The sequence below is a fragment of the Apteryx mantelli genome, chromosome 8 (assembly GCF_036417845.1).
Source record: "Apteryx mantelli isolate bAptMan1 chromosome 8, bAptMan1.hap1, whole genome shotgun sequence".
Taxonomy (NCBI): Eukaryota; Metazoa; Chordata; class Aves; order Apterygiformes; family Apterygidae; genus Apteryx; species Apteryx mantelli.
Genome location: NC_089985.1, coordinates 32854757 through 33135843, shown reverse-complemented (window position 1 = coordinate 33135843; position 281087 = coordinate 32854757). Strand labels below are relative to the sequence as shown.

General features: G+C 46.1%; 10 protein-coding genes and 5 long non-coding RNA genes across 27 annotated transcripts; 10 read left to right on the top strand and 5 right to left on the bottom strand.

Moving 5' to 3' along the window:
• Nucleotides 1–23152: 23152 nt before the first annotated feature.
• CMPK1 (cytidine/uridine monophosphate kinase 1) lies at nt 23153–39544 on the bottom strand. Its single transcript, XM_067301216.1, has 6 exons — nt 39279–39544; nt 29678–29824; nt 28624–28776; nt 27253–27329; nt 27067–27163; nt 23153–25519 (listed from the first exon to the last, which is right to left on the bottom strand). The coding sequence occupies exons 1-6, from the start codon at nt 39351–39353 to the stop codon at nt 25478–25480; spliced, it is 591 nt and encodes a 196-aa protein (XP_067157317.1). The 5' UTR covers nt 39354–39544; the 3' UTR covers nt 23153–25477.
• A 2296-nt stretch (nt 39545–41840) lies between these two features.
• Nucleotides 41841–61806, top strand: STIL (STIL centriolar assembly protein). Its single transcript, XM_067301215.1, has 16 exons — nt 41841–41874; nt 43154–43261; nt 45082–45197; nt 45337–45524; nt 46518–46765; nt 47580–47663; nt 47788–47874; nt 49534–49681; nt 50840–50949; nt 51745–51859; nt 52711–53775; nt 55134–55290; nt 56079–56304; nt 58267–58456; nt 59094–59347; nt 60279–61806. Exons 2-16 carry the CDS (start codon nt 43170–43172, stop codon nt 61105–61107), a joined length of 3909 nt encoding a protein of 1302 aa, XP_067157316.1. The 5' UTR covers nt 41841–41874; nt 43154–43169; the 3' UTR covers nt 61108–61806.
• Nucleotides 61807–64098: 2292 nt separating this feature from the next.
• TAL1 (TAL bHLH transcription factor 1, erythroid differentiation factor) lies at nt 64099–75823 on the top strand. Of its 3 annotated transcripts, XM_067301213.1 has the most exons (6): nt 64099–64337; nt 65808–65932; nt 67380–67428; nt 68868–69296; nt 69818–69909; nt 74774–75823. In XM_067301213.1, exons 3-6 carry the CDS (start codon nt 67400–67402, stop codon nt 75190–75192), a joined length of 969 nt encoding a protein of 322 aa, XP_067157314.1. In that variant the 5' UTR covers nt 64099–64337; nt 65808–65932; nt 67380–67399; the 3' UTR covers nt 75193–75823. The 3 variants fall into 3 exon arrangements, with proteins under 3 accessions (XP_067157314.1, XP_067157313.1, XP_067157315.1); XM_067301212.1 differs by lacking the exon at nt 64099–64337 and having other exon boundaries at nt 65645–65932; XM_067301214.1 differs by lacking the exon at nt 64099–64337 and having other exon boundaries at nt 65646–65932; nt 67380–67529.
• Nucleotides 75824–79688: 3865 nt separating this feature from the next.
• LOC136992521 (uncharacterized) lies at nt 79689–80735 on the top strand. Its single transcript, XR_010884805.1, has 2 exons — nt 79689–79760; nt 80415–80735. It is a non-coding gene; the product is annotated as an uncharacterized lncRNA (long non-coding RNA).
• Nucleotides 80736–81045: 310 nt separating this feature from the next.
• LOC136992522 (uncharacterized) lies at nt 81046–81853 on the bottom strand. Its single transcript, XR_010884806.1, has 2 exons — nt 81281–81853; nt 81046–81148 (listed from the first exon to the last, which is right to left on the bottom strand). It is a non-coding gene; the product is annotated as an uncharacterized lncRNA (long non-coding RNA).
• A 13813-nt stretch (nt 81854–95666) lies between these two features.
• Nucleotides 95667–105603, top strand: PDZK1IP1 (PDZK1 interacting protein 1). Its single transcript, XM_067300484.1, has 4 exons — nt 95667–95921; nt 100846–100954; nt 103855–103953; nt 104610–105603. The coding sequence occupies exons 1-4, from the start codon at nt 95855–95857 to the stop codon at nt 104680–104682; spliced, it is 348 nt and encodes a 115-aa protein (XP_067156585.1). The 5' UTR covers nt 95667–95854; the 3' UTR covers nt 104683–105603.
• A 2103-nt stretch (nt 105604–107706) lies between these two features.
• On the top strand, nt 107707–124467 carry LOC136992562 (uncharacterized). Of its 2 annotated transcripts, XR_010884928.1 has the most exons (4): nt 107707–107882; nt 109548–109810; nt 110558–110675; nt 124368–124467. It is a non-coding gene; the product is annotated as an uncharacterized lncRNA (long non-coding RNA). The 2 variants fall into 2 exon arrangements; XR_010884927.1 differs by lacking the exon at nt 124368–124467 and having other exon boundaries at nt 110558–112222.
• LOC106489273 (cytochrome P450 4B1-like) lies at nt 115962–124557 on the bottom strand. The gene is given in 14 exon segments (XM_067301210.1): nt 115962–116654; nt 117422–117504; nt 118043–118107; nt 118918–119051; nt 119448–119638; nt 120449–120555; nt 120776–120857; nt 120859–120931; nt 121026–121150; nt 121604–121731; nt 122465–122509; nt 123217–123355; nt 124283–124411; nt 124413–124557. Coding segments are annotated over 14 exon segments (1530 nt in total). The 5' UTR covers nt 124473–124557; the 3' UTR covers nt 115962–116485.
• A 12977-nt stretch (nt 124558–137534) lies between these two features.
• Nucleotides 137535–140392, bottom strand: LOC106489279 (uncharacterized). Its single transcript, XR_001293367.2, has 3 exons — nt 140306–140392; nt 139527–139683; nt 137535–137589 (listed from the first exon to the last, which is right to left on the bottom strand). It is a non-coding gene; the product is annotated as an uncharacterized lncRNA (long non-coding RNA).
• Nucleotides 140393–142342: 1950 nt separating this feature from the next.
• LOC106489285 (cytochrome P450 4B1-like) lies at nt 142343–161507 on the bottom strand. Of its 2 annotated transcripts, XM_067301208.1 has the most exons (12): nt 161231–161507; nt 154068–154212; nt 153203–153247; nt 152309–152436; nt 149827–149951; nt 148109–148260; nt 146871–146977; nt 146189–146379; nt 145813–145946; nt 145047–145111; nt 143462–143544; nt 142343–143031 (listed from the first exon to the last, which is right to left on the bottom strand). In XM_067301208.1, exons 1-12 carry the CDS (start codon nt 161432–161434, stop codon nt 142863–142865), a joined length of 1548 nt encoding a protein of 515 aa, XP_067157309.1. In that variant the 5' UTR covers nt 161435–161507; the 3' UTR covers nt 142343–142862. The 2 variants fall into 2 exon arrangements, with proteins under 2 accessions (XP_067157309.1, XP_067157310.1); XM_067301209.1 differs by lacking the exon at nt 143462–143544 and having other exon boundaries at nt 142918–143031.
• Nucleotides 161508–164588: 3081 nt separating this feature from the next.
• EFCAB14 (EF-hand calcium binding domain 14) lies at nt 164589–183083 on the top strand. 2 transcript variants are annotated; one of them, XM_067301207.1, is made up of 11 exons: nt 164589–164823; nt 165422–165570; nt 168940–169085; nt 171638–171736; nt 173193–173303; nt 174218–174298; nt 175168–175359; nt 176019–176099; nt 177461–177572; nt 178589–178720; nt 179535–183083. In XM_067301207.1, the coding sequence occupies exons 1-11, from the start codon at nt 164642–164644 to the stop codon at nt 179708–179710; spliced, it is 1461 nt and encodes a 486-aa protein (XP_067157308.1). In that variant the 5' UTR covers nt 164589–164641; the 3' UTR covers nt 179711–183083. The 2 variants fall into 2 exon arrangements, with proteins under 2 accessions (XP_067157308.1, XP_067157307.1); XM_067301206.1 differs by having other exon boundaries at nt 164592–164823; nt 174221–174298.
• A 148-nt stretch (nt 183084–183231) lies between these two features.
• Nucleotides 183232–193961, top strand: ATPAF1 (ATP synthase mitochondrial F1 complex assembly factor 1). The gene is made up of 9 exons (XM_067301205.1): nt 183232–183434; nt 184475–184583; nt 185118–185168; nt 185914–185976; nt 187049–187099; nt 188756–188803; nt 191351–191446; nt 191971–192078; nt 193063–193961. Exons 1-9 carry the CDS (start codon nt 183238–183240, stop codon nt 193255–193257), a joined length of 918 nt encoding a protein of 305 aa, XP_067157306.1. The 5' UTR covers nt 183232–183237; the 3' UTR covers nt 193258–193961.
• Nucleotides 193962–205906: 11945 nt separating this feature from the next.
• Nucleotides 205907–236177, top strand: MOB3C (MOB kinase activator 3C). Of its 6 annotated transcripts, none has more exons than XM_067301201.1 (5): nt 205907–206188; nt 211272–211353; nt 215734–216233; nt 228659–228861; nt 234533–236177. In XM_067301201.1, exons 3-5 carry the CDS (start codon nt 215813–215815, stop codon nt 234560–234562), a joined length of 654 nt encoding a protein of 217 aa, XP_067157302.1. In that variant the 5' UTR covers nt 205907–206188; nt 211272–211353; nt 215734–215812; the 3' UTR covers nt 234563–236177. The 6 variants fall into 6 exon arrangements, with proteins under 6 accessions (XP_067157302.1, XP_067157301.1, XP_067157305.1 ...); XM_067301200.1 differs by having other exon boundaries at nt 211268–211353; XM_067301199.1 differs by lacking the exon at nt 205907–206188 and adding an exon at nt 212765–212831 and having other exon boundaries at nt 211178–211353.
• An 11727-nt stretch (nt 236178–247904) lies between these two features.
• Nucleotides 247905–249654, top strand: LOC136992520 (uncharacterized). The gene is made up of 3 exons (XR_010884804.1): nt 247905–247963; nt 248957–249021; nt 249574–249654. It is a non-coding gene; the product is annotated as an uncharacterized lncRNA (long non-coding RNA).
• Nucleotides 249655–252591: 2937 nt separating this feature from the next.
• Nucleotides 252592–272417, top strand: MKNK1 (MAPK interacting serine/threonine kinase 1). 3 transcript variants are annotated; one of them, XM_067301197.1, is made up of 12 exons: nt 252592–252693; nt 256232–256330; nt 257018–257115; nt 258557–258636; nt 260068–260141; nt 263616–263720; nt 266403–266458; nt 267051–267146; nt 268104–268298; nt 268912–269076; nt 269713–269753; nt 270602–272417. In XM_067301197.1, exons 2-12 carry the CDS (start codon nt 256234–256236, stop codon nt 270828–270830), a joined length of 1236 nt encoding a protein of 411 aa, XP_067157298.1. In that variant the 5' UTR covers nt 252592–252693; nt 256232–256233; the 3' UTR covers nt 270831–272417. The 3 variants fall into 3 exon arrangements, with proteins under 3 accessions (XP_067157298.1, XP_013800070.1, XP_013800069.2); XM_013944616.2 differs by having other exon boundaries at nt 269710–269753; XM_013944615.2 differs by lacking the exon at nt 252592–252693 and having other exon boundaries at nt 256216–256330; nt 269710–269753.
• Nucleotides 272418–281087: the final 8670 nt, after the last annotated feature.

Below are 281087 nucleotides of genomic sequence, written 5' to 3'. Positions count from 1 at the left end.
TCCCAGCAGCCTGACATGAAGAAAGGCAAAGCAGGATGGGGTCAAGAGGAGAAACAAATATCCAGGACTTTGGCCTCTTGCTTAACCCTCTGGCAAAACACTGCTTCTTGCTATTATTTCTGCAGTTGTGTCTCAGCATGGGCTGCACCACCTGCTCCTCCTCCCTGGGAGCTTCCCATCTGCACCTTTCTCCCTCCTCCATCTGGGCAGTGCCTGTGACTGTGTGGGCATCGGGGACCTCAGGAGTGGCTCCTCGGAGACCTGAAACCCCATCTTGGCAAAAGCAGAGCAGTGGGAAGGGACGCAGCTCTCATGACAAGTCCCACACAGGATGCTCCATGGTTGTCTGCTGGTTGCCTCCTCACAGAGCAGCAGCAGACTGTTCTTAAGCCCAGTGTGCGATATTTGTATTCATTTTTTGTGGTCTGCATTGCATCAGGTTATATTAAGGGATTTCAGATCGCCCCATCTGATCTCAAAATTCCTGTGAAGGTATGATCCCTGGCCAGAGGAAGGCAGGTCCTACCCCTCAGCATCCCCAGCTCTCCCTCCCTCCGCAAGGGAGCTGGGCTGGCTTCCCCCTGCCAGGGACTGCTTCGCTTTGCACCCAGGCCTGAAAGCCAAGGGAGGCTGGTCATCTGCACCCTGCCACTGTCTTTAGAAAATAAAGGCGCATCGTTCCCATTATAAAGGTAGCTCTTTCCCCCCTTGTTTTTTGCTTCACTGGGGAGAAGTTTTGTGGACACATGGACAGGCAGCACCCCTGGATCACATCTCTCCCCTTGTCGTCTAAAAAGGGTAGGTCTTGACACCATTCCTACCCATTAGCATGTGCAGGGTGCAATTCTCCACTACTCACTCCCTCTTCAGAAAAACATAGGCTCGGAAGGGAAAGGGAGAAGGAATTAACTACCTGACACCTTTCCTTCAACAGCAGGGAAGGCTGCCTGCCTGCGACAGGTTTCACAGCACAGACCTGTGCGTTGCTACCAAGAATTGGTCTCCAATCTCCACCTGTTTCACAACCCCAGAACCACCCTCCGCCTCTCTCATGGGAGCCCAGCTCTGTCCAGCAAGAGACCAGACCCCATGTGCTGGATCCCAGTCCAGATCCAGCACTTGAACCTCCCTTCAGAAACCTACAATCCTGAAAAGTGATTATGGCTCCAGAGGCGGAAAAGGAGTTTTTCAGAAGGATGCCAGAGGGAAGCAACACAGCTAAAATGAAAATTCACATGAGAACTGGCTTCGGCAACCCATAACACAGGCCAGGGAAAGCCCAGCACATGGTTTGCAATGTTTTCACTTGCATTTTCCCCACCCACCCAGACCACCACATTGTCCTAACTGCTGAAGCATAAGAATAATCACCTCCCCTTGGACTTATGGAAATAACCATTTTCCATGAACCCTCTGGTGCTGACCATGCATCAGAGCTGAAGGTACAAGGATCCGTAAAGGGTGAGCAGCAGCACAGATTCAAATACAGTCTTCCCCAGCTGATGAAAGCCTGGGGAATATCAGCAGTAAATACGCCTGCCAGAGCAAGGCCTTGTGCAGGGACAAGGCTGCTCTGCAGCTCTGAGCCCCTGAGAATAGTAATACTCGGGTCTTCCCGGGGGATAGGTTCCAGCCAGGACCACCCATGCAGTAGTACAGACATTGAGGGATGTTAATTATCTACAAGCCTCCAAAGGAAAACAAAAACAAACAAACAAAAAAACCACACACAAGATCTTCCTGCATCCAGGATCCTCTCAGACTGCTCTTCCCCTGGACCCCAGAGATGCTCCAGGAAGATTGCATGGCCTTCAGAGAGCATGGGTGGGTATGTAAATTAGAGGTTGCAATGAGCTGCACAGCAGATGAAATTAAACTGCTAATATGAGTTAATTCCCTCAGTGACATCCAGGGGGATCCACTTCAGGCAGAGTCCCTTAGAGCCAGCTCAGCTGATATCAACCCCTCATCACCCCGGGGTGTTGCCTCTGCCCAGTCGGCTCCCATGTGGCTGTCTGCATGGCCCCCGAGATGTACGCAGCCCACGTGGGACCCTCTGCTGCTCCACATGTGGTAAGGTATTGGGGTGAGAGACCTCTGCACGGTCCCTTCCAGGTCCCGGGGGCACTAGGCTGTCCCCACAGCCAGCATCATTGTCACTGCACGCAGGGGCAATGGGGCATGAAAAACACCAAGCCGAAAATAACCCCTCTGGCAGAAAGGGGGTTAAACATAGCAATAACCGTGACAGACTCTGAGCCCACGGGGCTGGGGCACCAACCACACAGGTACAGGCAGGGCAGGGCGAGTGCTGGCCGCTGGCTTGCACTGGGAGCCCCTTTTTGCTCTTTGCTTGGGGTCCAAGCAGGGTGCTGGGCAGCCTGGGGGGCTTGTCCTGTCAGTCCAGGCCTGCACAAAAGGTCCGGAAAAGTTGGTAGTCCCCAGCTATCTCCTGGATCCCATATTGGGCAAAGAGCAGCTTGATGGACTCAGTGGGTATGGAGAAAAAGGGACAGCCTGCCACCTTTTACTTCTGACAGATGTTGGTTCACATATGGCACATTTTGGTAAAGTCAAACTGAATCTGCGCTGTCTGGCACACGCTTCTCCTGGCACTAGCTGCTAGACCCCTCTGCAGAGAAGCTAGCAAACCTGCACCTTTGCATGGGCTCATTTTTACCAAAACCCAAGAAATATTAAACATGAAAGGAAATTCAGAGTGAATCCAAGGACTCTGCACAGCTCCACTCCAGCTGTACTCCAAGACGACTGATTTCTAAAGAAAGTCTAAAACAACTGTCATCAGCCGATGGGTGCTTTGTCCCTCAGAGCAGTAGCTGGTGCCACATAGAAGGTATTCTGTCTAAATTAACTCTCTCCCTAATACCTGAGCAAACATTTTCAGCTTGAGACTTAATATCCCTGGACATGCCTGCTGTCTCCCAGGTGAATCCCCAGATAAACAAGGTCAGCTCAGCTCTAATTCGGCTGTAAAAAGCTGTCAGTCAGCCTAGGAGGTCTGGTTACAAGGTCAAACGAGTTCTGAAGGTTGCTGGGGCCAAAACTGGCCTGTCATTCATTTTAAGTGCAGGAAGGTTTGTTTTCTCATTACAATGTCAGGTATCCCAAATTTGGGATTAGCTGTCGGCCGCCACAACATTGTCTTAAAAAAAATAAAAAATAAACATGTGCATGCACACATCCCTGGCCCTGAATAATTCCATGCGCTTAACCTGCCTGCAGCTGGGAGATGAAAAGAAACCTGTCCTTCAAGAAAAAAGAGAAGGGACATTCCCACACAGTGTGTGACAGTTCCCAGCACAAAAGAACCCCCAAAAGCACATAGCAACATCCTTCAGTCAAAACACACACTTTTGAATTATGATATCTCTACCAGAATAATCCACTGCTGAAAAGCCACTTTGTCCAATGGGTGGGGAACAAGGCAGGGCACCTTTCACCTCAAGGTGGTTGTGAGCAAAACTTGGTAGAATTGGATGAATCCTTGATGCTGTGCGTGAAATAAATAGATCACCTTCTTCAAAACCCACCAGCCCCTGCACGTTGCTACCATTGCACACCATCAGGCTGGCAGATGCAGGAGGGACTGGCAGGATTAGATGGGCCAAAGAAACCAGAGCCAGCAGGAATGGCTCCAAGGTCCAGCTAAAATGCGCTGGACACCTGCTTTTGGTAGCAGAAGAGCCATGAGGATAGGATGGGAGGGTCCATCAGCCCTGCTCCTTAACCGCAGAAGCACAGTTTGCCTCTCTCTTTCCCCCCACAAGCCCTGTCAAACCCTCTGAGGCACCTCTGACGACCAGAAGCTCTAGGAGCTGGGACTGAACCCAACGACCCACGGGCGTCCAGGCAGCCTTTGCTCTGCCCTCCAGCTGCTCCTGCGGTACCAACAACACATCAGAGAGTAATGCGCTGGTCTGGGAGATAAAAGGGAAAGTATGGGCATGGTCCTTGGGAAAAGCCCTCCACAGCACTCCCTGGAGTCGGAGAGCTGCAGAGGGCTCGCGCAGAAGAGACTCATCACAGCAGAGCAATCGCAGATCCCTGGCTGCCGTGTCTGCACTGAGACGAAACTGGAGGAGAAATTAAGTGCTGAGGGTCAGCAGATCTTTGAATAGGCACTGGGTGGGAGTAGTATTAATTACATTAATTAAATTGCTCTTTTTATGATACCTTTAACCACAACACTGTCTATTTAAGGCAGCGGACGTAGTCTCTTTGGGGTGGATACTGCAGAAATAAGTCCACATGGAGAGAGATGGGAAAGGGGCTCTCAGGGCAGACCATTCTTTTCAAAAACCAATCAAGAGCCATGATAAAACTCAGATGAGTTTTCTCCTCCCACTAGCTCCTATGTTAGCTGTTTTCAGCACTTCAACTTCCTAATGGTTAAAAGTTTCTTCATACCGGCAGCATAAATCAACCAGTGACCAGTTTATCCCTTTTGTTGGGGAGCCAAAATTGGTCTTAAACATCTCTCCTCCTCCCTTCGTGTTCAGCCTTCCTAAGGCATTTTTGGGCAACTTACAGAAACATTTTGCTTAGCAAGGTTGGGGGAGGCAAGTGCTTTAAGTGTCTGCCGTATAATCAGTCTGTTCCCTTGATCATCCTGGAAGCCTGTTGCATGTGATGATGTTAGACAGGCATAAAAACTGGACCTGTGCTTCCATGTTTGTCTGGAACACATCCGGTCTGCTTTCAGGTTACAGGCCTGCTAACCCGTAACACGAGAGAGCTAGGTCATTTCAACTTCCGAACAAAGCCTCCTCTCCCAGCAGACTGTACAGGGAACCTGGATGGTCAGATTAGACTAGAAATAAGGTTAGAAAAGATGAACCTCCGTTGTAAGGCACTAGTCGAAAGCCAGCCCAGGCCAACAGAGACCAGAGCTGTCAGCGTTGAACACAGTGTTCATACGGCTTCCCACGCAAAAACTACAGCAACAAACCCAGCAATTGAAATGCTCCCCCTTGGGTGTCTGCCAAGGGATTGGAGCATCCAGGATGTGCAGGTCTACTCTGTGGGGCCACAGCACGAGTAATGCACACAAGGCTTCCTGCAGACACCACGCAGTGGCGTAGCACTCCCTAGGTTTTGCTGGTGAATCAGTTCTTTGATTCTAGGTGCAACCAGATGTAAATGCAGGCAAGCTGTATGAGCAAGCCCCTTGTATCCGTCCATGCAATACTTCTCAGAGGGGAGAAAAAAAAAATCGTCGACATAACCCAGCTATCCTAATCATCCCACACTACTTTATACTGGGACAGCTTTTGTCTTCCTTGAGCTGTAGCACTGATCCTGTCAGTGTTTGGATGCTGCGCTCCTGCCTGTGCAGGAAGCTGGCTGAGCAGGGATCATCCAGAGCAATCTATGCAGGAAAACTGCATGGCATATGCCAAGGAGTCTCTCTGCAGATAAGGGGGGGGAGAATTTTTTTCAGTCTTTCTGTCAATAGAGAAGGATGGGGAGCAGGGAGCCATCCCAGCCCCACGAAAAGAAAAAGAAAGGTAAATAAGCTTCCCAGAGAAGGAATTATTAGGCTATACACAAAGAAGAGGCAAACCTGAAGAGACTTGTGCCAGAAATGCCTGAAGTGTAGCAGGCTGATGACAGACAGCTGCACCCTTTCTCTGCAGCAGGCACTGCGGCAAGGCTGTAGCAAAGAGCAAGAGGGCGCTTTCCACCCAAATACCTGAAGTCCCCACTCACAGGGGATGTTTTGGGGTTTTCTTGGTGTCACAGTTCTCAACCTGGTATCAGCCTTGCCTTGTCTCGCTCCAGTCACCTATGGAGAATATCAGAGCAGGTGGGCTTGGTGCAGTACCACAAAGATCTCTACCAACCTCCTGCCCTGCCAGAAGGACGCGGCATGAAGCAGCCTCGCCAGCAGTGCCCCAAACCCAGCACTGCTCCCTAGCCCAGGTGTCCAGGGCAGGACAGAGGAAAGGTAGCTGTGTGCCCCAAACAAGTAGTTTTATTCTCCAAGGTTGTCAAAAGAGCCTCTTCACCTGCAATGCATCTCTGCGATTTTGTTAGAAAGTGGTCATTTCAAATGCAATGCCTACATAACTAGGGAAAGAATCTCCATCCCTGGAGTGATTTATGGGAAGACATCATCTGAGCAGCTGAATATTTATGTGCAACCGTATAAAGCCTTGGCTTCTAAGGTAAAACCAGATTAAGTTGTCACCCTAGCTGCCTGCACCTCCACGCTAGAGTTCACTGCCGCCCCCCCACCCCAAGTGTTTTTGTTCGTTTGCTTTAACCTGTACCATTTTGGTTATCCAGTTAACTGTGCAGCCTTATAAAACGGTTACAACTGCACAGCATAGATGGCCAACTGTGGCATAGTGGGAAGAGTAGTGGGGCTAGGGATGCTTTCTTTCAGCCCAAAGTAAATGAATCATCTACATACTTAAACAAAAATCGAGATGACACCACCTGCTGTCCCTCCTGGAGCAAACTTCCCAAGCGATATCTCATGATGACAAAACCCAGAAACCAAATAAGCAAATAGAAAAAAAGCTACAGAATGCCAAGTGTGACAATCCATTACATGCAGAGCTACATTATTTCCCCAGAAAGCTTTTTCCTCCATGCTGTCCATTACAGGGACATCCTGCAGCCAGTTAAAAGCATCCTTTTTTTTTTTTTTGTTCTTTCAATTCTCAAAGCAAGTTGATCATTTCAAAACAAACAAAACACTGTCCTTAAGCGTTGCCAGTTTTTCAAATTTGACTTTGTTTCAACATCTCTAGAACTGTGTTTTTCAACAGTTAAATCATTCACCTTTTTCAGATCTGTCCAGGACTTCATCTGGACATAACATTTGTCTTCCTGGTCTCAAAGCCAAGGAGCAAACAGGCATTTCTTTTGCTCCTACAAGACAAGACTGTCACAGCATTTGCTGGTGCTTTCCTGCCCAGGCTACGAATGTGTTCAGGCATTGAGCTTTCCTCACTTTGCAACTCAGCCTAAAATGCCTGATTCTCAATTTCATCCCATTATGTTCTCAAAACAAAAAACAAAAAACAAAAAACAGACCAACCAACCCCCCAGACTCCCAAACCTTAAGCAAAAATCTGCTTCTTGCTGAGGGTTTTGACAAGCTTTCTCTCCCAAACTGTCCTGAAAAGGTCTCAGGAGCTACTGTCACCAATTCCCTGCTCTGCCAGGAGATCTGTATCCATTGTAGAAGGGGAATGATCCTCCCAGCCACCCACTTCTAAGTCTATCTTTTTAACTTAAACTGCTCCTGAGGTCAGCTGGCTTGAGTCTGCCAGGCTGTGAACTGCAGGGACCGAGCTGGACACATGCTTGCCTCCATGTCCCTGGATTTGGCAGCCGTAACCTCTCTCATTGCCTCAATGCTGCTTGTCTATCAGCATCCCCACTCATTCCTTCAGCAACTTACAGGTAGATGCAGCTCCATCTTCACCTGCACATTTCAACTGGAACAAGATTCATGCTCTGGCAAAGGCAACGGAGCTAGTCCTCATCTACTAGCATCAGAGAAGCTTTGGCCAAAGACCGGTTCCTTCTACATATTTCCCGACTTCCAGGAGATGCCATTCTCCATCCCAGAGCACAGCATGATGGATGTTTGCCATCATCAGCAAACATAACACATGATGCAACACAAATATGCTCACAGTTTAAAGAGCATGTTCCCCCCTTCTCCTCCTGCCTTGCCGCCTGCTTGAGTTCAGAGATGGCCAACAACTATTAAACACATCAATGTAAATGTTAGTAGATTGATTCTAATAGGAAACAAAAATGTTTTGAGCAAAGCTAATTGCCGGGAAATAAGGTCGTTCCAAAATTTCAGTGGGGGATTATAAATCTCTTGGTTCCTGCCTCCTTCCAGCATTAAGGTTTTACAGATGTTGCTGTTAGAAGGAGAAGAATGATTACAGATGCTTGTTTCCACTTTTCATTAAAAAAGGCATAAATACTTGCAGTAAGTTGAAGGGTGAATTTTCTTTAAGAACAACACTTAAATCTCAGTAAACAACAAAATACAGAAAATCTGCATCGTGACTCCTAAAATCTCACAACCGTACAAAATACTCAACGCGCTGGCAATTGACAAACATGAACATGACAAACATAACTCAGTTGGTTGCATTGACCACCAAAACGCTTCTTCCAGCCCTGCTTCCTTTCACCCTTCTCCCCCATCAGATCCTCACTGCACATGAAGGCACTCCACAGCCCCCCGGCAAAATCAGGAACCAGCCTAGTCCTCCCTGGGTTGGACGAGCAGGAAGATAAAGGCTTGAGAAGTCATGGAAATGAGCTGCTACCTGCAAAATCCAGACCTGAACCCAGATCCAAGCTTTGGAGAGGGCAGGGAGAGGGAAAAGCAAGCCTGTTAAGTACAAGCAGAAGGCCAGGGAGGAGACTGAAACCTGGCTGCCCCCTCCCAGTAGGTTGGGCAGTGTAGCTGACCAGATGCATGGAAAACGGCCACCCACTGGTCCCATCCACCAGCAAAGGGGCTCGCTCAGTTCCTCTCCCCTGGCACCGAAAGACTGACAGGTGCTTGGGAGTTCCCCAGGCACCCCTGGCATTGGGGTGCACCCACAACCCTTCCTCCCAGTGCTGACACCCCATCTTGCATGCCCCCCCCCAACTGCTTTCTTCTCTTCAGAAACCATTTCTCACAGCGCAACACCACATTAAGAAAAATGAAAGAAAATCCTATCAGAATAAAGCACTTGGCTGCTCAAGTAATTCTCTCCCTGGGAAAACAGGGGAGGCCCTGGGGTTAGTCCCTGAGAGAAGGTGCCCATCTAGTTTCTCCTCACTGTATTAATTGGGATAATGTAGGCATCAGGTAGGAGGATTATGCTACAGTTCCCACTTAGCACCCCCATCACAAGATCTAAATCCCCTCCCCAGCACAGCTGGGTCTGTGGTGTCTGGGTGTCTAAATCCAGAGTCTGAACCAGGCACCAGTGAAAGAAGAACTGGGACTTGAGTGGACTTCAGATGCCCATGTCCAGTATTGCCACCTCAGAAGCAAAGCTGGCTCAAATCCTGATGAGGACACGCACATAAAAGCATACTGATTTACTCAGCTTTAACTCAATGAGCTAATTCGACATTCACGGCTGTCACTGTCACACTCTGCAGTATGTTAATGTGACCTTTTTCCCAGCCCGGCATAATCCCTTTGTTCTCCTTTAACTTTTCTTACCTTTAACTCCTTAATGCCATCCGAAGGGGATGAGCAGCTCTGCTCCCCCTGTGCACCCAGCCCCCAGCAACCGCCATGTGGCTCATCAGCACCTCACCCAAGGTGCCAGGCTTGCTCCAAACGCGCCTCGACATGCTAAGGGTCCAGGACTTCTCACGAGGCATATTTGGGCTGCTTTATTTTTCCAGACTAGCAGAAGTAGTGCCTCCCCTGCTGAGAAGCCTGGAGCTGGCTCTGTCTGAAGATGATGGGTCCGTTCCAGATTTGTGCTAGTTTCCTCAAGCTCAGAGTTCACTGCTGAGCTGTCTCTCATTCTTACGTTTTGAACAGCAGCACAACCCCCAAAACAAGGTAAGACAGCACCCACTTCAGCTCACTTTATAGTCACAGGACAGCTGTGCAACTTCTCCAGCCACGGTGGGGTTATGCTTTGGATCTTAATTTCAACCAGACTCAAATAGCACCCCTAAAAAAAAATAAAACAAAGCCGAAATAACCAGATGGGACAGGAGAGCTGATGTCCAGCCTCTCTGTCTTTTATTCAAGCAGAGGGAATTATGTCCCTCTCAGAAACCAGCTGGCAACCACATATGAAGCAGCAGATACATGCCTGTGTTAAATCTCCTAATATGCGCACATTGCTGAGCCCAGGCCAAGTGGAAGATGTACCAGGCCATAGTCACACAGCACAAACATCTCTGCTTCTCGTTTCCTACCACATGGGCTACTTTGTAGGACATGCAGGTGGAGACTGAATTTAGGCCAGCTGGACCTAGGATCAATAACATGCATTTGGAGAAGACAAATATGACCCAACTGCCCATTTCAGGATCAGCCTGGCATTCCCCAGCAGCACCATGAGGTAGGTCACTGCCTCCCCAGCCACAGAAGCAAGAAATCCACAGGGAAGCGCAAGCCCCGTGGTGGCGCGGGGCAGACCGCCTGCCGCCTCCGCACGGCAGGTCATGCTGACGAAGCAGCAAGCAGGCGCCTCAGCCACGCGTTGCCTCCTTCGGCTGTCAGCTCTTTGCCAGAGGGACCACGCAGCTGCCAGGTGCACGCACTGGGATGCCCGTTTTGGTAAGGCTCATCAGCCTCAGCTATAAATACCAGCCCTGATTTTGCATTCCCCAGCAGCTCACTACTTTCTTCCACCAGATGTGCCAAGACAAGCCGACATGAGGCTCCGTAATCTGCAGTTTGTTGGTCTCCTGGGGCCAGTGAAAACCCAGATTAGACTTTACAACTGCCTCAAATGCACAAGCAACCAAGATATGCTAGGACCACAAGCAACTGAAGAATGATTTAGGAGACTGGGTCCTTGAAGTTGCCAATTATTTATCTAGTTGATGATTCAGACAAACAGTTTTACTGGCCAAATGTTGGGGGAAACATGTGGAACTAATCAGGCTGCACTGAAAAAAGATCAAATTAATGTAAAATAAATTGAACTACATGCACAAAACCAAACCTGATTTTTCCTTCCAAATAGGCACCATATTTAAGTAAGATGCTTTTGGTTGTTTATGTATTATTTTTTGCTTTTAAAATTCAATGCATGACAACAGAAAGTCATTTCTGCAAGCACAACAAAATATAATCTCTTTGCAATGAAGGGCAATGAGTGTTTATTCAGCAGGTTTATTCTATTCATGAAATTGCCATTTAAAAATAAGAAGGTCATAAAAATAATAATAAACCAATTCCTTTTTTGTTATTACTCTAGAAATATGCCAATTAGTGTTAAACCAACCGATAAAAACACATATTGATGAGCAGATTTTCCATTAGTACGTATTGCGAGTCTGTTGCCTGTTAAAGTGGACTAAAGAGGAGACAAGACGATTTGTTAAAGGTACGTTTGTTACCTGGCAGATTTGGGGTCCCCTCTCTTTTCTGCCATAGAACACCTGGATATCCTTGGGAAAGTCACTTCAGCTCAATTCATCAGAAAGTCAGACACCCAGTTCCCACGGAGATACAAGTTTTGTACTTAAATCTTGTGGGATTTGGGACTATCTCCCTGCACAATACAGTTAAGAGCTCTCCCTCCTCTTCTAGGTAGGGCCTGTGCTAACTCTAGCAAGGCGTCAAAAGCACAGATACGAGCAAAACTGAAGCTTTTCTAAAAATCACAGATTTTGCTGAAATTTGATTCTTGGGGAGGGAGATTCATGTACCATCATCATCAAAACTCTCAATTTTTCTTTAGAAACAGGTCTGAAAATTATTGTCTCCTGTGTTAGAGATAACATAGGTAAAGCAGAGTCAGTTTGAAACAGAAAGATTTCGGTCAAGCGAATGCTCATTTTGAAGCCAGTTCAGCTCAGATGCTGCTCCCTTGCGTGTCCCCCTCTAGTGCACCTCCCCAGGCTCCCCCCACTGCCAGACAACAGCCTCATGGCTCCAGCGGAGCATGTCCCCCTCTCCAGCAAGAGACCAGACGTCACCACGACAGGGCAGGTTTCAAAGCCAGGCTCCAGCTCCAACTCGCCTCCTTGTTTGGCTCCCTCCTCCACTGCACATAGCCAGTGAGATAACATCAGTCCAAGGCTATTGTGTTCTTCCTGTGCCAGCAAACCAAATTTTCTGAATGACCTGCCAAAATCACCTCTCATTAGCCTCACACACTGATTGCTGGCAGATCTCTTCCTCTCTGAACCAAGTATTGTCTGGAGCCAGACGGTTCCCCTCGCTCCTTGTTTTCACCAAAAGCCTGACCATACCACTGCTGGTACCATTCATTTTGCGCATGCTCCAGCAATTCATCTCCTACCCTTGTGGCATCAGCTCATTCTGAAATTTTCCCTTTCAATAAATTTTCCTGTTTGCATTTTCTTCTCCACCACTGCCCTTTGATTAGTTTAAAGATTGGGGGGGAGGGGTGAGGAAGGGGCATAAACACCAAGTGGGTGGAGATCCCCATCAGCTGCCAGATCCCTGTCTGACCCTTGTTTCAGAGGTTTTTCCATGCAGCAGGAAGAGTACCAGCAATAAGACTATGCCCAGGCTGCAGCTGGAGCACGCCTCAAGGTTCAGCGGGCAAGCGGCTGCCAGCCAGGAAGCTCGGCCCACAACAGGGAGCACAGACAGCCAAAGGGTAAGACTGGTCCATGCCAGACCCAATTCCTTACTCAGGGCACAGAAAGCTCAGCACATAATACTCTGGCAAATACCATGCAACAGCTCCTACTAGACAGTACCCAAGCATGGGATTTGAAAGCAACAGTGGTAAATAAAGCAGGTCTTTAGATCCTGAAGAGACTGACAAAAGCTGGTTCACAGTGACTTGCTGAAGGGCTCCAGTTTGGTGACTGTTCAGCTGGGATGGCCATCATGATTCCTGTCTTGGTCTCTGCTCACTTCCAGGCTGGAGGTCCCAGCCCTCGCCCAGGGATGACCCAGATACTCACAGGGCAGGAAGGACTGGGGCATGCAGGAGTCCTGTTTAGCGATTGCTTGTTCTTGCATGAAGGAAAATTACTATTGTTGCTTCCTTGTAGCCTAGCAGGCCCAGAGGGGCTGTCTTCTTTTCAATTTGCAGAACAGATGCTGTTTGGTGGCCCAGTCAGGGAAACTGGCAGGGCCTGGAAGGGATGACAGCTCTTCCCAGTCAAGTGGGCCACAAGACTAAAACCAGGAAGAAACCACAGTTCATCAGTGACAGGTACCTGCTATGAGAACTTATTCCATTTCCTGCAGAGGAATTATATTTTCCCCGAGATATATATGTCCTACTATCAGATCAAATTGTTGCTCTCTGTACAGAGCCTAGAGGTGAACATGTCATTGCTGGACCATCCCCAGGAGCCTCCTAGCAGCTGCCAATAGGTTTTTTTCTACTTCAGATGTGTATTTCAAGCAGTTTCACAGTTGTGTTTTCCATCAGAGAGCAGCAAGGGACTGATTTCCATCTATCTCACCATCATCCAGCCTGCAGCAACACTCCTGCCCACAAGACAAGGGGCAACCTCAGCCAACAATTCCTCTCATCCACAGAGCAAGGGGGGCCCACGGACATCCCAGGTGCCTATCGTTCCTCTCTTTCCTACCAAAGGATATTCATTAAGAGACCATGGTAGCCTCAACAACAGACCTATTCACAGACCTACAGACCCTGCTATGCCCCCAACTTTTACTAAAATGAACCTTTCATTGGGAACATGCATTTGCCTGAATCACAAGGCAAGGAACACCAGGCAAATATTAAAGAGTGAGAGCACGCCTTTAAAAAGAGCAATGATCTCATGCAGCATCCCAGGGAAGACTTTTTTATTAAGCAAGAGAGCTCAGGCATTCAGGCCACTTAAAAGATTGCACAGCAGGATGACATCTCCCATTTCAGCAGAGAGAGGAAAAAGGAGAGGGGATTGGATCCAAACTAAATCTATGTGGCAGGTACCCATCAACGCACACCCAGAGACCAGACTCAGGAGGCAGCTCCCTTAAAATAAGGGGAGAGTGTTTTGAGCTCTATTCGCCTTCAGAAAAGCTTTTTCATTCCACTGGCATTGGCTTCACTCCCAGGGACCTCATGAGATGCCTTTACTGTCTTATCTAAAGGACCCAGCTTTGGGGACAGCCAGGATCTCTATGGGCAGGGAAGGGGGAAATCCAGGCAAGCAGGACCCAGACAGGGAGACCCACATCTGCATGGACACTCAGCTAATGGACCTGCCCCCTGGACAAGCTCTACACCCCTACAATACACAGTCCGGCACCACCACCCCGCCAGCATCCTGCCTCCCAGCATACGGGACCTATGGCCAGGCCTTGCCCGCTGGGGTCAGGCTGCCCGCTGGTGCTCTCACCTGCCCTGGAAAGGCTCACAGCCTCTCCTCCCACGGCCACAAAAAGCAGTGGCAACATGTCTTTCCTCCTCTCTTTAGCTGCCAGCCACAGGCACAATTTGTTGGGCACCTAATTTTAAGCATATGAACAGCCCATTTACCTCTGTTCACATGTCGCACACAATCACATGCTTAAATGCACAAATAATCAAGGCCAGGATTGCAAGTTTCCTGGGGAATGGACTTGTCTTTCCCTGCACAGGGGCACAGCAGGCAGCAGTGTGGGGAGCCATCAGATCCCCCAGGACACCTCAATGCCATTACAAACAACATTTGTTTCCATCAAGCTTCTCAGACACTAAAAATACCTTTTTGACAGACAAAGGCCATAATGGCATCACAAACACATCATGCACTGTAGCGTTATGAATATCAACCACTGGTTTGCAGACAAGATCCCTTGGGAGACACCTGGGCATGAAACAGAGACTGGGGCTGGCGCTAGGTACTGCGGCAGGCAGAGGACAACATGGGACTGGGGCCTTTCTGCCTCCCCTGCCTGCACTACAGCCCAGTATTTACTCTTTCAGGTTGCTTGCTCATTAGAGTTGGTTCTGACTTCAAACAGAAAAGAAGACCAAGTAAGCATACTTCTCAGCAACACACACACTGATCTGCAGATAGGGCTGAGCCATGACATGCAGAGTTTGCCGCCAGATTGCTAAAATGTGGCAGCTTGTCTGTCACAGCAAAGTCCTCCAGCAAATGAGATTTAAATGGCCTGCTGCAGGTACTTGGCAACTCATTTAACCTTCTCTGTTTCTCTTTTGCCTCTAGTTCTTTCCTCATTTTCTCAGTTTAAGCTTAACGTCTGCAATACAGGGACTATAAGTGAAGTTTTCCCAAGTACCATACAGCAAGTGGAGCTAGCAATGCATCCTTAAAACACTTGCAATACTGGGTGCAGAGGGAGTTTTTTTTTTTTCTTTAGATGAAGCTCCTAAAAACAAGAGATGACACAGAAATCTCAGCCTACTTAAAAAACAAAAACAAACACACAAAAAATGAAAAAAATTGTCCTGCTCCTTGTCATGACTGGAGAGAAACAAACAAACCAAAAAGAATAAGGGAAATCGGAAAGCAAAGAAAAAATACAAGCTTCAAATGATTTTTAACCTAATTTCATGCTCTCTTAGTGCCTGGCAATCTTTCCAGTCACGCAGGCTTTGTGGCACCGAAGTCCCCTTGAGTAACATTGAACTCTTTAGTGACTCAGGAGCTTTGGAGATTTTAATGCACAGTTGTGCCAGAGCAAAGCGACCAACAAGCAGCACGAGGAGGCCCTGCAGCCTATGAAGGCCTCTACACCAGGGGGTCCCAAAGTTTTGTGCTTGTGGCCCCACTCCTGCTACCACCTGCAGGTCCCCACTCTGCGTCCAGCAACACTTGACTGTGCCTTACAAAATACGAGGAAGTAACTCAGCCACATGTTCTTGGCACAGCTAAAAAAAAAATACCTCCAGCAACTTCCACTTACATGGCCCAGCACAACCACGCTCAGAGAGTCCAGAGGAACCAGCAGTGGCAGCTTTGCCCAGGGGTTTCCACAAGCAAACCAAAGCAGTAATAACTAAAACCAGATACAGACAAGCCCTCACCTCTGGTCCTTCCCTGGATCCCAAAGCACAGGCTGCAGAACAGCATCTCCTTCCTCAGACGTGACATCCTGAGCTCCCATTTGCATTTTGCAGCCAGCACTGACTTCAGGGGTCAGGAAAGCCCAGTTGGGAAGCCCCTATCCTCACCACAGAACCCTGAGCACCTGGGGGAGACCCAGGGCTAACTCTCTACCTGCCCCAACCAATTAGACCAATTAGTAGCTCATTAGTGTTACCTTGCATTTGTGCTAGGGACTGTCACCTGCAGATTTTCGCCATACCCTTTCTCCTCTTCTCTGCCCTTCAGCACCTCCCAACACCCACATATAACCTGTGTGGAAATCTTTCCAATTACATCAGCAGCTACCTCTCTGCTATCCTGTGAGCCCTTTTGGCCCCATAGTTTCACAGGCATCAACAACTTAGCAGGAGCTACTGTGGGCAGATGTAACACCCAGGCATCCTAGGGGACCCAGCAAAGAAAAGATCACATATACTTACATATAGGGGCCCTCTCACCTCCCCACCTTTATCCATTTCTTTTCCCCAGATCTATTAATGTTATGGGACTGTACAGCAGGATATGTAAGGCAGTAGTTAATTAATTGTTCACGATGGAAGAATGACAACCAAGCTAATTAAGCATCTTAATATTCCTTCTGTCTACTGTTGGTAGCTGCAGTGATGACCCTCGGCGTACTCGGAGAGCAGAAACTTACCTGCCCTCCCAGAGAAATTCAAAACCTCCCTTCCCCATCACACCATCAGTCAATGAATGTGTCACTTTTTAAGCAATTTTCAAAATGAAGGTTATCACCATTTTTTTAAATTAAGGTCATTTGTGCCTTATTTTAATTAACTGATGTTCTCATTAACTTTTAAAATACATGTTATCTGAGACATAATTATCTAGTTTTTCATTCTGCAGTGGCAACAGACACTAGCAGGTTGGAGAGAACTACTGAGACATGTCATATCCCTTGGGAGGGGGACTGGACTCTCAAACTATTTTTGGTTCTCAGACTATGGCTATAATTGTGTTAACTTGATCTTGAGGCACTTCTCTTCCAACATGAACAGTTGCCCCAGAAAGCATTTATGAGTTTCCCAGAGAAAAATATCTCCTCTAAACATTTTAGACAGACAGAATTTGTTCAACATCCTGACCTAATCACCAAAAATAGCTTTGTGGTAAATCAGCCTCAACTCATTGAACTGATGCAATGAAGATCTCCTAGAGCACAGTAAGCATTCCTTTATAAGGGACCTTGCCCTGTTAGCTGCATTGAGTTAGAAGCTAATTTGATTAAATCTGAGCAGCTGCCCTTTGCAAGCAAGGGATACTTCTCACTTTGCCACTTTGTTGAGCTGTGTTTGTGATAAGTTTCACAGTCCCTTTGTACATTAATTTCCCCATCTGTAATAGAGGATGCAGCAGGTTGCTTAAAGAACGGGGAGCAGGAATGCATCTAAGCACAGAGGAACAGGAGATCCACTGCAAAGGGCCTGCCAGATCATTAGTGCTTAGTACCCAAAAATGATGATCTTTGCTGCCTGCCAGTACTGAAAGTGATGTAACACTAGGCCAAGATGTCACTGGAACAGCAGATGGAGAACAGGTCCTATAGCAGGTTAATGCTGAAATAAATGCAGTGTGGGACTGACTAGAAGTTGGTCAGCAGCTCTCAAGCCATTCTTAGTGGAAACAAATTTATTTGCTGCCACTCCTGAGATCCTGTCTAGCACAGGGTTTTGCAGGAAGCAAAGCAAGGTGTTAAAACTCAGCAAGATATTAAAGCATAAGCCAACTCCACTCTTGCCCCTACTTCCAAAGCTGCAGAAAGAGATGCCGCCTTCTTCTCAGACATGTTCCCACAAGTCACCACAGCTGAGCATATGCAGGGGATTCCTGCTGGTCTTGGTCCTGCTCATGGCCCATGTTCATAATTACTGGCCATGCCCCAGAACAACACTTTGTCAATGCAGTCCTGCCTGCATCTCCAGCCTCCTCTGCCCTCCACCAGACACGACACCAACCCCATTCTGCCTTCCTGCTGTTCTCACTACCCAAGACTGAGGTCCTAAGCAGGTCTTGCAGCAAATGTGGGCCTGTTATTGTTCCTTTCTGAGGAATTTCCAGGCAGTACCTTCAAAGCCATGGCTGAAGGGGTAAACTAGTTCAAACTTTCCACAGAGTCCTTTGGAAGGAATATTTGATGAAAGGGCAACTGTAGGATTTCACCAAAACCCATCAATCAACAGCTCAAACAATGAAATAGTTTTTGCTTAGAATTCCCCCATGGAAGGGAATCAGATGCTTACCACCCTGCTTTTCTCAGCAGCTTCTCTTTTAGTATTCCTTTCCATCTGCCAGTCCAGGACAGATCTCACTTCTGGGGCACTCTGGGATGAAGAGACACCAGAAATATTTCTCAGCTGTGGTACCAGGTATGTGACTCCTTTTTCCAAGGGAAAGATTTCACCCAAGCCAATTTCAGAAAGTTGCCTAGTTAGTTCAGGATGGGAATGACAAAGCTATTACGATGGTAGTGGCACAGAACATCCCTGATAATTAAGGTGGCTCTGTCTAGTTGCTTTCATTAGATGCAATTAAATAAACTGACAAAAAAGTATGACATGTTCATTGTTGCCAAGTTACTAATATAGCAAATCTCTCTGAAATGAAAATCCATTCAAAAATATCTTTCTTTATTGTGACTTTTTTTTAACAGCTACCCGATCATTAAAAAAAAACAACAAAAAAACAGACTTTTTAAAAAGATCATGTCTTTCAATATATGTGAAGTGCTCTACAGCCTATGAATGACACTTGATCTGCATCCTATTCTCTATGAACCTAGCACCCCTCCTCGTGGTAGATTTAAGCAACTGCAATGTGAGCAAAACCACACCTTTAAGAGACTGTGGGTATGTTTCCAAAAGCAGTGAAGCTAAAAGATCGAGTCACGCTTTCAGGTTTGGCACAGAGCATCGTCTTTTCCAGGTTGCGAACGTCTACAAGCTAGAGACATAAACAACTTTCCCTCTCACTAAAAGTCAAATATAAGTATGTGTTTCAAACATAATTAAACTGGAGGGCATAGATACGCGCGACACATTGAAACAGTTAAACTACCCAATCTTAATGTTTGTTTAAAGGTTACTTTTGGATGAAAGCTGGTTATAGAATAAATAACAGATGCTGAAGGCATCCATTATGTATTTTTGCAATTAGCAGAAAATCTTGGTACTTTTCTTAAAGAACATACATAATTTTGTGGGATGTTTATTGCTGGAAGCCATCTCCTCTCGCTGGCAAGAACAGCATCCAAAAGCCCCGGGGAACTTTTACAAGAAGTCACACATGGTAAGCCAAATGCAATGCTTGCTTCAGGAATAGCACTTAAATCATGAGCTCTGTGTCACAAACAAGCAGCTGAACAAATGCACTTTCTGCAGAAAATTTCAAATGGAAAAAATACAATAGAATCATCCCTGTTTCTATTTTCCAGGGATATTTCTGATTATCCATCAAAAATGTGACTGCTGATTATATCTTCATTTGAAAAATGCATCCATAGTGTTTCACATTGTTGTGGTCTTCTATGCCCAGGGGCTCCTCCCGTGGTCCAGCTACTGTCTCCCCTCCTGGGAGAGGGAGATACTATACCTTGGAAAACTTAGTCCCATCCAGGAGGTGTGGCCTGGAAAGAAGAACCCAAGCAGGGAAATAGCTACAATTCCCAGGAAGCATCACAGCAACATTTCCATATGGAGCATTCAGCTTTGCTACTTTAAAAAACAAAACAACAAACAGAAAAAATAAAACAAAACAGACAGGCTCTGGGGGTAAACTGAACAGTTTTCCATCAACATCAGAGTTTTGGGCAGTAGTATTTGAAGGCAAACAAGCAACAGTAAGTGTAAACACCTGCAGCAGTTCTCTAACATCTGATCACTCTGGAGATACTGACCACTGGATTTCATGGCATGAGAGAGCAGAGCATTTCCCTCTAACAGGAAATCTCTTTGTGTGGAGTGCAAGGTGGAGCTGGCAGTTTAACTCTGTACTGTGTCAGTTCTCCCTGTGGAAAAAAAAGGTATTGATATTTCCATCCCATTCAAATGAAACCTCAAGAGGTATTCAAGCAAGGACAAAGGTAATTGGGTTAGAACATAACACAGACCTCAGGATATTTGGCGACCAGAGCTGGGGACTTCAACTGGATGTGATTTAGAAGACAGTGGTAACACTCCAAATAGCAACCTGAAGAGATAGCTCTATGCTCAATAAGTAAAGAGGACCATCACATATTACACCCTCCAAATCATGTCTTGTTAGATCCTGGTAGTTTCTGAAGGCCTCCAAGATAGATAAAGCTTTGCTGCTGAGGTTTGACACAACTGAGAATTATCTGAAAAATCTCTTCCCACATCTCATGGCGTTAAATGGAAGTACGTGCTGAACACAAGTAGTTTAGCTTTGTGCACACAGAGCAAGCAGATCTGCTGTATGAAAGACCATTACATGCACCATCCACATATCACTACATTTACTCTGGTAGTTGCACAGAAACCCAGCAGCATGACATTTCCTAGCATAAAGACAACACTTGCATTGTGCTAAAAAGCCCTCAAGTATACGGCAGATGATATCTTTTGGGATGGCGCCTTGTATTTTCCAAGAGTTGTCTCACTGCAGCAGCTATTACAAGAAACTAAACCAAACCCTTCTATTTGTAAATTAGAAAGAAAAAACACAACTCGCTGGTATTTGGTTTAGGACTGAATGGTTCACACAGTGTTTAAGGAGCATTTTAGACAAAAGCAAGCTTTCTGCCAAACATTTGAGGGGAAAGAGAAAATTTCTGCTTTGGTGTCTGAATACAGTTATAAACCAGGATGACAGAACAGCCTGGCATTGCTGCCCACAGCTGAATAAGCTGTGCATCTAGCTCTTCACAGGCATGACTCAATTTGTCTTCATTCTGCCCAGTTTAGCTTACACAGCTTTACCCTGGAGTCAAATTCCTGCTCCCACAGCTCCCTGAAATTCAAGGTGGCAGAGACGATGAGGGAACACAGCCAACTTCTAGGCAGTGAGTGCTTTCTATGCAGCATAACCATGAAAGAATGAACTAGACTAAATACAAATATCATAGCTGTGCGGAACAGATATATATCTAAAGCTGAAGTCTGATTTATGAAGCAGAATTGACTGGGCTTCTTTAAGCATCTTTCCTCCCTCCTCAATCATCTCAGTTGCTCCCATCAAAGCATAACACGTCATTGCTGTTGTCCAGCGTTTGAGGCTTTTTCATGCAACTGCTGTTTCAGCACAGTGCTTAGCAAGACATGCACATCTGATCTTACTCATATAGAGAGAGGACAACAGGTACTACTGTTGTAAATGGAGATTTTCTATAGTTAAAATAGCACCCAAGTACTAACACACTTTAAGCCTATTTTGTAACAAATAGGGTATCAAACTCACTGGCAGAAACAGCAGTAGGCTCCAATTGCTCCAGTTGAAGGTACTCAGAAAATTTGTTTCTTTTGCAAGGAATATACCGATTGGTAACAGCACCCCTTCCCTGTTCTGAAGGGCTTCTGCAGTTCAGGAAGGTAAGGAAAAGACATTAAAAGGCAAAAAGCTAAGACGACAGAGAAAATACTTTTGCTGAGCAGATTAGAGGACTTGATGGAGGTATCTATTGTTACCAGCAGAAATACTCTATAGACCACAGGCTGAAAAACACCATCTTAAACTGAACTATCCACAAAAAATAGCTAAGAGCAGCAAGATTAAATTCATCTATGACCCCATATATCCATTGGAAAATTTGTAAAGGTCTGCAGATGAAAGGAACCCAAGAACTACCAATCTATGAAATCAAAAGTCTTACTCTTTTTGTTACTGCCTCCTTATTACCCGATTAGATGAACCATCTTTGCATCGTCTTGCAGTTTTCATTATTAGTTGTTACTCCCAGGATCTCTGGATTATGTCAAGCACACAGCCCCAGGTGACCAGTCTCTAAGTGCTGCTGCACTGCATCTTGAAGGAATAACCTCTTATTATTGAGGGGCTAGGCACTGGCTTCTGCTGAGCAGAAGGCCAACTGAGTCGTCACAGATTCAAACAAGTCTGTATCACAACAGGGACAGAACTGGTACTGAACTTCAAACTAAATTTGAGTTGCACTAAGTTGTAACTTTTCTAACTGTAACAAGATAACAACAGTTGGCAGCACCAGTCTGAACTGAGGTTTTTCCATTTAACTCTCCTCCTCCTCTTCAGTTCAGCCCGGGTAGCAGCGCACCAATCTCCCCAGTGTTGTAAAACACAGCATTTTGTACAGGATCTTGGAATTCCCTCATGAACCATCTCATTAAGGGCAGATGTTGCTAGCGGGGAGTATCTGACACAGCGGCAATCCTCAACTCCAGGCTTATGGTCTTCTGCACAATAAGGTCTCTCCCCTCCTCTCCCCCCATTCCCTGCACCCCAAACTGGCACCTTTTTGGCAGAGACACTCAGTTCAAGTCTCCCACTTGTGGGAATGGGAAAGCTAGCTTTGGGGCAGGCTGAACTGGTTCCTACCACAGTCTTGCCCTTGTAAGTCAGCTCCCTAGGGGACTCCAAGTCCTCAGGGTAAGGTTTCAGCAACAGTTTTTAAAAGACGTCTTTGGTCTATGCAGTTATACCAGCAGAAAGTTACCTACACCACTGGAAAATTCCCTGCTTTTCCCATCATTGCAATTCTTTCCAGAATAAGGTTTCAAGTTCAACATTTTGTTTACTGGAAACTTGCACATCAATGAACAGCCGATTTTGTGACAAATCTTTAGAGCGAAATGTGAAGGCTTTTAAAATAAGCCTGGCAAGTTCTCAGTTTCTTTTTTAAAGACCATTACATGGTGCCAACCCTGCTTCCACCGACATCCAAAACAGTTTTGTCCCTCTTGAAGCAGAATCGTGACCTATGTCCAAAAGCAAGTTCACAGCTGATGTATCTGAAGAGTACAGTAAAGGGACGAAAAGCTCCTTTGAGAGCACAATCCCCAGGACAGCACATTGCACATGCTGCATATTGACAGAATGACATCCAAGAAATCAGCAAGTGATTGAGCAAGGAGGTATGAAAAAATAAAAATAAACGTGTCTCTAACAGTAGCTGCACAGTAGAACTGTGTTTCCTGGTCCACTTCAAGTCCCCTTTCTTTCACAGATGTGAAACATGAATTATCAACATAAAACTATAAGAATAATATGATTTGGCAAAACTATATAGTTAAGAAAAAGCACGTCCACAGACATTTCCCTGATCTTATGCTGTTCCTAACAGGGTCTTTGGGACTTCTCTTTTGATTGTGGAAGCTGAACACACACACACACACACACACACACCCCTCTATCTATCTATATATACGTAAAAATATCCCTTGTGACAGACATAATTGTAGGCCAAGCACTCCCATTAAGCCACAAAACAGTTTATTGGATATTCTCAAATTCTTTGTACAGTTTTGCTGTGAAATGGGCACAACACATCAGTGTATCACCTTTAATCTTCATTTCAATCATTAAGTCCAGCTTGAAAAAACTGGCAATACATGTAATGGCATCTTCAATAAATAAAATGACAAAAAAATCTAATCTTTGCACAGACACAGTACAATCCACTCCAAATTCAATATTGCCAAAAACTTTTTCCGAAAGCCTCCTCTAAAGTAAAGATTTTTTCTTCTTTTTTTGGTTTCAGCGCTTAAATATACAGAAAAGTATATGATGAGAAAACAGATCATCTATTCTGAGCAAAACTTGTAAAAAAAACAGTATCTTAGAAATAAAAGAAAATATCTCTCTAAGTAGAGTAGAGAATCCTGTTTGAAGTTTTTCTGGAAAAATCCTGATTTTAACCTTTATATCAAAAATGTAGTTTCACTGGATCCTATCTTATGTCAGTATATTTATACAACAGGAATTAAATTCCATGATCCTTAAGGGGAAATTCATAAAGCAAAAGCATTAGCCTCCCAAACTCACAAAAGTAGTCATGGTCCATATTTTCTGTAGTAGTAAACATAGTATTTGTGCTCAGTACATTGTTTGTACCACTGCTGTACTGGAAAAAAATATATGGTCATTTTCTTTGCTTCTCTCTCCTCCCCAGTCCAACAATCCTAAGAACCTCAGTGAAATGAGAAGTCATGCAAATACAAATCTGCCTACATGGATGGGATTGCAGGATGAGGACCAACATGCCTGACTGCAATCAGAAGCTAGACTTATTCAAGTTGACTTTCTCTAAATAGGATTTTAAAGAACAGCTGAATCCCAAGATTTCCAAATTGCATTTCCCTGTAATTTACAACATCTATTAGCATATCACAAACCAATTACAGTGTCAGTTAATGTAGCAAGAACCACCCTATCACTAAAAGTAGTTAAAATACCCATCTTCAAACCTTCTGGGGTTTGCTTCAGTGAAAACTTAACTTAGGGCGTGCAAGGAATGCATGATTTGGCCTCCACAGACCTATGTGTATTAAAGTCATACGGGGGAAAAAAAAGTTACTTTAAACAGAAGGCAGAATTATTCCACAGCTGTGCAAACATTTAAAAAACTGTTTGTTTCAACTAGTTACCTGCTTATCCCAACTATTATTGACACTGACTGTACTTCCCTTATTCAAGAGAATGCAGTAAAGAAGGATCTGATCTGTTTATGGAAAAGGAACTTTTTTTTAATGCAGATACTTTCCCCCCAGCTGACCACATCTTAACAAAAGTGCAATAATTTACAATACCCTTTCAAACAAACAGCTATTAAAATTATACAATTTTAGGGAAACAAATTCACAAGTTTAACCATAAAAATATTTCTCCAGGTAATAAACTTTAACGTATTCAGTAACACAGTATGTCAATAATAATACAGAAAATCCCTTCCACTGGTTACAAAAGACAACTATCAGAAGATTGTTTATTACACACTATTTAAGAGTTGTTCCACCTTGTAAAGACCATGCTATAATTAAGAGTGTAACCATCATCCCAAATAAATGAGTACAGAGACACTGACCTGACTTTGAAACAATATTCTTAAGCTTTTGCAAACAAAGACAAGGAAAAGGCCAGGTCCATGTCATCCGGGTACTCAAGAACTTACACGACAGTTTAAATCCAGAATTATAAGAAAGCACCACTTTCTATGAAGTACTTTGTATGCCTATTGCTGAACAGCATATTAAATAGTTTTGTGATAACTGCTAAAACAGATTCTCATACTAAATGTAGTTTGATTCACAGAATTCAGGTTTGGGGGTAACCGGGAAATGAGTGGCAAAATTGTACTTGGAAAAAAATGTCTCCTAAATTTGGTCCAAACATCCGAAAACAAACAAGGACACACAGGTCCCTCATTGCTTAACGCTGCTGTTTACCTGATCCTAAAAAAATAAGTGTACAGCAAAGGGATTAAGGGCTGCCCATGCAAGGCACAGAACTGTGACAGGATAAGTAGTCTCTTCAGAGAGATGTTTTAACTATGTGTGTTTCTGCTGTGCGAGTAACTGAACTAACGTTAATGGAGAACCCTTAAATCTGTCTAATATAGCCATGAGAAATGATTTCCTATTTAGAAAAACAAATCTGTTTGTAATTAACTGTTTTTCCAATCATCATTGAATACGTGAAAAATAATAAAAGAACTTTTAAAACAATTACAAAGAGTGGACTGCAGTAGCAGCTATCAAGCAAGATTCAAGCACAAGTTTAAGGTGAACTTTCAAGCTGGGAACTAGCCTTCTTTGTCAAAAATTTGTACAACTTTTTCAAACACCTAAAAAGAGAAAAAGGATGGTTAATTTTATGAAGTGTTAGGTAATCAGTTAGGTCAAGTTAAACCAGCACACACAATAATTGATAGTATTTTTATATATAATATATACATTTTTCTGTCTGTATATACAATATATTATATATAGAATATATACATTCTACATTATATATACATTATATATAGAATATATATATACATATACATTATATATAGACTATATACATTCTACATTATTATATATTATATAGAGAGACAAACAGATATATACACTTTTTTTAGAATATTCATAATTTTTAATAGCAGAATTGGTATCAAATCCAGATTTTGTCTCTGAACTCCTAATATTCTAACAATTATTCAGATGTCTTAAATTTCTGTCTACATGCTTTGACATGTTGGTATGTAAGCAAGCTCCAGTACATTCCCTTCAAACAAAACATCACTTCAAAATATAAAAGAGTTAACAACAAATATGCCATAACATGAAGCATAATTTCTAGAATTTCTGTGACTAATAGAAGTTTAGGTTCATCAATGCAAGTTGCTTCTTAAAGGGGGGAGGGAGGGCGAGAACCACCTTTCATTAACTTCCAGATTTACTTAAAATACTCATTAAACTTTATTATAAATTCTAAATTACAGAACAGACAACAAGCAACTTGTAAACAACTATGAGGAGCATCTGTAGTCAGATGCATGGTTTTGTGCCTCAGTGTCTCTCTACTTCAAGCACTCAAGCTATAAGAGAAATATCTATTATGATCCAGCCAGTAGCTGGTCTGGAGGTTGCACTAACTCCAATACCCACAGAAGCAAAAAAATTAAAGTGTTAGGCCTAGTCAAATAATAGATGAAAAACATGATGCAATTCCTTCAGTCCCTGGTGTACCGAAAATATCTCACAATGTCATTCGTTGTATTTCACATGGAGTTTACTCAACACTTAAGCAAGGTAACACATTTGGAGGAGCAAGAAACAGAGACAATACTAGGATCTCTTCTTGTTTTAACTCTTAAAACAAGGCTGAATTTAGCCTGCCCATCTCTGTACATAAATCAGGGGTCTAGGCTGTGCGCAAGTCAGCAGGAAAACATGCACCTTCCACATAACAAACCATACACCAGAAATCTAGATTGCTTCTAGATTGCTCCCTCTCTGACTTCAGCAAAGAGGCTGTAGCATAACAGACAACCAAGACATCTAAATCAAGGAGTCTAAGATTAGGTGGGATGCTACTGGGACAGAAAAGCAATATTAAATATTAACAGAAAAGCAAAAGCTCATGATATTGAAAAAGTCAAGACATTTTGTTGAACACAGAATCGCTGAAATTTGTTTTAGTCCATCTTGTGTCCAAGCAGAATTGGTTAAAGCTATTCCTATTGTAATCAAGACTTCAAGAGTCAAAACAGAAGTTCTACAACCTCCTTCCGTAGAATACATCAGTGTTTAACTTGCTTCACTAACCATGCGTCTATCTCAGAAGGATGCAAAAAATATGTACCATGCCACTGTCATCTTCATGTTTTCTGGCTTATACACTTACCTCATCAACAGATTTAGAGGCATCCACTTTTCTGACTTTTCCCATTCTCTCATATAAGTCTATTATAGGCTTAGTAGACTGCAGATATGTATGAATTCTAGGAGAAAGTAAAGGGAGGGGGGGGAAAAGGCATTACATAATAAAAAAGAAAAGCAGAAAAGAACTGAGAAGTTTTGTATATGATACCTCTTTTCCAGACTCTCCCGATTATCATCGCTCCTACCACTGCTCTTCCCTCTTTCAAGACAGCGGCCAATACATATCTACAAAATAAATAAATAAAAAACCCAAAAGGATTATCACAAGCGAAAATATAACGTGTAATCTCAAAAACACAAATGAAACAAAACCCCTGAACTAGGAACAGATCTTCAAAAAATTACATAAGCCTGACAGATAAAATACTGGTCAGATCTGACTCACATAACTTTGAATTCATACAGAAAGTTAGATTCCTCCAGGGAAAAAGGATGATAGCTTTATAGCTCACCAGCTATAATAACTGGGGCTCTAAAAATGTGATTGGAGTCAGGGGAAATAAAAGCAAAATCTCAAGCTTTGTGGTATGACTAGGTGTTCAGCTTGAGACATCAAAAGAAAAGAAATACCTGACTTTCAGGGATGCATTCAGACTTTCTAAAAAGCCATATGTCAAATTACACTATTAATATATGCCTGAGAGGAGAAAAAAGACCCCTCCCCTCAAAAAAAACCAAAAAAACAAAAAAACCCAACCATCACTGGATGTTCTCCTAAGAATTCACATATGGCTGTATATTAAATTATTAGAAGTTAAGCTGTTATTACTTGATGCTGCTAAAATTAAGATCTAAAAAATTATATCTAAATAAAAACTGAAGAATTGTAACTATAGTTAAAAGCTGGCAAATGAACTCAGGAAATCGGGGCAAAGGGTAAGAGGAAGAAAGTCAGTTTAGGGTGTTGGAATTCTTGCATCAGTTTCTGTCCCTCAAGGGCAATGACATATTAAAGAGAAAGCATATCACGACACTTGTTAAATGAATATAATGTATCACTGTCAAAATGCCCTTGTAATCTAATGACTTGCTGAATAAAATGTTGATTATTAGGTATACTAGCAGAGCTCACTACTGCAAAAATTAAAACTTATGCTGCCAGCACTTCAGAATTGAAGTGAACATTGATAATCAATTGACTTCATGCTAAACAGCAGCTACTAAGAGTAGACAGAATAATGTTTTCTGAAAATTAACCAAATTATTTTTAAAACATATTGAAGTTTTATAATTTTTATAAGAATACATCTGTTTGAAATAGTTGTTCAATAGATTTTATTTGTACAAGACTGTATCAAGTGTAGTTAGTCACTCACTATTTTGAAAACATGCAGGTTTTTCATCTGCTGAAACAAGCTGTCAAAAATCCTTGAAACTCACAGACCCAAGACTTCCTTCTACTCTTACACTAGCCCATTAACACTAAAAAATTCACTACTTGGCACAGTTTTATTATTCTTCTTGAATGATTCTCACATTACAGCAAGTAAGGAAGTTACAGAAAAACACAATTCATTACCTCATTGTCACAGTCAAAAAAGAGAACAAAAGAAACATCCGTCTTTCCATCCATGGTCTTATTCCAGCCTTGAAGATTATCTTCATTTCTGGGAAACCCATCAATCAAGAACTTGTTCTTTTGGGAATTGGCAGCCATTGTTTGATCCATAGCCTGATGCACAGAATTCAATTCAAGATCTCTTACACATAAAACTATTTTTCTGCTTATTAAGTTACCCCCCAAACGTTCAAACATTAAGATAGGAAACTTATCAGGGAATTACTGCAAATTTACAAAATATATTTTTCTGTCAGCTTCAAAGAATTCTAATTATTTCACTGATGTACTAATATAGGCTTTTTTCAAACTGAATTCATTACTTTACAAAGCTCAAAAATTTCACGACACACACAAACCTAGCTTTAAAAGTTTATGTTCCTCAAGACACTGGAATGTGCTGTAACAAAATAAAAAGCCAAAGTGTCCCTGATCTAGAGTTAAGTCTAATGGAAAAAACTTCAGAGAAACATAGTCCCAAGAGCAACAAAAGTTCCTCCTGTCTCAAGGGAGATATTCTGGTGGGTTTTTTGGACATCTAATAAGGATAAAGGCTGAACTAGTCCTTCAGAGGGTACATTAGCAGGCGTGCTTCCCCTTTACTTGGCTGTCTGGTTTGATTAAACTTACAGAAACTTAATATCTTTAAGGCCTCTAGCCTTTAATCATACATAACTGAACTGACCAACAGGTTCAAAAGCTAGTTGAGGGAAATCAGAAATATAGAGATACACAAGAGTGTGTGCATTAGCTCATTTCCCTAAAAAAAAAAAATCTTTAAAAAAGTTCCATTCTCATAGATCTCTGTGTATCAAAGGTCATCACCTACCTGTTGCTTTCCAGCCAGTGATAAGCACACGTAACTTTTAGAGAAGCATAGTGTGCAATATGCACCTATGTGTCTGCCATTTTATCCTACTCGCATGGCAGGATGGGCAATACTTTCAGAACATGCCCGCTCCTTTGTTCCTTAGTCTGCAAAAGCGTATCAGCAAGGAAGTAGCCCTTTCCTTACCCTCTTCAGCAGGCTGATTGTTATTTCAACTGGTACAATTTCACCCTCCTTAATATAGTTCTCAATGAGTTCTCCGTACTGTGAGCCTGGCCTTTTTCGTTCATCTCGAAGGAGGTCACCAGCAGAAAGGTGCGTGTAACCATATTTCTGAAACACGCAAAACGAACAGGCATAAATTCCCTTAAATAAGTACATGTGCAAAGTTACATAAGTCAGCAGTATCAGCCACATTATCTCCTTAACACAACAAAAGCATACATGGAAGATCAGCTTGCTAGTGACAGATCTATTTCATCTCCAGCATGCATTCTGACTATACAGAATAGTCAGCATGCACCAAAGGCTGAGGAGGATACGGATTCTTGGGGAAAATGGTCAAGATTAATTTGGCCACAGACATTCATGTCCCATTTTCAAAAGTAATTTTGGCACCTTTGAAAATGAGACAGTCTCAAAGTCCCCAAGGTGCTTCTTGGAATGCTATGCTGTGTTATTAGACATTTAATAATCACCAGACTCGACACAAGCTACACCCCATCCTAGCAGTTCAACTACTTAAAAAATTTTAAGTGGTTATAAGTCACTGAGTGATTTACTGAGTGAAAAGGTTTTGACAGTGCCTTTCCTTGCTAGGGTTACATGACAAGCTTGTACTTTTAACTAACTAGCTACTTTAAAGAAAAGCACATGAGCTGAACCCAGGTTCTTTGGAGCTGAATGCATGCTTTTAGCACAGGACTGAGTCAGAAATTTGTATCTCCTTGTTGTGGTTCAGACACCAACTTCCTCTTGTGCCTTGGTCAAATCTCTTAACTCTGCATCTAACATCGCAGCTGCACTGACACTTAGAACTAGCATAAGCCACTGCTGCAAGATAACGCTCCTGCCCACATACCCTTCCAAATTCTTGCCCCTGTGCAAGTTCCTTCCACCGGATGAACATAAGCACCCATAGAACTGCAGAGCACTCAAACTAACCTATATTAGCACTTTAATCCTGACTGCTGCACGGCCTCACAAGACAGATAATACAGAGCCATTAATAAGCAGCATCATTTCTCTCAGTGACTGAGGGTGACTGTAAAACTACGGCCTCAGCTGTTTACTTACCAAAGAGGTACAAGGACTAATGACAAGTCTCAGAAGAGGCTGAGAAAGGGCAGTAAAGAGGTCTGCACGCGATGAGGACTATGTGCATTTTAAATGAATTAGCGAGGTTGTGCAGGGTTCCTTTATTCCGATTTTAAAATACCATAATCTTGTGCATGTCGTTGTTGCTGCACAAACTGCTTCAGACCCCATTCTATATATGCCAAGCACATTCCTCAGGTAGCAAGTTTTCTTCCAACTTACTCTAGGCCAGAGATCAAAAGCAGTCCATTCATTTGTGCACTGGGCTATATGTAAACTCTCCCCTCTCCTTTACTTTTTTCCAACTTCACTAAGTTAATAACCCAAATTAATTCAGTATATAGAGGCGCTTTTTAAAATTTTTTTATTTTTAACCTAGGACCAGCTCCCAGACCCTTTACTGCTGAAAGCCAGCACCTTCAAAACTCAGCATTCTTCATGTATTCACTCAAAACAAGCAAGAAAAAGAGACAAGGGGTCACTTCATAGTCCATGGACCAGAATAGCCAGACGGATCCTGAAGTGTCCCTTGCCCCTCTTTGACAGGATCAGCTCCACTGTTGTTTCCTGTTCAACTCCCACATTCGCCTCCTCTGAGGCCAGTGACAAGAGTTCATGTCCTCTTCAGCACCTGTGTGAACAAACCTGCTAGCCCAGCTAAAGCTGAATACGCAAATATTCCACAATTAATAATTTTCCTGTTATTTCAGAATATACTGTTCCCATGTTTCCAGCTTGTTGCCCAGATACAAGATGCAAGCAATTGGCATTAAAAAAGCCATATGTAAATCCTTCGTTTTCCCGCAGTATGCAGTTCAGGTATCTATGTAAACCGTAACTCAGATTTAGAGGAGAGCTCTTGGGAGAGGCTCAGAGACTGGCTAGTATCATCTCACAGTGATGATGTGGCAGATGGAGGTAAATACCTATGCTGGTGCCATGCAATGCCGTACAACGTACAGTGAGGAGAAACAGAGCAATGAGATCAGATCCGAATATATCAATTTGATATTAGTATACAGTCAAAACAGCAATTACTCTTCTCTGACCTCAAACTACATCTAAAAGTTGAAAGTTTTGTTAATATGAAATATAATGAAAGGCATTTATTATACTTGATTTTTTTTCCTCTTGCGCATTTAACTATGACATATAGATACCCAGTGCAAAAATACAAACACGCTCATATCACAGAGAAATAAAGGCATTGTTATAATGGAAATTGCAGAGCACAGAGCAATCATTTTCTCAGCTCATTTAATGCTATGAGAAAACTATCCAAATGTACCATGCTCTTTGACCAAATACAGTCTGCAAACAGGCAATAAAGACACCTCATTCGTGATTTGCTAAGATATCTATACATCCAAGAATACAAGACAGAGTATACATATGTATAATTGTCAAAGTTTTAATACGAAACAACAGCAGCAGCAAAAGACTTCAGGGTTATCAGCTTGGCTGCAGCAATAGCCAAAAAAATTTCAGAAAAGGAGTCTGAGCACCATAATAATGGGACTAAATACTTTCTATGGCTGTGAGCTTGGGATTTAGAAACTTGGCTACTGGAGTAAGTACAACAGAATTACTACACAACCCACTAAGTGAGTTTAAAAACATTTCAGTTGCTTTCCAGTTCCACCCACAGAAGCTTGAAAAGTTAGTTCTGCCATAGTCATAATTTGAGAAAGGATATAATTACCTAAATCTCCAAAACTGTACACAGCTGAAAAAAAAAAAGAAAAAAACGCAAGCAAGATTTTGCTCTAAATAACCGTGAAGAAAAAACTCTACAGACATCCTCTACAAGCTCACTGTACTTCTGCTTAAATATGCATTGCATTTCAAAATGCCTTTATAATTGCAAATCCAAATATTTAGCTATGAACTACAGGAGCCATAAACCAGAGCAAATCTTTTTTATAAGCAAGAAACTTTATTCTGCTGAACCATACATTAACATGCAGTTCTTCTTGCTACAGTTAAAGAATGATATTTTTAACATTAAATTTCTACAAAGGAGAAAATAGGAGGAAAATATAATCCCTTCGGTTTTAGAGGATTACCAAACCATTTAATTTTCCTTGGCTTTTTCCTTTTCACATATGAAGAAAAGGAGTCAGACAATCTTTGGAATTCTGTCCTTTGCAACAGCAAACTAAAATAGTTTTGAATGGCTGAACAGGAAAGCAATAGATAGAAGCATTTTAAAGTGCTGTTGTATAAATAGAGTTGTTTTAAATAACAGTAAATTGTATTCTAGAGTAACTTTCAGAATGGATTAACCAGGCTATAAGAAAAGACAAACTGCTCCTTGAGAGTTCAATGGCAAAATATCTATTTAATGAGTACAAGAGGCAAGGACAACATGTCAGTTTAAATGACGCAAACAAGTGAAGGAGAAAGGCTTGACTGCTAGTCTATAAACGGAAGACTTCAGAGATGCAGTACTCATCCTATTCTTGCCAGTTTTAATCAAGCCATGTGTAGAGGGCCCTTATAGTTTTCTTTCATCTTAGGCGAGATAAACCCTCAGCAAGTGCCCTGGAGTGGACAAATATCTTAACATCCCCAAGAGCTGGTAAAAGAGATTGTGATGTTATTGAACAATAACCATGGCAAAACACTCTCTCATCTTGCTGAAGTTTGCACTGTGTCAACATGACTTTCCAAAAAAGCCAAGCGCATCTTGATGCAATCCCCAGAATGTGAATTATTGCAACTACTGTCCAATTTTTCTCCTCTGAAACCAGAAAGGGAGCAGGACTGACTTCCAAATAACAAAAAAGTAGTTTCTCCAGTTCTTTAAGGATGCATATAAGTGACAGATTCATAATGCCTGCTGACAATTGAAGGGAAGACTCAAAATAGACTTTTTAATTCAAGATACTTGGATGCCAAATTGCCTAAAATCTGGAGAGATTTTTAGATCCTGGCAGGAGAAAAACACCTATTCTAAAACATATCTCAGAGAATGTTTTCCACTATGCTGACTGGAATGCTCTTCTATAAAAAGAAAAGAAAAGAAAAGAAAGATTAAACTAGTAAGTTGCTACTATACAGGTAGATCTTGTTATTTCCAAGACTGTTTCTGTTTGGAGAACCATAATCCCAGTCCATTACAAAAATTAATTATGCACAAAAAAGACAAAAGTCAGCTGTTTTCAGCACCACTGTAAACATCTTTTTCCTTTGCTTTCGAAAACCTTGCTCTGTGCTGTAGCCACTTCTATCTATCTTCTGTCAGCCAGGATTTGCAACTTCCACAACTCGGACAGAAATGCTTTGCTTTCAGTAAATACAATAAATAAAGTAGATTAATCAAGACTACTAATGAAAATATGAGTCATAGTTGTGCAATACCTGAATAAGGCAGAGTCTACCCTATCGAATTTCTCAATGCAGTAAGAGAGGATCAGCGGTGTGAAGTAGCTGCTGCTGAGGCTCCTTACATAACCAGTTTTTGTTTGGCAAAAGGTTTATTTCTGATTCAATCCCCTGTGGTCCAGCAACACATCAATCCACCACGCATGCAGTTTAAAACTTACTTATTTAGGTGAGCAGAAGCCAAGAAAAGGCAAGAGAAACAAGTTATTACTTTGACCTCAACTCCTATCTTGGCTTATCATAGTTAATCAGAAAATGAAAGTCAAAGGGCTTAAGTTTTAAACAAATAAAATAGGCTTTTATTGCCCCAGTTATGACTTGTCATATGTTGGGCAACCTTAATAAACAACTGAAATGTGCTACAAGTTCCAAGATATACCAATCAAGAACAAGTTAAAATCCTGTACAGCTTGTAGCACCAATATTTAAAAAAACAAAACAAAAAGCTTTTGTCTGCCCTGCTAGCAATCAGCATGTGAAATAACTTTGGGGTATAGGCTGTAATAATAGACCTTCTTTCTGCTTATCCAAACAACAAAAAAAGAGAAAACATTTTCTTCATTTGAAATATGTTCTTTCCTCTGCAAAAAAAGAACAAAACAAAACGCACAAAGGAAATCCCAGCAATAGTAGTCAGGGAGGCAAAAAGAGCACCCAGGTGCTTCAGAAACGCTGAGGTTAATGAAAGTCACCCAGTAGATTTGGGAGAGTCTAAAATTAAGGCCCAGTAAGCAAGCCTGTGTGCTGTATAATGGAAGCATATAGGGATAAATCTTAAAAAGCACCCACAAACATTCACCATGTTTCAAAACAGCTCTAAAGTTCAAATTATGAAACAATTATGAGAACCTAAGGTTAAACATACTGCTAATACTTGACGTTCTTGGAAGAGATTTCAGAAGTTCAGTTTAATAAAAAACTTTTTTTTCAAGAAAGTTAACTCTGTCTCTCACTGGGCTCTCAGCAGGCAGTGAACAAGTGACAGCAAAACCTAAGTCGACTGCTACTTTCAAACAAGTGTTTGATACAATGAGTTCTTCTTTGCTTAGTTTTCTTTACTCTAGGAAATCTCCTTATCATTTATCCCAAAGTAACTTAACACCTCTTTCATTAGGATACTGATTTATGTTCTTGCAAAAGGAGAAGGCCCAGCATCCTATCTTGTGGTATTAGTTTAAATTTCAACACATAAACAGCATGGTGCTGTGGTGGAAATTAATTATATTTTGGCTACCCAGAAATAGGGACATCCTGCATGACCAAAATTCTTACAGAATAACCTTGTCCCCTCCCCCCCCAAACAAAAAAAAAAAACAACACAGCTGAAATCTTGTTTGGGATAAAGACAAATAATTTAGTTGTTATTCTTCCGAAGAGCTTTGTATTTCAGACAAAGGTTCTTAAGATTTAAAATTTAAGTTAACGAAAGCATACTTTGTACAGATTTGAGGCAGAATATAGTTTACTTACAAAGTAGTTCTGGTAAACTCAAGGAAAAAATTAAGTTCACAAGAGCAGTAAGACATTCACTTTGTCCTATACATATGTATAGAACCCTGAAAAGCATGAAGGTTATCACGAGAATCTGAATTCAGATGACATCATTCAACTACCTGCTCAAATATTTTGGCTCACACAGAAAGCTATGCAACAGTTTCAGATGATGTCAAACTCCACATAACCCCATTGTAGAAGGTTTCCAGAGAGTTGGTGATTTGGGGAATTGAAATGGAGAGAATGAAAACTAAGGAAGGAATTCTACATTCATCTCTTTCTAAATAGGATGAATTGGCACAGAAAAGCAATTATGCCAAATTCACATTCCAATGATAATTCCGTGATTTTATGGAACATACACAGAAATCTTCACTTCATATCAGAGGAAACTCAACTGGTTCAACTGTCTCTTCGAACCTTATCTATGATGATAAAGAACTCTAATCACTTACCTGTTGTTCTCTTTTGCACACTGTCAATATCCATTTCTGCTTCTTATTGCATCTCTTTCCCCTCAAACCACTCCTCCATTTTGGTCCCAATGTGGCATGAATACATGCCTTCTGCATAGTTAAGAACTCCAGCACACACACATTAAGCTCTTATGATTTAGGCTAGTACTTAACAAATACATTATTTCACCTAGCCATCTCCCTTCTCTGGATATTTAAAATGTAGTCAGCAAAACAATTATATTACTTCTTTGCAAAACTGTTCCAAGGTAGCATATAATGCTCCCTTTATTCCACAAACCACTTACAGTTACCCTTGTTTTTAAACAAAATCATTTTAAGCTAAAAATCATACAAGATCTCGTCTGAGCAAAGGCAACGTGATGTGCTCTGTCCTAAATCTCTAGTCTGTACAGCAACCAAGAAGTATTTATAGCTCGTACTGACTTATTTTGTTGAGCACAAACTTAAGATTTACAGCAAGATATCAGGTCAGATTCACTCCTAGCATAAATTGATATAAATCAGTCCATTTACAACAAGGATGAATGGGGTTTATTACTACTCAACTACAGCCCCTTTTCTTCACCCTTCTCTATGGCAAGCTGCCAACAGGGGGTTAAAATCCAAACAAAAATACACTTTCAACCTAAAGGCAGCACTGACTGCATAAAGGCTATTCAATTGCCTGCATTAGGGCTCTCAAGAGGCTAGACCGAGGATGTGTGCTTGGAAAAAAAAAATTAGGTGTTGCTCTCCAGAACCTCAGCTACATTTCATCCACACTTCCCTGTTCATGGTCTTAGAGAAAATGTTTTCCACCAGGCTGCAATCAGACCAACTCTCATTTCAACTATCTCAGACTCTCTCTCTCTCTCTCAGCTTAGCCGGCATCTGCTAAGCAGAGTCCAAGAGAGCAGAAAAGCTCACCACCACTGTTAGTAGTCCTGCAGGCTCGCTACTGTCAGCCCATAACACGGGACTTCAAGAACTTCATGTACAGTGAACAGGAAGAGCCCTTTCCAGGCTTCAAAATAAAAGAAATACAGTACATGCAAAGTTAACCTTTTTTTTTTCCCCCTTCATTTTTAGCTGCAAATACAATTTAAGGAGCAATGACTCATTTGAATCCCTCCTACAAAAGTGATCTTTACCCAATTATATTAGGCTATCAAGTCAAAGGTATTTATATTTCTAAACATGGAGCAGCAACCACACAAGGTATTTCAGCCCTGAGGCTACATTAATGGTTTGGAGAAAGCCTTTAATGAAAGCCTACAAAATTTCCCTACAGTTTAAGCTCATTTGTTTGCTATGTACCAGACACAATTTGACCTTAACAAAATGTCTTTATGACAGCTATGAACCTTTCATCCTGCAATTCAATTTAAAGAATATGGTGGTTTGAATGAGAGCATATAATTTGAGGTTAAGATCCTTCAGAGCTAGAGTCATAAAGGCATTTTTCAGTCTGGACCAAATTTACATAACCAAGTTGTACAATAGTGAGGACTAGGATATAATGGCAGCATGGAGAAACTGCAGTGGCACTGCCAGGGCATCACCAGAATAGAACACACAGAACGTGCCTGTGCTGGGACTTGTGGTTTTTTTTCCATCAATAGTTTCAGAAACATGGGTGTTGTTACAGTTCTTAGTCATTTTTCTAAGTGGAGGAATGGATAAACCTCGATCCTTCAAGGCTTTCAATGAGAAAAATATACACATCTGCTCAGAAAAAAAAAAAAGGTTCAAATCCAACACACACATGTTGGGAAGCATTCAGCCTTAATTATTTTTGCAATTATCCAACAGAATACAAAGCAATTATGACTTTTTTTTTTTTAAAGAGGCATTCTACACTACCTATGTATTTGACCTTCTTTCTCAGGTATTTGCTCTGTCTCAAAATACTATAAAAATGTATTTGGAAAACTGAAAACGTGAAAAATCTAGCAGAAGGTATTTTCACCCTTACTGTCTGTTTTAGACTCTTTAAGGAGAAAGAATGAGACTAATCTTATGGGGTCAAAATATGTTTTGACTTCTAGCATATTCTATTACAGAACAAAACTTTAGTTTGATTTTTAACATTTATTTTTTTCAACTTACAGGGGTAACACTGGGCCAGAAAACCAGCTCCCAGCAATATCTACTGTATCAGTTCTTATGTTTAGCAGACAAGCTTCAGAAGAAATGGACCTTGCCCCTATGATTTTTAAGTCATATATTCTCAACTAGCATACAGGATCTTGCATCCTCTCCCAGACCGCAAAATCCACAGTCCAACCTGTGCAGGCGCAACATCGCAGTTCCGCAGACCTTTACGTGGCCGTGCACACATGTCGGATCCACCCACCAGGATCAGATTGCAAGACAGGCCCCACGACCAACGCGGGGTTCGCCGTCTTCTAAGTATGCAATAACTTCCCAGAAGATGCAGTCTTTCCTTTCCTCCTACACACTGCCTGCAATCAGTGCTCCCTTATGAATTACTGCTAACAGCCGCTCTGCTGCGACGTCCAAAACCACCGAGAGGGCGTCCCGCTGCAGAAAGGCGCTGCAGGAGCACAGGCAGACCCGCCGGCGGAGGATCGCGGGGTGCCGAGGGAAGGGGCAGCCTAGGAGACACGCAGGGCGCTGGCCAGCCCGCCTGGCACCTTACCCGGCCGGGCGGCGCAGGGGAGCCCTCCCCAGGCCAGCGCCCCTTCCTCTCTCCCCGGGGGCCGCCGCCTCGCCTCCAGCCCCGGCGGCAGCGGCAGCCCCGGCGGCGCGGAAGGTCGGCGGCGCGGCCGGAAAGGGCTAGTGGGGGCTCAGAGCCGCAGCCCCCCGCGCCGCCGCTTTCCGGGCAGCGGCTAACGGAGGGATGCGGGTCAGCGACTCTTGTTTTAACGCTTTTACAAGCGGGGGGGAGGGGAAGGGAGCGGGTTCGCCCCGGACACGAGGCAGCCCGCGGGGACGACACGGCCCCGAGCCGGGGCGAAGGGGGCCGCGCTGCCCGCTGCACCCCGCGGGCGGCGACCCCGCGCGGCGGCGCCTACAAGCCCCAGCATGCCCCGCGCCGCCGCCCCGCAGAGCGCCACGCAGCGGCCGCCCGCCGCCCGCCGGGACGCGCAGTCCCTCGGCGCCCTCACCTCCACGATGCGGGCGCACTGCGTCCCCTTGCCCGCCCCGGGCCCGCCGAGGACGAAGACGACCACGGGCTTCATGAGGAGGAGGAGGCGGCGGCGGAGCAGCAGCAGGACCGCGGCGGCAGCGGGCGCGAGGCAGGAGGCGGCCGGGAGGCAGCGGCAGAGAGCGCGCAGCGGGCGGCAGCGGCAGGCGCCGGGGCCCTGGCGGAGGCTGAGGCGGAGCCGCCGCCGCGCACCGGCTGCTGAGGTGTCCCCGCGCAGGGAAAGTGCTTCCGGGTCCCGGCGGCGCGCGCCACTCTCGCTCCGCCGCGCGCCGGGCGGGGCGGGGCGGGGCGGCGGCCGGCGCACGTGCAGCGCCGGGGCGGGAGCGCGGGGCGGGCGGGGCCGCTCCCGCCGGCGGCCGCTGGCCTGCGGACCCGGCAGCGACCCTGCAGCGTGCAGCGTGCGCTGCGCTGCTCTCCCCGTACAACGGGCAGTGCACCGTTCGCCTGTTGCAATGTGCGTTGCACCGTTCGCCTACTCCAGCGCGCATTGCACCGTTCACCTGCTCCCATGAGCAATGCCGCGTCCTGCTACTCCACTGTGCAACTCACTCCTCTAACCCCATGTGCAATGCTTTTACCTCCTAATCCCAGGTGCACACTCTTACTGCTACTTCGGTGTGCAGCGCACCGTCTTCCTAATCCGAAGCTGCATTGCTCTCTCCTGCTCCAATGGGCGATGCTCTGTTCTAGTGCGCTGTGCATTGCTCTGCTCTTCTACTCTGATGCGGAGTGGACTGTGTTAATATTTTATGTGCATTATGTGCATTATGCAGTTTCCCATGTGTAATTCACTCCATTAGATCTGAAGGGTGCAGTGCCTCAGCCAAGCAGTTTTCCACTTTCTCTCTCAGCCTTGGATCACCATAGGGTGTCAGTAGCATCTGTCCCAGAGTAGCTGGGTGATAGGAGTTACAGATTGGATGGAGGGTAGAGGCAGTGAATGACACTGGAGGCTGAGATCATGTGGAAGTGGATTGGAGCAGGATGACAGCAGATAAAAAACCCAACTTTACTTTTTTTTCTGGAGCTTCAGATGAGGATTTTGCTGATTAGAAATGCAGAATTGGACCCTTGGGCACAGAACAAGCATGTGGTTATGATCAAACTGCCATTCAGGTCCATGCATATACACAGCTTGTCCAATGTCAGGCTTATCCATGCTATATCTGCTCTTCACAGACACCTATACCCTGTTTGTATAGCATGAACCATAACTGTCATTGGTTGAAACACAGCAGCAAGTTCAGCAACAGGGAGACCATTCCCTCTTCAAGATGGCCATGTGCCTGCTGCCCAGTGTAGGCTGTATGTTGGGTTGTATATGGATCCCGAAGCACTGCTGTGGCTGACATTGCTAAATAATCTGCTTTAGGTTAAAATTTTATCAGTCACGGGTACATCTGAAAAGTAGAGCATGGGCTGTATATTTACGTCTTTCTATTGGCTTGTTTACTCTGGTTGAACTTTGTATATTCTGGTGTGGATCCAGCTGACCTGCATTTCATGGCCTTTCCCGCAAGACAGAAACACTGTGGATACTTGCTTGGAGCAGTATGTGGTTTCTGAGATTTGGGCAAAGCAGCCGTCCTTATTGCTGCCATGGAAACTGCCTCCGTGCAGGAACTGCTGTCCCAACCGGCACCCTGCAACCTGCTGTAAGAGCGGCAGCAACCACACCTCAATTGCAGCCACAAGGAAGTGCCTGGGTAAAGTTTACCCAGGCTGCGCAAACATCCTGGTGTCCAGATCATAACTGAGCCACCCATACGCTTTGCGTGGCTCAGTATTAGCTTTGTGGGATCGTTGGCACACGGGGATGGCTGATTTTGAAAGAGCAAGGCCTGAGGGGCACCTCGGCCTAACTAATGCAGTGGGACCGTGCAGGCAGGGCACTTCTGATCCATGCCATAGGTTTGGCAAGAGCTGCTGGAACTGTGGTAGTTTGATAGGAGCTGGAAGCAGCGGTGAGAGCTGGGGCAGCCCGGCGCGCAGGCCCCGGCTGTGGCCAGTCGGTGTGGCCTGGACGAGCTCCCTCCCTGTGGCCTTCTCCACGGGGACTCGAGCACAGGCGTGAGCAAGGGGAAGCCTCTCCTCTCTCGCTTCCCCCTCCGCGGTACGGGGCTCGGCTCGACGCGCAGGCCGGCCGCCCCGCCTGCGCCCTGCGGCGGTGCCGCGGGTGGCCGCTCCCCGCCGCCGGCGCCCGGGATGGCGGCGGCCCGCCGCGCTGCCATGGCAACCACGCCGCGGCCTCTGCGCCTGCGCGCTCCCCGCCCTCCCGCTGACCGTTTATAAGAACGCTGCGTTTTTAAATCCCCTGCGCGCGCGCTGGCGGTTGGTTCCCCGGGGTGCGGTTTGATTGGTGCATCCTGCGGGTCCCCGCCGCGCTCCGATTGGGCGCCAGGGGGTGGGGGAGGCGGGAACGCTGCTAGTTGCGCCTTCCCATTGGCCGGGAGGAGTTGGCGGCGCGGGGCGCGGGGTCAGTCCACGGCTGAGGAAGGCGCCGGAGCGGGGCGGGACGGGCTGAGCCGCCGTCCGAGCGGCCGCGGCGGCGGCAGGTGAGGCGGTGACCGGTGCCTCACCTTCGGGAGCGCGGCCGTCGTCAGGCCTTGCGGGAGGGGGTGTCACTGGCCGCTTGCCTCCTCCATTGGGGCACGCTGACAGACCCCTGCGGCGCCGGGGTGGGGGAGGGGCCGCCCGGGAGTGGGAGCGGAGGGGGCAGAGCTGCGGCCGCCCCGCACGGAGCCCGCCCGGGAAGGGTCCACCGTACCGCTCCTTGCGAGGGTGCATCGCCGCTAGCCGCTCGGGTCACACGCCGGGCTCGATGTCTGTCTGCGAGTGCAGCGCGGGCTGTTAGGACCTGACTGTTTCTGATGCCTGTTTGCAAAAATCTTGTGGAACTGGTGCGGCTTTATAAACCTGTTTAACACTCATAAAGCCGAAGAAATTTCCCCTGTTACAAGCCTAAATTAGGCACCTATTTTGATGGGCATTTGTCCTTTGTCGGGAATCTGTTAACTATCGTAGGAAGCATAAGAGATGTACGTGAGTTGCCTACAGGGCAGCCATAAATGTAGAGTTTTTTCCTGAGGACTCAGGGAAATACAAAGAAAACACCTTGGTAAAGGTTGAAGCTTCAAATACTTACAAAGGAAGTTCTCGTTGATAAAACAGTAGTGGGATATTGGCCAAGTGTTCAGTATTTTACTTAAAGTTAATGTGACTTTTAAAATGAAATCCTGTGTGTAAATCAGTTTGTGACTACAGGTTAATTTCTTCAGGACAGTTTGAGGTGTGATCACAACTTGTTTGACTTTAAAGCCAATGTTTTATTTTAAGTCTTCAAAGCTTAAATGGAATGAATGCTGACCTTAAATACTGAGTAAAACTGCTAGGGCATTTGGCAGTTGACCTAGTGTTATGCTTGCTGAACCAAGATTTTCTTTTTCTCTGTACCATGGAGGTTTCTAATGACGTATCCTGTTGTTATCCTTCCCTGAGATGTACTTAGAACAGCTTCATTTCATGAGCTGTATCTTGCAGGCTTGTATTTTGGCCTCTACATCTTCTAGGATTGTGTGAAGGAGCTGTCCAGTGGAAAATGAATGTTCCATACTGACTTTGTGTTTCATATCCTTGACAACTTCATAGGGCATAAGTTTCTGCTTCATTGGCTGGACCTTAAAACAAACAAACAAACAAAAAAAAAAAACAAAACCTTATGTAGCCTATTTGTTTTTATTATTGGCTTACTCCTTTGCCCATTTTGATAAATGCTATATTAAAGTATTAAGCTAAATCCATTTTCCTTTCTTCTCTTTGCTGTCTTCTCCCCAGATTTGTTCCAGAAAGAATGGTCCCTTTCAGTTTTCCTTTGTCAAAGTGTGCACTTTGGGACCCATTCCCTATGGGAGATGTCATTGGTTCACATATCAGCTATTACAGGTATAAATAGCTTTTTAAGGCAACTAGTGGTTAAATCAAGAATGTTATGATTCATAGTTTATTTTTCTCTTTTGAGTCTGGTGTATGGGACATAAAGGGAAAAGCAACAGCCAGTGTGTTCATGAGTATGTATATAGGGCTTTTCATTGGAAATATTTGAGGGTTGCACTTTTGGTGGTATATCACAGTCAATTGAGTTTGAGGTGCCTCATGCCGAAGTAACTTGCAATTTCTTTCAGTTCCCTTCCCAAATGGAAAGGTGTAAAAGTAAATGCATACTTGTTTTCTTAGTCTGCTTTTCCATGTCTATGAGCAGGAATGTTTATGACAGTTGGATACAAATAGCATGCTTCAAGTAAAACTTAAAACTAAATATTTTATTTGACTCAGACATCTGGATTAAGTACTGAAAGTTCTGATTTCTTTTATTTGGAATGAATCTAGATGCAAATCTGAAGCACTTGTGAATTTTTAGGGCAAGGAATACCAAACCTGACTTATAAAACAAGTGGAGAGTAAAAACTGATCCTTATTACTTAGGGATAATTTACATATAGATGTTGTAAAAATCTTATTATAGGTATTAAAGCACATCTATGAATATCATTGTGAGTAGGGGAAGAACATAAAACATTTAATTTCTGTAGCAATAGATAGTACTGACTGAGAGGTGGGTAGCCTTTAGATTTTACATAGAAATCAGAGGGTCTCTGCATGTCCTTGCCACATAATGTTCTCTGAATGTAAATTAAGCCCTTGGTGCTGAATTCCTCCCCCATGCCCCCAAGTTTTGACAGTGAGGCACAGCATGCAAAGTCTATGGGCATTGTTGCTGGTCAGTTGTCTAATTTTCAGCCCTGGTGATTTGAGTTTTTTTCTTTTTTAGAGGATGTTTCCTGATAATCCTCTCTCTGACAGTTTTAATATAGTCATCATGATTTTTTATTTTTATAAAGGCACTTCACTTGGTTATTCTCAACCAGGCAGGATTTAAGTCATCATTGCAGTATTCGTGTAGGCTGGTAGCTTCACTCTTTCAACTTTGACCTCTCCAGAAGTCAAAATCAATAAGCTACATCAAGCTAAAATAAATTCAATATATTAACTGCACTAGATTTCAAACTTAGTCACTAATTTTTTACTAACTTAAAAATGTTGGTAATTATCTATTTTTCTCCAGGTGTACCTTCATGTGTTATTGAGCCCAGTCTTTGCTCTTTTAAGCATCTATACTAAGTACTGGGCTAAAATGAAAACTCCATGTCAAAATTAGTTAAGCTTTTTAGACCATTCCGTTGTTTTAATTTAAGAGACTATTTAAATGTTGTGTGTTTTGATCTTAGTGTTTCTAACTTCTTCCTTCTTCTATTGAAATAATTCATAGTTGTTAATCTCTATTTGTTTTTGTAACAATGTTGCCCTTTAGCTGAAAAAGTTCTTCTCTCTCCTCCTCATTTATTCTGCACAGAAAGAATTATTTCCCCTTTGTTTGCTTGGCTAGTCAACCCAAAATTTTCTTTTTGGGGAATGGTCTTGCAGTGCATTCTGTGTAGCCACTCCAGTTAAAATATGTTTTTCTTAAACATGAATGATTAAGGACATACACAGAACACCAGATAAAATTCCATTAAAGTTTTATACAATGTTGCTAATTTTTCCCTTTCTGCTGTTAAGCACTTTGGGCTGTTTCTATATATTTTATTTTTATAAGACAATAAAAGGCCTGGAAGCTCTTGTAATATATAAAACACTTTTTTGTAAAAAAAGAAACAAAACTGTAAATAATTTGGGTGTTAAACTTGCTCATTGTCTTTTCTTAGAAACCCAAAATTATCTATAATGGAGAAGACCCTGCGTCTTGCCTATCGTCATGCTAAGCAGAATGAAAAGCAATTATTTTCCTGTTTTTTGCTTGGGACTCTTGCAGTGGATGAAGGTAACTTTTCAAAAAATCAGGCAGACAGACAATACTGGGTGGTTAGCAAGCCTTTATCAAGTAGACTAAGTTACTGATCTTTAGATAATGTTTTACATTTGGTCAGACAGGAATTTTGGTATGATTTTTTTCTTTCCAGATGGGGAAGGCATAATGGTAACGATAGACCGTTTTGATCCTGGTCGAGAAGTTGCTGGTGGATCAGGCAAAATTCCAACTGCTTCTCTTCCTGGAGACTTTTTGATTCCATGTACAATTAATTCTTGGGGACCTTCTTCAGATGACATTATAGTGCATAGTGCTGAAGATATCAGTTTGGCTTTTAAGGTAAGCCTGGCAACTTCTGGATCCCTTAAATAAACTGTCTTACAGATAGATTGGACAGTGCACAGGGTTTGATTCCCCCCTCCCTGCCCCCATCAACTGAAAACAAATCCAGGTACTGGATTTGGCTGAAGGAAGACTTTACCTGGTTGCATGAAATGAGCTGCTTGGTTGTCATTAAAGATCGTACTGGAAACTATTAAAATGAGTAACCTTCACACATTTAAGGATCACACTCTTGAATCTCAAACTAAAAACTTGCTCTCTGGCCATAGTTTTCCAGCTGGTCTGACCACCAAAATGAGCAACACAACTGTGGTAGCAACAAACTTAAAGCAGAAAAAGCAGCTTTTTCTTTTAAATGCATCATGAAGGAGTTGCAGTGTTTGTACAAACAGTTGGTAAAAAGTATTGCTAGGCAAGTGGCTTGCAAGAAAATGTTTATCCATGTAGGCTAGTAGATATAGCTGAAGCATATATCTGTTTCTTCTGTACTCTGTTGTAGATGTACAGTCTAGTAAATACACCTTCCACTCCTATAAACATTTACCTATAGTTATTGTTGTGTATATTTTTATAATATAAATTGAGTCTTGCTTTCCATCTAAGATTTCTCATGATACACCCACATTTAAGATACAAATTTATTGAATGCAAGTAAGTTTTAACACATCACCTTGAACCTTTTAGTTGCCTGTTATTTTATTAGTTTCTATTTAATTTGAGTAACCTCATGTTTTCAAATATATTTGTCGAATAAAGCAGTGCTAATATATGCAAAGTTTAATAATTTTGGATCTATTTTACATTATTACTCATTGTATTCAGCATAGCTATCAACTTTTGAGACCTGGATTAATTTTTTAACACAGTGCCTATTGCAATACTAGCTATGATGGATGATTTAAGTTTCCACTGTAATACAAATTGTGTTGTGGTAGTGATATGAAACCAAGTCTGTTTAACTTTTTTTTTTTCCTCCCCTCCAACTTCTAGGGTCTGCAGCACAGTCTGTGCAGTAAAGACTCATTGGATCTTTCTAAACTGCTCATCATTAGAGCTCACATTGTTTTCACAGAAAACCTGGATAATCTAAATTTTAATTTTCATTGGGCTTCTATTACTGCAGCAAATATCTTAGAATATACCCCTATGAAGCCTGTCCCAATTATTCCCACAGCCTTAGCAAGAAACTTGAATAGTCCTATGAATATTGCACAAATTCAAGGAACTTACAAATGTGGGTAAGTAAAGGTTAATGCTAAAACTATCAAAGTTGTGTGCCATTTGGTTGCATTTCTTAAAACCAGAGAGGGAGAGATCTCAACCAGTGCTTTGCTTTTTAATAAACTAACTGAAATTAAAAGAGCATAATTTCTAATACCTAGAAAAATTTAATACAGAAACAGGAAAAGGGATAGTGCAAAAATCTTGAACTGTTCAGCAGGAGTTCGTGCTTTTGACTTCAGTAGAAGGACCTTCCTGTGTGGGACAGGTGAGGGGAATAAGATGCTTTTAGCTAACAAAATAACTATAAGAGCCTCCAGCTTTTTAAACAACATCAGTGCTGTCCCTAAAATGAAAATTAGGTGAATGCTAATAAAAATAACTTACTGTCCTTATCATGCTTATAAGGTGGTGTTGGGGAAATCCTCCTTCTGACTGATTACCAATAGGATGAACTGAAGTATAGATCAGTGAAGTAATTTTAAGCACTTTAAGCACTTGACTACCACTTTATTTGGAGAGGGACCTTGTGAATCCCTCTCTGAAAGTTACTCTTCAAATTTAACATGACTTCACTTCTGGATTCATTGGCACTAGTGGAATATTAAGTAAATGTACATAATAATGCTTTGATATGTAGGGAATTGATGAAAAGCTGAAGAGTTCCTGTAAGTGTGGAGGAATGGTCTGAATTTTATTGTTTACAAACTTTTCTTGCAGTATTTTCTAAAAATGCATTTGTCTTGCAGTTTTTTTCTAAAAAGCTATTTGAGCTCTAAAATACTAAACTATTAAAAACAACAACAACAACAAATTTCTGCTTTGTTTCAGCTACCTTACTATGGACCAGACACGAAAACTACTTTTGCTGCTTGAGTCTGATCCCAAGGCTTATGCTCTACCATTAGTTGGAGTGTAAGTGGCAATGTTTGTGCAGTTTTAGCTTAATGCACCTATTGATTTGAGATGTATTTGAATGAGTACACAGTGGAAGCTTGGTAATGTAACTCTCTAATTGGATATTTCTTCTTACTTTTAGTTGGCTGAGTGGAGTTACCCATATCTGTAGTCCTCAAGTCTGGGCCTGTTGCTTGCGGTATTTATTCAGCTCTTCAATTCAGGAAAGGCAAGTGACTTTGATCTACGAAACAAACTACTGACTGCTTAAATGTATCCCCCACAAACTCATGCACATGCCTGATGCAATATTGGCTCTGTTCAAGGATATTTGGGGGAATTCTGTGATTCCTGTGTTAAATAGGAAATAGGATTATCTGTTTTAATTGTTCTTTCTGTCTGTCTTCCCCATCACTAATTTTCTGAAAAGTAAAACTACAAAGTGTTAGAAAGCTGTGCTAATGTTCCAAAGACTGAAGAGAGTAAGTATTAGTATTTAAACTAAAATGCTGTGACTTTAATGATAAGAATCAGCAAGTAGGAAACCTCAGTTTATATGGGGGGAAGGTGGGGTGGGGGGGCATTGGTTTGGGGTTTGAACTTTTCTCATGAGTGCTTTCTTTGACAGAGGTTTTCTCACTGGTTGGTATCTAACCAATGAAGTATATGGATTTGCAGCTAATGTTGTCTTGTTAATACTTGCTAAGTATTGTATTTATGTAGCTTGTGATTTTAGCTTTGTTATATTAGTAAATAATTCTTCATTTTCTACATCTTTTCACTTGTAACATTTGTGAGATTCTGTAAAGGAGTTAGTGTTTAACTGTGGTTTAAAACTGTTCTTCAGGTAAATAAAATTTTCATATATGCTGATATATTAAAATTCCTGGTCAACCATGCTTGCTTTTAAATTATGAAATAAAAATGTTAACTACATTTGAATGCATGTTTGTAATTACTGAACAGATTTTTTTCCCTGAAGAATTTAACTACCCTAAAATGCAGATAAGGGCCCAATTAGATTGTATGATTGAGACAGGCAAGTTAGATGCTTGACTCATTAACTTTCACTGATGCCATCTTGGAAGTGGATTAGGCTGATTCAGTGAACCATGCAAACAGAATTAACCTCTGTGCAGACTCTTTAATCTGTGTCATAAATTTTTAATTCTTAAGATGTAAGAATAATTTAAGTTGTGTGTGAATGTGCTTTTCAAGCATCTTGTTCTTACTGCTTTCTCTATCACAGATATAATTTTTAACAAAAAGCACATTACAAATGCTAAAAAAAGAAAAATTACTCTGAAAGTAGTAGTACCTTTTTCTGGAAATCCACATTGCTGTTTTCATTGTTCTTGATCTTTTTTTGTTTTAAATATTGAATGCCTTTACTCACTGTTTTGTACCTGTAGAAAACACTTCAGTATAATTCTCCTAAATATTTCTTTTTGTTTTCTTTTAAAATCGAAGAACATTGAATATTTAAGGATAACTGAAACACTAAGTGTCTTTAAGATATGACTTCTGTTGAATTATCAAATAATCACAATATCATTTTTACACAATCTGTTAGAAAAATGGATGCTTTTGTCTATACAATAATAGATTGAAGCCTTCCAGGAATTCATTTAAAGTACTAAGTGATCCTAAAGGATCTAGAAAAATCATTTTCACTATTTCTGTACTTTGCGTTAATTCTTATATATGGCAGCAGTCATAGTCAACTACTTTCTATAGCTCAGTACAGCTCAAAATGCAAATGGTGACTCATCAGTTTGCTAAACTGTGATAGTTGTGCCTGATATATTGAGAAACTAAGGACCACCTCCCTGTTGTTTAATAAGATTTTTTTTTAAATATGTATGTTTTTTGTTTTCTTTAATTTTAGGGTTTTTTCAGAATCTGGGAGTTTTCTTGTTGTGCTTTATTCGTTGACACACAAGGAACCAGAATTTTATGAGTGCGTTCCATGCAGTGGACAGACTGAACTAGGGTTTCAGCTCTTAACTTGCAATGAAACAGTACACCTCTACAAAGTAAGTGGCTTGGTTTCCTACTGCATTGTGGTAGTTTACATTAAAATTCAATTTTTAGGTACTTACAGAAGAAGTCACATTAATGTGACCCAAACAAAACTACAGTGTTTGAAAATGATGTAGCTCTACAAAGCTAAAGTTTTTGCAACAGTTACTGTAAATTCAGGGTTTGTCTCAAATTGAGGGATGACATCCAAAGTCCACAATTGCTTATTTTTCTAATAGCATTAAGAATTTGTCTTTTAAAATGCAGCATGCTTTGTTCAACTTTGATAGTACTCCTTCTTAGTGACCTTCTGGTTTTCTCAGCAGAAATTCTGATTTCTTATAGTATTTGTGAGTCTGCTATACTGTGTGCTTACTGGCTATTTCTTTCCGGAGAGCAACCCTAGGTAGTTGTGCTTTCCTGGAAATTGAATGCAAAAGGGAATTGGGTGGTTACTAATCTGCAGATCTCTTGCTGTGCTACTGTAACAAAGCAAGAACAATTTTATCTTTGCACAAAGTAACTCTTTGAAAGCATTTCATTGATACTTAGCCTGAGAAGTGCACGTAACATCTGAGAAATTTTAGGGAATCTGTTGCTTAAATGCTTTTCTAGGTTGGGCAGAACCTGAATTTGAATTGTTAGACTGTTCAATATATGCTCCTGTGTTCTGGTAGAGTAGCAGCTAGAGTAGTGTCCTGTGCTGTTCTGCTTCATGTTCCCTTCCCAAACACCTTGTCATATTCAGGACTGCCTTCCCCAGGTAACCTAGGTTCAGCTTGGCTTCCTGAGACTCACAAGGTTCTTAGTAACAGAGATGAGCTTCTATAGTCTCCAAATCCCTCCCGGCTGTGGTGTCTGCAGCAGTAAAGTAGAACAGTTGCTATAATGGTGAAGGTTTGTGGAAGAAGTAACTAAGCAGTTACAGCAAGGAAGCATCTGCTCATGGTTATAATTAGGCCAACAGCTTTACAGGGTAGCAGGGGGAGCAATGTGAAACAGGAAGGGAAGTTGCCTGCCTCCCTGTAGTGGTGAAAGAATTGAGAATTGAAAGCAGAGGACAGGCAACAAATAATCAAATATAAGCTTTCCTAAAACTGTTCCTTTGAGTAGTACCTCAGTGGTCAAAAACTGAATATTGCATGCTTTATAAACAGCGAATTTCATTTCAGAATGTTGAACCTTCAGACAAGAGTCCTATCCAGTTTGAGCTGAGTGCAGAGAAACAAAATGCAGAAACTGAGTTCTTCAGTAGGATCTGCAAGAAACTTCCTATTAGAAGGTAAATCTTTCTGATCATTTATACACCAAAAATAAAGTATTTGGCCTCTGCTGTGCACCATGTCAGTTTAGCTGCGACTACAGTGATCTTCTCTGGCATGAAAATCTGTGAATGGGCCTTTGTTTAATGTTCTTCAACTAAGATTGTCAAGTTGACCAAATTTCTAGAGAAACTGCTAGGGGTTCTACTCTTTATTCATGGTTGCAATTCCTGCAGTGCATCTTTCTAAAAAGACTTTACTGATGGAGCTTAAATTCACTCTGTGAAGCTTTCTGTGAGATCCTTCCTTTGAAGCAAATCTCTAATTGCAGTCTGCCTAAGCTGGTTAAAAATATTTTTCCTTCTGTTTTTTCAGAGCTGAGACCTGTGTAGGTTGAAACTTAAGGGTTATTTTGGAAACTACCTTATCCACCAAGTTTGCGCATATGGCTATAAGATGGCCTTTATTCTCCTTTAAGCAGTATCACAATCTTTACCTTAGCACTTTTTGTCTTTAACATAAATCACTGCTTCAGTGTTACTGACATTTGAAGGGCATATATGTTTGGAGGCTGGCAGGTAGGGTTAGTATCTTTTTGCCTAAAAAATTTCAATTTTCACTGTTTGGCTTTAGTCAGGGAGTGTCATATGGCAAACAGCTCTAACTATGAAAGAGATGTATAACAACTGCTTCTTCAAAAAATGGTCCTGCTACTGCACTGTAGACTTTGTGGTAAAAAAAAATGTGAAGGTTCATATTACAGCTGTCAAATCTGACATGCAAAAGTTTTTGTTTTGACATATATTGTTTTTTAGTCCTCCCCAAGGCTCTTCACCAAGTAAGCTGTCAGCAAGTGACCATGACTCTGGTGTAGAAGATGAGGATTTGTCCCCCAGACCAATTCCAAGTCCTCATCCAGTGAGTCAACAGGTAACTTAAGTAAATAATTCCTCTAGCCTTTTCAGATCTTAAGGTGTAATGAAAAAAGTTTTGCTGTCTAGGTGTAAGGAGGTAGGAGAATATAAAATTTGAGAAGTAAAAAGTTAGTGTTAGCAGGTAGAAAACAGAACTGAAGAAATGGACCCAAAAATCCCAACTCCTGCTTAGTCAACCTGCCTTTGAGCCAGCAGTATAGACATCTTAATTCTTACGTGTGCCAGCGTTTGAGAACAGAGATAGCAGGTTCTATTGTGGGACTCTTGCTACCAGTTACAAAGGAAAGCTGCAGTGTCTTTGGCAAAGAAAGAGGCAGCAAACATCCTTGCATGTTTCTGGGTAGAAAAAACATCCTCTAGTTTATCCTGTTTTACTGGAGTGCGTCTAAACATAAATTATCTGCAACAAAGCACGTTTGATAATTCGCAATTGTTATATCCTCCTAGACCTACATTGACTGGAGACTTAAAGGGTGCTGCTATTTATTTGGGTAAACAATAGTAACAAGGAGCATGTAGTTCCCTTCCTGAAGGGGAAAAATCCATACTCTGAAATACCCTCTAGGACAACAAGGGAAAGAGCATTAATTGGGTAGGCATGGCTGTTATTCCATATGAAAGTCATTCTAAGGATGATCCTAGAGGTCTTATTGCTATTTTTTTATGGTTCTGGTTTCTCCAATATTTAGAAAATTATTTTGTGTTATGAGTTTGGAGCTGGTATCAGGCAATTATGTTGATTTTTAAATGAAAACGTTTTGACAGACACTAGAAAATTCTGCATATGAAGAGCAGAAAGGCAGAATTCAAGTGGTTTAAAACTTCCTTCTGTCATCATCCCTCTAGGTTACTAGGATCTTTCCTTCAGTTCCTGAACTCTCCCTTGTTTTGGATGGGAGCTTCATAGAATCAGGACAGTTGCCTAAAACTGTGGGCACTTCAAATGCTAAAAGTCTACCCTCTGTGCTACATCCATCTATAAAAAAGAAATGGCCTTTGGGATCTACGTATTACCCTGCTCAGTGCTCTGATGACAAACAAAACTTTGCAGCTAATACAGGAGATTCCCCTTTGAGGCAGCTACCAAGCCATTTAAGCCAGAAAATTGCAACTTCAAAGGCTTCCAGGGGAAAGCAAACTCAACTACAGCAACAGTCTCACTGTAGGAAAGTTGGTCCTCAAACAAGAAAATGTTCTGGATCTTCTTCCTCTTCTCCTTCCACCCCCTGTAGTGGGCCTTCCCCAGATACATCTGTGCATCATCCCAAGAGGCTGTCAGAAAGACTTGTGTTAAATCCTGATGGAGTCACACAGCAGGAAGAGTCTCCTGTTAGAAGAACCTCAGTATCCAATTCCAAGCAGCTTCCTTGTGTTGCACAACCATTCCTCCGCAGCCCAGCTTTTTCACCACAGAACTGCAGAAGACCATCAGAACTGCAGGTGCCTGTTCAGGTGCCATCTTGTTGTCCAGCCAGTGCATGCAGTTGTCAGTTTCTTGGTCCGGTCCAATGTAATCCAATAAATTCATGGCAACGAATGGGAAAAATGAGCCCCAAACAAGGAGCAGAAATCCAGTCAGAGGCGGCTCAAGAGAATCCATGTGCAGCGTTCCATCAAAATATCATTTGTCCAAATATTTGCTGCAATACAGGATATACCACAAGTAGCCCTATAAGCTTGGGATATCATGGGAAAATGGGGAACTGTTCTCTTGATAATAGCTTATCGCCTGGAGTAAGGCTTCCTTCAAGTGCAAGCCCCTGTAGTCTGCAGTTTTGTGCAGCACATTCACTGTGCACACACATGCCTGCTTCTAAAACAGGATCAGATAATGGAATGATGGGATTATCTCCAGATGCTTACCGGGTTCTTACAGAACAAGATAGACAACTAAAATTGCTTCAAGCTCAGGTTTGTTGAAATGGCTGCTTTCTCCTCTGCCCTCCTAGTGTTTAAATATGCTTTGAAATCCTTCCCCTCTCTCTCCTCATAGAGGAATTAAGAAAATTAACTGTTAGCTATTCTCCTGGGGACAAAAGAGCCTGCAAGACCAGGACCAGTTTGGGGGGTCCTGGTTAACACTAACTGTCCCTTAAAACAAATGAAAATGACTTAACTCTTTCATAATTAGATTCTTGCATTTTTTGCTATAATTCTATAACATGATTATTTCCATTTTAGCAGACTATTCTGTAATCTAAGTTGATTATATTTCTGTCTAAAAACAACTTTACTGCTTGGTCCATAAACTTTGGAATTATTGCAAGTATACAGGTAAAGCACAGTGTGTACTAGCATGCTACTTTGTCCACCTTCAAGCCTGCAGCTTCCTGGGCTTTTAAGGCTATTTCTTAGAAAACTTTAATAGTCTCTCTGCAGCAGACTGGCAATATTTGTCAGGTATTTGTTGCGGGGCTAGAAAACTGGTTTTGGGTTGTCCCAGTAGGTTCTATTTGAATACCAGATTAAGTTCATTCAAAATAGTAACCTTTTACACTGCTGGCCCTGTATTTCGCAGGGTATGATTTGGGGCTGAAGATCCAGAATTTAAACCTTGTTGCTGGTGATGACTGATAGGAATAGGAAAGTTGGTGCAATTGCATACAGTACATGTTTTTCCTGCTTTAAACTAGAACATTGCAACTGAAATATGCTTTAAATAGATTTCCTGTATGTAAAATCAAGCTCTCAAAACATGGGTTGTGAGTGAGGGGGGGAAACCCCTCCTCTTTATTGTGTAAATGCATTAATAGTCTTTACTGTTACAGTGCCATGGAGAAATATTGTGAATTAATCAGTGAACGGGGTAGGTGCAGACAGAGTAGAGTTAAGATTGCCTGGGCAACCATAATTTTGTTGTTCAAGTGCTTAATTTTGTAATTAAAACCAAGTTGATCTAGCGTGGAGTAAGGACAGTTGGTGAACAAAATGCTTGGCTCTTAAGTGAGTAATAGGCCTTGTATGTGAATGAAAAGGACAAAAAAAGAATACTTTCAGCAAGTGTAGTGCAAATAGGCTTTGAGTTGTCTTTGTGTATTCTGCCAGTATGCATAAAACCTTTTATTTGCTAGCTTTGCCAACATCAAAATTAATATTTTGATTCATGCTGCATGCACTACTGAGAACTGGAATGTTATCAGACTTCTGTGGCAGTGCAGTCTGAATTTGAATCCAGATCTTAGAGAAGGCAAATTTAATAATTCAGTGTTGCCTATTATACTTTATTATATTTTACTGTACAAATTATACCATTCTGATGACTGTTACAGATCCAACGCTTATTGGAAGCTCAGGCTTGTTCCTCTGAAGCAGCTACAGCTAGCAATGCTCTGCAGCCTGAGAAGCAAGTGGAATTAGTTACTATGGAAACGCAGTCTGCACCGGATTTGCACATGAGAAAAAGTGTGAGCATTGCTGTGAGCACAGGTAATACTGTTCTTAAAGAATAGACTTGCATCACTTTCTGGATGTTGCTTTTTTTTGCATGTGGAAGAAATGTTTTGCAGAAATGCTTAACACACACAAACATCTGTCTAGGTGCCAAAAAAACCTGGAATGTCTCGGAAGTTTTTTAGCTAGTGTTTGCAAGTTGAGGCTGGAGCTGCTTTTGACTTTTGGACTGCAATGCCAGTGACTGCTGTTGCTGGAGGACTTTTTTCCTGATAGCTTCAGCAAGGTTTTGTATTTTAAATTGTGACTTATTTGAAGGAAAAAGCCCAAACTATTTTTGTAATTAATACAATATTTTCAAAAGTGGTAGTTTTCATCCTATCTGATATTCTATTAAATGTGTTATTGATAATGTGTTTTCTGTAAATCATGATGTATTTATTTTGGGGAGGGAAGCAGACTGAATTCTCCTTAATTTTAGAAAGTTATGCAGCTGTGACTGGCTACATATTAATGTATCAGTTTGTTAAGCCTTTGGAAGATGTGGTTAATCTAGAGGAAATTTCCTCTTCAAACTGGATCGAGGTCGAATGCAAGTATAAAATAGTTCAATTCAGTCAGTTTTTTTAAATGCATGCTTTGGAAGACACTAGCACGTGAATGTTGTTTTGGCAACTCTTGGCTGTTCTAAACCTTAAAGCACTTCTAAAATGGTGAAAAATAGACTGAATGTGAGGAAATGATCCCTCTAGTTTGGGGAAGCCAAAGTATCTCAGAAGATAATGACTTTCCTAAATGGTAAATCACTAATTACTCTCTTCTAGGTGCTAGCTTATTTTGGAATACACCCTCTGAAAAACAAGAAGAGTCCATACCACAAGGGAAGAAAGAAGATGCAGAAATTTCTAAGGAAGATATAAGCATTTCAATTAATGCTGAGCAAGATGCAAGTAATACAAGTATTGCTTCTTCTTTAAAGGTTGTGGACATGCCCAGTTTTGTAGACAGTATTCATCTTGTTGAAGAAGGAACTCATCAGAATACAGTCCAGTAAGTAACCAGAAATATCTTGTGTTCGTACAATAAGCTAAACTGCCTTTCTTAAGTAATTACCTTTTCATATTTTTTAAAGAAATTATGAATGGTCACCTGACTTCAGTTGTTGTGTTCTTTCCCTTAATTTTTTCGATCATGCCTCAAGTTGTACAGTTAACCAGAACACAATTGACTTCAGAGTTTTCATCAGTCATGGACATTTAGCTAACCTACTGATCAGGAGCAGTTGGTGGCAAAAGCCTTTAACTTGGAAAAGCACATACCATGCTGACAGCATTCCCTTTCTTACCTTTAATCCTGAGGAGAAAGGGGACATTACTGTAGTCAGTTGTTTTCCTACAGTGACTTTTCTCTGTCAGTGTTCAGAACCCTTTCAATTATGAGGGGTTTAGATGAGGACTTAGGATTATATATCTATCCCTGGAACTCCTGTACATTTCATAACTAATCACTATAAATTTGTATACTGAATGCAGGTGCCAACTTGATATCATCTTCCTTATTTTTAAACACAGATTCTTCATGTTGCAGCAACCAATCTCAATCTAATTTGAAAAGTGATTTAAAAATATTTTAAATTCTGTATATGGATATTATTTTTACACAGGGAATAGCTCAACAGTTTGGAGCTTAATGATCTAATATTCTCTATGAATATAAAAAGCCAAAGAGGGGAGAATACCTTTCCAGTTAAACTAAGTTTCTAAAGTAATCATCTTGGGGAAGATGCTAATGATTAAGCTATCACTTAAATATTCATAGTCCTTGATTACAGTATTATCTGCAAATGTATACTGCTACTGTAAGTGTTATTGATTCAAATCAGTCTTTTGAACATCTCATTTTAGAGAGATGCCATCTTAAGGTTCTTTTTCAGCTTGGATTTATGCATGTGTAAAATGTCTTCGAGTATCTTATAGTAAGAATGTAGAGTACCACTCAGATTTCTTTAAGGGGGGCATTTTGGGGAATGATGAGTAATTGCTAGGGTAGCAGTAAAACTAGTTATCAGTTGATAACCTGCTTTGACTATCTAGTATGGCACACAATTTAAGTCTTATCACTTTGAACACAGGCAATTGATCAGTTAGGTTCTGAAATTCCATTATCTTACACTTGTCTTTTGAGGAGGGACAGGAAGAAGAAGGAGGGTCACCTAAGGATCTCTTTGGTATGTTAGTATTTTTGACATGTCTGGTCTCACGAGTTAATACAATGTACCATACAATATAGATATACCAGCTAGCTAAAAGGATTGCAGAGTATCTTGTTGTAACTCGCTCAGGAATATTTACCCTTTTTGTGTGAAAAATTGGAGTTCCAGATAGGTTTTAGTTCCTCTTTCAAATCTGTTAGAGAAATATTTCAACTTGGACTTTGTTCTCAGTACTCGGTGTGCATCATTTATGTGCATATTTGTGACAGTGCCTTTGAGAAGTTGGCTAGTGTCTTTAAATACCACAGTGATAACACATTGTTCACCTTTGTAAAACTTACTTTTGAATTAATAAGTCATGGTTCAGACATATGGAAAATACATTACTCCAAAGTAAATGTCAATAAAAATGCTGAAAACTTTAAAGCAGATGAAATAATTATTGAACATTTGGGGTTAGTCTTACCATATTGACTCACAGAACTTCATTCAGTTTTGGCTGAGGCACAGAAGCCAACACTGTTTTCAAATCGTATTTTGGAAAACTAATCAGGCTTTTGTCGTTTCACTCTACAGCGTATATTTCTCCAGTCCTCAAATCACTTCGGCTCCTTTCTGCAGTCATTTTTCTTCTTTCAAAGTCTCAAGCAGAAGACAAACCAAGAAATGTTGGAATTTATTCCTAAGACTCATTTTTTTTCTCCTCTTCTGGTCCTCATGAAAAGATACAGTACCTATAGTGATACCTCTTAGAGTCTATTTCAAGGAAATATCTTGGCTATCTCAATGTTCTCTTTCAGAAATATGGATGTTTCCCAAGCACTTGTCCAGAATTCAGTGTTTGAAGGAAGTATTAGCATGTCTTTACAGAAAGAGCCAACAGAGGGAGTGAGCAACCATACGGTGGTAACAAGTGAGCAAAACCCAGAGCTGCCTGTCTCCTTGCTACCCCAGGATCAGAAGGATCAGAAGCTTTACCAGGACTTGCTGGTAATTCATTTAAATTTGATATTCTGAGTTGAATGCAACAGTCACAACAGCAGTACTGAAGTTATGATGTGGTATTGGCATTGGCATGACTGAAAACTGCATGTAGTTTTCAAAAGTGTATGTTATGCTCTGCAGAAAAATACTTCGAGCTAAATTTTTGGCTCTTTTTATGGTTTAAATAGTTATTGTGTACTTTAATCCTCTGTGCATACATGGAGTTTTGTCTACTGCCTAGCAAATTATTCTGTAGTTTAGAGATAATACTAAGCACATCTGATAACTTTGCCCGGCTAATGCCCTTTAAAATGATAATACCCAACATTTTACCCCAAAGGTGCTTAAGGGTCAGATGCTTTTATCTTGAAGAATAGCAGCTTGCCGTGTTTTTAAATTGAGAGCAGACTCTTACAGAAATCTTGAAATGCAAGGTATTTCAGTATTTCACTACACTGCTTGAGTTTACATAAATGTATATGAACTGAATCCAAATTTGGCTTGTCTGTCAAAGTACACTATTAACCTTTTCAGCTGCATTGTAGGTTGTATAAGAATAAAATAGACAAAAACATCATAACATGCAGGAGTTATGTTAATCCAGAATCCTATGTGGTCTTTTCCCTGCTCCCCTTTTCTCTAGGGCCAAGTAAACCAGCTCTTGAAGTCCTCTGAAGAACAAGATTGTTTGCCTGTGGAAGCAGGGTTTGTTAATGATCGTGGTCCTAGGTATCAGAATATTGATGATGCAAGAGAAAGGGACTTGAAGTCTGACACGGATATGATGGATAAAGAGGGTGTGATTAGTGCTACCCTCAAGCAATTGCGGAATCTTGGAGTGGCAATTGAATCACCCAGTGAAATGAAGAAAAATATGCACAAAGTGGAGAATGCCAGGTAAAATATTGCTTTTGAGTAGTAATTTCTAGATCCAGCCAAAATTCAAGGTTGGTTTTCAAGAGACTGTATTCACTGCCAAAGGAGATAGATGTTTGGTAACATGAACTAGCATTTCCTGCACGAATTTGAAATGCTAGCTTATGTTATATCTTTCAGATAGGTTTGAGTACTGCTAGCAAACTCTATTTGTTTAAATATGACACAAGTAGCTCTAGGAGCACCAGGAGTTTGGCTTCACTGATGTGTAGAGCGTGTACTAAATGGCATCAATATACCAGAGCTTGTCCTTCCAGCCTTTAAACTAGATACCTAATGTATAAAAGAAATGAGTGTAGCAAATGAGTATGAATGAATATTTTTCTTGTTTGAAGGATGCCTTCAAAAACTAGAACTTTTCAGGCTTCTGGAAACAGGTATTTTTTCCAGAGTTCCCTGTAAAAATTCTGGAATTAACATGCGGTGGAGAAAGATGTTCTTGGTCTTAGTTACTGGACTTGTATCTTACCTAGATATAAATATTGGGTTGGATGATATCATATAAATAAGTCTTGAGGTCAAAGGCACCTAGTGTTAACGTTCACTGAGTAGAATAGACCAACAGCTTGAACCTGCTTTTAAAAAAAAAAAGCTCTAAAACTGCCAGAAGCTGGTCATTCTTGATACTAGGGTTGTGGTCAGTATTGAATCAGAAGGGAATATCATTAGTTCTCTAGAACAGTATTTGGATACTGTAGGTGTGACTTGCTAGAGAGCTGCTTTTTGGTATGTGCCGAATGCATGATCTGAGCACTGAGCAGCCTGAGCTATATCCTTTGGAAAGAAGGAGAAATCAACATAGTGAGCAAAGTGAAATTATCAAATTAGACTGTGAAATGGAGAATACTTTCACATATAACGCTAAACTAACTTTTCTGATGCTTTATTTCAGCATCTTAGCATGCATAAATCCTGAAGCAGTGGTTCCTGGACTAAATTATATGTCATTTGCCAATGTCAGCATGTGTGGCTTAACTCCTAATGTAGCTGATCTGAGCATGGAAGCAAATGCTATAGCACTCAAGTATCTCAGTGAAAATCAACTATCTCGACTTTCTCTTAGTCACTCAGGCCAAAATCCTCCTGCAGATTTTTCTTTCCAAGATATCTTGCATACGAGTATGGACAAGAGCATGGTGGGTCTTAGCTTAATTTCACCAAACAATATGTCTTTTGCAACAAAGAAGTACATGAAGCGATACGGACTGATACAGGGCAATGACAGTAGTGAGGATGAAGAGGAACTTCAGGTTCAAGGCAGCAATACCGGCACTGTCAAGAGTGAAAACATGTTGGACAAAAACTTTACCCGTGTGTTGGAAGGCTACAACTGCTGGACTGAACTTTCCAAAAGAACTGATGAAAGACTTCCCATTCGTCTAAAAAGTCACAGCAGAGAGGCGACTAATAATGCTTCTCCACCAGAATTAAACAGCCCTGTATTTAGAAATATTACAAATGAATTTTTTCCTCCCAGAGCAGATAAATCAAATGAAAACTCAATTCAGATTTTAAAGGACTTAAAATTGAAAAACAAATTGCTACCTGGAAAGGTCGAATTCACTGAACAACCTGGCAGGAAAGATGTAGGAGATATTCAGGTCTTCCCTGGAAAACTACATGCACCAGCCCTTGAAACATTAAACCATTCAGACAGCATAAATTCTGTTGGCACCATTCTTGATGTAAAGCAACTCAGGCAGTTGCCAAAGTTGTTCTGACCATCTCCTAAGACTTGTAACCACTCTTTCAAATGTAAGAGGGATTCCTATTTAGACTGCAGGAAACCAAGGATTAAGCTATTTTTTGAGAGGTCACTTGTAGCAACAAATAAAGCATGCAAAACTGAGCTTCTCAGTCTAGTTCTGAGACAGCTACCAGTAAATGCTTTAGTTGATGCTGACCAGCATTGAAATATGTGTGCACTTTTGTTTACAATTAAACGTATTTAAGTATCTGAAAGGTGAATCAGCTTGGAATAACTTGAGCAGATGATGTACTCTGTGCTTTTAATAATGAGACTTAAATGCTCTTCTGTTGACTTTTATTAAACACTGACTTTTACTTGTTTATGCTAGCTGTGAGCCATAGATACCGTGTGTGGCAGAGCAGGAGGTAACGGAGTTAAAGCACTAATTTCTAGAAGTTTGCTCAGATTGGATTACTGTATGTGTGTGGGTTTGTGTGGGGTGGGAAGGGAAATGTAACCATGGCCTTATTTTGCATAAATTTTTCTTTTCAGACAAGATGGCACATGTAACAGATTCTGTATATATCATAAAAATCTTGTAAGGAAATTTGAAACATTAGCACTTTTATAACTTTTGCAATTTTTTCCTGAATGAATGTTTTCTATTTATTTAAAAAGTACATATTGATCATAAAGGTCAAAGATTCCATTAAAAAAACAACTTTAGTTACTTGATGTAGCCTTTATTTAAGACACTTGTCACTTCCAAGTCATTGTTTAGAATGGCTAGCTAGAAGTGTGAGAATGTGTCACCTGGTGTTGAACTTTTCAAGAATTCTGGTGTTGGGTGGCAGGGTAAGCAAAATAATTGATTTACTTTGTTCTGCATTAACATACAAATTAGTCTGTCATTACTGAAATGGCTTTTTTATAATTCTGTAATAGTAATATTGAATTTCTCAATTTGCTAAATTATTCATTGTTTAAATATTCCATTTCTGCGAAGACTGACTTTTGTTCAATTTTTAGGTGTAGTAGATATTTTTGTGATTATAATGCTTTGTAGGTTACTTTATCCTACTGGTAATGGAAAACTGACCTCACCCGGTGCTGGGTTTTGACAATTCTACATGCTTTTGACAGTACTGTCTCTGACAACACAGCTCAGCAAGTGTTGCTTTGGTGTAACATATTTTAGTTCTGACCTCTTGGTCTTGGAGACTAGAAATTGGCATTGGAAGCTGCAATTTATTCCAATTCCTACCATTCATTACTAGGAGAGACAGCATTTAATGACAGTAGAGCCATTAGTTTTCTCACTGACTATATACTAAACACTGACTCCGAGTTTAACTTCAGTTTGAACACAACTTGCATTTTAATAGTGACATTGTCTCAACAGAAGTTCAGTCTAAGGTGCTGACCTCATCTTTCCTGCTCAGAGGGTGTTAGACTGGAGATTAAAATGCCACATGTTAAAGTCCCAGGCCTTCCCAGCTCAAGTCCAAAGGACTGCAGTGTCAGTGCCTAGTTCATGGTTTAAGTGGATACTAATTAATTTATTACAATGAAGCTAGAGTGTTTTCCAGCATGTACCACCCAGCGAGACTTTGTGGATTAAGAATCGGGGTGAAATAAGCCACTAGCTGTTTTAGAGCAGAGGGGAAGGTAGCAGCTAGATTCAAGCTGTTGTGCTGTGTCAGAACTTTTTCCTCTCACAGCTGACTGTTCCATCAATAAGAATGTTTGTTTCCTTTCAGGAAAGGTGCTACTTTTTTCACACACTGAGGGGGGGAAAAAAAGCTTTCTCAGTCCCTAAATCTCTAATGGATCTGGCATAAGCTTACTACTTGGCAGGCTATTTCTGCTGAAGTAGTCAGAAAATAGTTAATGTTTTTGAACATTCCACTGAAATGAATGAGGCAATTCATACCTCTGAGCTATTGTTTTAGGGTTTTGTTCTTTGTTTCCTATTGTAAAATGTCTGGAAACACAGGAAGATGACAGTTGTATTGGTTAATATTTTGAAAACTTTCTTCAAATGCTTGAGGACTAGAAATACAATTTGAAACAAAGCCTTAATATTTGCACACAGCTCAGGACAAGGGTGTGGTATTAAGTTACACAAATTATATGATCCTGGATAGCTAACCCTGAGCAAGTGAAACATTAATTTACTGAACAAAAAATCTTCCTTAAAACTACTTTGCCTTCCATAGTGCAGATTTTAGTAATTTAAAGATGTCTAGCTTTTTAAATTATTTTTTCTCCCCCTAAAGCATTCACTGCATCCTGGAGTCGAAATACATGTAAGATAAGCTAGTTAGTGCCCTGTACCCGACTTTTTTCAGTTTATGCAGTCTTCAGTGATGATGACGGTGTGATGATGCCTTCTGCAGAGAAATGGGAGGGATTGAGGACAGGGTCTGAGCCCACCTGAGCTTCGCTGGTAATGGAGCAAAACCCAAACGCGAGTGGGGGGAGGGGGCAGGTCTGTTTAAGGTTTTGGGATGGGGTGTTTTGTTTTCCTGGGTGTTTTTGGTTTTGTTTTCTTTAGCTGTCATCGTAACAAAAGGAAAAAGTAGTTGTAGTGCTTGCGTGGAAAGTCTCGGGCCTGTTTGGAGTTTCTCCCTCTGTACCACGCTGGAGCTTCTTACCCCGGGCGCAGGGCTCCTACCCCTGGCGCTTGCGAAGGCGCGGAGGGGCGGCGCGCCCGCGCTCGCTGGCCGGCGGAGAGGAGCGGGCCGGGGCCGGGACCGGGGCCGCGGCGGGGCAGCCTGTGCCCGGCCCTCGCCGCCGAGGGGGTGGCGGGGCGGCCGGGACCCTCCCTCCGCCCGGGCCGCCCGTGGGGACGGGCTGTGCTGGGGGCTATCTGCGCGCAGAAGATGCTTGGCTTCCTAATCTCCCCAGCCCAGCCCCGGCTGTTCTATCTTTAACGCTTCCTGTTGGTTAGAGGAGCCGAGCTGAAAATGGTCGTGTTTCCTGGCTGGAGGCACGGCGGGCTCCCCGGCGCGTCGTGACCCTCCTGCCGCGGCCCCGCCGGCACACGCACGCCGCCGCGATCGTGAGGGCTCCTGCCGGCCGGGCCCGGGGGAAACCTCTCCCACGGCCGCGTCCAGAGCGGGAGGTTCAGGGGAAGGAGTGAAAGGAAGAATAACAGCTCCGGCATTTCCCCCCTGCAGAAGCGCATGCAGGTGGCGGCGGAGACAATAGCGACCCCAGCGCCCCGGGCACGGCCGCCTCCACCAAACCGCCCGGCAGGTGCGATCCGTTCCCACCTCCCCATCGACAAACAGGGCCGGAGCTTGGGCGCCCGCTGCAAGGGGGGGGAGAGGGACACGATCCCGCGGGGACGCGCCGCGGAGCCGCGCCGCCGGCCGGGAGCGGGGCGCGGGCACACGCAGCCGCCCGCTCCCCCGCACCGGCCCCACAGCGGGGACCGAGGGGCTTCCCTCGACGTGCTCAGCCCCCGGCCTGTCCTCCCTGTCCATGTCCTTCAGGAATTTCGTTGACGTTTGGCTGCCCGGGCGGGACGTTTCCCCAAGCGATCGAAAATCGCCTCTTCGCTCTCTGCCCCTCTCTTTTGGACCGATTTATCTTTGGGTGAGAGCGGGAGCAAACCCCTGAACCCCGCAGAGAGCCCCATCGCTGCCCCTTCCTCGCCGGGGAACATCTGGGAATTTGGGAGGGCTCCAGAGCGGTCCCGCCGCCTTGCAAAGGGCAGTTGCCCCCGGGGCACCGCTGCCCGCCCCGTCTCTCCCCTTGCCCCCCGCAGCTCTCCCCGCGCCGCGGCTTGGCCGTTCCCAGGCGCAGGAGCCTCCCGTCCCCGTCCCCGGGCCCGGAGCCCTCTGCCCCGCGCCGAGCCCCGGCCCGACGGGGCGCGCTGCCGCGGTGCTGCCGCCCGTCGGGGCCGCCAGGCCGGGCAGCGCTGCGGGACCGGCTCCTTGCGCCCTTTCTCACCCCCTTCTCCCTTTGCCCGGGCCCGTCTCCTCCAGGCGCGCCGTGGGCTCTGCCCCCCGCTCACGTCCCAAATCCATTCCCCGAGGGCGAGGGGCTCAGTCCCCTCGCGGCCGCCCCCCGACGGACGCCCCGTCTCACGCGGGCGCCGCCGCCTCCCCGGCCGGGCAGGGGAGCCTGGACAGAGCGCTCGCCCCAGTGCAGCCCCTCAGCGAGCACACGCCGTGGGGGGAGGAAGGCTGGGGATGGGGCTGCCTCTTTCCAAAACATCACCTCTCGGTTGTGCTTTATTTACCTCCTCTTGTCCCAAAGCAGCCCACACCCCTTCCCTCTCTCTCAGCATCTCCAGCAATTTATTTTGGCTCATTAAATTTAATTAAGAACGGAGTAGGTGTTCCATATTTAATCAAAAAAAAAAAAAATGCAGGGGCATAATAACCTCCAAGAGGACTAAAATAAAGAATCGCTATTCAGATGTGGGCAGCCACAGTGCAATTTTTTATTACTCTTTTTTTTTTTTTTTTTTTTTTTGCAGTGTCTTTTTAAGAGCATCTAAGCACACACACATAAAAAGCTAGAAGGCATGCATTCCGGAGTTATTCCTATGCATATCCCTGCAATAATTTTCCGCTTTCCTTCGATAAAATTGCCAAATAATAATGAATCATTTCATAAATAATGGGTTTAGAAGCTTATCAGGGCAGGCGGGCCACTGCTGGGGTTTTATCTCTCTCGGCCACATTGCAGTAGTGTTCCGCTCTCCATACTAAATAGGAAACTGGACGTGATGTGGAATTAGAGCCTACCCAGCTGAAGCCACCCAACACTTACTACAAATATAGCCGTGATGCGTAGGCCACAAAATGGCTCCACTCACTTTTCCCAATGAAAAGCAAATGGTGAGTAGAGAGGAATCCGGCCCTGCGACCGGCTGAGGGCGCGGGTGCAGGGGGCGGGCGTTTTGGGGGATTTTGGGGGGCAGAGAGGGGTGAGTGGGGGTCTTCTGCACCATGTAGGATATAGGGGGGGATCCGAAGTCTTCTCCGCGGTTGCCTTTCTTTTTTTTTTTTTTTTCCTTTTTGATGGGGGTGAGTGAGGAGAAAAATATGCCTCTCCCGTTTGGGAATGTGGGGGTGGGCCCCCCCCCCGGGGCTGGAGCGAGGAGGGCCCGGCCCGGCTGCGGGGGAGCCGGGGCGAAGCGCCCGCCGGGCCCGGCTGGCCCCGGCCCTTCCCGGGGGGGGCGGCCGGGCCTGTTTCCCTCTGCCAGATGGGGTCTCCCCCCTTATACCGCTCTCTTCCACCCCTTCGGTTTGGGGCGCTTTTCCTACAAAGGGCACGGAGTGAGAGGTGCATTTCTGGGGTGGAAATTTCCTGCCGATCCGCGGTTAGAAAACAAAAGGAGTTTGCAGAGCAGAAACTAGCGGGGCGGGGAATTAATGCGCCCCCATTTTCTCAATGCAATTAACCCCAAACGAATTCAAAAACACTGCGTTTTTTGCTTTTATTTATTTTTTTTGTTCGTTATGAAACGTAACAAAAGCGGGAGGCAACACCACCGGGATTATTTCGTTTTTTTACGAAGGGGAAAAACATCCCTTTGGTGATTTCGTTTGGCGGGGGGAGGCTGCGTTCCCCTTCCTGTTGATCCGCTGAAGAGAAAAGGGCCGGGGCTGCGCGACGGGCGCAGCGAAAGCGCCGCGGAGCCGCGTTGGCGCGGGCGGGCAGCGGGCTCCGCGCGGAGGGTGGCGGCACTCGGCGGCACCTCGGCGAGTGCTGGCGCTGATCGGCCTCGATCCCCCCCCTTAGCGATTAATTTTTCTGCCCCGCTCAACGGGGGGTGGGAGAAACGCGGTCGCTCTTTGGGAACGGGTCGGCGTGAAAATAACCCCACCGCCAGCCGCGGCTGGGATTTCCTGCTGGGGCAACCGGGCATGGAATATGTCAAAAAAAAAAAAAAATCGGCCTAAAGATCGGGGCGCATTTTATTTTATTTTTTAATTTTATTTTTTACACTGCAGCGCGCTGCGGCCCGCGTGCGAGAGTCGGCGGCCGGGTAACAGGGACGAGCCGGCGCGGAGGCCCGGGGGGGCCCCGTCTCCCCCCCCGCTGCGGCCGGGCGCGGGTGCCCTGCGCGGGCAGGGTGCGTGCGCGCTTGCACACGCGTGTGTCGGGGGTCGCGGCGCAGCCGTCGGGCCGGGCGCAGGGCGGAGGGGCTGCTCCAGCCGGCCGGGGCCTCCCCGCCCGTCTCCCCTGCACCCCGCTCGCCACTGATCTTTAGCAACCCGGGCCCAAGAGATCCACCCTCTCCTCTCTTCTCCCCCCCCACCCCCTTTCTCTTCCTCCCAGGATTTAGCAGTTTTATCCCGATGCGGGTGTCCTTCCTCTCTATAAAGTCGTAAGTACCTTGAGGTGGGAGGAGTAAATTCAGCCTGACACTGAGAGCGCTTTTGTTGAAACAGGAGAGACTTGCGGTGTCCCTACTTAAATATGACACATGTGAGTAATCTCTTCTATACAATATCGGAATAGTCAATTAGATTTTCTTTCTAGACGGCTGGCGGGGAGGGGGCTGGAGGGAAGGCAGAAAGCTCGTGCTTTGGATCTTTTTTTTTTCCTCAAGAGAGATGTAGAGATATGGCGAAAATTGGTTTTCTCTCGCAATTCAACGATCGGGTTCAATTAGCCCAGCAGAAACGAGGGAAAAAAAAAATTACTCAACACAAACCAGCAGGAAGATTGGGAATGAGAGCCGAAATGTTTCAACTTTCTGGTCGGCGAAGCCCCTTATTTATAGGAAAAACTCGAACGAGGGGGGTGGTGGGAGAAATTACGTGGAAATAGTCGCGATATCCCTCCCTCCCTCAGCGTTAGGTGCCTTGTCCCGATAATAATCGTTATAATTGAGAAGGGAGCGGGGGACGCTGGAGACAATAATCATGTGCAATCGCGAATGAAAGGCTGCTCCGTGCAAAGCGCCTGGCCTCTTCCTTCTTCCTGCATTAGGTAATGCATGGGGGGGATTTACTTAGCTATATATTGTTTTAACCCCCTCTCCCCCAAAGAGTGACTTGAGGTATATTTTGCTGTTTAAAAAAGACAAACAAAACCCATAAATAAAACACTAAAATTACGAGGAGCGGCGGTCCTGCGGGCCCAGCCGAGGCTGCGTGCCTGGGCCGGGTGCCCGGCGCCGGGCTGCTCCCGGCGGCCCGTGTCCCCGTAGGCCGGGCCGCAGCGTGTCTGGCGGGGGGGAGCAGCGGGTTCCGCTTGGGCGGCGAACAAAGCGGGAGGCTTAAAGCGGGCAGCGCTTCCCCAGGCCGAGGCACTGAGCCTTCTCCCGCCCCGTCGTAATTTGCCCGCATAATTTAATACACGTCCCGTCGAAAGCGCTCCTCGCCGCAGCGGCGCACCCTCGCCGCGCGTTTCTCAACCGGCCGCTGCGGCGGTGGTTGCATTAGCGGAATTTATTATTGCAGCGCTCGGCGCATAACGGCTTCAGCGCCCCGCGGCTCTGCCGCTGCGAGCGGGCGATGCGGGCAGCTGCCGCCGCCGCCGCGCGCCCGGGCCCGGGGGCAGCGGCGCGGCCGCGGGGTGCGGGCGCTCTGCGACGTCACGGCTCCGCGGGCTGCGAGTGTTCCATGACGTCACGGCTCCGCGGGGTCCGAGCGTTCCGTGACGTCACGGCGCCGGCCGGCTCCGCGGGGTCCGGGCGCTGCACGAGGGAGGGCGCGGGCGCGGCCCCGCGACGGCGGGGGCACCGCGCGGTTCCTCCCGCCGGGGCGGCTCGGGGCCCGGCCCCGCTCGGCCGCCCCTCACCGCCGCCTCTCTCCGCAGGACGATGGACAGGCCGCCCGCCCCGCCGCCCCCCAGTGACCCCCGCGATGCCCGGCCCCCCCGGCGGCACGAGTCGGAAGCGGAAAACACGAGCGAGCCGGAGAGCAGCCGCGGGGGGATGGAGGCGCCGGGAGACCCCCAGCTGCTGCTCAACGGGGCGGCCAAGGAGGCGGGCCGGCCCTCCCCCGGGCCCCCCGCCGCCGCCGTGCCCGTCATCGAGCTGGTGCGCCGGGGGGGCTCCCTGGACATAAAAGGCCGGGAGGCGCCGGGGGAGGCGATGCAGAGAGCGCCGGGCGCCGAGCCGTGCCGCGCCGCCGAGGCCGCCTGCGAGGCCCGCATGGTGCAGCTGAGCCCCCCCGCGCTCCCGCTGCAGCCCCCCGGCAGGGCCATGCTCTACAACCTGGGCCAGCCGCTGGCCACCATCAACAGGTCCGTGCCCCCGCGCTCGGCCCCTGCCCGGGCCCGGGCCCGCTGTCCCGGGGCGCTCGGGGGCGGCTCGGGGCGGCGGGAGGCTCCCTTTTTCTGCGCGGGGCTCTGCATGTCTTAGTCATCGCGGGGTTGCATGCTTCTAAGTTTGCGAAAGAAGAAAGGAAAAAACAAACCAAACCCCAAAGCCAAACGAGCAGCTGTCCTTTCTGGAAGAAAAAATTCCCCACAGGTAGAACAGATATTAAACGTTTATATCGCGATCCCCTATTGAAACGTAGCGCAGGAAGAAAAAGGGGCTGCAAGTAAATGTGATGCTTGTCAGGAGCTGCTTGATATCCACGGGCGCTCTCTCGGCTCCGCGTCCGCGGATTAACCCGCGAATAAGCGCGGGGGGCGAGGGAACTCCCTCGGAGGGGCCTCGCTCCGCGCGCCGCCGCGGGCGCGGGCGCTGTCGGCGGGCAGAGCCGCCCGCGGGCGCGGAGCCGGGCGCGTCCTCACCGCTCTCCGCCTCTCGCCCGCAGCGGGTTCTTCGGGGAGCCGGACTCCTTCTCCATGTACGGCGGCAACCGCGTCAAGAGGAGACCCTCCCCGTACGAGATGGAGATCACCGACGGTGAGAGCTTTCTGCCTGCGCCTGGGGCCGCCGCGTCCGGGGCGGGAGGGATGTTGGCTGTGGGTTGAAGTGGGTAAACTGCTGCACGGTGCCCTGCGCTGGGACTGAAACCCCAAATCCTAACGGGAACAGAGGGTCCCGGTGATGGCACGGTAGCTCGTCCCGCTCCGGTTAGGGCTCCTGGGTAGCAGAGCCCGGATCCGTCCGAGTTACCGGCCAGCAGCGCGCTCCGGGCATCTGCTCGCACTCAGCCAAGCAGGTCAGCGCACGGGTAATTACATCCCTGTTCTGCAAATTGCTTTGAGTTTAAATCCAAAGGAGCCACTAAATTTAAGTCTTTGTTGAAGTGCAAAGGCTGGATCAGGGCCATTATAGCGACATGCTGTGTCTGCAAACCCTTTCAGCCAAGAGACATTCATATAACGCAGACCAGACCCTTGTGTAGGAAGATCCAAACTGCCTTTAAATTGCCTAGAAGCAAAAGAATAAGCCTGTGCTAAGCTCTGCAGGGTCAAAACCGGATTGTGGCTGGTACCTTTGCTAGCTTGTCTGAAGCTTGATTCAGTATAACCGACGCTGTGCTGCAGCCTGCCGAGCAGAAATAGCCCGTGTGGGCTCCAGTCTCGTGCCAGAGTCCGGGAGCAGAAGCTGACGCTGACAAGTTTGGTGTCCAAGCAGAGAGCCCGGGTGGGGGATCCCCGGGGATCCCTGTCAGGCTGGAAAGATAATTTCAAAGAAAAGAAGGCAGTAAAAAGGCAGGATAGGATCCCGCTACCTTTCCCAGGCAGCCGGCTCGGTTTGCAGGAGTCCCCGTGCAGGAGGAAGTGCTGCACGTGTAAATGGGTATTTTCAAGAACAATTTGCACGTGGAAGACTGACACATTTATCTGCAGCCTTAGCAGCCCATACAAATGAGATCCATTGAAACGTTTTCTCTTCAGCAATTTTAAGCGGTGTATTTCAAGCACCAAGAGCCAGACAATTCCCTCTTTCCTTTTACCTTGCTGTCCCTTTCCTTCAACCTAGTTAATTTAGAGTCAAATCAAATCATAATCCACATCATTTATAAATAATATAATATGAAATTATGAGCTCGTTTCATTTTCTGTGTATATCAGTCTTTCTGTCCCCACTTTCTTCTGTCTGTCTGGTCTATTTAGACCGTGGGGCAGGGGCTGTCTCTCACCGTGTGAAAGTACAATCAGGTTGTCTTATCTTGGTTTGAATCCACACACTTAATGGTTACAGTTCAAGCTGTGAAACCAGAACACAGCGGTGTCCACCAAATCACGGTGTCTGAGTAAAGCTTTAGACTTACCTGCTGTTAAATTAGGTGCTGAGGTTTACAGAGATGGTGTGTAACCAAATTGTCAGACAGATGGCTGGATATGTGCTGGCCGGGTAATAGATCAGGTGTATAGATTGGGCTCAATCCTCTAGATCCTGGATCATGTGAATTCACAAGACTGGAAGGAGAATTTGGGGGAGAGAATAGGTGGTGCCTCCTGAAAAAGAGCAAGTGGTAGGGATGTGCATCCCGTGCTGAGGCATCTGCTCAGTCTGCTCTGATCGTGAGCTGCCGAGCAGCAAACTCAGCATGCTGGAGCCCTGCTCCTGCAGGTCTGCTCAGGTTTCTTAGTGCGCAAGAGATGCAGGAAGGCAGGAGAGTCTTGCAGGGTGCTTGGTGCTCTCCCAGCAGAGAGGTAATTGGTGCTGCCCGCGTCTGGGCTCTGTGCTGCAGGGGATGGGAACAGCATGCCATGATGGGCCCTCCCGCCACCTCTGCCGGCTGGGGTAGCAGCTTATTCCAGCACCTAGGAAAAGAGCAATAACTCAAGGGCCTGCTGGTGGGCTGGAAATGTCTCAGTGGTCCCTTAGAAGGCAGCATGTCACCAGCAGTGTCACAGCAGCTCCTGCCCAGCACACCAGAGACCTTGCTCGCACCAGTTGGCTGTGCTGCTTCCCCTGCTCCTCCTGCTTTATTGTGGATTTTTGGAAGGATTTTTCCTTCTTTAGCCCCTTTGCCCAATCCTGGAACTCCACCACTAAAGTGAGAATGAGTCCTGAAGCCAGGCTGAAAACACCTCTGTAGGGAAGAAAAGAGTGATGGTTTGGGCAACTGTTTTTTATCAGTTTTTGGAAAAGTTTGGCTCACTGAATAGGTTTACAACAGATATAAATAGTCACAATAATATAGAAAAGTGTCTGCAGAAATATTCACTAACTTTGGAAGCTCACCTTTTTACTAGTTTTCCTTGGATCTTTATTTGCAATTTAAAAAGGCATCAATCAGTCAGAACAAAATCCAGGCAAAGTTTTTCAGCCAACTGCTTGGATCAATTATGAAACAAGTTTCATCATGAGGAAAAAATGTCTTCTGTTATAACACAAATAATCTATGAAGCATTTTGAATTTCTCCATTGCTTGAAATATTTTGGTCAGACCCTCATCTCTGTCTAAAAGATATATTTTAATTCAGTTACTGGTTTTCATGCAGGAATCAAAAATTTTAGTGGTGTCAGAGTTTGTGTAATGTACCAGAGTTTATTATAGGTTCCCCCAGATAAAAAAAAGAGACAGGTCTTTCTTCTGATTTCAAATTTTATGAATAAATGCCTTTTAGTCATTAACTTCCAATGAATGAAGTGTATAGTTTGTGCCTGTGAAGACTGGATCAGTCTCCTGAGATTTTTGGAAAACTAACAGTATCTTAAGTTTTTTCTCATACCCTTTCAAAAAATGGGTAAAAGGATTTAAACTACATCTCCCTCTAGATTCAAGGCTGACTTTTTTTTTTAGCCGGAAGGAACGTTTAAGTGTTGAAACTATTGTGTTATTGTAGCAGATCGTAGCGTGTTTTCTAACGATGCTGGGCAACCTGCTGCAGCCGAAGCCCCGTTAGTCCCCAGTGCCTTGCCCTGGGGCCGAGCGAGTTGTACAAACCCAGAGCGAGAAACTTTCCCTTTCCCTGAGCCCTTGCATGTTGGTTCTTCCAAAGGGCAATTACATGTTATCTGAGGGTGGAAAATTGGCATTATTAGAGCATTAGACCTGGATCTGAGAGGTCTGAGATGAGTTTCTTGTTCTGACATCCCCTGGCTTATCCTGGGGGGCCCTATGTGGTCTGGGCTATGGTCCTTCTCCACCTGAGCACGCCTGAGGAGATGCTTGCAAAGCCCTCAGGTGCCAGGAGCCCAGGAAGCCCTTAGCCATTAAACAACCCCTAAGAAAGGAGGGAGAGAAAAGGAAAGTTGTTGGCTTCTATTTTTCATTCATTTTGTTTTATGGCAGTTCTCGCTGTCACATGAAGGGTTGAACTTATCACAGCATTCGGGATCAGGAAGGACATGTTTTCTCCCAGTGCCTTGACAGACACCTGGGCTTTTTCCCCTCCTCTGAGCAGTGAGCAGGATCCTCTCTTAGGGTCAGGTGGATGCCTCCTGTGCCCTGAGGTCCTGTCCTGCAGGGCAGGGATCTGGGAGGATCTCAGGCCTCCCCATTTTCCACTTCTTTGGCTGTTTTATTTCTTTGCCTGGATTTTTTTTGCCCCCAAGCGAGGAGGTAGGGAAGATTCCCAATGCAGACAAGCACCGTGGCTCCTGGAGATGCTATGGTGACATCTCTGCACACCCTACCTGTTTGGCTGCTTTCAGGTTGGAGAAACTGGCAGCTTTGTTCTGCTGTAGTAGTCACTGTGGATGCTCAGAAGTGCGCTCCTGTGCAGCCCCCCTGCAGAGTGGGTATTTTGTGTGACGCACTAAGGGGTTCAATCTCCCCTGAAGGGGAGAAAGTGTGACCGGCGTTCAGTCAGCTGTGACATTAGGCTTCCTTTTCTCAGGCGTGCCAGGTGGGATCTGTCACAACACAGCTCTACTAGGATGTTTCAAAAATCATATCTGTTCAGCTGCTCTGCTGCAGTCAAAACAGCCAAGAATTTTGCAATATAAAAATAGTCATGGCTGAAAGCCCCTTCCCCCCTGCCCCATTTGCTAGATCCCCTGGGTGATGGAATAGCTGTTGGTTTAAACAATTAAGCACAGTCAGGGGCTTACTTCCACCAGGATGGAGTAGTTAGGCAAGCATTTCAGAGGCTGGGCGACAGGGGAGAGATCGTGTGTGAGTGGGAATATTCCAGCCTGCCCTTTAGTGTAGGACTCATTGAGGTGTTACTTGAATGTCTTTGCTTCATACTTTGTGATGTTTTCCATTGTATGTGATGCTTCCCATCTTACAGTGGGTTCTGTCATGGTTGGTCTTCTACAGTTTCATAAAATTACTGTGTCCTTCCACTTTTAGAGCCTCATGGAGGCCAGGGTGGAAAGGACACAGTAAAAAGAAAGGCATCTTATGATAGGATCTCCTTACATAGACTGGTTTCCATGGACCTAAGGATCTGCAGTCCTGATAGTGATTTACAGCCTTGCTGCTCCCATAGGACAGTGCTCATGGGTAGATGTCCCCTCTCCTAGCACAGAGACAATGTCTCACTCATGACAACAGAAGTTACTCTGACGCTCCAAAAAGAGAATAGATGTGTCATGTGGGTCCATCTGGTTTTACCTATGCTTTAGCCTGTGCATCATGGCCTAAGCCTTCCTCCTTGGAGAGCTAAATTTAGGCATCTCAACAGACAGCTGTAAAGACAGAAGCCAATTTTTCACTCCCATTGAATTGAACAGAAGCTATGGATATCTCAGCTCCTCAGATTAGCTTCCAGTTAGCTGTAAACTCCTATTTCACTGACTTGGTGATGAATTATGTGACTAAAATGAATCAGTTAATTTGGGAAACTGTGACCTGTTCAGTGAAGTAATAAATGGCCTGTTAAGTGCTGCTCCTAATTCTGCACCACTGCAATTACAGGTCCTCATACAAAAGTGGTTCGCCGCATTTTTACCAATAGCCGAGAGAGGTGGAGACAGCAGAATGTCAATGGAGCCTTTGCAGAACTTCGCAAGCTCATCCCAACTCACCCACCCGACAAGAAACTGAGCAAGAATGAGATTTTACGCCTGGCTATGAAATACATCAACTTCCTGGCCAAGCTGCTCAACGACCAGGAGGAAGAGGGAAACCAAAGGGGCAAGGTGAACAAAGACTCTGGGATAGTCCAGGAAGACCTCCTGCAGGACATGTTGTCTCCTAACTCTAGCTGTGGAAGTTCTTTAGATGGAGCAGCAAGCCCAGACAGCTTCACGGAAGAACATGAAACACTAGATTCAAAGCACACGCGGAGTCTGCATCACTCCATTCTTCCTGTAGAAGGTAATGCACAGCGATGATGACCTTCCAAACTGCTCCTAAAGCACAAAGGGGAAAGGAAGACCTAAGTATGTGGATATTGGAATTTGTACCCTTGGAATTTCTGACTCTGCATTTACAGAAGGCCCCGGGGACTCGGGCTCCGAGTTCTCGCAGCCCCAGGACTGAGAGGACAGGGAGTTGGCTGAGAACAAGACCAAAACAGATTGACGTTCGACATTTAGGTACGTGATCGTACAAAGAAGAAAAGCATTGAAGTCATCTTCATTGTACATATTGCTCATAATATGACTCTGAGGAGGGGAATGAAACCTGGCCGACCCCTCTCCAGCATTTAGAGGGTTTTCAGACCATTTGACAATTGTCAGTTTTTAAACAGAATAGTCACCCAGCTTAGACATGAAACATGAAACTCCTCTTTCACTGCCAACTGAGGCCACCGATGCTTTCCAATGGCATGTGGCACTGGAGACTGCTGAAATCTGACAGTGCTACAGCATTTCTCCAGTCTGTGGCAAAGAAGTATATGCAACTTGTCTGAGCAGAAGCTGTGGCAACATGTTCATGTTGTCTGAGAGCTTTTGACTGTACCTTTTTAAAGAGGTGAAAAATGCCCTCAGCAAAAGAACTATTAAAAGGATTAAGACTTTTTCTTTTTCTCTTCTTTTTTTTTTTTCCTTTGCTTTTTCTTAAACCTTAAACCTAACTTTGGATTGTTTGGGGTGTTGTATTTATGACGTGGGATTACTTCTGTTTAATACCGTCATGCAGTATCCACTGAACAAAAAGGTACATAGATGTTTTCTGCTCTCCACCGCCCTCCGAGTCCCTGATCATTGCGCTGATAACACACAGCGGGTGAGATCCAAGGCCTGTAGTGGTCACCTAGAGGTTTCCCCCTGGCTTCTGTAGGGCCAGAGCTTCTTTCAAGGAAGATGAATTTCAGAATTGGTAAGGAAAAAAATTGCTAGTGAAGCTTCCCCTTGGACCTGGGGGCTCCTTTTTTTTAATTAAAAAAGCAACAAAAGACAAAATCAATGGTGTAACAACGATATGTGTGTGTACATAGGGTTATAAAAGGGTTTTAATGGTATGCTTCGAATTTTTTGGTTTTATTGTGTGAAAATGGTGATAGTTCACCTCTGCCAATTCTCACAGGCTGGATTTCGGGCACTGGATTCAAAATAAGGCATTAGCAGGATCCTTGTCTGCCCGAGGCTGGTAGGAGGCCACAGTCTCTCGCAATCTTGGGGTGAAATGCTAGTAGCACCTATGGGATTACCCTCCATTCCCAAGAATTTAGATAGCTTCAGAATCGATGGCTGTGATCAACCTGATCATGCTAAAACAGGAATAATCCTCTGACCCGCTGCTGCCCTCCAGAAAGGCATTTGAGAAGCAAAACAACTCAAAAGCAGGAGGCGGTTTCATGACCCCTAGAAATTGGTGCTGTTCCACTAGCTGCAAGTACGATGCTGACTGACGTGAGCTGAGGACTTCACCTGTGCCCGTCCCAGGCACGGTACAGGCGTCCCGACCCCGCTGTCTAACGACTGACAGAGCAATTGCCCCAGGCCCGTCCATACACGCTGCAGAGATTTCAAGGCAAAGAAATCTCCACCATGTCACATTAAAAAAAATACCCCATTCTTTGTAAGGGAAAAATACTCAGAGTGAGGACGCTTTCCATCATGCTAATTCCTTTTTGGAGATGCTGAGGTACAGGAAACACGGAGGATTTGTGTGTGTGTGTGCGAGAATTCAGGCCCCGCTATTTGCAAGCTAGATCCAGGCTCACTTTGGAGTTTGGTTATTTCTATCCCTTGTTTTAAACTCTTCTCTCCTTTTTGTAAATAATATGTGTGAGGCTGGCTTTTCTCAGCAGGGTGCGCTGAGTGGAAGGTATTGCCCAGGAAGGGATCCCGGCATGAACAAGGGTTTCCAGCTACCCCCTCATACCCTCGGAAACTGGAAGCTTCGCTGACCTTAAATTGGGGGAAAGGAGGAAAAATCCTTCCCAGGTCAAGATTGCCTGTGCATGGAGACTTTTAATAAGGGGGGGGGAAACCTGGTGGGGCTGGGCAAGGGCAGAGGCACCTGGTGTTGGAGTGATGCCGAGGAAGAAGAGAAGTTGCTACCGGTCCCACATTTTGGGTTGCTCGTTACTGGCTTGTCTGGGTCTGAGGGGTAGGAGAGGAGGGCAGAGGGGTTTTAGCAGGCAGGAGCCCGGTGCCCCCCGCCAGGGCTGCAGGGCACGGCCCCGAGCCACCGCTGGCGAGGGTCCCCTCGGACGTTGCTTGCAAACACCAGCCTTCCTGGGGAGGGAGAGCGACGCTGCCACACAGGTAAAGCTGCATTCTCGGTTTTAAACCCTTTATGGGGAAACCATTGCAAGAAAGATCACCGATGCTCAGAAATTCCTTGTTCCCTACATTTTTTTTTCGGTAGCTGAAAAGTTAACAAAATGGTACAACCTTTCCAACACGCACACAAACACACACACGCGCCCCTGTTTGTAGCCTCCTAGCAGAACACACCGTAGACCTCTCTGGGGTATGTATAGCTGTACTTTAATTGTGATTTGAATGGTACATTTCCTCTGTCCATCTTTCCTCCTGCCTGCTTTATGTCTCGGTGTGTGGAACATCACCCCGTTTCTGTTCGAAACAGCACTTTCGGTCAATGTCGTACCGTGTGATTGAATTCTCTTACGATTTTTTTTCAGCCCTGTCCCTTTCTCTCCCGCCCTCCCCTCGGATTTCTGCATTTTTTCTGCAGAAATGAAGTAACCAAACCTGGTACCCTGATTCTCGACCCACTGTGGATGTGCTATTTAGAAAACACATTTGTTGTAATGTGTGTGTATATATAAATATATATATATAATGAATATATCAAGGATATTTCTAAATAAAGTTTTACAAAGCAGCCTCCACTTGCTTTCTTCCACTCTCCCATCTCATTGCTCAGCAGTTTGGTCTCTCAGTTCTGTGCTTTACGGGGCAGAAGCCCTAGGACGGCCCCTATCCAGCCATCAAAAGTCACGAGGCAGGCGGCAAAAAGCTTGCAAGGGGGTTTACTATCCCAAGAGAACAGGGTGGGAAGGTTCGTTTGTTTTTTTAAGTGGAAAAAAAAAAAATCTAGGGAATATCGCAGGTTTTTCTCATTTGCTGCTGAGCTGCCAGGCTGGTGGCCGGGCGCCTGCGCGAGGGCTCGCACCCGCGTTGCCTCCACCAGTATTTGTGTCCTTCGTGCAGGCGGGAGACCTGGCCCAGGTGCAGGGAAAGAGCTCGGAGCACAGAACTGCCTCCAGCCCCGCATCCCGTCTCCGGCTGGGGCCAACGGCCGAGTTTGTCCAGCGCTTTTTACCCCCAGGTCGGATTTTAGAGAACAATTAGGAGGAAGAGCGCGCGAGGAGGGCAGGAAGGAAGGAGAGCTGTGAAGCAATCCTCCCGCTTCATGTGATCGTTACAAACCCGCGCGGTGTTACGCGCAGCAGAGGGTTTGCCAGCCCCAAAGGCTCGGACGGAGCGGGCTGGCGTCCCGCTCGCTTCGGCCTCCCGCTATTTCCGCGGGGGGGGGGGGGGAACGGTGCTGCCCCCCCCGGGAGAGGGGCTTAGGGAGGGGGATGCTGCTTCCAGGCAGTGCTCAGCCTCAATTTAGTAGGCAATGACAGTAATGCCTTCTTCAAACAAGAGGTCCTTATCGCAGCTAGGTGGACAAACACTTTAAAAACCGCTTGAGCTTGTAACGTTAGTTAGAGAGAGTTTCAGGCTAAGAGGTGGATTGAAAATGTGTGTGCGTGTGTGTGTGCAGCTCCAGCACAGCCCTGCTGCTAACGGCCTGCATGCGCGGGGCAGGCCAATGGCAGTGGCACTACAGGTTTATTCTTGGTTTGATTTCTATGCTTTTCTAAGCCATTCGCTCTTTAAACAAGCTCTTTTAGGGCATCCCTCACATTTTTAAAGCCTCCCCCCCAAAAGCTTGTCCATGAAAAGAAAAAAAAAACCCAACCCACCAACACCAGCAATCAGCTGTGCAGCCAAAATTTGCTTCTAACGCTTCTGGGTGAAATTTGCCCCCGGTGAAAGACGGGGGCACATCGAGCCTCCCGACGGGGGTGGAAGGGAGCCCATCCGGGTGCAGCCCGGCGCAGGGAACATGGGAGGACGTGTCCCCACTTTGGTGGCCGCCATCCGGCATGTGGTGCCATGGAGCCAAGAGCCCCGCAGCCCATGCTGGGCTCTCGCCGGCGTGGGGACAACGCATTGGTCTTCCAGCAACGTCTGCGGCCGCCGGGCAGTGAACGCCCGGCCGTGTTTACCCAAGGTTGGCTGATCACCGCTGCGCAGCCGGCTTAACCCCCGTCCTCCCGTCCTGCTGTCCTCCCGGAAAGAGCTGATAGCTCGTGTGCGGTTTATCTCCCCTTCCCACCTCCCTGCCTGCTCCCTCCCTCCCTTTCACCACCAGGAAAACTCCCCTTCCCACCTCCCCCTCCGCTTATTTCTTCCTTACACGAAAACGGCCTTCGCAGTCACGTTGCCTTTGCCAACAGCACGCTGTTTTGCTCAGGAAGCAAACTGTCAAGGTGAGGGTTTAAAATCACTCCCGGAACATATATTTTTAATGGCAAGGGCCAGGCGCTGCAAAACAGCTGGGCTGGGAGAGAGCAGGAGCTGCCGGTCCTGGGGATGGGAAGGGGTCTGGGGTAGCGGGGAGACCTTTCCGCGCTGGGGCATGCTCCACGGATGCATCCCCAGAGCTGTTCCTGGTGGCCCTGCAGTGGCCAGGCAACCAACGCTGGAGAAGATCTTCCAGCCTGGCCCACAGGTGGAGCTCCCCGGCCCAGGCAATGGGGCTGGAGGAGAGCATCCATGGGGTCCTCTCTGAAGCTGCTGAAGGGGGTCTCCCAGCTGCTTTGCCACCGACACACAAGCCAACAAACATCTCCGCCTTTTTTTTTTTTTTTTTTTTTTCTTAACGTGATTTTTAAAAGCCCTTCCCACCCTTGTTTTCAGGCTGGAAATTTAATTCATTTTTCAGCAAGCTACTTACGTTGGCTTTTTTTTACAATGGTTTTGCCTTGCAAGCAACCGTCTGGCCTCCAAATAGTTTCCTAAAATGCCTGGTGTTCTCCCCCTAACGGCGTTAGTTGCATGTTTGAAGTGCACTATTTGCACTATTCCGTATATTTGAATTCTGTGGATTCAAATATACAAAAAAAAATTGTTTTTTTTTTTAGATGTTTACACAAACCATGGGGGAAAGCAGGAAACTACCTTAGGGTCCCAGTCTTAACAGCATAGAGACAACCAGTGCGGAGGGGATGGACACACGCCGGGTTTCACGGGTAACGTTGCCCTTGGGCGCCTCTCCGGGGCAGGAAGGGGCCCGCCGGTGAGGCTGCGGCTCATCTCGCCCCAGTTTCGGTGTTGGATGAACTGAACCAGTTGCACACACTATTCTTAAAGGCAACAGGGATTTTGGCCTCTCTCACGCTGTGGGAAATTTTCTGGCAAATAGTAGTTTCCTCAAAAACCTGCAGCAAGCGCATGTAAAGATATTCTGTTTGCTGACTTTTCTAACATTTCTAGCAGCACAGGGACAGAATTTAAGCTCTGGGTTACAAAAAATTCCCCTTAACATTGCAGAAAGGAAAACAGTCATATCCTGCCACAGAGCCCATCATTTTGTGAAATTCTCCCAGAGTATCGTGTTTTCACTGGGTGGTTGTGGTATGGACGAAATCGGGCAGTGAGAGAGGAGGGGAAGTGGCATTTAGATAAAAATGAATTAAAAAAAAAAAAAGAGAAGGCAGGAGGGACATGTAACTCAGAGACAATGAAACAAGAAACACAAAAAGAAAGTCACCCTAAATTTGGGCAGTTTTTATTTTCAAGCCTCATTATCTGGTTTTAATTACAGCATTTCTGGAAAAAATCATGTTATAGGGCCGTCTGAACTGACACTCCATGCCTGAAAAAAGAAAAAAAAAAGAGCAAGGACCTGCTTTTTTATGGGGATTCCCACATCATTTAATTAAAATACGCTCATTGAACATACAGCACCCAAACATTCCCACCCTCGCAAATGATGAGAAAGCTTCACCTCTTCATCGTGACGGCCCATCGACAACGGGAGCAAGTAATTTATTGCTCGCTGGAGCTATTCAATATGTTTCTCTCCCCTGTGGCCGGCGAGTTACGGGCCCTGCACGATGTTCCCACTGCCGGAGAAAGGCGGCAGCCGGCGCGCGGGGCCCGGGGGAGAGCGGGGTCGGATGCGGCAGCAGATGAGCCCCGGCCCCGCACGGAGCCGGGTCCCGGCCCCCCTCGCCCAGGCGCGGAGGCATTTCTAACCCACGCGGGCGGGCCGGGACAAAGTGTGAAAAAGCAGAAGTTTGGAAGAGGAAAAGGAGCACTCGTCTTCCTGATTCGTGTTCTTCCCCGAGGCTGCGCAGTGACGAGGACGTTGGCAGGCGCCCGCAGCGGAGCGGCTCCGGCCGAGGCGGGGGAGAGCCCGGGGGACGGGGCACGCGGGGAGATGCTCGGAGACGGGAGAGGGGCTGCGGCCTCAGGACCGGGGACCCACGGGCAAAGCCGGGTTTCGCGGCGGGCACGGCGGCGTCGCGGCCCCGCGCTCGTGGCGCCCGGGGGACTCGTCGCTTCCTAACCCCCGGCGAGGGAGCCGTCACGCGAACGCGGCGGGCGGGCTGCCGCCGGCGGGCGTTTGCAAACCCGTCTCCCCTCGGAGGTATTTATTTTTCCCGGCGCTCGGAGCTATTCTAAGACGCCCCGGTGACCTTTCCGGGGAACAATTTACTATTGTGTTTTGGTGAAGCCCGGCCTCTATTTTTACACTCTGTTTTGCTGATGCGGGGAAAGGGAGCGAGACGGGAATCCAGCAGGAAATGGGAGGGAGCGTCTGGAGCGCAGTTAAAACTGCCCCGGCGCTTTGATCTGCCCGGGGCTGCTGCTGCTGCGGGGCCGGAGCGGTGCCCGGCCAGCGGCGCGCGGCCTGGGCAGGGGGGCCGAGCGCCCGCGCCGGGGCCGCGCTCCCCGCGAGCCGCAACCGGCACCCGCTTAAACCTGCCGCCGGCCGCAGCGGGTTTCGTGCCGAGGCCGACCCTGCCGCCAGGGCGTTTGGGCTGTCTCTGCTCCAGCGGCGCCCGCAGGGCTACGGAGGGTGGGAGCAGGTCCGGCGGCAAAGGGCTTTTGGCAGAAAGAGGCCAGAAAAAACGCGGCGGTGCCGCGATCCTCGGTTTGCCCCCGATGGAAAACGAAAGCCGGATTTCTATTGGCATCGCGTTGCTTAACGGCTGCCGGGAACAATGGGAGGAGATGGCCTACGGAGCGGCCCGGAGAGGTTCGGGAACTTGCCCGAGGTCGCAGGGGAAAGCTGCGGCGGAGGCAAGAATTTGCCCGGCATTCCTTGCGCTCTGCTCGGCGTTTCCCCGTGGGGCTGCCGTTCCGCAGGCCAGAGCAGTTCCCCCGACGCCCGCGTCGCCCCTTGAGAAATGCATTTGTGTGCTGAGGGACCCACGTACGGCTTTCCGAGGACACTTTTGGGAACCCTTTTGGGGGGGCGATTGCTGCTCAAGCTGAAACGTCTGCAGCCCTACGAAGCATCCGCCGTGCCCGTGGTCATCCCAAGGGATCGGTGGCACGACTGCCATCCCGGGATGTCCGACAGCACCACCTAGGCAAGGTGCGGCGAGGCCGAGAGCGGCCAAGTCCCAGTGGCTGGGTTGCTCCCACAGCCCCACTGCAGAGGCCCAGGCTGTGGGGCGGCAGGAGCAGCGCGGTGTCGGACCTGCCCGCAGCCCTCGGGCTGCGTCACCCAAGATTAGCAGGTTGCATGTTCGAAGCAGACTCCTGGAGCTGCAAACTGTCCCAGGCCGGAGAGGGGCTGGAAGAGCGTTGCTACCTGCGTGCCCTGTTCACCCCGCTTTGGAGACAGGAAACCGGCTAGACGGACCTTGGCTGTCCCGGGGGGGCTGTCCCTGTGCCGTTTGCAGTGCTTGCAGGGCTAGGCACTAGCCAAAACCCCTCGGACATTGCGGAGGTGTTCAGGGGAATGGGGCCACGTGGCCAGCACGTTCCCCAAGCCCTGCAGCTGCCCTGCTTTCACCGTCTGTCACCCCTCGCAGCACAACCCCACAGCCAGAGAGCCTGCGAAGAGCATGTTGCTCTCCTGGGGTTGTCCGAAGCCACCAAAATCAGTGGCAAGGTCCCCCTGCGTGTCGGAAAGGCACATGAGCGAAGGGACGCTGCAAAGCAGAGAGCCCAACTCCAGAGCATTTCACTCGCGCTGCCAGAAATACGTCCCCCTGCGTGCTGTTGGAGCAGAAATGAAACATTCCCACACCCTCCTAATCATGCACCTCGTAACCATCCGGCAGCAGAGCATTGCTTCTCTCCATCCCTGGGAACGGTGTTGAAACGGGAGCTGGGAAGAGGGAGAAAAGCCACACGGGGTTGCCCCTGGGGACGGCTGGAGCTGGTTAGCAGCTTGCTGCCGCAGATGTCGTGGATGGGAAGCTGCCGCTCAGGGTCGGGAGGGCTCTGTTCATGGTTGGCAGATGTGTGGGTGGCGAGTTGGCACCACGGTCTCCCCAGCCTGCGATAGGCCAGAAACGAGCGGTGGCTGCAGCTCCTCTGTAGGACATCGGGTCCCTGATCATGGGACGTGCATGGGACTCAGCAAGGCTTGCGGATCTGAGCCATTTTGCTGCAAAATACCCTACTGTGATGGACGGTCAGCACCAAGGGGTCTGTTACGTTGGCAGCTGGAGACCCCCTGGGTATCTGCTTTGCACCGTGCAAGGCGCTGTACAGCAGGTCAGGCTGCACGGCAGCAACCGGGCCCCGACCTGGGACACCCGCTGCAGAGCAGCAAGTCCCCTCTGCTCCCCCAGGCCCCGGTGCCAGCCACAGCCGCTGCCCCGCGGTGCAACACGTCCTCCGTGGTGATTGCCCTGCTCCCAGGACTTGCCGCTGGGTCCCAGCTCTCCCGGGGAGTCTGCCTGCGCGGCAGGAGCAGCGGCACCCAGGAGAGGGAGACCCGCGAATCCTAACGGCAGGCAATACGAAACACCTGGGTGGTTTTGCATTCGGTTTGATCTGCAGAAATCCCTCCTGATCTGCTCTCCGCCGTGTCCTACCAGCTCTGAGCTGGTTTTTCCCCTGCCCTTCCAGGTCAGGTGACACCGAACCATTTGGACAGGTACCGGCTGCTCTTCCCGGGCACTTTCCCAGATGGCAGCAACCACTGAGCTTCCCCGGCCTGACTGAGCCGCCTGTTGCTCATATCTCTGCCAGCCTGTTCGGGTGGACGAGCCGTCCGCCCTGCCCCTGGGGAGCGGAGCCCCCCGCCAGCGGCCTTGCCCCAAACGAGCTCGCCCCAGCTATCTCACCGCTTGCAGGCGCCGGGGCAGGGGTACAGTCCCGCACGCGCGCACCCATGCGCGGGCAATATGAAGGCCTTTTTGGGAAGGAGCGTGGGTTGTCCCCTCCGCCTGTGACGCTGCCCCGAGGATGGAGACGTCTCCACCTCCACCCCAAGCGCTTGGGTCCGCCCTGCAGTGGCAGCTCGCGGTCCCCGTGCTGTGCCCCAGCGGGGCTCCCGGCGGGTGGCGCGGGGCTGTCACAGCCTTGCCCAGGGCGGCGCTCGCTCCGGCCGCGGAGAAGGGAGAGCTGAGCCGATGCGGCTGCTCTTGCTTCCAGCGCAGCCGGCTTTCGGCAAGCACGTCCTTTGAACAGGTCTCAGGGAACCCCTTTCTGCAGATAACTCTTAGATCAAAGGTAACCACAGAACAAGCGCTTCCTGCGATCGCAGCGCAGCCGGCGCTGGCGAGGCCGCCGGGGCTTCGCCGGGCGCCCCGGCAGGCCCTTCGGCGCTCCCTGCCCGCGCCGCGGGAAGGATGTCTCTATCTGTACCAGAAATACCGCCGCCGCCACAGGTAGAACGTCCTGCCGGCGACACAGGGTTTATAACACAGCTAAATATTCCTGCCTCTTCCCAGGAGAGGGCAATGGCGTGCAGACGCTGCGCTGCGCAGCGCACCCTGCGCCTGCACACCCCTGCCCGCACCGTCCACGCCGGGCCGCAGCGCGCGTGCAAACCCTCCGGCACGTCTCCTACCTCCCACGGGAGCTGCTCGAAACCTGTGCTTTAAAAATTGCATGCGAGGCTTTGTAAGGAAATTAAATTTGTTAACATGATTCAATGTGTTCTTGACATTTTCCAAATAAAATGTTTTAAAGGTTTTTCCTCTCTTCTCCACCCAGGGTGATCATCTCTCCAAGGCTTCATGAGGTTACCACAGACAGACAATCATTATGTTATAACCAACCTATTGGAACAGTGCAGCTATTTTCCTGCAGAATTTGGTATTTGGGGGGTTTAAAGTCATAGGAGAAGTCTTGGGCGGGTGCTGTCGCTCAGGCAGGCCGGTCGGGCTGTGGAGTCTTGCAGGGAGACCCCAGGAGACCTTGGGGTGAGAAGACCCTGCAAGGGCTCGCATTTCCAGGTGGGAGCACTGGTGGCTGGGACCATGCCCCGCTGTTCATTTATTTCTTTATTTTTAATTAATAGCTCTGCCAGCCCTGGAAACAGCCTCTTCTCTTCAATCCCAGGCAAAGGCGTCTCTCAGGGGTCTTCGACTTCTGTCCTTGAAATCTATTCACGCGCCGGTTTAAAGGGCAGGCCTGTTCCCAGCCACGGCAGCACAATGACATTGCTCTGCTTTATTCAGCCCTTTTCTCTCCGTGCCTCCCGTGGGAGCCCCGACGCGCTGCCCCTATCTCACGGCACTCAGCTCGGCTGCGGCAGCCTCTCTCCGGGGCAAGGAACCTCCAAGGCTTCGGACACAGGTTAGGGTCCTCCAAAAGCCCCCTCGGCTTCACCGTATGCTGAGAAACCCCTCTCCAGCGCCTTGGGTTAGCATGAAATCCCTCCGGCCTTTCTGTGTCCCTCCCGCCTCCTTCCCTGACAACAGGAGCCCCTGAATGGTTGTGCAAAGCAGAAGATGACACGATTTTTCCCATCTCCTCTCTTACCTACATCTGTTTGCTTGGGCCGCAGCCAGAACAGTGACTTCACACGTTTGATTTTTTTTTTTTGCTCGATTTTTTTGCTTTATTTTCCAACCAGCCAAACGCTCTTGCCTGTTGCAATAGCGACAGTGGAGCAGCCAGGCCAAATCCTGCCCCTGTGTTATGGTAATCGCGCCTGCCACCCAGCAGATGCGGGCTGCAGGAATAATAAGGCTGTTTAACAGACACGGAGGAGGAGAGGGGAGCTTTTGTCTGGCACTTGCTGGGGTTGGAGTACACTTGTAAAGCAACAACTGGAGCTCGTTGAAAAGAAGTGGAGGTTATTAGATGTGTTTTGCTCGCTTCTGATTGCCTTGTTATTTTTCCCCTTCGAATGCCAGCTGAAAGCTCGGATGCTGGAAAGAAGGAGGAGCGAGATGCCATCTGAAGATGAGTTTCTTTTGCTGACTGTCGGGGAATTGGATAGGGCTGGTGCCAGCTGGCAGTGCTCTGGCAGCTCGCACCCCGCATTCAAGGATGCTCAGGCCAATTTCCCTCTTTTGGGGTGTTCCTCAGCTTTGCTGAGGGCCTCCTACTGCTCCTGAAAGGCTGTGGGGTCTGGAGAAACCACTTCCCTGGGAGATCTTCCTCAGACGATGCTGAGCACTGGCATCCGGGAGGAGGGAGAGCGCCTCGCTGGGGATACACCGAAATTTGGCTCTTGCTTACCCCATGGGGACACGGGAGTGTCCTTCCCATGAGGAACCGAGCCCTGCTGCTTTCCAGGAGCATTATGAACCCATTTGGCTAGGTCCTGACAGCAAAACCAGGCAGGATTCAAGGGTGCGCTTTATCACGTGCTGAGCTGTCGAAACACAGGGCTCATCACCAGGGAGCGCGGCCTGAGCCGAGAATTTGGCAGAGCTTGAAGAGAAAAGGGCTGCTGATTGGGATAAAAGAAATTCAAGCGACAAGTGAATGCAGGAGCTGGGCTGACAGGAGCTAGCAGAACATAAAATCTCATGCTTGGGGGTTATTATCCCATTTCTAAGTGTTGCGGTTTTGGATGAGAGAATCACGGAAGATGGATCTTGGTACCACGGGGCTCCTCTATCTTCCTCTGAGTATCTGGAGACAGAAAAATAATCAGACAGGTCGTGAGTCTGTCCATCCATCTATCTACCTACCTACTTACCTGTCTATCCCTCTGTCTCAATGCATATCTCTCTAGCCCACTCTCTCTGCTTTGAAAACAACAGTGAACCCGTTCAGAAGGCAGGAATAAAAGAAATATATTCTCTCTCCAATTCAGGTAGCTCCTCATAAATCTTCCAGGCTTCAGTTTGGTCTCCTAGGACTCCTGGGTCAGTTGTGAACCTATTTAATCAGCTCAGATGATCAGTCCCGTTTGTTGCTCTCCAGTTGCCGAAAGGCCCTTTGAACTCTTTGTCTCTTTATTGAATTATCCCCGCGTCCCCTGACGATTTAGCCAGACAGGCCTATTCTGCACGACAGTTCTCAGGTTAATAATGCGGCACGCTGGCTGCGCCTGGGCTGCAGAGCAGCCCACCAACGTCCCGCTGAAAGAGCAGAGCGCTCCGAAGAATTACAGCCAGCAGCTCCCCTCTGCCAAGCTGCTTATCGCTGTATCTTCCCACGTCACTTCACTTGGCACTCCGTGTCACTGCAGATTTCCATAAAGACACAAAAAATTACAACCCCAGCCAGAAAGGTTTGAAGCCAGCCTGTGCCCTGCAGCACAAAGAGCTTCCAGGGGAAAGGTCTGCCTGGTGCCCGTGGAAGAAAAGTCAACTCTTTTGTGGACAAGTGCTTTCAAACGTCTCGGAGGGGGTTAGAAATCACAGCTGACCACAGGGATGCAGGCTTTGTTTTTAGCGCATTTTAGTGCATTTTAGTTTTCAGCTGGCTGTAGCTCAGGAAGCAGCCTCGGCCAGTACCTGTGCTGAGGGCTGGTGTTTCTGGTGGAGGTCTCTCATGTTTTTCCGGCCCTTGAAGCCAGGACTCGGCACCTCTCAGGATCTGCCCTCCAAGAAGCAAAAGAGCAAGATTCTTTCCACTGGATTGGACCAGTTTTGAACCAGGGAAAAGCTGAAGTGTCATCTCTAGTAGAAAGGCCTTTTGCCTGGTGCTGAAGTTTTGATGGAGATGGTTGCTACCTGCCTCAGTGCCCCTAACAGACTCCGAGCAATGCAGATGTCCCCAGCCGAACACGGTGAGGAACAGCTGTTCCTTCACCTTGTCTTCAGCCAACTCCAGCCAAAGGGGCTGCATATGTCTCTCCAAAGGATGCTGCTCTCCATAAATCACAACTTAGTATGGACCACCATCAAGACAGGCAAAGCAACCTAATCTATGAGCGCATTAGGGTGTTGGAAAACAATAATCCAAGAAGGAAACACATTATCTGGCCTTGTTACTTTACAAAGTAATTTAAATTAATTTTTCCCTAGAGTGGTTAGGGAGCACTGCAACTTGCCCTTGTCTATTCTCTCCGGCTAATGAAGCTTTACCAGTGACTGCTCGTGAATTCCTATTAAGACCTCATCTTAGAGGTTACAGGGCAAAGCAATTTCTGCCCCTGGGAAAGATGCCTACGAATTTGTAATTGTAAGTCCATGTTTGATAGGGATTAGCATCTGAAAGGGGTAGAGTGGTGGATAGTGGGGAAAACATTATTTCAATTAGCAGAAGAAAAGCAACTTAACATCTGATTATAGTTTACACTTCTAATTTTCTCCTATTCTGGCACCTGGGATGATTATTTCCTGAAATCATTCCCCCCACTAACCCAGCCAACTCTTTCCCTCTCCTCCTCTTGGTCATCTTGGTTGAGATTCATGTGTAAACGGTTGATGAACTGGTGGTTTTTTTTCATTTTCCATTCTTCTCCCAGATAATGGCAACACTCACAGAAGGATGTGTATGAGAAACAGGGATATCTCTGTTCATCCATCTTCTGTATTCATTGGGATCCATCTGCACCTAGCCAGACTGAATGAAATGTGATGTTCCTCTTCATACTAAGGAGGTTCAGGACTATGAAGAAGGGGCTTTGCTTGATGACTGGACTCACGTTTAGGATTTTGGCCAGAAGCTTGGGTTTTACTCCGGCTCTCCTAGGTGGTGTCCATACCAGTTTTGGGCTGTGTGGGCCACAGAAGGGGTTTACCGTGCCTACCTCCTTGACCTGCAAGCTTTCCTCCTGCAAGCCAGGGAAAAGACATCCATGCTGCTTAGGATGGGGCAACCCAAGGGCATCTGCTGGGGGACAGTCACCCCACAAAACCCTGCCTTGTTTCTTCTTCATCTCTGTTGCTGGATATAACCCAGCCTGGCCCCAACCATCTGAGACCCCCCAAAATGGTTTGTCCCCCTCACCTTCCTCCCCTTGGGTGAGAGGGCAGCCTGGTTTCAGATCACGAACAGATGCAACACAGTTGGTTTCTGGGGAGGTCCAAGAGCCCTGTGGTTAAACCTGGGCTGCACAGCCCTGGTGTGGGGCAGTGACATCACCCCAGCACAGCCAGACCTCGCTCCCACCTTGCATGATGGGAATTATAACCGGGGAAAAGTTTAAAGAGATCGTGAATGCTCCAGCAGGCCCTGGGAGGAGAGCATAGGATCCTGTCTTTCCCTCTTCTGTCAGCAAATAGCTTTCACTTGAGGGATAAATTAGCCAAGTACCAGCAAGGGTTGGAGGGCTGTTCACTTCAGGATAGTGGCCCTGATGCCTAGAGCTTCACTCTGCATTCAGAAATTACCTCTGATTGTCCAGTTTCCTCTGATCCTGTAATGACAGATGCTGTTTGCTCTGCAGGGACTTGGCCTTTGCACTAACCTGTGGTCCAGATACTTTTTTATGGCTGATTGGCCTCCTATTTCCTAATGATGATGCAATCAGTTTTTGGATGGGAGATTCCTCATGAGAAGACTTGTTACTATTTAAGGAAGATCATGAAATCCATCCTTAATGAAAGGACAGGAGAAAACCCTTCCACCAAGTTACACTGAAGCCTGAGATTATCATTTTTATGGGCTTCCAATCTTTCCTGCCTCATGTCTTATCAGTGAATGCAGCTGGAGGCTTCAAAAACCCTCCCAGCCTGCTACTGATTTTACGGGACGAAGATTAGAGATGATCGGATAGTAAATTATTCATTGCGTTTGATAGCGGTGGGCAGAAGGGACTATCCAGATAGAATTCAGCCCTCTTCTCCCTTTCTGTGCCTCGTGTATTGGGGTCCTGACTATCTGCCACTCCAGCAGTGCCAAGGCACTTTCCCTTGTGCTCGGAAATCGTTAGGAGCGCCGTCTGCCCTCTGAGCGGACCAGAAAGCCAAAAGGGACTAATTAATGCTGGCTCTTCCCATGGCCATAAGGCCGAACCAGAGGCAGAAGGATTCACTTCTCTCCTTTCAGGGATTTTAGGGTCACTTGTGGCCATTTGGTTTGATTCCTGCCCAGCCCAGGGCAAGGTGGGACAGATCAAGTGGTTGTTTTCTTAGCCTCATTTTTTAAGGCTGTAAGGCCTGTGGCTGTTGTGAATGTGCTGTCAGCCCTGTTAATAGCTGTTAAACCCATTGGCCTGTTTCACTCAGGGGGACAGCGGAGCAGAGAGCTCAAAGAGGGACAAAATCTGCCAGTTATGTACAAATAAGCAGCTAGATAGAGGAGAGGGAGCCTCCGAAAAACTAGTAAGCATGAGAAAATTACCCAGAGTTTCCCAGGAAATACCCGCAGGCCACGGTGATGTTATTGAGCAGGTCTCAAGGGAAAATGAACTGAGTAGCACAGCCCTTGGCTTGGAGCTCAGTCCTGGACACGAGCACCCGTGTCGGCCACCGCCTGGGGGCTTTGTGACCCTGCTCCCCAGCCACACAGCACCGGGACGTCCCATGCGGCCAGGATGAAACCCACTGTGGGGCCACCCTCACTGATGCCACGGGGAGCATGGGGCTGGACAGCACGGCTCTGCATTCGATGGCTGCTGGGTGCCATGCCACCCTCTGAGCATCTGCAGTGGTGTATCAGCTAGGTTTTACAAGGTCTGAGCATCTGCAGTGGGGTATCAGCTAGGTTTCACAAGGTCTGAGCATCTGCAGTGGGGTATCAGCCAGATTTTACATGGTCTGACTGATTGCCCTGTTTAACAAAATGCCCCTCTAGTGATTCATTAAGGAGTTAAGAGGGTTTTGTGATTTTTTTTTTTTTTAAGCATAGCACTGGAAACAAAATGCCTCCAGCAGCAAGCCAGTACCTTGCTCTACCGTGATAGATCTGAGCGCCACTTGGCCCCTCTTCCAGGATCCCAGGTCTCAGAGTCTGTTCCCAGCACGGTTTTGGGAAGATTTCATGTTTTAGAAAAACAGCCTTCCCTCAAACCCAACCTGAATTGCCATGTCTGAAAGGCAGTCGCCTCTGTTTTCTCCTGTCCTTGGATTTGCTTGAAGTTGCATCTCCATTTGTGTTGCCATTCTGTGTCTGGGGCTTCAGTTTAGGTGCATGGTGCAGACTGGATGGACACATGGAGAAACACCTCCTCAGCCTAGGGACCCTTCAGGCCGTAAGGGCACCCCGTGTTTTTGGAGCATCATCTCCTGCACATCCTGCACCATGGAGAGAGGCCCTGACGTTTGTGCTGGGCATCCCCTGTCCCACTGGGTGCTGCTCCTGTGGCGGGATGTCACCTGGGCTCGGGGACCAGCTGTGATGGGCACAGCCCCAACATGAGCCCTGGGGCACCAGGGTGGGATGGGTTTGGTGGTCCAGCAATGGGAGAATGTGGGTACAGCCCTAGCGCTGCCATTTCGGGTGGCGAGAGGACAGGGCCGGCATGGGGCAGGGAACGATCCTTGCTGTCCTTGCAAAAACTGGACAGTGCCTGCAGACAGCAACGACGGTGGTCGGGTTAGTCTGTAATTAAATAACCCATCTCTGAAATAACTAACTCATTGCACGGCAGGAGTGTCCTGCCAAGCGCGGTCCTGGCTGACCCCGCTGAGGAGTCCAGGCTGCAAAAGGGGCAACGCAGCGCTCCCCGCAGCGAGGACCACGGCTGCCTCGGGTGCACCCTTACGGCACGCTGCCCGGCCGGGTTTGCACGGGCAACCTGCGGCCGTCAGGGCTTCCCGAGGCTTCCTCCAGCGGGTTATTCCAGGCCTGCTCCAGAGGAAGAAGACCTTTTGTAGAGAAATGTGTCTAATTAGCATCCGCCCTGGGGGACTCATCAATCGTCTAGCAAAACGTGTAATAAAACGCAGAGACTGGTTTCTTTCTTTGCCCTGTGTGTGCGCAGGAAGGGAGCGAATCTCCCGGCTGAACTGCAGCGCTGGGGTGCGGTGTGGAAAGGTTTGAAAGTCAATATCTATGTAAAGTGCGGGAATTCTGGGGCGAATGGGGGGAATATTTATTTTTTATGGAAAATGTCAGAAGAAACAAACATAAAATTTTTTGAGCAGTCATTTAAACATCAATATTTTTTAAGGAAAAAATAATCTCTTCTTTACGGGCTCTTCAGGCTTGTTCTTATCTGTTTTCCTTCTTTATTTTTATGACTCTTTCTGAGGGAGGGGGAGGAGATGAAGAGGATGAAGGAGGGAAGGAAGGAAGGAGAAAGGAAGGAAGGAAGGAAGTGAAGGAGAAAGAAAAATAATGTCCATAAAAACACAGAGCTCCACAAAGCTTTTCTAAAAGGAACCAGCATCTGTGTTTTGAGCCATATCACCCAAGAACACCTTTTAGATTCAGGAATGGGTTTGAGTAAATGTTAATTTTGGCTAAAAAAGACATTTCTTTGGAAAAAAAGTGGCATTTTTTGGAGCACATCAACATAAATGCTGAGATATAAAGACCTGTTTTTGTACAAGACCTGCTGTATGGGCTACTACCTCTATGAGTCCTTGGGAGAGAACTGAACTGGGTCTGGCTCCGGTTGAGCTTTGAGTAATTGCCTGGCTGCAGGGGTGACTTTCCCCTTTCTGTGCCTCAGTTTCCCTCACCTGTAAAACAGGCCTGCCAGGGTTTGTCTCACCACGGCTGCGCGAAGCTGAAGGCCTAAATGTGAGGGACAGTGAGATTTCTCAGAGTGTTGCAGTGGGAGCTGGCAGCTTCCCTTCTCTGCTGGTCCCAAGTTGCACATTGCCATGGAGAGAATTATAAAATCATGGATCGGAGGGCAAATTATTATTGTATGTCACGGCAGCCCTGCGTTCCTCTCTGGTCCAGCCCATCACATCCCCACCACATGCCCCAAGAAATGTGGCTGGTGGGTGGGCTGCTGGGGACATCCCTGTACTTTGAAAATCAGCCAGGCATCCCCAGGGTCCCCTGGAGCTGGGGGGAGCCTGGTAGAGATGTTCTGGAGTAGGTGTGGGTCTCTCTTGCCAATGTCTCAGACGCTGTTTTGTTTTGTTTTGTTTTGTTTTCTAAGGGTGGCAGCAGGACTGGGTGCTCTAGGTTTGGTGACTTGAATTCTTTTGTTCAAGACATTTTTTTTTTCCTGGGGTTGTGCTGAGAGGTGAACAACAAATAACTACCAGAGAGCACAGCTCTGCATGCTTCCCGTGAATGGATAAAGTGCAAATAAGTCATTAGGAAACCAAAGTTCACTCTCATTTTCACATCTTCACAAGCCAACCCATGCCTTATTATTTGTAACTAAATGGCTTTTATAGGGCCTTATTAGGGGCAGGTCCCTGTTATGCCTCATTCCTCCCAGGAACAGCACAAGGAAGTTCCTTGCCTTGAAGAGTTTGTCAGCAAAAAACTTTCAGGGCTAGGCAAGAGGATTACCTCACTTTGAGGGTGGGGATTTGGGCACAGAAAGATGAGTGACACACAGGAGTTTGGCAGAGAGTCAGGAGCTGGCCTTCAATCTTGCACTTCTCAAGCCAACTCAAGCTCATTTCTGAGATAAATAACACTACTTTAGCGCCAGAGGAAAGAGAAGGAATGAACAGGGAAAAGCCTAACATCTCTTACACCATCGACTACGTATTCCTGAGGGTACTGCATGTTTCCGAATGGGTCCCTCTTTGGTGAAGGGCAGTACGGGAAGCAATTTATGCTGTATTGAAGCTGCGCATCCCGACCTCTTGGCTCTTCCTGCAGACTTTTCTCTCCTGCCATCTCCACGCCTCCCTCTACATGTCACACAGGCCCTCAGCCTAGGTGGGAGCTTCCATGGATGTTTCACCAGCTCTGGAGCTGAAGAGCAGGAGCTGCTGCAATCCCGTGCCTCTGTCGGGAACCCATTGCCCAGCCGGGGTCCTTGTGTGGTGAAGGATGAGATCCAGAATATGAGAGTTCAGGAGCTGCCCACTGAGCCAAGGGGAGCGTTCACCGACCCAGAGGGGGGTTTGCCTTGAGGAAAGGCTGTGAGATACACCAAGGAGAGTGCTAAAGACGAAACCATTGCCTCACAATTTTAAAATTTCCTCAGGGAGTAACTGAAATTGCGCAGCCATGAAGCCAAATAGCTTTTATTTTTTCCTGCAGCGCAAGTTTGTCAGCCATCCAAATCCTGCATGTGCTAGAAATCTGCTTAACTCGAGACCTGGAAGAGTATCATACGCCTTTCCCCATCCCACTGGGTGTGCGCAGCTCGCTCCAGAGGGAGCTTGCCAGCTGTAAGACGTCAGCTGTAGGGTTGTTTTCTGTCACAGTTAATCATGTGTTTCTACCTCTTCTGGTGTCAAAAAACTTTTGGAAACAGCCCTAAAGGCTCAATAAAATGAGCACTATGTTTACTACGTTTAATGATTTCTGTAGTAATCTCGATTTAACAAGGCGTGTGGTGTGGGAGGGAGTAATCAGCGCCGAGTGTGGTTGAACCGAGGGATGTTTTTAAGCCACGTACGTGTTTCCCTGGGTTGTTAATGACGCTTGCTGAAAAGAAGAGAACCGCTTCTCGCTCACCTGTGCCTTGATTTGCTTTGCCCTCCTCCTTTTGCTCAGGCTGGGCAGCAAACGGAGCCAGGCCCACGCGGGGCAGGCAGGCAGCAGCTCTCGGACGACTTCCCCCACGCCGTCCCAGCGCCGGGACCTGCCCGGCCCCGCGGCGGGACCTCGCTGTGGGCGCGTTGGCGGTGCCCCCTCGGGACGGGGACCGGGGAGCCGCGGACCTGCCCCGGGCCGGCGCCCTGCAGGCTGCGGGGTAATCGCCGGTCAGGGGGATTTCAGGTCCCGTCGGTTCGACCGCATTCCCGAAGCTCCCCCGCCCCGTGCTAGCTACGGGAGAGATTTTTGCCCGTCTCGGTGTCGCTTCTTCCTCCGCGGTCAGCGCGGGTGGTGCTCGCCCGCCCTGGCTCCCCTGCAAGCCCCAAGGGAAGAGTCAGGTTCAAGTCACCCGCCCCCGAATTCCCAGCCAGCCCGTGCTGTGCAGGGCGGGAGCAGGCACCTCCCTCCGGCGCTTCCCGGGACAGGATTGGAATAGCCAGGTGCGAGCATGGGCCTCCCGCCTTAACGCGTTTGATAATTTACCCGGCGCTCGCTGCCGCGGGAGGGCTAGGCGCGCCGCGCGGGGCCCCTTCCCCGTGCGAGGAGGGGACGGGCTCGGCCGCTCCTCCCGGCCCCGCCGCGTGCCCGCCGGCCCCAGCAGCCAGCCGCTGTCGCCGTCGCCGCCGTCATGCCTGCCCTCCGGCTCGTCGCCCTGTGGCTGCTCCTGGCGCTGGAGCCCGGCTCGTGTCAGGAAGGTGAGCGCCCAGCGCTCCAGCGCTGCCCCCAGCGGCCCGGCTCGGCTCCCCGGGGAAACTGAGGCACGGGGCGAGGGCAGGCTGCGCGCCGGCCGGAGCGGTGCTGTCCCCGAGCCCTGCACGCAGGCGGCGAGCCGAGGGCACGCGGCGAACTGCCCGGCGTTGCGGCTCTGGGGGCGAGGGGGGACCCTGGAAGAGCTCCCTGGGAAAGGGGGGAAAATGTCATGTTTTGAGCTTTGGCTTCGTGTTAGTGGGGGCAGAGGAGAGGTTTGGTGCCCATCTGGCTGCGAAATCTTGCTGGAGACAAAGTGTGGATAGTTTTTCCCTGTTTAGTTCAGTGCTGAAACTCTCGGCAGAGATTTATCTCTCCTAGTTACACAGTGGTAAAAACAACTCTGATTTATCTCCAGCAGGACTGTGCACTGCGATGAGCAATTTGTTTTCTTAAGGCTTGTTTTTTCTCCTCTTCTTGCTCTTCCGCAGAAAAGCGTAGTGCTAGGTTGCTTTCTCTGTTCATTGAGACCTCATATATTCTCTTGTTAATCTTTAATGTCGATCATTGTTGAGGTGGCAGGGGGAAGTATTTTCCTCTGCAAACTGAGCTTCCATTCCCTTCCTGAAGACTTGATAGAGAAATTTCCTATCACTGTGACAGTAGTTTTATGCCATTCATGAAAGAACATGAAAGAATATAACCAGGAGTAAGTAAAACTAATCTGATCCTGCCAAAGTCCTGGAAAATTCCCTCCCCCTTTCTCTTTCTGATGCCCCAACCTTGACTGCTCTTCCTGCATTTGTTTACTAACTTGCTAAGGATTTAACAGTGTGGGGTCTCCACCGTCAGCAGGATTAAAAGTTTTGCTGTTGCCTTGAAGGAAAAAAGCCTTTAGCAAGGGTTTAGAACCTGGTACAACTTTCCCAGATGTGACAAAACACAGGGAACTGCCAATGTTTTCCAAGCACTAGAGGAAGATGCATCAAAACACGTGTATGTGTATTCAGACAAGCCTTGAGCATGAAAGAGTCACAGTGTGGGCAAGAGCTTATATTGGCATTGGCATTTTCCTTGATCCTGTTTGTGCCTGCAGATGCATGGGCACCGGTATGTTGGTGAGCACAGGGGTTGCACCTTGCATTGCTTAGTTTGGCTTCGAAGTTCTTGTCTGAGGAAAAAACCTGCCACAATTGCCCCCGGGCTAAAAGCAGGGGAGGTGGAAGGGCCCAAAAGCAAGTCCGCCCTGGGAGTGTCATCCCTGGTAGGGAATTTTTCGGGGAACGCAGTGCTGCTTTCGCAGGCAAGAGTAATTATTTCCTCTGTTCCTTCTCACCGAGACAGCAAGGTGTACTGCTTTTTTGTGTCATCTTGCAACACTTCTTCCCAGCCTGGCGGTGTGTTTTGTGCGGATGTGTCTCAGTGCCTGCCAGGCAAGGCTGAGATTTGCATAGTTCCTTCCCGATAAGATTGCAGACACCTGACTTTTGCTCCTATCTCTGCCTGGTTGCCGTTCCTTCTTTATTATGCCTACGCAAGCTCCTTGTGCCCACCGGGGTGTTTCAGCCTGATGTGGGGGGTATTCGACACTTCCGCTGCCATATTCCTCCTCGGTGTCAGTCTCAATGCAGGGGTCACAGGGCAGGACAGCTGTGTGTGGGGGGGGACTTGGGGGAAACGGTACAGGGCCCACAAAGCCTGGTCCAAACTCATGGCCATGGGGCTGTGCTGATGGGGGAGGCAAGTGGGGAGGTCCTTTTCTCACCATGAGACCCCTGACATAGGCTTTGAGGTGGGAAGGAACCAACTTTGGCTTGGGGTGCATCTTTGCAGCCAGGAGGGAAACCTGGCTTTTGAAGCAGGACTTCTTCAGCTCGCAGGGCATAGGGCAAATGTTCAGGCAAGGCTTTTCCCTGGGCTGGGGCAGGTTCTCTGGGGCATGTGCAGCACGTTCCCATGCCACCTGTGCGGACATTGCTGCCTTCAGCTTGATTTACTTTCAGTGAAACAATCGGAGAAGGACCCAGCCCAGGTGCCCGTGCTCAGGGCTTGTGACTGCTCTGCTCAGATTTAAACCCTCGGCTCCTCACTTCTCCCTGGAGTTGGGCTTTCCAAGGTCTCTCAAAAGCAGCCCCACCGGATTTGGGTTTGGTATTTTCCCCTTTGGCTTCGCGTGCTCTGCAGTCTCATGAAAACAGCTGCTTGAGTGAGATTTCACTTGAAAAAAACACACAGTACCTCCCAAGTCTAGCTGGCTGGAGGAAGTTTCCTACCCATTTATCTTCTTACCTCCTTTGCTGAGAGATCATGAAATGCAAGTTTCGAGATTTCGGTCACCACTGAATATGGGTATATCCAGGTTGGCCTTGAACTCCCTTAACCCCAGCAGCAACCTCACTGAGGGCTGAACCCAAGCGTTGCTTCCTAGGCTCAGATGGAAAACCCTGGCCCCGGCAGGAAAAATAAAACACAAATAATAAATAAATCTGGCAGCGATGACAGCCAAGGACAGGGTGAAGAAGGAAACAGAGCAGGCCAAACCTGAAGGTGGATTTTGTGGGTGTCTCTGAGGCTGCACCCACATGAGCGGAGGGGGCGGTGGGCAGCCGAGGCAGGACCTTCTCCTCCACGCCAGATACCCTGGGGCAGTGCCCAAGCCCTACTCCTCCTGTTGACACCTCTCATCCCCTTATTACTGGCAACAACAGCTCGCTAATGCGAGGGGATTTCAGCTGAAGCACGCTGATACAAGAGGGAATTTCCGCCTGCATTCCTCTGAGCTGAGTTTTGGCCCTAGGACTTGTCAGTAAACACATCTAAGCCTCTCTGCCGGCTCGCTTGAGCGAGGGCTTGCCGCTATTATTCTGTGGCCCCGACCGGGGCTGCTCCCATGGCTGGTAAGCCCAGGGTGTTCCCAGTTCCCCGAGCGGTGAGTCAGCTGCCCACCCTCGGCAGCCCCGAGGGTTTGCCCGAAAAGCAGCAGTATGTATTGCATGAGATGGGCAAGGAGTCATGTGCTTCTGGGGCTGCATATATTTGCTCTCAGTTTGCTAAATCAAGTTGCACTTCATGGTTTCACCACCACAAGGAAAACAGTTTTTTTGTTTTCTTGTTTTTATAAAAGCCAAGATCCTCTTGCAATATCATGATCTGAAGATCTGGGGCTCTTAAAAAAAGACAATCTCCCTTCTCCAAAAGAGACTGAAGAGATGGGATAGCTGTCAGCAGCAGATCCAGTGTGTAGCTGACTGTGGATGTTTAGTTTGTAAATACAGTTTGCATAGCTCACTTTTATTGCCTCTACTAAAGATCATTTGCAGTTTATGGCAGGGATTTGTCTGCTGCAAGCATTCAGCTGGTACAGACCTCCAGCACCAGAAGGAAGCTGCAGGGCAGCAGTATTTGCCGAGACCGAGGACACCCCCGCGTCACAGGCCAGCGCTGCTTTCTGCGGGCATCCCGGTGGTCAGCCCATGCTCCTCACCCTCCGCAAGGGCTCCCCGGTGCACGGGCTAGCAGATGGCATGGAGCGGGCTATCGCACGGGCCGAGGCCTGACGCTCTCGCTGACAGCAGCTGGCAGGGAGCTTTCCACCTTCCTCTCCACCCAGCCCCGTCTACCCGTGCCGGGCTGCGGCTGGTAGGTTTGATTTACGTGCAAAGTTTATGTTTCTGATTGACAGAAACAAGAAAAACCTTACCTGAACAAAGTGATAATCAAATCCTAAAGGGACGTATCTACACATTCTTAACTTCTCATAAGTTCTCTTTTCAACACTTAAGAATGGGTGTGAGTATATCTGAGTACGACAGCCCAAGAGAAGTGTTAAACCAGCAGTTTGAGCAAAGGATGGGGACCAACATTTTCCTCTTCTCTTGGTGCTGGCCTTGAGTTTCTTCTGCATCCTGGTGTACATCTCACAACCCTTCTGCACCTCTGCAAGTGTTCATGTGGCTAGATCACTGCTTGGGCATGGTTACAGAAAAGCAAAACTCTCTTTTCCAGATGTTCTTGTAAACAGACTTACTGAACCAAGCCAGGCATGTGATTGTATACTAGCAGTGCCAGTGTGTGATAAGGTCCTGTCTGGCCAGGGTTTTGCTTCCTCCTGGTCCTTCTCTAGAAAGCTTCATGTCCTGACCGACAAGTCAGGTAAAGGCAGCGTTGTCCCATGTGAGGGACTAAGGTTGGTGAGGGCCCAAATAACAACGCACTGGTTTCACCAGCAAGGTTGTCTTGCAGTTCCCTACCCCTCACCCCTGGCGATTTCATGGCTAAAAAAAACCTGTACAGTGTCATTATTTCAGGGTCCTTATTTGACCAGGCAGTATTTGGAAAATAACCAGGAACATTGTCTGTGGGACCTTGGGATTCAGAGTAAACAGTTGGTTGAAACCCCTCTTCCTTCTTTCCCCCACCACTTTAGACAAATACTATTATGTTTTATCAAGTCCATAGCTTCATCCATTAGTAATTCTGGTATTTTTCCTATTTAACACACAGAGGCTTTCTGTCCTCCTTTGCATATTTATTTCCAGGTGTTTAAGAACTGTCCTTCAGATTTTCTCCTGGCTACACACAGCGGTATTTGTGCTCAGGCTCACATTATAAAGACAATCAAGGTTTGCCATGCTATTCACAGGAGCCCACGCTAAAATGTCTGTGGTCTTTGGGAATCTTCCCCCTCAGCCTCTGATTTCTTCTGTTCTTCCCGCCTGTCTGGGGGTTTCCCTCAGTTTCCCCTCGCCAGTGCTGCTGCCAGTGCAGCCCCGTCGCTTAAGGGCTACACTGGTTTAACAGCAACGTGCTCTGCTTGTCTTTGCAGGACTGAACTCTTGGCTGAACATCACAGAAGCTGGTATGAGGAAGCTAAGCTGAACTGGTGAAGTGCAAGGATGTATTTCTAATACATGTTATCCTTTTCTTCTGCAGCCCGAGGTAACCTCCAGCCGTGGTCACAAGGCGTCATCGCAGTGGTTGTGTTTCTAGTCCTGGTGGCCATCGCTTTCGTGGTCAATAAGTTCTGGTGTAAGGAGAAAGAGTAAGTGCTGGGAGTTCCAGGCACCCAGGATTTGGGTATGGCTTAGCTCTCGCTGCCCCAGCATCTCTGCACGGGTCACTTCTAATCGCCCCTTAGATCTGTGCCAATGCTGGGAACACAGTGATCATTGCACAAAGTGAGCCAAAAATGGAGAGAAAAGACTCCCTGTCCTGCTCTCTGTTCACAGTTACTTCTTGCCCTGGCAGCGCTCTGGCACCGTGCGGCCCCTTGCAGGGACATTGCACATGCTGGTATTTAAGAGCAGGCTGCACGGGGAGGTGCAGATGAGGTCAGGCTGGCCATGCCTATGCTGTGCCCATGCTGGGCGCAAGGGGCTGCGCTGCACTGAGCTGTAGAAGAAGGACAAGGTTGTCTTTGCCAAGGTTAGCTCAAGTACAGCTCATCTGTCCCATAAGAACATGGCTTCAAGACAGAAGATGCTGCTGAGCAGACCTGTGCCGCAAGCGAGCCCTGGAGGTGCTCAGGTCTCAGAGGAGAGCAGAGGCACCCTGGGGCAGGGCTCACCTTATTACCAGGGACATGCAGGCCCTCCAGAAGCAGTCCATGTAATCCAGCCTCATTAACCCCACTTGCGAAGAACCCAATTGTTTTCTTGACCAAGTTTCAAGTCTGAACTTGAAAGGTTGCAAGTCTGACTTGTAGTCAAGACCCTTCTGGGCTCTAACACGGGGAAAAGGGAACTGAGGGATGATTAGCAGAAAGAAGTGTTTGCCTGAGCCTGGTTTCCTAAAAATTTGGGACTGGTGGTCTGAGTCTTTAACTGAATTATACTATGGCTGCAGCATGAGCTGATTCCCTATGAGATATCAGAGGAGAATAAAACCCTTCATGAGAAGTAGATACTCTCATGGCTTATTGATGACAGCTCCCTTGAAATTATTCCCTGTGCCCTGTGCATCTGCCATGGGTTTCTTGGTGTCTCAGATGAATTCACGCAGTGAACCAAAGGGGGAATTTATCAGGGTGTAGCTCCCAGGTGCCTTGTGTCCACGGGAAAACAAGCCCAAAATAGCAAGAATTGCAAAGCAGACAAAGTCTGTAGAGATGTATGAAAGGAGCTGGGAGAAAAACATGAAAGCAGAGCCAGAGCAGATCTCTGGAGCCTGGGGCACAGGTAAGCTAAGCGGACTGAGCAGAGCCCACAGGAGAAGGCTGGGCAAGGCCAGTTACCCTTCATTCGCTGCAGGCTAAGTGAGCACACAGACTGCTCCTCCTTTCAGCTGACCCATGGTAACTGGCTAAGCTGCAGTAACTTGATCTTGAATCTGAGCCCAAAGTCAAGGGAAAGACAGAAGATGGACTATAACCTTGTTCCCTGTCACTATGTTCCAGCACTGGCACTTTGGGCTTTGCGCCAGCTAGAGGTTTCTTATATCTGCACAGCTCTGCAACCTCTCCAGACATGAGGAGAAGGGTCTAGTGGGATCTAGATGTATCTCTGTGCTCATCAGGTCAGCTTCCAGCCCAGACACATTTAAGGGGAGGCATTCAGTTCCAGTGCAAACAAATATATATCTACCCATGTATGTATGTGTGTGTGTGTGTATATATATATATCTCCTGATTTGCAACCGTTTTTAGCATCTGTGAACACGTTCTGCAAAGTCTAGACTGAGCTAAAATGCAGTCTTTGTTTGCCAAAGAAAAACCATTGTCCTTAAACCAAGTCAGAGGAGACCTTGACCCACGGAGCAGGAATCAGAGATGGTGTCTCCCAGCTCTGCCCTCGCCCGCCCGTGCTGGGCTGCCTCTTCCCAGGAGCACAGAGGTGTCCCTGGCTCCAGCATCAGGACTGGGCTCTGCCTGCAAGGCCAGTGAGGAGGCCTGGGGGGATGGCAGCTTGTTTTAATTAATCTGGCCTCTCTTCAGAAGAGACGCTCGCAAAGCTTAGCAGCCTGGCACACTGCCAGCTCTGCACTGTCACTTTGACAGCAGTTATCAGCTTAAGTCACTGCCTGTTTATGCCATTCTGTTCCTTGAAAAAGTCTCAGAAATTGCCCTTTAGCAAGCGCTAAAGAAGGCAGTGATGTGCACACACAATGGACCTGCATCCACCCACCACAGCTAAATTCTTCTGCGCCTCTGGGGCCATTTGGTTCATGGGCTCGTTCCAGCCTGAGCTTCTTGGCTCCAGCTGAGGTTGAACATCCAGTTCCTGCCTTGCAGTTCCTTCTAAAAGGGATTCAGCCTTAGATCCAAATGGAAACTCTTCAGTTTTGCCTGCACGGATATACACACGGACACAGACACACCCCTTCTGTACCCGCCAAGGTAGAGTCTCTGCATTGTTGTGTGTGTCGGTTTGGACTGTAGGTGACTGTTTTGCAACAGACCACATAGACAAAAGCTGGAAAAACCAGTTAGCAGGAGAAACAATCCCAAGTATTGACAAATGAGCCTTACTGAGTGCTGCAATACTGTCACCAATCCAGGCTGGTGCTGGGAGTGCCAGCTGCAGTCACACGACTGGGTTCAGATGGAACTGGGGTGCACAGCCGGGCTCCCTGGGGAGTCCTTCTTTCATCCTGTGGCAAAAACATCCCCAAAACTTTCTGCCTGGGTGAGCAGCGGCTCTTGGCCCTCAGAGTACAAGAGCAGCAGCTGCAAAACTCACTGTGTAACTCAGCAGCGAGGGGATCTTTCCTCTCCCACGTCCTGGTGGGAAGGCATTGGAGTCTGCTGCTGCCTCAGGCAGCGAGTTCAGGATCACAAGTTTGGCTGAAGATCCCTATGAGCCAAGAGAGTCCTGGTGTCTAAGAAGCCCTCCCTCCTCAGTGTCACCAGGAGCATCAGCTGCTCTTTTCTTGCCCATGTCAGCAAGGCTCTTCCATTGCTCTGTCTCAATTCCTACCAAAGGGCTCTTTCTTCTCCCCCTCCAGGGAAAGCGTTGAGGCAGTGGTGAGCATCGGAGACAAACGGGAAGATGTCCTGTCCAACGGCCACGAAGGGAAATACCTAACAGCAGCAGCTGACTTCAGGTGAAGGCCTTGCTCAAGACTTTCTCCCTGAGGCTCCTGGCTCTGCTCTGGCCCTCTGGGCATGCAGAGCCATGACTTCCCTCCCACTCTGGGTATCAGAGACCCCACGTACCTGATTGTTGTGGCCTGTATCCTCCGCAGGGGCAAAGGAAAAGGCAGTGAGGAAGTATCCAGTCTTCACTTGTCTCTCCCCTTCCCTGCAGCAGAGCCCCATGGTCCACCCACCACCTGGTAACCTGCTGCACCGTGGTTTTTTTATGCTGCATCACACCTTTGAACAGGGGAGATCAGAGCCACCAAATCATGGCCCTAGCTTACCGTCCAGATGCTGAGTGTCCTCTGAATAAATTAATCTCCACTACGTGCTCCTGAACTTAGTTGTCCTCCTCAGAGAGGGATCCCTACCTCTATCCCAGCCTTCTCCCTTTACAGGTTTAATAGTTTGGGAAGGAGAAGCCTTTAAGATCCTGTGGAGATCTTCATGCTTGCCTAACTTCTTACACTGGGACTGCTGCAAGCACAAAGTCAGTCAGTACGTGGCTAACACATGCAAGGTCAGGGCCCCAGCAATAGCTTTGAAGAAGCTGTTCTTGTTGCCAGAGTCCAGACTAACCCTTGAGTGAACTAACTGCCTGTGCTTTTCTCTCCCAATTCAGGTCCAAAGAGAGCCAGCACGCCTATGAGAACACCTTGGAGCCCGAGGAGAAGGTGGTCACCACCGCGATGTAGCACGTCCTGGCGATCAGCCCTCGTTCTTCCTCTCCAGCCTTCACTTTGCTTCCCTCTGTCATGATGGGCATTTTCACAGGGACCCTCTGCACTGACTTCCCCCATACCTGACTGCTGCCTCAACCTCTCCACGTCACCATCATTTTCCGACCTTCTCCCTTTCCATGTCCCAGGTGCGGGATGGCTCGTACTGTTCTGCCTCTTAGCAAGGCTCCTCAGAGGCTGGTATCCATGCAGGGATCTGTCTCTGCGAGAGTGAGACCTCTCCTGCCATGGGATCACCAGACCCTGTAGCTCAGGCTGATCTTTCCCAATCCTTGGGGAGCCATGGGGTTGCTGACCTGCTCCAGACATGGCCACAGGCCCAGAGCCGATCATGGGAGTTTTGTGCTGGTTGTGTAGGACTGTGCCAGTCCTGGAGGCATTTCAGGCTTCCCATCCTTGCTTAACCCAGGGGAGGGAAGGGGACCAGACATCCAAGAAAGCAGCCAAAGCCCTGGGACCAATGCAGAGAGAGGGCAGGAGAAACCCATCCTCCTCCACCGCTCCAGGCACAGGAGAGCCTGGTCCTGAGTCATGGCCGTCCCTACCCGACTGCATCCCCAGCAGCCCCAGGGCTGGTTGTCCCTTCACTGACACACTGCCACTGTCACCTCTCATTACTAACTCTTCCGGGGACCCGGCTGCTCTGTGTAAGGGACCAAACGGGGCAGGGGGCTCCCTCCGCCCCCGTCTGCCCCCAGCCACCCTCCCGGGAGCTGCCGATTGAAACCTGCTCTCTTCTCCATGTTTCACCCTCCTTTGGACAGCCAAAGGCCCTGAACCAAGCATTTTAATTTCGGAACAAATCTATTCCTCTGTATATATCGTCCCTGTGAGCAATAAAGAGAATTGTCCTTCAGTACAACAGTGTGACCACGAAGAGGATCATTTTACTAATCACCCGAAAGACTTTGTGGCATTCAGCAGTGCTCCTGGCCAGCAGGCATCTCTGGGCAGGGTGGGCTGGTGGGGCCATGCCTGGAGGAGGGCGGCACTGAGATGGGAAGGGTGCTCAGAGACCAGGAGCGGCCTAGCCCTGTGGTCCACGGGTCCAAGCACCCCTCTTCTCCTGTCCCCATGGTCCCCGCTTGGTGAGATCCATCTTTTATTTCCTAGCCCAGACTGCAGCCCAGAGTGCTTTCATGCATGTGTGTCTGTGTGCTGGCAGGGGAGAGGAAGAGGAGAAAGATTTTTTTTCGCTCTGGACCTTGTTGCTTTGTGAAGGTAAAAGGCCAGCTCCTCCTTTCCTGGGGGCAGATGGAGAGACAAAATGCCTCCTCCAGCCCATTTTCCATGGTTTCAACCCACAGGAGAAGGAGAAAATAGGGACTGTGCAATGTCCCATTGGTCACCTGCAAGGGAGACAACCAGGAAGCGCTCCGAGGGGCAGCACCCCGGGCTGCCTCCCAGACCGCAGGCTCTGGTCCTGACTGAGAAGGCAAAGCTCACTGCATGTCACGCCTGGTTGCTGGGACCAGCAGTTCGGCTGGGCTGGGTGGCGTGGGGGAAGCTGGAGGCGGGAGGAACGGGCAGTGCCTGATCCCGCTAGCAGCCTACCCCAGCTTTGCTCATAGCCTGGATGGGCCTTCGGGTGGAGGTGAACCTCAGCCCTCCTCATTTGCCAGATGGGGAAACTGAGGCACAGCACTAACCCTAAGGCTGCTCTGCTAGCAGTGGTCCCTGAATCATGTGTGCTACCGAGCACAGGTCCGGAGCAAACTGGACACCATTTCCAGGGCTGGAGGCCACATAAAAGGCAACTGCTTCCCTGATGTTGCTGGGAAGTGGCACTGGCTCTGCTCCAGGCAGTGCCACCGGCTTCCAGGCGGTCAGCTGCAAGCATAAGCTGTTCCTGCTGGGCTGTTTTTTAACCAGCCGCCCTCCTGCAGAAGGGTCTTGTTTCGCTGAAGCAGGGATCACGTTCGGGAATGGATCAGGGCACTTTGCAGCGGCTGCGGTGGTGGCACGGTGTTGCAGGAGCTCATGCTGCCTGTCGCACCTGTCTGTGCCCCCAGGACACCTTCCCTGAGAGCAATGAGTCCTTCCAAGCCGTGGTATTTAGAGACTGAAACTACAGACCTGTAAAAACCTGGCCCTTCGTGAAGCCAGCCCAGCTCTTCCCACACACTGCGGGACCCCAATCCCTTGGAAACGAGTTGCTCAAGCAACATAATTGGGTCCTCGCATGGCTCAGTGGGGAAAGGGTTAGCTGGCTTTGCACTCTCAAGCTGGCATCGAGGCCTGAGGGGGGAAGCAGCTGGAGCTGAGCTGGGAGGAGTGAGATGAGGTGGTCTATAAGAGGGGCATTTCTGACAACCCCTGGCTTTGGGAGGAGTGGAGTGGACTTGGGGTGCTGGCTCCCACCCAGGGCTCTGCTGGGCAAATGCAAGATGCAGGCAGGACCCAGAGGGAGGTGGCAGGGAGGATGCTGAGTCCCTGTGGCATCTCTCTTTCTGTCTTCCCTGTGCATTGCTGAGCATCACCTTGAAGGCAAGGGGAGGTGTTTCACCTGCTGTGAAATGCCAGGTTGGGTGGGCTAGGATCTGCAGGGTCTGAAGGTGTGGGGAGCCCTGTCTTTGCTTCAGAAGGTGCTTTGGAGGCCAGTTTTGTAGACACATACACCAGAAACAGGCAGCTGAGGTGCTGGGGGAACAGAGAGGGATATTGGAGATATTGCTTTGCTTCTCACTAGCACAGCTCCTGCTCTGAGACATCTCTGCTCTGCACATTTCAACTCTGAATGGGCTTTTCTGCTGCTAGGGCTTTCCCCCTACATTTGCTGGTAACCTTAAAAGCCCTGACCCTCTCCTAGAGGAGGTGTTTCCCCAGCACAGGCAGATGCTGCAGGCCTCCTCCCAGATGAACGCTTGCAAAACACCCTGGAGTCTTCTGATACTGAAACCTGCTGGGGATTCCCCAAAGGCTCCAGCTAAGCTGTGACAGTCCTGATGGGGAGCCCAGCCAAAAACGGCCACTCTCCGCTGCTGAGAGCCCTCTGGCAGCAGAGTGGAAGAGGGGAGCAGGAGCTGGCTGAAGGGTGCTGTGTGAGCTGGGAATGGTGTCTGTGGGCTGGACCCAGGGGACCCGAAAGGCTGCGAGCTGCTGTCTCCTTGCCCTTGATAGCCCTATGGCTAGTGGGTGGCAAAGAGAAAATTCAGGTATGCAGGACGTAAGTATTTTGGTAATAGGCCCGCCCTGAAAGTTACTTCTCTGAAGAGCGTCACGTAGGCAAATGTTTAAAAAATGCCCTTGAGCCTCAACATTGAGAAATCGCAATTCCAGCTGAGAAATCCCCCGGGGGAAATGGCCAAGAGGTTTGGAGGGGTCAAACCCTCCTGCGTGGAGACGTGAGCCAGCAGCTGGTTGTTGGGGGTCAGGAGGGAACATATCCTCAGCATCGCTCTGCGGCGGAGCTGTTTTCTTTTACCATTATTCCTTTGGCGTCTAGGGGCTGATCCAGCCTGAGACGATATCCTGGGCTTTTGGGGTCTGTCAGATTCTCTGCTTTCATTTCTCCAGTGCTAGGGAAGGCTCTTGGCATCGCTGTGAGCCAAATGAGTGTTGCCTTTCTCCTACAGACAAATTGGTCACTACCCGGAGATCAGGTGACTTGCCTGAGGGTACAGAAACAAGTCTGGGGCAGAGGTGGGAAGAGAGATCTTCCCACTGATCCTCCCTAATGAATGCCTCTCCCCCCATTTTCTCTTTTGGGTGCCAAACAGCATGTGAATTTGGAAAACAAGATCCCCGGAGTTCATTGGTAATGATTTGCTCAGCAGAATTTAACGAGGATTAGCCATTTAGCATTCCCACTGTGTCAGCACTCCAGCTCCTGGCTGGGGGGTGTGGTGAGAGGATGGGAACCTATTAATTTTTACCTCTTGGTTGCAAAATAAGTTATAAACAACACCCTTATAATGAGTAACAGTGCCAGTTTATTCCCTGTCATGTGCACAGCCTGAACATGAGACAAACGTGCAGCTTTTTTGTGGGAGCAGGGAAGGAGCCGAGCTGCTGCTCTGGAGGTGTTTGGGCACGGGGGCTGAAACAGGTGGCACGCCTGGGTGTTAAGCTGATTTCATAGCTGTTCAGCTGGGAGCAAATCTGAAGTGCGAAGGGTCCCTTTCCCTGGCAGAAGGAGGGGAATGAAGGGGCCCCACTGCGCTGGGGAAATCGGGCTGGCACGAGCCCTCCTGTAGCTGTGGGTCCAAGGAGGCAGAGGGAAGGGACTTGCTCGCTGCGTGTTTTGGAATAATCCCAGGAACATTGGTGCTTGGTCTTGGTCAGAGTCCAGCCACTGCTTGAGTCTCTTTAGAGTTCGCTTTCCCAGGAAAACATCTTTTGCAAGAGCCATTTCATGTGGTTTGTACTATTTCCCAGCACGGTGGCTGCAGTCTCTCCTCCACACTGTCCATTACTCCCTCCTGCCTCAGTTTCCCCTGCCTGTGGAGCGGGAGCAGGAGGCTTTCTGCACAGAAGCAGGCTGCTTGCACTCCTGCTGTGAGCCGCACAGCCCGCGTGGGCCGCGATCTCAGCCCAGGAATGCAGGGAAGCACACGAATAGCTGAGCAGCTGGCGCACGGATGTTTCTTGGTGTGATCCTAAAAAGAACAAAAGAGAGCAAGTATAAATGAAATTTATTGTTGGAAAATCTTAATTAGATTTTAAGCCCCAGAGGGAGAAAAGCGAAGTATTATCTGACACAGCTAATGAGTGTTAAGGGTCCATTGTTATATTTCTTGTTTACCTTTCTGTGCTGGCTGATACGGCCTGGATTCTCGCCTGTGTTGCCATAATTAGGATATCTCATCTCTCGCTGATAGGGTCGGGGATGCTGTTTAAAGCACAATGCTGTTTCATCCCTCCCTGACAAGAAGAGCGTGATTGGGAAGACAACTTCTCCTGGTGTCCCAGCACTCGTGCCAGCCGCGTTGACCTTGTGAGCTGGGGGCACCTTTGAGAGATGCTAGCTCTGATACCTGATAACCTGATACCTGATACCTGCTCTGGTACCTGATAACATCCAGGTGATGGACATCTCTGACAGTCTGAGTGACCTCTCTGATGGGCCCCCATCCATTACAAGGTAATTAAATGGCAGTTAGTGGTCTAAGCACAGGGTCAGGGGTATTTCTTTGGACATCGTAGGGCAAAGCTGGCCATTTTGGAAAGACTAACGCTGAGCAGCCACACCAAGAGGAACTGTCTGCAGACTCAGCCAGACCAATGACCTTGAGATGCTCTTGAAGGAACTGTTCTGTCCCATAAAGCATGACTCAAGGGTTTCAGCAAGCAGATCTTTTTTCCCCTCGCCTTCCTCTCTAAGGAGTGGTCCGGTTTGGGCAGTGAATATTGTGCTGAACTGCCAGGGCTGCTCCTGCTCTGCTTTCCCAGGGCAGGCACATGAGTGTGTGTTGGCTGCATGCACTGACCCTCTCTCCTGCCCCCAGCCAAGAGACAACTATAAAGTGCCATGGAGCCAAGAGCCCACTTCTGCTTCCCAAGGGCTGAATCCTTCCCAGGGTGAGGAGTGCATGTCCTCCAAATGGCATCCCACACAATTTTAATGAGGAAAACCATCCTTGGGTACCCCTGTCCTAACACCATGCTCCATGATGTTGGCCTCTGCTCCCTGCTTGGGTTTCAGGAAGACATTCAGAGCTGGGACCTATGGACTGGATACTCTCCTTTTTGAGCAGAAGGTATTCAGGGCAAACGCTCTTTCTGTGTTACCACAACGCTGTATTACAAGGTGCCTGATGCCTCAGTGCCGTTAGCTTTTATCTGTTTGGGTCATTCCTTACAGGGACAACATCTTTCTGTTGTGTTGCAGGAGGATACAACTTGGCCCTTAGGCCCCTGGACAGCAGGGCACCTTGTTGAAAGACACCGTCGTCTTGACACTTCTCTGATGTCCTGATTTCTCAGTGCCAGATCGCACACATAATGAGGTATTAGAGCCCCTTGGGATCAGGTACACCTCAGTCTAGCATCCAGTCACAGCTTCTGTGTGGGGAGAAGGGGGGTGTTCAGAAAGGGTTCCCAAGCAGTGGTTTTAGGTTAGCATGTGATCGTTTCCAAGGGACTGGCGAAAGGCATAGAGGAGTCAGTTAAGGACTCTTTCCTCTGTTGTGCCTTCATTGTGTGCCTTCATGCACGCTGTGTGCTGGAGACCATGCACCTCTGTGTGACCATCACATCCCCCCACCCTGCCAGTGGAGATCATCTCCTCCTTCAGTCCCATTCAGAGGCCATCCGTTGTGATGTTGCACCCAGACATGACCCACATGAACACTTGCAGAGGGAAGATCTGAGGTGGAGCAAGCAGGGAAGAGGTTAGCAAGGCTCTTCAGCTGCAGAGGCTTAAGATGTTTCCGCTCCAGCTGTGGCCACAACCCTGGAGCACTTGAGCAAAGCCTACCCCTTTCCTTGGATGCCCAGGCACACTCCAATGCGGATAGCTGCGTTAAAGCACCAGCAAAGGTGGGTTAGCACTGCCTAGCCCTGAGGATATGTGAATTATTACAGAGTGGTTTAATTAAAGACTTGCTGTAAATGACTGCTCTGGCCTCAGAGCAGCCAAAGCTTGGGGTTTGTGTCTTTGCGGTGGGCCGTGGGGAGCCCCTGCAGGGACGGCACGTGGACCCTAAGAAGCGAGAGGGGAGCCAGGCATAGCGCACTGGGGCCAGGGCTCCTCTCCGCTTCCCCACGGGCGGGTAGGGAATTGCAGAGGGGAAAGAGCAGACAGGAGGTGAGGGCAGCGCAGGGTCAAAGCCCACGGCAGGGGTGATGCTGGTGGCAGGCTACGAGTGCCTGGAGGGACCGGCGGTGCTCCTCCGGGAAGGGGGAAGGAGCCCGTCCTCAGCAGAGCAGCCAGCCCAGGTGGGAGCGCGTGTGGGTAGGTGCGTGCGGTCAAGGTGGCTGGGAAGTTTTTGGTCTTGATTCAAGCCACTGAAAGCCAGGAGTAAAATACCATCCATTGTTGGTTTATACACCCGTAGTAGCCAAACAAACATCCCTGGAGCCTGTCCTTATCACTTTATTACACCTGCTAGAATGAATAGATTAAAGAGGACGGGGGAGGGGGGAGAAAGCAGAAGAATCCAGCAGAAAAACTGGGTTTGGGGATTGTTAATTATTCTCTGGGGTCTCTAATCTTTAACTGGCAAACAGCATCACTAACTGTCTTAAAGCCCCTCCTGGAACATCCTGATAATATGCCATCTGCATGAAGGCACCCCGTTATCTGCCCTCCTCCAGCCGCCTGTGACATGGCTGGAGTGGGAGATAATGAATGTGTGGCGTGTAATAACGGCACGTCATTCATGATTATCAGGCTGATACCTAACCTTTTAGCTTCATTGTTTGTGCTTCAAAAAAAAAAGAAAAAAAGAAAAAAAAGAAAAAAGGAGGAGAAGGGAAAGAAAGAAAGAAAGAAAGAAAGAAAAAGAAAGAAAGGGGAATTTTTGGTGCTACAAGCCCAGCCTGGTGTCCCTGAAGCGTCTCCCTGCCAAAGGGGCTGGCTCTCGTGGCATCTCCGAGGTGGTTTGGTGGTACCCTGTAAGAAATTGCCCATTGATTGGCAGCTGCTGTAACCATGGTGATGAAGGGAGAGAGCTGAGAAGGTGCCGAAATGTCATTGCGTGGCAGGGGGACATTTGGGGCAAATGTTTGGGCGATTAGATCTCTGTCACCATGCCCTGCCCAGCAGCTCGCGCTGCTTTTGCTTCTCTTGAAGCCGTTTAATGTTGGCTTCACAGAGGAGGGTTATCTCATGTCGCTTTAACATGCTGCCATCCAGAAACTCCCAGTGTTTAAAGACAGGAGGGATGTTTAGGTTGCCCGGTTTTGCCTGGATAAGCCGAAATGTGGGAGAATTTTCTCCTGGTTGCTGCTGTGCTGGGCCCACTTTTGAGCCTGAGGGATACGTCGGCAGTGGTAGATCTTCCACCAAAATCCTTGTATCTTGTGCAAAGAGATTTCAAACCTGGGTTACGGGTAATTCTGTCCAGATGGGAAGGGACTTTTAAAAAGTGTTTGATTCAAGTTACTTCAATTATTGTCAGAACTGCCTGGAAATATGATCCATTTTTTGATCAAAAATGAAACTAGGTTTACCTGTATTTCCTGAGAAGATTTCCCACAGCGATTTCTCCAGGAAAGGCTTCAGGTCAAAATCAGTGGGGTTTGGCCACTCATAAAAATCAGAAAGACTGCTGAAAACCGAACAAGCAGCCTTGTTCACAGTAATTAATGGGGCGATCCTAATAAGCAGCTCCTTGCTGCTGAAGATCTCGAAGCACTTTGCGAGGCTGGACTGGGAGGGAGAGCAGGGCACAAGGTTACCCCGAGGCGAGAGGTAGCGATCAGAGATCCTGTCTCCCCGTGCCCCCTGTGCTGGGCAGCAGAGCCCTTCTGCTTTGACCGCTTCCTTCTTTCCTGTGCCTGGGCTCAAAGATCTGGGGTGATCAGTTTTTAGCCGCATTTCTCTCTCCTCTGTGTTCTCAGCCCTCTCTCGACCAGGTTTCCCCTGGTCCCTGCTGAGAGCCTGCTTGGGTCGGCTGCTAGCAGCCGGGCAGAGGGTGGCACGAGCCCCCAGTGTAGGCACTGCCTGGGTTTGCAAGTTGGGCTGGGCGAGGTCTTTCCAGCCAAATGTTCCCCAGGCTCACTGCCTGGACTACACGCTGGATGGTGGGTCATTAGAGTTGCAAAGTATCTTTCTTGTTCCTTGACTGGTGACTGAAACATCTGATAGGTGGCAAAGACTGCAGAGCAGAAATAAATCTCATCATTCCCATGCAAAGAACACGTGCCCTGTAAATAACACGCCAGCTCCAACGATCAGACCGCAAGGGTGGTGAATTTCTCCCTTCAAAGCAACTACTTGGTAATACATCTTATAAGGCCTCCCTTAATTGCTTGGGATGATTTAACCCTTTGAAAACCTCCCTTTTCCAGTCAATCCGTGCCCTGGCAGTGCAAGCTGAGCTTTCTACTACCTTGTGTTCAGTGGGATAGGTATGACCACGCTCAGCACAGCTGACTCGCACGGCACCTTCCTCTCCAGTCATGTTGACAGCTGTGTCTTGAATGAAATGGAGCCAGTAATGAAAAGCTGCATAAAAATGCTGCCTTCCAAGGCCTTGCTGTGCTGGAGCTGGGGAGGGGAAGAGACAGTCTGACACCAGTTTGAGCTCATGGATGGTGGAAGGAACGCTGCATTGGCATCTACGCAGCCTGCGTCCAGTTTCTTTCCGGGGGTGAAAAAGGGAGGAATTTGGGAGGAGATGAGGAATTCTGTCTCCAACTGCCTTGCAAAATTGATGCAACCCAAACCTTATGTGTTTATTTACAACATCCCTATCCCTTTAGATACTGAGATAATCTGAACCAAGAGTGGCCAACCACAGGTCCAGACAGGGCCCTCGAGGCAGTTCTGTTTCTCAAACTGAGGATGCAACAGGTGGGGTGGGCAAGGAGAAGGGGCAGACCCCTGGGGCTGGCAAGGTCTAATCAGACGTGGTGCCACTCAGACTTGGCTGTCCTGGTCTGGCCACAAGCAGAGAGGAGCTGCCCAGCCTCCTCTGAGAGAGACAGACATGGTCTGCAGTCAGGACCTTCTGCTTGGTCATATTCAACATCAGGCATTCAAATGTCAAGTGAGAATTAGCCATGCTTGTGCAAGGTGGCTTTGAGCAAGCTGTGTCTCCTCTCTGTGCCTCAGTTTCTCCTTCTCACTGTGAAGATACAACAACCTTCCTACTGAAGTTAATGAAGACAAGGCAGTGCCTGGAAGGGATTTGCCTGTGTCAGTCTCTCTAGTAATGCTGGGTGAAGTTATTGCCAGAGGTGAGGGCTCGGCAAATAGCCTCCTTCTGTCCTTATTCTCCCACTGTGGCATTATAGGTATGTGTGCAGACCTCAGTGCCTCGATTTCCCCAGATGTCTGCTGAATACCCTGGTACCTGCAGTGGCAAGTGCTCCCTGAAGACTGGTGCTTCAGCCTTTGCAATGGGTGGTGGACACCATAATGTTGGGGACTATGATAGCAGCTGAGTCTGCTCTGCTTCCCCACACAGCTGAGGATGGAGATGGGCTAGGAGGCCCCTGGCAGCCCCACTGGGACACAGCTCATAACTGCCCCGCTCCTCTGCCAAGGGATGCTACAGCACACGAGTAGGTGGAAATGAGGCATGGGGAGAGCAAATGTGCTCTCCAACTGAACTGGGATGGGAGCAGGACGTGTGCTCGGACCCAGGGTGTCAGAACAGCCCCAGCGCCCCCAGCCCAGGCACAGCTGGAGTCTCCGCAGTGCATAAAAGGCGGTCCAGGAGGGTACAAACCCTTCTGTGGCATGGTACCCTCTGGCCAGCCCGGGCCACCAGGCGCAGAGAGAGCATTGATCATTGACAGAGATGCAAGCTTGTGTTGAAAGATGCCTGTCACTGAGGAGTGCTGGGTCCTGACTGGAGCTCACAGATGACCAGAAAACATATAATTTGCTATTTACAAGAATTTCCTCTTTTTCCTTTATAAAATCAAGCTCACCTTTGCTGGAGCAGTGTCCTACCGTGTTTCTAGCCCTGGCGGTTTGGTTTCTTTCTTCCCTTGGTGTAGCAATAGCGATAAAGGGCTTCCCTGAACACATCTCAGAGAGGCTTGAAGAGGTCTGAGTTTTTCTGAATCTCTCACTGCCACCTAGTGATCTGTTTTCAATTGATCTCTGGGAGACTTTTGGTGCGCCTTACCCTCAAGCCTTTCCCTGCTGCGTGGCCGCAGCGATGGAGGGCCTGGCAGCGGGTGCCTGTACCCCTAAAGCAAGCCTGTCCCAGGACCAGCCCTCCCCAGGCCCCACATCCCCCCGTGCAGGTGGAGCTCCCACCTTTGCCTGTCTGGCGACTTCAGCTGTGAAACCCCTTGCCCACCTTCCTGCCTCTGGGTTTCATCACCAAATCCAGCAGGAACATAAATAACCCTAATCTCTCAGTAATTGAAATCTCTTCATGCGCAGCAGCACCTTTCTCTGACACAAGGCCTGCTTTTTGCCTTTCACTCCTGTACTGAGCTGTCAGTTCTCAGTCTATGCAGAAGAGAGTTTGAGAAGAACCCTTGCTCACGCTTGGGGTGCTTTTTGTGAATTGATTTTGTTGTTGCCACTGCCATTTGGGAGTGATTTTTGTTTTGCTTTGTTTTAAACCAGATTGTCTCAGTAACATACTTTATCACACAAACTCACAGAGGGGGCAGAACTGCAGGCTCAGCAAGCCATGACATGGGAGGGGTGGAAATGGGCTCATCCGGGGTAAAGGAGAGCAGAAATGTCTTAAACAGTATTTGCATCTTGAGAAAATACCATGCTCCGAGAACACTACATTTGTTCTCATTTCAGACAAAAGAGGAGGATAAGACTGATAGCACTTATTTTTGAGAATGGTGAGTGTTTTCTTCTTCCAGACTTCCTAGCAACATGTCTCTGAGCTGGTCCCTGAGCACCCTCAACTCAAGGAAGTTTAGCATTGTGTCAAACAGCCACTGGCGTTCATTTCCATAATGCCAGGCGCACAACCAGTCCAGAACTGCTGAGTGGGGAAAATTTCTCCCAGCGTTTAATTTGGTGGGTATCTGTGGGTGTGATGTGGTTTCAGGGAGAAGTTTTCAGGGAGAGTGCAGGGCAGTGTGGCTCAGCTAGGAGCAGGAGATGCTTAAACATCTAGATGAAGGATGGTCCTTGGGAAACCACTTGCCTGCATGCTATCCCAGGTCAGCGAATCTTCTTTAAATGCAGGTGAATCCCATTACTAGACTTGAGGACGATCTGTGATATTGGTATGGGAGGCCTGGATGGATCAGGTGCTAGTTCGAAGTGAAGTAGGGTCAGGGCAAGAGCCACCTTCATCTCGTTCATGGCAAACTGCTGCCCAATGCAGTTCCTGGGGAGAGGATGGCAATGGCTCAGATTGCAGCCTTCATCCCCAACCACCCCCAAGCTCAGCACAGCCCCCGCACTAGCCAACACCAGCTTCTTGAGGCAAGGCCTTTGTGCTGCTGTGGGATCTCCAGCTGCTGCTAGAAGGCAGGTAACAGGGACACAGTTTATCTAGGAATCTTTTCATGCTACATCAAAAGTCACCTGGCTCTGGGGTGGCGTACTGTTGTTGCTTGTTAATAAGCATCAAAAAAAGACATGAAGTTTAGAGAACTGTGCTTTCTTCACCAGAAAGTGCTGTAGGGGTCCAGTCCAAAAAATAGTCACCTCAAAAAGGTCATTTTTGGCTCTGTTGGCTCTGTGCAAATTACTGAGACATCAGTATCCTGCATCTATCAGATGAGACAGCATGGGAACCAAAGAGTCTTGGAGACCCAGGTTTTCTCTGAGGTGCACTGGATATTTTCCTCTAAACAAGGGAGCCTATGTTCCCAATACCAGCAGCAGAGAGTGTATCTATCTTCACAGATCATGCAAAAGTGAAAGTGTGTCAAGCCCTACAATGACCACAAAGCCGCAGGTATGAGAAAATCTCTTGAGCTGATGGAGAATGGTGGAGACCCCCTGTTGTGGAAACTCTGCTTGAGCTGGTCAAGCCAACTTGACTCATTGGCACTGAGGGGGGATTAGCCTCAGAAGCACTGCTGTGAGTTAACTCTCCCATGTGAGGCAACCTATGATGGGGGAGACAGGGAATGAAAGATCTCCCACCTGGATCCAGCAGAGAAAGGCAGGAAAGCATGCGAGTGCCTCTGTGCTGAGTTCTCCGGAGAAAACCTCATTGGGTCATATATCTGTGGGAAGAGCAAAGGCTGTTCAGCGATGATTCCAACATAAGCAGCACCAAGTTCTCCTGTGATCCCAGAGCAGGGCTGGATGTGACCTCTGCTGCTCATGGGGAGCTGCAGCTGACATTCATCGCTCTGCAAAACCACCAAGAAGAGGGAACTGGTGGCTGCTGCTGGGGGATTTATCCCAGGATGAGGTCAGGGATGTGGCATGTGGCTGTGGACCATCCCCATTAATCTGTTTGTTCTCTCTCATGCCCTCTGCACCATCATTACCCAGGGCTGCTGAAGGCAGTCCGAATACTTCTACATCATCATGCATGACAAAAGACTATTAAACACCCTTTTCCAGCACTCTGTCATGTTCAGATCCTTTGGGGTGTTTGGTAGCTCTATTCAACTTTGCATTTAGACATGGACTTGTTGGAATAAAAAGCAAAAAAACCCAAATCCAATGCAGAAAGGTGAAGACTGTCTTGCTCAAAGAGAGTAGATATCTGGGCTAACGGCTCATCTCTCCCTTATTTTTATAAAGGTAAAATACCTCAGGGTCTTCCCACACATCCCGGTTCCTATGAATAGCGAATATGTTCACTACAGTGTGGCAGCCTGGAAAAGAAGAGTGAGAAAAGAGCTCATGATATACCAGAGTAAAGACACAGGAGAAACATTTGTGGGATGCTTGCTGTCTCGGGACTCTGCAAGGGATTTCAGAGGAGAACTGACAGGGGCATTTACCAGCTTGTCTAGACAGGTCACCTCCTCATGTGGAAGAAACAATGACCTCAGAGTGAGGACCCATTTTGGTACCAATGTGTGAACTTTCACATTTGGCCAGGATCAGTACTCTGCAAGTGCCCTTTGAGCTCTGCGAATGGCAAATAGATTGGGCTGAGTAGTGAAGCATGAATAACTGAGGGAAAAAGAAAGAAGCAACTAGAGAATTTGATTAAGTTAATACATTGACATGCAAGGCAGGGCAGAAGAAGGAAGAGGGAAGTCTGGTGCAGTAATGCAGGCTGTCCATGCATGTCATCCTGGCCTTGCTTCTGGGGATCTCTGTTCCCTCTCTGTCTCAGAAGACATGGGAGTATTTCTGCTGGGTTCAGAGGAGTTTGAGCAGGCTCTGTCTGGCTCTTCCCATCACATTTGCTGTGGCTATAGAGACAGCAGGATTAAGGCTTGGGTCCCACTGTCCTAGGGTACCCAGTACACTACAGTGCTCTGGAGAGGGTCCTTGTACCCTCTCTGGCCATGCTTCCAGGCTCACTGTGAACTGTGAGGTGTGATGACCCTATATAGCTCTTCAGAGACAGAAGAGAGGCTGCAAGCACCACCAGCCCTTCAACGCAGTAACTCTAGCGAGGGTGCCCCATTTGTGACAGACAGCAGCATGACAGATGAACAAACTAAACAGACCTGCTGGTAAGCTGCGCCCATCAGAAAATGTGATGGGTTTGGCGAGCTGTCGGGACACAGCAGGAACCGGTGGGAACAGGCGCAGGCTCTCTTTGATGCACATTGTGGTATATGTCATCTTCCCAAGGTCCTCCCTGAAAGCAAGCCAGAGGCTAAGGCTGTGTTTGAGTGGCAGCAACGGGGACACCTGCAGGCACAGCCTGTGCTGCACACTGGGTGGGCTGAACCCCACTGGAGCCATGAATGGCTGCTCCTTCTTGGAGAGCAACTGCACTGTTGGGTTGGAGTCAAAGCTGCAAGACAGGTCCTGCTGTGCAAGCACAGGGTGGGCAAGGCAGAGGCTTGTTCCGAGGGTGCGTGTCCCATTTCCCTTTGGGGTTTCTTCTTGTCCTCCTCCTCCTTTTGCTGTCCAGAATTGCTATGTGAAAAGCAGAATGCCCTAGCGCAGATACAGTGTAAAGTGAATGCATTTTCCTTCTCAAAATAAATAAAAAGAGTTCAAAGTAAAGGAACAAAAAGTTGTAGCTCACCACTCAATGGTATCTCGTTCTCCCAAGATCTCCTGGATCTCCTCCCTGCACCGTTGCTGGTGCTCTGGGTGTAATGACATACAGTAAAAGAGCCAGGAGATCCCACTGGCCGTGGTATCATGGCCCCCAAACATGAATGTGTCCACCTCAGCACGGAGGTCCTCATCGGACAGTCCAACTCCTTTCTCATCCTAATACAGAGGAGAATATATCATCTGCAAGTGTACATGAGTTGGACTTTCTCCTTTATGTATAAAAATCACCCTGGATGCTGGTGAAAAGGAGTCTGATTTGACCTCTCTTGTATCTCCACATAAATGAGGAACTAAGCCAGTAGAAGATATATCCAAAGTAAGTGAAATCAGTCAGGCCCACTGACTGCTGACTCTGCAGTCAACAGAGCTACAGAGTTGGTCTTTGGTGGCAGATCAGATCCCAGCCCTTCAGAGGGACACCCTGTTTGTTCCCCTAACAAGGGTTCCTGTTATGTTTTCCAGTATTTTGGCTTGGATGACTTTTGTTTCAGATTGAGAAAAGAAAGAAGGCAGTAGCTCTGGGAAAGCTTGAGTGAGCACAGAGTGTATCTCTCTCCTGAACACCAAATGACTACTGCTTCCAGAGTATCTGAAGATGTCTGGGAAGGTAAAGCTACAGAAGGCAAGAAACAAATCTCTTGAGATCACTACAGCAAAGACGGCCTCTTTGTAATCTTTCCAAAGATCTCATTCTCCTCTGGTTTCCAACAGCTCACTTCTTTTAATCTATTTATGTAGTCAGTGAAAATGAACAAGGAAGATGAAATTCCATTTATGTTCAACCTCACATCTCACATCTTTGTATTTCCTTCCCTTTCAATCCATCTTTTCCCAAGCTAGAAAACATGAAGTGGGGAAGCTGTTGTCATTAGTACTGGCTAGGGATTGTGAGCTCCCTGCTGACACATCCTCAGTGGCACACAGGTATGTTCCTTGGCATTTGAGATGATTATTTCAAACACTCGCCTTGGCACAAAGTAGAATGTCCAGAAAATCCAGGTGTCTCTTTTTCAGGATCTTCTCACGTTCCTTCTCATTGCAGAGCAACAACTTTCTTTCTTTTATTACTTTATCTGCGCATAAGAATGACCAGTTTGTTAGATGCACCTTGGCCCTGTGGAGAGGTCATGCTCTTGATCACTTGGTCAGCAGCTCTCGATCTCTGTTTAATGTGTAATCCTTTGGTCAGTGCATGCTGCAGACCCCCTCAGAGCTGCTCCAGATGTGAGTGGGTGAAAGGTTCAGCTAATAAACAGGGCTAGGGAGAGAAGGGAGAAAAAGAGAGAGAAATACCTGTGTGGGTATGGGCCAGCTTGCAGGCCTCCTGAAACTGGTGGCCTTTGCGAGTCATGCCATAGAAGACATCACTTACTTAAAGAGAGAGTCCGGATTCTCTGAACCACGAGGTAAGTCGGGTCATAAACAGCTTTGATATAAAAGTCCGCGTGGCTGAAAGGAAATCAAGGTTGAAATCAGTGTTAGTAATGTGAGGGGGGGAACAGGAGCACTTGTTTTCTCAGCATTTAAAAGTTTAGCTACTGACTTCTGAGTCTGACAGCTGGTATCATAACTGAAGGCACATTTCATGATGGTGTCTAGTGTCATTAAGCTCATGTCTTGAAAGATCTCCATTGTTTTCCTCTGTGTGTTCCTCTTTTCCCATTTATCCTAGCGGTGGAGACAAGAGTGAGGAGGGACAGACTGCCAGAATGGACTTGTCCACAATACAGTCAGGTCATACTTTCCTGTACCTGCCTCTTCCCAGATCCACACCCCTAATTACTTTCTCTTCTGCAAGCGAAGGCCCTAGTTCACCATATATTCTGTGAATCTAATCAAAGAAGTCTATGCACTTCTTTTTCCATGTTTACCACTGCTGAGCCAGGAAAATATATTCTAGCAGTGATTGATTTTACTGGAAAGCAGACGAAAAAGAGAATGAGTGGAATGGCCAAAGAAAGTTGGAGGGAACAATTTCAGAACTTCGAAAGGATCTAAAAAGTTCAGAATCAGGGGAGAAATTCTAGGAACCATCTAATTCCACTCTCTTTCCATCATTCAGTCCCAGGTCTAATTATTTTGGCTGGTGCATAACTCAAAAGTAGCAGGGATGATTCTTACCAACATCACTTTGACTGAGTCTGACATCAGGGTCACATAAGGTTTCAGCACATCATAATGAAATGCTGGTGTGAGCAGCTTCCGATGTTGAAACCATTTTGCTCCATTCAAGGTCAATAGCCCCTTTCCTAGAGACACAAATAGTGAAGACATGATCAGCTATTTCAGAGTCTGATCAATCTTCTTGGCTCTGGCAGTGTCACTGCTGCTTTTGGCCAAGCAGCTATCTCCTAGCTACCATGCAGGACCCAGGGGGAGGAGGAGTTGATGGTGGATTTCAGCCTCTCCGCGACCGTCGCAGCAGTGTCCTTCATATGGAAGAGCAGCATGTCCACTCATCCTCCACTGCAACTGGCTGTGCACATCCATTTTATCCATAAACCAGCTCACTGACAGAGCCATGATGACAGAAGCACAGAACTTACTCTCTCAGATGGCTTCTTCTGACCTAAGTGAAATACTTGGATGCATTTTGCAGCACAAGCTGAGCTATGAGACAGTTGTTAGCAGGACCATGGAGGGCTACTGCAAAGTTGTATGCAAGCCGTGAACCTGACTGTCCTCTGATGCCTTGATATCTCTCACCCCAGTTAGATGTATCTGCATTCAGTCCCTGAGCAGACTTGCCCCATTGCTTTGCAAAGGCCAGGGTATGTGATTCAAGGCAAAGCCAGTTGATGTGCTCCACAATTATGTGGGCAACAGTAGTATTAATACTTACACCTAAATGAGCCTTCCCATAGCAAAGGCAATCTTCCTCTCTGGTTTTAGAATGGAAGAAAGCAAAATAAATGAAGACATGAGGGAAGCAGATGAAATGTGTAGCATAGCCAAAAGGGATAATAAAATAAAATTATTTACCTATCCAGGGAATTAAGAGCTTGTAGGTTACTGGGGACTTGGGATCTGTAAAAAAAAAAAAAAAGAAAAAAAAAAGAAACCAAAAGAGTACGAATGGCTAATGAATATCAACATAACAAAAGAAAATCAGGATAAACTGACATTAGAAACCCTCCCCTTAATCACAATGTGGAATTAGTGTCATCTCAATATGTATACTACTCTATAACATTAAAGGTAGAGTTTAAATGTGATCTTCTACAACTGTGCCCTCAGTGGACTTGAGAAAACCAGAGAAAGCTGTAATGAAAGATATGTATGTAGAAAAGGAATGGCCATAGCAGATCTCAAAGCTGAGGATAATGGATGAGAGTTGCTGGAGATATCCATGTATGTATCAGTCACAGACATTGTGCTTCACAGACTGGAGCAGAGGAGAAGACTTGAGATGTCTTCTTAGGGCCATTACTGTGCTAGCTCACCCAGCGTACTGGATTTTAGTGAAAAACACAGTTATTGGGGTGGTAGATGCTCTAGAATACAGTAAACCTGACAATAATAGAGAGAGTGGACTGGGAGGGTCACTGGCTCCTATCTTGCATGAGAATGCTCCGTGAAACCTGTCTGGGAGTTTGAGAAGGGGACCAAAGGAGGAACTGCAACAGCTGTGAAAGAAGCAGGCAAAAGGGACAGCTCAGGGCAAGTTTCCCTTGTTTTTCTTGATAGGGAAGTGTCAATGACAGGACTTCCCAAAACCAAATGAAGAGACTTACCTCCTCGGCCAAATACACTTTTGGCATATTCAGGATGATGGGTTACTAGAGCAGGCAAAAGTCCAAACCATCTGGGAAAAGCATAGGGATACTCTTCTGCCCACGACACTGACAGAGATAACTCTTTACCTTCAGTGGCCTGCAATGACAGTTAAACAGGGACTGATTTCAGGCAGAAAAAGAGGGACGTACCTGGGAGAGCAGAGGTGAAACTTGCCCTCTTGTGGAAAGTGTATGCAAGACATCCTGGCCTGGGAAACTGGGAGCAAGTGGGTGGACTTACAGCAAGGGGCTTTCCACTCTGCAGGTGGAGGAGATGCTGGGCATGGCAAAGGGGATCACTGGAGACAATGCACAGCCAGCAAAGTTACCTCAGCTACTGCATCCCTGCAGCACAAGGCAACTCCAGAGAGACTCCCTGGCTGGGGTCCAGCAGTTTAGCTGCTTTAGGATAGTCGAGTCAGGATGCCTTGGCATCACACTCTGGCTCTATAGTCAGAATGGGCAATGCAGGGATACCTAGTACCCAATCCATGGGAGATCAGGGCTGATACAGCCCTATTGTCTAATTTCAGCAGTGCAAGGAGGGCATGCAGTGTGAAGTCAAAAACATCTGCCCTACAGAATGGTGAAAATGGCTGCAATAAAATGCCCTGCTTTCGTGACCATCTCTTCTTAGGTGGGTATAGGGGGAGACACTTGTATTGGTAGAAGGTCTGATGCAGAAGAGAGATATTTTACGGTTTCTCATTTTTATGTAACTTTGTGAAAGTCCCAGAAACCACCTAACTGCATGTTTAGGCACATGATCAAAGAACATCATGGCTCTGTTTTTTACCAAAATGATGCGCATCTCATAACCAGGTACCCTTCCTGCCTGCCCCTCAGAAGTATTGGCACTCCCTGTACAAAGAGGTCCTCTCCTATATGAAGGGACAATAGCAAGGGACACACACTCCCCATCCGGTGCTCTTCTCCACCCCTCTTGTCCCGACAATTATCTTGCACAGTTGCTAGGACAAACCCTCCCTGCTCACGCCCTGGGTGAGCCCAGCTCTCTCCTTACCAGATGATTGTGGCCATACAGCCAGTGCCTTGGGGGACCAGGGAAAGCCTCCAGAGCTTTGATGATTTTCTTCCTCTCCTGGTAGAACTGGGCCACCTTCAGTAGCACAAAGATGAAGCCAAGCACCAAAGATAGATAGCTGCAAAACTACAGCAGAAGGTTTGGCTATGTTGTCCAGCAGAGATGCCATGCTGCCTCTGGTTCCTGGTTGCCTGACAGCACCTTCTCCTCCCTGCTTCCTCTTCTGCTCCTTCTGGGTCCGGGTCTGATGAAGAGCTCACGTGCAGATGAAAAGATCTCTCTCTTTTCCTCTGCTAGAACTGTCCCTGCTGAACTGCTGCAGGCAATGCAATCTGGCAGAAATTTAAAGCACGAGAAACGTTCTGGTAAGCAATATGTCACTTTGGCCCAGAACCTAATTTCCTGCTGCTCCCATTCGTCCTTTTACCCACTTCCAGCAACCTGTGGATGGAGGTGGCTTATTAAGAAACAAGCTGGTGCTCTGTACACAGGATGCTCTGTAAATATTTACTACTTTTCCCACAGTCCATTACATCCCAGCAGCAAATGAAAGTGCTTGCAGTTAGCACGGGGCTCCAGCTCTGCCACTTATATCCATGCCCAGGTGGATGAAGCCATAAGAGGGGGCGAGAGCTAGCCAGGCTCTGGTTTGAACTATGCTCCGTTCTGCCCTTGGCCCTATTTAGGTCTGGAAGCCCATGTGAAGTGAGGAACAAATGGACCATCTCTACCCAACACACGTACTGGACAGATCCAGACATCTTTAGCTGTAAAAACAGTGCTATTCAAGCTCTTAGGAGCTGTAACATCATGCAACACAGCTGGATTATAATCAAGTGAATGGGTATAACCTAATCAGCACAAAAGGGAATGTGGCCTTCTTCTTCAAGGGGTCTTCCTATATGTAAGTCAGGAGAAAAAAATTTTGCCCAGAAGAATTAACACTGTCAATAGATAAGACAAAGAGTGGGAGAGTTGCAAAGCAGGAAAGTGAGCTGTAGCAAGATTGAGGGTACATCTAACTGTTATGTGAAAGGATTATGGTAGGATCATTTTCACCAACATAGTCTGGATGAGTTTTCCTTCTCCTGTCCACATGGCACCTCATGATCCTGGAAAAGGCCACACATCGTATCCAGTAGAGAGCAATTGGGGTGGAAGCAGCCTGGAATGTCTTGGAAAGAATTACGGGGTTGGTGCTGGAGGACTTTGACTAGAAGACTGCCACATTTGGGTGATTTCCAGGCATATTGCAAAGAGGAGGATCCTCAGACATGATAAAATCAATTCCCATTTGGATGTCTGGATGTTATGAGGATTGAATGTTTCCCTTCTGTGTCATCAGCTACAGAACCTGGTAGTCTGATGTGTTACTGCATAGGGGCTGCTGAATTTTGTGGGTGTTTCTCTCTAACTTGTACATCTCTAAGAAAAGTTTCTTCTAATGTTTGGACACTTTCCTTTAGTTTCTAGTCTAAATTAGTCTATGACCAATTGAAACCCATACATTTCTATTAGTAGAGTCCTTTTACTGAAAAAAATACATCGTTTATCTGGTATTCATTGTCCAGATGTATTGCTTTTATAGCAACAGAGACATGAAGATCCTTGGCTGAAGTGAAACTGCACAGGTCCAATGAAAACATTTAGACTTTTTAGAAAGAAAGGTACATGAAAAATTTTACAGGACTCATTGTCTGGGAATTACCTGATTCCGGGAAAATTTTTCTGAAAGTTAGTGAACTGAATGACTTTTCCCTCCATTGGCTTGTGGCCTATTCATTAATTAATGATTGTAAAGATAGAGCTTTAGGTACAGATGATAAGATTTATGTTGCAGTCTAAGGGAGATTTGAAGTGTTTGGCTGATACAAACTCATGTGACGCATTGGTTGCTTATCTGTTGTGATATGTTGTTCATTGAAAACAAACAAAACTCACCACATGCCAGTCCGGCTGAAGTGTGGGAAGGTCCCCACCTAAGAAAGCTGAACTCATCTTCTCTAAGAGAAAAATCAACAGATTATAGAAATATTTAGGTATGGCACATGGCACTCTTCAGGAAGAATCACCGTTAAAGCAACTCTCCTTTCAACTGAAATCTTCACATACAATTTCTACATACTCTCAACTTCTCTTGGGAGCTCACAGTATAAACCCCCATATCTGAGGGTATTTGAGGCAGTTTTACTTTGGATCTTTGTAGACTCCATTGAAATATGCAGTTTAATTCAGCATTGCCACCATGTTTTTTCTCTTCATTGGTGAGTAAACTAGAGCACAGAGCAGCAAGACTGAAGTGCTTTATTTACAAGCCATAGCGCTTAAGGAAAAAAGAGCTGCTGGGAGCCCTCAATCTGACACTTTTTAAGAGGCTGTGCAGTCTTTTTGTGACACTCAGCATCTACTAGTTGTGTGTAAGGAAGATTTATTGTCTCCCTTGCAAGGACCCACACACAACTAGCCGATGCTGTGTCCTGCAAAGACTGAACATTGCAGCTCAGCAGAGGCTGTCTTGGTAGAATTGCCCATACAGTTGTACAAGCCCCATGGAGAGACTCTGTGGGCTCAGATGGCTTCGCCTTCATGTTCCTTGGGGAGGATGTTTGACTAAGCAGGCTTTGATAAGCCCACTGTTTCTGTCTCCTCTTGGAAGCTTAGGTGTGGATTTACTGAGTGAACATTACTCCCTCTATTGATATTAGCTAGTGTGGTATGTGGTCTCCTGTAAGATGCATCGTGATTTATTTCTGAAGTGGTAATGAGAAATTTTGCAAGTGTTTGGGCATGACATATTGGAAATGGCAGTTTCTAACAAAGGCTTCTAACTCCAGCAGTGATGATGATTTAGGAGTTCTTTGTATTCACTTCTAGGTTTAGATTCTGAGGCTGACAGCCTGGATATTTCCACTTAAGATGGGATGAGAATGCTGACATTCAGACACCTGCTACCATGGACATAAAAGCTATTGGGCATGTCGTGATGGCTAAAAGTCTGCTCTTATCATGCTTGTCCAGAGGCCTGCTAAAGTTCAGCTGGAGAGCGGGTCTGTTCATTGCTACTGCATGCTGCTAGTAGTAAGGTGAGTAAGGTGACCCAGGCCTGAGGAAATGGTTGGATGTGCAACCTTTAAACGTGAAGAATCCCTGAAAGTTCCCACTCACCTGCAGGTCTGGACTTGGAAACGTACCCTTGCTGAACTGCTGGCTTTTCACCCAACTGTCATTTTGCTTGTAAATAAAGTGGCAGCCATAAAAGTGAATTCTCGAGACAAATGTATTACACTTGTGTTGAACTTCAAGGGCAATAAGAATTGCTCTAAAAGTGCAGGTTGACTGTAAATAACAAGAAGCACAGACAGAGAGAGGCCAGATTTTCTGTAGGCCTGTTCTGAATGGAGAAGACAGACAGCAGAGGTTTGGGATGAGCTGCTGTGGGGCTGGATATCTTGAGATGATCAGTAACCAGCATGTGCTATGTGAGAAAATTAAACATATGTCAGGATAGGTGCTAGGGACAAACCTTCCAGTACCTAACTCCTTAACCTGAGGCCAGGGATCAGCAATGTCCCCATGCTATTAATCAGCTCAAGCCATGTGATGAGGGACTTTGCTTGCATCAGGTGGAATGATGTGGACGTCCAGTGTCCCATGTCCTGTTTCTACAATAAGTGTTGGCTGATCACTGCAAGTGCCATCCAGTGTCAACAGAACAGCTGTCTGCATGGCGCTGTGCTCTTGTTAGCATGGCAAGATGTTGTATTCCAAAGAGCCATGATAACAGCTGCAAGTCCCTTACACCTCCCCAGACTCGGGTGCTGTGGCTGCTTGAGTGCTGTCCTAGCACATTTCTTCAGCTCCCCTGTTTGATCGTCCCCTGAGCTGGACCCCTGTACCATAATTTAAGATGGCGCCTCTGGTTCTTTAGTCTGGGAGGAAGAAGAAGCAGGAGTAATACCCTCTGGCTGGCATCTGTCACCTCCACAGCGTCATTCTGCTTTCTCCACCACACCACTGCTGACACACTGCATCGTCTGGCTCACAACCTGATAAGTTGTTAGAGCCACACCAGTCAGCAACTTTAAATTTTGAAGAGTACACCAATGCTCCTAGTAAAGCAAAGCCAGGGTTTAAGCTGTTGCCTTGGAGAACTCCCCCGGCAGGCACTGAACAGTGTTAGCTTTTTCACCCACTTGGTCGGTTTCATGACACTAAGTGTATGTTGTTATGACAAGCCTGCTGGGTCTATGCTAAAGTTCAGGACAGATTTAAAAGTTGTTCTTCCAGAGGCAGAAGACTGCAGTCTGTCAGCTTAGTCATTTCTTAGGGAAGGATTTAGCTGCAGTAGGAACAAGAGTGATCCAGTCTCTGCCATGACAAGCTGGCATTCCTGAGCAGGAGCGCCCACCTCCAGGGACCACATGGCCCTGGAAAAGCTATGAGCCACATCTCCTTCCCTCTCTTGCACACTACTTCTAGCTCTTCCTATGCAGCACTGTGATTACCTGGCTTCCCATTAGGAGAGGAGGCAGTACAGGCTGTTTGCCTGGCTGGCCACTTGGCCGATTGGCCGGTTGGCAAGCTGGCTGGGAGGTGTGTGGGTTGTGTTTGGTCACCTGGCTGCTGCCAGTGCTTCACGGCTGCCCTAAGGATGTGGAGAAGGAGGAACAAGCACCACAAGGGGCATCTTTTGGGCTGCTTGTGTCAAATCAATGGCTGTGCGGGCTGCCTTCAGGATGCGGGGTTGGCCTAAATGGACCAGGAAGGCAAATGGTGTGAGGAGAGCAATGTTACTGTAAAATCCTGAGGACTTCTGCAAGGAGGACAGAGCACACAGCCTTGACATCCGGCATCCCTTTGGTCTGATGGAGCTGTTTTGGGCTGTCCCATGGTGCCTACCCAATTATCAAACTGTCCAATCTGGACCCAGCTGGCACCTTTTAGCAATCAGCTGCAAAATGACTCAGAAATCCCCCTGCGATGGATAGAGAGGCCAGGCCAGTGGAGCTGCTGGCACTACATCAGATTAAACCTTTATAATGAGACAAAAATTCTCATTGCTGACAAAGTCCCTGCATGATGAGTTTGACCATGTGTTACTGAGCAGGGTGGATTTTTGTCCATCTGGCTCCCTGCTGGTTATTTAATAACAGAGCATGGAGCAAAGGATATATGAGTTGTATTGAAGGGAGATGTAGATCAGTGCTGATAGGGAAGAAAGGTAGAGTTTGGGCAACATTTCAGGTGATTTCTCTCAGCTCTGTACAGGAGGAGGATGAGGAAAGAGAGAAATTAGGATCCTTGTGTCTGTCCTGGCATGCTGAGGTCTCCTTTGAGGGAAGCCTGGGGAGCTGTGCTGGGGGGCACTGATGGGCCAGGACCGGTTGTCATCCAGGTCCACACAGCACTGGCAGCGTAGCTGTCTCTTCTTTTAAAATACAAAGTTATTGGCACTGTCAAACCCACTTTTATGGGTGTTTGGAACAACAGGCACCACTGCATAAGTCTGGCACCAATCTAGGCTCTGGCCTGTGTGCTTTCTTTTCACCGGTGGAGAAGAGTGAAATGCCTTTTTTGCATATTTCAGAGATTTCATGGTAAGAGGAGCCTGCTTTGAACATTTGGTCTGACACTTTAAACACAGCCCATGGAAGAAAACTCAGGGATTTTGTCAGGGGAAGGAACTGTGGAAGTTCAAAAGGGAAAGTGAAGTGGCTATAGACTTGCAAGTGAAAACAAATGAAAGGGAACAGCACTAATTTGATCATCACAGGAAGGGACTGAAGCGAGACCAGAAACAGCCTACTTAATACCAGAAGAATCTATAGCCCTGTTGCTCCCACACATCCTGACTAAAGCAAAGAGCTGCAGAAAGAAAACATCAGCCTGAAAAAACAATTAAAAAAATCTCCTGACAGCTACAGAAGTCTTAGGAAGCTGGGATGGTGCAGAGATGCTTGGCTTGAGCTTCTGGACATCTGAGGCTGGTGAAACTACAGTTGGATGTTAAAGGACAGTTGGAAGGTTGTCAAATATTTGCAAAGAGCCTCTAGACTGTTGGCTTGATGCTACGTATGTCCACATGATAGCAGTGTATGTCATGACAGGTCATGCCATAAACTTAAAAACATAGAAAAAGACCATTGCACTAAAGAATTACCATCCTGTACCACAGCTGTCGAGACATTGGGCTGCGAAAGTTGCTCCATCATTGCTTTCAAAGTCCTGGGAGTCTCTCCACTCAGAGACATAAGCTTCAGAAGGAGAGGATCTTTCTCACTGACTTCATGTGTATTGTTGGCATTTGTTGCAGAAGCACTGGTTCGCTGAGCATGTGTAATTTAGGTGGCGAATCGGTACTTTGCCCTGGAGTATGACCTTGCGGCAGCTGCTTTCCTGGGTATGCATGTGTTTATTTGGATAGGAAGAGCGCCTGGGCCCATCTGTCCCTGTGTGTTCCTGCGGTTCTTAGTGTTGAGAGATGAAATGTGGCTGTAATGCCAACAAAAATAATAATGTTTCAGGCTTCCAAGCACATGACATACGAGGAAATCACAGCAAGAGCCCAGCAAGTGTTGCAGAGTAATGTGAGCTGCCTGGATCCCATCTGACCACACATGTCTTGAGGATGAATTTATGTCTGGAAGCATTTAATACAGCTGTCTTACAAATATGTTGCAATACAAGCTGCTTCCAGGCCTGTAAAATCCCAATGGAGTTTGGATGGAAATTGTTGGTAGCATCTGATAATGAGTCGACGTGTGAACCTGGTCCTGACAGTGGCGCGGTCCTGTGCAGGGACTGCATCCCCCAGCAGCACCAACAAGCCGCTGTTGCCACTGGTCCTGCATCCTCTGCTGTACTGGCAGTGTGCAGGGAAGTGCCACCACATGCAGTGCTCCCTCGTGTGACTGGGATGTGGCTGTATGGCTAGCACAGTGATCTCTGTGGGGAAAGGAATAACTATGTGAGTAGACAGCATTTTTGCTCTGTTGTCATTGAAATGCCAGGACTTTTGCTATCTAGCTGTAACAATAAAAAGCAAGATCTTTTTAACTGAAATGAATACTTATCCTACTGTATCTAGCATAGTCCCTCTCATGAACAGTTGTTAAATTAGTTAGAAGGGCCAAATCAGGCAGTCCAAGGTCAGCTCATCATCTTTGCAATTACCCTTTCAGCAGAAAGTAGGGAACGATTAAAGAATGAGGTAACCTCTCTGCACCTAGTCCTTGACTGTCTTTATTGCTCTAGGTTATACATCCCATGTGAGCAGGTCTTTTTACTACTGCTATGTCTTTAACATCTGGTGGGGCCGGGGGTGTGTGGGTGGGCAGGGGGAGTCTATCTGGGAGGGAGAAGTTTTCGAAAATATATTCTGGAAAGATCTGGCTCGCTCTGGTGCTGGGAAAAGATTTGCCCCAGAAACCCTGTTGCAGCCTCAGCACAGCTCTCAGGTGGACAGAGCTGGGCCCAAAGCTGCTGCAGAGCAGCCGTGGGAGGTGCAGGACACGGGACATGCGATGCAGGACGCAGGATGTGGGACATGTCCTGCATCCCACATCCCGCATCCTGCATCCACGTCCCGCATCCTGCACCCCACGGCCCATGGCCTGTGTCCTGCATCTGGTGTCCCCACCTTCCTTTTCTGTTTCAAGTACAGAGGTGCAGATTTTACTGAGTTCTAAAAATCCCCGATGGGCCGGTGGCTGAGCAGAGTGAAGGCAGGTCCAACCTGGCTGTTCAGTGCTACTACCACGAGCATGCACGTATTAGAAGAGTCCTCTGGGAGAGCAGAAATGCAGCCTTTCCTCTACCCGCTGGCAAATCTGCTCCCAAAAGATAGACCAGTCCTTTACACCATAACGCACTCACTGCCTCCTTTGAGCATTTAAATTATGCCACAAAAATGGTGATAAGTTTTCTTTCTAAATGCATAGGAAAGAGTACTCCTCACCAAAAAGAGTTCACAACCCAAGGAGTCACAGAAAAAAAAATTGCAAACTTTGAAAGTGCTGTCAGGGAGGCAGCCCAGGAGGGCAGGACGAGAGCCTTGCTCAGATTTTGGTATATGCCACCTGGGATCAGCAGCAGAGGAGCAGTGACTGGCTGACCTTGGGGACAGCCCTGTAGAGAGCTGGGAGGCCACTCAGCACCCCAGGGCCTTCTGCCTGGAGACTGCAGTCAGAGGAGCAGAAGCAGATCTTCATGAGCAACCTCAAACCCACTGCAGTTATGTTCCCACCTTCCCAGCCTGGAGCACCACGTTTATGCAGCGTGCAAAGCAGAAACGATTTACCCCTTTGCTGACATCTCCTGCTGGCGCTTGGCTTGCAGTTTGTGGAGCAAACAATGTAAAATTAGGACTGCACAAAGTCTGGCATGCTCATGTTGTCCATGCTTCTGCCACAAGGCAGCATCAAATTACCCCAAACCTCTGAAAGTGGGTATTCCCCAGGCAGCCTATTCTGATGCCTAACTAACTTCAGCAAGCACTTTGTGACATGTAATCTAAATCTGCCTAACTGCAATTTAAGCCATTGTCTTATTCACAATAAATATGGGCACAGAGAACAGGTTTTCCTTTGTCTTTGCAGCAGCCACTTACATGAGGCTGTTACACCAAGTCCCCCACTCTGATCCCCTTTTACTTACCCCCATTCCGTGGGCAGACTGCGATTTCTGTGTTGTGTGCTAGCTAATCAGGTCTTCTTGCTTCAATCTTTCATGTTTGCCTGCCAAGCTTTATCTGTTCCATGAATTTATAGGCAGTATTTTTTCAAATCTTATTTTAAAAGAAAATTAGAGACGTATGTCATTTGTTTCTGTGACTTCAGCTATTTGATTAAACTTTTTCTCATTTTACAATCTAGAATATGTAGGTAAGCTATATTTTAGAGTAAATGTAGTTGCTTTTATACTTCAAATCTCAAAACAGGGTTGAAGGACACTGTCTCATTTTATCTAGGGGAAGGAAATGCAAGCGAAATTTTTTGAGAAATATTTGTGTTTATATATCCTACTATGATGTTTGCTTTTACTACAACAGCAGGATATTATTGATTCACATTACATTTGTGATCCTCTATATCTACAAAATATCTTTTCTGAAGATTATTGCCTAGTTGGTCATTTCCCTTCTTGGTTTTGTGCGATGATTATGTCTGCTCTTGTGCTTTGTATGTGTCCTTACAGAGTTGCATCCTATTCACTTGAGCATTTCTGCAATTTATCAAGGTAATTTTGAATTCTCATATTGCCCTCCAAAGTGCTTCCAGCTTCTCTTGGTTATTTAGCATTTTAAATTTTAATAAGTGTATTTGCTATTCCATCATCCCAGTCATTAAAGAACACAGTAGATCAAGGACCTTCACTGAACCCAAGGGATACATCTTCTCCATTTGAAAGTGAACCTTTAATGAACTCACTGAGCTGGAAAATGAACTCTATACGTCTACCTAATGGAAGATAGGTCTAAGCCAAGTATCCATGCCTTGCTCATGATCATAGGCCTTACACTTTACCTGAGCACAGGTCTCAGCACGAGTCTTGGGTCTACTGACCTCTTCTCAGAGAAAAAACACAGGCTTTTGTTGATGAGTTTCTTTTGAAAGCACTTCTGGACACACTCCCATCAGTCAACATGCTGCTCCTCATCTGCTACTCACACTTAGCAACAAGTGGGTCTCTTCACTTTGCATAAAAAACAAAAAATAATAGAATTCAGAGCTTGTTTTCATTGCAGGGATATTTCAGGTTATAACTTGAGAGTTGCACCTCACATCTGAAGAGAAGACTTATAGCTTGAAGGTGGCGTTTCAGGCTTTCGCATTCAGGCTGGGCTGCACCAGAGTCACGGCTATGGCAGAAGTGAATGCTGTGTGTTGGCAGCCGGCACAAGCGGCCTGTGTAAATTGAGCGTCGCGTCATGGGGTAGACATTGCTGCTTCTTTGAGAGGAGCTGACTCGCGCGTGAATAAATTGGATTAACTCTGAAGCGAATCTCTGTTGATCTGGGATTCATTTTTCCTGGCAGAGGCAGGAAGCCAATATTTCCATAGTGCAAGAAATAGAGACAGAAATGCTCATAAAAAGTCACATTTACCAAGAGATCTTACTTAGATATTACATTCCAAAGTCTTGGTCCTTATGTACGTAAATGGGTGCAATGGCTAAGACTACCTGCCAATTGCCCTTCAATGGAGAATGATTGCTTCCTACACAGAAGCTTAAAAAAATTTTTTTAAATATCTTTTTCATTGTAAGCTTGGATTTGTTCTTTTTGTGGAATTCATTATAAAGGAAAGGTAAAGTACAATCATCAGATCATAATGTGAGGTCCAGCAAGCTTCTGATTTTTTCTTAAAAAAATCACTTTCTTCCTGGGAGACATTATCACTGAGAAGTCCTGTTTTTCAAATAAAATAAGAGAAGTTTGTGAACAGAAATGACATTTTGAATATCTTCTGGTTTTGAGACCAAACAAGAATCACTGGGGTTAAGCTGAAGTCTGGCCTGACACTTGTTTTTTTCTCTGTATATATATTTTTTGCCAGATAATATGGTGTATAAAATAATCTATTGTATTCTGAGATCCTGGATTACACATCTATCAAGGAAAACAGGGTAGTCCCAATGGCTCAGGTTGGCCCTGAATTCCCCATTTTTCTGAGCTCTGTTCATATTCTTCTGGTTGCTATAAGTTTGGTCTTTTCTAAGTATCCACTAAGAGCCACAAGTTTACAATTCTTTGGGATATGAAATAGCAGGTCTTCCTGTAACTCATTCTCTAGCATGCTTAGTACCCTCAATAAGCAGAAAAGACTCGTACAGGTCTGTGCCACCGTGCAAGTGGGACAAGGCTGAGGGATGCTTTTAGCACTGCTGATGGGCCCCGGCACTGAAGTACATGATCCCGGATGGGACGAAGCCCATGACGGTCTCAGGCACAGAGCTAATCTCTGCTCGCACGGGTGTGCTGGGACAGGGGGAACAGCACCTGCGGCTGGCTCTGCTGCGGAGTGCAGGTGCTTTAGGCGTGCCTGGCTGGCAGTGACTCCGCACTGCCTTCAGAGAAACTTCCCATGGATGCTCTTCCTGCTGCTTGCACAAGACGATAACAGCGTTACGTTGTCCTCTCGCCTAGTCGGCATGTGCTCTTCATGGTCCCAGTCATCATTTTCTCCATAGCTCCAAAAGGCGTAGGTTTGACATCTTCGTATCACACGGACAGTCTGGGGCAACCTCAGGAGCTGACTCCAGATATCTGGTGCCACTAAATCCTTCTTTAGCTTTAAATCCCTAGTTCTTTACAAATTCTTGCTGTGAATTTCAGATTGCACTTGTAATTTTCCCCTGTTCCTACTGGCAGGATGTCTGTGTATTTCCAGTGCCCTGCAAAACAGTTCCCGAGGCCACATTTTTCACCAGCATCAGGAATGAAGGTGCCAGGGACAAGTCCGGTGGAGCTTCTGGTGGGCAAGTGCCCAGGGTCAGCTCCATCTGTAGCCAGCATCATTCATTCAGCCTCTTAGCTGGGTTGGGTTGCTCACACGGACTGGTTTAGGCAGGGGAGGAGGGAGAAAAGGGGTCTGGTTGCCACCTCATCTTTCTGGAAGGGTCTGTGCTGTCTCAGCTCACCGGGTGGCAATCTATAGCTCAGCTGTCACTTGAAATGATAAACCAAAGGGTTACAATCCATTGAAGGGGCCACAGAAACTCCAGGCTATAGTCCTTGCCTTGTAATAACATCTCTTGGAAAAATGAAAGCAGTCTACGGAGTCTACCAAGCTACCAGATCCTCTCTGACTAACGTCCTTCCTTTTTCCTCTACTTCCTCTTGTCTGCATTCCCTCTTCACTTACAGACCTTGTGGGTAGTTCTGGAACTGAGCTGGGACATCTAGGATGTCCCTGCTATACAGACAACTGGTGTTTCTGGATTTGAGGCCATGGACAGATAAGGAGAATAAGAGGACATGGTGAGGGCTTGAGGGCAAGGAAGGACTTGGGACTGGAAAACCTCAAAGGCTTTTCCATAGCAATGTAGCAAAACCCCACAGAGAGGCACGCAATGAAAAAGGAGTGCTTGCCTGTGTCTTATGCCATATATGCACTGCCATTTCAGTGTCCACAGCGAGGGACCAGCTTCCCTCTCTTACTTTCTCTCCTTTTGTGCTGTGTCTACAAAAGGAACCTCTCGATTGGTGACAACAGACTGGTTTGAAGGCAGATCTTTGATACCATTTATGAGTCAGCAATTATTATGGCATTATCCCGTTGCCCCAGAATCTAACTTATTTTACTCTCCATGAACCACGGTCCAGGTTGCAGCCCATTGTTTTGGTTCCCTCAATGCGGGTTTTGTTAGGGCTTTCGCCCTGTTTCCTGCTGGGGTGGCAGGGAGAGGGATGGTACATGCAATGTGATGCAACCTTGCTCCCTCTATGAGAGCACAGGTCTGCTGGTGAGTCATCTGCATGGGGGGTCTTATTGGCGTGCAGGCCTTCTTCCTTGATGGAAACAACACTTTGCTCAGCGCTCACGTTTTATTGCTGTCACTTATGTTCTTTATTGTTGGTACACTCCATTTTTACAAACTCTGTTCTATATTATTCCTTCTAGTGTTTTCCTACACAGCAATCTCCATTCACCCTCCATGCACAGCAACCACGGTCTTTCTGTGACAGATCTCTGCATGTCTCTGCTGTGCTGAGCTTTATCACATCGGGGCTGTTCAACATACAAGAGTGGCTTTGTTTTTGCATAGGAATATTTGCATTGCCCCAGATATATGGTCCTCAGCTGCTGTAGATGGGACAATGCCAGTGGAATGACTGAATTGGATTTGAAGCTTTTACCCAATGATCTATTACCCAGTGATAATGAAGTTTCATTCAACGTATCTGAAGAAACTGTCTGTTTATCAGCTTGTTGCTTCCCTTATCACTAAAGACTGTTAACTGAGAAACTTTGAGCCAGGTGCATTTACAGTATGACTTGCAATTCCAGTTTTCTCCTAAGAAGCACAGGGAACAACACAGGAGAGAGAAGTCTGTGCTAGCAGCTATCAGAAAAAACTTTTTGCTGAGACTGCAAGCACTGCTCCTGACTGGAAGCTTCAGCCCCTGCAAGTTTCAATCGTCCACCTTTTATTAATGCATCCGGTCAACTGCACCCCAGTCTGTGCCCTGCTCTCCTCCAAGCCTGGAGCTGCAAGGAGTGAGAGGGTCCTGCTGTCATTACTCCCCTACTGTCTTAGCAAGAAAAGAAGCCAGTGAAGAAAACCTGGAAGTGCAAAGAGGAACAAGGATAAAATCAGGTGGTGAAAAGTTTGGAAGGACTGATTTGATGGAAGGATGTATTTGCACATCCTTCAGTTCTTCATAGAATTTGGAAAGGTGTGGGAGAGGCAGTTTCTGCATTAACTACATCACAGAAGTGATGGCCCCATCTGGGTACTCGTGTCAGCGCTGTGTTGGGGCTGGCATTTCCTCGCTGAAACCTGCCTCAGCCAGCAAGGGTAACTGCGGCTCCCGCTCCCCCAGGGGGAGGCAGGGGAAGGCAAAGTGAAGACTGTACCAGGGCAAAAGCTGTTATTTTCTACCTTAACTGAGGGATGTAATGTCATATTATTTCTCTGTTGAGTCTATGCTGCATGGCTGCTTCCATCATGACAAAAATTAATGCTAAGGAGATTTTATTTGAATTAGACCATGGATGCTGCAGGCTCTGACCCTAATTCTAATGCGATATCAGCAATTCTAGACCCTGAGGCACCTGTGAGTCTGCTAAAACATGCTTCATCCCAGCACAGGGATGTTTATACTCCCCTTCTTTAAAGACCCAAAGGCCAGGAGGAGTAGTGGATACTACTCTTCTCCATCCACATTTGTTCAGTGCCAAGGAAATACTGCATGTGTACAGTTCCCAGAACAGACACAGTCATGCACTGCTGAAACAAAAGCTCCAGTACAGACCTGTCAGTTTGGCAATTACCCTTATAAGTGAAAGCACATTTCATGATGGTTTCCATAGTCGTCAGGTTGACATTGTGGAAGATCTCCACAAACTTCTCTGGTGTGCTGGTCTCCTGCTATTTAGCCCAGAGGAGCAGGTAATGACACAAGAAGGGAGAGGCTTCTATAGATGCACAAAAATCTTACTAATCATGGTAAATAAAAGCCCGATTCACCTCAACAAATGGCTAATCTCTCTTTCCTCTAAGGGTCTTGCTGTGCTGAATATCAGTGAGGGTTTGGGCCCTACAATTCCCTTGTTCTTCTCAGTCATGTTTTACAGATCTCTCTATTCCATCTTAGAGATGGAACCCCCAGGAGTTTGTAGATCTAAGGTCAGAAACTATTCCCCAAGCTATTGGGGCAATATTATTTGCTGAGGAGGCCTCAGTCAGTGTCCTGACTGAAAGCCCAGCGTCTTGTACCAGCAGCACGCAGATGGAGTCTGCCATCGCAGCTGTGTAAGGCTTCAGGACGTCACAGTGAAATCCTGGCATCAGCAGCCTCTGGTGCTGGAACCACTCGGACCCATCCAGAGTCCTTTTCCTAAGAAACCATGCACAGGCAGCATTTGATAGCTTTCTCCCTGCATGACGGATTTTTTTTTCAGCCTGTTAATTGCAATATATACACCATAGGAATGGATAAGTACTAATCTCCAACATCAGTGGTCCTTAAGGAAGGGGTTTTCAAGCATTCTTGGAGTCAGGAGCACCTACGATTCAGCAGCTTTTAAATAACTCAGCTTCATCTGGTCACCAACACACAATGCAGAGTACAGCTCTACTGCCTGTAAACATCAGGGCTCACCAGCTAATTTACTGTGGCACAACAGTGTGTCTGTGCACCTCCTGGGAACCCATGTGTGAAGACGAGAGGGGTTTTTCTCTTATTTGGGAGTCATCAATAGAAAATCAGAACGATCACTCAGGAAACTGATGTCCTGATGTGCCTGGAATATTTTGACGAACTCTATTTTCCAGGCAAGATATTCAGAGCTAGGGCTAAAATCTGCTCGGACTCTTTTTTCATTTTTTGCCAAGCGGAACTAAGCACAAAATACTCTTTGTGTTACATTTGGAAGCTTCTGAAATGCTGACTGCTGTTGAATGTTAAGGGATGGGAGCTAAGCCTCACATTTATTTCTAACTTCTGAGCTCAGCACTTTCAGTACATTTCATTTCCATCCCTTGGTTGTGAACCCACCTCTGCTGGGAGCCAGAGATTTAATTGCATCCTGTAGTGTTTCTGCAGGTCCTTCCTTCAAGACTCACACTGCCAATGTGTTACACAAATTGAATGGCAGTGAGACACATACTGATCCATGGAATTAGGAAGTCGTAAACCACATGAGACTTGAGATCTGTGGAGTTGAATGTAGGAGAGAAATATATGATTAAAGTGATCTGGAAATATGACTATGGTGCTAGTCAAGTTGGGCAGGACTACCAGACCTGGCTATAGATTAATTATGTCATGATTAAAGATGTGTCTGGGACTTAGTCAGGCAAAGACTGACTTTCTAGGTTTTTTATAGCAAAACTTACTTTGACACAGACAGCCTCTGGAAAGGAATAATTATAACTGTGTATGTTTGGTTTGAATTTGTGAGTGGTGTATAAAGGTTCATAAATGATTGAAAGATGTAAAATTTGTTACCACATTAGCACTATCTGGCAACCGGGGGCTGTAGAGATTTAGAAAAGCTGCTCAGTGCAGTCAGAAGCGCTCAGCTGGTTTGCTGGAGCCCAATATGATGGTGTCACCATCTGTTTTTTTCCTAACGGGAACCTGAGTACGAAGCACAGCTGGAATCCTGCCAGAAACTTGATCTCTTAACACGTCCGCCAGTGTCTTCGCATGGGCTAAATCCTGTCCTTCCCACACAGGCAATTTCTCCCTGCTTTTTTCATAATGCAGCTGCACGTGGTCTTGATAGAAAGGACAGATTATCATCATTCACTTGCCAGCTACAACATCCTTACCTCTTCTGCTGTAGACAGTCTTGGCATATTCAGGGTGGTTGATGCACAGGAATACCAAGACATTTCCCATCCACACAGGATGACAACGTGGATATTTCTCTGCCTAGGGCGTGATAGTGTTGAGTTCTTCTTCTTGTTGAAGCTGTGTTGGTAATAAAGGAGATATATCCAAAATCAATATTTATTACTGCTACAAGCAGAAAGGGTTCATGCAGCAGTTTGATGGAAATAGGTCAAAGTCCTACTCGAGCTCTTTTCTTCATGGTATAGCGTAGCAACTGCACTTTGATTTAAATGATACTTTGGATGCGTGATTTGAGATATCCCACTGGGTGCCTAGCTACATCTCTGGATACCTAAATATCTTTGCAAAACTGGCTTTAAGTCAGTTTAAGTCAAAAGTTTAAATAGATGCTCTGGTTTTGGTTTATTTGTTTCCAAATCATGTGCTTTGCAGGAGTTGGAACTGGCTTAAATGAGACCAGGTTTGCTATGCAGCATTTAAAATCTGACCATTAATTTAGGTACTTCAATATGGATAGAGTGGGAATTTGTAGAAAGCACAAATGACCCACAGTGCATAGCTCCCCTAGGAAGGTAGCAGCAGTCAAGCTGCTGGTTACACATTTGAACATTTTCTTTAAGCATTGAGGTTTCATATTAATACTGTGGGGGGGATTTAAACGTATAAGTTAGAAGCTCCACAAAGTGCACGGTGGGATGGGGAAACAAGGAGGTTGTTTTCAGCGATCCATGATCTCTGGGCATCATTTTGGCTGTCTCCTAAAATATTTCCTGTTTCTGTGTTCTCTACAGAAAACCCGCAGACTCCCCAGGAGCTCAGGCCAGGCACGCTCACTGCCCTGACCTCATGGCAGAGGCCTGCACGTTTATCACCTCACCATTTTGGCAGGGCTGTAGAGCGAGTCCTGGGAAAGCCCCGTGACGGAACTGTATATCCCACAGAAAGGAACTTCCATTCCCCCTCCGCCCCCAGCTCTGTATCTGCTCTCTCTCTGTAAATTCTAGTTTTACGAAGAGAGGCACTGACTTAGCGCATGTTTTATAGCAGCCTGCACAGAAGCTTGAATTGAGGCCCTGTCGATGGCACCGTAATGCTAATAGCAACAGTAGTATTTGGGGTTTAGTAGTTTTACACTTTCTGCCTCAGTAATGATTTCTGCGAGGCAGAGGATAGCTCACTGGTGTAATTGAAAGCATCTTCGGGGTACAACTCGTATAACTTCATCATCTCAAAAAAAAAAAAAAGAAAAAAGGAAAATAACAGGTTCTAGGCACCGTCATTCTTCCTGTGCAGCTTCTAAATGAAGGCTGCACATTGGACTCTTGTTAATTCAGTTCACTAAAACGTGGGGCAGGCAGAGCAGAGCAGAGCAGACAAACGGAGGGGCGGCTCCCTGTGTCCTTTGGCCGGGAAAGAGGGGGGGAATTAAAGAGAGAAGATTAAACAGAGGCAGCTGGGCATAAAGCCCATCCTTGCACGTCCCACACGTGAGCAGGTCTTTCTAATGCTGCATCAGCCTGAACAGGGCTTTTGCAACACCAGGAGAGATCCTCTTCTTGCCGCTTTGATGGACAGTGCTGGTTTATTCTTCGATGGTCCCCATCAAAGCAGATGCTCAGGGGGCCTAGTCAGCCGATGTGGGGGATCTGGGGGAACCCAAGGGGTCGGTTGTAGGGTCTGAGAAGATGGCACGGTGCTGGTGCTGGGGGCCTTCCTGGCAAGGAGGGCTGTGGGGACCAGGCCGCGGGGGGTGGTGGTGGAGGTCTGCATGCAGACGCCAGGGCAAGCACGGGCTTTGCAGTAATTTCTCTTATATAATCGGCCAGGTTCTGGGCTACACTGAATCAGCGCAGGCTGAAATTAGCAGCGCAGTATGATTTACACTGCTGGGAAACATGACCTTGTCTCCTCAAGTTCATGTGTTTCCTTTTCATTTCTCACTTCTAAAGGATATTTGTGATCAAGCTGGTAGGCATCAACAGTAAAAACCAATGCAGCTGCTATTACAGGAATAATTATTGATTTATTAAAATAAAAATGACAAAAATGACACAATATTTTGTAATCTGCACATAGGTTAAGAGCCCAAACTATAATCATTGCTTTTAACAAAACAGACATAGATTGGATACAAGAAAGAGAGCGAGGTCTGACATGAACTGTTCTCGTAAGGCCTCAGAGAAGTACAATGCAAGTAGAAGAAGGCTCAAGTCTAGGCACTGAGGGAAGTGTAGACATCAGAGGATGGCTGGGAAAGGGTAATGGGGAAGAATTCAGAGAAGACACAAGAGTAAAGACAGAATTGGGTGAGGAAAAGACTGACAGAACCTGCAGTTAATTCCAAGCCCACCTATCAAACTGAAAGGGTGTGATACGCTACCAGGCCAAAAAGGGCTTTTAGCTGGTGGAAGAAGCATAGAAATAAGGAATCCTGATCCCTGAATCCTGCCTTGCATCTTTTGGCCTGATGAAATATTGTCTTGTTATCTGCATGGTCCCTCCCCCCGGTGAAGTCAGCACTTTTTTCCAGCGTCAGTGGATTTTCTTTAAATACAGGTGAATCCCATTCTTGGAGCGAAGGATGATCTGAGGTATTTTATAGGGAGGATTGGAGGGATCAGGTGAGAGTTCAAAGCGGAGCAGGGTCAGCGCAAGAGCCACCTTCATCTCATTCATGGCAAACTGCTGCCCGATACAGTTCCTGGGAGGAGAGAGACATTCAGGGAATTCAGGAAACTGGGTTTGCACCAACCAAGGCATGACAAAGGCCCGACTTCCCTACAGTTCAGCCTCTCTCCGAGCTCAGCAGTCCACAGGGAAAGCTATTATTTATGCTTTTTGCCAAATATGATTGCTAAGGAAACAGTTATCGAGTGGGCTGATGAGGGAGACTTCTGCAGTAGGCATTATGGTGGTATCTCCAGGAGATAGCAAGCCTTTTGTCAGGATGGCTCAGACCACTCTTTCCTCTACATGAGCACACCAGGGCCCAAAGTTTGCTTTCTGTTGCATCTCAGAGTGCTTCCCCAATAGAAATTATAACAGCAGCACATGCTCTATCAGAATAAATAGTTTTCATGGAAGGCTCGATTCCTCTCCCCATAACTCTTTTGGAGTTCAATGTATTTTACCTTAATCCAGCAGCAAAAGGCAAAAAGGCATGAGAATGTCTGCCAGACACATTCTCGGGAGAAAATCGCAAAGGATCAAACACCTGGAAATGAAGTATACACGGGAAGAAAAAGCAATTATTTAAGGAGTAAAGGAACTCACTGGTATCTTCAGAACCACTGGATCCCACCCCATAATTTCTGAGCAATGCCTTTGGAGAGAGGGGAGAATTTGCAGGGCTGTAAATCAAAGCTGGACAAATACAGACTAGAAATAATATTTATTTTGTGATAAGTGGAATGAGCCATGGTAACAACTGACCTGGGGAACATGACCTGCTCTTTATCACTTGAAATATTTTAAATTGAGAGAGAAGATTTTTTTAAAAGTGCTTTATATAGAGCTAGAAAAGCTACAAGCTTGCACTCAGAAGGTCTATCTAGACAAATCTAATGGTCCTTTCTAGTCTTTAAAGCTACCAAGGTAGATTTGGGGGAAGACAGGAAGACAGTAAGAGACGTAAGACGTTCAAGAGACGTAAGGGCACTCAAAGGCATCACAGAAAATCCAGGATATTTTTTGGACTAACACCCACCTTGGAACCTCCTCATCCATGACAGCTTCCAAGCACATGGGGCTGCAGCCCTGGTATGCTGTCTACCGGAATGGTTATGAGGGTTACCTCAGAGGGACAAAAATATGCTTACACCCCAAATTTGGGCCTTTTTCTGGAGTGCTGTTTTCACTGGTCTCATTAAGGATCTTTTCTCTAAATGAGGACAGAATAGCAAGAAGCAGCTATCATTCACATGTAGATAAGATGCTTTTGGATGATCACAGAGCACACAGTGATTCCCTCACAGCCTGCCTGGGTAAAGCACACTCTGGCACCTCGTCCGAGGCCCAGACATACAGCACAGACATACAGGGACCTAGCCCACTCCCAGGAGCGCAGGCCAGGGAGAGGGGTCTCCAGCTCCATGCGACATGGGCATCATTTGTAGTATTTATTGATCTCAGATAAGAGGCTATGGATATGCAGATACAGATTTCATTGCTATTGAGACATCTGGGAGGCAATATGTGGATTTCTGACCCCTTTGTTGCTCTCTCCTAGCTGACTTTTTCAACACTAGCAAGGGACTTCCATTCAAGATGGACTGGAACTCATAAAACAAACTCCCTTGGTTTCCACCAAGCCTTGCAATGGTGTTGCCAAGACAAATCAGACATAGCTAGGATTAAAACAAAGGAACTGGGATGCAACCGTATGATTCAATTCTGCACCTGTAAGCTGAGCAGAATAATCTTTTTGTTTGCTAGACAGTAAATTTTTTGGAGCACTTTGTCTTACCAGATACCTAACAGAGAGGCCATGCTGCAGTCCTAATGTTGCTGTCTGAATATACTTTTCAACAAACCTCAGAGACTATAAGCAAGGCAGTCATTTGTCAGTATGCATAAAATTCATGGGGGCTATGATTCCTGTGGGCAAAGATGCTCAGCACCAAGAGGGCTCTGCTATCCTAATAACATATGCAGAAGAAATTTTAGGGGACACAGCATAAAGTAGAAATACTATTAGAAGGGTAAAAGAAAACTTACCAAGGGATCTTTCCATACACTGGGGTTTCTGTGAATGAGATAAATGCTTATCGCAACAGTTGTGCCTGTAAAGCAACCAAAGAGGAGAAAAGAGCTCAGTGACAAAGATACTAAAGTGAAATTCTGCAGCTTGCTTACACAAAGGTCTATCTAAATCATCACAGTCTTCTCGATCCACTTGAAGCCAACGAGAGTTTTGTCACTGACTTCAATGGAGTGGGTATTTCATCCTACAAATTTTCCACTTGTTTAGTTGTCAGATTCTGTAGGAAGCCAGAAAGCGGAAATTAGCAAGGCACTTGCATCATAGGTACATCGTCTCCCCACCGAGATTGTCTGCTTCCAGCCTATTCAAAAAAGGAAAACAGCAGCACAGGCTAATTCTCACTCTGCAAGCCAGGACAGGACCATTTCCTGGCAATCTGCTGCAGTTCACCTGCAGCTTTGCCAGACTTGGTGAACAGCTGCCTCTTTCTTGGCCAGGATAATAAGGGGCTTTTGACAAAGGCACAGCTGGTGGCAGGAAAGATGTAATGGAGATGCCACAGCATGGCCCAGCTGTGATGGGATGCTGCACGATGCAGACCTCAGGCTACAGATGGGATATGAAGGTACCCAGTCTCCTCTCTAAATATTTGTGCCTGTGATAAACAGTTCACTTAGGGAGGGCTATCGCCTTTGCTCTGTTGCAGGCAGTAAGAATATGTCTGATGTCTCAGAGGAGAATTTATCACTGAGATGTAAAGAGGAACTGGGATTTGCAAACCTTCTGGTAACGTGCGTCCATCATGGAAGGTGATGGGTTTGCTGAGCTGCCGGGACACACCGGGTACCGGAGGGTAAAGGCGAAGGCTCTCCTTGATGCACATGGTGGTGTAAGTCATCTTCCCCAGGTCCTCCCTGAAGGAACACAAAGGCAGAGGCAGGAGATGAGTCACATGCTCCCTCCTGCTGTGGGTACACAGCTTGCACCTATGGCCGTGTTGGACTTGGGACCATGTAGGCCACAGAAGCCAGCCCCCTGCTTTTGCAGACCACCCTGCAATAGATGGTTAGTACGGAGGGGCCAACAGCATTCAATCCATGGGCTGCTGCACACTAGGGATCCCAGGACACCTCTGAACAACCTCGAGAAAACTTACCACCGAAGAGTCTCCCGGTCTCCCAGAATCCCCTGGATCTCCTCCCTGCACCGCTGCTGGTGCTCTGGGTGTGACGCTAGGCAGTACAAGAGCCAGGAGATCCCACTGGCCGTGGTGTCATGACCCTCAAACATGAACGTGTCCACCTCGGCACGCAGGTCCTCGTCGGACAATCCAGCTCCATTCTCATCCTAACAGCCCAGAGACACTTTCAGTGGCCTGGATTAACCCAGGAGGGGACATTATATTCTTTCAGCTATTGCAAAGCAGGGTGATGATGCCCCTGGGATACATATAAACCAAAATAAATCTCTTAGACTGACTCAGAGCCCCTTTTCCTTTGTTTTTAAACCCATTTGTCACCCTTTTCCCTTCATATTTAAACCAGCAAGACTCTAAAATCCCTCTCCTTGTTATATTCCCCAACAGACACTACCAACATTTGAGAGACATGGAGAGGAAAATTGGATCATCTTGCCCTCTTCTCGGCTGAGTAGGACTAGGGACTCTGTTTTAGGCTGACTAAAAGTGGATCTGTTTTAATGGCTCTTGTAGTCTCTAAAGACTCTGGTGGTTTGTACCAGACCCTGCAAAGACTGGATTTTGCACCCTATTGCCCTGCCTGGTAGATCATGTCCTCTCATAGCTGTGCTGAACTGTACACCCACTCCCCACCACTCACTTTAGCACAGAGCAGAATGTCCAGAAAGTCCAAATGTCTTTTCTTCTGGATCTTTTCAAATTCCTGCTCATCCTTAAGAGACTCTTTTCGCTCTTGGATTACCTTGTCTGAGTAAGAAAGAGTTAAAGGTTCAGTAGCAGCAGGAGTTGCTGAGTCCAAGCCTCAAAGGCAGAGCTCACCCAAGGCAGTGGGGATCACCATTCAGTTTAGATGCAGTTCCTCACATCTGACACTTGTTTTTCTGCACCCCAGGCAATTTTGCTTTTTCAGTAGCATGACAACAAATCATGTGCACATTGCCACCAGCTGCAGTAGGGGATCTTTTTCTGTAAACTTCTTCTTGGTCTGCCATAGACTCCTTGGCCTATTTTACCTACCCCACTCGCATTTAAATCATGCATGGCCTGGAAAGGAAATTATTCCTTCCACTGGTATTGTCTGCGGCACTGATGCCTCCATCTCACCACTCACTGGTGTTTTAGAAGGAGCATTCCCAGAGCGGAATTCCTCTGTCTCCTCCATTACTCCTGTTTAATAAATCCCAGGAGCTGTAAGACTCCCATAAGCTTCACGCCCATCATAAGTCATTGCTGGAAGTTGATTCTCTAAGACTATATCAACACAACAGAGTGAACAACAGGTTTGAGACTCAGTATAAGGACTTGGAGTCCCCTGAGCCTGCTATGCACATACTGGATTTACTGGTACCATGTCCAGGCAACACAAGTCACACAGACTCCCCTTGAGATGCTGGTTTCTCCCAGATGCTGCCATCCAGCAAGCTGTGCTCAAGCTGGCATCCAGCACCGCTGGGAGGGTGCAGAAGGCCAGTGAGTAATTCTGTCAAGGAAAGCAGGCGTCCACCTGAACTGAACCAGCAACCAAATGTGCCCTTCAGGCAATGCAGTGCCACATCTGCTGGATCAGAGCAAGCTGTTCCTCGCCTCAACACACCGCAGCACTGCACGGAGACTTCAGATCCTTGCTCTGAGCCTCTGGGCAGTATAATTGCATTGGCAAGGAGGTGAATAAATAAACTGCCTCTAGTTGCCACACAGGCTCTCATAAAGTTTAAATACTTCCCAGCTCTGGATGGATTTCTTTAGGATGGAGGCAGGAGCAGTGTCAGGAGATGCGATAGATGCAGTGCTTGGACCATGCTTGCTCTTTGGAAGGCTCTTTCAACCTTCACCTGCCCTGCAGGAAAACTTTGGGAAAGGATAAAGAAAGAGGAATACCTGTGTGCTGGTGAGCGAGCTGGCAGGCCTTCCTGAACCAGTAACCGTGGGGGCTGAGCCAGTAAATGACATCGTTGTGATAGGGGAAGATGCGGAGTCGCTGGTGCACCATGAAACAGAGGTCGTAGACAGCCTGGATGTAGCTGTTTTGCCTGGGAAGGGGGAAGGGCATTTACTCTGCTGCATGTGGTGGGATGTGCAATATATACCAGCCTGGAGTCCCCGGGTCCCCAGTCCCCTGGGATCCATGAGAGGCGACTAACAAAGCAAGCTATCCACACCATACTGAAATCCCCCAGAGAACCCCCAGGGTGTTAGAGAATATCGGGCTGAAGCTGTCTAGAATTAATCGCTTAGCATAACTTGCTTAGCATTAGTAGCTAAATTTGCTGAAGCCTTAGGCCTCAAGCTGTGAATTTTTACCTAGATAAGTAAAAGGGGGCCCCAGAGCCAGTTCAGGCTGGAGGGATAAAGAAGTTACACGGACAGCAGGAGTAGCCAGCCTTGAAGATAAGAGAAGAAGCAGCCTGCCTAGAGACAATGAAGGGGCCCAGTGAAGAAGGGGAAGACCCCAGACCTAACTATTACTATTGGTCCAAACTATTGCTTAAGGTGCGGGGAATTTAGATTGTAAGGGTATAATTGCCCAGGGATTTCTTTGTTCGGGGTCCCTCTTCAGAGGCACCCAGCTCGAGCTGTAATTACCGCACGTGTATCATTAAATTTTATTTCTCTCCAATCTGACTTCAAACTTCTGCTTCAGCGGGAACCTAGGGTCGGACCCTGTTATGGTGGCCAGCGAGCCTAATAGCTTCCATAACAAGTGGAAAGCTGTTAAGGATCTGCCAATGCAAAAGAGTTGTTATTTACCTCTGTTTGTCCTTCCACACACTGGACACCATTACTGGTCCACCACAGTCAAGCATAAAGCAGAACTTCTGTCTTGAAAGGAACAGACCTCTCTGACATACAGTGAGTGACAGTTCCATCCTCCGACATGGGGAGCGGAGGAATGGGCATTTACAAGCCAAGCGAGGAGGGACAGGCCTGCATGTGCTCGGGTACTTGCATCTGAGGAAGGGCTGAGATAGTACTGTTACTGTTAGAATTTAAGGTAAAATGACATCAGGAGGACTTCTTTAGGATTAGAAGGCTACTGTGCATCTATTTAGCAAGTGCTCGTCCTAGGGAGCCTGAAGCCTGAATACACAAAGTTTGTAAAATTATCCCCCTCTCACATATGGGAAACCGAGGCACAATGCATTAACTGACTTGCTAAGGTTGCTCAGAAGGCTGTGGCAAAGCTGGGAATCTCTTAAATCCAAGTTTGGTGAGTTTCCCCCGAACTAGCCCTGTCTTTGCTCTTAAGATTGGAAGGAATTGAACACATTTAAAGGTAGTAGTGTCCTCAGTGCTGCTTGGACAGATGGGAGCAGTGCTTGGGGCGCAGTCACACTACGAGCTGTAGAAAGTGAACGTGGAGATACACACACATACACGCACACACACACGCACTTCTACATTAATATGGGATATGGAAGAAGCACTTCTGGCTGCCAGGAAAAGCGGACCTCTGTACTCTCTTGCCACTGAACTGTCCTGCTGTTATGAGCTAGAGAATCCTTTAAATGAAAATGAGATTATCACGACAAGCGATTTGCACACTGCCCTCACGAGCAGCAAACTTTCTGTCAGGGCTTGGAGCATCCAGGACTGACCTGTTGGTCTGGCAGTTGCTGTGACAACTGAAGGCACATTTCATGATGCTATCGAGAGTCATCAAGCTGACGTGCTCAAAGAGCTCCACGGGTCTCCCATCTGTGATCAGCTGTTCCCACTTATCCTAGTGCCCGAAGGAGACAGAGATGAGAAGGCAAAAAACTGCCCTGCAAGATCTGCCTTTACCCTCCAGTTAAATGAGCGCTCAGCTAGTGATATATCCCAGACAAATGGAAAAAAGGAAGAGGCTCTCTTAGCTGCTGTTGAAATCCCAGAGAGGGGAAGACAGAACCCAGTCTGAGCCTCTGACTTGCTTGGGATCGGTCACTTTGATGATTACTCAAAGCACGGCTGGGTACAAATAGCCTTTTCTTAGCTAATCACCGAGGCTCATGGGCTGCTCTGCGCAAAGGAGTGAATTTCCCCCCCTGTTCCCTGAGGATGGGGTATCCGGGTAACGACAGAAATGAGGCATTACTGCTCTGTGAGGCTTCATCGCTGGGGAGGTCTGGGGTCTGTGCACAGACTTCTGGTGTCAGCCAGAAAAGACTGAAGAGACACGATGCCTGGTCTCCTGCAAGGCCCAGGTAGTCTGCTCAGGACCAGCTCTGCCTTACCTGCAAGCTCTTGATGACTGGAAGGGGCCAAGAGTGAGGTGTTTGATATCGGATTTGTCTCAGGCACTCTTGAATACTGGTTAGACAGTGGTGGTGAACCCCAGCACACCCTGCCCTGGGTCAAAGGCACCCCGGAGAGGCATGCAGCGTATGCAGGCATGGGGTTCATCGAGCCCGCAGATCTGTCTCTCAAGCCTGTATGACTTTGGTGCATAAGATGCAAGCTTCTGATTAAGACTTCTCCTGCATCCTGCTGTCTCTCTCCCACGGTATTTCTCCAGCACATAATATAGGAGCTCTCGCTCAGCTCTTCTCATGGAGAATCCCTAGGGAAACTCTCTCTCTCTTTTGTATGGGAGAAAGGAAACTATTCCGACTCCTCTCTCCCCTGGTAGCTGTAAGGAACTGGTGGATTCAAAAGCTGAGAAGGGGCAAGCACAAAAAGGAGCGCAGATGCACCTGAGCTCACGCAGCACAAAACCAGGCTGAACAACAGGGTGCACGCGTACAGACTTACGTCTTTAGCACGTACAAAGGTTGCCGCCTGGTGGCACGTGCTAACACAGTAGGCACTTTCGCACCGCCTGCAAGCGGTCACAAATCGGCAGGCCCTGTAATGCATTGCAGAAGCTTTCCTGGCCCTCTGGCTAGCCCCCAGCCCACGCCTGCTCCCTGGGCTAGCGAGGAAGGAGGGCAGCGAGCCGCGACCTGCCGGAGGGGAGGGCCTGGAGGGAGCCCCAAGAGCTGAGCCCGGGAGCTTGGTGCTAGCTGTCCCAGGGCCTTAGCGGCCACGGCCCTCTCGCCGGGACTCCCGCTGAAAGGCATCGGCCTCAAGCAGCCTTAGAGATGTCCGGAGATCTTGCCCTGAGTCAAGGTGGCTCCTTGAACTGCCACCTTGAACTGAGCAGTTACCAGTCACTGGGGACAAACATCATGGAAGTCTGGTATTTTTAAATGATTCAGGGTGGAAATACAGCTCAGGGCCCCCCTTGTCACTGCTGTCTGTCCTAGTGGTTTGAACCCGAGAGGCATCCCGCCAAGACCACCAGTGACAGCAGGAGCACAGCCCCCGAACTCTGCCAGACCGGTGTGTGTGGGCCGCGCTGCAGGGACAGGGTTTGCCACGAAAGAGGCACCCACAGGAGGCAGCCGGGGCAGGAGGAGCAGGGCAGGGCAGCACAGGGGCATGGCATGGGGTTTTGGGGAGCAGGGGGCAGAGGGAGGCAAAGGAGAAGGAATGGGTCTTGCAGCCAGATTCCTGCTGGTCCAGACACAGGTATGCACAAAGCCTCGTGCCCCAAACTTTGTAATTGCACGGGTTTCCATCCCACCCAGCATCCATGGATGACTGGCAGTGCAGTTTCACTGTGCATTAGACAAGACAGAGATTGCAATACAGACTTGGGTATGATGGCATCAAATGACATCTTCTAATCTTAGGTCACAGTGCAGCTATGCTCTAACCTTTATGTTTTAGGGATTTATTATTAACTTTTAATTACTTTGGCTTTTCATTTATATAAATGCCTTATAAGAAGTTGCATTCGGGACTGGGATTACACACAGTTTGGAGAGGATGCTAGTATTAATCCTGAAATCTTAGATATACAGCCCAAAGCAATAACAGAGACACAGCCCCTCTCAGAGAAGTTCAACCCGCTAATTCCTTTCAGCTCACAGCTAGTGACTCGTGGCAATTCAGAAAGCTAAATCATCAAGCCAAAGCTTGACCTTACAATTATCAACCATCCAGGTTGTGAGTAAGGGTACTGCAAGAAAACTCTGATCCAGCAATTTACTACTAACCAGTCAGGATCAAGGAAAAGACAATAGGACAGAAGACAGGAGCAGGGATCATTCCTACCAGCATCACGTTAGTAGACTCTGCCATCAGGGCCACATAAGGTTTCAAGATGTCATAATGAAATCCCGGAGTCAGAAGTTTTCGATGGTGGTGCCATTTTGGCCCATGTAAGACCAGTAATCCATTCCCTGGGGAAACACAGGCAATGGAGTTTGTATCACTTCAGGTTTCAATAGCCACAAGCAGACAGCTTTCATGTGCCTACAGACACAGCGTTAGTCTGTAAGAAGCAGAACTAAATCTCCTGCCTGAGCTGCTATGAGAGACTGTTTCCAAATGTTGTTTTCATCTCTAAGTTTCACCATGGCTGATCAGAGCCATGCTCCACGTAGTGACAGACAGGCTGGCAGGTGACCCAGAGTAAAGTGAAACAAGAACCTCACTGAACCTTAACCACAACTTGAAAGGGCATTTTCTGGAAACCAAGAAAAGTTTTCTGTTTTGACTATCTACCATTTCCTGCACCTCTCAAGCAAAACCAGATGTGACTGCTTAGAAGCACTAGTCAAATGTGCTCCCGTGGCTCTCAGCAGGACCAAAACTACACAGTGCTACCACCAAAAAGGAAACAGCAATGTTCCTAGAGCCAACACGTTCAGGTAAACAGATTAATTTCGCATTGCTCCTCTAAACGGCACTGTTGAATCTGAGTTTCTCCCATGAACTAAGGGCATATAAATGGTTCTCATTTGTACATATGCCTGGTGTCTGAACTTTCTTTCTGAGAAGCATAAAAAATGGCATTATTTAGCACCTTTTTCAATAAACATGATAATTTCAGGAAGCTTTTAGCTATAACTTTATCAAGGAGCAAGTGCAATGCTATTTATTTATAGTATGTTCTTGACTAACTTCAGAATCATTCCTGGTAGCCAAAGCCCTGGGAATACATACCAATCCATGGAACAAGGTGTTTATAACTGACATTATCCTTGGGATCTGTAAAAAAATCCATCAAGAAAGAAAAAAGAAAACAGTAAATATTTTACTAGTATCAATCCACTTGTTTGCTCCTTAAAGCTCACTCTGGGATACAACTTTTGGTTGGGTATGAAACAGAATTGGTGGCATCCCTAGAGAATTAATCAGTATTTCACAACAAACACTGTTCATCCCAGTTGGGAAACCCATGTACAAAAGCAGGTACACGGACTGGAATAACAAGAATATTAGTAGTCCAAGGTCAAATGAATATGCTGAATAATAAATGTTCAACCCTCTCAGACAGCACTGTTTAGCATCTTTCTCTTAGGATGCACTAAACATATTGCTCCATAGTATGAGGCAAGGTCATGAGCCAAGTTTCACTATAGCTAATAAAAAGGCTCCCAGCAGTTCTCTCCTTCTTGGGATCAGGCACCAAGAAGATAGATACACTTTTTATGAAGCTCGAGGAAGTTTGATTTGCTAGCAAATTTCTGGTGATAGACAGCTGAGAGAATGAATGCTATTTGAGTAAACAGGCTTGGTCGAAACCAGGTAGTCCCTGCTAGTGAAACAGCAGGGCAGAGCTGCAGAAGGGACTGTGTCTAGCTGCCACAGCCCACGCATGGTCACGCAGCTGTGTGCATGAAGCACCCAAGATTCAGGCATGAAGGAATGGGACCCAGATGAATAAATGATAAATTTAGATGCCTTTAGATGATTTCTGCAAGACAACCTATCTGTGAAACCCCACTTTGCTGTGAATTGCTCTCTTGGAATAGGTAATTTGCAGCTCTGCTACTGTTGCTCCACAGTTGAACGCATCATCTCTTACCTCCTCTGGCAAACAGAGTCTTGGCATAGTCGGGATCGCTGACAACCAGGACTGCCATGAAACTCCCAAACCAGTGAGGGTGAGCATATAAGTACTTTTGTGCCCAGACCTCTGACTTGTCCAGAATCTCTTCCTCTTTCAAAAACTGTAAATGTGGAAAAGTAAAAAGAGAAAGAATACTGAGATTGAGCAAAACCCCCCAAAACAAACGAACAAAAAAATCCATTGTCTTAAAAAGCTCAAGGACTTCCTGCATCACAAGAACAGGTAATCACAAACAATGTGTGATCCCTCTGGGTTTGCATAACATGAGAAATAGAGATGCTTGTTAGTTTTAAACATCATATAAAATAATTCTTCCAAATAAACTGATTCTAACCATGGGGAATACCTTTATGGACAATGGCATACCTTGCCTATCAGTGCATGCATGTTATGTGCTCTTTTTCCATGGACACTCCAGAGATGAATCAGACTTACCTCAGACAACATCTGTATTTTGTGACACAAAAGTATGTTCTCACTTGCATATTGCTGAGCAATTAGCACCCTCCATTCATGATAAAATACAGCAGCACTTTATGGCAGCCAACTGCATTGCTGCTTTGCCTGCTGTGGTACGACGATGCCTCCTGACTGGGAAACCGGCTCCACAGCTTCCTCTAGCCATTTACATGGAGAAGGTCAGAGTCCAGACAAAATTCGATAGCATGAGTCCAAAGTCACCACTGGAGTGTACTGAGGAAGGGATACTAGTTAAAAACCTCAGATTAATAAATCTTTGATTTCCAGGAGTTGAATTTAATATGCAGTGGAGAGCCATCCCACTCCTAGAAAGATTAATCTCTGGTCCCTGAAAGTTTCATTCTGAGAAATACAATTTCATCAGAATCGTTCATATCAGCAGCACTGGGTGGTTCATCCCTGGAAAGTAATCCTTGCTTCACACCTTTTATAACCAGTGTTGTTGTATATTAAAGAGGTGGTAACCAAAGAACTAGTCAGAAGTCTCAGTGGAAAGGCCTAAAGTCACAGGCAGAGAAAAGAAGATCAGCCTTTTCCTTGAACAAAAACTAGTCTGCCAAAGTGGGCAATCTGTCCAGAGATCTAATCCAGCTGTGACAATCCACAAAGGAAAGGATTTTGGTAAGCTAGTGCTGAAACAGCTGCTGCTGCTTCGACTTTAAGCTTGAAGTTTAATTACATTCACCATGTGATTAATTTGATAATTAATGCTGGTGTAGAAATTAGCTGGAATACCCCCTATTTACCGAGTCCAATGAATGTTTGTTCAGTTACTTTATTGCTGAGTTATCTCAGTTCAGCTTTTAGTTTGGCTAGGTTTGTACTCAAATAATCAATGACGTGAGGCTTCTCTCAGATAGGAAAATCAGGAGGCAATTTACCCAGGGGAGATGCAGCAGGGTGTCTTCCAGGGCACTAAGCAATATACACAGATGGCACATCTGTGGTCACTCTCCAATCCAAGCCCACCATCCATCTATCCTGCAGGGACACGTGGCCTTGCTCAGGCACTGAGCTCTGTTGACCATGGCCAGCAAAACCCATACACCAGCCCTCCTAGCAAAATTGTTCATATGGTCAGAGGGACTGTCCAGCTGGAGCTCCCTTCCTATCGCAGACTTGCTGTGGATGCCTACAGCACAGCCAGTACCTGTCTTGCCCCCCATGTCTGAAGGGCTACATGACAACTTCTTTTGTTCAAGTTCAAGCCTTTGGACTTACTAAGGAGAAACATAAATTTCTCTGGTTAGAGCTTCCAAACTGATCAAGTTTTCCTGGAAAAGAAGGCACCTCTCCCCAGTACCCATCTGCTAGTTTATACCCTTGGCCATGTCAGCAGAAACTGGACTTGGCATTGTGCCTTTAGTGTAGTGACACTTAAACAACAGAAATTCCCTTTGAGATGGCTGCTTGTATTTCCGCTTTTCATGAAATTATAGGAAGCATAAACATGGTGGAAGTAATTGGGAGTTGCTGAATGAGCTTTATTGTGCCTGGATTTCTAGGCATGGCAGAAGTCTGAGGAAGAGAAGTCCTTGCACCCTGCATTGTTCTTGGGGCACCAGCATCCAATCTGATCTGTGCTAGAGAGAATAATCCTTTTGCTGGCACAGGGTGGAACGCCTTTATCTGAAAGGAGAGATGACACCGAGGTAAATAACCTCTACCTGTTGTTCAGAGCATGCACAGGGAGCAGAAGGTTTAAAGTCCTGCAGGTTGAGGACGAAATTGAACTGAATACTTTTCCAACCAATGCTCCAGATATGAGGATCTGGATAAAAGGCCATCACTTTACTTTTTCCTCCCCTGGGTCATTTAAAAGAAAAGTATAACCCTTGCTTGGTTCTAAGGAAGACAGTTAATAGCCTGATCTCATGCTGAAATGCAAGTCTTGGAATGGATCCAACATTAAAAGGATCCATAAAGAAGTGCTTAAAGGTATTTTATAGTGACTATGCACTGATAGCAAATGAAACCGAGAAAACAGAGGAGCAGAAATCTGATCACTAAGCTGCACCGTGCTCAGTCAAAAATAGGCTTGCTTTCCTCTACCAGGTGCTAAAACAGGATAGGTACACACCGGAGGCTGCCGGCCTTCCTGGACCCATGGGCATATTTCCTTCTCTCTTATGATTCCCAGGAATTGTTACCACAGGGAAACCTGCTCGGCCAGCTCAGGACTCTGGGTTTTAACTAAGTCACATTATTTGCTTCTTCTCCAAATAGACCTGAAGGGGATAGAATAGCTTCACATGACCTCTCCTGATATTTTAAACTACTTTCTTTTACACTAGGGGATTTGGGTAAGTAGAGACTCATACCCAGGAGTGCCTTAAAACAAACAATAATGTATTCCCAGGAGAAATAGCTGAAGCATGTTACATATCTTTGAGGTACAAAATTGCATTGTGAATTGCATTGAGGTATGAATTGCATTGCATCACGAATTTGAGCGCAGCTAACGGAGGCAGCGAGCAGACGCAGCAGTTTGTGCAGCAGTTTGTGCAGAAGGGTGCAAGAAGGCCCCTTCACAAGAAGGCACCTTCGTTTCCAATCCTAGTAGTGTATGCTTCCTCAGATATGGTCATGACGCTCAGCAGAGCACATTCCCCAGTAGCTGTTGGAGTTGCTGCATCAGCTGTGTCAGAGGCTTGGATCCAGACCGACCCTCTGACAGTAGATGCAGCTCTACAGGTCTCAGGCTGCAGGGAGTGCTTGGGGCCTCTCCGGGAGGCCTGGGCTGGCAGTCAGCTCTCCTGCAGGAGGTGTGCTGCTGTTGACAAGTTGTGTCGTCAGGTAAGGGAGTTACGGGAGGAGGTCAGTAGGCTGCATAGCATCCGAGAAGATGAGCAGGGTATTCTCGGAGACCATACAGCTCCAGGAGTCCCAACCCCCCACAGCAGTGGAGTTGCCAGAGGGCTCTGTGCCGTGTGAAACAGTTCATCATAACACCGTAGAAGGTGGCTAGAAACTGGCCACTTCTCGTAGGAGGAGAAAGGCTCCTACTCCTCCTGAAGACTTGCAGTTAAGGAACAGGTTTAGTGCCCTCCAGGATGAGGAGGAGCTGGGCATGGCTTCAAGGGAAGCAACTGGGCCAACAGACCCTATGCCATGCGGGAACACCCAGAAGAAGTGGCGGGTGATTGTTGTGGGTGACTCCCTGGTGCAGGAGACGGAGGCACCTGTCTGCTGACCTGACCTCTTGTCTAGAGACGTTTGTTGCCTGCCAGGGGCTCAAGTACAAGATGTCATGGAAAGACTGCCTAGGCTTGTCCATGCTTCAGACTATTACCCTCTGCTACTCTTCCATGTGGGTGCTAACGACACCAAGGGCAAATGGGAAACCATCAAACAGTATTTCAGAGCTCTGGGGATGGTGGTCAAGGGTCTGGGAGCCCAGGTCATTTTCTCCTCAATCCTGCCAGTAAGGGGGATGGATGGGAGGAGGAGGAGACGGACTTTCCAGGTTAACGACTGGCTGCGCCGCTGGTGTTGGCAACAGGGTTTTGGTTTCTACGAACATGGGACCCTGTTTGAAGATCGACAGCTGATGGCAAGAGATGGGATCCGCCTCACTAAGAGGGGCACGCGGGTCTTTGCCAACAGGTTGGCCAACCTGGTAAGGAGGGCTTTAAACTAGGAAAGATGGGGGAAGGGGAGAGTTATAGAGATAGGGTAGTCAGCAAAACACAGCTCAAGTCAGGATGCCTCCAGTGGGTGCATGCAGCCGGGAAAATGCGTACAGGACATGACTGTGGAGGATCCTCTTTTACCCCTCCTGGGAAACCTGCACGCTCGATCACCTCCCTGAAATGCCTGTACACCAATGCACGCAGCTTGGGGAACAAACAGGAAGAACTAGAGGTGTGTGTGTGGTCGCAGGGCCATGACCTCATTGCCATTACAGAGACATGGTGGGATAGCTCGCATGACTGGAGTGCTGTCATGGATGGCTACGTCCTTTTTAGGAAAGACAGGCCAGGAAAGCGAGGTGGCGGAGTTGCTCTTTATGTGAGAGAGCAACTGGAATGTATGGAGCTGTGCCTAGGGGTGGATGAAGAGCGAGTCGAGAGCTTATGGGTAAGGATCAAAGGGCAGGCTAGCATGGGGGACACTGTTGTGGGTGTTTACTACAGGCCACCTCATCAGGATGAGGAAGTCGATGAGGCCTTCTACAGACAGCTGGAAGTAGCCTCACGATCCCAGGCCCTGGTTCTCATGGGGGACTTCAACCACCCTGATATCTGCTGGAGAGACAACACAGCTAGGCACAAACAGTCCTGGAGGTTCCTGCAGAGTGCTGATGATAACTTTTTGATGAAGGGACAGAGTGCACCCTCAGCAAGTTTGCTAACGATACAAAACTGGGAGGAGTGGCTGATACGCCAGAGGGCTGTGCTGCCATTCAGCACAGGACAGGCTGGAGAGGTGGGCGGAGAGGAACCTCATGAAGTTCAACAGAGGGAAGTGCAGGGTCCTGCACCTGGGGAGGAATAACCCCCTGCACCAGCACAGGTTGGGGGCTGACCTGCTGGAAAGCAGCTCTGCCGAGAAGGACCTGGGAGTGCTGGTGGACACCAAGTTAAGCATGAGGCAGCAGTGTGCCCTTGTGGCCAAGAAGGCCAATGGTATCCTGGGGTGCATCAGGAAGAGTGTTGCCAGCAGGTCGAGGGAGGTGATTCTCCCCCTCTACTCAGCCCTGGTGAGGTCCCATCTGGAGTACTGCGTCCAGTTCTGGGCTCCCCAGTACAAGAGGGATGTGGCGCTACTGGAGCAAGTCCAGCGAAGGGCCACAAAGATGATTAGGGGACTGGAGCATCTCTCTTATGAGGAAAGGCTGCGAGAGCTGGGCCTGTTTAGCCTGGAGAAGAGAAGGCTGAGAGGAGATCTTATCAACGTGTACAAGTATCTGAAGGGAGGGTGTCGAGAGGATGGGGCCAGACTCTTTTCAGTGGTGCCCAGCGACAGGACGCGAGGCAACAGGCACAACCTGAAATGCAGGCAGTTCCATCTGAACATGAGGAGAAACTGCTTCATTGTGAGGGTGAGAGGGTGACAGAGCACTGGAACAGGTTGCCCCGAGAGGTTGTGGAGTCTCCTTCTCTGGAGATATTCAAAACCCGCCTGGATGCAATCCTGTGCAATGTGCTCTAGGTGACCCTGCTTGAGCAGGGGGGTTGGACTAGATGATCTCCAGAGGTCCCTTCCAACCTCAACCATTCTGTGATTCTGTGAAATTGATCTGATAAAAACAGGGTTTGATCTGAATTAAAATTGGTAATGAATTATTTTAAATCAATGGATTAGAATAGGAAATCTCAGTGTTCTCCCTAAATATAGCTGTCAGGCCCTCCCACTAGGTCCTCCTAACTGTTATAAAGGTGTATGTAAATTTTGTATTCAGCAAGTGGCTAGAACATTTACAATTTCTACACGGAATTAATGAACTGTTGGTCCCAAGTGAGTTTAGCAGCATTTAATCAGTAAGACAATCAGGAATTCTCCTTCAACAAATATTGTCCAAGGTAAAAGTTGAACTGTGAACAACTTAGCAATGATGTAACTGAGTGAATGATCAGCAAAAAGGTTAAAGCTCATTCCAGTATAAATTGTCTCAACTGACAAACTGGCAAATGTACTTTATTCAGCTGCAGTTGGCAATAACTGGCATCTTCTCCTTATAAAATACCTGTAAATCTGGTGTGTGATTTTACGTAGCCTTTAGCATGCACTGAAAAGACTTTCACTTCAGGCAGTAAATAAAAGCAGCTCATTTACATCCTATGGAGCTGCCAGTAAGTTGTGCAGACGTGTCTGCAAAGGCAGCCATGCTGATTTGTGTGGGCAAGTGCATATCTCAGTGAAAAGTGATCCATGCCATGAATGCCAAAACAAGTCTTTCTTATTTATATAGGTTTAGTTAGCCACAGGTTTAACTCAACCATAAAAGAATGTGATCCGTGGCTCCTGTGCTGGACTCTATTTCTGGGTTGTGTTTCACAGCTTAAATGTGATTCAAAATGATCAATAACAGTCTGCCTGTCTCGTCTGGCTGCGGAAGCGATGCAAACCTGATAACAGGGACAAGGCGTGTCTGAACTCCGGCACGGCTGGGAATGCTGTGTGTCTGCACGGGAATTACAAGGAGAATCGCAATGGCTGTGCTCTGATTTCCACAGCAGCAGAGATGGGAAACCAGAGCCTGCCCTGAGGTGGGGTAATGTGGCTCCGCTGACTCCAGCGGAGCAATGCTGATTTACACCCCTGGACGACCTTGTCAACACTGCGTTATATCATTGTTGTCTTTACTTGCTAGCTGGTTATTACCTCTTTACACCTCACATTTTGCAGTAACCTGTGTATGCTGCTTTTTATGCAGCACTCTCAGCAGAGAAAGCGGTTAACCATCACTCTTGCATACAGAGAAAGCAGTTATCTGGCACAGGAGAAAAAGGATAGCCACCTTTCCGTTAGCCCTGGGATTAGGAGAAGGAATTCTCCCAGATGACAGAGACAATTCCCATGAATCTTATTTCCCCCCACTTGGGGAAACTGCTTTACTGGCTTTGGCACACCTAGTTCATTTCTGCAGCTCCCTCCTTCCCACACTGGAAATGCAAATCCAGCTCTTTTCCTACCTCATGAACATGTCCAAAGAGCCAGTGGGTCGGGTGGCCTGGGAACTTGACAAACGCTTTGAGCAGCTCCTGCCTCCTGTGGTACAGCTGGATGGCTTTCAGGAGCACACATGTCAGGCAGAAGACGGCGGCCAAGTGCAAAACCCGGGAGACATCCACACAGAGCCAGGACGGCTTCATCACTCTCTCAAATGCAGAGATCATCCTCGTGCTGCTGCGGGTGGCTCAGGCCGACACTGAATTCATTGTTCTGGCAGCCTGCTCCGACTCCGGCTGTGCGCTGCACGTTCAGCCAATGTTATGCAAAGGGGCAGGTTCGGAGTCCAAGCAGCTACCGAATCACAACAGTCGTTGTTGGGAGGAAAGCATCCAAGCGGAGCCTCGGAAAATGCACCATCCACCTGCAAAAGCGCTCAGAGCTGCCACTTGCAGCAAGCGCAGATTTTATACCTTGTCCCGTTCGAGATCACAGGGCAGGAGGTCTGCAGGCACTATGAGGGGTCTGCGCTGAAGAGCAAGAAAGAAGACGTCGCCGCTTGCTGCCGGCGAGCCGAAGGTGTTGCAACCCGCAGAGCAAGGGCACCAAGCTGCCGGATGTCGCAGGCGGAGCAGGATGGTGCAGACAACCTGCCACGTGCTTCCCTGCAGCCCAGCCCGCTCCTCACACACGGTCTGGGGTGCCTCTCTGGCCCATCGCCCCGAACACCAGGTAGACCTGCTTTGCTGACACCGTCCTCTATAAGCTGGCCGCTTCTCACACGTGGGACGGCAGTGCAGGAGGGAAGGCACTGCACCACGCTGCACCTGGGGGACACCATGTCCCAAGGGACCTCGCTAGCCAGCACGCTTCCCTGCCACAGCCTTTATGGTCTGCCTGCAGTCAGCTTGAACTCCCACTTTGGGCCCTCCGTAGCATCTGAAATCATTTGGGCGTGTGATTCACCAGGCTCGTTTGTCATGCTAAGGGGATAATGCTGAGGAACAGCACAGTCCTGCTCCACCACATAGCCCAGCGCCGACCCACTTACACTGTCCTCTCTCTCTCGGCATGGGCTTACAGTTGTGGTCAAGTACTGAGCTGAACAGGGCTTTGACCTGGTACAGATCTGGGGATATCCTCACCCTGTTGATCGCCCATGCTGCTGCCTTGTGCACTGATGCACAGAAAACTTGCAAGGATTGAGTGTGATCAGGGCCTTCTGGGGGAATGAGAGCCTTGCACTTTAGAGACAGCGCTTAGCAGACTGTCTCACAACACCAACAGGCATGGAAAGCCATCTTTTGGGAATATTGTTACTTTATATGCAGTTCTCAAGGCTCTTAGTACAGTAAACCTGAAGGAGAAAATAGACATACCTTGGCCTTCCCCCTCCCAAAGTCTTCATCACATGTTCCCTGCCTCCCAGGGCTTCCCCTCTCGCCTCCAAGCTCTTTTCCTCTCTCCCCTGTGTTTCAGTCAGGAGCTCCCTCCTTCGCCTCCCACTGGCAGCAGGAGCACCGAGAGCACAGGACAGATGCTCCAGATGTGCCCCAGGCCTGAGGCTGTTGCAGGGAAGGAAATTGAATATGCTCCTAATTGTCCAAACACATTCAATTTTCCACTGGGGAAACCCAAGCTACATGTCTGGCAAAAATACCAGCCCCATGTGGAGCTTCAAGGTCTCACTCTGCTGTTTCTTAAACTTTTTGAAAGAGTCCCTTTTTGGTCCACACAGCTTTGCGCAACGTTGCAGCCATCAGCAGCTTCTTTCCTCCAGCGGAGGAGTGAGAACTGGATGTCCCCACTGGCTGCACTAGGAAGAACTGAGCTTTGAGGACAGAAGTGGTGGCTGTTATCCCAGGCTCTTAGGAGATCCCTGGTTTGCAAACGCCTGCAGTGAGAACTCTGCCTTGCTGTTGTTCCTATATGAAGTGAGCTATAATTTTAAGCTGTAGCTTAAAAATGGCTGGAACAAATTTTGAAGACACATCCGCCTCAGTGAGTATGGTGAATCACATGCCAGACTGATTTTCTGATGCTGTAGAAAGCAGAGAGCCCAAAGATGTAACATGGCAGTTTGAGCACAGCTTTGCTGCAGGCAGAATAGAAAGTAGCACCAACAATGCAGGCTGCCAGAAACCATTGTTTCGCTAAGACGATTTTCTCTTAAACGCTTATCAGGTTCCCAACCTGTAATCCTTGGCTTGAATTTTTCTTTGGTGGGTGTCTGGGAAAATGCCAGGATCTAGAAATGAACCATTTCCAGAATGAGTTTAAGTGACAAACAGACTGTTTTCCCTAGATTCACATGGGAAATTAGGGTTTGGAGCAGAGAAAACACAGACTCGGCTGTTGCAGGACACCGCGGCCTCTAAGCGGGTCTGGGACCCTGTGCGGCTCTGCGGAGCTGCAGGGACAGCGGCTGCGTTTTGTGAGCGCGTGCGTTACCGCGCTGCGGCTGAGGAGTGGGAGAAGTTTAATGGTCCATCAGTCGGCTGGAAATGGGAAATTTGAAGCCAAAAAGGCCAGTCTCACAAATTCATAAGCTTTTTTCCAAACTGAAATGCTCACGTGTCGGTGACCTGCCTGTCCCCATCGGCGGGAGGTTCCCGGGCCGCCTCGCCTGGCGCCGGCTCCGGCTCACCGGGGCGCGAGAAAGGGCTGCCGCAGTGCTGCGGGCGTAAAGAAAGCATAGAAATACAGTGCGGCTTGACTTTTCGGGTGGTTGGTTGCTCTCCGCCTGTGGAGACGGGGAACGGCCAGGTCTTTGCTTGCGACTGACTTTTTAGGTGTTTGCCAAGAGAGAGGGAATTCAGCTAGTAGTCGAGATAAAATAATACTGGAAAACCAATGGGTGAGTGATGCGCGTGGCGATCTGCACCTAAAGGGTGACAGCACTCCTGCAACGCTTGCGCCCGCTCCCTGCACGCGTCCTGCATGTGTGTAATTCAGTGCGAGACCAGCTTCCCAAGCGCCCTTCCCACCTGCCGGAAGTGGGACGCGAACCCTCAGCCCCGCCGCGCGTTTCCCGCCCCGCCCCGCCCCGCCCCGCCCCGCTCCGCGCCCACTCCGGAGCAGCCGGGGGGGGGGCCTGGCCCTTTAAAGCGCCGGCGGGGCGGGGCGGCCGCCGGCCAATGGGGGCGCCGCTTGCTGGCAGGCGGGAGGCGGGGCGGGAGGCGGGGCGGGCGGCGGTGGGAGCAGCCATGGCGCGGGCGGGGCGGGCGGCGGCGGCGGCGCCGGGCGTGTCGCCGCCGGGGAGGCAGCGGCCGCGGCCCCGCTGAGCGCCCGTAGCCGCGGCGGGGCCCGCGGAGCCGGCGAGCGGCGGCCGCACGCTGGCGAGCCGGGGCGCGGCGGCGGCGGCAGCGGCAACGGCGGCGGGGGAAGCCGGGAGCGAGCCGCCGGCCGCGCCGCCGCCCACGCCCCACAAGAGGATGAAGAAGCGCAAGGAGCTGAACGCCCTCATCGGCCTCGCCGCCGACGGCCGCAGGAAGAAGCCCGCCAAGAAGGGCTCGGGCCACCGGCTGCTGCGCACCGAGCCGCCCGCCTCCGACTCCGAGTCGAGCTCCGAGGAGGACGAGTTCGCGGCGCCGGGCGCGCGGGGCCGCTTCGCCCGGTGAGCGGGGCCGCCGGGCTCGGGGCGCCGCGGGGCGCCGAGTTCCCGCCGCCTGGCGCTGCCCGCCGCCCGGCGTCCTCCGGCGGCGCTGACTCAGTGCCGCCTTATCGTGAGCGCCCAGCAGCGTGCTTCTGCCGGAGATAAACTTCCCGGTTAAGCAACAGCGATGTTGATGGGCCTCTAAGAGTAGCTGAAGGAGGCCTGTCGTAGGGAGAGTCAGGCTTTCAGTTTGGGATAATCTAAAGGGACTTGTCATAACATTGCGATAAAACCCTTTCTTCAAGCCTGCTTTCCAAGCTATCAGGCAGATGTTCCTCACGTGAATTTGTGTTAGCAGAATAGGAAATCTTAGTAAGAGGAACCTGCTGCTCTTAAATATGCTAGGCGTTTCTCCTGAGGACAGACTGTACAGAGAGTCATAGTCCTCTTTTTGTGGTATAGACTTATGTACTCTTGGCAAAACTCTTCATTAGACTTTGTCAGCCCAAGTGTGTGTGCTGTTCCAGTGCTGTTCCTTGATTAGCCTGAACTGCATTTAAAACAAAACTTTTGCAGGTACTATTGAATATTCACAACCCATTATTTCTGTTTTACCCAGGGGAGATTATCTACGATGCTGCAAATTCTGTTACCCATTATGTGCTTTTGTCATTCTTGCTGCTTGTGTGGTCACTTGTGTTGGCTTAGTCTGGATGCAGGTAGCGCTCAAGGAAGATCTGGATGCAATAAAGGAAAAGTTTCGAACTAGTAAGTATGAATGTAACTATAGCATTTCAGATTTGCTTTGGGCATTATGAAGAGCTTTAGTTGCTTGCATGCTTATTCAGATCATGAAAATACTAAGCAGACAAAGTACCCTTGACTTGAGAAGTTCCCCGAGACAAAATTACTTGGAGGCTGGGAGAATCTAAGGCAAGTATCATATATGCTTGCCTGTCTGTACTTCCTGAGGAGGAGTAAGAACACTGGGCTTAAGTGGACCTGTGATTGCTTGTATATATTCTTCTAAAATTCCTAACTTTGGGCTTGGGAATGCTTCCTTCCAAAGGGAGCCACTACTTGAAAAAGTACTAGTCATTCATGTAAAAGCGGTCTACAGAATTTTGCTGCTTCACTGTAAAGTTGATGGAAAATATGCTATTGTCTTGAGCTGTTTTAAAAACTTCTAATGCTTGCCCACAGATAGCTGTAATTAAATGCTGCTTCAATATTACATTTTTTCTATATGTCTTTCTAATGTGTATAATCTTACTTGCATTGACCCATTTTTATTTAACTGTTGTCTAATGAGTTGCATATGATATGAAGTATAGAATTTACATGAAGCATTCTGCTCGTTGATCTTGGGTTTTCTTTGTGCATGTTAGATTTCAATACCATAACTGCCACTGTAGTGCTGAAGTATAACGAACAGTAAAATTTGCATATAACATGCACTCGGTTCTCTATGCTTCACCTCTGGAGAGATGATATGTTTTGGTGTGCCTTATTTTAGTGGTATTTAAAATCCTATATATTGAAAAATGCAAGGGTAAGGTGAAGAGGTGTGTGAATAGAGCAAGAGGTAGTGAGGCCTAGGCATTCACTCTCTAGCTACTTCAAGAAAGTTAACTAGGTTTGTTTTTCCCAAGGAGCATCATTGTTGACTGCAGCTTTTGTCCCATAAGTTCATCTTAGAATTTTTGTGCTCTGTACTTGAAAAAAAAACTTTAAAATATGACCAGAGCCCTTGAGATTCATTTTAAAATCATGAGGAAGCTAGGGCTGAAGGTGAGGAGAAGACTTGATTTGCTTGTGATAGAATGTGATGTCGAGGAAGTATGTTTAGATGTTCTTTACTGTTGGTGTCTAGGGCATCCTGTTAAGGTACATAGTGTTGCTGAGAGGCGATGAGTAACTGGTAACTGATCTGTCTGCCAAGGTAGAATCTTCTGGCTGGTTAGAAGTGAGAGAAAGCATTGCTGGTAGATGTGCTTTTACATTCAGTGACACAAAACTCCTGAAGAGTTAGTCCTGTCTGGAGTCTGCCAGTGCTGGAAGATACCTTCAGTTACAGGCTCTGCATTGTGCCTCTGACCATAATGAACAGCTCCGCTCCACAGTAGCAGTTTCTGCCCTGTTCTGGATAAGCTAACTGTTGGTCTTCACAGACCAGTCTGCTTAAAGCAATAGTACATACTGGCAGTAAGAGTTTTGCAAGATGACAACATTAGTTGGCCTTGGTGTAGTTAAGTTGTATCATTCCTGTTTTACATAGAGCTCTTTGTTAAAGCAGTTGTTCACTTTGAGCTTACTGTCCAGCAGTTACAAATGTGCTTGTCCTCTCCTTAAGAGCGGTGATAGAAAAACAGTGCATTTAATCCTTCAGATAGTGATGAAATAGTCCCATATTTCCTTGTCACTGTAATAGCAGTGCCTGGAAGCCAAGTTGGAACCATGTTGAGACATACCATTAAACAAAACAAGAAAAAAACAACGCAAACCCATACAGCAAGAATAACCTGGTTCCAAAACGTAACCTCCTACTTCAAGGAAGCAGGTGGGTGGAGGGAGAAATTAAGGCACGCAGATCAGTCTGTCCTATGGCAGGTTTGGAAAAAAATCTTCCTCTTCTCAATCTTCATCTAAAGTCTGTCTTCATAAGAACAGTTTACCTTGTCAGTATTTCTTTGTGTTCTGCTATGCTTAAAACAAATCGAGTATGGTATGAGAGCGTTTTTAAATATGACTTCTTTGCATCTGTAGTACAATTAGAGAGGGAAAAATTATTGTAGTGTTTCCATTCAGTTTTTAGTAGTGTTGCTCAGAAAGTGTTTTGTAATGAACCTTCCAAGTACAGTAAGAAACTCTAAGTAGGTTACTGAAACACACAATGACGAGCACAGTGAGAGTGGCCTAATGAAAGATGTTTTGTGTACAGGGCTCTGAAATCTGAGGAGAAGCCATCAGATTCAGTGTGAACTGCTTGTGTAGAAGGTACACAAATACAAAATTAGCTTTCTGTTTTGGCTAAAATTCACCTTGTTAATAGTCTTTTCAAGGTCGTCTTTGCCAGAACTGTTATTTGGATTTTGAGCTGTCAATACCTAGAAATATCTTGCAGAACTTGCTTAATTAAAGAAAAAGTGAAATGTGGTTTTGAAGATGCACGTTCCTAGTTATGTATATACGGGCATCCACTTCACAGACCTAAAGCACTCCTAAAGGCATTCGCTTTTGGCTCTATGGGTCACACATGGAAGCTCCTTCAGGGAGCTGCCAGATGTGTATCATGTAGATCCTGCTGCTCTTGGTGTTCTGGGGTCTGAAAAATGGCAGTGTGTTCTGGAGCATTCCAGTGCTGCATTGTAGGGTGGAGCTGCAGGTTTTGGAGAACCCTTTCATCTCCACCTCAAAACCTTTGCTGACTTGTTTCCTCCCAGACCCTGGGGTTTAGGATTGCCTAATACCATTTGTAACTAAACAGCCTTGTTGCTGCTGACCCTGGAAGAGCTGCATGGCTGAGACTTGCTTGAATTGTTTTGAGCTACGTATTTACCACTTCCATAATATTAACTGATTTTATTTCCAAGGAACTTGTTTATTGATTTGTTTTACCAACAGGCGTTAGCGTGTAACCTTATGCAGTGCTTTCGCAGAGTAGTTCAGTTGTCTTTGTCACATGGAAGAACTGTAATCACCCTAATCTGTTTGGAATTCACTTCATGGTCAGCAACCCCTTTGTAGGCTTGAAAAGGGCATAAAGGTTCACTTCACATGCTGCCTTTGCCCTGGTGCTATTGGCAGTTCTTATTTATAATTCTGTTACTATTTCATGTCCATCTGTGGAAGTAATACAGAATAACTGCACTAAATAGCTGCTGAGGGTTACCAGAATGACAGTACTATCATGCATAACTTGCAAAGTGTTAAATTTAGTACAGTCTCTACAAATATAAATGCTTTTTAGACCAAAAGAGCTGCTGTTCCAAACAAGCACCTTCAGAATAGGCAGTAAACTGTTGTAGGCTGTTGTTGTCATCTTTGACTGTTGTAGATATGTGGATATTGCTGCTTGTAAAGTTTATTGCCTTTTCAGCATTGTTTAGCTGGACTTCTCATTTCTTATTTTTTTAGTGGAATCTAATCAAAAGACATCATTCCAGGAAATTCCTAAACTGAATGAAGATTTGCTGCAGAAGCAAAAGCAGCTAGAACAAATTGAGACTGGAGAGCTGGGACTAAATAAAATTTGGATAAATATTACAGAGATCAATAAACAGGTGAGAGGAATCAATGTCCGATTTGAAAAACTGAAAATATTCACTTCAAATTTACTTGTTTATATAAAATGTAAACCTGCTAACACGAAAAAGTTGTGTACTTTTTTCATTTAGTGTAGTGCTGAGCTGTTCTCTAAGGACTTCTGCAAACGTGCTAAACTTTTTTTTGAATTTAAAATGGGGTTTTAGTCTACTAACAAAACAAAAAAGTAGAACATCTGGTTGCACTGGAGACTGATTGCAGAGAGGAGAAATTAAGCAACTGGTGAGAAGGCTTAAGGCAGAATTTAAAGGAACCTCCCAGCTTTATAGTTCTGTACTTTCCTGGTGAGATATCTGAAACTTCAACTTTGAAGAGAGTATCTGCAAACATTTCATGACTGTGGAAAGAAGTCGCAAGAATCAGACAATGAAAGTTCATGATGCTACGAATGAAATATTGATGTCTTGTGTATATGAATTCTGCTAATACATACTCTGAGAATCTGAGCTAGAAGGAAGAGTGTTGCCAGCAGGTTGAGGGAGGTGATCCTTCCCTTCTGCTTGGCCCTGGTGAGGCCTCACCTGGAATGCTGGGTCCGGTGCTGGGCTCCCCAGTACAAGAGAGATAGGTGGCTACTGGAGTGAGCCCAATGAAGGTCAAGAAGATGGTGAAGGGATTGGAGCATCTGTCATATGAGAAAAGGCTGAGAGAGCTGGGATTGTTTTGCCTAGAGAAGAGAAGGCTTGGGGCAGGGAGGGAAATCTTATCAATGCGTATAAGTATCTAAAGGGAGGGCACAAAGATGTTGGAGTCAGACTCTTTACAGTGGTGCCCAGTGACAGGACAAGGGGCCATGGGCGCAAACTGAAATGCAGGAAGTTCTGTTGGAATATAAGAAAAGACTTTTTTTTACTGTGAGGGTGTTTGAACACTGGAGCAGGTTGCCCAGAGAGGCTTTGAAGTCTCCATCTGGCACAGTCCTGGGAAACCTGCTGTAGGTGACCCTACTTGAGCAGAGGGTTGCACCAAATGATCTCCAAAGGTCCCTTCCAACCTCAGCCATTCTGTGAGCTGGTGTAAGTCTTAGCTCTATTTACTGTGAAGGAACTAAGCCACCTAAGCTGTTTCCTCAGATGGTGTATCTGGCTTCAAACAGACCATCCAGCAAGACTCTTCCTGAAGTCCTTGCCTTGGAGGATAGAGGTTTAGAGCTGGTGGCTGTCAGTAGTGTCAGAAAGAGGGGGAGGAACAGGGACAAAAACAAACAACAAAACTAACCAACCAAACAACAACAACAAAAAAAATCTTAAAAAAAACCCCTGTGCCTGGTGCTGGTGCTTTGTCTTAAAGTTTTAAGAGTATTTAGGTACAAGAGTATTTTAGAGTATTTTTGGTATTTTTAGTACAGGGATGATTAGGTGCTTAATGGAGCACATAAGTATATTTGAATATTTGATCACAAACAATTGTTTTCTTTTGCATGTAACAATATGTACTGTCTGCAGATATTTATGTGCTTAGCAGGACTTTTAATGTTATTGTCTGCACCTGGATGTTAAAGACACTTGGCACATGGTTCTTGCAGGCCCTCAGTTGCCTCAGGGTCTGGTTACAGTCTGAGCCAACTTTTCTGAGGAACGAAAGTTAGTTACTATTTTCTGTGAGTTGTTGAGATGCACTGTTGGGAATTGAGTTCAGCCAATATTCACAGCTGTGGAACTAGAGACTCTACAAGCCAACTGGTCCGGATTGGCCTATTGTAGAACAAGGATCATGCCTTTCCTCAGCTTGGGAAACAACTGCCCCTTCCCCAAAGACAAGTGAGTTTTATCTGTTCTGCTTCAGGGTTGTCAAATGTGGGAAGAAATGACTCTTCTTCATTTGTTTCAATCACTGATAGCTGCAAACTGATCTTAGTGATAGCTTTAGCAATTAATGACCAACTTGCAGCTGCTTATAACTTAATTGATGGCTTCTTGATTGGGATGGATGAATTACCTTGAAGACACTTTGAATAACCTGCCAGCTGTGTAAAACAGTTGACAGAAGTTGAGCTAATCCATTATACCGAGATTCTTGCTGTTCCACTTCTGTAGCAAAGAGTTTGAGTGATCCATGCACTTTGTTTGCCCTTCACTCAGCTAGAGAAGTTGCATGGCTTTACTGGCTTTTGCTGAGTAGGTGTGATTGCCAAATACAGAACTAGATGACTGTTTGTTTCATAAAGGCTCTTGCACTTTTAAAAATCTTTCTCGGGTAGCAGCTGTACAAGGGGATGAATGTAAAATGTGTACCTTATTGAAAAGGAAGGACTTCCACACCTTTTGGTTTTTTACTCAGTGTGGGGGAGGGCAAAAAAAACTTGCTGCAGTTGCAAGAGGCAGAACTGATTTCTAATGTAGCTGAAGTAGGACTTCTAACTTACAGAGACAGAGGTGTTTAGCGTGTATATATTTATATATTTTTTTTCTTTTATCTTATGTTTTTATGTTACCAGTTAAGTCATTAGTATTGGGGGAGGTCAGAATCAACTGTTGACTAATTCTAAATATTCCTCTTTTGGTTTTAGGTATCGCTATTGACTTCAACAGTAAATCATCTCAAAACCAACATCAAGTCTGCTTCCGATTTGATTACTCTTCCTCTCACAGTAGAGAAACTCCAGAAGGCAAGTAATGTACATGTGGCTATCCTTAAGTGTGTTCTGTCTTGGTTTTTAAGTTTCATGTTAACCAAAGCAATGGGTTTCAAAGACTCAAGCTTCTTTTTGACCTCTGGCTGCACGTGTCCCGCAATGCCTTGTATCACAGGAGAACATCAGAGGTTATAGGTGGTAGCCTGGCTTTTGATAACCCTGGTGAAAATGTCCTGCTCAACTGTCTATTGCATCCAGCTGTCTTTGCAATTGCCTACCTTCTTTGAAGAAAAGGCTGCTACTGTTGGAATTGGATTTGGGTTTTCATAACCCTCCTTCCCTGCAGATAATATTCCTGAAAATGCGGAGCTGCCTGCTGGTATTAGAGTCCTGAAGTATTACTGAGAGAGCTGCTCTTGCACAGAGGCTTAGGTTCAAAATAATGAAAGGTGCTAAAGATGCCCTGAGGTCCCTCAGGGCAGAGAGATCATATGTTGAACGTGTGTTTAGACTTGCAGAAGAAGGAGCTGGAGGATGATGTGTGTGGGTATCATTTGAATATGCTCTGGGCAGTTAGAGAATCACTGAAAGTGTCCTGAGAGTGTATGGCTATGAGAGGATCATAGGAAGACTGGATTTTACATGGGTTGTTTGTTCTAATGGTAGAATACAGCATTAAAAAAAATGGAGTGAGAAGCATAGGGGTATGCTCTGTGTCTCATTACATTAATTTATATTACTGTGTTTGTGGATATCCTAGCTGACAGAATCTGACTGTGATAGGTGCTATGTTGTCATCTAATAAAACACCGCTGCAGCATTTCAGAATAGTTTCTAAAGTAAAAGGCAGAAGGGGGGATTCAAATGGGTGAACACAAGAGTGCAGTAGTTGGAAGGAGAGGTAGCAATCACAGCACGTAGCTGCTGATTTCATGGGGGGATAGAGGTGGTTTTCCTGATACTTCACAGTAGTTCTTTCATTTAAAAAAAAAAAAGTCAATAGTCGCTTGAAAATCTGATCAACGACCTTCGGTAGAATAGCAGTGAATGTCATTTTTAGAGGATATTAAAGCAGGATAAATAGATGTCAACATCATATATTTAGTATAAATACTTCATGCAGAGAGGGGATAAACTGTCTTAATGTCAGGATTTTTTTATTAATGAAAATGTTTGCATTGCTTTGGGAATAGCAAACACACAGTTTTGTTTATCTAGTAAAAAGAAGATATGTATTTATATTTATACACATACACTCACTCAGTCTGAAGGTGTAAAGAGTGTGTGTTCATTTATTGGCCCTGCGCTGTGATGCGTATAATTTGCAGTTTTTTCTGCAAAGGAAGTGCTGAATATTCCAACTCAATTGCGTATTTCTGTGGCAGTCTGCCTGCAGCTTCATTAACAAAACATCGTGTTTAGCAGATTGAAACTTTGAAACAGCGCAGTGGAGGAACGCTGAAATTTTATGTCTACTTCTTTCTTCCAGACTGTAGCAAACATAGGTAGCACACTAACCAGTGTTTCTCATGATGTTGAAAATATGCAGACAGCAATTGAAGAATATAAGAAATCCATAGAAACACTCCAAAATGATGTGGTAAGAAAGTGTGCTAATTTAAAACTGCATCTTTAAAGTTTATCTGCCTAATTGGAAACAAATTTTAAAATTGCATGAGGTTCTGCCTTATGCTGAGAATACTTCAGAAGTCTGAGTAGGGACTGGTTGGTACATTAGTCACAGCTAATTTCATAATCCCAGCGTGGCATCTGCCAGGTACCAAGTGCGTATTTTTCTTGGAGCCAAAAATCATTGGTCCCTGTTACACTTTTCATGATGCAAATCTGTTGCTTCCCACTACGCAGATGTGGAGCTCTTTGTGATGCAGGGTACTGCTTATGGTAACTGTCCGCCCTGTCTTAAGGATAGGGGATGGTGAAAGTGTTGTCATACAGTTCGTGGAGCTTCTGGTAGAATTAAGGGTCTGAATGAGGAAGAAATTACTGACGATCTTTACCAGAAGCCACTTCCTATATTTATACTGACCTCTGCCACTTGGGATGGAATTACTTAATGGGAATAGAGTCAACAAAGTGAGGTTTTCAGTTAAACTACACTGCAGGATTACTTTAAATATGATTTTTTTATTTGCAAATATTCATATTAGACATGTTATAAAGCTTGACTGAGTCAGTATATCCTCAGTGAATGCTGCAAAATGTTGCAGATATGACAGTATTCATAGTAACAAAGAAATGTGCATCATAATACTTTAATAAAGGGGAGTAGCTAATTGGGGGGGGGGGTTATTTTAAAAAAATGATTTAGATCCTAAGTATTTGAAAGAGAAAAATCACTCTTCACTATATTCTCTTTAGTTAAAATATTGCATGCCTGACAAAGACGAGCTCAGTAGTTGTAGCAAAACACCCTTAGCTATGATCTGCCTGGTCTTAAAAGCTTAGTATTTTGTTATGGATACTTGGTGCATAACTTTCTGCTTCTGTCATTAGAAGGAATTAAAGCAGATGCCTTCACTTCCCTCCATTGTTACACCAGGGACTGAGAGAAATCAGACAGAAAATTGCAAACAGGTATTTTTCCTCCTTGCATAAGAAATATTGGTACAATATTGGTACAAGTACTACTGATACTGAAGTTTTGTGTTTTGATACATTGTAGTGTACAAAAAACTGTTTTTGTCAAGACCAAATACCAGTAGCATCCTTCAAAACCAAGTACAAAACAATTTTACTGTAATTTGTTCCTCTGTATGTATAAGTATGAACGTATCCTAGTGTGGAAGTATGTTTTGTGTGCTTTAACTGGGTGAGGAGTAGAAAGACTGAAGTGACTATCAGACAAGTTGTAGGTGTACTTTGCTCATGTAAATGCAAATGTTAAAGGCTTTATATTGAATGGGGTTTATGGTAGGTATTTGCTGATCTGAACAAATCTGGGAGTGGCATGTGTTGAGTCACCCTCAATGTAATAAGGCACGGAAAGCAGGGCTTCAAGAAAGAAATGAACGTGTGAGTGCTTAGCTGGAATGGCTTGGAATGGAAGTGGTGCGTTTATTTATATTTAATGCAATCAATATTTTCCTCAAAAGTGAATCTCTTGCATAAACATTGCTTAGTACATGCTTTTTGGGGAAATAAAATTTGTATAGTTACTAACTAAGCTTGACCTGGAAAACTAGATGAATGGGCTTTGTGTGTTGTTTGCTGGCACAGTTGAATTGATAAAATTAGCAGCAAAGAGTTTAGCCTTGAGGAAAATCTCAGTTTCAAACTTTGACAGCTGGAATAACTTTCTGTAAGCTTCCAGTTGGATGGTTTCAACAGTTTGTGGGAAGCCAGTCTGAAGTCTGCCTGGTTAAACTGGGTCAGTCACTATCTTGTTAACAGCAAGAATGCTGCAGCAGTTGAGTAAACTCACGTGTTCTGGTTTTACGTTTCAGGAAAGCCAGTCCCTGCATGCAGCTTTGGAGGAGCTAAATAATACTGTAGTGTTATACCAAAAGTTGAATGACATAAAGCTTCTAAATGTGGATTCAGCCATTGGTAATCTAAGCCAGAGGGTTACGCTGTTGGAAAACTCTCTGGTTGCTGTGAATAAGCTGGACAAACGAGAGAACTTGTCTACCAGTGTGGTAAGTATTTGGTGTCTGTGGGTGTCTACTCAAGCAAGTACTTTCTGTACAGTACATATGTAGCTTTTCAAAGCCTAACCAAAAGAAAATGTTAAAGTGAAACTTGAGAGGATTACTATTTCATTTTAAAAGGCTGGAAGTTGCATTATCTGTTCAAAAATAAGCAACAACATTAAGAACATCTCTGATTAAAGTCATTTTGTCCCTGCAGAAGCTACAGAAAAATATGCAAAACACTACAACATTTAAGACTTAGGCAGCTGCTTAATGAAACAGGATTCACAAACCTCTTGAACTATGTTTGGGGAAGGCACTTTGACACGTAAGGAGTCTGTTAAGCCCAGTGAGGAGTTAGGTGGGCCTCTGGATTGTTCAGCAGTGCTTAAATGCTCAAAAAGCATTTAAATATGCTTTTGGATCCTTCCAGTGCTCTCTGTATGCCATACTGGGATCAGTCTCTGAACGCTCATTCTGTATGTCTAACAATAAGATGTGCTGATCTTGCTATGGTAAACTACATAACCAACTCTTTCACAATATTTTTTCTAGTATGTTTGCTCTGTTTTTTACGTACGTCATGCCTGCCAAATTTGAAGGAAAGAACTATTGTATAAAATAGTAAGCAAATGAATAAACTCTGCTCTCCGTTTTTCCTGTAGGGGAATGATGCAACTACCTCTCTAAATGTGGAAAATGAAGATCAACTCGATAATGAAACTCATTCAGATAAAGAATTGAAGGTAAATTAAGGGAAAAAAATACACTGGATTAGTAGACCCTGTCATTGTCTTTATAATCGTTTTAAGTGGGAATTAATTGGGGAGCAAACTGTAAGCAGGCTAATCCAATTTTTAAAGTACAGAGTAGAAGGGCAGTTTGTCCACTCCATTTTGTGGGCAGGAAGTGATTTAGGATGGAAGAAAAGTTGTGATAGGTTAAAGCCTTGTAATTCTGAGTCTGTGGAATATTGATCCCAGACTTGCTTGTACAGGATAACATAGCAGAACTGCTGTAATATCCTTTCAAGCAGCTGAAGGAATCTTAGGAGGTGCAGACCATGGCCCAGTGAAATGGGGGACTCCGGCAGCCAGCTCGGTTTGAGTTCCCATTGCTGTGCTCTCAGGCTAGCTCAATTATTGTGGGGTCACACTGCAAATGGTTTTGGGGCATTTATTCAGGTTTAAAAAAAGAATCACTTTTTCTGGGGTTTATATTTATCCTTGATATGTCGTGCAGCACAGGGGAAAACATGAAAGGGTGAGGGGAAGGAACTGAATGAGACAGTGCTGCCCAAGCGTGCACAGCCCCTCTTTGTCCTCTTAGACCAGTAGCCAGGAGCTAACGGCCAGAATTTGACTTAGAGAAACTTTGTACTAGTGGGGCCTAGGAACTGATGAAAACCTTCTGTCAGTAATGATATAATGACTGGCTGTGAACAAGTTTAATGGACTAACTGAATGGCCAAGTTTTGGGCTGGGGATAAGGGATGGCGGTGGTGAAGTTCTCTTCTGTATTCTGGAAAGAAGGCAGGGAGTGAATTGGCTGCACTGTCAGTTATAGGCTTGGACTGATGTGACCACATAAATATGTCAAGTTCAGAGGGCTGTAGGAGTTCTTAGCTCAAACTATAATCTGGAACCTACTCAGGAAATCAGCAAAAGAGGTCCAGATACAGGATATGGTAGGTTTACTTTGATGGGGATACAGTAGCTCCTGCATCAATGTATTCAGTGCTGCAGGCAAACATTTGTAACAACTATAATTCAATTAATGTATTAAATGCTCATTCCGTGTACATTAATGTTGGTGGTTTTATTATGATTTTTCAGAATCTTGCTCATTTATATAAGAAATACAATAATTCTTTAGAATTTGCTCAACCTTTTCAGGTTGAGGTTCTGATTCTGTTGTCTTCTTACAGACCATGTGAATTTATTCCTTGTATCTTTCCATAGTTTTGTTTTTTAATCTTGTTAGTCATTTAGAACTTGATCAGCCTGGAAAGCAGAAAGCCATTGGAAAGTACGTACGTTCCTAAAATGAGTTCTTTCTGATTTACATGAAGGGTGCTTCTTAAGAAAAATATTCTCTACATATGCAGGAAACAGGAACTAGAGATTCTCAGGTATCAAAACTAAGAGAGAAGCTTCAGCTGATCAGTGCTCTCTCAAGCAAGTCAGAAAATGAAAGATCCGTTGAGGCATCAAAGAATGGTAAGAATCACATGTAATAGTAATCCATAAAGCTGAAGGTTCACTGCGTAATTCAAAGAATATGTAATGAAGGTGAATAATTCAGAATGTTTTCTTAAGAATTTGGTGAAGATTAATTCATTTAAGGTGGTAAGAATGTAGTGGCTCTAAAACAAAAAACTAAGTTTGAAGATGGCTTTTCATGTGCACAGTAGGATTCACGTGTGTCATTACTTGTATTTAACTAAATGTATGTAAAAGCATACAGTGATTAAGTGCTGAATTGTCAAACTCGTGGAATTATTTGGCCCAGGTGCATTTGTAAAAGTTTGCACCCAGTAACATTATCTATTTTACTTTTTCAAAAGCTTAGCATAACAGAGGAAAAGTCTGGCTCTCCATCAACTTGCCTCAGTTCTGCACTTCTACTGTGTGTATTTGGGCAGTGCTGAGGATGAAATGACTTGAAACACTTCACTACATTAGAACTGTGCTTCTTCTTTTGTTAATCAGCAAAATTAGACATTTCCACCTCACTGGAAGGGTAGATGGATAATTGACACCTATGTTAGAATTCCCTTTGCAAGTTTACTCTTATGGTTTGTCTATACCAGTTGCTTATTTTGAGAGTAGACAATTATTTTTCCTCATAGAAGGGGGAGAAGATGAAAATAACCCCAGGTGGACAGATGTATATTCAATTAGTAAAGCTTGTTCAACATTTTCTGACTGGAAGGTAGTATTTTCCAGCCAGTCATTCTGTGTAGGAGGTATACAAGCATATGTCTCCTAGAACAGCATGAAAGATTAAAGCTGTATAACTGTCAAAAAAAGGCTTTTTTCCTTCTGTTCTTCATGCTCTTGGTAAGACTGGGTAACATACTGCTGTATTCTGAAACAATTTCACACCAATCTTATCCCGTGCAGTGTTGTATCTGCAGTGCAAAGTCTCTTAATTAGTTTTACTGTGTTTTTTTTTTTCTGTTGACTCTAATTCTGTGGAATCAGTAAGACTAATATAAATTGTTTTACAACAGTTGGAAGTAGTCCGAGTGCTACAGCAAAGCCCACAGACCTTTCAAGGCTGACATCAAGGTCAGCTGATGACAACGCAGAGGAGAATGAACAGCTGAGACATCTGTCCTTACCAGGAATATCAAGCATAGAAGGTTTGTCCTTTCTAGGCCGACCTTTTCTTTCCTAAATAGTTTGTGTAAATGTTTAGGAGGAGGTAAGCGTACAGGGAATTATGGTAGTGTGTATGGAAGTACTGGTAAAAGTACTAGTAAAGGTTGAAAACCATGGACTTGAGAAGGGAGGAAATGGACACTAGTCTGTAAAAGAAAAGAAACTAGAATTTAAAGAGGAGTGTGCACTAAGGTGAATTTTAAGTGTTTTGAGTATGGAAGTATTGTGCCAAGTGTTAAAGCAGAGATTGGGGGAGTAATTAAGGGCAGAATTAGAGTGCTGAAGGAAAATGAAGTAGGTGTGGGTGTGTGGTGGGGGCTGCCTTTTTGAGAGAGAACTGCCTGGAATGAATGGTTTCTGGATCTTGCTGTTCAGTTTTTTCAGCTACTGAAAGGGCAATGTTTTGCATCAGGAAATGAATAGACACTTTTCCCTTTATATGATCTGCTCTGTTGGTATAGCAACAGTCATTCAGAGCTTGCTTTTGTGGAAGACAACTGCATCTTTATACAGTTAGTGGTTATAGAGTGGGCTATTAGTTGTGGGCTTGAAATAGGGATTGTTTTTTGGTTTTTTTCAGAATTACTGTGATTTAATACAAAAATCTTTGTTCATGCTTTTTCTCCTAAACTTACTCGCAGCTTGAGACAACATAGAAGGAAAGCGACATACTTGGGAATGCTTTATTTAACTATTAGGTATTAACACATAATGCAGTAAAACTGGAAGAACAACATACAGGGTATTCTTGTGTACTTCAAAAAAATAACTTTTAAGTCATTAATCTCTTTGCAGATCTTCAGAATTTGTTTGAAAAAGAAACTGGAGATGCTGATGGAAAACTATCCTATGAAGATCTTCAAAAGCTACTTGGTTCTACACTCCAAGAGTTGCAGAGCTTTAAGAAATTTGATACAGATGGAGATGAAAAATACTCATTACAAGAACTGAAATTAGCTTTAGGTGTATAGAATATATATTTAGAAATGTGATATTGATGGATGCTACTGTAGCTAAAGGAAACTACAGGACATGAAAAAATTGTCTGCACTTTCCCAGGTTTTTGAAGCTAAATTACTGTACACATTGCCACTCTTTCATTTGTTTGTTAAAAAGAAATTTACTAATTTAATGTAGACAGAACACTATATTGGGACTGTGTTAAAATCCAGGAAGAATCCCAAACTTACTAGAAACATTTGCCTGTCATTTTTTCCTTTCCAAAGGAGGTCTTGTTTTTAATTTAAAATGTGTACATACAAAAATAAACCCATGGTTTTATATTTCACTGAAATCTGCCTTAAATTAGAGAGCTGCACTTTATGTAGAGCAGGAAGAAATCTGTCTTGTAAAGATGGACTTTTTTTCTGCTTGTAAATATTTGAAATAGAGTAAATTATGCATATTTAAGGAGAAGTTTATATTGGGCTGTGTTGGTAGTAAACATGTTTATTAGACTGAACCTAAACTGGGTCGTTGAGAGCTTCAGCTATAATTCTAATTTTGACTAAGTATATCCATGAATGAGTTTGGACTCAGGCAGAGGAAGGTGGGGGTGGTAAATTATGCTCATCTATAGCAGAACTTATTTTTAGAGGGAAGGGGTGAAAGTTTTTGTATCATGAGTCTACAGGAGCAATTATCTACCCAGCACTTGGGTTTTCACTTCAGCTTTTCTTTTAGCTTTGCTGTATTGCATTCAGATTGCCTTTTTTTTTTTTTTTTTTGAGATGGAGATATCAAATAAAATTGGAGAACTTTATCAGATGCTTAAGAGGTAAAAGTCTGCAGTGCGGCTTGCTGAATGGCACCCAAATAGCTCCCATCTCTTGCTGTGCAGGGGTGGGATCAGAGGAGTGCTGTTGGTCTTGCTGACTGGTCACTGGAGATCTTTTTAACAGGATGCTGATGCTGCTGGTTTCTTCCACTCGTTGTTCTTGGTGTCACTGTGCCCCGAGTAAAGCTCCTTGTCATTTTGTGAACAGGTGGGGAAGGCCTGCAGTAGAACTTCATGCTGTTTCTTGGGCTAATGTGAACGTGATTGCTTGATATCTAAACCAGTGTGTTCTTGTTAATAAAAGGATATAAAAGGCAGGATAGGAGAGTGCAGTCACGTCAGAATTCTCTACTGATAAATGCTTTGTAAGTGAGGTTTCATTAGTATAGTTACTTCCATGGCCTGTTAACCATATCTGCAGAGGAGCTTGAGTGAGTTTATACTAGTGGATCTAAATGCAGAGCATGTTATAACCCAGGGATTCCTTCTGAAACATAGAAAATGACTTACAGAAGAGATTCTCTTGCAGGCCAGATCAGGGACAAATCGGATGACTTCGCCCACAAATATCACTGATCTTATTGTGAGTCTTTTGCGTAACTAGTGAATTGAAGGTGTCCACCTCACTGAATCATCAGTATGTAAGTCTGTTCATAATTGTTGAATTTTATGTAACTTTGGACTGGATGTTTATAGTTTTATGGATAATTGTATACTGGAAGTATAAATCAGTGAAAGATTTTGCAAAATGAAATTTTTATCCATTGCCTAGGCTTCTTTCACTGTTGCTCTTCTATCCTATTTGGGTAATGCAGACATGACCCAGTAAGGAGATGCTTTTGTTGATGTGACATTTTAAAACAGTATTTAAAAACAACAAAAAACCAAGCAACCTTGGCTTTAAAAGGACAAGAAGCAAGTGCGTGCTTCTTGCCACTTTCCACACACTTTTATACACTTCTGTATGATTCTTTAACCAAATAATAAAACTAGCAATAATATGTAACCATTATATTATTTGTACATACTGTATCATAGCCATATTCCAGAGTTTGCAAAGTATTTTTGAAAGTTTGATTTGTATGAAATTTAACATATCTTAAAATTTAAAGAATTCTTGTATTGCCATGTAAATCTACTAGTGTGTTTTGTTTTGTTGAAGTCTGCTTTACTTTGACAAGGCTCTTCAACAGCAATAGTGAAATTGTTAGCTGAGCTCATTTTGAGAACTGTGTGCTGTTCCTGACTCTGGTGTTCTCTATATGTGGCCAAGGAACTGAGCTGGTTTGTAACTGGGCACTAGGACACAACTGTCCAGTAGTGCTGCTTAATTTGCATGGCAAGTGTGTAGTGGTGTTTCAATTCAACTGCTAATTGCCCTAGTCACTGCAAACATAGGATGGACTTGTGCTACAAATTTAACAAAATCAGATCATCTAAGAGTACAGCAGTAGCTTTTGTTTGACCTAGACTAGCTGGTAGCACTTTGTTGCAACCTTGAAGTGTTGCTCCCCAACCAGTTCCTTTGATTTGTGCAAGTTCTTCTGCCATGTCTCTGGTCACCATCTCCCGTGCTTTCCAAAGTCTTGCACTGGGTGTTAGCAGACTTCTGCCACTTTTATCCAGTGCTGCAGAGGTATAAAAGTCACAGGCACAGAAAAGAGGCCTGTCTAGATCTGTTTTCTGTGGCTGCGAGGTGCTGGCTCACCCATGGAGCTCTGAGCTGAGCACTGAGTTGGTGGGAGCCTGAGGGCTGTGTCATGGGAGGTGCAGCAGGAGGAGGCCTCCTGCTCTCCTCTCCATGCTTCCCCCACCTGCAGACCAGCTTGTGAGCCCCCAGAATGGCTGGGCCCCAAGGGTTTCTGAGCCCCACTTAGTGCACCACTTAATTGCCCTTGGCCCCTCTGCTGCTGGAGGACAACCTGTGAGTTTGCCTGTCCACTCCTGCGGGTGGAAGTGCAGGAGAAGGCGCAAAGTCTGAAATAGGGGAAATTGGGGGTGGTGGAAGGAACAGTGGGATGACAGCAGCAAACACTGAAAATGGGTAACTTGTGAGTTTGGGAGGTGAAAGGGAAATGTGACACCTTATCAGATGGTCTTAAAGGCTTGCAGCTTTCCAACGAACCCTGTGTCCGTCCCTGGGCCGCTTCCGCTCCCCTGCCTCTTTCCTATGGCGGAGGAGTTTTTGGACTAGTGGGCGGCCTCTGAAAGCTGCTGTGTTAGGGGAACAGGAAATGGCACGCTCCTGAGACTGCTGTTAGCCGTGATTCTTGGTTTCATTCTTCATCTTATGCTATTGCTTGTTTCTTTTGAAATGTTGATTTATCAGTCTGGGATTTTTTTTTTGGTGACTCCTGTATATGGACCATTTTGTATGTTTAGTTTATACCTTCCTGTACAATGAAACACCTCCTTTCACTGAAGCTGTACCTATTTTGGAAACGCGCAGTGGCTTCATTCATCGGTATGAGTGTAACAGAAGCTGTTATTTTTTTAGCTACTGAACTCCACACATTTTATCATGTAATGCGACTTTAACTTATCTAAATAAAATTTCATTTTCAGTGTGCGGTTTGGATTTTCTTGGGGGGGGCGGGCGCTTCTGGGGCGTCAAGTGTAACGAGGCCGCGACGAGGGCAGCCGCCGCGGGGCGGGGAGCGGGTGGAAGGCCGCGGCTGCGCCCGCCCCGGGGCCGGAAGGGGCGGGGCGGGACGAGCCGCCATGGCGGCGGCGCTGCAGCAGGCTTGGGGCCTGTGGCGGGGCCCGGCCCTGCGGAGCCGCGCCGCCCTGAGGCCGCTGGGGCTGCTGGCGCCGCCGTGCCGGGAGCTGGCGGGGCCGGGGCCGGGGCCGGGCGAGGCGGCGCTGGAGGATAACCCTTTCTACGGGAAGTACCGCCACAAGATCCAGGAGCTGCGCAGGTGCGGCGGGCGGTGGCGGCCTCCGGGGGGGCGGCAGGGGACGGGCGGGCTTGGGGGCCTCGGGGGGCCGGCGGGGCTGGTCCTTGAGGTGATGGGGGAGGGCGGCGGGGATGTGGGGCGGCCCTGAAGGGACGCTGGTAGGGTTGGGGGGCTGGTTTGGGGCGAAGGGCGCGAGAGGGACGGAGGAGGACGCAGGGCCTTGAGGGGAAGGGGGCGGGGGAGTGGGTGGGGGAGCCGGGCCTTGCGGGGACGGGGGCTGCTTTGGGGGGAAGGGGGCGCTGCGCGGCGGGGGGACGATTTTTTGGGAGAGGGGGGTGGTTTGGGGAAGAAGGAAGGCCGTAGGGTCTGGGTGGGGGACTGGTTCTTGGGGGAAGAGGGGGTGGGGAGGCTGGGCTGAAAGAGGAGGGATTGTGTGTTGGGGGGCTGTTTTTTGGGAGAGGGGGGTGGTTTAGGGGAGGAGAGAGGGAATAGGGTTGGGGGCTGGTTTTTGGGAGAGGAGGGTGGTTTGGGGGAGGGAGGAGAGGATAGGGGTGGGGGGCTGGCCCTGGCGGGGGGGGAGCAGGGGTGAACGGTCCTTGGAGGGGGGAAGCTGCTGGGCGCAGCAAGGCCCAGGGAGGGGGCACCCAGGGGTGCCGCGAGGGCAGAAGGAGGGGATGGGTCATCAGGGCTCGACAGCCGGGGGGGGGAGGGTTATAGTTAGCTCTGCCATCGCCTTTATTTGTGTTTTGTGTGACCCTGCTATCATTTGTGTCTGGAGGGTGCTCTTCGCATGGCTTGTAGCAGCAGCAGGGATGAAGCTTAGTGTCTTTAGTCTGCTTGCACAGGTTAGTCTGAATGTGACTTATTTTAGCTTTGTGCCTTTATTAGAAAAATAATCACAGCTCAGGCCAAATGCTGCCTTGAAACTCGTTTGGTAGTGGCTGTAGCAATATCTGTTCTGCATGTAAAAGGAGTAGAGAGTGTGAGTCAGTGCCACAGGAAAGATTTGAAAGGCCAAATGATATTAATCAGTATTATTAACAGTCTCTTTTCTGATTCAGATCCAGTCCAGATGTGTTTGAATCCCGTATGGAGAAAAGAGATGAAGTGAAAAAGCAGCCAGTGGGATATTCCAAGCAAGTAGAATTTATCAGATGTATGGATGAAAAGGCAAGGCCGATATTCTATGTAATTCACCTATGTTGAAGCTATAGTTTTGTCATTTATGTTGTTTCTGCATCACACTACAAATACACAGCATTTCTCCTGGTAATGAGCCACATTTTACTCTCTGGTGCCTAAAAACATCATTTTGTATTCCAGCATACTGTCTTGCTAATTTTTAGGTTGGAGATGCTGTGCTTGAGTCTTATTTAAGAGTTTAATCTGTTCCAGATTAGTTTGGCTAGATGGAGTGAGATGATCTTGCTTTTATCATCCTGTAGCAAATGAAAAAAACTGTTCAAAAATACTAGGATCAAAATGTGCAATGACCTTGTAATTCATAATTCACATTGTTAGTCATCTTCTTATTTATTTATCAGTTATTTACTTTAATAAAATACATTTCAAGTATCTTTATCTCAAAGGTGAGCTCATACTTGGAAAATTTTATTAGCATGTATGCTATGCATAGCTGGAAAGACGATTAAAATTTGGTGTTAAAGCACTAGTTATAAAAATTAAAAAAATGTTTTCTTCTAGGCGGAGGCCTTGGGCACAAAGACATCAAAGGGACGATTCACGAAAGATAAGGTAAGGCAAAGGAACGTGAGTGTTAGGAAAGGATGTACTACCAAATCAAGCATATATGCTAACTTGGATTGCTACTATCAGTGCTTTAACCAAGAGTTTCTTGAGATGGAAGAATGAATGTTTCTTATGCTGCATTTCATTGCAAGTTTTTATTTAGTATTGGGATCATGTTCAAGTCTGAAAAATTCTGGCACTCTGGGCTTTTCTTATCCAGTCCTTTCTCTATGAAATTCTGGAAGTTCCTGCCAGTTAGGGAATCTGTACTGAATGTACACAGTAATAAATTAAAAAAAGGATAAGCTGCTTTTACTGGATATAGACGTGTTTCCAAAGTTCAGCCAGCAGAGGGACAGGAGGATGGTTTTATTCTCACTAACATTTTTGTATTTCAGCAAACTTTCTGTGTAAAGCTGCCCTCAGAGCCTGTGTCTGAAATGGCTGAAGGGGAAAGGCTGCGCTCATCTTGCAGCTGCCATTAGAGATCTGCAGTACTGGAGCAAAGTGTATTATGTGTCCTGACAGAATCTCTTGTATCCTGCTTCAATGCATGAACCCACTCCTCAGTGTGCTACTATTTATGATTTATTGGTTTCTTTGGCAATTAGGAGTGTTAAGGTGTAGTGTAAATTGAATTTAGCTCCCACATTTTGGGTTTGCTCCCTGTAATTGCACCCATTCATTCTGTATTCTCACATGAACCAGAGAACATGTTGTTATGTCAGATTCCTTACGCTCTGTCTTGCAGACACTTGATTCAATTCTTCATGTTGAGATGGTGAAAGAAAAATCAGCAGAGGAAATAACACAGGTGATGGATTTAAATGGAATGAAGCTTGTTCTGTGTCTATGCTTAATAGTAATCTGTATGTAATGATGGAAATTTTACTTAGCAGTATGACTGAAAAATGAAACATGGGTATGGATATATAAAAACCACATTCATATGCATGCCAATAGTAGAAAATAGTTTTGTACATACTTAAGTAAGTCCACCTGCAATGTCCCTCCTTTATAATAATCAATTCACATCTGGACTCGATCATTCAAGCATTGTCTCTACTGTAAATCTTGTTGTGTGGTCATTTAATATGTAGCAGTTGAATCACCATCAGCAAGCTCCTGTCAGTTTTGAAGGCAGGTAAGGGGAGATCCTGGCAGTGGCAGGGATCTTAGGGGGATCGGCATGCACACAGGAGCCTTCTGTCAGGACTTGTAGAGCAGAAACCTAACTGCTTTCCTGATAATGCTATAGAATTGATTATGTGCTCTGCAGAGGATGGTGTCAGACCAGTTATAGCAGGGAGTGAATATGATAACTCGTACTGATAATTCTCATTAGTTACATAGGGCTGAGGAGCAGCGACTAAAAAAGTCTTGGACTCTGGGATTTTACTTGTACTTGTCCATTCATTAAGGACTTTGTGGAAGCTTTATGTAGATACCGACAACTCATGTGGTGAGGAAAAAGATTATGTGAGCCCAGACTTGTTACACAAATGCCTGTCTTCTGTTGAAAAAGTTCTGTATGTTCTTTATATTAAAAAAAACCCAAACCTCCAAAAGTCATTAGCATGATGTGAAAAATGTCAGAGTACTTCTCATAGCTAATAAATCTTGAGCTACCTCTGAGCCGACTGCTTGTTTCTGGTTGAAACCTGACATTTGGTGCAAGTACTCAGGAACATTAGTGAGACTGTATTGCATTAGCAGGAAAGTCAGTCAGGCTTGATTAAAAATAGATGAAAAATGAGTTGTTAAAATGCTCGCAGTCAAAGATTAGTTGACAAATGGAATTCTTTTTAAAACATGTAATGTTATTCTGGATGCTAGATTTTAATTTGTGGATTTTAATTGTAGCTGATTTCCTTTGTTTCCTACAGATTTGGAATCAGTATTTTTCTGCAAAAGACACAGTTTATGCTGTTATTCCTGTAAGTAATTCCGTTGTACTTATGCACTCTAGAGGTCAGTGTGAAAAGCTCTCCTTATTCCTGATAACTTTAAAAAATGTTAATTGTTGTTAATCTGTGTTAGGCTGAAGGGCTTTTTTTCTTTTTCTTTTATTTTTATTTTTTTTATTTCAGAGTCTCTGTGTGATCCTGTTCTCTTAAATCTGTCTTTTCATAACTGGGCGCAAACTGTGTGTTCCTTGTTTTCTTGAAATCACTTTGATCTGGGATTTGATTTGCAGTTGTGCTCAGCCCTTAGGGCTACAGCTGAAGCCAGTGGGAGGCTGTGTTCTAAACATGATGCTATGTGCTCTGAAAACTGCATCATGGGGTTTGATGTCAAGCAGCTTTGTGTTTTAGTTTTCCCATTGCAAAATGGAGATCTTAGCACTTTCCATGTGGATGTGGTGAAAATATTTTGAATTGCTTGTTGAGGTGACAATGGGGGACAGAGGGAGCAAAAGGCCTCAAACCAGTTGGTGTAAAGCAAAGTACTGCTTTGCTGCTTGCCTAGTAAATTCTTCCTATTATGTGAACTAAATTAATACTTTTTTTTTTTCAGGGGATGTGTGTGGTGGTGGGGATTGTTCAATTTAAAGCTGTCATGATGTGTGGACCCTGCAGAGTCAGCTTAATCTGCACAGTTAGTTTTAAGATTGACAGCTTCTAATTTTTTTAAGAATATGATTTTTTATTGTTAACAGTGTTCTTAATATTGCAAAGTATGACATACAGAGTGATACAGAAGTCAATTGTTGTTTGAACATTAGATTCTAGTTAAGATGGTGTCGATCTTACATTGGTGGGGTTGGCACTGTTTTTTGCTGCACTGTTTTTCAGAGAAGCTTTGGAAGCTTCTAAGATTTTAATGCAAACCAGATCCTGAGTAAGTTGGGAAGTAGTTCATGGTGTCATCAAGGGAAAAAGCTATATGTCTTCTGCCAGAAGTTTTTTATGGCTGGAAGAATGGGCTAGTATAGTTCTCTAATGCTCAAAAGCACACATGGAGGAATTCTGTGTTGATGAATAGCATCTGTTTTCTTCCCTGAACACCTTACACTAGGAATTAATATATAGTGCTGGGAAGAGAAGAGCAGGCAAGAGATTTGGGGCAACACAGAGGTCACGTGAATGAGATTGCCAGGTTTCATCAGTGTTACCAAATATGTTTGTGGTTTTAATATAAACCTAAGCAGTAAGTATGTGGTTTGAATAAGTATCGGGGCTGCATTGTAATAGTGAAGAACAGATGACTTTCTGATGTAAAACCCATAATTTGGGGCCAGGGATATGTCATCTTGCTCAACTATAGACACCACGTGATGCAGTGGAGCTATTACAAAAAGATGTAAGCCTGAAATGTGGGCCTCCCACCCTCCAAGGAATAAAAACTTTGGATTCCTGGCGTTTGCTGCTGCCTCTCAGAGACAGCATTGTTAAAATGGGATAACAGTGACATCTGGGTAACGAAGAACTAAATATATTTTTCCATGCACTCATTGTTAACAGTTCCCACAGTGAGACCTTTAGATAGATACAAGTTGTACCCTATAAAGGTTAATGAGATGATTCTGAATGATAACTGTGCATGCACTTTTGTGTTATGGAAAACTAATTTCTCTTTCTCCTTCCTCAAAGGCAGAGAAATTTGATTTATTATGGAAGCGAGCCCAGAAATGTCCATCAGTAAGTATGGTGGAAACTTACAATGTGTGTACATATAACTGCAATGAATTTCTCATGTCTAAAGCCTAATTCATAAACTTTTGACCCTGCACTATTCAGACTCATACGTCGGCTTGATTAATAAAAGCCAGGTGTTCAAATATTTGTCTTAGTGTTCAGATAAAAGCAATGACTATTCATAGATATCAAGTGGTTCGATCTAGGTATAAGATGCATAGAGTTCAGAAACTAGAGAACAGAATCTCCCAGGGACTGGATTTAGCTACATGCCTCCAGTTTCTATAATTAATGTCTTGTGATTAAAGCTCTTCCATGCAGAGTTGTGAAGAGCCAAGCCTTGAAGACCAATTTCATTGATGCTTCTGCATATTATTCCTTATTGCTTAAAGCATCCTTGCTGTGATCAGCTGGAGATCAAGTTACACCTAACTTGATTGCAACCAGTATGCTTTGGTTTTGTTTTTTTCCTGACTGAACGTGGATGATGTTTCATTCTACAACAGGCCCTGTCTGTCCCATGCACAGAGCCTGGGTCCATGACAGGCTTTTGTCAAGGCTACTTCAGGGGAACCTGGAGGAACTGTTGCTTAGCTATAGCTGAAGTGTCACCATTGGCTGCTTCCCTCTCTGTACCTGACAAGAGAGCTTGGGGGCTGGAATAAGCACAGATTGAAAAGATACCCTGGACTGTGCCCAGATCACAGCTCTGTCACAGTGGATGCATAGAAAGGAACTTACCTGGCACCTCCCATCTCTCTAAGACTGCGCGTGAGCAAAGCGTTGGTATGAGTACATTGAGAAAGTGTTTTCCCTTGTTTGATGGTTGATGTGAGTTGCTGCTATTTCTTTTCGCATTTGTTTACTGCCAGTGAAGAAAGGCAGAAGTATCTAAAAAGGAAAAAGCTAAGAAATTGATATGTTGGGGTTCTGTCCACAGAACAGGCTGAATGAAGCTCGTAGTCTGTTAACCGCCATTTCCCAATTGCAGATGAGCATAACTATGCTTTCCTCACCAGACTGGCAATCTGAGATTAGTAAATATTGATAAACTAATAGGAGATGTTTGGATGGAAGTCCATCCGGACAAGCACTCTGCAGTGTGAATAATGCAGCTCTGTCTCTAAGGGACTCTGAGCTGTGAAAAAAGATTATGTGGCATAGAGTGCAAAATTCAGTAGTGCCAGTTCTATTAAGGAGCATTGTAATTCAGCAGTTGTGACAGGGGGAGGAAGGGGAGAATTGGGTGTAGTTGAACCCTTTATTACACATATAGAGTAAATACTCTGTGGGTTGACTTATGTGTATGACAGCACAAGAAAGCATAACATGGTGAGAGTGCTTAACGTATTATTTCAGAAATGCGTGGATTCCCAAGATGTAGGATCATTGTTTCTCATGTGGGTTGGTGGGTATCTTGTAGGCTGCAATTAGAAGATTCCTGTGTGAATAAGCATGCTGTTGCTTTGAAGAAAATAAACTGCAAAGAAGCAGAACAGAACAGCTAACAAGATAAAGAATATCTTTCTGCAGTTTCCTACCACATGCCGCTGGATTAGTATTGTTTTCTGTTGAAAATAAAGTGGCTTTACAGTAATGTGTGCATTGAAGCATGGGCTTAATGCAAATTGTACTGTGTTAAGACAGAAATGAAATGCTTCACTGCTTTATAAAAACAAAGTGTAGCTAGACTTAGCTGCGTTGAAGACAAATGCTTTTGTACTTCTGAATGAGAAACTTCACCAGATTGATGATTTGATCCTGTATATTTCACTTGCCAAGAGCAAGATCAAATATATCTGGCTTCTTAAACTACTTGGAGCTTGGGAAATTGTTTATAGTTTTAAGTGCGTTGCTGTACAGTGCACTGGCATTGTTTGGTGTCTTGCTTGTTGTTCTGCTCCCATATTGTTCTTTCTCTTGGTGTGGGAAAGTGGTACATGAGCAAGTCCCTAGCGTAGGGAGCAAAATAAACTATAAATCTCTGGAGAGAAAATGCTTGCTGCCTATTCTGAAACAGTTAGTGAAGTACCTGGACAAGCTTGAAAGCTTTGAGTACTCCTCATCTTACATTTGACAATTTTTGCTGTTAATTTTGTAAAAATGAACTGATAGGTCAGAGTCTGAATGTTCTCTGCAGTTCTTTCCCTTGTCTCTTGCCTTGTCTTTTTATTTTTTTATTAAAAAAAAAAAGTCCCAACATCAGTGATTTACTAATGAAATAATACTGATAAGGTGATGCTGTTTTGTTGTCTGCTGTGAAGATTAATGTCCTCTGCTCATCCACATAGCAGTGGTGCAAACTTTTCTATGTTGCCCTGCCAGTAAAGCTTAATTCAAGGCTTGGGGCTGTGGGTTATCAGACTGGAGTCAGTTTCCTGGGTCATAAAGTCTGGTTCTTGCTGTCATATCTCTCTTAATTGGGCAGAGATACCCCTTTTTCTGTTGTGGTTCTCTCACAGAGTTTACGTTGGAAGCCAGCATAGGTGGGGATTCTTGTTCATTTTGTTCTGTGAAAGGCAGAATTATTTTTTTGTTACTTCTCTGCAGTTTCTGTATGCTTTGCCAAGAAAGGAAGGCTATGAATTCTTTGTGGGGCAATGGTCAGGAACAGAATTGCACTTCACTTCACTTATAAACATTCAGGTGAGTGGTTAAAATAAAAAGTCCAAAACTAGTTTCCAATCCAGAAATATATATTTGCTAAATGAACAGTTTGTCTAGCTTAACTTGAAAAGAATGATCAGTGCAAAATTTGCCATTATGGGTACTTAATAACTTTACAGGTACTAAGTTGCTCTTTAAAGGAGAATGATGTAAAGCCAAACAGACTGAAAGATAGAAGCAAGGGCCAAACTTCTTGGAAATGTTTTCACAAACTACCTAGAAAAGCAGTAGATGCTGTGAGATCATATGCCTTTCTGGAAATTGCAAGTTATTTACATGCAAATTGGTCTTCAGTCAAGAAAAAGCCTGACCTAACTCTACCAATCACTCTTTATTATAAATACTCAGAGTAAAGGACTGTTAATTAGAACTGACCTTTGGCCTCTGAAAAATGGCTATCTGCATAGCAATTAGTACTCAAAAGCTTTGTAATCAAGTCTTAAAATAGGCAAGAAAACTAAATTTCTCTATGGGACACCAGCAGGTTTCTTTATCTCCTTCAGACCCAAGGTGAAACTGCTCCTAGCCACTTGGTCTTGTACCATTATCCTGAGCTGCAGAAGGAAAAAGGAATAGTACTAATGACAGCAGAAATGGACTCCAAGTTCTTGGTAAGAGAAATCTACTTGTTGGCTTCCTTCATTTTATGCTGCAGCTCCCCTATAGTTCTGAATTAAGAACAAATAAAAGTAAAGTCTTTAAAAGACCCTTTCTCAAAGATTGGGCTTACTAGATTTCTTTAACCCAATCCATTTAATAATCTAGGGAAAGGTAGAAAGAAATCAACAATCTTTGACTGTTTGATGAGTGCAGCTTATGCATTCTTTTTTTTCCTTGCACTGGGTATTATGGTTTATTGTTCTGAAAAATTTAGAAATGGCTCTTTTTCTTGTTAATGGAAGCAAATTTAAATGAAGAAGTTGGTGCTACCTGCCAACAAGCTAAAACAATGTTCTGAAACTTAATGCTGCTGGCTGCCAGTCAAATCAAGAGATCTCCAGATCTTTAATTCTCTATTAGGTTTCCTTGTGCCTTTGCCCTTTTCCCTGTGTGCAGTTTTACTGCTATTTGCATATCTGTAATAGTATAGTGCTGGCACTAATAGCAGTAGGGATTATGCTGGTGGAACAAGGTAACTAAAGCATCCCAACTCTAATTAACCTACTTATACTAGTTCTGAAACTATGTGCAGAGGAGATGACTGATAATGCATTTGCCCTGTTGTAACTCAGAGTAGACGGTCAATTCTTGCAACATAACGTAGGTCAACCATAAGAAGGGGAAGATGAGACTTTGGTGCATCTCTGGTGCCTTAAAGTGGGTAGGGACCATGAAAGACACGGTCAGTCTTTGACCTCAGATGTATGCTCACCAGGAGACTAATTTGTAGACACAGCACTAAGGTGTGTAAGGAGGTTAGCAACAAGAGGGAGGTCATTTGTGAAGAGATTTGCAAAACTAGAACTGGGAATTGAGTCATTTGATGAGTAGCAGGACTGGATTGCAGCCTTTCAGACACTGAGGAGTCCTTTTCAAAGGGAAACTTTAATACAACAAAGAACCGTTGGTAACAGATTCTTTGTTTTAACTTCCAGGTTGTCCATGAAGCACAGTGCTTGGCGAATCAGGTGCAGCTTTTCTATGCGACAGATCGTTCTGAGACATATAAATTAGTGGAGATCTTCAACCACAGACCTAATGAATTTAAATACATGTCAGTTATAGCAGAGCTTGAGCAGAGTGGACTTGGAAGAGGATTGAGACCTAGTCAGGATTCTGACAAGTCATAGAACCTGATCTGTGAGCAAAGTGAGCCAGAAACAGTTGGAGGGCTTCCTAGCTGGGGCAGTTCCCATCTCTTTTGTTCTACGAAGTTGGTCTGACTGCAGAAAGGATCAGGAGACATCCCAGGAGTGTGGCGGTCAAGCCTGTCTGGCACTGATGCAAGATGACGACTTGGGTCATTTAAGCAACATAACTAATTGCCAAAATGGAGTGTTGTACTTCAGTGCAAATTCATCAGAATGAGCTTTTTTCCCTTCCCGTAACTGACTGCTGCATGCTTTATTTTTGAAATCTGAAATAAAATGACTAAAGGGGAGCTATTTAAAGGAGTGTATTGACATCTGGAGAGAGATAACAATCAATGTTTCTTCTCAGTAAATGCATTTTAAATGCCCTCCACCATTATAATTGCATGCTCCAGTGCTTTTTAATTTGGGTGGAATTCATGCAAACTCTTTTCCATCAAGGAAAGAGAATAGGACTGGTGATCTAAAACAGACTCCTCTTTGTTGCTTTGTTTGTGAGGTTCCTCATACACATGTATGTTCTGTGTCCTGTGTTTTTCTCAGGACTAAAGACCTCAATGACTTAGATTTGCTCTCGGAATGTTGTATTTAATTGGTATATTAATTTCATCCTGTTGCTTCATCTCTTAGAGATGTTTATCTTGAGGAATAGGATATTATAAACGTGGTTTTATTTTTATATATTTTGGAGTGGTGTAGAGGAATTATTGCACGCTTCATAGAATAATTTTTCTCAGACCAGCATCTAGTCAGCCAGGCCTACAAATGGTATTTGAAGGGACAAAAAATAGCTCTCATTCCCATTTCAGGAGAGCTACTATCTATAATAAAGGTATTATGAAATGGCATAATAACCCTCATGGAGCCACCAGCCAGTTTCTCAATTGCTAAGCAACAACTTACATGAAAAAATGCATTGGTGTGAATATGCACAGCTGGTTTAACGTGGCAATATTCATAAGAATCTGGCTTAACAGACTGTAGTAATTTTTTTTAATCTGTCTTTCACAAAGGGATCCCGAAGCATTCTTGCTTTGAGCTTCTCTTGTTTTAATTCCTAGCAGAGGCAATCTGTATGTCTGTGGACTATGGCATGCTGCAGCAATGCTAAGTGATACGCAGTCTGTGCGCAGAGCAGCAACGTACCACTGTGGCACAGGTAGACAAGTAAACAAAAGGCAGCCAGGAGCTTCCCAGGAGCAACACTGAAATATTTCCCACATCCACATCAACAGGAATAACGGTCCTTAGCACTGACTGATTATCAGTCATGTCCAGACTACCTTATAAGCGTTAATCATTTTGTCAGCCCAATGGAGCTGGTAAGCATTCCCTCCTTTGCCAAAGCAAGAAATGGAGGCAGGAAGGCTAAGCAACTCATCCTCCTGTCAGAAGAAGACCCAAGTTTTTTGGGCAGGGATTGTAACAGATGTTTTATGCTACCTTTAACCATGGTTTGAATAGTGATGGTGAGCTTATGCAATCTGGTTGGTAGCGCAACTGCAGGAGTCAGTTGCTATAATATTTATTGTCAGTCCATACTTTCTCAGCCTGTTCTTTGGATGTGATGAATGTTCAGCTGAGCACTAAAAGTAGATAATAAGGTTTTATTTGTGGGGTCTTCTTCAGCGGCAACTCGTACATGCTGGGTGTGAACTCTCCCCATTAAGGGAATAATAAGGTGTTTCTAGAAGAGGCTCATCTTTTTGGGGAGCTCTTCTGCAAGGAGGTGGTCTTGCTCCCTGATAATGCCTTCTTTTTGGTTTTGACTGGGTTGTATCTGTGCATGTGTGCACAGTACCCTGCATAGCAGCGGAATAATCCAAAGAGATGTGGATAGGACTGTCATGATCTGAACAGCAGATCACCTTATCGTATTCATGCTCCATTTATCATTTTCCCCTAGTGAGCTGAAATAAGGGCAATTTTGATTCATTATTAACTTCCTGCTTTGAAGATGTCAGAGTCACTGTATTCATTTTTAAATACAGATGTAACATCCCTGGATGAATAATTGGAACAGGAAACAAATTCAGGGCTTCCAGATCTACACGTGAGCCTCTTTCTGAGCTTAGAAGACCGATGTCTCTAGCACAAGGCTGTAGCACTCACTATCTGTAATTTTGACAGGCATTTTTTTCAACCTGTCATGTAATTAATGACAAGATAAGAACGAATCCAAGGGCCTAAGAAAGGCAGAAATGGCAAAGTAAGGAAAAGGAAACATTTCTTGCATTGAATGCATCAGAACTGTTTTTAAATAAGAGCCTAACTAAAAAGCCAAACTTGATCAAGCTACTTGCAGCCTTTTTGCCAAGCAAATGGGGGACTGCATTTTCTGGCCCTGGGAGATGGTAAATTGACTGACAGGGAGAGCAAGGACTTTTTTCCTTCAGGTGTTTTCATGTGCCTCGAAATGCAGAATTGTACACCATAACACATTCCTTCCTTGTATCAGGATGAGACCCATTGGCACAAAGGTCTGACACTTGGAAGTGGGGTGGTTTCCCCTGTTTTTGTCAGAATTGACTTCTTTTTGGTAGGTAAGTTAGATAACATTGGTATTCCTGTAACACCTTGGAGTGTCAGCATGGCCAGAGGACCCCCCTTACTTGCAAGTTTGCTGCTTCAGACTGCATAAAAGCAGGCCAGAGGGTCAGTTCTCAACCAAGTGAGTTGTAAACAAAATATAACAAAATGTTAGAAAAGCAGCGTGGGTAAATGCTGAGACAGTGTTGTGAGACTGTGGTCTTGGTGCACAAGGAACTTGTCCTGGTCAAGCTTTCTGGTGACATCCCCCTTAAAGCAGTGTTTCTGTGAGGAATTTAAATGTGGACAGTAAAGTAGTTTTTAATTTTTTCCCCTATTGCTCCAATGGTGGATCTCTGTAGCAGCCCATCAGTAGTGAAAGCAACACTTCTTCCCATTCTTAGGTGGCATAATCCAGCTGGGTCTCTCAGGACACCTCCCCATTCATCATGATTGTACATACGGGAAAATAAAGGTACAGGGAGAGGAAAGAGAACACAAGGGAAGAAAACTTTACCATGACTGAGCTGAGAATCAGACAAAATCTTGTGTTTCTGCTGCTTGGCCTGTGTTCTCATGGCTTTGCTCCTTGTGACCCCATGGCCCTAGATACAGAAATGTTATATTTGATTATCACTCTTTCTTCTTAAAATGAACAATGTTTGTGGTTCCATCTGGCTCTGAAGAAAAGAGGTGTTTGTTTACCATGTTATTAGAGATGTAATGACAGCGGAATCGGAGGCATTCTTCTGTCTAATGGGATCAGGAGTGGAGATGGATCAAGCAGAGAAGAGCAGGGCTTGAAGTATTTGTAATTTTGAAACATTCAGTCCTGGGATGTTCTCTAAATGGAAAATCCTTTCACACAAGAATTTGTGCTGCAGTAGAATTTGCAGTAGATTTTACACGCTTGGTTGAAAGACAGTAGATTTAAATGCTTGGTTAATATTCTTCTATATTTAGAGCTATTTTTAAAAATGAATATAGCTAGCACCTTCAAAAGACTCCTCAAAATCACTGACTTTGTGTTGATGATCTTACTGGAAACTTTCTGTTTCCATAGTTTTCATCCCTGTGCAACCCAGGTCACCTCTGTCTGGCTGTCACTTTGTAGGGGATACTGCGTCTTCGTTGGAAAGCCACGGCTGCTTCTGCATCGGCTGTTCTCTGGAACTGTGCTAGAACTGGCTGTTGATGGGGTATCGTGTCTCCCCAAACAGCGGAAGAGCAAAGAGGCTAGTTATTTTTGTCTCTGCCTCTGTGTACGATGGTTAGAAGATAGCTGAAGGCTTACAAAACTGGAAATTGCACAGCTTCCTGGGAGGTATTTCCAGATCTTCTACTGAGTACTGAGTTTGATGCAGCCCCTGAAAATGTTATCCCCTGTGTCTTCTCCAGGAAGTCAGTCCAGTGGCTCCCTGACAAGTGCTGAGATTGAACTGTGCCACTGAAATGCTATTGTGAGCAGGGAAGTTTCTGATGGCTATTTCCAACTCTAAAGCAGGTGGCCCAGTAGTCCGAGATGCTGAGCCATCGGACCAGAACATTTTGGTCACAAAGTCGTTTCAATATTCAGTGGCCTGGTTGTAGGGAGCAAGTTTGACATGGTGTGATTAAGCTCCCTAATTTGTAACTGGAAAAGTGAGACCTCTTAGTCCTTTTGGAAATATATGCACTAATGATAGTGCTTGCTCTGCAGTTAGGACTTGAATGGCACAGTCACAAATCTGTGCTGACAGCTGCTACAGTGGAGACGAGATCGAAACCAGGACAAAGACCCTTAAACTCTAGGCCTGGTCCTCTCTATCTCACTACATGTTTGGTGTAAGGGCTGCAAAAATGGGCCAGCTATGTCTTCTGGCTGTCCGACTTTTCAGGTGCGCAGGACATGCTGTGCCGTGCTGCTAATTGCCTGCCGTGGCCCAGGCACTCCTGGTGGGCTGGCCATGGGGATGGGCTCATACAAGCTGTACCGTAGACACAGATATGTGGGTCTGTCTGGAGCTCTGCAAATAAGCAGCTACTCCAGTTTTAAGCTCAATAAATGAATACATATTCATGTAGGATATGTAAGCCACTTGTCAATACATTTATGGTCCATGCTGAGCCTGAAGAGCTGGTGAAAATAAAGCTTTTAGTCTTCAAATGGGGTGAGAAAGTACCTGCAACACTTACTGTACTGTATAACCACTAGAGGGAAGATTTGTCCCCTGATTCTGAACTACAGGCAGCCAGTTTACATGAGCTTATCTACTCAGGTTTGTTAATTTAGTGGGGGCGGTGGGCAGAGTGAGTTTCTTGCTAAAAGAATATCTGTTTTCATAGCCTGGTCCACAACAGTGTGATTATGTGCAGGGGCCTGAGCCCCTGTTGAATGACATACAATTATGATCCCTGATAATACAAAAGTAAAAGACAAAAATAGGTAAATTTGGGTCAGTTCATGAGAAAAATCTATAGAGAGGGCAGGAGACTTACAGTCCAATTCAAAGTAATGCTGAGCAAAACAGAGTACTTTGACCATCAATATGAGCAGAAATGTTAAGTGACCAGCAAAATGTTCTGCTGTCAGAACTGATAACATACAGGAGTAATCCCTGGAGAGTAACAGCATCATTTGGTTTATATGAGTTAGGGTGCCTCCACCTTAAAGTGTGCTGGATTTCAGGGCCTTGCTCTGTCCAGGTATTGGGTTTTTTGGTTTGATTGCAGGACAGAAAAATAAGAGTAGGGATGGCTGCTCTGAAATGTTTTTTTGTTTTTTATTTTTTAATCCCCCCCAAATATTTATCTACTGCATGAGCACTTATCATCAGAATACACCTAAAGAAACTCTTCTGGACGCTGTTACGTTCTCCTTTAAGGTAGCAGATGGTGAGCTGAGCTCCACTGATGACTGGCAGCATTCGTACAAGCCCAAGCCACCTGTGCAGGGCCAAGTCTGTGGGTCCAAAGGCAACACCTAAAGGCCGAACTGCTCCTATATGGCCAAGCAGGAAGCACTGAGAACGCGGCGGGCTGTACTGGGTTAGACCAAAGGTTTGCCTAGCCCAGTGTCCTAGATTGTAGACTAGCTGCCTCAGGAAGCATATAAGACCAGGAAAAGCATCCAGTGATGGTTTCCCAGATTGCTTTGCCAAATTCCAGCCATTTGTGGGCTAGGGTCTTTCTGAGCTGGATGGATGACCTTGTGTCTTCAGTAGCCCTCAAGCGGGCATGTTCATGGAAGAGAAAGCCAGTCTCTTCATGGCCCTTTCAGCCCCTGCAGCATCCTGCAGCAAGAAGTTCACAGTTTAATTAGGTGCTTTACAAACCACCTCCTTTTCTTGGTGCGGCCTACGGCCTGTCTCTGGCTGGAAGAGAGCCCAAGCTCAATGATGTGGCAGCAGATCCTGTTTGGAGTGGTGGAGCAAGTTTTGTAGCCAGAGGCTCTTCGTTATCAACATCTCAAAACCAAGGCTTGTCCACCCACCCCTGTCGCCCCAGGGAGATTTACTGAAACGTCATCAGAAAACCCAGGATACCTGTCCTGTTCCTTGTGGAAACACCCTGACTCATGAAAGGTGGCTGTCGAAAGAAACAAGGAAGCACATATTGAATGATGATATTCTTACCCTTGCTTAAAATGCTGAATCTTGTTTTTTTCATCAATACCTATTTTATTCCTGTGCATGGCAAATGAAGATTAGAGCCTTAGAAATGGCAAGACTCCAATCCCCTCTAACCCACGGCTAAGAAAGTTCCCACTCTGTATCTCTGATATTTTGAAAGACTCCTTGGAGTGAGGAGGAGTAACTTGCTCTTCCTGACATTGCATCTGAGGCAAACTTCTCTGAACCAGTCCTTTGCATTTCTGGAAACAAATGGAGCAAACCTACTGTTCCCTTCTGTTTTCACAGAGGTTTGCTTCATTTTGAACAAAAACCCTGGTCCGTTTCTGCATGGATTGTTGCATGGACGTCACAGCCTTGATACCTAGCAACTTCTGAAAGTGCACCATGAAAAACTCATTCTGTGCCAGCTTCCGCTGCCTGACCATGGGATGGCTGAAGAAATGTTTGGCCAGGCTCTAGCATCATGTCCCTCTGCTCTGCATGGGATAAGAAGGTGCAGGGTGGGTCCCTGGAGCCGGAATCCGCAGGCTCCAGCATTGCCTGTGCTCAGAGAGAGGCTGCACTGGGCCGTTCCTGGGCGACTGCCCGCAGGGGCAGGTCACGCACCGGCACCAGCCGCTTTCTCAGAGCTGGCGGGGTTCCCGCCTGGGGTGGGCGCTGGCTCTGCCCGGTGCCGTGGCGGGAGGCGGCAGCCGCCCACGCCGCCGCACGCCGTGTGTGGCTGGGCCGAGCAGCCACGCGGTGGCAGCAGAACCGCGTCCACCCCCGGGCTGCGGCACCGCACGGAGCCCGCAGCGCACACGCAGCCCGCGCGCGTGGCCCTGGCCTGCACCGTGGCGTGGGGCTGCGGCACCTGCATCTGCTCCCCGCTCGTAGCTGGTGCCTCCCTGCTCAGCAGGCAACACATCCCCCTTACTGAAGGAGCGTGGGGAGGGAATTTATCCCATGATGGAGAAGTGTTTCCCGATGCTGTGATGCCACCCGTAGGAGAGGAGGCTAGGCACACCTGCGGTCCGTGCCAGCCTGCTGGGCTCCAAACTCTGGCCTGCTTTGAAGGCCTCCCTGGGTTGGCTCGGCCTCCTGACACGCAGGCCAGGATCTCTGGGGCCCGAAATGCCGCTGGGGATCTCTTCTGCCAACGGCTTGTACACCAGCTCTCCGCTATGCCAGAGGGGTGAAGGCGAAGCACGGCACTGCGTGGCAGGAGAGAGCCTGGCCCGGTGCTGCGCCTCGCAGCGTGCTCGTTGGAAGCACGCTGCACTCGTAGCCCCGAAAACCCCTTCCTGAGCGCAGTCGTGTCCCGTTAACCTCTGTGAAGCAGTGTCGCTGTGTAGGGCCTCCTTCCCTGACCGGCTGTGAGGCCTGATGTAGCAGTCCAGCAATCCTGGATCACTTCCTTCCCCACTTCCTTCCCCTCTGATAAATTCAGCAATGCACCTGCTTTCAAGAGCTGGGCCAGACCTCCCTCTTCCTTCCTCCGGGGCAGACCGATGCTCTCTTCATGGTAACACATGCCCCTCCTGCCCCCAAACCGCACCTGCAGGCATTTTTCTCTCTCCCAAGCAACTCCTGCCCTGCCTTCCTGCAGCTGGGACCCCTGACTGACACCACCGCCCAGCTGGGACCACTTGCTCCATGCTGTAACAGCATCCCAGCCTTGATGTTTCTGCAATCTGAGGCCTCCTGGAAAGGGATAACTCTCTGACGGGGAGGTGCCGTTCACCCTGGTTTTATTATACCTGCAGACATGCTGGATTACATCTGATTTAACTTCATCCCATTCGAAAGACTTGCCCTTTTTTTCCAGCCCATCTCCTTTGGCTCCAAACTCCTTCCGGAGGGTGGGAGGACCTCATCTTGCCTCTAAGTATTTTGGCTTCATCTGCCTGAATATAAATCCTGGCCATGACTTCCCTCCTTGGTCCCTAGCCCTTTTTAAAATACTTCTTTGCTCTACATCTAAGCCTCCTCAGATGACATAAATATGTTTTGGATACGTTTGTATTTTTGCTAGGGTTTCATTTGAAGGTTTCCTCCTGGCTTGGCATTAGTTCTTGCAAGTTACATCTGCTAAACAGACGTCTGCCTCCGCCTCCTGGTCACGAGGGCCAAGGATGTTTTGTGGTTTCCTGCATCGTTCAGGGACAAGCACGGACTCAAGTGCCAAAGGGTTCCCGGAGTTGAGGACAGCAGGGTTGCTCCAGTGCTCACCAGGACTCAGGCCTGCTCTTGACACGTGAGTGAGGAACATGCAGCATTGGAGAGACTTCCCCCAGCTGCTGCTGTCTTTGTTCCTCATTGCGTAGCACAATCCTGCGTTCCTCGCCTCAGCAACACGTGGCAGAGGTTTGCACATGCCCCTGCCACGTTACCCAGTACCCGGTGGTGTGTAGTTAGCCAGGCTGGCCAATGCATCTGCCTGGAAAGGCTCAAGGTGTGAGGAAGGACCTGGGCTTTCTTCCCTCTCTTTCTTTAGGGTTTAATTGCTGAGCTAAGGTGCTGTTAGGCATCACTGCTGCCCTTGGTGCAGAGGTCCCAGCCTCATGCATCGTTGCCTCGGGGCTATTTGAAATGAACAAAGCGTACAGACGTGCTCAGCAATGATGGAGGGGAAAAAAAGCTCTGGATGAATGCTGGTCTCTGCTCTCCTAAGCGTAGCGTTCCCGCTGTTTATGGTGCAAATCTTATGCTTCCCTCATTGCTGCTGCTGTGGCACTGGGCCAGGTTAAAGCCCCCCCAGCAGCCATCACTCCTTGCTTGATACCATGTCTTCTCATGCCACCTCTGGGCTGTTTTCCTGGGAGGGCATTTCCCTCCGGGCTTTCAGCTCTGCTGATCTGAGACCTTGTGCTGGCCTTTGAAATGTTCCTCTTGCAGTTGCTAGCTCCTGAAAGACGAAGCAGTTGCGACATCCTGTGATGCAGAGGAAGGTGGGCCTGCCCTCGGCTCTCAGCTTGCAAGAAACTATTTGTCTCTGCATCAGTCAGAGGCTGGGGTGGTGCAGGGAAGGAAAGCCTGCCTACGGGGCTGAGGAGGCTGCTGGGGGCCTCCGTCCTGTAACAGCGGCACCCACTCCCCCTGTTGCAACCGGCTGACATCCTTTAGGATCTTGTAGCTTCAGCCCCGCTGATCCAAACCTCCTTCTCTGCAAAAAGCACTTGAGGTGGGAAACACTTGGCCCTCCCCGGGTACACGGAGCTGGCTGCGTTTACAGCTCTGCAGGTCTCCTGCTGCAAGTATGTGATGAGAGACGGTGTCTCCTTTGCTGTCACAGGACTGCAGGGGTGAGGAACGGAGGCAGATAAATCTGGGGACAGCGAGGGAACTGGGTCCAAATTCCCCAAGTGTAGTAGGCTGTAGCCATAAAGATGATCCTGCCTTTTCTCCTGCAGAAGTTGTGGTTTTGTGTGCCACTCGCCACCCCGGCCTCAGCAGAGCCTGGCTCTGGGAGGCAGGGAGACAACGGTTTTTGGACTTTTACCACAGAACATTGTAGGACGCCCTAAATTTTGGCAACTGGTTAAAAAAGGAAGCAAAGATGCAGCTGTGGTGATCACAGTTGTTTAAGGTCTGAACTGGGGGAGATAAGAGCAGCCCAAGGTGAGAGGAGAATTAATCTCAGCCAACTCAGAAAACCGTATCTGTGAAAATTGCATCTGGTGACACTGAGGAAAAAAAAGAAAAAAAACCCCAAACGCTGCAGAGCTGCTGCCGTTGCCTGAACCTGCTGAAGCAAGACATAGTTAGCTAGCTACCGTGAGAAGCCTGCTGGGCTTCTTGGACCAGATCCTTGTTTTAGCGGTGTTATTTTTTACCTGAAACTATCTGCAGTGACCTCAAAAGATTCACTCAGGAGCGGGGCCAGGCTGATGTGGGTAGGAGCAGATTTAGCTCTGTGGGTGGTGAGGACAAGAGCTACTGTGGCAAAGACTCTGCCTCTAAAATAGACTGTAGATACTGGCGTGGGGGGGGAATATCCATATATACACAGACCAGAGCTTTTGGGTTGTGTCTGTTACGTTGAATTAGCTGATGACTGCAGTGGTAAACAACCTAACACATGAAACAGAGGAACCTGGCAGCTCTGTTCTTTCGAGTTTAATCATTTAGGGCTACATTTTCTTCTTGGAAAGATGCTGTACCCCATGCTTCCCTCTGGCCCTGGGAGTTGGATGTGCAGGGTGTTTCACCTTCAGATTTCACCTTTTCTGCAGAAACGTGCTGCAGCTGTGAGACACCTCCCAGCTATCTTGTACTGCCTGTGCGACGGGTGCCGGCTCCCTTGTCTCTGGCCGGGGCTGGATCCCAAGCACCGGTGAATCCTGTGTGTCCTTGGCGTGTCCTTCCCCCATCGCCTGGCCTGCGACCTGCCCTTTGACTGCGTCCCAAGCAGGGACGGGTAGGAAAGCAGAGGGCTCCTGGGGTGTGCCAAAGCCCTGTTAGTAGATATTCAGCCCTGCCAGGTCCCAGTTCCCCTGACCCCAGACTAACGCCAGCCCATAGTCCCTGCTGACTGATGCTGTAGGGCCCCCCCATGTCTTCTTTCCCCCCTCGGTGGCTGTTTGCCTCGGGAGGCTGGAGCTGGAGCCAGGCAGGGCTGTTTATTAGTCAAGGATGGTTTGCCACCACTGGGTAGGTAACATTATTTTTAAGGATTGCCTCTGATCCTTGTGACTCAAGGACAAACCCTGACGTCATCCGTATCTGAGAAGCCATGTTACAGGGGACGGGAGCCTGATCCCGCAGACTCATGTCCTACTGGTGCACAATCCACATGGGATCAGAAGGCAAAATCCATGGCCAATGCCCACCAGCCAGCTGCCACCCAGCCAGCGGTAGGGGGAAGCCTGAAGCTTGATTTCAAGCTGTGACAGCTGCAGGAAGGGGTCAGGGAAGCAAATCCGTCATCCTAAACCTTCTGCTTAATACAACCATATGCAGCTACTAGATCTTCCTGTCTTCTGACAGCAGCATCAGTAGGGGAATCCCAGAGGGGTGAGAAACCCCTTTACTGTTGCTCAAAAAAAAAAAAAAGAAAGAAAAAGAGGGGGGGAAAAAAAAAGAGGAAGGACTTTGAACACGGAGCATCTTTTGTGCCTGCAGTCGGAAGCAGCTCTGCTGATTTGTATGTGAGGGGACACTCATTTACACCAGACTAGTTTCTGACTTGGAGACAGCACTTCTGGAAACGGATGTGTTGGCATGAGCAGGCTCTCCTTGCCTGCTTGCTCACTGCTCGGCTCAGCCGGCAAGCAAGGAGAGCTGCATGATGTTGCAGGCTTGATAGGTTTGTGGTTTCCTTTCTCACACTCTCACTTGCTGAGCTGGTAAAGCTCACTGAGGGCTAGTGTGGGCGTCTGTCCCCTTGCTGCTCCTTGTTCCCCCCTCCCAGGGCTGTGCTCACCCTTTGCCTGAATCCGGGGGTGGGATGGACATGGGGGAAGAGGTTGCAGCCTCCTATTCTGGTCCTGAGCCTTGGTCCATAGCCCTCTCCTCTCAGGTGGATGTGCTTGGTCAGACCTATATTTAACACATGTTTAAGCAAAGCCCAGAAATATCTCCCTAAATATAACTGTCCTGATGCAGACTGCTTTTTCAAGCACTTCCAGCAAAGTTTTTGTCTCAAAAGGGACCCAGCATCATGGGCATCCTTAGGGAGAGGGGTACTCCTTTGGGAAAGGACGTTTGCAAGCCGTTGTGCTGAGAAGGGGAGCCCTGCTCCCAGTGCCGGCGCGGCTTGCTGGGCTCTTGCCTCCCACCCCATTAAAATACCTGCAAGCTTCACGCTCACTTGGGGCATATGCCAGGAGTTTTAAATCCTCTTTGGGGAGTTTGGACGCAAAGCGGCTCTGTGCCTGACTCCTGCAAACCTGTCTCATGCCAAGAAATCCCACACTGTCTGTCTTCTTTTTTTTTTTTTTTTTCCTCTTAATGCTAAACTTGCTGGCTCAGGCTTTCTTTTGCTGAGTGGTATTTAAATATTGCGATGCACTTCATAACTCACCCCACCTCTTAGACCAACAAAAGTAAGTCTGTTAGAATTGTTTTCTGTGAAGTGAATTTTTTTTCCTCTCTCTCTTTTCTTTTTCTGGAAAGCGTCCAGCTTGTACTGGAACTAAATCCTTCAGCTGATTTTGTGTGTTTTAAGGTGTGCGTAGGGGAGGGATGAAGGGGGGGGTAGATTGCGCGAGAGAAGAGGAAAAAAAACCCTGCCGGATTTCATCCCCTTTCCCCCAGTGAACTGCTGTCCTGCTCCGTGACGGCGGCCGGGAGGCTGCGTTCGGAGCCAGCGAGCGGCAGCCAGCGGAGCGGGATCGCTGTCCAGAAAGGACCTCAGCATCCAGGAATGGTGCGTGCGTGCGTGCGTGCGCGCGGGGCGGCCGCTTTCCAAGGAACCGCGCCGGGTGCCGGGCAGGCCGGCGACGTGGGAGGGAAGGGGGGCGAGCGGGGCCGCGCGGGGCAGGGAGGCTCGGCGCCGAGCGAGTTTTTACAGGGACAGCTGGAGCTGGCGGCGCGGTCAGGATGTGACATCACCGACGGGGAAGAAAACCTCTCGGCCCGAGTTTCTTTAATGAAACGCCGGCGAGGGCCGGTGCGCGCCTCCCCTCCCTGGCACCGCGCTGGCGCCAGCTGGATAGCGGAGCGATGGGGCATCCCGAGGGGGTCTGACTGCCTGCCTCGGGGTTTTTCGGGGGTTTCTTCAGTAAGAGGGCAGAAACGGCAGCGGAGGGATTTCGTGCTGGCAGTTGGATCTGCTGCGGGATGAGGTGAGCGCTCGGGGGCGGAAGAAGCCTTCTCCTGTCGGGGTGCGCACTCGGCTAGGGCGGCTCGGGGCCGCTCGGGTGTCTCGCTTGCCAAAACCTGCGCCGCGGCCATTCGGACCTAGGGCGGAGGGGCGGGTTTCCCGGCTGTTTGACTTTGTCACGGAGACCGGGACAGGGTCAGGGGGCTCCGAGACCCGGTTGCTTTGACCACAGCGGATTGTGTGCAAGGTGGCTGCCACGGGGAAGGGCAAATCCTTCTCCACGCGAGTTGGGCTCGGGACAGCTCGGGGGACAGAGCAGCGCAAACTTTCCCGCAGGAGAGGCAGCGTGTCCCGCTCCGTGTGCTGGCGCGCGCTCACGGGGCGGTTTTAAGCACAGGTTGGACAAAACCTGGCCAGGGATAACCTGGGAAGAAGCAATCCTTCGCCCGGATGGAGGATGGACACGTGCCAGGAGGCGCTTCCCGTTGTGTCTGGTCAGCTGGTGAGCGTGTAAATACGGAGGGATCCTGTTTCTGGGATCCGTGAGGTCTGGGGGCGCCAGCCGCAGGGCAGGGATTAGCGCAGACGGCGCGTTGTGCGCAGGGGAAGGGGGAAACGCAGCCCCGGAGGGCGGCGAGGAGCCCGGCCGGGAGCGGGCGGTTTGGACAGTGACCGGTCGAGCCGTTTGCGACCGCCCGCACGAAACGCCAGTTAGAGCTGCTGCCCTCGTAACGCGCCTGGGTGACTCCGTGGGTGCTGGAAGCAGCTTTGCCAGCGCCTGAGCGAGGGCAGAAAGTTCAGGGCGGGAGGGAACTGGGTCAGAGCGAGCCGCGAAGCTGCGCTTCCAGCAGCTGGCTTGTCTCCTCTGATCTTTTTCCCAGAGCTAACAGGCCTGGAGCTCTTGGTGTTTGGGATTGTGGCTCTGATTACCGAGTAATCGCCCTCGGGACCGAACTGGAGTATGCTGGCTCCATGGAGGCTGTTGGACACCTATTTGCAGGGCTCCAAGCAAGTCAGCTGGCAGCAGCAGCAAGAACCCAGTCCCCAAGAATGAGGTACCCCAGAAATCCCCTGGCCCCACAGGACATCACCCCCCAAATGACTTGGATGTGCTTCGCCCTGCCTGGAGAGAGGAGGTTCACTTTTCTGCTTGGAGGCTTCTTGGGTGACATGGGAAAAACTTTTTGGTGACTTTTCACCTGGCAATGAGACCAATCCTGGACTTTCCTGGAGGGGATTGCAGGGTGAAATGCATCTCCAGGCCCTGTCTGGCCGCGGTGGTCCCAGAGGAGCTCCTGCTTTGCTGGTGGTGCGGCAAGGAGGTAGGACAAGGATGGTGCGCAAAGGGAGGGGACAGCGGCAGGGACAGGGCAGGACAGGGATGAGTGAAGGTATGAGCAGTCCCATTCCTGGAAATCATTCAGGGTCAGTTTTGCATGAGACAGGGATTTCCAAGTGTCAGGAGAGTCGGGGAAAGCACCAGCACAGCTCCGCTGGCAGCTGCCCAGAGCTGGGGCATGGGTGGGGGCCGAGGCTCCGCTGGGTTTCGGAGCCAGGTCGCTGCGAAGGCGGGTGCTTGGGGAGCACCCTAAGGATGCTTGTGCCTCTCACCGTGCTCGAGGTGGCAGGTTTCCCCGGGACCGAGCTGGTTTGCGCTGCGTGTGGGGTGGTGAGACATGGCTGGAGGGGGAGTCCCACAGACGTGCTCTGCCCCAGTGAGAGCCCAGGGCCTTCTCCGCCGCCTGCCGCTCTGTGTGCTGGCCCTCGATCCCCCTCCCAGCATCTTGTCTTGGCTTCTTTCCTGGAATTTTCCATCATTTGGGTTATATTTGGGATCGGCAGCCAACAACCCCGTTTCTCACAGACAGCCCAGCTGGGGCTTGGCTCCAGCAGGATGCAAAGATAGACAGGCCCTGCTCGAGAGGGCCAGCGCCTTTTGAGGCCAGGCTCTCCAGCATCCTAATTGCATGACTCCCCCTTCCCGGGGTGATTGAAACCAGACCTGGATTTAGTGAAGGCTGGAGAAGAGGGGATACCTTACCTTCCCCAGGAGCACTGTGTGCCCCCAGCCTCCAGTCAGGCTGGGGCTGGGCTGGTTACAATGCAAGGGATGTTTGAAAGCGGCAGGCTTGGTCCTTGGGGCACTTCTGATGTACTTTTAGGTCCACCAGCTAAAAGCCCCAGTTGCATGGATTCTCCAGGACAGGCTGAAGATTAAGTAACCAACACTGCTTTGCAACAGGACTTCTCAGGCGTTTAACATGAAGCTTAAAGACAGAGCTGTTGAATCAGGATCTGGGCAATAACACTTCCTAGAGTAGTACGATAGCGGAGCCCCAGGGCCAGCAGGTTTCTGGTCAGACTGTCCATCTGGAGACTCTCTGGCAGTTTCAGGGCTCCTGCAGGCAGTGTCTAAGCACTGTGAAGGGATGTGACAAGAGGGACTTTCGTGCTGATTGTGGAGAAGAGAAGGGAATCCCCTAAAGCACGAAACTGGAAGTAAACATCTGGGCAGCTGAACCTTAGATCCACCTTGGGAAGTATGAGGGGGAATGTGCAAACATCTTAGTTTTTAACCAAATTATATGGAGTCTCCTTGTACTCAGCAGCCTGGAAGTACTTGGATCTGCAGCAGGGGCGTGGAGACAGACAGACGGATGTAGCAGGCCAGTTTTGCTTTTGTTGCTTTGAGCCATCCCAGGTTTCTGCTGATTGATTTTTCCCCCGCCCAGTGTCCGTTTTCCTTCCCTGGAAGTGAAAGGGGCTGCGATCTCTCTCCGTCTCTCCGACATCTCTTCCCAGCAACAGGATTCAGGAGTCTCTTTTTGCGGTTTGCTCGTGGTGTCGGACTCCTCATTGCGCTCCCCGCCGTGCACGCCAGCTGTTCGCGCCGCCTGTAAAGTTTGGACTGTGCCGCTAAACGGCTGCCTGTGGTTTCAAGTGAGATGCTTGTGCGAGTGTGTAACTGTCTCGGGGCAAATCCAGCGCCTCAGACTGCCCCCGAGCTGCCCGCCGTATCGGGTGTCAGGCGCGCTGCCTGCGGGGAGATGCCGGCCTGGGAGCCTGCCCTTCCGACTGCCTTCCACCTTTGAGGTTTTCTCCCGTTCGGTAATGATCATTAGTGTTTCCTGGGAGCGCTCCCAGGGCGCTTTCCCCCCGCAGGCCAAGCCCTGGCTTTTGCAGCTCTTAATATAGAGCTTATATCGAAATCGAGGAAGCTGAGGCGCTGCGCAGGAACTTCCCGGGGCATCGAGGGCTGAGAGCGAGTCCTTGTCGGTCACCCTGGACATCAGCAGTGTCTCTGACTGACCCTGCCAGCTGTTTTCTTGACTAAAGCTTATTTGGCACCAAAAATGCAGATTTTTAGTTGTTGACCTTGTTTCAAACCTGCTGAATTGTTTGTAGTGGGGAAAGGAAATTGCCTTCCCTTTTGTTTTGCTTTTTTTTCTTTTGTTTTGCCAGTTTCCAAACAGACCTTTCAACATTGTTTTTAATTTAAAACAAAGCCTTTGTTTTGCCGTATTCTTCTGTTGTTTTCAAAGGATAACGACTATATGAAAAAAACCCTCAAATCTGAAATTAAAGGCTTATTTTGACCCTGAATTTGCATCTCCCCCCACCCCCCAAATCTTTTTCTTTCTTTTCTGGAGTTGCCAGCAATCTAGGAAATCAGTTTTTCACAGTCTCTGCCTGTTAGATCCCCAGTAGTTGCTCTGCCTCACCCTTGCCGTGTTTAACTCTGTGCTGCTTTGACTCTTGCTAAACCCGACGAGTTTCACTTCTGCTGCTGCCAGTAAAAACAAGGCCACAACTGAAACCAGCAGATTATAAACCAGCATAAGGGGTTTTCCTTCTGTTTAGCTGGGTTTTAAACCAGTTCTAAGCAAACCTGAGGCTATTTGGTAGGCGCAGACGGGGGCATGCACCGAGCACGCTGCAGCACGCTGGTCCCGTGGGAAGCGGCAGCTGATTCAGCGCCGGAGCTGCCGTTTGGCCGCAGGAACCGGCCTCTTTCCGTCCTGCCGCTTCATTCATCCTCCCTGACAATCCTCCTTCGCTGGGCTCGGCGGCGCCCGGCCTTCGCGGGGCCGGAGCAGCGGGAAGTGGAGGCGGGCCGGAGGGAAGCGCCTGCTCTCGATTTTCCTGTCTCACTCGCCAGGGCGAGATACGGTTGCGGGGGCAGCTCCCCCGGGAGTGGGGTGGCTTACTGGGGAGGCAACAGCGGGGCAGGACAAGTTTCTGGCTCCGCAGCCACCTGCTTTACTCCACATCTGCTTCCCTCCACCCTGGAGCAGGAGCTGCCCCGTCGCGGCTAGCGTGAGAGTTGCTTTGTAGGTTTGCCGGTGCTTTAGAAGGGATCTGTGCCCCCCCCCCAGGGTGCCAGCACCACCCCGTCATGGGAATTGCTGCACGATGGAGTGGGTTTGCAGCCAGTGCCAAGGCTCCTCTTGGGGAAGCTTTGATTTCACGTGTGGGAATTCGAGGCAGAGACCTGCAAACTGCAGCGAGGGCATTGGTCCAGGCCTTGTCAGCACAGCACAGTGGTGGGATGTGTATGATCATGTTGTAGGAAGCTGCTGTCTAAGCTTGTTGAATTGCAGCTCTCCCTTCATCTTTCCCAAGCTGAGCAGCATATAGTCCTTTCCTGCTGCCAAATCCCCATGGACAGTGGCCTGATTTCCAGGAATGCACATAGCCACGAAACCCAGGCTCAGCCAGACACTGCTGAACTCTGCACCTCAACTAAAACTTGGAGGATCTCCCATTTTCCTACTCTTTACATGGACCTGTCCCAAATACTCAGCTGGTGATGGAATAGCACCAGCCCATCAGAGTACTGGTTTGCTCTCTGCTGTTTCACGATGGATGCATCCAGGTGGACACTGGGGAAATCTGGTCTTGCATTCTTCACTGCTGGTGTGCTTTTCTGCAAGTTAGACTTGAGATGTGTCTGGATCCATTTCAATGGACTTTGTTTCCACCCTTCAAAGTGCGGCCACAGATCAGGGCACAAAACCTGCTAGGAGTCATTACTGGTTGGCTGTGAAGCATCTGCTGTTGAAACTGTCCTTGAACACCCTTCCCCTGTTTTTCTCCCCAGAAAGTAGGGACTCACTACAGAGTCACAGCCAGTGGGGAAGCTGAGGCAGTGATGACCATTCACAGAGACTGTTGCGCTCCAAGCTGGTAAGTCCCATTTTAGTGCCCCAGTTGCATGGGTCATGTCTGGTATTTAAAACCAAGGTCATGGCCTCCATGCAGCTCCCTTCCTGTGCCTTTCACTTCTTCTCCTACACATCAGCCTCTTAGTGCAGTGAAAGCTTTGGAGCAAGGTTGAGAAAGAATCTGGTTCTTTGACCTCGTGCCTCTCTGTGCTTTTTTTGGTTGTAAATCCCAAGACATGTTTTTGTTTCTGTGTTAAATTTAACTTCCAAAGTTTCCTCATTCCAGAAAGGATTCACAAGGCCTTTTAGTAACTTAGTGATTTGGTAGTGATGCTGGCAAGGATCCTGACAGCAAAACTGCTCCCGTTATTCTGATGCACGCTACTGCCCTGGGAGCAGAGAGGCTGCAGTGTCATGCCATCATCCCACATATCCAGCACCACTCAGGTGTGAGCATTAGGGCAGCAGTGGGTTTTGCTCCTCCATTTCTGGGAATCTTTAACAGATGCACAGTAGGAAAACACCTGACAGATGTTTAGCAGATTTGTTGCCTTTTTAAAATGGTGTTTTATTAAGACAGTGGCACTGAAGCATGAAATACATTTCCACCTGCCTGACAACTGAGAGCAGCTTGTAGTGTAACACAAAGAGATACAGAGGAAGGCATTTGTGGGATGAGTTATGGGGCTATAAGAAGGCTTTGGGAGATGAGATACACCATTTATTTCCCAGGGAAAACAAAGAGCAGTTCAGTATTCACAGAAGACTTGCAGTGTGAGGCATGGAGTATTTATACCCTGTGTATTTGTTGGATTTTCACTGCTGATCGCACATATAAGTGATGTGTTTTATGGGATATTTTCCACCACACTGGCTTGTCATCACTCCTGTGCAAGCAGAAATAGCTCATGGAGAAGAGTGAATGGAGCAAAGAGGTCAGCAGAAATAGTGACCCAGAGAAATACCTATTGGTACAACTCGCCTTGCTAAAATCCCTTGTGGAAACCTCTTGGGTCAGGTCCCAGTCCCTGTTTATACTGATGTTAATTCAGAGGGATGTATGACCTAGTTGGATCAGTACAGCCTCACACTGGTACAAGCAAGTTTATCTTCCTCCGTCTACCCAGCAAAGAGATTGGGGGCTGTGCACTGGGGCACAGGTTTTGTGTGGTGCAGTGCAATGACACTGTCCAGCCCTGCTGGGTGAAAGTCAGGGCACTGGGCCAGGGAAAAGGGGCTCTTCAGCTTTGATGGGGGACATGGGCTGGCTGGGAGTAGAGATGGAGGGTGCTGCAGGGTGGATTAGAGGGGTACTTTCCTGTGCTGCATCATCCCTGCCTGGGAGGCTGCTAAGTGTCAGATGGGGAAATCCTGACTTCTTGTTTAGGTAAAATTGTTTATTTTTGCTTGTTCTAATGGTTTTTATGTTTCAGTTGCAGCCCTCTGCACTTGGCTGGTCATAGGGAGAGAGTGAGAGGAAAAGGGCAGAGACAGTGGCAGGTCAGTGGCAGGAAAGCCCCTTCTTTTGGTTTAGCAATGCAAGTTCAAGTTCTGGCTTGTGTGGTGGCAGAGCAAGTGCTTTGGGAGAGGGCAAAAGCACCAGAGTTGTTGCTGGCCATGTCTCTCCCACGCAGGCTGTTGGCTACAGAATAAGGTATGTCTCAATCACATCATGCCTAGCTATATATGGGCAGACCTGCGCCCTACGCTACCTGAGATGTATCCAGTGTCCACACTGCTGTGACGACTTGAGTTGGGGTCAGGTACCCAAGCCAGCCAGGCTTTCAGAGCAGCAGTTCCCTCTTCAGGCTTTACCATGCTGTGAAGCTTTTGCTGATGTTTGACCCTGAATTCCGATATATCTGCATCTGCTTCAACTCAATGCTCATCTTATAACCTAAGCCTGGGTCAGTGCAAGCTCAAATAGTGCGATGGATTTGAAGCACAGTCAAGCCAGGAATTAGAGCCATATCTTTGATTCTGAGTGCAGCCAATTCTTCAATCGGATTACTAATGGGTGGTGTGCATTCTCCTTCCCCTGCTGGCTTTCCACCAAGCCTGAGGGATGTCTACCTAGACAAGATGTGGTACGTCAGTGAGAGCTGTGGCCTCAGTGGGAAGTTTTTGGCCTCCGTTAAGCAGGAGGCTGAATGGGGCCCCCACAGTGGTTGCACCCAACCTCAACATCTAGGCTGCAGCTCTGCTCTGGGAGAGAGCATGGGATTTGGAGCAAAGTGAGCAAGAAATCATTCAGGGCTCACAATATCACCCGGACCCCATGCCCTGGCTGGGTGGAGGTGGGAGCCCAGGTGTTGCTCTGGTCTGCAGCAAGCAGGAGATAAAACAGCTACTTAAACATTGAGGCGGGGGGGGGGGGGGTGGTGGTTTGCACAGATGCTTACTCCTTCAAACATGCAACAGGCAAAAACCATGTGCACCACTGTTACTGTAGCTCAACTGGGCACAGTAAATTGACTGGAGGATGTCTAATCCCTAAGGGTAGTCAAGCACTTCCTACACTACTGGATTAGGATCTCCATTGCAGCAGATATGTATATACATATATATATATATACACACACATATATACATATATATATATATTTATATATTAGAAATTGGTATTTTGGTATATAATTTGGAGAATACTCCCTGGGAGGCTTTTTCTAGAGGTATTATCAACAGGATGTGTCTTGAATATGTGATAGCTGGGTAGGAAGTCCCCAGATAAGGCCTGTTCTTTACGGTGTCATTGTGCCAAGCTCAGTCTGTGCTGAGTCCCGGGGCTCTGTTCACTCCTTTGAGACCGCTGTACTGGAGATCTCCTTCCCATCAGGACAGGCAGGAGTCATGATGTGAAGCCAACGGTCAGCATCCTCTCCTGCTCCCTCCATAGGCTGGCATCTCAGAGAACTCATGCTCCCTTTTCTATGTGGGGAACAAACTCTTTGACTTGGTTGGAGCCAACTGCTTGGGACAGGGAAGGAAAAGGCAAGATGCCTAGCTTGTCTTTGCTGGGCAAAACAGTATGTGCCCATGGCTCTGGACTGAGTTTACAAAGCAGAGTTTATACAGCAAGTTTTTGGCTAGAAGATGTCTTTTTAATGATGAATGTGTATCCAGGCTTCACTTGAATACCATTCCCTTCTGCTCGTGACTTTGGGTAAGTCACTTCCCCTTTCTGTGAGTCTTTTTCTTCCTTTTTTTACTCTTTCTCCATCTCCTTCTTTCAGCGGCAGGCTGCTCAGGGACTCTCTCTTCCACAGGCCTCAGAAAAGCATTTAGCACAACGGGGCCTTGATCTCACATTGGTAACACCAGTGATGAGTGCAGGTAACTGGAGGATACTGCACAAGTGTTATTTCAGCCTGTCCATGAAAGTCTGGAGTAGATGAGCTTTCCACTTGAGCTTCAGGGGGAGAAAAAAAAAAAGGGGGAAATAATGCAGACCTCGTCTGTACTGGTAAATTCAGACAGGCAGGAAGGGATGAGCTCAGCAGTTTGCCGAGCGGTGACTTCCAGATGGAGTCACCCATCCCTTGGTTGTCGAGAGGCCAGGGCTGTGGCCAGCAGCGATGCCAGGGCCAAGAGCCTGGCCCTGCTCCGAAAGCGCCAGGCAGGTGAGGTGGTTTCTCGGCGGCCACTGCCTGCTCCTGCCTGCTCCTTTGTGCATTGTGCTGTGACTAGAGAGACGCCAGCATCCTGGCACGTCGCACTGTTACTCTCAGCTGTTGCTTCCCTTCTTCGGACACGGGTTTTGTTCTTTTGAACAAACACACAGGGCAGAACAAAGAATCCCCCCGTTCCCATTGATCTCGGCATTGGAGCTGTGTGAACCAGCAGCCAGCTGTGGTCGCAGCACAGTCTCCAGGGTAGCGCTCACCAGCCACTAGAGCAGGATCAGGGGATTATTTTTATGAGCTGAGAAATCCCTGGGAAAGAAAAACTTCCCTTTTGCCAGAAGAGGAAAAAGCTGCCAGGTTGGGACTGGCTGGACCGGTAAGCTCCCTTGATATCACAGCTCTCGCTTTATTGCAGCAATTACTGAATAAATGTCCCACAGATAACGGGATGACCAGAGCCCAGTGCTGCCTGGGAGGTACATATGTAGCTTGGGAGGGAGGAAATGCTTCTGTTTCCCATCAAGCTTTCCAAGCAGTGTTAGCATCTACTGTGACAAGTGCCTGGCAGGGAGCTGCTGTGTGAGGTGTGAGTACCTTCACCAAGTCACCTAGGGAAGCTGTGGAGGAGCCAGGAATTCACCCCAAATCTTCTCAGTCCTTGCATGTTGCCTCAGCAACAGGGTCAGCCAACATTGTGGCACTAATTCACCCCTGTGAGAGTGAGACACAAGTGTAGCTGGCTTCATAGATGACCGAAATTTGTTTCTTTCTCCTTCCAGAAATCTCCATCCCTGAAGATCCCAGCCTTGGAGTTTCCTTTGTGCTGAGTCTCTGCCATAATCTTGGCCGGCCCACCCCATGATGGCTTTGTGTCTCAAACAAGTCTTCAACAAAGACAAAACATTTCGTCCCCGGAAGAAATTTGAACCCGGCACTCAACGTTTTGAACTGTACAAGAAAGCTCAGGCATCCCTGAAGTCTGGGCTGGACCTGAGAGCTGTGGTGCAGCTGCCTCCGGGGGAGAGCATCAATGACTGGATCGCGGTGCATGTGGTGGACTTCTTCAACCGGATCAACCTCATCTACGGGACCATGTCGGAGTACTGCACGGAGAAGAGCTGCCCGATCATGTCGGGTGGGCTCAAGTACGAGTACAGGTGGCAGGATGATAACAAATACAAGAAGCCGACCAAGCTGTCGGCCCCGCAGTACATGTGTATGCTGATGGACTGGATTGAGATGCTCATTAACAATGAGGACATCTTCCCCACCAGGATAGGTGAGTGTGCTCTGGTTACTCATAGGAAGGCTGTGGTTATAACTGCTGCAGGTTCCCAAGCTGGTGGTGGACCTCAGAGCTAGTTAATGGCTTCTTGGCAGGGTTGGTATTCTTGAACTCTGCGATCTCAAGGACTGTGGCCTTTCCCATTACAGGTTTTCTTCAGTCTCTGTCCCGCATCTCCTTTGCTGCAATTTGAGCCTGGGATTTCTCATCCTGTTCTCAGGGGACATGGAGAACAATGTTCTCTTTCTCAGTGCTTCAAGTTTTTCCGTATCTTTTGTGATTCTGAGAAATCAGGGCTGGTAGGTCATCTTCTCCCTTGCCCTTCCTCAAAGAGAGATGAGCTGCAAGGCTGTTTGGAGGTGGTTATCACATCTCTCCACAGCACTCTTCTGACTAACCAACTGCATTTCTTTCTGGTTTTCCAGGTAGGTTCATGTTCCCAAGGTTTAACATTTTTTCATCCTTGCTGCTTCACTTCTCAGCTCCTTTCCATCTCTGCTAATTCATCCGAGTCCTGATTTTACATCACATTTTGCTATTTAGCTGGGACATCTCCAGAGCAGAGGTGCCTGACCGAAGTACCTGACCTTTGCAGCTGCCAACCCAACCCCCGAGGTGTACCATGCAACTCTTCAAAAGGTTTTGCCTTAAGTATTTGTACCAACTGCCAAAGGCAAAAGCAGCCTGCAAACTAGCCCTCCTATTGCTGATTGGCACAGTTTGGCAGCTGCAGTGCTACTTATTATTAGTCCTGCTACTTATCTGCTTTTTTATACTTTGGGAAGGTGAGTTAAAAGAAAGGAGCTGAGTGTGTTGGCTGGTGGATACTGGGGAATTGTTTTGCTTGAAGGACAACTCTTACAACTCCCATTTCCTGAGGGGCTGATCTGGTTGTTTTCTGGCATCTTCATGAAGCAAAAAGGTTCTATAAATAAACTTCCCCCCTCTATAGGATCTGTCCTTTCACTGGGTCATTTGCATTGAATCTGGCTGCCAAAGCTTTGGGTCATGCATAGAAGTGGTTTCTTTTCAGATGAAATGCAAAGCCACTTGAATGTGAAAGAAGCTTTAAGGAGCTTACAGTGGAAATTCATGGCTTTTCAAGTCTGCCTCCCCATTTCTGTTTTCCCAGGCAGCATAGCTGACAGATCTGTATGAAATCAGTGCAGTTTAGACTTGGGATTTTCATTAACATGCTGGGAAAGTCCTAGAAACCTGTGAAGAAAATAGCATACGTGGGATTATTGGGTATCACTAATTGTCATAGCCCAATTTGGCTATGCTGTAATGTCTAGCTGTGTGCCACTGCTTCTGCTGGGAAAGTCTCTGGCCTCTGGGTTACATCTTCACTGTGGAGGCTTGGGGGGGGGTGGGGGGATTGTCACGACTCTGTGCAAGCAGGAGGCAGCGTGTGCAGGCTTGGTGTGTCAAACTCAGTTTCAGCTTTCTGGGATGGGGTCTGATCTGGCTGCACCAGCTCCATCTGTGGTTAGAGTGGTACAAATCCCCTTCTGGAGGTTTCTTTCCTCTCTCTCCATCACCTAAAGGATGAATTGAGACCTGCAGGCAGTGGTTGCTTTTTCCCCTTGTCACTGTAGCCTCTGGCACTGTTTAGACCTCAGCACAGCTGCAGCCTGGGGCAGGCTGGTATAGCATGTTGGGGCAATAGCACAGCATGGTGCCAGGATGTGCAGCTAGGCTGCCTTTGGAGTGTGTGTGGGAGCTGTGGGATAGTCCTGGAGTACTGGCCAACACCGCCTGTAGTTCCCCAAAAACCCTCAGAGCCAATGCGATGGGGCACTGCGGGGTTCAGCGGGCCCTAGGATTCACTTGGAGACATTCGCCGCTCGATGGCGGGATCTCTGTGTTTCAGGCATCTCACCCTCATGGGCTGTGTGGTCTCAACACATCCCAGGAGATGGATGAGGCTGGAAGTGCTCCTTGGAGGCTGTCTAAGAGTGCCGGCGTGGGATGCTCAGCTCCGGCAGCCTCAGCTCTGCCGGGAGGCAACAAAGTCCCTGTTGATTCTGGCTGCAGCTGGGGATCTCCGGGGTCTGCGCTCGCAGCTGGATGGGGTCATTGTTGCCAAGGGGATGAATGACAGCCACAAGGTTAGACTGGATCTTCCTGTTCCTGAGGCTGCTTGTTCCCAAGGAAAAGCTTTCTGTGCTGATAGAAGTGGGGACGCGGACATAGTTTTACGCTCTTTTCTTTCTAGCCAGAAAGGAGGGTGCTTTGGTCCAATTAATGCCTTTTGGGTGGGATTTAGGATGTGATCCTGCCTGAAAGCTGCTCTGGGGAGTCAGGACTAGAATCTTAATATTGCAAAAAACAGGCATGCAGCAGTGGGATGGCGGCATCACAGCACTCTCTGCTCTCCCCTGCTCCCTGCGCTGCGTGAGAGCAGACTGTGCTCTCTGAGCACCGGGGCGGGCGCTGTCATGTGGAAACCTGCAGCAGAATGTGGGTCAGGAGACGTCTTTCCTGCAAAGGGAAAGAAAAGCAAAGCCACAACTGATGCTGGTCCTCACTTTGGCCTTCCCAATGAAATCCATCTCCCAGCTCCATCACAGGGGAATACAGCCTCTGTGAGGTGCAAAAGCCAAGGGAATGTGCATGAATGTTATTCTGGCCAGGGGGAGGTTGCCCCAGACCCCAGCGCAAGGCCTGAGGCACATCTGCCATGGTCCATCTGGATCTGGCTCCCGGGATCTCCACATTTGAGGCATCTTGCCCTTGTGGGCACATCCCAGGAGACGGATGAGGCTGGAAGTGTTCCTTGGCATTGGCTCCCAGCATGGGGCTGCCAAAAAACATGCTGTGCCATGGTGGGAGAGAGGGGCTGGATGCCTGCTGGTACCCTTGTCTGGTCCGTGCCCATTCTACCATGCTGTCTGCACATTGCCTGCTTTGAAATATTACTCACAGTCATGTCATTGGTGGTTTTCACCTCATTTCTGGTACTTCTCCTTTCGGGGTGTAAAACATCCCAATGTGGGGAGGTTTCATTTTGGAGGTAGGAGCACTTCTGGATGAGATCACGGCTGGCGGGCTTGAGACAAATCTGGTTTTGCTCTAGTAAAACCATTCCCGGGTCCATCTTTCAAGCTGCTTTTTGAGGGGAGTGTGTCGTGTCACCAAGTGACTTCAGTCCTGGTGCTGGCATGTCTCAGTGCTTCTGGCGTCACATATATACATGTGTAAAAGGGAGCTTAGCCTGAAAGCTCACTTTAAAGAGTGTGGAAGTCTGTTGTAGGAGGAGGGAGCCAGTTACATTTTATCGTCAGTATGTCCCCAGTTAATTGTCACATTTTATCATCAGTATGTCCCCAATTAACTGGTTTTGACTGGCTTGCCATGTGCTCAGGTTAATTGCTTGGCAGCTCTGGCATTTCAGAAGATGGAGGTGTTTGGCCGAAGGAAAATGTCACATCTGCGTATTTCTGATGGGCTGCTCCTTTTTTCTGTGCCAAAGAATGAGATGAGGCTAAGGGAGCGTTTAGCAGGGAAAGACGTGGGGGTTCGGGAGAGGAGCCAGATCAAACAGAGATGCTCAACCTCCTTCCTAAAGAACCAGGCTCTTGGAAAAGGACCCAGGAGACAGGGGTACAATGCACCAAGGAGGCACAGGGCAGATGAGAGCTGTTTAAAGGAGGAGAGGTCTGAAATGTTCACAGCTGATGAGGGGGACCGCTGCCCCAGGGTGGTGAGTTGAGAGCAGGGTGCCGTGCAGAGGCAGCGCTGCCAGCTGCCGCATCCCCCTTGGGCACCTGCAGACCATGCTAAAGTCATGGCTGAACCTGCCCTCAGCAGATCAAGAGAGACTGTGCGTTGCCTCTGGCCAAAAGCCCGTTTCCCACAACCCAGACCCCTCCGCAGTTTTTTCTTGCACTCTGGCCAAATTTTTAATAGCTGTTTTTTGGAGTGAGACTACCAGTGTGTCCTAGGAATGCTGCACACAGAGCTGAGAGCTCCCTTTTCCACTCCCTGTGCCCAAACATATCTCCAAGGAGCCCATTTATCTTTTTAACTACAGCATTTCACAGAGAGCTTGTTACACTGCTTCTTCCCATCGGCCTCGAGTCCCTCATGTGTAGCCAGAGTCTAAGACTGCTGAAGTTTTTAGACCAGCTCAACCTCCTGTATTTTTTTAAGTATTTTTTTTCCTAATGACGCATTTTCGTGTTTCTGCTTCCCTCCCCTTGACCACGCAAGAGCAGGAGACCAGCAAGAGAAAGTGAAAGGTTGCAAACTCCAAGGTCATGAAAGGAAATGATTTTTGCTGTGCAAGGTGTGGATGGAAAACAGAGCCCTCCTCCCGCATCCGTGGCTGGAGACAGCTCCCGGGGCAGAGGGCCTCTCCAGAGCTAATGGCATATCCAGCCTTGTTACAATGGATAAGTTTTTCTTTCTTTTTTTACAAAATGATAAGTTTCAAATAAGCCTCTTAAATTTTAGCAGTAAAGATGGGATTTAGCATAAAGAAAGTTTATCCCACTTCTGCTTACAGCAGAAGAACTTACAGCGGAGAACTTCACCCACATGGTTGATCACTGTCTCAAGGGGAGTTTTGTAGTTGCTGCTCTGCTTCTGCTGCTACAAGCAGGTCATTCCCCTCCTCTCTCCTCTTCAACCCCTCCTTTGCCAACATTTTTGATCCAGCTGAATGTAACTCTTTCCTGTTGGCTTTTGGGATGGAGCACAGCAACAACGTGCCAGCCCTGTTGCGCATGCTGCTCCGTGGCAAAGCTTCAGCTGTCCCAGGCACGGCCATTTGGGCCAAGAACTGTATCTGCCACATGACCAGTGTGCCTGGTAACATAAAAAACACAGGGAAAATGGTGCAGTGATTACTGCACTCTCAGCTCCCAGCTCTTTTTCCCCCTGTCCTTGTTGGGCCGTCAGGGAGAGCTGATGAAGAGACCTGAGAGCTTGGAGAGGGTGCTTTACAGAAGGAAGGGCAATGTTTCCCCTATAGCTCAGGGTAATTCCCTTGTGCAGGGCTGCAGTTGGGCTATGAGCAATGCTCTGGCTTCTAAGCTGCACGGTGACAGCTTTCTGGGCTATTTGCGTGGTGGACTGGATGGATTCATCCCAGGGGATGGATGGTTTGTACATTGGACCTCCCTACTAGAAGCCACTGATTTTTAACAAAACTCAGCTCTGAGAATTATTCCTGCAACTTTCCATAGCCATGGTGGTAAGAGTCCCAGAGCAAACTGTACTATTCCCTCTGTGCTGCGACTGTCACAGGAGAAAATCCTTCCTTTTCTTTTTAAGTTCCCCAAAACCCAGCATGATTCAAGGAGGAGGTCCTTGCTTTCCAACTCTCTCCCTCATTTGTGTCCATCTCAGCTTTCTCTCATGGCCTGTCTTTGCCATATGCAACAAAACTGTCCCAGGACAGTTTCTTCTGTTCCCTGGCTAAGGCCACCTGACCACAGACAAAACAGCCTTTTTTTGGAAACAGCAAGTGTTACCCAAAATCGCTAACGTTGTCTGAGGCTAACCTCAGTGTCCCTGTCCATCCAAGAACTACAAACCCTGAAACAGCACATGATTCAGCAGAGCTTGATTATGGTCACACTGACAGGCAAAGGAAGAGGTATTTCAGAGGTCAGGGCTGGAAAATCATTCACCCTTGGGTAAGAGGCTCAGATGGAAATGAGAAGAGATGGCTAGCTGGCGTGTAAGCTGGCTGGATCCTTTTGCTTTGTGGAGGAGACCTTGGCTGGGGTAAATCGGCACAGCTCTGCTGATTGCAGCAGAGCTCTGCTGATTTGCACCGCCAAAGTATCTGGTCCCTTAGTATGCGTTAGAGCTGTAGCAGAGGGAGGGGAGCAGAGAGACCAGGTCAGGTCTGCCAGCAACGTGAATTTGGTCTGGATTGGATGGGGACATCCAAACACCTTCCCCTTCAGTTTAGGCAAACTGTGTGATGCAGAGCTGTGTCAGCTTTGACTTGATGTCAGACAGGCAGACGACATCTGAAATGGCAGTGAGTGAGGACAATGTGAGCAGACAGTTTGTGATGTGGCAGAGTTAGCCAGAAGTAATGTAGTTTCCACAAGAAGAAAACCCCTCTGCAGGTTTAATGGGACGGGGTAGGAGGAGGCAGCTGAGCTGTCCACGTACAGTGGACCTTGCCTATGGCTACAGCAAGGGTGAGGGGAGAGATACATGTCATCCCCATCCCTGGGGAAATCCACCCACAGGGCTCAGTCCCACTTAAAGGCTTTGCTATATAATCCTTCTTCTGGAGCGGAAACCTGTCCATTTGCCAGCTGAGATGAAACGGCTCCCTGAATGGAGTGAGCTATGCCAACCCAATTGCTGTAAATCCTCTATGGTAACAGCTTTCCCAGATGACCCATATCAGTTTGCATGTGCTAGTGCTCTGTTTTCACTCTTCCAACTGATGTACCTATGCTGAAAAAACATTTAAATGGGGAATAAGCATTGTTCCCATACAGGGATAAGAATAAATGATTCTACGGGTAGATTTTTACCAGCTGGTAAAACTGTATCTGTAGTATCTTCAGTGAGTGGGCATATGAGCAAATTGCCACCTGGAAAATATCAGCTGCTCCCTGGTTACTGTTATGCCCTGCGGTGCCTGCTGGAAAATGAATAAGTTAAGTGTTTCGCTGGGTTAGAGCCCTGCGCAGTGCCTGTTATTAGGGAGCAGCCAAGGGGTGGAAGCGCGCTGGGCGGGGAGGAGGGCTCGGGGGACGGGGGTTGCAGGGCCCTCGGCCGTCCCGCGGCTGTGGCTGCACCGTGGCTGCACTGGTCAGCCCAGGCATCAGTCACGTGCGCTGACACTTGGCTCTTACTATATCAGTGTGGACACAGGGTGTGGAGCAAATCCAGCACCGGAAACAACTGGCACGCTCTGCCAGTGGCTCTAATGAGTGTTATTCATACTCAGGAGATTTTGGAATAGCTCTTGGCAAGCTTTTCAAAACTTAAGCTCTGCCATTCAAGTGCATTCCCAAAACAATTATAAAAAAAAAAAGAGAGAGAAAACTTGTTGCAAAATTATCCGATACTTTCTCTCCATAACAACAGGAGAAAAATGTTCAGAATTCAGCTAATTATTGCAGTTTTCTCAGCTGACTATTTTTTACATAATTGTCATTTCTTTTAATTATTTTCCTCCTTCTTTCCTTCCAAAATTAACACCATACCAGTTTGCAGCTGCTGTCAGACCATTAGTCTTAAATGGAGCTTAAAGACTTATTTTTAGGAAAAGACAATTCACTGAACAATATACTGGCCAAAATGGAATTTAGAAATAATAATAACAATAATAATTCATCGTGTAGTTCATTGAATTACTGCTTCTGTAGAGGAAAAAAATACATTTGCCAAGAAGCAAAATAGTTTCACAGTACTGATTCATCATGAAAAAATTAAATTGGCTGGTGCATGAGGTCTAGTGACTGGAGAGATGGCAGGAAAGATCCAAGACCCATTCGCATTCCCTTACCATAAGCACATGCACTTTGTAACCTCTCATTTTCATTTCCTTTTACACATAGTCCCACATGGTTTCTTTATGTTTTGAAGCAATCAGTGTGGAGTGTGGAAAACAGACTTCTCTGAGCATTAAATGACATCTTGGGGTTTCAAGCAAAATATCCAAGACAAACTGAAGGTGCTAATTCATTTCGCAGCTGTGAGTCACACTGCTCACCAGTGCCCTGGCTGTGTTGCAGCGAGTGAAATTGTACCTGCCCTGTTTACAGCTTTTGCCCTGGCTTCAAATACATTTAATAATCTCCCTTTACCAGCATCATGGATTGCTGCTTTGCTCTGCTCTTCCTCAGATGCGACTGCATGTCTGTTGTGGGGCAAGTGATGCTTCCAGCTGCTGATTGCCCGATCAGTTTATAGCATCTGGATATAATGTCTGGTGATGGCAGGTGGATGAAAAGAGCCGATATCGTGTACAAATGTTCTTCCCAACATCCGAGGGAGTTCACATTGTCCTACTGTGTGTGCGTCCCTTGGTCACCTCCTCATAGCTTGTGAACACACTGGTCTGTCCCACCCACATTTGATCCCACCTGCCTCATCCCTTCATATCACTGGGCTGCTCACCCCTGCCAGGTCATGTCATCGTGCACCATCTCCGAGAGGGAGAAAGAAACTGCCAGTCCCCAAAACCACGGGCCATTGCTGCCCCATCCACAAGTACCACGTACCAGTGCATTGGTGACTAACATGCTCTCTGTGTCATGCACCTGTAACACCGTTCGTCTGACCTGGCAGGGATGGGAAGCCCAGCTGTGAGAGGAGGCTGCCTCCGAGGGTGTTTGATGAATGGGCCCTGTTCTTTCTCTGCTTGCTGTCATGGTGATCCCTCTTAGCAGCTAGGATGGCTCTTAAGTGTATGTATTGGGGTCTGACTTCTGGGTTTAAAGCTAAGTATCTGCAAGGGAAGGGCTGGTGCTTGGCCAGTGCTGAGATCTGTTTCATGGGTTTTTCGCGTTTGCCTGGGATGTGCTACCTGTAATTTAACCACCCTGACCTGCATGAGGAGGCACATTAAATGTTAAGCAAGCGTGACCTGCTCTCACTTTATCCTTCACTGTGTCATCTTGTGAGCTGGAGAGGATGTCACATGAATTGCCTACTGGACATCCACTGTGCTAGCAGCCATGATCCAGGACAAACAGCATTTTTGCCAGATATTTATGCTGCTCTGCCTGAGTTAGTCAAAACACCTTTCTGCTGATAGCTCTTTACCGGAGAGCTGTTTAACTTCAGTTTTGGGTGAAGGGATAGGGAATTTCTCCAGCTCCTCACTGAGGTGACCAGCGCATGCTGGGGCTGGCGTGTGTTGCTTTCTAACTTGTTGGAGATCTGCAGCGAGACATGACTGCTGCTGGCTGGAGCAGCCAGGCAGGAGAAGCTTTGAGCTCAAGAGCAGCACAGGGCTGGAGAGCAGTTTGCTTATCAGATATCCACCCCGCTTCCTTCCCGCAGGGAAGTGCTTTAATCAACTCACACAGGCCCCCATGCTGAGCAGATCCCCAGCTCTGAAATGGGAGATGTCTCCCTGTTTTTAAAAGAGACAACAGGCTGGGCTGAGATCCACATGTGCATGGGGTAAGATGATGAGGGGAGGAACGGACAGACGCGGATCCCACTGATCCGTTGTCCAAAGGACCATAGGGGGTGGTGTGACATGGGGGTGACCTGGCAAAGTCCATTGGTGACAGCCAGACACCACTGCAGCCTGGCCATGTTTGGAAGGGACAGCCACACACTGACACCTTGTGATGGACAGGAGGAAGAGCAGCTCAGCTTCATGTCCTAGGAGCTGATGATATTGTTGGGTTCATGTGAAAGTACAGTGGTGGGGTGCCCCAGTAGGAAACTTTTAGGTCCTGACACCCCCCATGAGATCTTTCCAGGCACGACTAGGTACATGGTAGCTCAGCATCTTCCCAAACACAGCCACACAGTTGCTGTTGGCCACAAGACTTGTGCTAAGTGCCCTGTCCCCAATGCAAGAGATGCTTTTGGAGAACACAGGTTGTAGCTGGATGTGCCTGCCCCTCAAAGTCCCTCAGCTGCCAGCATGTCCATGAAGACTTGGACTTACAGGTCAAGATGGTTCCTGTCTAACCTCAGGACCAAAAGTAGTGGAAAGCCACTCTTCACTGTCTGCCAGCTCTGGATGTGGCCCACCCAACAGCGCTACCTGGACCACAGATGCTATCAGCCCTGGGTGTCTCAGATCCTTCTGATCTGCTGTTCTCTGCCTGATTTTATTTCTCTCTCAACTCAGAACTGGGTGGAGGTTTGCTGTTTTCCTTCACCATCAGTCTTAGCAGTTTGGAGATAAACTCCCATTCGCTGATCAGGTCTGATTTCTTCCTCATTGCTTGTTTTGACTGAACAAGCAAGTCACTAGGCAAGCGGCACGGGTGACAAACTGGTGACTGGAAGCACGATGCTGTCTGCCCACCGGCACCTTGCTGCGTTCCAGGCAACTGCTTGTCTCTGAGTCCCAGGGAGACACACTGTTCAGAACAACATGTATTCCCCAACCAGTGCACTGGGAATGCATGCTCATTAGCCATCATTTGCTGTGATGGATTGTCTTTATTAAAAGAAATATTTCTTGGCTGGTTCTTCAAAGCTGGTCTGTAGGGGCCACCCTAACAGCATTTCTCTCTCCCCAGTTTGGTGCTCAGGGCTTTTATTTGCTCAGCAAATTCTCACACAGTGCAAAAAGTTCAAATGAAGCCTTCAATAAAGCACCCAGTCCTTCCTGAGTGCAGGGATACCCAGTGGTCTGTTCTCTGATCCCTGTCTTTATCAGACAGGCAGGCAAGGAGAGCTCCACAGTCAAAGGGCAGAAGTGGACCTCTGGTATCATCTATAAATTGCTGGCATGGGGAGGTCCTGGTTGTACTTTGCCAGATGCAAATACCTTTTACAGAAAGTCCTAAGAGTATGTGTTAGAGCTGGCAGTGCAGGTAGCAGCAGTGAAATGGGTCATGCCAAGGGTCCTACTGGGTTTTGTACTGCTGTGGGAGCAGCCCTGGGATCGTGGTGTGCTAGTGGCTACGCTGGGCAATGGCTGTGAATCATCTCAAAACTGCATCTCTGTGTTTCTGTGATGTTGAACTCAGATGTGTGTCCTCCTCTGAGACCCAGCTGGGCCATGCATCTGTGGCATGAACACGCGCTGGTTCTGCCCTGGCAGCCACACCGATTCAGTGCATGAAGCAAAAGGAGACGTGGCTGTGCTGGGCTGAGGGTGATGCTGTTTTAGACCAGAGATCATCCTCTGTTATAAGTACTGTGAAACTAAACTCAGCATTCACTGAATTTTGGCCATTGAAAACACAGGCTCCACAAGTGATGGCAACAGGACAAATCCTTTGCATTTTCCACTTCTGGAGGAGAGGGGGATGATACTGCTGCTTGGAAACAAAACTGCCAAGAACATTTGGGAAAAGGGTTTAATTACTTAGCAAGGCTGATGAGGAAGATTCAAAGGTAAAATTTCCATTTTTATTTTTTTAGTTAAGAGATTTGCTGATGCTTCTCACAGCACAAAACACCTGAGCTGACCATGGTTGAGGTCCAGAGGTCATCTGGAAAGATTTTTAAGACATTAAGTGCTGCAGTAGTAAGAAGCTAAGGGAGGAGGCAGGTACAGCTGTGGAAAGGGAGGGTTTTATTTTGCTATTTACAAATTTGAATTCAGTTGCTCAGGGGAGAGGAAGAACCTTCAGGAAAACAAATTCAAATCATTTCATTTTTCACCTTCCAAAATATATGTTTGGGAGTTTCAAAGCCATGTTTCCTTTGGAGATTTACCCCAAGCTTCCAGGCACTGACTGTACTGACACCTGTGAGATTTTCACTGTGATAACAGCCAGAGGGTTGTATTTGGATGAGGATGGAAGTGTACAGAATGAAATTGTGTCCTTGTGTGGGACAAGGCTGAAAGTACAGAGTCCGCAGCAGTCCCTGTGGTGGGTCCTGTTCTTGAACACCCTGGAAGGGCATCTCAGGAGGTACCATTATACAGGTGCAATGAAATTATAACCTGAGCATCGTTAAACCAGTCAGTTTTCCTCCCACTCTGTTTTAATGAGATATTCATTTGAAACAGGGACCTGGAAAAAAGGTAGAAACCCCACCTGTTTCTTTTGGTGCATCAGAAGTGATGCTTGAGGGTGTTTGGAGAAAGAACAGTATAAAACTTGCTTTCAATTCAGAATATCACAGGGAAGGTTTATTTCCTGCTGGAAGGAGGTTTGCTTTTTTTCAAGAACCTGGGTAAATACATGTGGCTGCGTGAGGTGGACTTGTCTGGGTGGGAATGGGACCATGCATGGCCATGGCACATGGCACAGAGATTGGTGTTATGACTCACTGTGGGTTCAGCTGAAGGGAAAGACTTCTTATGGCAAACTGCCTCTGTCCTTGCAGCGATCTGCTCATGCCCATGGTCCCAGGTCAACCCTTTGCTGTACTATGTGGTGTTGGGCAAGGTTAGAGAAGTCCTCTGATATCTTGAATTTTGCTGTGTCTGCACAGGCTTGCAGAGGAAAGGTGGGGAGACAGGGCAGAAGGATCCTCTGCCAGATGACTCTGGGGCCAGACAGATGTGGACAGATGTGGCTCCCTCCATTGGATGAGAACTGTTCCCTCCTGGGGAAACCCAGATCCTCAGACCATGCTCGGATAAAATTGACAGCTAAGCAAAAAGGAAGTGTCTGGGAGAGCTGGATGGTACATTTCCCTAGTGTAGCTGTCACCCTTGACATTAGCCAAGGGAATCCTTTCTCATCACTCATGGTTGCTTGTTAATCATGACAGAGACATTTAAACTCTAGGTGTTTTTTTGTAAATGCTCAAACGGCTTTCCAATTGCTTCTGCTTTGCAGGTGTTCCCTTCCCCAAGCAGTTCCAGCAAGTTTGCACTAAGATCCTCACCCGCCTCTTCCGTGTCTTTGTCCATGTCTACATCCACCACTTTGACAGCATCATCAACATGGGTGCTGAGGCTCACGTCAACACCTGCTACAAGCACTTTTACTACTTCATCAGGGAATTCAGCCTTGTTGACCATCGGGAGCTGGAGCCTTTGGTAAGGATGTCCCAGGGATGGGGAGGTGGAGGGGGTGAGAGCAGCATGGTTTGAATACAGCACTGGTAAATTCACTTGGGGTTGGACTCTGGCCACTGCAGTCACCCCCTGTGGACTCTTTCACCCACCCTATCTCAAAAGCATGCCCATGTTTTCTCTTGTGTGACTATCAGCCTTAGTCTTCTGAGGGAGAACTTCCCAACCCATCAGTCTTTGAAAATCCTCCTTAAACTTTGCCTCTGTTGCAGTTGCCATGAATCACTCCTTGACACTGTGAGGACTACTGTAACATAGTGTCCCTCTGTGCTGTCTTGGTAGCTCCTGTGAAATTTGCAGACCAAAGTGTCTCCAGCCAGTTGTGTCCATGTGGCCTTCAAGGATAAGATTTGAATGCAAAAATCTCCTCACCACAGACTTGAGTTTTCCCACTAGGAGACTAAGGTCTCAGCTTGAGATCCTAATGTGAAGTATAATGAGGCTGGAGGAAGGCAAACCCTGACAAGGTGCACAGCTTCAGACAACAGCTATAGAGGTCGAATTGGAGAGGCCTCCCTGGAGCTCCAAGTTCCCCTGCAACCTCCCTTGGGAAGCAATTAGCCAAACAGAGAGCGAGAGTCCTTGAATACAGCAGGACAACGGGAGAGCAGAGACCAGACAGCCCAGGCAAATAAACTAGAAAACACATGTAGCTGGTTTTGTAAGTGTGTCACAGGCAAGGTTGAGTGTGGTCTGACTGAGGGAGGACATGTAGCAATGGGGAAAAAATTAACTGCGAATCTAGTAGTTAGTATGATGTGATAAGGGGCATGGATTGCAGAAAAGGGCACGTGCAGTAGCACAGAGCCTGGGAAGACGAATAGCATCTAAGCCTAGAGAGAAAAAAGTAGGGGCCTGAGTGCTAAGTGCTTTAATTCCTTTTCTGCTTTCATTTGTCTCAGTCAATTTTCTGCCTGTCTGCTCTAATCTTGATTTGGGAAGGGGGATGATCATTTAACCAGGGGGACCTGAAGGCAACAGCATCTGTATTAGTTACTTCATATAGTTTGATTATAACCTGTATTATCACAATGCCCTCAGCCCTAGAAAATGGCAGCTCAGTGGCACAGTGTCCTCTGTTCCTCTTCCTCACCACCACTCTTCATGACAAACTTCTTTAGCATTGATTTACAGCCCATAATGGTGTCATCTCCTTTGACTGATGCTTGCTAATGTAAATAATTAGCACCTAAGAGCCAAAGCAGAGGTCAACATTGCTAAATAGGTTTTCAATGCCAGTGACTCACATGGTATGATTTATGGCTCTGATGAATCCAAGATGAATAGGTTTTCCAGTCTGATGCAACCAGGGCTAAACTACAAGGAAACGAGGAACATTTATCTCTAGTATATCTTTGTCTGATTTGTTGGTGTGCCCATTGTCTGGCATCCGAACCCTACAGCAGACCCAAACATCTGGAAGACCTCCTTCCCCCAGGCAATGACTTGCTGTAAGTGTGTATGGGAGTGACCTTTTGCAGCCAGAGAATGGCTGTGTCCTGGATGCACTGCTGGGTTTTGGAGGGAGGGGCAATCTGTTGGAGCTTGTGAACAACTTTCAGAGATTGTGCCTGTTGATGCATGAATGGCAGCAGGACTGTGTTAGTCTAAGTCTTTCTGCGTAATTCTTGTTGGAGGCAGTAAGCTAGCAGGGCATGAGAGTAACCCTGCTGTGTCTTTCCAGAAACCCAGCCATGCACAGGGACCCTTGGAGACCTGCTTTCATGACCACCTACAAACTCTCTCTTCAACTGTTTGGCTCAATCTCTGTCAAAATCTCAGTAGGTTGCTCATAGGGCCAGGAAAGGTGGCCTCCTGCTCCCTAGAGTTTGTGGTTCAAATCCTGTCTGGAGAAAGTCTCTTGCAGTTTCTCTATCCCAAAATAAAACAAAGGATATGGACAAGGTTGGATCTAAGGTTGGAAGCTGAGGGGACTTTCAAACTATGTGGCAAGAGAAGTTTGCGTGTTCCCGTTTCCGTGCCCCAGCCCCCCTCCAGCCCCTCATCCCAGCACATCAGTTGGAGACAGAGAGCACAAGACAATACAGCCCTGCTCTAAGCTGGGAAGCAGGTGCTGCTGCACCCACAACTGGCTCAGATTTGCCAATGAGGAATCCAGAGCCCGCACCTAATTTCTCCTGGTTCACTGCCAGCTGATGGGCTGAAGCTTAAAGGACCCATATGCTGTCATACAATGCGTCTGCTGTGACCAGCCCTTCATCATAAGCAAGTTATGCTGCGCTGAAGTTACGTGGTTTAATGGCCAAGACTCTGTGTATGGTCAGCTGCGGCAGCTCTGCCAAGAGTGGTTATTTGCTGTGCCATGGGAGGAGCTCTTTCACTTTCAATTACAGGCGCACGCTCTGAGTCCTATGCAATTTGATCCCTTGAAGAGCTGGAAAAAATGAGGATCTCTGCTGGATCCAGAAAGATCCCAGGACCTTTTTCACAGGATGCAGGTTCCCTTCCTTCTGATCACTCTGTTATCCCAGGGAGGCTGCAGCTTGGCACTGCCATTAGTGCCAAAGTCTGCATAGATTACTGTTGATCCAGTAGCTTCAAACAGCACAGCTTGAAGGCAGGGAAAATGGCACTTAACTGCTGCAGATAAGACTTGGCCACAAAACTCTGTGGCTGGAAGCAGCTACTCGGCCAGCAGAGGACTGTGACAGCTTCTCAGGCTGAAACGGGATATAAGCCAAGCTTGTGTAATAGGGGAATTTTTTAACTTTTATTCCACCTACTACCTCAAATGCTGTCAAAGACCAGAAGACCAAAAGGGACAAGGGATAAAGGTTACCTTTCTGCAACAATCTCTTCCTCTGCTCTTCTTCCCTCTAAGACAATAACGGGAAGTTTCTTTATGAACATCACAGTGGTGTGTGAATGAGCCCCGGGAGCCTGGCTTGGTTCTGCTTTATTGTGTTGTGGAGCATGTGTGGGGATCTCGGGGGTGGCATTTGCATTGTTTTGGCTGTGCTTCAACAGGAGTTGTAAGGATGCACAAATAATAGGATCAAACCTCTGCAGTACTTTCCACTTGACCGCAGTCCACTTTCCTTTGGCAAATTACTCTCTCCAGTCCAGGGCAAAATGACAGTAACTCACTTTGCTCATTCCTCTTCTCTCTGGGCTGCACCATTAGCTATCTCTCTGATTCTAGATGTTTTTAAGTCCTGAAGGATTCCTCAGCTGGTCTGACACATAAGCAAAGACAGACAGTGGGTTGTATCTTCCTTCATTTTAGGGTGGCTAAGATGACAGGATCCAGTCCTTACTAGTTCTCAGGTTTTGTGGAAAGGTGATCCATCTTTTGGGTGAGATGAAATGAATTGTCCTTGAGAGTGTCAGTCTCTCTTGATTGTCTCATAAGGAAGCCTGGATGACTGACCTAACCTAGCATTTAGATGGTCAGAGTTAGCCCACATGAATCTCATGAAAGAGGAGATTCCTGCCTGCAGAGGTGCCTGTTCCCTGCACATGGCTATGGTGGGCTGCCAAGCATATGGGCATGTAGAATGAGAAAATCTGAGTGAGACAGCAGGTCTGGGTGCCTTGTTATGGCTGGGGCCTCCCTGGCATAGGCTTTCTACTGGGAAGCCCCAGTTATAGGATTTAGGAGTAAGAGAAAAAAACCCAGCATCTCCTCAGCCAGCAAATGTCCTCTGCGCCCAAATAGCTTAGAAAAATTAAAGGGATCATGAGATGAAGGGATTCTTGGTTTCTAAGCCTGCCTTTCGGTAAATCTCCCTTTGCTGCCTCAGTTTCCCTTTTGTCAAACTTCTTTGGAAAGTGATTGCTTAGTAGGAAATCCTGGGAGCTGAGAATGAGATAGATCCTTTGTTTGGACAGAATTAAGAGCAGGCATTGATTCACTCACTTAACAAAGACCAAATCAAGAAATGAGGGCATTGAGAGAAGCCGTTCACTCATTTCCTTGAGGAAGGCAAAGGCAGGTCACAGAACTGGGCAGCAGCACTGGCAGAGGCCCAGCTGGTTACATACTGAGGCAGAGCTGGGGGGATTTCCAGAGCGTGATGAATGCCGTGGGCATTCAGGGCTGGTCTGAAGAGCTCACAGGTGGCTGGGGAATCTGCTGGCCACCCCAACCCATCCCACTCAAGGCTGCTTTTGTGCACGGTGCATCCCTGCTGCAGTAGTGGGGTGGGCTGAATGCTGTTGTGAGGGGACATTCACCTTCTTCTCATCCCCTCTTCTTTTTCCTTCTGAGATGTTTGCAGGCACTTCCCATTTGCAAAATGATTTTGTGGATGAGCATTGTTTTTTCATTTGATGGCAACATTCTGCATTTGAGTGATTTTATATGTCATCTACAGATAAGCCCTGTCTTTGCCACTCTCCCCTTGATAGATTTCAAAAACAAAGCTCTCAGCATTGAAGAGCAGAGATTGCAGCTTCTGGCCCCCTTCATTATAGCACTAAAGAGCCTTTCATGGGTTTACTCAAGGGTCATCCCACATTTCTAGTCCTGCATTTCTTGGAGTCACATTCTTCTTTTTCCACAGAGCAGGAGGCCAATAGACTTCAGATCCATTCTGAGAATACATTTTAAGATGTTCAAACATTTCTTGGGGTGGGGGGAAGGTTGTCTGTGGGCATGTGCAAATTAACAAGCTGTGAACCTGATGAGCCAGAGAGAACCAAAGATTTTCCTTACTGCAGCAATGTATCCAATTCGGAAGCTATTAGTTGAGCTCCTTAAGGTGAGGACAAATGTTATCTTCCACTAGCTTGGAGTTGGGCACCTTTCTAATGTAGCTGGCATTGTAACACTCAGTCCTGGCTAAAGAAAACAGTCTGTTAGCCTAAGCAGAACTTGATGTTGTCATCTTGTTTCTCCCTGTGTCCAGCGCCTAGCTCAGGGCTAAGGTTTGTAGATGAAGCATTTGGAGAAATGACAAGAGTGGTGACTGAGAGGAGGGGACTCTGGCTGTGAGTGTGTGGGCCTGAGCAGCTGATGGAGAGGTCGATCAGGCTAGAGGGCCCTGTTTCTTATATCTTAGGGGTACCAGAGGGCAGGCAGGCATAGTTGCCTCGAGAGGAACATCAAGTAAACAGCAGCAAAGGCTGGAGGCATCAGTTAGTAGGAGGTTTCCCATGGACTTCTGTTATTAGCACTTGTTTGTATTGCAGTGTGGCCATAGGAACCCTTGCCAGAACCACAGGTCCTTTGGTTGAGTTGTTGTTGCCTCACAGAGCAAGAGCTGCTGCTCCCAGCAGGAGCTCTCAATCTCCCATCTCCCTGGAGCTGCAGACAGAGGCTCTGAGAGCTGTACTGTCTTGTCTGGCTACTCCACAGCTGAGTCAGGAGCAGGACCTGGATCTTTTGACTTTTCAGGCACTGCTCTTTCCTTGGACTGCTTTCAAAGCTAGGACACAGCCAAAATGACCATGTGCCATGGAGATCGAGGAGGATCCCAGGAAAAAGCAGCTAAGACAAGCAGCGGGGTTCCAGGAGGGCTAGCATGGGAAATAGTGAAACTATCCTTGAGACTCCCACAGTCACTTCCTTGGGCTGTTTTTGGATATCCACCAAGCCGTCTTATATGTCACTTTACTCAAATCCAACTTTCATATTTACTGTTTCTTTCTTCTCTCTCCCCCTTCAATGCAGAAAGAAATGACAGAACGCATTTGCCACTGAAGTGATTTCGGCAGGCAAACTCAGCTAGCTCATTCGGAGTGCAGTGGGACAAGACACCCTGTGGTGGGAGACCTGTTCCGAAGGACTCGCTCTGGTCATTTCAATACACCAAACTATGAACATTGCAGGAGAGCCTCTTCAGGCCAGGGCTGAATCCTAAGCTTGTTCAACATCTCTGGACAATTTTTTTTAATAGATCCCAGTCTCTATCATGTGGCTACTGTCTTAGAAAGCCACTGACTACTGGAGAACAAGGCAAGTTTGGTTGACTTTTACACATTCTCGTCTCTAAGACCTTAGCCCTATGTCTGGTGATATCCTTTCAGCTACCCTTCCTCTTGTTTTGTCCTCAGTTATATTGATCCCTGAGTATTTTGTTAGCGATACCTGCTCACAGGGTACTGTGATCCTGGTAGCAAAGATCACCCGTGAGCAGGTGTGAACTTGGCTACTGAGTAAAGCTTGTTACTATTCCCACGTGGACTGGGTTTGTCCCATCTGAGGTCAGCTCTGCAAAGTTGGTGACATTTGATCCCAACTGTCTTCATGAGATAATAACCAATGTACCATTTTTAACCCTGATCTATGAATGTCTCCTCTGCCCTGAACAATTCCTGCCTTATCAAAGGGACCATGTTTTCCCCCCAGGAAATGTTCACACTTTGCAAAGGGGACATCATGATATTCCAAAATGCACCTAACATTTCTTGGACTAATGACTAAATGGCCCCATGACAGATGGAGGTGAACTAGGCCACTTTTCAGTATGATCAGCCCCGTCTACTTGAGTATTTTCCAGACTCAGAAATCATGATACAAAGTGAGGGAAAGAAACTATTGCCAAAAACCAAACAGCATTTCCTGACATGTTGTCTTGGCTCAAAAACAGCAGATACTGGCTGTAGAAATTGTTGTCTTCCCCTTATCCAACTGTGCATCATAGTTAATTAGGCTGGGAGGGACTTCAAGAGACATCTGATCTACCTTGTTCTTCCAAAAAGGCAAGATCCGCTCTACTTAAACCTTGTTGACTGGGATTTCTCTAGCCTGAGAAAGAAACCATAACATCTCTACCTGATCTGTGTCATTATTCCCTTGAAAGGCATTAGTATCACACCTTAAAATTTCTCCCCCTTATGCTTGCAATGCCTTTTAACTGTTGCTGTGTTCCCTGTGACATCCTCCTTTTGACAAGAGGTGAAGTCTTTTTTATTATTATTTTGGGGAGTTAAAATCAAATTGTCTGAGCCACAATGTTGTTACGTTTGTGCTTCCTGGCCTTTTTCTGGAAAGGTTTCGTATACTACACACAGCCAATATTTATAATCAGGGGTTTGCCCACTTTTCTGGAAGGGAGGGGGTTTGGCTAGAAAATGTAAATATTATGCCAGCATTAAAGTGCACAAATGGATTTTTAGTGCTCAAAGCACTTATTTTGTTGTGAAAATCTATTTTTTTTAATCTTGTGTACCAGATGTATATTTTTACATGGAAATAAAAAGGAGCAAAATGGAGACAAAAACACCCAATACATAATTCCAACAATTTCTGTGTAAAATAATCTGTAAAAGTCCAAACATTTTGGTCTGTTACTAATTAAAGAAACACAAATGAACCTGGTGTCCTTCATTCTTCCCTCATCCATTTGTAGCAAGTAAGACATCATGAAAAGTCATTTGGGATAATTTGAACAGTAGATCCTCCCCAAGAGTTGAAGCACTGATGGATTTCTGTGCCACATGGAGAGCTCAGCAATTGCTGATAAAGAAGGCTATAAACAGCTGCTAAAAATTGGCTTGGGGCTCAGCCTCCACCAGCAGAGACCTGGGACATGATGCGAACACTACTCAGCGTCTGCTGAAAAAGGACTGATGGAAGTCCTTATCAAGGATACAAGTGCTTATATACCTGAACATATAGCTACAGCCAGCTGTGTCGGTTGCTTTCCACTGGCTGTACAGAGAATTTCAGCTCTTGGTGTTTCTCCCCAGCCTGCATCTCAAAAAGGGGCTTGACAAAGGCTAATATTGCTGGTCAGTGTTCCCCCTTCCTAACTTTTCACTGGCATCCCATTGACGGTATTTTTGCAGTGATGCTTGGTGGTAACTTTTGCTCACTACTTTTTCCAAAGGTGCTTGTTTTCTGGGGTCTGGGATCTGTGTTGGAGCCTCCTCATATAAAGAAGAACCACAGGCACAAATTGCTGTGTGGTGCAGAGGCAGGAGATGACCACAGCTCTACGAGGAACCTGCTGCATTCTTGAGGAATGAGGCCTAGTTGGACTCCAAGCATAGGAGCCCTCCCAGCTTCTGGTAATCAGCAAGTTTGGGACTTGTGGAGAAACTGTCTCAACAGCAGGGCCTAAGGGGAGATCTGGTAGCAGTCTGCAGCTACTTGAAGGTGAGGTATAAAGACAACAGCCAACCTCTTCTTAACAGTGGCAGATGGTGAGACAGGGGCCAACGGCCACAGTTCTGACTTGGGATAGTCAACTGGACAACAGAAAAGAAACACTCCCCAAGAGGATTGTGATATGTGCTAATTTGTTGCATCAAAGTGAGAAACAGCCTTGGGAACATCTTGTATTGTGGTATGTACTAACTTGTTACATCAGCGAGAAACAGCCTTGGGAACATCTGTGGGAACATCCTACAGCCTGTGGTGGGGGGCATGTACCCTGCCTGAGAAAACTGAGCTGAGCTAGCGAAGCGGCAATGTTAGTTTAGATAGCCTAATATGGCACACAATGCAGAGGAAGACTCCAGCCTTCATCCCCACGACCACCAGAGGGCTGAAGAAGACCCCCTAGCAACAGCCGGCGCAACCGCAGAAGTTACAGGAGGTGCCCCGTATACCTGGAACTGGAATCGCATATAAGGAGACTGTGAGGGGGGGGTTGCACGCGCCGTTGGTGGAGCAGGAGACTTCCCCGGCCGCCCAGCGCTGTTTTGCTTACTTGTGACTTGCTCAATTATTTTATAAATTGGAATTTATGCAACCCGGCCCGAGTGGTTGTCAATTTGTCGCGTTTACCTATAACAGGATGGTGCACTCAGTGAACAGGTACCCAGAGAGGGAGCACTAATCACCCTCAGAGGTTTCCAGACTCAGCTAGATGCAGCCACACTGGCCCTGATCTAGTGTTGGTGACAGTCCTGCTCTGAGTGAGAGTCTGGACAAGAGGTCACAGAGGTTCTTGCCAACATTTCTATGATTCTTTTATTTCCTAAACTAGAAATTGCATCTGAGCTTTTGGGGTTTAACAAGACTTGCTGTAAATAATGCTCATAAACAGGAGCCTGCTTATATTTTTGCCCTCCACATTGTCCTCTGGCAATGATTTCCACCAGGTAGTTATGCATTATGTAATAAAAAAGGAGAGTTTATTTTTTTTGTTTTTAAACACATGCCTGAAGATTTCAGCCCTCCCACTTTTGGGAGAAGCAGTGAATAAGTGTTTCCTGTTTACCTTCTCTGCATCATAGAGCTCCCACAGATTCCTGTGGAGCTGAAAGCACTGATTGTTCCTGAAAGACCAAGCCATAGGCTTGTCTCAGGCAGCAATTTTTAAAAGAATTTAGAAGGTTATTTCTTTTTTCTTTTCTTTTTAACTTGGTTTCCCCAAGGAAACAAAGCTTGTGTGATTGTGCTATGACAACTGCATCTTCATTAACTCTGGAAGTGGTAGATGAAGGGGAGGGAGGGAGGGAGGGAGGAAGACCTAGATGAATGTCTGCACGGTGTTCCGCAGATGAGCTCAACCAGCTTATTACACACCAGAGAGTCTACACAGGAGATCATCACAGCCAAGCAGGTTCACAAGCTCCCCATTGGCTGGATTCCTTGTTAGCCATTAAATGCTGTGCAGCAAATTCTGTTACATTAATGAAAACATCCTGTAGCATTTGTTACCCACATTGCTCAGGATTCATGTCCGAATAAGGAGAAAAATCATGTTTGCAAGCACCGTCCACCCCAGAGGGTGGCTGCATGCAAGGGCTGAGCATTTTTACCCTCTTTCCCCCAAATTCTTGCCATTGCAATGCTTATGCAATGGGGAAGACAAATCTTGGGCACCTCTGTGTTCATGGTTCCCCCTTCCCTGGCATCAGCTGCTCCGTCCATGGGATTGCTTCCCTCAAGGTCTTCCCCACATTCAACCACTCACTTGAGGGCTTTTGTCCCCACTGAGAGTCCCAGCCTCACTGGTGGGGAGCAAGGGAGCTGTGCTTCTTACTAGTATATCTGAGGCCTCTTGGCTGAATTACTACCACTTTTATAGGGCTAGTAATGAAGCAGCGATGGATCCCTGTAGGACCATCCATTGCCAGAAAGGTCTTTCTGTCTCTCTCCAAGACACTGAGCTATTCCCCTGTTCCTCATCTGTCTCAGTGCCTCCCAGCCTGGACTGTTTTACGCCTGAGTACAGCACAGAGGTTTATGAAGCAGAAAGTACAGAGTATATCCAAGTGAAACTTCTTCTTTCAGGAGGCTGAAGGGTGCTCATGAGGACCCAATATCCCCAGAGCTTCAACAGACATCCCTGCACAGTTTGAGAGCAGGCAGTACCCTAGGATAGGTTAAATACGTGTACAGCTCTTGTTAGCCCCCGCTCCCTGAATGACTCATTGGCTCGGCTGGCTGCAGGGTGCCTGGGACTCAGCTGTCTCTCTGCAAAGTTGCTGGATTCTCCTGGTGGACAGGAGCCATGCTATTGCTGGGATTTTATTTTCCTTCCTTGCAGCCACCACATCATTCAGGACTGAGCAAATGGCTGAGGCACCAGTTGTCAGTTCAGACAGAGCCGATTCAGTGCTGGCATGGGAGGGAGGTTGTACTCTGCAGATCTCGGAAAATCTGGAAATGCCCTTGGAGTGTGGGGGGGAAGTGTTTTGTGGAGCATAACTGCCCCTGTCTTAGAGTCACAGGGGTAAAAAATGGCAAGGGTTTGGGCTCGGTCAGCAAAATGGGCTGCCTTTGCCATACCATGATGTGATCTGGTCTGAGACATCCCCCCCCTTGGTGAGAGCTTGTAAGATGTAAGAAAATGCGTGGGAAGGAAGAAAAGAAGCTAAAGCAGAGCTGTGGTTACCAAGGGATAAAATGTTGTCTGTGATGGGAGGTGAACATGAAACCACTGGGTATTAGAAAGGGATGAAATGGGTTAATTACACTAAATGTCAAGGAGTCTCCATTCATGGAGCGCCTTTTTTGGGGGTGGGGAAATATGCTGATTCTAGGAGTGAGGTTCACGACTAGAGGCAGGAGTCTCTCCCGTGAATGTATATGTGGCTTTTCCCTTCTGGAAGCTGATGACTTTGCTAGTGCAGCCTGATCGTCTGGATTCCCTCATGCAGGTCAGAGAAGGACAAATGACTCATGGGTGTCAAGAAAACCTCGAAGCAAGAGTGAGGCATTCAGCTCCCTGCTGAAAAGAGACCCTGAGTCAGAGCTGAAATGCCAGCGGTGCGTGGGGGACTACTGGATGTCTGCACAGACATAAAATTTATCAAGAGCAAATGAAGTATCTTACTTGAGAGAGTGTCTCCCTGTAGCATTGGCTGGGGGGGGGGGGGAATAAAAAAAGAGCATGGTCTGCCTGCAAATTTCTTGCAGTTTAAAGTCTCAGTGGAGGACAATCCATTTGGCTCCAATGAGGCACCCTACCCTGATGCTTTGAGGTACAGGGTGATGGCATTTGCTGCTGACATCCATAGGGCGGGACTCACTGCCTATGTTGTAGTCACTCAATGCTGGCCACACATTGACTGCTCCAGAGTCTCTTGTCTCTTCCGATTCTGAGCCCACACAACCTTCCCCACATCCAGGCCTGCTCACTGCTGAGGCCAGTCACAGGTTCCTCAGCAGCAACGAGGACAACTGGGATTGCTCTGTTCAGATGATGCCCAGTGGATCCCAAGTGCGTCCAGCAGCTCCACAACTGTGCATGGCTGCTCCTTAGAAGTATCTGGCACTTGCTCTCCTGATCATGTGTTTTGGTGTAAAACTTGCAGGAAGGCTTTTCCCCTTGGCCTGCAGGTTTCTCTTGCTGTCTTCTAGAAGGTCTGGATGCTGGCCACTCATGTATGGAGCTGCTCCACACTCAGCAAGTGTTGGTGCACATTTAACATCCTCCTGCAGTGGACAATACTCATTGCAGGAGGGGGCTGGGGTGGGGGGGAGAAGATCCATTTTTTTTCAGGATTCTTCAAGTTGTATGACACTTCAGCCCGTGTTAGAAGGAGATGCTTCAGAGCCATTGGGGTAACCCTCCAGCAGCTATTTTATTATTAATTTTAATGAAGTTGCACCACCTGGGAGTCGCCATACTGCAACAGACCTATCCTTTGTCTAATCTTTGTTTAATATTTTATATCCACTGGGCCAGTTGCCAGTTGCTTTGGGCCACGTCATAACAACAGAGTGAGGTAAGTATTTTGCCATCCATTCACATGGCTGTCAGGTGAGCATATGTAAGAACCATCTGTCTCGGGGCAACTCTGTGTAGTCATCTTGGGCTGGAGGCCAGGACCAGCAGTGTAGTCGCAGTCTCTCTCCCTTGGATCTTACTCATGCAATTTTCTAATAGTGCCAGGATTCTTCAGGCTTAATGTGCACTGGAAGGAAGAGCTGAGATTTACAGAATGTTTCAGCCCCAGGCTAAACTATCAGGGTGGAGGTGTTGGTTTAGGTGGCTACATAAAGGTGGAGAGAATGTTATGGAGGGCCTCAATTTATAATGTTGTGGCAAACTTCTGCTGTTTTAGTGATTTTGTTCATTTCTGAACACTCATTTTTGTGTAGTTCCTGGATTCTTCCTGTGACCCATAACTGGCCTTGTAGAAGCTCAGCTAACATCTCTTCCGTGTTGGAAGCAGCTGCCCCAGCACCTTGTTTAAGTCTTTTTTGGTTGACTTTAGAATCTGCTAAACATTACTGCACTCTGATATGAAGAAAAGTACTTAAGTAGAACAGGAATGCAGTGTAATGAAGCTGGGATGCTGCATTCGAAAACAGCACTGCTCAAATGAAAACCACCTTCCCACTTCTGTTCCTAGCAGTTACAACAATTTCCTCCCCAAGAAACCGTTCCTGTGCTGTAACTTCCAAATTCATTAAAACTCACAGACATCCTTATAGTGGACTATCTTGCTAGCAGTACATAGAGATAGTAAGGTTTAAAAAAAACCCTATGCTAGCACAAGCATGTAACAGAAAACTGACAGTCTCCCTTTTTAGTATGGATCACTTGTACAGCACCTTTCATATCTGAAGATCCCAGTTGTGTAGTTGTGTTGTTTCCCTCTAGAGGGAAAAGAAGCATGCAACATGTGTGGTTGGGCATTGCATGGGTTCCTGAGGAACCAGAAGCATCGCCGGGACATGCAAAGTGATTGAAGTGCAGTGCTGAGGCTGCCCTTGCGATGGTGCAGGAAAGATGGAAATCCTGCTCTGTTTCCTTGAGTCTTTTTTATCCCACTATTTGGAAAGTCCACTAATGTGGGGAACCTGCCTCTCTCACATCTCCTTTGCACTTGAAAGCTGGGATGGACTGACTCCAGCAGGACAAACTTCTTGAATCTGGATAGGTAGGAGTCACTTTGCTGCTGCTGAACAGCTGTTTGGGATAGACAGGGAAATTTAGGGGCATGCAGAATGGTATCTAATGATCAGCTTATACAGTAGAGCCAAACACGTTGCTGGTGGTTTCCAGCAGCTTAGATTAAGTTGCCTCAGCAGACAGTATGTTGTCCAGTTCCTACATTACTTTGGCCTCCCATTAAATAGTCAGTTCAAGATCTCTGTCCCAATGGGTAGTGGGCAGGCACTGTGTGAAGGTATAAGAACTTCTTATGGATCTGTCTGTAGGAAAAGGAGGTTTCACCATGGCATTCACAAACATCCATACTGGGACTTTTAATGTACATTTTGAAAATTTCCCCTCATCCACTGCTGTGAACAGCTTTGCCAGATGGGACAAAACCGATATATGGCCCCTAGGAGTAGGTTTATCTCACGAGATCCATGATGCTACACATGAATTTTGCAGGGTTCTCTGCAAGAAACAGCAAGGTTTTTTTTTTTTTTTTTTTTTTTTTTTTTTGTGGGGAAGGGATATTCACAACAGAAAAATGACAAAGAAGCTTGAACTTGGCAAATGCAATTGGAAAAGTATGTGTCTGGGTTTAATCTCCTAAATGAGAAGTATAATTTTCAGAGCAACTGAGCCTTTACAGCTTCCTTGAGCAGCAGAGGGAACGGTACATGCTCTGCGTCTTGAAAACCAGACTAGACTAGACTGCAGGTACTTAAATATAGATTTAGGTGCTTGGCTGTGGGCAGATAATAGAAGGATAATTCCAGTCAAGACTTAAAATCACTTTAGTAATAAAACACAGGCCAAAGTACTGTGATCTAATTTTAACACTGCTTTAGTAATTATTTTTTATTTGTCTAAGAGCCAGCATAGATGGCTCCTTGTTTTCTCTGCTGTGTGCTGCATGGGTAAAAAACAGATATGTACTTGAAAAGCCATTAAAAAATAAAAGGAAAAGTCATGTGGAAGAACTACTTATTTTACTGTGTTTAATAGACCAATTATACCATTTGAGAAGGTTTTTTCTTCTTCCCTTTTCACAGGACTTAGCCCTGAAATATTAGCATAACCACTTCCTAGAAATGCCATGCCTATTCTATTCAAAACAACAAAATGAAAACCAAGATCCTGCTTTTCCTGCTTTATAAAAGGCTATGTTGAAACTTAAGACTTGGTCTCCAGTTAAGTGTGTTGTGCAGCTGGGGTTATCTTGCAGGTAACAAAAGGGATGAAAAAATGAAGAATTTAAGTACATAGATCTTGCTTTGAGAATAGATGCCTACTTTCACAGAGAGAAAATGCTGTGTTGTATAAGAGCCCTTTAACACAAGGTGTAACAAGAAGCAACACATGTGAATTAAAGCCACATGAATTCAATCTGAAATTAGACTACAAGTATTTGAGATAAACTTATTTTAGTTGATACAGTTCTAGATGCTGAGGGTTTGAACTGGCTTGCATGTATTTGAATGACTCTCCCAGACTGCTCTGCTCTGCTCTTCTGTTCAAGGAGAATTGTATGTGAGAGATGTTCAGACATAACTCCTGAAGCCTTCAGGGATAAAAAGTTTCTAAAAATGTTGTGGAAATAGGTGGTCAGCTAGCAAAGACAGAAGACTATTAATGCCCTCACTGAGGAGAGAGGGAAGCAGAGGAGCTCTCGACCTGTATGGGCCACCATATACAGATTCATTTGGGGGAAGAGCTGCCACAGATGACTTAGCTGTGGAGAAATATTCACCTGGTCTGCACCTTATTAGAAAACAGAGCACTGCACACATTCAGAGGACTGCCTCCTTAGGAAATGAAGCTTCAGTGTTTCTGCTGTTTGTAGGACAAAACGTTCTTCCACACCAGCCTGGTAGAAAGAACAAAACGCTCCTTCATTCTGTGAGAGGATACCATAAAAATGGGACCCTGATGTTCAGTACCTCCCTTTCTGTCCAAGGACCAGCAGGCTTTAGTTGTCTGAGGCACCGTTCTGCTTCTGAGCTGTTTCCTTTGAACCCTCATGAGGAATTAGCTGCTCTCTAAAACCACGGTGTGTTTTCTCGGCACCTTGGCAGAGAAAGCAGCAACAGCAGGTAGCACATTCCCTAACTTGCCCTATCTTTGCTGAGCTTTTGGTTTTCAGAGCTGTGGATACCAAGCTGCATGTCTAGACTGAAAAATACAACCTTTTGGATGCTCACAAGTTAAAACTGTAGTTCACTAACCTAGCTGAATTTGGTGTTCCTTTTGAGCAGCTTTAACAATAGCCACCACTAGCAGGGTTGAACAGCTTTGTGTGAAAAATGCTGCTATCAGCCCAATATGGCCCAATATGTGGTAGCAGAGTCAAAAACCTTGGGCCAGTGTAACAAAAGGAGGTTGCTTTCCCTGCATGCCAACTTAGTGATGATTTCTGATGCTCTGGGAGCAGGAAGGGCTGCACCTCTTCACCATCCAGTTACCCACCATTCTACAGGCTCTTGATACGTAGAAGTTACCATCTCTTAGCTGAAATGTAGTAACAGATTGTGTGCAAGCTCCCAGCTTTATGCAAACGCAAAATAAAATGGGTTAAGCCTCCTATATGGTTTTTGCTAAAGTCCTGCTAACTGGATTGCTTAGAATTCAAGTTTTTCCAAGCTTATTCAGGTTCTGCTTCCAAGATTCCCATTAGCTATCTGATATCTGTAGCCATATGTATACACACACACAGACACACATATGCATGCTAGGAGGAATGCTAATACCTCTACTGATGTTTGAAATCTTTTTGGATAAGATATATTACAAATAAGGTAGGGAGTAGTATCTTGCAGGAGTTCTTGTTGGACCTGATTTTAATCTACACTTTTTTATACTGATTCTAAATTCACCAAGTTTACATCTTTTATTTAGTTTACTACTATGAATGGTGGATTGAAATGTCACCCAAACTGAGTGTGACCTTTTAAAATGTCAATCTGAGTTGATATGAAAAAAGCTCCTTTGTGCCAGGGATACTTCTCTGCAAATGAATCTACTGCTCAGCCTTGTAATGGGAAATATTTACCACAGATAACTGTCTCTGCTTGAGCCTTTCTAACACCTGAGAATTGGATCAGAGCTTCTCTCTGTAAAACAGAAAGAAGGGGCTCCTCCGCTAACCACAAAGCAAGAGCCTTGCTATTAGTGTGATTTGTTTGTTCTTTGCTTGTTTTCCCTCTGTGTGTGTCTCTCTGAGGCTGCTTTTGTGCAGAGCTGGAGCTTTGTGTCTCTCCTGAGAAGACAAGTTGATTGTTTTTAGTCAAATATTTTTACAGGCAATATAAATAACAAATCTAAAGAAGAGATAAAGTTGGCAAAATTAAAATCCCCATTCAGTAGCACTCATTTAAAAAGACAAAAAAACATTTGAGTAGCACCTTTGTCTTTGCCCCATTGCTTTTACAGTGCTGCTCCTCTTCTGCAGCTATAGTGATCACAAACAAGGAGATTTATCTTCCACTGGCAGACAAAAAGGGACAGCAGTTCTGAGGAGGTGAGGAAATAGGTGTGGGTAATCAGGCTGCCGGGTAAATTATTCAAAAGAGTGTGGAAAAATGAGAAAATGCATCCTAACAGAGAAAGGTTAGGGCTTATCCTAAAGGAGGTTTAAGCAGGTGAGGCTGGAATACAGATAAGCTGTTCAGGGGTGGCTTGTGTTTGGTATTTGCAGAAGAAACAAGTTAAGTGTACGGCATTGATTTCTCAAAGTCCTTTTGAGATTTTGGCCTACAGCAGTGCTCTTGTCCTGTTCCTCCCAATATTCCTAACTTCATTCCTAGCTCCTTAAACACACTTTCACCCTGAAACATGAAGCGTTTAAAAAAGCACGCGTGTGAGATGGAGATAGTGAACTTCTGGCATGGCTGAGCTGAACTCTGATGAAGGTACTGGAGAGCTGAGGTCGCTTTCTTTTCCTGCAACCAGACAGGTAGTTGGCATGATACAAATATCACCCCCTTTCTCCTGCATGTCTCACAGGAGATGTTTGACCAGGGCTCAGAGCAATAACTGGGGTGACTTGTAGAACAGCACACTCAGTGAAGCCTCCAATGGAGCAGCTTGGAGTGGTGCAGTGGTGAGACACAAAGCAGACAACAAAGATAAGCAAAACAGTGGTAGTTATGTCTGGACATCCAGGTTGACCTCAGGAATGAAGACAGATTTATATTAATCCTCTTGATTTGTATTACTTTACTTTTTTCTTATGTTCTTAGTCTGATCTGCTTGAAGGTATATTTGGCTTACTGAATGTCAGGAGACAACGCAAACACCATCCACTTCAGCCACAGTGCTCCGAAGGCAAAGAGACAGAAGACTCTCCCTTTGTTATCTGACAGATTGCTGAGATATGCAAGCACCTAGATGGATCCTCAGGCTAAACTGGAAACCTGTGAAAAATCAATGGCTTGTATAAAAATGCTTGCAGGGAGCAGAGGAAACAGAAAGCAGACAAGGAAATGAACTTTCAAAATACTATGCTGCTGGCATTGCACAGGCAGTACAGTTTCAACTTGGTAGGAAAAGTGAAACAAAAAAAACCTGAATACAGACGTATCTAGAAAGTCATCTGCATCATCCCTCTTGTGCCCTAACATACTGCAAGAGCAAATACTTCATACAGCCAGAAGATGTGATAGCCTCATTGTGGTTTTTTTGAACTCACTATGGTGTTTTCTGAGAAGGTACTTCTTTAACAGTATGTCCTGAATTTTGTTGGATTATTTACTGTCTTGCTCCACAAGCAGTTCTCAGTACTTGACTGTGCTACACAGCACCAAGTGGTCCTAATCCACCTCGCCTCCACACTAAAGCTGTAGCAGGGCTGTAAGGCAGCCTTCTCCAGAAGTCCACTCCTGAAGGACGTGTCAAGGGGGAGAGACAAGATGGGAAGAAGATACAGCTGTGCAAAGAGGGAAAGCAACTTTCTTTCCGTTGGTGGCAAAGATGGGCCGAGTATTAGTCTCCTGCCCACTAGGTTTTCACCCCCCAGGGAATGAGTTTCTGAGTACACTTCAGGGAAGCAGAGTCTGCAACGCTGTGTTGGGTGTCCCTAGTACAGGCCAGGGGCTGCCATGTGTCTCACGTGAGGGTCACACAGCTGGGCGTCCTAGCTGCCTGGCTGTACAAGAGCACACTTGCCCATAGCCGAGACTCCAGTGCCCGCCGTGGCCCAGCAGGAGCAGGCAGAGGGATGCGGAGGGACAAGGGCGGTGATGCAAGATGGTGTCCGCCTTGCTCTTGGCCTTGGCAGCCACCAGGCCCCATGGCTGAGCCTGAGGGCCCCCACAGGGATGGCCTGCCCCGAGGGGCCCTGCACTCTCCTGCCCCATGGGGACGGGATCAGGTCTCCTGAGAGGGAGACGATTTCAAGCTGCCAGCCCAGCTCAGGGGGCAGCACCCTGCTCTGGGCATCCCCTTCTCTGGTGGCTTCGGGTGGAGGGCGACAGTGACCTGCCCCGCCCCCGCCGCGCTGCACTGCGCCTGCACGCAGCTCCCCTCGACCCCCCCCCGCCCGCGGGCTGCCGCCTGCGCGCACTGCGCCTGCGCGCCCGCCCTGCACCGTGGGCTGCAGCGGCGGGGGGCTTCGCCCAGCGCGCGTGCGTGCGGAGGGCGCGCGCCCTCTTTCGGGCGTTGCTTCGGGGCCGCGCTGCCGTGCGCATGCGCCTTCCCCTCTCCACAGAGCGGGCGGGCGGGCGGGCGTCGCGGGTGTCGCAGCACCTCCTCCCCGCCCCCCCCTCCCCCCCGCCGTTCCCTCGCCTCCCGCCGCGGGAGCCGCGCGCGCCATGGAGGTGAGGGGCCGCCGCGGGGGCGGGGCGGGCGCGGGGCCCCGGCGCTGTGGGGGCTCCGCCGCCGCGGCGGGGGGCAGCGGGGGGTGCGGGGCCGCGCCGTGCCGTGCCGCGCCGTGCCGCGGGCGAGTGCGGCAGCCCCTCGGGCGAGTGCGGCAGCTCGGGCTCCTGGTGCTGGACGCGGAGCCCGCCCGGTCCCTGCTGGTGACAGCTGGAAAGCAGTGAAATTACTGTGCGGCGCGGGAGCTCCCAGCGCTGGGGCCCTGCCCGAGGGATACGGGAGCGTCTTTTTGTATGGAGCTGGCTGTTCCCGGAAGGCTTAAACCGCTGTGCTGCATATGTCATACGTTTGGGGTTTTTTAATAGAGGCTGGATAGATAGCCTATAAAGTTTTATGGTTGCTGGTTTCTATTAGTATATCTGGAGCAGAATAAGACCGGACAAAGGAAGGCAGATGAACGTGGCTGACCGTTCACAAGCAATCTTCTGATGTTCTAGTCCTTTTTATAATTTTTATCTGTCATAAAAGAAAATAATGAGAATTATGAGCCCCCCCCCTCCCCAAGCAACTCTGAAAATCCGGCTAGTTTTAATGTGTGTTTTAATTCTGCAGTATCTGTTGGTCCTCCCGGGGTGACCTTCTGAAGCAGTTCGAAGGGAATAGAAGTAAACACAGGACAGTAACGTGGCCCTGGCGACAGCTCTGCTACTGCTTCAAGAGTTTGTGTGATAGCCAAAAATCAACCTATTCCCCTGATGCGCTTGGCACTTCTGTGTGAAGCGACAGGGGGATTTGTTTGAAAGTAAACCCCTGGTTAAAATTTTTTGCCCTCATATTTTTATAAGATTTGGTCATAAAAGTCTCTTTTTTTTTTCCTTCCCCCTCACACAGATTTATGCTACACAACTAGTTCAAAAAGACTGGCATATTTTCTGATAACTTTGAAAGAGTATGGTTTGGCTTTTTTTCAGAACAAAGCTCTTTATGCCTTTTAGGTGCTGCATGGAAGTAAGGCAAAAATACATTTGCGGAGCTGAAGATCTTCCACTACAGGTCTAAGGTATTTGTTCTGGCTGTTGGCAAATTTCCAAGTAAAGTAGGTTTGGGTGCCTTGGACACTTGAAAGTCTCTTGAAGTTGAGCATTGTCAGTCATGACATTTTTTTCTTAGTATAAATGTTGTATAAGAACTGCTTAGTGCTTTCAGAAATCTGTTTAGTACTGTGAGGAATTTGCTCTCGCATTTCAATACCTTTCTGGTAACAAGGTGTCAAAACACAGATACAAATTTTATGTGACATCAAATCTGAAAATTCAGTGTATAAGGGCATTAATAAGGACGTTAATTTTAGAGTTGAGTGTACAGAGGAGGGGGAAAAGGAGTAAAAATCGGTCTTGCTTCAGACTTTAAAAACACTTTTTGTTTAGATTAACCTCTTGAAACGAGGTTGTTTACTGATATGGGAGTTTGCTGTGTAACTTTTTTTCTAGTGGGAAATGTCATTATCTGATTGTGGGGAGTCAAGTAACAGCAGGAAATGCTTATCTTGTAGCAGTGTTAAATGAAAAGTTATTTTCTAAGAAGTTTTTCTCTTTGGTTTACACTTGAAAAGTAGCGAGAGAGCCAGCTGGGGCTAGAGAAGCTGTTTGGCGATGCAGAGTTTTCTGAGAGTTCTTGATGCCATCAGGTGTGGACGAGGGTAAGTAACTTACTGTTTTGTAAGTGGCCCTCAGAACTTATTTGCCCTGTATGCTTTCTCAGTTTAAAACTGCTCTAGGGGTTAGAGAAACTCTGAGTAGTTGAGTCAAAGTACTATCACAAGGATATTTTTTCTTTTAGAATATATACAATCTGGAGTTTAAAATAATTTTGTAACTGAGTTCCTCCTGCAGTGTGACGGAAGCTCTTGAATATGAATTGTCTGCCAGTGGTCAGTAGCATTAAATATCTTGCTTAGCTCTACTGCTGTGCAAGGAAGGAAGATGGTTTTCAGTGCTCTAACCAGGGTGTATGCCTTGTTGTCCCAGGCATGGCTTACCATTTATGTTTGTTTGCTAGCCTGGTGAAATATAACATCCTATTATGTCGTCTTATTCATGCAGCTGCCTCGGAGACATTTCCACTTTATTCTAGACCAAGAAATTGAAAAAATTACAATATATTTTTAAGCCACCTCCAGTCTTGCTTGTTATCCTTGCTATTAACTCATAGCAGGGTCAACTCACTTGTTTTGTTTGCCTTTGTATCTAGTGGGAAGGGTAACTTTTCTGTTATTCTGAATGACAACTGATGTGTTTAAAGAAATGCATGTGTATCTGTAAACATAGATCTCAGCAGAACTGCTGTCTAAAGTATGTGTGCTAAAATATGCTATTTTCTCCCAACAGGAGGGGGAAGTGAAGGGAATGCTCAATGCTCTCCACTGTATTAATGTTCTCCCTGTTTCCCCAGTAGTAATCACAGTGAAGTAATAAATTGGGGTGGGAATCTATTTGAAGTAACTCTGTGTTATACTGCAAAGTGAGATCCACCCATTGCTGGAGGGTCTGACTCAGAGCCCTCAGAAACCCCTTGCTTAATTTGCAAGGGAAGTGGCTAGCTGAGAGTGCAAAGTGTTAGAATCTGCAACTTGCGTACACAGAAAAAATAGGGTGGCTCCAGTCTTCTAAAAGTATGACAGAAGGGAATCAAAAAGAGAAGTACAGATGGAAGGAAAAAGGTTGCTGTAACCTTTGTATTCTATAGAGTGAAGGATTTTAGAAGGATAGTGTCAGCTATTATAATGTGTAGGTGTTCCAGTGATGCCTTTGAGAAGGCAAAATTGAGAATTTTTCTCAAACTTGCTCTTTCATGAAATCGGGTCACCCAGGCTTCCTATGGGCTTCTGGTTGTTCATTTAAAATGTTAATGCTCTTGCATCTTACTGGGAATATGTCTGAATGTTTTTAACTTCCTCCTTCTCCATGCATAATTCAGATTGAGAAATAATACTAGAAATTTTCTTGTAGAGAGGATAAGAAGTTAGCTTTTACAACTAAGAATGTATTATGGCAAGTTACTGTAAAAATGAATGACCTGTAAGAATGCTCACTTAAGAAAGAATATTCATTTCAAATTTTAATGCCGTACAGAACAAGAGTGTTAAAATAATCAGCCTCTGGATTTGACACAGGACTATCCTAAAGAATTGGGCATTTTTCCTCTTCAAACTGGTGTATCTCTTGACCTGCAATGTTGTAAACACAATTAATCACTGTGCAGTCACTTTTACACCAGTTGCTTTGATTTTTTTTTTTTTTTTTTTTGGTGCACTTCCTGCAGCTAGCAGATCTCAGCAAGATTGGCACCTGCTGAGTGACTCCTGTTTCATTATGAGCCACATCTTTATAATTCAAAGTGCTACTTGAAGAAGGGAGGGTCCAAGGATGTTGTGAGCACCTGAGTTAGGAGGAAGCTGAGGCTGAAGTCTCTTTTCATTTTGTTTTTTTGTCCAAAGCTCTGGATGTCTGAAACTTTGAAGTGGCTTAACTTTTTCAGAGTTTTGAGGACACGCATTTCCGTTTGAAGTCTGAGAGTCACGGGTATGTCATAATTGTGGAATCTAGGGACTTATTCATGCCAGTTTCATTGAATCTGTCTGTAGCTGGTCGGATACGTAAACACTGGCTTTGAAAATAAGTGTAAATCAAATGAGAGAAGTTGGATGCTCTTCAGAACGTGCACACTAGTCTGTTGTTGCTCAGTTAGTCAAAAATAGTGTTTTCAAATCTCAGAGAAGCCTCACCAGAGATAGTAGGCTTTTACTCAGTCTGAATAAAAAAATCTTTGCTTTTGCAGTATCTGTGGGACAGTAATGTTTCTGTAGTTGCACTTGTTTAGGTACCACATTGGTGATCTGAAATGTCTTGTGCTGACACATCGGCTGTGAGCTTGTTTCTTCTGTCAAGTTCAGGGTTGTGGCTATTCTCTGTGAATCCACAAAGGTTTTATTTGAGAGTCACGATTCTCCTTTTCTAGTTGTAACAGCTGGTCTTATGTGAACATCACTGTTAATTGCCACTTGCTAGGAGGGAATTCAGTGCTGGTAGTACCTGTTCTCAGTAGAAAATTTCCAGCTGTGGAGAGTGCTTACTCATGCTCCTGGTCTGTCTGAGCTTGTTCAGCTGCCATCAAGACCAGTTTCAGGATATGTTTTAACTTGGTCATCACAGACTGTTCTGACGGTAGCTGTAGTGCTCGGTATCTTGATAGCTAATTGATCTAGGGTAGGAGTGTGATTCCCCTTGTCCATGAAGAGTAATTCCTAAACTCATTATGATTTTCCAGTGTTACAACAATTAGAACTAATAAACACCAGAAATCCCTCTTTTGTTTTTGCAAGAATGTAAGGAGGGGGGCAGCTCTTCAGCGGAAATGAATGGAGCTCCGGAAAACTTGCTGTCTTCTGCCTTCTGTATTTCTGGGTTATAAAATCTTTAATGCGGGGCCATGCTCTTGCTGTGTGTTCACATGAAGCCCAGTACAACAGGTTCTTCCAACCTCTTGAGACTCTGGGCAGTAGCCTAATCTATATAACAACATTTATACGATTTCTGAACGTAATTTTTTTTTTGGTTACTTTTCAGTTACAGAACAGCCCTGCTAAGGCAAGATCCAATTTTGAAGGAGATAGTAGTACTCAAAATCTCTGTTTAAACTGCCTTCTTCCACTGAATTCAAACATACGGACAAGGTATCTGCTTCTTAATAGAAAAAGGCATCTGTACTGTGTTCTCCAAGTGCTCCCCAGATATGTTCATGCTTATGTATTTTTTTTAAAGATGTCCCTGTTTTCATTTGGGAAAGCACATTCAAATGAAAGGGGCTTGCTTTTGGATAGCTGATTTTGGCATTTTTGTGTGCAGAGTGTTAGAAAGCAAGATGAAAGGGGATTTTTTAAGATTGGGATGCAGTGAAACTTGTGGTAATTGTTCTTGTTCACTTTTCAGTATTTGTGAGTCTTCTTTTTAAGTGCTGTTGTTCATCCTTTTGAAAATAGATGTAGAGGCCACAATAGCAGTAAGGAAAGGCTTCTGTCTGTAACTATCACCATCCTACACAAGGCTCTGAATAATGTGCATATTCAATATTGCTTCATCACTGAATTAAAATGATAATAAAATGCAGGACTCCAACAAGGCTGCAGTTAAAACAGAAACTTGCTCCCTTTTGCTTGCACTGTGGACTTTACTGGGTTATGTTATCCTGTGGGCAATAATCCTCACCTGTTAGAGAAGGACAGACCAGAACTTGAACTTTTCCTTGTTTCTTCAGACTGCTAGGCAGACAGTAGTCCCTTAGAAAAACAATCTGACCCTATCATGGTTGAGAGGGATTTAAGAAGTGCTCTTTATCAAAGGTTTGACTATCTGCTGCAAATAATGCTCACTAAACAACGTGGTGTTGTACTCCCACCTCTCTGTACTCCAGCCAGACTAGACTGCAAGGTGGGTGGACAAGCTGGTTTGGTGGAAGCAGGGGTTCGACAGTTCGAGCTGTGTTGTATAATGACCTTTAAATGACAGAGCTGAATGTTTCTCTTGGACCTGATGTGTCCATGGGCCATTTCCCTCTGGAGCAGTTCATCCTGTCTCTGAGCTTTCCATCTGGCAGGGTGAGTTTCCTGAGAGCCCGCAGTGTCTGTGTCACCCCAGGTGGTACTGCAGCATGCGAGACACCTCAGCATTGCAGGGATGGTTGAGGGTCACTGTCTTTGAGTGTCAACAGAAACTCTTTGGCATACCACTGTCTTGGTTTATATGGTCATAAAAATCAAGCATTTCTTTGAAAGCTTGAAGAGTAACTCATCAAGGAGGTAGAGCCTCTAAAGCATTTGGCTGGACTAAAGGCATTTTCTTGTAATTCCCATTGTTAATTAAGCTTGATACTGGTTCATTATAACAAAATGAATAATGAGAATGAAGCTGTGATACCTTTAAAGGAAAAGCTCTTGACAGAGAAGTGAACGACACAATGACATGAAATGGCAGACCAGAAGAATAATAAAAAGTTAATATAGCAAACATTTCATGCCTGATAGCAAATTTGTTCTAGACTAGGTTGGAAACATTAGCTTTTCAGTAATTTGGTTTCTGTATGCATGACTAGTGAACTTCCTGGTTTCAAGGAAGCAGTTCTCTGTAATTTAGGAATTGGCTCAGACTAAAAGGAATTGAAATAACGTAGTGAACTATGAAACACCAGATTGTAAATATCATGGCCAACTGGTAGAGTGCAGGAGATGATTGTGAAGAAATATGTCAACTGTGCTAAGACGCAGGATTCATTTCCTGTCTTTTTGCATAATTTTTATCCTCCGTTACAAACCCTGAATCTGTAATACTTGAAATGCCATAGAACCTGTCTAGGTATGACTTGTTGACTTGCAGAAGCTCAGGTCATTAAAATAACTTGGTTAACACCTCCTGGAAATTAAGCACCTTCTTCAAGCAGAGTAGCTCTCTCTAAATAGCTCTATGTTTGTTGTTCTGATCCCCATCTCTGAATAACTTCTAACGCAGATTAGATTGAACTCAGGGAGATTTGGAACTTGCTGTCAAAGGCTAGCCTTCTCTTTATGTTAAAATTCAAAACTGTATGGGTGTAAGTTTGAGTTAGAAAGAAGCTGTTGCTTCAGAAGTTGGTGAAATGTATGCCTGTATATTTCTCAGTGTATTTTAGAAGTCACTTGTGTCTTCCATCGTGATGATATCTTAACGCGTTCTCCTTAAGATTTGAAAATGATGATTTACTATACTCTTGAATAGATGATTGTGGCTTTGAGTGATGCATTTTTAAGTGTTTCGGTGAGCTGTTAAAGTGAAATGGCGTTCAAAATAGCACTTGTCTCAAAATTTAAGACAACTTGTGAGTTGTAAGTGACACTCATAATAGCTATTACTGACAGATATTGACAAGAAAAATACTTTTTCCTCATCTTTTTGTATTTTATGTATTGTTAGGTTGCTGTGTAATATTTTCTCTCTGAGCTTCTCCTGTGTTTTAAGAACACTTTAGAAACAGTGAAAGGCAGAAAAATGTTTAAAAGTTTAAAAACACACAACAAACCAACAACCCTCCCCAGCAATTTGAAAAGGCCCTTTGTTAAAAGAGGATTGCTAGAAAACTTTTTGGTTTTTTAGGGCTTGCTCTTTTTCACTGCCAGTATTTTCATAATTTTACTATCCCGAGGAATTTACTTTTTTCTGTAGTACCAGATCTTTAAATGTGAATTTATTTGGAAATTCCACTGCTGTAAAATATCTTTACAGTGCTTTGCTACAGCCTTAAAGACTTGAGCCAAAGTTTTTAACTGTTAGAGCCAACTTGGCAGGGTGTGACTGGACTTAAAGAAGTGTTCATGTGAGTAGAGTGTGGAATCATTTAACCTTTTCAGAAATATGCTAGCTGTATGAAGTAGCCTGTGGCAGAGGAGTATATGCCTTTTAGTTAGGCCTTCCCGAAGAATAAGTGCCTGTTTTTCTTTTTCTGCCATATTAGCTTGCTTCAGTGAGCTGTTACCTCTGACTAAGGTCTTTTAACATCTGCAGGTGTGTAATGCAGAAAAAAATACGTAAAGGCCACAAGCACTGCTTGTTTTAGAGCATAATTTATCCACTGATCTGCAGTTTAGGAAGGGGCATCATGGTTCTGTGAGGAATGTTTTGCTGGCCTGTTGGAGGTATAAACTGACCTAGATTGCTCCTCTGACCTGTTAAATCTTGTGTTTGCTTTGTCTTGCTGTGTTGTTGGAGAATTCCCATTCCACGCTTTCCTTTTGGTTTGGGAGCTCACTTTCTTAAGCAGAGTGACTTGAAAATATTTCTAAAATAGCAGCATGGCTCTACACTTAGCGCCTTTGTGAGGGCTGAAAATCCTGTCTTGCTTCTGCACACGTTTTGTGTTGATGGGAGCTCATGGTGATTGTTGGCAGAGTTACTCCCATGCTTTGGCTTAGTGTGCCGTGTGAGGAAGAGTCATGATAAGCACATAGTTATTTTCTTCTGTTTTTACACTTGTTTATCAAACCTCCCCTGCTTTTTAATTAGCACTCAAATTGTCTTTTTAAGCCTCCTCTGATTTTGGGGGGGGAGAGATGGCAGCCTGTGATGAAGAGCAGCAGAAAATCTTTGGGATAGCTTAAGAACATAAACACACAAGCCTGTGTTCGTTTTCTCTTAAGTAAAGCAATTGATTGTGCGTTAAAGGCACCTTTATGTTCTTCCACACAGAGATGGTCAGCAGTCAGCCTGTTCCCATAGCAGACAGTGGGAAAAAGAAAAAGAAAAAAAGAACCAGAGCCACAGATCATGTCCCTGGAAAGTTTGAAGGTTGGTGGCAATTTTCAGTCTCAATTATAATGCTCTGATTTCTTTCTGCTGTTCTCAGTTTTCTTAACCAAACATTACTCTTTGGCCAACATCATAATTTAACGGTTTTATATTTCATAATCCCCTGTGTTTTAGTCTTCTTCCTCTTTTCCTTCAGTGGGACTAAACTCATCAGTATAAAACTTCTTAGTGGGGAAGTAGCATTTTCAGGTAGATTGCGAATCAAGATGGTAGCTAAGTTTAAACCTTAACACTTCAATTATACTTACAAAATCTACTTGCAGAGAGTGTTTTATGGTAGGCATTTTTTGATCAAGGAGAAATGAAATGTTTTCTGTGTGAGAAAATCAGTCCTGGGTTTTAAATGAGGACAGGCAAGGTGGATGAGATTCTAGCAATCACTGAGGTATAAAATGCTTGCTGTATGAACAAATTGTATTTTTGCTGCTGGGATGAAATCTACTTTAAATTTGCTTAGAACTTGGGGGGAAAGGTGAAATATGAGACATAATTAAAGCTGATGCATCCACTCTAATAGTGCATAAATCTGTTTCCCGTCTTCATTACCAAGGGAGTTTTTTCAGTTGCTGTCATATGAGGGATGCTTATCAGATAAATAGCTTGTCTTGATGTTATTCAGTGAAATACTTTGGCTAATGTGTCTTTTGTGCTGGATTTCTTTGGCAGACTTGTACAAGCTGACTGCTGAGCTCCTTGGTGAGGGAGCATATGCCAAAGTTCAGGGTGCTGTCAGCCTCCAAACTGGGAAAGAATATGCAGTAAAAGTAAGTATAAAATAAGAGCAGTGTCACTTCCGTCTGTAACGTGTCTTCTCCCCTCTCGTATCTCAATGAAAATCTGAAAACCTATAATGGAGTGGGTAATAGTGAGAGCTTTTAGAAAATTCTTGATGCTTGAAATGAGCCTGCATTATAACCATTGATAGATCTGTCATCCTAAGTATCGTGCCTCCAGAGTGGACTGGGATAGCAGCCAAAGATGGAATTCACAAATGGTAAATGACAGTGTGGTGGCTAGATCTCAGGGCTTGCTTTCCTTTCGTGTCCTGACTGGAGTGTAGTCCTAGCAGTTTTTATCTTCCCTTATGAAAGAAAAGGAAGAGGCATTATCTACAGTGGCCTACCAAATAATACCAGCTTTTGAGAAAGCTGCTCAGGGCTCAGAGAGCACCAGTTACTGCCACCAGTTCATGGAAAGCTGTCTTTTGTTTTTTGGTAGAGTTGAATCTTCTGCAATACCATTATATTGAGTGGTAGTCCCCAATTAATTATAAGCACAAATAGTAGTAATAGGAAGCTTTATGCTTGTTTCTGTTGCAAAAACTACAGGCACAAAGTTAAAAAGCTTAAAAACTTTGATCCTATGGATGCTGAAATTTTGTATATTCTTTGTGAAATTTTTGAATTTGGAAGTCTAGAATGAAGAAATAGCTGCTTTATGTATTAGGCGTGTTCAAGTACCAAGTCCCATTTAGTATTTTGAATGGTTGCCTGTTCTTTATGGGTGAACTGTGGCTGTAAAAATGAGAAATTGATGCTGAATATAGATGGTAGTGTTTGCAGTGATGTCATGCTTTCAGTTCACATAGATGTCATTTAAGGTCAGCCTCTGTGGACGTCCCTTGTCCTTGCCCTCTTTCAGTTTGAGGAGTGCGTGAAGGAAGGTGACTTCTGATGGCAGTGCAGAAGGGCAGTGAGATTCCCTGTGTGTCATTTTTAATAGGTTGTGTTCTAGTATTGGATTTCCATGAGGTTTGCACTGTGAACCAGACTCTCATTTTGTGGTGGATTTGGTACTATTTTCTTAAATGCTTACAGTGACTAATCTCTTCTTTTTTGACCATTAGATGTTTGATATGACTCAAATTTATTTTTTATAAGAACTCAAAAGGATTTCCTCTTCTGTATCTCACGGTTAAAATGACACAGGAAAAGCCCTGTGGTAACTGGTCGGCAACTGTGGTAACATGTGGGTTTGGTTCCTTTCTTCTCTTCCTTTCCTCGCTTCTGTTGTACTTTGAATGCCTTCCAGAGAGCTGCTGACACCATAGATAATTGACAGATGAGAAATTAAACGAACAAAGGTGGAGTTTTTCTCTACAGTGGGCATGCCTGAGATTCAAGCTCTAGATCATAGTTATCCAAAGCCAGAGCCATGCGCACAGTTCCTGCAGTAATTTTTCAAATATGAACTCTCTTTCCACAGATCATTGAAAAAAATGCTGGGCACAGTCGGAGTCGGGTTTTTCGGGAAATAGAAACTCTGTACCAGTGTCAGGGTAACAAGTAAGTATAAGTTCTCATGTTTATTTAACTACCTTGTTTTTTGAAGCCTCTTTCTGACTAGATTAGGACCTTTGCAGTAGTCGTCTTAACACCAGTTGAAATTTAGACTTGTGACCCATTCAGAACAGGATTTTCTTCTTGTATCTGTGAAATTTAAGGAAATGCTTCTAAATCAAAAGTGACATAACTCAAATAGCAGCCAGATCAGTGTAGCCCAAATGTCTTCAGTTATGTACAGATTTCAACCAAATGAGTAGTTAACATTTTGAGATTCACCCCTGTGATTTCACTGTCAGCAAAAACTGACCAGATTACCAGTTACTGATGAAAGGGACAGTCTTGCTCTTCCTTTCCTTCCTGTGTGATCTGCCCTCCTCTTTGTGTAAGGCTTCCTGCTTTTGTGCTGTATCTCTTACATCAGCCAAAAACTAATTTAGTTCTCGTTTGGATGAGTGTGCTGAATTCACACAGCCACAGGATGAAGCAACTTGAAAGCTGCCACTTGTGGCTGAGAAGGGGGAGTAACCTATGCTGTTAGTGGCAGCGTGCTCTGTGATGAATTTGAGATGGTTCTGAAACCATACTTCAGATGTTTCTGTTGATGTGTAGTTGTAGAATATATCCTACAGCTCTATCTGTAGTACAGTTGTGCATCTCATATTGAGCATTTGTTACAAATCTTCAGTACAATACTTAAGCTTGGTTTTAAATTGTCTTTATTTACCAAACTCATGGGCTTAAGTTGTACTACAGAGAAGCGGATAGCTTTGTTCTGTGTGTGGTTAAGAGTATATTGTCATCCAGTACATAACTGATTTAAAAACTCAAGCTCTTGTGACCACATGCAGAATTTAGCTTTTGTGTTTATTATAAGGATAGAAAGGTCTGACTTCTGTGTTTGACATTGTTGTGACAACTGGCAGTGTTTGTATTGTGCTGCAAACACTGAAGACTGTGTCTAAACAGGGTTTAGTCTAAAAATGGTAACTAATGTGCTGATCCTAAAGTTCTGTTGACAGGTGTCTGTCTTCTCCAAGCCCTGTGTGTTTTGTCTTGTGACTTCCAGGCAGAAAGAATGTCAATTTAATTTTTTTTTTGTTCTTGCCCTCAGCACAAGTTCACTCTTCCAAATTATTAAATACAATGTATTATCAGTTATCTTCCTGTCAATTGAACAGTAGCAGAACCCTTTCGCAATCCTACCTGCTGGGGGTTTTGGTGTTTGGCCTCTTTCTACTGCTTAAGTTTCAGTGTGAGTTGAAAATGTTTTTTAATGCCATAGGCAACCAAAGCAACTTCTTTAATTAGCATTTTTATTTTGGGTTATTTCTGGCACTTTTTAATTATCCACAGTGAAACTGTTCATTGCTCTGCTTACACTGTGTACTTGTTTCATCTACTCTCCCCCCCGCCCCCTTTTCTTTTTTAAAGGAACATTTTGGAGTTAATAGAATTTTTTGAAGATGACACAAGATACTACCTTGTCTTTGAGAAGCTGCGAGGAGGTACCGTACAGTAACTGTCACTTTGTTCATTGAGTTATCTCGGTCCTGCTTTGTGTCACTGTTTTAAAGTAGAAAATGAAGAGCTTAGATATTTTTATGGCAAAGAAGCAAATAAGTAGTTTATGAAGCTTGAAAATATGGTTATTCTTGTGAGTTACCATGTTTATGAAAAGAAAACAGCATATTGATGGGTCCGGTCATGCATTTGTAACCTCTTTTTATACCTAAGCAATGACAATCTCAACTCTACTAAGATGGAAGTTTTGGATTATATTAGTTAGTAGCACCTTAGAGGAAGGGAGTTACAATATGGCAGGTATTATGCCTGCCCTTAGTACAGCATCTAGATATTGTGGCAGCATCTTCCCTCAAAGTACGGTTGGCTTAGTTTTCTTGAAACTCATAGGGCAGCTATTGCAAAAAGAGATCTTGCTCCTGCCTCAGATTGCTCTAATTGTAAAGCAGTCTGCTCGTGGCTGTTTGAGGGCCAGCAGAGTGAACGTGTGTGGTCACTGGTCTGCAGCATTTAACGCTCACGTGGAGAATGAGAAGACTGTATTATGCACGTTGTGGGCTTTCTCACCCTTGTCTGCATTGGGTATAGTTACAGCATTTGTTAGTTTCTGTTGTGCCAAACCGTGAGTATGACCCACCCTCCAAACAAAACCAGAGTTTCTCAAGGTATGTACTTCTGTCCTCAGAACACCATCTATTTTCACTGTCTAATAAGGTTTTCAATAGCAAACCATATATGTGAGAAACACAAATTCTTCCAGTATAGGTGAAACAAAGGAGAACTTCTTAAGAAGAGAAGGATACTGGTTTTCTTGAGTGATTAGAAGCTTTTGTTTATCTTCTCTTACAATTACTGCATTGTTTCACTGTGGTTTCCTCTAATGCTATTGCTTTTCCTTAATGCTCAGACTTCTCTGATAAATTAGCCTGCTTGCACTGTATTGTAGTCCTCCTAGGACTATAATAGTGGTAGATAGGGATGAATCTGCATTTTTTTCTTTTCTCCTTTCCATGTCCTTCCCCAGTAGTTAACCCTCTTTGAGTGTAGCAGTGTGGTTGTCAGTATACCTGTGTGGATAAGAATGCCATACTTTCTTCCCCTTTTTGGCTACTGTTTTTACAGTTTTCATCTTGGATTGAGGGACTAAGGCTAGTTTTCTCTCTGACAGTGTCAACATTTGAAGTGTTAGGTGTGTGGGTTTGACTGATTCTCAAAGAAATAATGGGAGCTACAGGTCAGGCAAGCTTCTGATGTGCTACAGATTCTGGTGTTGATATAAGCAGTGTGGCTGGCACAAGTGAGAACATTCATCTTGAATGCAAGCCTTACTTTAATAACTCCGGTCTCAAAGATGGATTGTTAGCTAGAATGCTGGGTCATAACTTGGACTTTCCATTTTCACTTTGCCTTCCTGTAGCTGTGGTAACTGAAGGAGCCCTGCTCTCATTTTAGCTGTGATATGTCCACCATGACTTGCAGAAGCCATTTAATAACTTTGCCTGACAGCATTTCATTACTGGAAGTGTTAAAATCCAGCTTGTTTTAGTGAACTTGCATGATTTAGGAGTCCCCTACTGTTTTTTTTCTCCCAAGTACGTTTTGGGAGATGCTATGTGATTCTTTCTTTCTGATGAATACTGAAGAGGTGGTAAAAACTATGGCAAGAGTGCCCTGTTGCTTTGTAGGATTCCTCTACATTGGGTTGAATATAAAGTATGTAGAGCATGTTTTCATTGATACTGATAAAATTCTTATCTGAGACAGTTTAGGACATCAGCTCTGTTTGGAAAGGTGATCTGAAATAAACCTTCAAAACCTTGGTGTAGCTTGCTGAGTGAAATGAGTACTTCAGGTGGCTCAGACTTGTTTCCTGTAAAGTCTGGGAGCTTTTCCACAGGGATGGAAACATCCAAGAAATGTTGTTATTTTCTAAAGGTGTAAAGAACAACTCTACCAGGAAAACCCTTTGAACTCTGTGCCTGTAGGAAATCTGTAGCAAACTAGAAAGTGTTGTTATCAGCAAGGAAAAACTTGTATATTTGAAATCTGATAAACTGGTCCAAAGTGGCCCTCCTCCAGCCATCTGAAACAGTATTGCAAAGCATATGTGAACAGTCTGTTTATCCACCTTTCTTCTTTATGACTGTCCCTCCTGGTGAAGATCTTTCCCTTTTCCTGTTTCAACTGTTGCTGTGGAAGAGTGGCAGCAGCACTGATGGTATAAGATCAGAGTAGAGGATGGGAGGTTTCCTTGCACATCTAGAACTCAAGAATAAAGATGAAATCATCAGAGGCATAAAATGCTTACTATTGGGGGCTAATTGCAAATGGCAGTTACTACTTGGATTCCTCTGAGTGATTGCTCTAATAAATGTACCTTTCTGCATAAGAAGACAGAGGACAGGAGTAAGGTTATTCAGTGGGGCTGGATCTCTGTGGACAATTTTTTTTTAATTCTTTTTCTAATGTTTTGAGAAGAGTGATAGAGTTAACTTAGGATAAGGAATCAAATCTCCCTTCATCCTTCCTTAAAGGTATACCAGTCTGCCTGTAAGGTATCAGTCCTTCAGTGTGTTTGTATTTGAATGTCTTGTCAGACCCCAGGCAAATTCTGCCTGAGCCTCACCTTGATGTGAGTGGGAATTGTAGTATGCATTTAAAGCTAGAGCTCTTTGTTTTGTTTTTTTGTTTTGATGGTATTGAAACAAAAAATGCGCATATTGACTTCCGGTGCAGGTTTTCAATTGGCACGTTACACAAAATGAGATATGGTTCATTCAGCTGCACAGCAGGCATGGCATTCTGTGATCTGGAGGAGGCTGGTTGTTGCTGAAGTGCTATGTCCATCCTTAGATGAGGTTTAAATTTTACTAGTAGTACTAGCAAGTCTGTTTTTTGCAGTGCGTGGAATTACAGGCATGTCGGTAGTCAGATGCTGGGGCAGTATTAAGTGATTGCCTTAAATGCTTTACTTAAGCTAGAAGGCTATGATTTGTTTGAAAATTATGTACTACTGTGCTTATGTATTGAGGCTGCTCATTTGTACCTTATTCTTTGTCATTCCCCTGTTCAGTCCACAGAAGTTGCATGCTGTGAAAGACTTAGAATCATTTTTCATGTTTTATGTGGTTTCATGATACTTGGTACTAGTCCTTCATTATTTTCTGAAAGTTAGTTTTATGTAAGAACATGAATTGTGAAGCTTCCATTTCTGCCATGTGAATGTTAATAAGATTAGGACAGAGTTTTAGTTACAGATGACTTTTCTAAGCAACTTCTCTTTGGCCCTGCTCACACTTAATTCAGTTCTCCCATTACTACAAACTGGTACTGGCTTTTGTGTGTTTATCTCTGCATGGACAGAGCCTTTTCTCAGCTCAGGCAGCATTTATATTAAAGGTTATATAAATATATTTCTATTTAATATTAGGGTTTTTGTTCACCTGCTACTATTACAGGTTCAATCTTGGCCCATATACAAAAGCGGAAGCAATTTAATGAACGAGAAGCAAGCAAAGTGGTGAGAGATATTGCCTCTGCTCTGGATTTTCTTCATACAAAAGGTAAGAGAAGGCTCTCTCCATTTCTACTAGTTGATACTGTGTGTTTAAGATATGAAGCCTATTTTATTTGTAAGTAGTTGGAAGTCAGCCTTAATTTTGCTAGCATTTCTATTTCCAGCAAAGCCAGATGACTGATCCAGTCTCTTTTTGTAATACTTTTTGGATAATAATGTGGTAGCCTTAATAATCAGCTGTGTTAAGATAATGTAGCCTTTTGGGAAAATAATAGTTAAATCGGCAGCCAGGAGGAATTAACATTGGGGTTGAGTCTGTTTGCTTGTTCTTGTTACCTAAGCTACCGTGTAAAGGTTACTCAAATGGGAGCTGATTTTTTTCCTTTTAATTTCCTCCTCTTTCAGATCTACAGAGATTCTCTTCTGTATTTACCCAGAATTTCTGCTAGTTACAAGACCTCTTTGTTTGCAGGAGCTTCTGCCCTCCAGTCTCAGGGCCCCAATGTTGAGTCAGAGACCTACAAGTGAACCCTAGTACTTGCATGGAGGTGTCCTCATTTCATTAGGGATCTTCTCAGGTTTAAAAACAATTCTATTTGTGGAAAGTCCTTTTACTTTAAAATGTATTCCTGCTCCTTTTCCTGCTTGGGAGCACTCTTGTCCTATTTCAAAACATCTGTGTGTGTTTCAGTCATTCTGGAGTATGCGTGAGTGCAAAATGTGATAGATACCTTTAAAACCTTTCCTATGTCATGATTATCTGGTTCTGCATAGATGAAGCAGTGTTAGCTAATATGTGCTTTCATTTTGTTACAGTGACTGTTCTGAATAGAATGGCATGTAATTGGAGGCTATGTTTATTACTGGTTCTTTTTTTTTAATGATAATGAGCTTATTCTCTGCAGTCATCATTTTGCTATTCAGATTTGCCAGGTTTTACAGATGGTCAGCAGATATAGGTTTGAGTATTGGCCCCACATTGATAAAATGTTTAATTGTAGACTTTACTTTTAAGTCACAGGACTGCTTGTGTCCTTGTGGAGTGGGAGTTAGAGTATTTGTACCTTGATAGAATGAGCCTGTTAAAAAAGAAAATCATAACAATGCATAAGGAATAAATAAAGTGGTAAAGCTGAGGATTCTTGTCATTTGCTGTGACTATGATTTCAAAAGTAATTTGGATGTGGAAGCAAAGTTAATTTGGATTAAGATTTTGGTAACCTTAATAGCCTGGTTATGTGTGACTTACAGCTTCAGGCCTGCAGAGACTGTATTCTGAATACCTGTGTTTAGAAGAGTTTGACTTTGAGTTATGGGGAGAGCAAGGAACAGGAAGCTGTGGAGAAATACATATTCAGTGTGTTAGGCTGTGCTAGGTTGCTTAATAGTTGGAAGTCTCAGGAACACGGTTCAAGCAACCTTCACATCTACTCAGCTAATATCTTTCTCTAGTGATCTCTCAACCTTTAGTTTTAATTCCCCTGTCCCCAAACAAAAGGGGAGTGATTCATTTAAATGGCTTCAGAGCAGCAATCCGGCTTCTTTCTTGTCATTTGCTGTGAATTGTTACACTGGGGACATTGCTGCAGAATCAGCCGCAGCAGCATCCCCTTTGATTTCTTGTTCTCTTTATGGTTCTTCTGTGTGACATTAAAATAATTAGTAAGTTGCATACAGAACATTAAAGTAAACAGGAAATTAAAGCAGTTTTATTGAGCAGCTTAACAGTGGTAGTGCTATAGCTAGATGCTTTCAAAAATAAGAAGTTGAATGAGGACAACTAATTCTTTTGCCAGTGGTAGTTTAAAACTCAGCTAGATGGTAATACTGCCTTACACCGACTTGGGATATGTGTACTTTATTGCTAATAATCCACTGGAGGAGTGTTTAAAGGGAGTTGTTTTCTCAGCACTGTGTGACTGCAAAATGAAATAAAATGTTATATAATTGGGCATTTGAATTCAAGCTATAGTGTGTATAACTGAAAAAAAGAAGGAAAAAGAAAAAAAAGCTGTTGTTTCACATTACAAGTCCAGAGACAGCTGTTGGGAGGTTTGTCAAGCTTGCTGTAAATGTTGTCATGGACCATCTTGATGGATTCCTTTATCGTGTTTCCCCTCTATATTGTTTATGCATGGAAAACTGCATCATTGTGAAACCGCATCTCAAACCAAGCCCTTTAATTTTTCTTTTGTTTCAGCAGAGAGCACACAGCAATATCTCACTGTTAAAGGGATGATATTTCCATCTGAGGACTTGTGTTTTTCTTTGGGGGAGGGTGGCTCAAGTATTGTCTGTACTGGAAGGAGTTCAGCAAAGTACCAATCAATCTCTCTGGAAAGAAGGACCTTTACTGCAGAAAGAACACAAAAATTCTTTGGCTAAATTGAGTACACAAGTAACCTTCCCTATGGGTCGGTCATCTCAGTAAGCTGCTTTTAATTAACACAATTAATTTGGGGTAAGCTAAACAGTTCCAGTGTTTGTAGGTTCTTCTTTACTTGACTGACTTTCCTGTACATTTAAGGATGATAAAAGCCTAGTAGGATGCAGCAGTGATATCTTATAAATACACATTGCAAGTCAGTTACTTGCCCTATCATTAGGCAGGCTTTGTATAGCAAACTCAGGCATAGAATATTTCCCAGGTCACGTTCAAATAAAGGGAAGTAACGTGCAATAAAACAGAAAAGAATCTTCTCTAGTGAACATTTTTCCTCTTGTTTAGGTATTGCTCACAGAGACCTGAAGCCTGAAAACATCCTGTGTGAATCTCCAGAAAAGGTGCTACTCTGTTCTCTTAACCTTCTGAAGTGTATTTTTTAGCCTGGTTTCCAAAGACAGTCCTCACACGCTCTCAGTTCTCTTCTTGAAAACTCGTGAACCCACTGGCCACCTTCAGCTAAATTTAACAGAACTGAAGCCTAGGTGAGACTAAATTCTTCTGTGAGCTGTAAGAATGTAAGCATCTGACTAGGAGATAAAAAGCCAACTTTCTAAGAGAGGTCAAGGCAATTACAACTTAGCACCTCATCTGTTCTGATGCAGTTCCCAGATGGAGAGGCAACGTTTACAGTCCAGCCGATCACCTCATGTATGGTTCCCAAGTTGTCCTGGTGTGTCCTGGCACTTGTCGAGGCAAATAGATAATTAATACAGAAGGCTCAGATGCTGGGGACATGGGAGCAACTGGAGCAGAGGAGGAACATGCAAGGAGTGGAACATACCTGTAGGAGATTGCATTTCACTAGTCCTACTGTCCTACTGCTCACAGAATAACTTGTGTTCTGTCTTGGGGTTTTCCACATGGTGCTCTGATATATATTGCATTAATACCTGTTCTCTGGACCTCTTAATATTTTGTCCTTGTTTTCAGGTATCACCAGTAAAAATATGTGACTTTGATCTTGGTAGTGGGGTGAAGCTGAACAGTGCGTGTACTCCAATAACTACTCCAGAATTAACTACGCCGGTAAGAGACCTATTGTGACTCTGTGCTTTTTCTCTTCTACTGTAAAATAATTTTTTCAAATCTCCAGAGGACAGCTTTCAAGCGGCTTACTTGCATCCACACTCAATAGTGGATAGATCATTTTAAGCAGGTGTGCTGTCTTGGTTTCCCTGTTGTAGAACGAATATACAAAGACACAGGAATTCACAATGTTAATTCTCCTATTGACCAGAAAGTAATACATTGATCCTGTTGGTCTCTTAGCCTGTCAAATAAGGAAGCTTTGTGGTTTTTCTTCTCCTTAGGGACTGAGTTTGAACCTGTTTTGTGTCCATTTCCCCATATTTGGGTTTTATAGCTAAGACCTGAGGACTACAGGGAAATGCAAGCTCTGTAATCAGTGTGTGGCTTTATAATTCCATATTAATTTGTGAAACTACAGTGCTGTGCTTCTAGCATTACTGTGAAAGAAAAATCTGACAATTTCGCAGAAGTGTGTTTTCTAAAAATCGCTTCCCTTGCTATACTTGTTTACTTTCTGAAAAACTTGATAACTAGTGGATAAAGTTTAAAAAACTGAAATATATAAGTATTTTGACCCTGTATATAGGATCATAGATTCATATGGAACAGCTTACCGTTCTGCTGAAGAACAGTAGGAACTCTTTCCCCTTCTCTAAGGCCTCTGTAGGCCTCACTCCTGAAATGTGTAGCTAACTATTTTCTTGTGCAGTAGGCTCACAAAATGTTTCAAAGCTCTTGGCAGCTCCATTTAACTACTGAGGGTTGTGACAGTTGTGATCTGGCTTAACAAAGTAAGGCCTCCAGTCAAAGCCAGTGTTAAACTTCAGTAGTCCCTGATGCCCAGTTGTGCTCTTCAGACTGCGTAGCCTACTGTTAGCAGAGAGCAGAATGATAAAAATCTTGAGTCTTGATTCAACCCTTCCTTTGTAAACTTGCTTGAATTTGGTCTCCTAGTGTGGGTCTGCAGAATACATGGCACCCGAAGTGGTTGAAGTCTTCACAGAGGAGGCCACGTTCTATGATAAGCGCTGTGATCTTTGGAGCCTGGGAGTGATTCTGTACATCATGCTCAGTGGTTACCCCCCTTTTGTGGGCAACTGTGGCACGGAGTGTGGCTGGGACAGAGGAGAAGTCTGCAGAGTTTGCCAGGTGAATGCACAACCTGGGTGTACTTGGGAGTGTGTACTTCACCCTGTGAACTTAGGGTGTGTGAAACTTGCTGTAAAGCCAGCCATGAGGAGTTGTGTGTGTAACCCAGCTAGTTATCTGGGAAAACAAGCTGTCAGTGAGAAGTGAGGGTGGTGATGTAAAGTTGTTTGATGATGATATCCCTTTTTAGTTTAAGATTTGTCAAAAACCTCTTTCTCCTCTAAATGTGGGAGCTTTTCCCTGAATGCTGTTCTGTGATTCTTGATCTGGTTTATGGTAATCACCACAATTCCTTAGTTAAAAGCTCAGCACTTGGAGAGTCTCCATGCAGGGCCTGAATTTATTCTTTCTAAGAACAGGGCATGTTGGTAGAGAGAGGGGTGGTGTCAGCAGAGGATTTATCATATCTGTCTTAGGATGCACTGAATTGCTCAGTGGGGCTGCCTGTCACTCTCCACTGACTCCATGAGGAGACTGGATGGTTTCAGCTGTCACGTTAGATGGCTAAAATTGGGTGAGAGGGATTCCATCTGAAAAGGTCTAGATCTGTCTGACATGGAGAAGTCTTCTGGTTGCATTCTAGTTGCTATTTAAAGAATTTTTCTTTCACTAGAACAAGCTCTTTGAGAGCATTCAGGAAGGCAAGTACGAGTTTCCTGACAAGGACTGGTCACATATATCCTCTGATGCCAAAGATCTCATCTCAAAGTTGCTGGTTCGTGATGCCAAAGAACGTCTTAGTGCTGCTCAGGTTTTGCAACATTCATGGGTTCAAGGAGTATGTATTCCGCTTTATTTTTTAAGTTATTCTTCTGAGTCATTAAAAAAAGCTGCTCCCTCTCTCTAAACATTTAGGAGATATATTGTGTATTTCAATGCTCTTATCTTGATTAATTAAGTGATATCCAGTGGCTTCATTCTTAATGAAACTGTGTGTGGTAAATATTTTGGAAGAATCCATCAAGCTTTAAGTATTTTATTGTTGCATTACTGGTTTGTGCATTTAAATAGCTTTCTTGTGGATACCAAGCACTGCAGTACACAAATTATTATGTTACTGTTTAATACAGTCATGTAGAATGCTTGTAGTTTCGGCGTTAAAAGAACAGCAGCGTGATCTGTTTTAGTTCCTAGTTTAGGCAAGCATAGATGGACTCTCTGGAGAGCTTTTCAAGCTCTGATTTTGTACTTGCAAACTGCTGCAATGCTGTGGTTATCTTCTTGTGGAGGGGAAGGAGGGTTTCAGAAACGTGTCAACAGTGATTTGTAAACCAAGGGTGGAGTAGTGTGTATGCAGTATCCATCAGTTGTGAAGATTTGGGGGAGTCACCTGTTTTTTGTAACTGTCTCTTGAGAAAGCTTGGTCCTCAGCTACTACTGTGTAACTAACTGTCTTAACTGCCTCTTCTAGCAGGCTCCTGAAAGGGGATTACCTACACCGCAAGTTCTTCAAAGGTAATCTTTTAAAACGTCTGTAAACTCAGCCACAAACTGTTACCAAAGGAATGGGGGAAGAGATGAAACGTAACAAATCAGGGGGTAAGATCCCTGGGAGAGGAACTTCATAAATATGACTGCAGTAATTTTGTTAAGAACATTAGAAATACTAAAGCTCTGTGATTTTCCCCCCTCCACCTCCCCTTATGATCTAATCTTGCTTGTTTGTGAGAAAGGCATTGGAGAGGATTCCTGTGGTGTCGTGCTAATCTTAGACTGGAAATGATGATGGTTTTGGCAGTTGGCTGCCCAGGAGGGGAAAAAAGGCATAAAGGCATGTGTTATCTAAAGAGACTGCATTCTGATGGGTGAATAATCATCATGCACACAGACTCGCATCAGAATCCCATTGAAGTTGGTGGTAATCACAGTATCAATTTAAATGCGAGTAGGGCAAGCTTCATTTAAAGTGATTTGATGGCAGATTCTGTATGCCGGAGGGCCTGAGTCATACATCTCTGGTTCTATTTCCATTGCTGCCACTGGTGATTCCAGGTTCTTCCTCCCCTCCGCAATGCATTTCGCTAAGATGTGCAATTATTAATGGGATTGCAGTTCTCTGAAGTAAGACAGGATTGCTCCACACTCCCACCCCTTTAACATGTACAAACTGCAGCATGGCATCTCAGGTGGCTTGCCCGGGTTTACACGGGGAGTCCTTGGCAGAAGGAGGAATAGAACTGTGGTTGTTTCCAAAATCCCAGAGTACCTTTGTTGTGTATTGCTGGTTGTCGCATTGAAGAGAGATGCAAATATTAAGTGACTTCGCATGTGTGTTGTAACTGCTTTCTTCTTTTCCCTTAAAGGAACAGCAGCACAAAAGACCTGACGCTTTTTGCTGCTGAGGCTATAGCCCTTAATCGCCAGTTGTCTCAGCATGAGAATGAGCTCAACGCAGAGCAGGAGAACATTGCCCATGCTGTGTGTTCCATGAAGCTTTCTCCTCCTTCCAAGTCCCGCCTTGCCAAGCGCAGAGCAATGACACAGGCCACCAAAAATGGTGACTTCCAGCCAGTTTCCCATAAAGCCTTTTAAACTTCTTTCATGCTATGGATTGGCAAGATCGGCCTGTTTTCTTGTTTGGATTTTCAGCACCGATCAAAGCTTCTCTGCTTCTGACTCTTGATTAGAAGCTTGCTCTTATGAAGCATCTCATAACTTTAAGGGGATAACTTTTTATGGGAATGTTTTTTGCCTGTCAGATTTGGTGCATTAAGATAATGTAACTGATCTTTTTAAACTAGAGAAGATGTGTTTGCTGCTGAGTTATCTGAGGTGGTAAATCACTGAGCTTTCCTTTTTTTCTTCTTAAAAGAGCACACTTTAAAATGCAAACTTGAAAACATCGGAAAAAATGCTTTTCTTGCTTTGCCTGGCAAAGTGTCAAGGCTCCCTACCTATGACTGCTCTCCTTGATGGTAAATCTTTCAAGGTGCTGCTGCTAGTGTCAGTAGCAGGGACTGTTTCCAACCAACAGTGCCCTTCTCTCTTCTTTCTGTAGACTCAGGAAACAGTGATGATGACTGGGTGAACCTCTGTCGCCATTGCCTTCATCGGGCTTAAATTGCATGTGGATGATACTGTAAAGGTGCAAACATTTCTCAGGCTTGTAGAGATGGAGGGAACTGGGTTGCTTGCTTTTTTTTTTCCCCTCTCTCCTGTGGATGGTTTGTATGTCAGCATGTAGGACAAAAGCTGGAGGAAGGTATTTTTTCTTTATTTAACATCTTTTTGTTCTTTTAAGTAGAACATGTGCCATATCTCAGGTTTTTGTCCAGTGTGTCCCCTTCTCTTACAGTTACATTCTTAAATCTGATACCGCAGTATAACAGATGAGTTTCAGTATCCATTTTTTCCATATTAACGCTATCCTCAGTTATACGTTCCTGCCTTGAAACTCATATCACTCAAGTTCTTCTGTATGCATTATCTGGAGTTCTTAATGTGAATGGATAGGCTTCAGTGAATTTTGGTGTGTGAATAATTTAGGATTTCCAAATGCAAAGGTACATTTGTGAATAAATGGTGCTGCATCTGTGGTATTCTGCCTCCTGCAGTGATCAGGCCAGATAGCTAGAATTCAGATTGCAGTTTTAGTACTGTGATACACTGGAGCTCAGGAGTAATTTGAAAAGGTACTGTCTGAAAGGCTGAAGATTTTTGGATGACCAGAGTGAGGTGTCTGTGAAAAAGGATGTAGGTGTTGAGCACTTTCTGAAATGTAAGCTGTGAAAGTTGGGCCACTAAGGTGCCCAACATGATGCACCTTAAACCTGCCAGCCATTTCTGAAGACCTTTGCCAGGACATGGTGTGCAAGGTGGGGAGAGGGAGGAGGCCTCCAAATACCAGCACAAACCCTCCCAAGCAGCATGAGAAGGAATAAAGTAGCTGATCCAACAAGCAGTTGGAAATTGAGCAGTCAAAGCTGAATGTCTTTGCATGGCCTATTCAGAGCGGTTTTACAGTGTCTTTTAGCAGTGTGCATACGAATATTTTTATACAACATGCTGTATTTTGTGATTAATATTACAGTTCTTATTTAAAGTATTTTATACATTGTGCCAGTGAACAGATTATGAAATGTATTTGCCTTTGTTTTTATTAAAATATTTTAAGTTATAGAGTTAATGTGTTCAATAATTCTGTGTGTTTTTTGTTCTTGATTTTGGGTGACTTTGAAAAATCAGGAAATACTTGCTTCTCTCTGTGACACTGGATTTAAGGCACGCTCTGAAAACTAAGCATACCTTCCTCTTCTATGGCTGTATTCCTTTATCAGTGTCTGGAGCTCTGGTAATTCAATCTCTCTCAAAGTAAGATTAAGATATGACTGCACAGAGAAGACTGGAAGGGATCCTGTGATCCTTTTTGACCCTCATGAGAGGTCATTTAACCACATTTCATGTTCTTCCCTTTGATTTGTGAATGAAGCAAAAATCCTGCGGCTTGTCCAGGAGCGGTGGTGCACCACAGAATATTCCACTCAGAGCCCTGAAGACTCCAGAGCTTCACATGCCAACAGTAGTGTGAAACGGGGCCATTAACGGTGCAGCTTCCCCAGAGATGGGGTTGGATGGATTTGGTTAACTCTGACTGGTCCTTTGTGGACTTCTCTCTGCAGCTGCTGCTCACTAGTGGGAGAGAGAGGCCCAGAGAGCAAGTTAGTGGAACAATGACTGAAGTCACTGTCTCTGTGTTCTTGGGTGCCCCGTTCTGGACAGCCAGCCCTTTCTTCTCTCTCTTCAAAACCCAGCATAGAAAGTGAATCTAATGCATGTGTCTGAGCACAATGAGGAGGAAGCTGGCTTGCTGCCCAGACTTGCTTTCCCTTTATAAAAGAGGGCTTGGGAAGAGAGGATAAAACATCCAAAAGACTGTTCAGGGACATTCATGCCATTTATCTTGGTCTAGAGGAGTTACTCTCTGGAGATTCCTGCATTTCTGGCTGTGTGGGGAACATAAGATCTGAGTTACACTGTTCCATGGTGAGCAAGTACCACTCTGGGCTTGAAGCCTGCTCCTGTACGAGGGGAGTGCCTCAGCTGTTGGATGTGTACAGGCCAAAGGAGTTCTAGGCAGTGGCGTGTAAAATGGAGGAAGTGTCCAGCAGGACTTGCACTAAAGGGTTAAACTTTTCCTGGTGGTTGCCACGAGGCCCTTGAATGGATGGATCACAGCTCTATCTGGCTCTTGTGCTCTCAGCTGCCTTGTGCTGCTGGCAGCATCCACATGTGACCTGTATTACAGCATCCTTGCTCTCCACTGCTATGTACTTGCAAACTCATCTGTTGGGGACTTGAAACTAAGATGTCAGGCTTTTTACTGAACAGCTAAAACCTGAACATGCTTTTCCTTCTGCAAGGCAGTCTGGCAGAAAGGAAAGGCAAGCAGCTGGTAGCAGGAGGGTTTCAGACTGTCCAACAGTATATGCCAGAGCTGTATAATGTTAGGAACTGAGAAAACATCCCCAAGCAGGGAAGTAGCCTTGATTTAAGCCAATTGTTCCAGTTGGGTGTAGATTACTTTGACTGCCTTGCAGACTATTTTAAAGTTTCTTCAGATGTTTATGGCTAAGTGTTAAAAGGGTGTGGATTGGGGAAGGGTGTTTTGTCTGAGAAGTAGTTGGTACAGCACTTCCCTTGCGCCCTGTGAGGCTCCCCTCTGGAATAATCAGGTCAGTTGTTCTCTGAAAAATGCTATCATCTTTAGTTCCTTTTCTAAGGAAGTCTGAACAGAGCAGGGATCCCAATCCAGATTTTTAGGCCTTTTATTTGTATTCACCTTCACTTCAAAGGAAACTTTCTCACCGTATTTGGATCAAGTGCTTTTGTTTGAACTGTGCTTTGGAACCACCTGCTTCTTGCTTCTTGTTTCTTCTTCCACATGATAAGAGATGTAGCGGTGAGGAAAGGAGGCCTGATTACAGTAAGCGATGTCAAGGGCTGATTTTTGAATAATATAGACCTTGGGTCTGTCTTTGCCTCAAAATGAGAAGCCGAATTTAGCTGATGGCCCAACGCACTCGCATTACAGGTGCCTCTTTCCCATTTCATCTTTATCAATTAGAACTCTTTATGCTTTGTCCTTGGAGTTGTGTAATTTGGTAGGCTTCATGACGCTTTTTCATGTCAGAGGGGAAATGGTACTTGTTATATGTTTCTAAGTGGAAGTCACAAATTCAGATACTGAATGATCTGTTCTTTTGAAGTATTGGGTTTGCTATTGTCACCTTAACTTCTTGTGTTTAGGTAGCCTATAGAACATAACTCCTTTTCATCACTGAATTACACCACTTCCCTTTCAAAAGAGGCTGAATGTCTGCATCACATTATTTCAGTTACTGGTGATAAAATAGGGTAGGAAGCTTTTGTGGGCTCCCTGGCTTAAGAAAAATGAAAGGGGCTACAGAGAACTTTTTTTGGGGGGGTGGAGGAATGGGGCAGATAAGCAAAAAGGTGACCTTGAAGCATTCAAAAGTATGTTCTGACTGGCAAGAAAAGCAACAAAGCTGCTAAGCTGATAGTTAATGTTGACTAAAAAAGTCCTCTAGAAAATTCCTCCCTCCCCTCTCCCTACTTTGACTGGGAGGTGGGTGAGAAAACCAAGGGCAAAGCATTAGCATGATTAAGGGGGCTAGTTTAAAACAAATAGCAAGTAAATAGCAGTAGTCTCAAAGCAACCTCCTTCTGCCCTGTTGGGATCCTTCTGGCACAGAATGCCTTGCAGGATTATTTTACTGAGCTCCCTGTGCAATATTTCATAAAGCAGCCTTTGAGCACATTCAGCCTTGTGCTTGCCTGTATGTTTTAGAAGCCTTTCTGTATTGTTGGTTGCATAAAAGGAAGCTACTGTTTTTTTCATTGTGTGGTGTTTTCTTCCCCTCTCTCCTCCTTCCCCGCGTGTTTATTGAATCCTTTATCAGAGATGGAAAGATGGGGTTATTTTTGTGGGGGTTGTGGGTAGGCTGGCTTTCAAGGTAGAGAGCAGCCTGGTTAATTTTCAAAACTAATAATTTTCTTTGGGCCACTAGTGGCAGTAACTGGCTTCAAATTTGGCTTCCATGGAAACATACTGCCATGGTAACTGAAAGGCCTGACAATCCTGAAGAAATGTTTGCTTGTACCCTTCTTTCTCTCCTTTGTTCCATTTCCCATGCGATGTGTGTGTGTTTGGCTACCCCTACCAGATTCGATCAGTGCTTTCAAAATGCTCCAAGTACAGAAATGCACTTATTTTAGAAGAAAACAAAAAAGTATTAAAAGCAATGGTGGTATTTTGCTGACATTTTTGTGAAAAAACTATTGCAAGTCTGGAGGGAGGTGCCACTGAACCACAGATTCACCCTCCTAATGGTAGAAAGTCCTAAAGTGAATGCTTTGTCTTTGGATTATTTTGTGGAGATTAGCTGGAATTTGATGCTTTGATGAATCAGGCCCTTCACCCAGTTAAACATCTGTAATACTGAGGATGGTGAGTATTAAATCATCCAGTGGCTGAAAGACAGAGTAACAGTGCTTTGATCGGGTCCCTTCTAGCTCATTGATTTGATGCTAAGTTTTCTATTGCTGCCTCTCATTGCTAACAAACCTTGGTGTGAAAGCAGCCAAATTTGGCAGGGTGACAAGCAACTGCAGTGCAGCAACCTTATTCTGATTCAGATTGGAGTGGAGGGAAGGGAGAACGGGGCCTTTTGAAATGTTTTGTTAACCAAGAACCAAGGGAAGGAGTGTGTGTGGCAGAGAGAGAGAGTAGAGTAGCCTCTAGACTGATGGATTATGCAGTCTGTTTTAGAGTAAAGCTCTTGACCTAGCTTGCATCTGCATCATATGAAAATCCAAGTGGCCAGCTATCATACAACACTGTGTATATCTTGGTAGGGATCTTATGCCCCCCCCTCTGCTCCTTCACCCCTAAATCATCCTGGACATTCAGGGAATGTTTCTGGTCAGCTGCCTTGGGAATTGTGGTCTCTACTCTCAGCTCCAGGCTGTTTCTGGGGCAAGCAAAGTTGCTGCATTTATTTCCTGCTGCTTTTTTTTTTTATCCACTTTTACCCTGTTTTTGTTTATCCAAATGTTCACCTTGCAGCAGCTTTAGGTCTGCTTGCTTGGCACAGGGGATGCTCCAGCAGACTGCCATGGCCTCTAAAGATCGTTGTGAAATGAAAGGGAGAGACAACACGCGGAGCTACATGTAGAAGGAGAGCAAACAGTGGCTGTGATACAGGTTGGTGAACTGGAAATGTGGGAAGGGCCAAGTCCTGTCCTTTGTAGTCATAGAGAGCTGTGTTGTAGGAACAATACCGTTATGAATTGTTCCAGCCTTAAAGGGGTGACAATGAAGAATTACAGTTATGCCTGTGTCTTTCTGTAGTGAAGTTTCACATGGCTTGATTGCAGTCTGCTTGACGAGTACACTAGGCTGTTTTGTGGTCTCAGTACCTGCTATTTTGTACTGGAAGCATGGTGTGGGAATTCTGCCTCCCAATTTTGGGAATGCAGCAAAGAGCTACAGTGTTCTTTTGTTAAGAGCAGAAATAACTGTTTGCCAGAGACCTATATGAATAGTCTCATTTGTCACCAAGCTTTGCTGGGATCTTGCATTGGTGACACCAGCAGTCCATTGCTTCTGCTGATGGGGGATGAAGCAGGTTGGCTTTCCTCCACTTGCAGAGAGGAGCTGATTGGAAGCAAAAGGCTGCATGGAGCCGAAAAGGCAAGTTGTTCTGGAGAGGAATGGGGAGAACAGCAGTGTTCAGCACCATCAGACTGTGAGGAGGCCCTGTGGGATGATCCAGGAAGTGGACTTCTTCTAATAGGTTGCATGTGAATAATGTGCTTTGTTTGGCATTATCCATGAAACATGCTGTTTTCAGAGAAAAACACATATCCCTTCCTTGAAAACCTTTTGTGGGGCAAATACGTCCCACGCCCATCCAAAGCACTGAGCTCTGGTACAAAGCTTCCAGCCGACTTCAGCAGACATTGGGTCACACACTGATTGGTTTTCTCTTATATTAAGCTGTGTCATATCCTTGTTGCTCCACAGAGTAATCTTAGGATAGTTTGGATGCTTTCAGGTTGTATTTACAGCACACTGCCAATGTTCTCCAAGCTAAGCTGGGAATGCTATCCAGGACATGTTCTTTGCCATGTTTTGTGAAGGGATTGTGTTACCCCTGACCAGCAGAAATCCCCTTTCACCCCCTGCATATCCTCCCACCAGCAGCTGAATGCAGCTTTCCTTACCTCCTGTCTCAAACTGTCCCACAGTCATATCATGCCCTGGGAAGTTGATGTCGTGGCTTTTCATTGGAGTGGAGGGCTTTCCCTCTCATCGCTACACATGCTCTCAGCTTCATTGCAATGCAGGAGGTGGTGTCTGTAAAACTTCCCCTTGTTCTGAGCTGTTTATTTTACTTAATGAGCCTTGAAGCTGGAACAGGTTCCAGCTCATGTGGGAAATACCATGAGGACCATACAGGGTTTGGCCATCCTCTTCCTTTTCATTATAAATCTAAACTTAAGTTACCCACTTGTACAGCTGTGCAAGCCTTCATCCTGCTAGTCACGCCAAATGTGCTGCTGCAGCATCCAATTCCTCCATGCAGTCGCATGGCAGAAAACAAGCACTGATCTTGTAGTAACAGCTTGTACACAGCCCTAGGGTTTGGGTTGAAAATGCGGAACAGTCTGTCTGATACTGAACCCACCACGCAGTCCCTGCACTCTCTGCAACCTCCTGTTGCAAACAGAAAGCTGCCCAATTACCTTCTCCTGGCCCTGAAAACTTAGGCACTTCCCTGTGATTGTGTGTCTCTGAATTTCAGGGCTGGCAATCACTATGGCATTGTAAAATCTAATTATTTATTAGTATAATGGCCTGCAATTTTAGGAAAAAATAAATGACATAACAAACATTTCTTAAATGTGAGGAGGGAGAAGATAGAGATTACAAAATCATTTGAAAACATCCCACATCCAGAATGGAGAAGGATCTCATTGAAATTCCTTTTTTTGTTGTTTTTTTGTGTTTTTTTTATCATTTCTATTTTTCCTCTTGCTATTTCTTTGGCAGATTTAATTTTTTTGCATTTCTCTCCTTTTCTCCACTCTTTTTTTCTCTTTTTCTGCCTCTTGTGGAGCTGGAAATTTGAGAGAAGGGAGGAGGCAGCTTTGCCGAGTGTGTTGTTTTAAAACTAGCTTTGCCTCTGTCCTGCTTTGTCCCAGGCACCTGTGAGTCTTTTAGAACTGGAAACCTCTGTGGCATATAAGTAAGGTCTATTCCACTCACTAACTAGAATTATGAATTTTTAACAGAAGTGATGGGAGTGTTCAATTATACTGGCTTCTGATTAATTAATCTTTGTCAGACCATGTCAGCATACTTCCTAATGCCGAAAGCATTGACTGAGGTCCATGGAGCAGAAGAGCCTTTGCCTTAACCCATGGCAGAACCAAACTTTGCCTCAATTAAGAGAGTTTCTCCCCTGCCTTCTTGGTTCAGTGGAGAAATTTGCCAAAGTTTGATCCAAGTATTTGAAGACATGTTGGCCTATTTGCTGCTTTTTGTTGTTTTTTTTTTCTTTTTGAAATCAAATGATAACTTGTAGTGGGCCTCTCTGTACAGATATTTCATCTCTCCTCAGTGTATTGCAAATGTACACCTAACATTGTCATCTGAAAGTGATCCTGTTAGTATTTTCTTTTTTGGGCTTCCCCTCCACACATGTCCCAAAGGATGATGAATCTAGGGGGTCTGTGGGGAAGACATCAGGTTGGCACTGGAGCTGCCCCAAAAGGAGAAGTTGGCCCATCTGTTCGGCTTATATCTCATGGCTTCCCTTGAGTTCTTTGCAGGGCTGGAAGCGATATAAGCTCTGTGCCTTGATTTGCCTGCTGGAAATCAGGGCTACTTGCCTTTCCTGCCCTTAGAGCATGACATAAAGATGCCATGAGAGGTCTGGGTTGTTGAGAGGGCTACAGGAGAGCCTGGAGGGAACATCTGAACACATCTGTGACCACTCTCTACCCATTAGTTCATGCATTGACCTTATCTTTGAGTGTAAATAGCTCTGCCCTCTTTTAAACTTTATCCCATGTGATCACATCCCTTCTCAGCCTTTGCATGCCTAGGTAAACTTGCTGAGCCCTTTGGATGGGAAAAGGTCTCCATTCTGACTCCAGCTGCATGCACTAAGGCATGCCCGTGTCTTGCGCACTATCACTGATGCTTTCCTATTTCCCCAGAAATCCCCAGCTCACCTGATTATATTGATTGCTCTGATATGTGGATACTTGCAACCAGTAACTTGCTTCTGCACACCCCATCCTCTCCTCTCCTCTGGGAACAATAGACAGGAGGTCAAGTCTTCACTCCTACAGCAAAAATTCTAACTGCTCCCTAGCCACATTTTTCTGCTATTAAATTTCAGCCCTGTTATATTATTAAGGTTCCCAGCATTATGTTTGTGATATTCTCTTGTAAGTGATGGCTCAGTGACTTCTCTTTCTGTCTGGCTCGCCAAGTAAAATAATTTAATTGCTTGATGAATTCTGTTGCTGTTACTTTCTCCTCATTTGTTCTCCTCTTCTGTAGCATAAAAACTCTGGCTTCTATGCAAATCCCTCTCTTAAGAACTAACATCACTGATGTTACTTCTGCACGTGTTGTATAACCAATCTCTTCCCACCTCTTCTTGAAAACACAAAATCTATTTGGACAATGTTTCTGGGTAGAAGGGAAGGAACCTGCCTGGGAATTAATGAATGGGTGGTAGTCTGCTGCATAATCAGTACTGCTCTTTCAGGATGTACAGTACTTAAAGGACTTGTTTCCTAGATCTCCAAATTTAGGTTTTTATCTTCATATGACAATTAAAATAAGCAGATCCCTGTAGCTTATAAAGATTCATAAAACTCATTGCCTTTTCTTTAGCACAGGAAATACACAGCTCTAAAAGTAGAGATCTGTGGGGTTTTTTTCCTATTCTGTTTTCTTCCCCATTCCTAAGTGTATTTGGTATAGCCAAAAATACTTTGACAAGCCCAAATTTCTTTCACTTTTGCTTACCAGTTTTTATGATCCTCCCTCTGAACCCTTCAAATAACACCCGTCCTTCACCGTGCCCATACTGCTTCTGGAATATGGAGAGATACCCATGCTTTCCTCTGTAGTTTGGTCTGCATGGTAACTTGTCTAGTGATGGATTTTCTGTTCTATAAGCATGAGGTGTCTATGTCGCCAACTCTGTTTCACTTCTCAGGGGAATGAAATCTCCCACCAGAGAGATTTCCAGAGGCTGTGTCCTTAGTCACCTCCCTCTGGAGTTAAGAATTAGACCTGTTTTTGTCCATTCGTGTGCAGCTCCCTAGCAATATGGGGTTCTCAAGGTTTTGACCACCCTGCTTAACTTTGTGCCAGAATCAAGCATTTTCCCTTCTGCTTTTCAGGTTACATCAAAGTAGATAGCAGAAGCCAGACAAACCTGACTTTCCCATTAGAATTTTTGGTCTGGTTCAGAGCTTTGTTAGGGGAACAAGCTGCCACATGTCAACTTTTCTTGCTATTGGAAGATGCAAGTCAGCTCGCTCCTTTCTCACTGATGGGTAAGCTCTTTTGAATTACATGGTATTTATTATGCAATAGGAACACACGCGTAAACTATTACAATTGATCAGCGTGGCAAGTTGTTTGCATGCTGAAAGACTTTGGCTGCATTTGGAAGTTCTCTAGCACCACCAGTTATTCACAAGTTGCACGTAAACAGTTCTCTTAAATTATCGTTTTAG

Bases quoted from the DNA above. Each gene is read 5' to 3' on its own strand.
- CMPK1 (XM_067301216.1), bottom strand. From the start codon at position 39,353: ATGAAGCCCGTGGTCGTCTTCGTCCTCGGCGGGCCCGGGGCGGGCAAG. The intron at 29,825-39,278 runs GTGAGGGCGCCG...TGCGTGTTTCAG, and splicing joins AGTGCGCCCGCATCGTGGAG to AAATATGGTTACACGCACCT. The intron at 27,330-28,623 runs GTAATGAATTGT...TTTATTTTGTAG, and splicing joins TTTTTGACTGTGACAATGAG to ATATGTATTGGCCGCTGTCT.
- STIL (XM_067301215.1), top strand. From the start codon at position 43,170: ATGGTCCCTTTCAGTTTTCCTTTGTCAAAGTGTGCACTTTGGGACCCA. The intron at 50,950-51,744 runs GTAAATCTTTCT...ATTGTTTTTTAG, and splicing joins AAGAAACTTCCTATTAGAAG to TCCTCCCCAAGGCTCTTCAC. The intron at 55,291-56,078 runs GTAATACTGTTC...ACTCTCTTCTAG, and splicing joins GAGCATTGCTGTGAGCACAG to GTGCTAGCTTATTTTGGAAT.
- TAL1 (XM_067301213.1), top strand. From the start codon at position 67,400: ATGCGGGTGTCCTTCCTCTCTATAAAGTC. The intron at 69,297-69,817 runs GTCCGTGCCCCC...TCTCGCCCGCAG, and splicing joins CCGCTGGCCACCATCAACAG to CGGGTTCTTCGGGGAGCCGG. The intron at 69,910-74,773 runs GTGAGAGCTTTC...CTGCAATTACAG, and splicing joins CGAGATGGAGATCACCGACG to GTCCTCATACAAAAGTGGTT.
- PDZK1IP1 (XM_067300484.1), top strand. From the start codon at position 95,855: ATGCCTGCCCTCCGGCTCGTCGCCCTGTGGCTGCTCCTGGCGCTGGAG. The intron at 95,922-100,845 runs GTGAGCGCCCAG...TTTCTTCTGCAG, and splicing joins GCCCGGCTCGTGTCAGGAAG to CCCGAGGTAACCTCCAGCCG. The intron at 100,955-103,854 runs GTAAGTGCTGGG...CTCCCCCTCCAG, and splicing joins TTCTGGTGTAAGGAGAAAGA to GGAAAGCGTTGAGGCAGTGG.
- LOC106489285 (XM_067301208.1), bottom strand. From the start codon at position 161,434: ATGATCTCTGCATTTGAGAGAGTGATGAAGCCGTCCTGGCTCTGTGTG. The intron at 146,380-146,870 runs GTGAGTGGTGGG...CTGGGCTGTTAG, and splicing joins ACATTCTGCTCTGTGCTAAA to GATGAGAATGGAGCTGGATT. The intron at 143,545-145,046 runs GTAAGTTTTCTT...CTTCATTTCCAG, and splicing joins GTGTATGGAAAGATCCCTTG to GTGTTTGATCCTTTGCGATT.
- EFCAB14 (XM_067301207.1), top strand. From the start codon at position 164,642: ATGAAGAAGCGCAAGGAGCTGAACGCCCTCATCGGCCTCGCCGCCGAC. The intron at 174,299-175,167 runs GTATTTTTCCTC...TTTACGTTTCAG, and splicing joins AGACAGAAAATTGCAAACAG to GAAAGCCAGTCCCTGCATGC. The intron at 178,721-179,534 runs GTTTGTCCTTTC...ATCTCTTTGCAG, and splicing joins AGGAATATCAAGCATAGAAG to ATCTTCAGAATTTGTTTGAA.
- ATPAF1 (XM_067301205.1), top strand. From the start codon at position 183,238: ATGGCGGCGGCGCTGCAGCAGGCTTGGGGCCTGTGGCGGGGCCCGGCC. The intron at 184,584-185,117 runs GCAAGGCCGATA...GTTTTCTTCTAG, and splicing joins TCAGATGTATGGATGAAAAG to GCGGAGGCCTTGGGCACAAA. The intron at 192,079-193,062 runs GTAAGAGAAATC...TTTAACTTCCAG, and splicing joins AAATGGACTCCAAGTTCTTG to GTTGTCCATGAAGCACAGTG.
- MOB3C (XM_067301204.1), top strand. From the start codon at position 215,813: ATGATGGCTTTGTGTCTCAAACAAGTCTTCAACAAAGACAAAACATTT. The intron at 216,234-228,658 runs GTGAGTGTGCTC...TCTGCTTTGCAG, and splicing joins CATCTTCCCCACCAGGATAG to GTGTTCCCTTCCCCAAGCAG. The intron at 228,862-234,532 runs GTAAGGATGTCC...CCTTCAATGCAG, and splicing joins ATCGGGAGCTGGAGCCTTTG to AAAGAAATGACAGAACGCAT.
- MKNK1 (XM_013944615.2), top strand. From the start codon at position 256,216: ATGTTCTTCCACACAGAGATGGTCAGCAGTCAGCCTGTTCCCATAGCA. The intron at 256,331-257,017 runs GTTGGTGGCAAT...TTTCTTTGGCAG, and splicing joins TGTCCCTGGAAAGTTTGAAG to ACTTGTACAAGCTGACTGCT. The intron at 257,116-258,556 runs GTAAGTATAAAA...CTCTTTCCACAG, and splicing joins GGAAAGAATATGCAGTAAAA to ATCATTGAAAAAAATGCTGG.